Source organism: Thunnus thynnus, chromosome 18 (genome assembly GCF_963924715.1).
Source record: "Thunnus thynnus chromosome 18, fThuThy2.1, whole genome shotgun sequence".
In the NCBI taxonomy this organism is placed as follows: domain Eukaryota; kingdom Metazoa; phylum Chordata; class Actinopteri; order Scombriformes; family Scombridae; genus Thunnus; species Thunnus thynnus.
The window spans coordinates 20,993,340-21,218,502 of record NC_089534.1 but is presented as its reverse complement, the minus strand read 5'-3'; the positions used below and the strand labels follow the sequence as shown (position 1 = coordinate 21,218,502).

General features: G+C 40.9%; 7 protein-coding genes and 1 long non-coding RNA gene across 18 annotated transcripts; 4 read left to right on the top strand and 4 right to left on the bottom strand.

Annotated features, from left to right (window-relative positions):
* The first annotated feature begins 56,773 nt into the window (after positions 1-56,773).
* Positions 56,774-151,802, top strand: gphnb (gephyrin b). Of its 7 annotated transcripts, none has more exons than XM_067572949.1 (25): positions 56,774-57,077; positions 87,052-87,130; positions 97,822-97,879; positions 98,004-98,096; positions 103,512-103,606; positions 103,722-103,788; positions 109,213-109,485; positions 110,915-111,049; positions 126,069-126,110; positions 128,289-128,363; positions 132,233-132,289; positions 135,920-135,962; positions 137,545-137,682; positions 140,796-140,888; positions 143,230-143,285; positions 143,900-144,019; positions 144,826-144,884; positions 145,379-145,532; positions 147,023-147,144; positions 147,329-147,416; positions 147,814-147,887; positions 148,166-148,233; positions 148,353-148,456; positions 149,796-149,892; positions 150,600-151,802. In XM_067572949.1, the coding sequence occupies exons 1-25, from the start codon at positions 57,014-57,016 to the stop codon at positions 150,731-150,733; spliced, it is 2,388 nt and encodes a 795-aa protein (XP_067429050.1). In that variant the 5' UTR covers positions 56,774-57,013; the 3' UTR covers positions 150,734-151,802. The 7 variants fall into 7 exon arrangements, with proteins under 7 accessions (XP_067429050.1, XP_067429052.1, XP_067429053.1 ...); XM_067572950.1 differs by having other exon boundaries at positions 56,780-57,077; positions 148,166-148,230; XM_067572951.1 differs by lacking the exon at positions 126,069-126,110 and having other exon boundaries at positions 56,777-57,077.
* LOC137169659 (uncharacterized) lies at positions 147,901-149,853 on the bottom strand. The gene is made up of 2 exons (XR_010924506.1): positions 149,763-149,853; positions 147,901-148,492 (listed from the first exon to the last, which is right to left on the bottom strand). It is a non-coding gene; the product is annotated as an uncharacterized lncRNA (long non-coding RNA).
* Positions 151,803-154,526: 2,724 nt separating the features above from the next.
* Positions 154,527-173,155, top strand: pals1b (protein associated with LIN7 1, MAGUK p55 family member b). Of its 2 annotated transcripts, none has more exons than XM_067572959.1 (14): positions 154,527-154,759; positions 158,599-159,061; positions 160,823-161,031; positions 164,154-164,231; positions 166,678-166,785; positions 167,704-167,865; positions 168,311-168,388; positions 168,485-168,668; positions 169,904-169,972; positions 170,154-170,225; positions 170,903-171,064; positions 171,351-171,553; positions 171,858-171,968; positions 172,135-173,155. In XM_067572959.1, exons 2-14 carry the CDS (start codon positions 158,734-158,736, stop codon positions 172,309-172,311), a joined length of 1,941 nt encoding a protein of 646 aa, XP_067429060.1. In that variant the 5' UTR covers positions 154,527-154,759; positions 158,599-158,733; the 3' UTR covers positions 172,312-173,155. The 2 variants fall into 2 exon arrangements, with proteins under 2 accessions (XP_067429060.1, XP_067429059.1); XM_067572958.1 differs by having other exon boundaries at positions 166,666-166,785.
* A 298-nt stretch (positions 173,156-173,453) lies between these two features.
* On the bottom strand, positions 173,454-177,519 carry atp6v1d (ATPase H+ transporting V1 subunit D). Its single transcript, XM_067572961.1, has 9 exons — positions 177,276-177,519; positions 175,986-176,103; positions 175,470-175,549; positions 175,307-175,374; positions 175,170-175,214; positions 174,990-175,093; positions 174,498-174,564; positions 174,334-174,412; positions 173,454-174,176 (listed from the first exon to the last, which is right to left on the bottom strand). Exons 1-9 carry the CDS (start codon positions 177,314-177,316, stop codon positions 174,032-174,034), a joined length of 747 nt encoding a protein of 248 aa, XP_067429062.1. The 5' UTR covers positions 177,317-177,519; the 3' UTR covers positions 173,454-174,031.
* A 39-nt stretch (positions 177,520-177,558) lies between these two features.
* On the top strand, positions 177,559-185,474 carry eif2s1b (eukaryotic translation initiation factor 2, subunit 1 alpha b). Its single transcript, XM_067572960.1, has 8 exons — positions 177,559-177,726; positions 180,587-180,829; positions 181,538-181,617; positions 181,958-182,109; positions 182,221-182,327; positions 182,433-182,530; positions 183,226-183,369; positions 184,801-185,474. The coding sequence occupies exons 2-8, from the start codon at positions 180,589-180,591 to the stop codon at positions 184,924-184,926; spliced, it is 948 nt and encodes a 315-aa protein (XP_067429061.1). The 5' UTR covers positions 177,559-177,726; positions 180,587-180,588; the 3' UTR covers positions 184,927-185,474.
* A 1,126-nt stretch (positions 185,475-186,600) lies between these two features.
* On the bottom strand, positions 186,601-202,040 carry rbm25b (RNA binding motif protein 25b). Of its 2 annotated transcripts, none has more exons than XM_067572948.1 (17): positions 202,020-202,040; positions 199,613-199,713; positions 198,862-199,079; positions 198,406-198,463; positions 197,936-198,096; positions 197,558-197,743; positions 197,359-197,442; positions 194,342-194,655; positions 193,523-193,640; positions 193,029-193,118; positions 192,624-192,697; positions 192,113-192,263; positions 191,485-191,896; positions 189,891-190,186; positions 189,543-189,641; positions 189,393-189,440; positions 186,601-188,902 (listed from the first exon to the last, which is right to left on the bottom strand). In XM_067572948.1, exons 2-17 carry the CDS (start codon positions 199,689-199,691, stop codon positions 188,810-188,812), a joined length of 2,481 nt encoding a protein of 826 aa, XP_067429049.1. In that variant the 5' UTR covers positions 199,692-199,713; positions 202,020-202,040; the 3' UTR covers positions 186,601-188,809. The 2 variants fall into 2 exon arrangements, with proteins under 2 accessions (XP_067429049.1, XP_067429047.1); XM_067572946.1 differs by lacking the exon at positions 202,020-202,040 and adding an exon at positions 200,208-200,358.
* Positions 202,041-202,758: 718 nt separating this feature from the next.
* hsp90ab1 (heat shock protein 90, alpha (cytosolic), class B member 1) lies at positions 202,759-209,189 on the top strand. 2 transcript variants are annotated; one of them, XM_067572956.1, is made up of 12 exons: positions 202,759-202,911; positions 204,062-204,205; positions 204,389-204,595; positions 204,790-204,949; positions 205,112-205,245; positions 205,340-205,645; positions 205,768-205,933; positions 206,056-206,246; positions 206,995-207,142; positions 207,298-207,566; positions 208,205-208,538; positions 208,636-209,189. In XM_067572956.1, exons 2-12 carry the CDS (start codon positions 204,062-204,064, stop codon positions 208,752-208,754), a joined length of 2,178 nt encoding a protein of 725 aa, XP_067429057.1. In that variant the 5' UTR covers positions 202,759-202,911; the 3' UTR covers positions 208,755-209,189. The 2 variants fall into 2 exon arrangements, with proteins under 2 accessions (XP_067429057.1, XP_067429058.1); XM_067572957.1 differs by lacking the exon at positions 208,636-209,189 and adding an exon at positions 207,679-207,707 and having other exon boundaries at positions 208,205-208,413.
* A 6,171-nt stretch (positions 209,190-215,360) lies between these two features.
* slc35b2 (solute carrier family 35 member B2) lies at positions 215,361-221,945 on the bottom strand. 2 transcript variants are annotated; one of them, XM_067572236.1, is made up of 4 exons: positions 221,713-221,945; positions 218,013-218,203; positions 217,740-217,900; positions 215,361-217,417 (listed from the first exon to the last, which is right to left on the bottom strand). In XM_067572236.1, exons 1-4 carry the CDS (start codon positions 221,730-221,732, stop codon positions 216,488-216,490), a joined length of 1,302 nt encoding a protein of 433 aa, XP_067428337.1. In that variant the 5' UTR covers positions 221,733-221,945; the 3' UTR covers positions 215,361-216,487. The 2 variants fall into 2 exon arrangements, with proteins under 2 accessions (XP_067428337.1, XP_067428338.1); XM_067572237.1 differs by lacking the exons at positions 217,740-217,900; positions 218,013-218,203; positions 221,713-221,945 and adding an exon at positions 217,501-217,725.
* Between the last annotated feature and the right edge of the window lie 3,218 nt (positions 221,946-225,163).

Here is a 225,163-nt window from a genome sequence, read left to right as displayed (position 1 = left end):
CTGTAAACCTGATTCTATAAACCTGATTCTTGGCGCAGAGTAGGGCCAACTTAAGCTGGTGAGAAGTACATCGTCACTCAGAGGAACTAAGGCATTGGGTTTGGCACAGTGATTCCTGCTGGGAAGACAGTAAATCAGTGTCTTTAATAGAGTGCTGACACACAGGAGGACTATATTGTTATTTGAATGCAGATGCCTCTACAAACTCTGTAAAAACATTCTGCCACCAACATACCTATCATCAAAAATGAAATGAGGAATGTACAGTATATTTTCTTACATGGTTTATACTGCAGGTTTTAACCACATTTAAAGCACCTAAAAGTCACATGTAAATAATGAATTAATGTTGAGAGTAGTGGGCTGACTATTTTCAAAAACACCCACTATGCACTAATGATAAGAGTTTCATGATTTGTACCCACAGTGCACTTGTTGACAGTTTTATGAAGAACACAGCTGATCTGGGAGGTCTGTGATGTCACACTGATAATGGAGCTGCAGTCATTCAGCTCTCTGTAGCTTCCTTTGTTGTGCAACAGACAAAGCGCTTTGTATTATCAACCTGATGAAGACCAAGTACGTTATCAGTCATCAAGTTAAAGCCCCCTACCACTCAAAAATGTATTTTACCAACATAACTTGGATGTTTGAGCTCCACTGTGCAGAGTTTGACACTAGAAGGCTGTTTTCACATTCATCTGCTGAAAGGGGAGACATGGATGAAACCTCCTAGTTAGCCAAAGTTATTTCAATCAGGGAAGACACAAGTTAAATTCAAAGGCTTTATTTGATAGTCTTTGGCAGTGACCCTGTCGATTAAATGGATATATAGGGATGGAGCCCTATAAATAGCAACCAATCAGAGATCCACCCAGGGGAGCCATAGACAGGGCCTTGATACTGGTGGTGGTGGAGGGGTGAAGCGGCAATGCAGCATAGACTGCAATGACAGCAGAGAGAGACACAACAGGTAAGGTGGTTTAAATATTCTTTGGCTAAGATGAACATTGGATGATAGAAAAGCCTGTGTGCAGAGCCCAGTGAAATAATTGGATAATAGTTGAGAGGCAGAGTTCTGTGTGATGACGAATAAGCTGACAGTCTTCCTGCCTGAACTTGCACTGAAAGCTTCACTGGGAGGAGAGAATAAAGGCAAACTGTGAAATTATGACCCAAACAGTCCATTTAAACATCCATCACAGTTTACAGAGGGGCTTATGGTTCAACTTTGATGTACTGTACTTACCAGTTGTATGTGCACAGCTTTCTGGTGAAATGAGGACTTGTTAGCAACATTTGGTTTTGGTAACTTTTGGTTTTTGGTTTGAACCTGAACCAAAATTTACATGATTTGTGAACATACATGCAAACCCAGACCCCTCAAACAGACAAATGAGAAACCCCCTTTTTAAACTTTATCCTCTAGTGAACAATTATACTCCACAATTAGCTGCTGCCTAATCTCTATATACAGATATCTGCATATGAATGCAAAATCTGTAGACAACGGGACAAGATTTTGGTATTGAAAGCGTTCTGATTTCCGTTTGTAGTCCAAGTAGTACTGACCAATCACGTCTGAACGGGCTTTGGTTGCATGCAAGTAAACAGTCTGTGTGGTGAACAAAAGGGGTGGAACGCAACAGCAGAAATGCAATCTTGGAAACCATCGGCTATTTTCTGATGATGATTTAGCTTGTTATTAGCTTTTTTAAAATTCATCTGTATTCATATGCAGATATCTGTTCATAGAAATAAGCTGAAAATTCGTCTGGACCTAAAATACCAACAAAAAAGTTGCTAATCAGACTGGGCCCAGATATCCTTAAACCTTTATCCGGATATCCGCTGGCTACACCTGAACCCCTGAAATATTGGCCATTCCCCCCAAAGGCTAAATCATCTTCAGGCAGATAGCCGATGGGTTCCAAGATTTGCCGACGCCGCCCCCCGGATTAGATAATGTGGCTTAACTCTGGGAATGTTTACAACTTTATGATGGTCTTGTGTTTCTTGCCCCATTGGATTTTGCTTTTGTGATGTAGCTGTCTTCCCTGATATCAGCAGTTCCTTTAGTGACTACAATGTTATCATAACCAATTGAGATAACAGCCAAAAACAACAAAAATAAGACCCATGTTGTAATAAATCAGAATATCCCTTTTAAATATAGCCTTTTTTAAAAATTATTCTGCATGGATAGTGATGTCACACTTTACAGTAACCTAATGGTCTGTGTGTCAATGGCACATCCGCTCTGCTGTACAGCACAAAGATTAATGTTCCCATTGAAACATCTACTATCACTCAGCGTGTCCGTGTGAAGCCTGCTGCAGCAGTGGCAGAGAGTCCACAGCTTCAGCCCCCACCCTGCCTACCCCTGCTGCTGCCTGCGGGGTTCAGCCCGCTGTGATGACCATTAGCGTCTGGCTGAGGCTGCAGGAGATAACAGGTGATTTAAGGCCCTGTACCCCAACACTGCCAGAGAGAAATGGCCGGCTGCTGCTTATCTCCCCCTCCGCCATACTCCACACACTTTTACATTAGGCTCCCCTATTCAAAGCCATCTGTCTTCCCAGTCAGGGTTTGATAAAACCGCCTGCGTACCTCACGAAGGGGGAGGAGTGGGAGACTGAGGAGACACACACCGCCACTCTGCCTGCATACTTATACACAGCAATTCAGAGGATCAGGGCGGCACGGTGGAAGTCGACAACACCACGCTGGCTGAATACTTTATCCACGCTGACTTAGAGCCCGGGGCGACACAGTGGGACTGAACAACAATAGCTGAGCGCAGCACACAAAAGATACTGTACCTGGTTGTAAAAGAGAGACCTGAGTGTGTAATATCACCCGTGGACTAATTGCAAATCAATGGTCTTGGTGAGATGAATGTGGTGGGGATAATAATCGCCTAGGGCTGCAGTACATCAACCATTCATGCACAGTGCCAAACACTAATCACAGTAGGTGCACCAATAAAGGCTTTGGAGATGTTATCACTCTTCAACAGAAAAAAGCATTATATGTTGTTGAGGGCTTTCTACCTCTGAGCAGAACAACGACAATGGCAGAAATATAATTTTTGCTGATTGGCTCACGAGGCTTTGGCATGTCTATAGACTGGTGATTAAATCTTTATGCTATAACATATTGGGCAGCCTCCAGCAGGGAAAGGGATTACTTCATCCTCCGTGGATGTGCATATGAGAGAGGAAATATCAGCTATCTTCAGGGCATGAGAGAAAAATGCCTGTTATCTTAAGGAAAACATGCTGAAGATCCAGAGGAGATTGGATGTAAAGACAGAAGCAGTTAAATTCACTTGTCAAGCAGGAGTAGTATAATTGTCCCATGCTTGCTGATTTTCCTACTGTGGAAGTGGGCAGTGACTGTCTTCCTTTGGTCCCTGCTCTGTAATTATGGTGTCATTTTGTGACAGCAGAATAGCCTCGGCAGCAACTAAAGGACAGAAGGTTCTCTTGTGTCTGGACATACACTCAGAGAGGAGTTGGCTCTTGTTCTATCTTTCCATCTGCATTTCTTCTCTATGTCCAACTCTTTCCTTTCTCTTTCCCTCCTATCTTCTACCTGTCTGTCCTCCATTTGCCCTCCCCTCCCTTTAGCCTTTGTCCCCTCAAAAACTGATGATCATGCACAAGCATCTATGCAATTTACTGTATTGCACAAGTTATATATAAATTCCTTGTGATGGTAGATTATAGCCCAAGTCTTGAGTGCATGTCGCCATTGGCAGAACTGGGGCAAGGAAAATGCTGTCATCTCTGTGAGGACTAAATCAGTAGAGTTGAAAGGCCTCCTTCAAGTCCATTTGACCCTTGTACTTGGGCCATCAGGCTGGATTGGTGCCAGGGTGGCTTAGTAGTTAGAAAACCCATTGTGTAGCAACAAGACTAACAACCATGCTAACAGCTCTGAGGCTGTACTTAGACACAGCAGTGCTTTGAGCTAAATGCTAACAACTTCAGGCTAACAATGACAATGCTAACATGCTGGTGTTTGGCAGGTGTGTTTACCACATTCACCATCTTAGTTTAATGTGTTAGCATGTTAACATTTGCTAATTAGCAGTTGACACAAAGTAAAGCTGAGGCTGATGGTTTGCAGGCTATAAACCAAAGACAAATTTTGGCTGGATAATGACAGTAGATGAAAAGTTAAGCAATAGTGCAGAGATCAAGTGTCATATCTCATCAAGAATCAGTATATTCTGGTGAGAGGTGGTATATGACAGTGGAACATGACAGTGATATGCCGCAAGCCAGTAGAACGGCAGCGGCATACCACAAATCAACATTACTCAGAACAAGATTGCCATATCATTAGCCACTTTTCCATCTTGGCTTCACTTGAGTTAAGGGATCACATATAACAATTCATCCTGTGGGAGACATAAATGTCTGTACCAAATTTCATAGCACTCCATTAAATAGTTGTCTAGATGTTTCAATTCAAAACCACAAATGTCAACCATCATGGTGGAGCTGGAGGAAAAGTCAGAAAAGGAGGAAATCAGCAAAGCTAGTATTATCCTCTGACTAAATTTCATGGCACTCCATCCAATAGTGTTTGAGACATTTCACCAAAAAACAAAAATGTAAACCTCATGGTGGCGCTAGAGGAAAAGTCATGGGAACATCAAAGTCATAAGGATTCATCTTCTGGAGAGCATGGACGTCTAAACAAAATTCATGGCATACATTCAATATTTGTTGAGATATTTCAGTCTGGACCAAAATGGTGGACCAATATCCCAACAAAGCCACATTTCTGTCTCTGAGCAAGGCTGCTACTGTAGCTAAAAAGATAGCAGCTTTAGTCTCTGCAGCAGCCTAGGCTAGTGTGTCCATCCCTGCTTGTGCTTATTTTGGCTGCCTCTCATCACATCCACTGTACATTAGTCTCTGTCTCAAACGAATAATGCAGAGTAGCAAATTCCTAATTGCACAGCATGGAGCACGATAACTGAAGTGCTCTGAAGAAACGTCTTCCATTAACACCAAGGAAGTGATGGACTGTGCTTGTGGCATTTCAATAGAAAATTAGCCACTTTTGCCAGTTGGCACCCAACCAGCCGAAGACTTATTCATTAATTTCTCCAGCTATGATAAATTCACTGCCAGGGTTTTTTTAATAGACCCCAAAAATCTTAACTGGCCTGAAATCCCCCCCCCCCCCCAAAAAAAAGGTTTCAATGTCAGTTTGATTATGCATAGTTTAATCATATGTTAATTCAGGCACATGTATCTGACATCACCTCCCAATTATCCAGTTAATATTAGACGAAGCAGGTGTTTAAGGGGCCTTGGATGAAAGGTATTACCTATAAGCCTTATTATGAATAAGCCCTAATGTTCCCATCCATGTTAGTCATCAGAGTAATTCTACAGAGGATATTTTCTCCATCATTTAGTTTTGTTTCTCTTTTTTGGAGGGGATTAAAAGAGAGTGCTTTTAGCTCATTTACAGGATGTAACCCTTTGATTTTAGCAGATAAAAAAAAAAAAAACATATCTGAACCTGTTTTGTTATCTTTTTAAGCACAATCTTCTGTCTTGTCTCCAGCCTCTCCATGTCTCTAAAGTGGGTTTATAAGGAAGGTTCTCCTGAATGACATGAGCATGTAGCTCTGGCTTTTGAAGATTGGCCCGGTGAAGGTTTTATAATTCCGAGTGGAGTTATATTTTTTTCCCCTGATGCAGATGGGTGAGGTCATGGAGTCTGAAACTTCGATTAGACATGCTGTTAGATTACTGCCTCAAGCTCCAGTCTCCCTGTGATGATGGCCTTACCCTTGACCTCACACTTACCTGCTTCACTGTGATCCTAGCCACTGTCATCTTGGGAAGGCTGCTGGCTACAGTGTGTGTGTGTGTGTGTGTGTGTGTGTGTGTGTGTGTGTGTGTGTGTGTGTGTGTGTGTGTGTGTGTGTTGGTCTATACATGTGTAAGGACAGATACATCTGCTGGAAAGCATGCAGGTGCACATGTTAACACATGGCTGAGCTCTCATACACATTTGTGGGTTTTTATTCTTCTTTGATGACCTGGAAATTGCCCGCCTGATCCCTTCCAAGTTGACTATTGTTAGTCCTGTGGATTGTGGGCTCGTATTTCACACTGGCCTTGATGACAATGATTTCAAGATCGATGGGTGCCGTTGCTCCCTTTGTGGAAACAGTTGAAAGGGCATACAGCTTCTTATAACTTTCTGTTTTCTTCTCGCTGTGGTGTAATATGGGTGGAAGTGCTGCAATTTCACTATTGACACCCATTACAGTTGGGGTCAAATCACATTTCAGCTGTGTCTTTCCCCGTAAATCAAAACGTTCAAAAGAAAATGTTCTATCAATTAATTAAACATTCAACATTATTACTTTGTTAGCTGCAGTTTCAGTTTGTGTTTTGAATTGAGTACACAGACATTAAATTAACCCAACACTCACACATGGTGTTCATGGTGTTTTTATTCTCATGCCCCCATTGATAGCGATGAGGCCCTGCCAGCCGCCCCTGTCGGCCTCTCTCAGCATGAGAGCGGGTTGAAATTATGAGCAAGTATTTATTAGGCTGCCTGAGCACGCTGTTCATCAGCCGCACAGTGGGAGGGGGGGTTTCATTTCCCAAGTTTAGTGGAAAATTCAAGTTATTCATATCATCCCAGATGTTTGCCAATTTACTTAACATCCATAACATATCCGCAGTACCCCAAAGCATACAAGCTCCCGGCTAATCACAGGTTACTCACTGAGAAGCTGATTCTAACGCTGTCAGTTTCCATGCAATATGACATAACTCTAATGTCACCAAGCCAAATTGGCACACAGTGGAGTATCAGTAATGAGTGTGAGTGTAACAAACGCATGTTGCAAACACCTTTGGGTGGGGCAGTTGTCCATGTTTTGGGATTTTTCTGTACAATTTCTGCATCCATACTGATATAATGGATATTAATGCCGTTGGTGCTGTTTTGGATGTAAAAAATTCAACATCAATGTATCTCTACAGAAATAATATCCTCATCACTATGGATAATGCGTAAACTACACAGTTTTCTTTCAAGCCCATTCTGATGAAGAAATGGATACTTAAAGCTCATATTCATCATAGACCTGCTCTATGTGAAAAGTGCCCTGAGATGACTTTTGTTGTGATTTGGCTCTATAGAAATAAAAATTGATTGATTGATTGATACTGATGGACCTACTGAGAATTATCACCCAACAGTGCAGCTCCCCCTGGCTTTACTGAGCTTTATAGTGAGCTTCAGCTCATGGTTAGCTGTCCAGACCGCAACTGTTTTGGTTCACTCTTGGTGCTCTCATAGCATTGTTTTCGGCTACAGTAGTCAATGGTTTCAGAGAAAAAGCTCTAAAAGCTTGCTGTACACTACCTTCTTAGCACTAAATTGCAAACAGACCTGAACAGACACAGTTAGCGATTAGCTGGTAAACATAGTGCATTTAAAGTATGCTACAAACCATTGTACTCGGACCTTGGAAAAAAAATGACCTCTGACATGGAAAAATGCAATTAACAGTCATTAAAGTTAGAATTCCAAGTCAGAAACTTGGGCAAGATCCATCCAGCCTGAGTTCCCCAACAGAAACACAGCTGACGTCACAGCAATATGGCAGTGCCTGCAGTGAGCAGTGCAGAATTACCTTTTCATTGATTTTTACTTTATGTAGTGTTTGTGTTGTGAAATATCCGCTGTAACAACTTTGAAGTTGCCACTTCCATTTCCATTCAGTTGATTTGTGCTTGATAGATGTCTTTGCGAGCATGTGGTATTAGCCTACTCCCCCCATATCTTTAAAATTGTGCTAATCTGTTATATCAGCTGTGGTAATTGATATCGGTCCTCAGTAGATGCTTGTAAAGTTCAGAGAGCCATACAAACATCAGTTTGCTGCAGCAGCTCTGCTCAGACTCTTCTCGATCTCAAAACTCAACAGGAACTCTTCTCTCTATTGTTTTCCTCTCGCCTCCTTTTTCCTCGTGTCCCTGCATGTTTATAAGGTAGATTCATAAAGCCTCGGGATAAGCGCATATTTTTCGCTCTAAATGAGACATTTTCAACCTGCGCAGATGCGCCTTCGCCTCAATTTGTGCCGCCCCAGGTGAATTTGCGTCTACCCCCCCCTCCACTGACATCTTTAATGACTTTTTCTGCATTTTCCCTGCATACACTGTAAAATTCGACTCACGCCCTGTCTGAACTCACCTTAAGAAAACAGTTAACAGTGAAGTCCATGACTGGCTAGATACCATCAGTAGTACAGTAAGAGCAAAAATATGTTCTGTCATAATTTATGTGATCTGACACTTTAACCTCTTAACATACAGTTTTCTCTTTAGTAGCTTTAAGGTTGCAAGAACTATCTGATTCAGCTTTTCCTTGCTGCTATTTGATGTTTGCATGGAGAGAACTCTTAGACTAGAGAGAAAGAGAGAAATCCAAGGCTCCATGATTTTAATGGCTGCACCATGTCCATCAAATAGAGTATTCTTGATGTTTTTGCATCATTTACATTTCTCCAAAATTCAGCCTTACATATTTAGTATCTTCAGATCTCCACTCGAATTTAAAATAAGCTCTGCATAGGTTTAAGCAGTGTTTAGCTGCACAGCGAGAGTATTTAAAGGTTTAAGGAGTTAAAATTACCATGAGGGTGTACAATTTTCTGCTTGCTCCGTGCTTCTTCAAAAGCAGGACTAGCTTCACTTTGGCTTTTGCGGATCAACATAAATATAATGTAACCAGGCTGCAGATTATGATGGGTACATACTGTTTGACAGGTCAACTTAAATAATGAGATGCGAAGGAGTAATGTGCAGGCCTGTGTCTTCAGATTGTCATGGGATGAACTTGCTTGAGCCTTTATTCATCCAGGGAATGTTTTTGCTGAGCAGGCATGTTCTTTTGCATACTTGTTCTTTTTTAGCGCTGCTCTACTTCACAGGCTGACTCCTATATAGCTTCCCACCTGGGAACTGCCCAGCGTTTCCACAGTGCTCCGCTGTTGGCCGTTGAGGAGCTGCACTTGGGCAATTTGGTGTCAAATTTCTTGCTCAAAAGCACCTCAGTAGATAGTACAGTGAGGCAGGGCCTTATTTTTCCAGCTCTGAGGGAGCCAAGAATGGTTTGTCTAGCCTGTGGGGTAGGACAAGACAGAAAGTAAGCCTCCTTCTAGATTAATAATGCAGTGACACTATTCGGAGTCTCCAAGACTAATCCAAGCCCCTGAGAGTATGTTGGTGCCTCCATGTAAAGGCTTTTCCTGCAACGCTCAGAACATGGAACAAAAATCCCAGTTTAACCGTCCCAAAAGTGTTCCTGCTCTCGCTGCTGTGTGCCGCAGCTGCAGAGAAGGCCTGCCACACAAGGGTGTCATGATCAATATTCCTGAGAGTGCCTGCCAAGGCCCCTCTGAGATGAGGTAAAGACAGATCTTATCTACTTGTGTGTGTTTGTGCGTGTTTGTGTGTGTTTGTGTGTGTGAAAAAAGGAGTGGGGGGTGGTGAGACAGAGAGCAAGGGAAAGACAGATGGAGTAAGAGTTAGATGGAGAGAGTTCGACACCGACAGGAACAGCCAGACTCCATTGGAGATAAATGTAGGGGGATGCACGCTGAATAATTTATACACGCCAAAAATAAAATCAAAAACCTTGTTCTCGCTCTTTACAGATAGATGAGTTCCCTGGAATCCCGAGAGACATGCAGACAAAGCGGCGAGGGCGGGAGACTGAGCCGGGACATGGCAGCATGCAAGTCTTTTATCCAGCTGCCATTAGGGTTACATGATTCATAACTGGTTAATGAACATTTATATTTCATCACGGGATTAATTTTCGTTTCATTTGGCCTTACCGGTATGTATCTGGAATTAAAGGATACAAAGGCGATCATGCATGAGCCTAATTTACACTTTTGTGCTCATGTGAAAAGGTCTGAATCACTTGTGTTCATACAACGTGCTGAATGGGACTGAGGTTTGACAGAGTTAATAAAAAAAATAGCACTTTGTATACATTTCTTTTGCTTTGGGACAGCTGTGGTAACAAATATGTAGCTACTTACATTATTTACTGCAAATATAGTATGAATGAAACACAACCACATGGTGGCAAAGGGTGCTCTAATTTTTTTTTAAAAAAAGCTATTTCCTTTAATCAAACTTTTATTGCATTTTCAAAAAGTACAGAGCACAGAGAATTTGAGAATATCTACATGATATATAAACCAGTCAAATAACGCTAAATTAAAGAATAATGTGGTATTGCGTAACACTGAATAACATTTTAGAAATGACTAAAAAATTCATGTTGTGTATATATTTGCAATGTAGACTGATATTTTCTTTTTAAACTTTGAATGAACTTAACACTCGCTGGGGTTCATTCCACAGATTTCCAGCTTTTTTACTCCATGTAATATAGATATCCAGCACACTCAAGGCACAAGGAGGCCCTTAGGCAACTGCGGGTCACCTGACACATATCAGCTAGGTGTAAATGGGATGTCTTGTCCAAAAAAAGCTTGATAGTCTCATGAATTTCTAACCACAGCTCCTGAACTTTTGGGCATGCCTACAAGAAAGAGATCAGACTTCTATGATTGTCCCCACACATCCAGTGAGATATTACTTTGACCTTGTAAAGCTGTAAAAAAAAACAACAAAAAACAAAACAGAAAATCTTGTTTAGCATTTCAAACTGATCCATTTTGAATCTAAACACGTGTTTAGATTCCTCATGTCTCATTGTGTGTACAGTACATTACAAGAAAACATATGATGTTAAATTAATTATAGATTTACATCAATTATTGACGGCATTTAGAGGTAAATCTGCATGATTCCCATTTTACAGATTTTTTGGATCATTAATTTGCATCTGCAATGAGTCCAATTTCCATTATCAAGTATTTTGTGCAGGGAGAGTGGCTATAAAAGCAGATGTAATCCCACCGGGTGGAGCAAAAGAAATAACAGTTTTGTCTGGCTAAGTCAGCTGACGCTGGACTAAGAAAAAAGAAGAAACCTCGATCCTCCTGCTGGCTGGAAAAATACCAGACTGCTCCTTTTTTTGACTGCATTGGCTGAGGAACTTACAGACTGCATCGGCTGAGGAAGCACCAAATCCAGGGATTGTCCTCTGACAACATGGATGTCCTGTCATCCAACCTACGGATTTCTCAGTGTGCCCTTTAGTGGCTCTGTCCAAATTCTCAGGCCACAAAAGGCCTAGACAGAACAAGTGCAGAGTGACATGGTCAGCACTGCGGTCACTTTGTTGTGAGACTGCAAAGAATAACTCTCATACCAATACTTTAACTTTCTCAGTAGAAATTTCCTGACAATCTGATGTATCATCTTTTATTGTAAGTTTTACCTGCAGAGTTTAACATCCAGTGGCATCCATCCTCATTTTTACACATAATCAAAAGTGAATGGGTTTCCTCTTCCCTCCAGCTCTCTGTGCTTTCCTGGCATTAGTAGGTAACAAAACCATATTTCTGCTCAGGGTTTATGAGATTTATGTTGGAAAAACTTACACATTCACATCTAGAATTTTCTTTTTCCATTTCCCTCCTGTCACCTGTGTCACCACATTCACAAGAATTTATACAGAGTCAGACTTTTCCCTTACAGTCTAGCACAAAACATACCGATCAGATATACATTTCAAACATTGCAAACACAGTCTGTGATTAATCAAAGATGCATTTTTCATCAAAATGATTAGATCATTTGGCTTTTTCTTTAACTGCCAACATGTATTTGTTTCCATATGGCAGCATCAGGTTTAAAGCCATTTCCTCTGAAATGCACAGTTGGTGTCTTCATCCATTATAATGGTCTATGATACAATTTTCAAAGCTTTAGAGGCATCAAAATAAAATAAAAAAAGATATAACATGAATGTTACATTAGTTTGTGTTCCCAATTTATATCTTGTCTAGATGAGAAGTACAAATAAATATTTACTATGATAAGATGGCAAATCATATTTAAGAGAACTACTATTTTATAATAAATGATAAATTCTTAAAATCTCTCACTGCTGAGAAATATATCAAGTACAATATTTATGAGCAAAAGCAATATTTGAGTAAAACTGAATTTGGTTGCATAGTCAATATTTATGCAATATTGCCATAGGGCAACTATTTAGTTCCAAATTAAGTCTCCATTACCATATTTCAATGTTTTTCTGTGGACATGAAAAAAATTATCATTGCAACATAATGCTGATCACACAGCACAGTGTTTGAATTCTTCAGTAGCTAATCTACACTAGCAAATCTAGCTGGGATTCAAGTACGTTCAGTGGAGAACGTGTTCAGTTTGGCTTATTTGCACATCTAAAATAGACTAGAAAAAGCTTTGAAAGATATGCAGGAGAATCTATGAGGAAAAGTTAATAGGAAGTTCAATGATCAGATCCATAATTGTGCCAAAAGGTATCACACCGATATTCCTCCCACTCCCCCTCCCACCAACACACACTGACACAAAATACAGCACACACATACAGAATCAGGTGGACAAAAGTAAGCAAACAAAATGTAGCAGTCAAAGCAAAAGTAATAGAAATATAGAGCTCAATGAACAGTTTATTGCCATGTTAGTGATTCCATGAGGCTGTAATGCTCATTACACACCACTGAAGCAAAGTTGTTGGATGGATGAAGAACACCATTTTCATCTTCACCACTAGTGAGGCAGATATTAGGAGTCTAAGTTGCACTTTAGCCTCAGTTGTAAGGTACATTAACATGTCTGTACTGAATTTATATGGCAATCCATCCAATACAGTTGCCAACATATTTCACTCTGGACCAAAGTGTGGGACTGAATGACTGATATATAATAACAAAATGTCCAATGTCTGTGCTGAGCTTAACAGTGGTTGTATGTTTGGAGAAATCTGAATCTGAAACATATTTATGAGTTTAAGATTATCACAGGTAAAAAGAAAGAGAGCAGTTTTTTATTAAGTGAGCCACAGACAAATTGAGCTTCTTGCATGTGATTGACTTGGTAAACATTTAATAAACCATTTTTATGGAACAGAGGTAACGTCTGTATCTGTGGTCTGCAGATTTATTATATTTTAGTGCATGTTTCTGCTGCCTGAAGATAGGTTGCAATTTAGATAGGTGAGTTCTAGTCCCGACAGAATTACAATAACTGGTGAAATAATAAAATGGTAGAATACAGAAAAAGTGTTACCCTTGTTAATGGGATGGCAAAACTCCCCATTTAAGTAAGTTAATCTGAATTCACAAACCTGACAGCCCTGTAAAAATAGTGAAATTGTTACTGCTAATCTTTTGTTTTACAGGATCCATTTACAATTTTTTTTGCAGAGTTGTGGGGACTGGGATGAGCACAAGGTCAATGTCTTCCGTGCATTATATTTCACATATCCCTCTCTGTGAGGTCACTGGTGGCACTTAAACACACTGGGAGAATTTGAACTCTGGCCCAGTGTTTAAAGTGCTGTGTGTTGAGTGCTGAACTGATGCAGAAACGCCTTAAGCTGCTGTTCTTTTAATGGCTGCTACAGGCTGGCTTCAATAAGGTCACCAGAGAGAACTAAAGGAAGCGCAAAGCAACAGAAAGCCCTTTGGAAAATTTGCTAATGATTCAGTTATAACCAGCCAACATACAAATAACACAATTTACATGGTTCAATAGTCATTAATCTTCCAATTTAGTGTAGATTTCACACATTAAATTTGGTATATTCACCAGAGAGGTCACAAAGCAAATTAGATGCAATTTGTGTTTCTGTACACAAACAGTGACATGGCTAGAGGTGTTGCAAAATTAAAATAAATTCAGCAATGTGCAATACAGTAAACACCAATTTAGTCTCTCCATTTTCTTTCTCTTATTTTGAGGTGCAAAGTTGTTCCCCGCAGGCCACCAAACAAACCTGATAATCAAACAAATTATGAAAACATGGGTTATTAGAGATATCAGATTACTGTGAACACTGTGAAGGCTTTAATCGAGCCATTACCTTACTTTGGTTATTCGCAGTAATCAGGTGAATGCAAATATACTTGAAGAGTTTTTCCATCTGTCATATGGTGGGTTTGTCCTCTTCACATTATCTACAACACATTTGACTACATTTTCCCCTTTAGCCTTAAAGTGTCACTGAGTCATTTAAATTTCCAGATTTTTAATATTGGATTTTAGTCCCTTAGGGAGGAAGCAAAATAATGATTTATTGCACTGAGGGTTTTAACTGCTGCCTCAACGCTGTGTCCACTGAAACTAGACCAGTGTCAGTATCGAGTATCTCAGCGAGGCCCTGAATGTTTCTGACAGCACTGCAGAAATCTTTTTTTTGTTTGTTTGGTTTTTTTTTGAAAATAACCTTCAAATCTGGTGTTTCAATACAGTTTTTTGAAACTTGAGAAAAGTGAGTTTGGTATTACCATGAAAAGAAATCTTCTGACGATAATATCTCCCTGTTTAGCAAATCACACAATGGGTGAAATAATTTGTCTAAATCCTCCTCCGCATGGAAATTTTTAATAATACTCCCTCCATCCCCTCACCTCCTCCTCACTTTGGCTGGGATCTGCTGAGTGAGGAGGTACATGTGTATTCTGCTGACAAATGGGTATCCAATTATTTGATGTGACACTAAAGTGCTGACTTCACAGAGGCACAGAGAGGCCGGCCGTCTGCTGGATCCCCAGGCCTGGGGACACATGGGAGTCCGTCTGCTGGGGGCATGACTTGAGGTGTGTGTATGTGTGTCTAAGTGAGTGTGTATTCATGTATTAATCACTTTATAGGAACTCACCTTCCAAGTGAGGAACAATAAGCTGGTCTCTACTAGGTTAACTAATAAATAAAAAACTTCTCATGGTCGAGTGAATGATTACTTACGTCTCCCAGTCGCAAAGGCACAAAGAGCATGTTGTTGTTATACTGCCACAAAACCTCTGAGAAAAGGTCAGGGTGGATGTTTGGACATATAAAAGGTCTAAGTTTGACACCAGAGACTGATGTTCGAATACCAGCAGTCAACATTGGTTTTCTTTAAAACTGGGAATGGCTTGAAGTGAACTAGTTTGTATAAAGTGTTGTAAAAAAAAAAATCTAAAGGCAAAAGTGTTTATAGCTCATGTAAACAGCCACACTTGAAGTCTGCCATAATTTAAAAAAAAGGAGAGACACGATGAATAACACAAATGGCCAAAACCTGGCCAATCGCTGCATGAACGTGGACGTGCTTGGTTTGTTTGTCTTTTTTTGGAAAGGGACAAAAGTTTTGAGACACACCCAAGTTTTCAAACACAGCCTCCCCCAATCCTGCAGTTTTGGGGAAGATGCTGTTCACTATTTCTTATCTTCTTTTAAATCACTTCTTAAAGCTAATTTTTATCGACTGGCCTACCAATAATTGTTATATTTCTTATGCTTGACATCTTTTAATTTTTATACTCATTTAATGCATTTTAGATTTTTATCTTATCTCTCTTTTATGGTTTTCTGCCATGTATTTTGTTCCTGTATCTTTGGTTTTATTGTTTGTTTTGTGTTTTTAGAGGTGTGTGTTTTTAACTTTTATTAGTACTATAATTATCTGATAAGCACTTCATCTGAGGCATACTGATGGCTTTAACCATGACCACCATATTTCCCTAATTTAACCCAAAAGTTGTTGCCTATTGTAGACTGGATTTTAACTGTACAAGTAGCCAACTGATTCTCACTGCCAAGGCGCCCACAAAGGTGCTGTTTAAGGGTCACAGACGATACAGGAGCAGGTACAGTAGTGTGCAAATCCAACCTACAAAAGTCAATACTGAAGAGAAAATGGATGTAAAACATTGTTCTGAGAGGAATTATAGCATCGGTATGAATCATTGATCTTCTTGAAGGTTACTGTATAGGTTGCAGTATTACCAGTTATCTGCCTGATTGTAGCTTCCCACACAGGTGTCAGGTATTACATTTAGGCTGAACTAAAATGCTTGTAGTTATGAAAGTTTTAATGAAAAGTTATTTCCAAGAATATCTATTATTAATACTAAGCTGCAGAGTTTGATATGAAACACATCATCCTCCCATTGCAGCTTTAATCTACCTGTCTCTCCAGATCTTGTGTTTTTAACTCCACTTAAATCATCAGCATTTCCCCGCTCAAGCTCTTACATTCTTTTTTTCTATGATTTCTCTTCTTTTTCTTTTGTACAGTGAAGGTATTTGACTTTGTCTGACCATATCTCACAGAGAGATAAGCCGAGTACAAGCCAGAGAGCAACCTTAAATCCACAGATAGGACCTTCCTGGCAATTCTGACATCTATGAAAACTGAAAATGATTAAGTCTTTTTTCAGCTCAGGCTTCCTGAACTTCAGAACCGCACAAGGAAAGTAGGCTGCTGTAATGTTATGTCATATTTTAAAGGCCTTACACACCTGTGGTATTGCACACAGGTGTTTTCACTTATTAGGCTTGATTTGACCTCTTCTCTTGACTGCATGGCTGTGTTGAGACTGACTCACACTTTGTTGGTTTTGTTACACCTGTTATGCCTTTATCATTCTTATTGGTGCATGTAGATTGATGACTTCCCAGCATAGCTCCACCCGAGCAAAGGTCTAACAGCAAAAATAAAAGAAAACACCTGCATGAGCGTGCAGGGATATTAATGGTGGTATGTATGACATTTTAACATTATTCATTCATCATTCATGTGTAGAGTGACTGTGGTATAAAAACATAGACTAATAACACTATGAACAAGATTATTGGATCCATAATGTATTTGACACTGTGTTCCATCAGTATTGGTTGGATTTCACAGAAAAGGGAAGAAGAGGAGTCTGGCAGTGGCAGAGATGAAAGTCAGTTAGTGATGGAAAAAATCAATTTCAACACAGTGAAAAATACTGGGGAGAAGAGACAGTATCAACATCTTTTTTGCAGAAACAAGGATGTATAGATGTGACGACTGTAGGCTTTTATTGCAGCAGCCTGGAGGATGAAGTCAGGTTGTCTGGGAGATTCAACTCATCTGGTCTAACTGCCCGAGACTGGGTGACTGCCACTGCTAGTCACCCAGTCTCTTTGTTCCCTGTCTTAGGTGTTTCCTCTAGTTGTAAACCACTTTGCATGATTATTAACTGATGATTAAAAGTCTTTTTTTTTTTTTGGAGAAACCCTCTCTTTCTCTAGATTATCATTAAGTAGGTAATTGTGAATTCCCAGTGAAAGCTGTTAGTTTTGTAGGGTTATACTGGAGTTTTGCCAGTTTGGTTATTTTTCATTTGACTGCATTTAGTTGTTTGCTGCACAATGTTGTCTTCACTTTCGTTTTTGCTTTCTTTTCTCAATTTTTACATTACATGTTATAACTCATTATACTATACGAGGTGTGGTCTCACCTCTTTGTCCTACCTTGAGCTCAGTTGTGACAGAAAAGTAATTTAATTTTCATAAACACTAGCACTAAAAATAGCACTGATGTGACAGGCTACATATGTTTATGGTATCATAGCTGACTGATAAACTGATGTGTGAAAATGATCCATGTTGCACCTTCAAATCATATCTAAAACACACTTTAACAGATCAGATTTTTAGTCTATTGCCTAGTTTTTTCACCTTATTTATTCTTCAGCTATCACCACCATTAATCACCATTAAATATTAAAATAATCATTGTGGTTATATTTATTACAATATTTATCTTCATTGTTTTACCTCTATCTTGTCCTCTGTTTAGTCAGTTGTGTTGGCCTGTGGATAGTGTAGACTGTAGTGCAGTACATATACAGTACACATACATTGAGACAGCACAACATGTGTGATATGTTCATATGTGTGTATGGATGTTGACAGACGACAGTTGATTGGTGGGATCTGTCAGACATGGTGGAGGTGGCTGATGAAAAGTTCACTTGTCTCAGAGCAATTAAGTGCTTGGGAAGTTTGTGTCACACCAAAAGGTGAAGTAAGAAATGGACTGCGGTCAGGCTGTCAGAGAGGTTTTGTCACAGAGGACTGCAGAGGTGGCAGTATTGTTAGTGTTTAAGGTAGACGGTGAGCAAAGTAACCAGTGGAGGGTGGTTAGAGAAAGATGCACAAGACACAGCTTGGGGGAGTGGAGGTCCCTCGGGTTCATAGTGACGATGATAAATGAAGGTCTGCTGCAACAGAATCTGTACACCAGTGGGAGGGCACAAGGCAGTGGAGATTCTTGATAACTTCAGAGCTAGACAATTTACAAAAGTATCCCTAGAAAGAACATGTCAGGTGTCTCAGCTTTATCCTGCAGAGCTAGCCAGAGCAGGACCAATGGACCCATGATTTTCACTCCAAGCCAGTGGTTCCCAACATGAGGTTTGAGACCCTTAAGGGGTCACAGGATAAAATGATAGTAATATATAAGGGGTTTGCAAGATGATAAAAAAAAAAGAAAAAGGAAAAAACATGCTACACAAATGATTTTTACCTGTTAAGCTCTTCAGTTATTCAAATAATTGGAAATCATTGGGAAATCTTCAGATTTTGGTTAAAATGTTTATCGGTCACGGATATATTGCCTGTAACAACTGGTCACAAGCAAGTAGCAACTACCACATGAGTCTGAAACCAATGTGAAAGTACCTTAAATGCCACTGATGGTCGCTAGACGCTGGCTCCAGTTGATTCTCATTCAAGAAGTGTCAACTTCTCTCTAGAAGTACTAAGTCAATAATTGTTTTCAGTCATTATGGTCTCAATACCTGAATTCAGGCCCTCTAATAAGTGGTGGTCATTTTGGACATTATTGCTCGGTTAATAAGATTTGCAGACTTATAGTAGTTTTGATGTCTGCCGTGTGGGCGTTGATTGAAAGCTGTGATTGACAATTTGCTCACCCCAACTTGCATTGAGTTGGACTATTGTGGCAATATTTCAGTAATATAGGTCAGATACCTGACCTGTTAGCATAATTTAGCTAGCGCCCAAGTGGTAGCGGGGCCAGTATCCAGAGCATGAAAGGCAATAAACCTCACTCTTTAATTGAAAGGTCCTAGCTCCAAACGGAAAAGTTGACACCGACCATAAGCAGAAAATCTGGGCTTCAAACCGGCTTCAATGCAAACCAATGGGTGACATTATACCTCACTATGTCTATTGTTATATATAATCTATGGTCACAAGATTGTATATTTCAAAGGATCACAAGCGAAAAAGGTTGTGAACCCTTCCTCTATGGGGTCTCATGATAAATCAGAGGTGTCACAAGATAATAAAATAACAGGAAAAAGGAAAAAATACTACTCATGATTTTTCCTTGTGTGTACTGCTGCTTTTTTATTGTGAAATACTGGGTAGTTTTTACTGCTTCAGGCCTCTAACAAGCATTCAGATGAAGCAATCTGAAAAGGGAACATCACTCTTTTGTTGAACTGCTCAGAACTTGTAGACTCATTAAACACAACGATGATGTAAACATTCGAGGTCAGGTAATGGATATTACTGAATGATCAATGTTCAATTACATTTTCTTGCAACTGCCACTTCTGGCCTGAAAAGAACATTTTTTATACACCAACCATCTCTAGAGCCAAGTGGCACAGTAGTTGTTCTAGTCACATCTTCCGTACACCTTCCAATAATATGTGACTATGACCTAACTAAAACTAGATCAATATAAATATTTATTATAGATGTTCAGTAAAAGATTTGGCACCCATTCTCCATTCATACACCACTGCTCAGCACTGCAACCTTTCTGCCTCACACCATGCCTGCCTCCCAGCAGTATATCCCTCCACCTCCTCAGCCTCTTCCTGCATTAGTACTTAGATTCATGTGAATTCAGCGTGTTTGTCTATTCAATAGGAGCTTATATCCATTTAACTGTTGTGGATCTCTACCAGGGGGGTTTGGAAGCTCAGAGGAAAGTCTGTGTCATGCTTGTGCAGACTTGTACTGGAGTATCACAGGAGCACAGCCACATGGCCAAACAAATGTATGTTATTGTTGCAAAAATTGATGAGGGTATCCTGCCTGAAACATGAAGAAGTTTGATAACATCTATGGTCATGCTTTGAGCTGAGCATTATGGACATGTTAACCAAATTCAATACTTCTCTGCTTTCATATCAGTTACAGTATGACATTGTTTTTTATGTTTCTACCATTTGTTTGCATTTCTCTTGTGCATGCATTAGAGGTTACTCTTTTTGCTGTTGTTGGTGTTGTTTTAGGGTAATTTCCACTTACTGTTTCTTATTGTGGGTTTTGTGAAATTCTTTGAGACTGTATTTGTGATTCTTCTTCTTCTTCTTCTTCTTCTTCTTCTTCTTCTTCTTTCTGCTCCTGTTAGGGGTTGCCACAGCGGATCATATGTTTCCATCTCTTCCTGTCCTCTGCATCTTCCTCTGTCACACCAACCACCTGCATGTCTTCCCTCACCATATCCATAAACCTCTGGCCTTCCTCTTTTCCTCTTGCCTGGTAGCTTCAGCATCCTTCTGCCAATGGAATCAGCATCTCTCCTCTGCACATGTCAAAACCATCTCAATCTCACCTCTCTTGCTTTATCTCCAAACTGTCCAACTTGAGCTGTGCCTCTAATATACTCATTCCTTATCCTGTCCATCCTTGTCACTCCAAACGAAAATTTTAGCATCTTCTATTCTGCCACCCCTAGCTCCGCCTCCTGACTTTTCATCAGTGCCTAAACCATACGACATAGGTGGTCTCACTACTCTCTTGTTAACCTTCCTTTTCACTCTTGCCTGTGTCCTTCTGTCACAGATCACTCCTGAAACTCTTCTCCACCCACTCCACCCTGCCTGCACTCTCTTCTTCACCTCTCTTCCACACTCTCCGTCACTTTGAACAGTTGACAAGTATTTAAACTCATCCACCTCCACCACCTCTACTCCTTGCATCCTCCCTCCCATTCACACACATGTATTCCGTCTTGCTCCTACTCACTTTCCTCTTCTCTCCAGTGCGTACATCTACCTCTCCAGGCTCTCCTCAACCTGCTCCCTACTCTCACTATAGATCACAATGTCATCCATGAACATCATAGTCTACGGCGAGTCCTGCCTGATCTCATCCGTCAACCTGTCCATCACCATTGCAAACAAGAAAGGGCTCAGAGCCGATCCTTGATGTAATCCCACCTCCACCTTGAACCCATTCGTCACTCCAACCGCACACCTCACCGCTGTCACACTGTCCTCATACATACCCTGCACCACTCTTACATACTTTTCTGCCACTCCTAACTTCCTCACACAATACTACACCTCCTCTCTCAGCACCTTGACATATGCTTCCTCTAGATTCACAAAGACACATTGCAGCTCCTTCTGACCTTTTCTATACCTCTCCATCCACATTCTCAAAGCAAACATTGCATGTGTACTGCTCTTTCCTGGCATGAAACCATACTGCTGCTCACTAATCATCACCTCTCCTCTCAACCTAGCTCCCACTACTCTTTCCCATAACTTCATGCTGTGGCAGATCAACACTTTACCTCTGTAGTTACCACAGCTCTGCACACCCTTATTCTTGAAATCTGTACCAGTACACTTCCTCTTCACTCCTCAGGCATCCTCTCACTTTCCAAGATTGTGTTAAACAATCTAGTTCAGAACTCCACTGCCATCTCTCCTAAACCTCTCCAAGCCTCCACAGGTGGTGTCATCTGGACCAACCGCCTTTCCACTCTTCATCCTCTTCATAGCTGCCCTCACTTTATCCTTGCTAATCCACCACACTATCTGATTCACTATTCCCACATCATCCAACAGAATAGAATAGAATAGAATAGAATAGAAAAGAATAGTGCATAGTGTTATGTTGGGAGGGAGGCAGTGTTTGTGGAGTTCAGTTCAGTAATGGCTCTCAACTAAAAACTGTTTTTGTGCCTGGAAGTGCGGGCCTTTAAGGCCCTGTAGCGCCTTCCATAAAGGAGCAGAGAAAAGAGATGGTGAAACGGGTGAGTAACATCCTTCAGGATGCTGTTTGCTCTACAGAGGTAGCGTGATCTGAATATATCTTCCAGTGAGGGCAGGGGAAGTCCGATTATGTTCTGTAATGTGTTGATGACCCTCTGGAGAGCTTTCCTGTCTGCTGCTGAACAGTTGGCATACCATGTTGTTATGCAGTATGTCAAGACACTCTCTGCAGAGCAGTGGTAGAAAGACTCAAGCAGCTTCGCAGACAGGTTGGTTTTCTTGAGTGTCCTTAAAAAATAGAGCCGCTGTTGAGCCTTCTTGATCAGAACAGTTGAGTTGATTGTCCATGTGAGGTCTTCAGAAATGTTGGTTCCCAGAAACTTAAAGCATGAAAGAAATTAAAACACGGTGTCTCCTGAAGTCTATGATGAGATCTCTTGGTTTTTTTTTTATGCTCAGTGATAGATTACTATCAGATCACCATTCAGTCAGTTTGCAGACTTCATCTCTGTACGCTGCCTCATCAGCCTTCTCTCTCTCTCATTTTCTTCATTCATCAGCCCCTCAAAGTACTCCTTCTACCCTCTCAACCCAATGTTCTTGCTAGTCGGAGCATTTCCATCTCTATCCTTCATCAGCCTAACCTGCTGCACATCTTTCCCACCTCAGTCCCTCTGTCTAGCCAAACGGTACAAGTCTTTCTCTCCTTCCTTAGTGTCCAACCTCTCATACAATTCGCCATATGCCTTTTCCTTAGCATTTGTCACCTCTCTCTTCACTTTACACCGTATCTCCTTGTACTCCTGTATGCTTTCTTGATCTCTCTGGCTATCCCACTTCTTCTTCTCCACCGTCTTCCTCCATACACTTTCCTGTACTTCCTCATTCCACCACCAAGTCTCCTTGTCTTCCTTCTTCTGTCCAGATGACAAACCAAGTACCTTCCTAGCTGTCTCACTCACCACTTCTGCAGTAGTTACCCAGCTATTCAGCAACTCTTCACTACCACCCAGTGCCTGTCTTAACTCCTCCCTTAACTCCACACAACAGTCTTTCTTCTTCGACTTCCACCATTTGATCATTGGCTCTGCCTTCATTTTTGTTCTCTTCTTGGTCTCCAAAGTCATCCTACAGACCACCATCCAATGCTGCCTAGTTACTTTCTCCCTTGCCACCACCTTGCAGTCTCCAGTCTCTTTCAGATTGCACCTCCTGCATAAGACGCAGTCCACCTGTGTGCACCTTCCTCCACTCTTATACGTCACCCTGTGCTCCTCCCTCTTCTTGAAATATGTATTCACCATAGCCATTTCCATCTCTCAAAATCCACTACCATCTGTCCTTCCACATTCCTCTCCTTGACACCATACCTGCCCATCACCTCCTCATCACCTATGTTCCCTTCACCAACATTCCCATTGAAGTCCACACCAATCACCATTTTCTCCTCCTTGGGTACACTCTCCTCCACTTCATCCAACTCACTCCAGAATTCTTCTCTCTCTTCTCTACTAATAAGCTTAACTGACAGTGTCTGTTTGCACATAGTCAGGCATAGTTGACTAACAGTGTAGTTTTCCTCCAGGAGAAACAATGTGCTGCCTTACATTCTTTTAAAGTATTGAAACAAGTTTAAAAGAGTGGGTTAATTAATCAAATTAAACATGTAACCTTCATTTGGCTTTGTAAGAGTTTATGTCCACGCAGAGTGTGTTATATCAGTATATGCTTCATCTTATGCTCCTCATACTGCCAGGTACAGGAAGAGATGGAAGTCTCCACCAGGACATAATCCCTCAAAAACATTTTGAATCGCAAACTTGTTACATCGATATTTTCGTATTTAGGGCATCTTTGTAGCTGAGACAGCAGTTAACTCCAAGTTTGACTCCAAGTTTATTTTGAAAAGCACAAAAAATAGAAATGGTATGAAATGTAATGCATTGCAAAATGACTCAGGGAATGTAACCTAAATGTACACAGATTCAAATGGGCTGTAACTCTTGTAGTAACTCAAAGGAACAGGTTAATGTGAGCATCAGTCTAGACTCTGTTTTGCTCTTGTTTCTTTGTTATATTCAGATTTTAACATCTATTGCCTCGTAATAGTTGTGTTTTCAAGTGCTTTCCTGCCGTTAGAAATGTGCAATTTGCTCTTCTGCATGTGTCTGAAAGTTGGAGATTTGTCAAAGCTGATATGAAAAAGCTAGAGTCTTTCCACAACAGATCCCCAAGCAACATTTGCTGTGTGTTCTGGCTCAACAAATATATCCAACCAGGAGCTCTACACTTAGACTGAAAGCCATAATATCCTCTGTGAGATCACACTGATCACTGAACGCTGTGCTGGCTTGGACACATTCTGAGTGTAGAGCAGAACCAGATCATACAAAACTGCCCTCAAAAGGCAAAAGCACCAAGCAAATAGAAAACGAGGAACAATAACAGACAGGCTTTGTGAGATAAATTTGACACAAGCACAACAATGGAGTCAATGAAACTACCCAAGTACTTTTACTCAAGTTCAGTGCTTAAGTAACCTACAATTGAGTTGAGTACCACTTTATTCTACTACTGCTCAAAAGAGAAATAGTGCACAGCTGCAGTTGGGTAGTTAGGTAAAAATCCAAAAACCTGAGCGTAAAAGTTCCTTCTTGACCTTGGAATACTTGGAAACGTGTGCTCAGACAGAACACAAAGCAAATTTTAGACACAGCTCAAAAGTCAATGGAAAGACATGATTAGAGATGAAATCACCCGGTGTGGAGCCCACACACAAGTTGAAAATGATTCAGCTTGAGTGGAAAATTTGCACATATCCCAGAGTTTTATAAATCTACTTCTTAAATGTACAGAGACAAGAGAAAAATGAGAGAGACTAGAGGAAAATAACAGAAAGAGCTGGAGTCTCTGGTCAGTCTTTAGTTAAGTCAGAAACTGAGCTGAACACAAATTCATGTATGTCAGTTGGTCTTTTGGCTGTTGGTGAATAAACACAGACGGTCCAGTGGTCAAATACGCACAAGTGAGGTGAACCGAAAATTTGCTTTGCTTTCTTTTCCTCAAACTCTATCTGTTCAGGAAGGAAGTACTCGTGGCGCTAGTGTCAGCTTACTAGATTTTTCCATACCTTACAACAGCATTTCATGGTCAAACAGTAATATGCAGCTGAAAATTTAACACACATTACATTTAATTACATTAAAGGACCAGTGTGAAGGATTTAGTGGCATCTTGTGGTGAGGTTGCAGATTGCAACCAAGTGAATACACCCCCATCCCCCTGCCACTCCCCTTTCAAGCATGCAAGAAAAGCTACGGTGGCCACAAAACACACAAAAAATGCGAAAGTTCATCTCTAGAGCCAGTGTTTGGTTTGTTCATTCTGGGCTACCGTAGAAACATGGCGGTGCAACATGGCAGGCTCTGCAGAAGAGGACCCACTCCCTATGTAGATTTAAAGGGCTCATAAGGAAAAGGAAAACACAACTATTCTAAGTTTCAGGTGATTATACACTAATTAAAACATCCTTATGAATATTATATTCCATTTTTGCCAATAGATCCCCCTAAATCTTACACACTAGTCCTTTAAGTATAAGTGACTTAATATGGAACAATTAATGTTCAACACTCAGAGACAACAAACTCAGTAAAATAATTTGCTTATTCAGAACTGTGTGGTTTGATCAGATTTAACTGACAGTGGCATCTCCTTGGCAACATAAGCAAAAACCCATCAACTGCAATTGGTTTTGATTCTTACATTTGTAGTGTGTAATGTGTGGCATCAACTTTTTCCATCAAAGCCCTACCCACATAAAACCAGTGTGAAAAACACAGAAATGTCCCATGAGATGGCTTTTATGTTTGACTGATAATAGTGTGTTCATTCAGGACCCCATTGCTTATAGACAGATTAAGAAAATAGGTTTTCAGGGCCTTCAAGCTTGACCCCTCCTGGACCAGCTGCAAAATTAAACTGCTGCTTGCAGTACATGTTAAGGCATCAATTATTTAACACTCTGAAGGGAGCTATTCTTCAAATTGTGTTCTTTAAGTATTATACTTGAGTACATTTTGCTGCAATTACTGTACTCTTAAGCAAAAGTATGAATACAATGACTTTTACTTGTATTGGAGTATTTCTACTTTGCTACTTTAATTCAAGCTAAAGATTTCAATATTTCCTCACAACTGGATAAAGAGATGGAGGTGAACTTGCTGCATGTATCCCCCCGTGTGGAGGTGTTTGAGAAGGGAGGAGGCTCCAGCTGCAGCAGCAAAAGCTGTGAGTAAGCTGTTAACTCCCACACTTATCAGCAGCTGAAAGGCTGCAATGTTCACTTCTCAGGTATACACACAGGTATTTCCACTCGGCTGCCTTCCATCTATCGCGTGTGACAGGTGCTCAGGCGCTGGCTTATGATGACATTGTTGTGGGGCCTGAGCAGGTGACAGAGCACGACTCCCAATCTATTGCTCATCTGAACCCCCTACATACACACGAACACATGCACACCCGTCCTCTTCATTGTCTTTTTCACCCAATCATCTGAAGTACACCTCACTCTCGTATTTCTCCCCCAAATGGTGCCTCCTCCCCCTCCTTATCCTGTCACAACCAACCAGGCTCCCAGCTGGCTGCCGGATTAGGCTCATGATGCTGCTTTATGGCGCATAAATCAGGAAGAATATTACAACGAAATCTGTAGATTCTTGTAAGTAATTTCATATCAGAGTGATTTATCACATAGTGGTGGATTGAGACAGATACCTGGAGGTTTGCGTCCTGGTGTGCAGTGCATGTATACAAATATAGAATTACAAAGTGGGAGGAAGCGCATGTCCCAGGAGTATGTTTCCCAACTGTAAATTAGCATTTAAAAGAATTCTTTTGAAAAGAAACTCAGTGCTCCTTAACATAACAGTATAAGGATCATTTAATAATAGCTTTACCATTGATTGTAAGGATTTCAGCTTCATTTCTTAGAAGTCATGCTTTTTCCGACAGTTTGGTATGGAGAGTGGCTCGAAATACAATTATACCCATCAGCCTCAGCAGTTACCGTCACTATGCCGCCTCCCAAAGACATGAATCTGAGCTGTAGCAAATTTTGAATGCTTCAGTGTCACAAATGGAAACAAAACACGAAGCTGTGGTTGCTGAATTAATGTGCACACACAATGTGAAAGTGAACCAATTTTAACAGCTCAATGTATTAATGGCTTTCTACAAAGTGTAATCTTTAGTTTTGACTCTCCATTAGTGGCACACGCTATAAATTTAAAGTTCAACTGGAGGCTTCTTAAAGGGGACGTATCATGCACATTTCCAGATCTATATTTTTATTGTGCGGCTGTACTGGAATATCTTTGCATGATTTACATTTCAAAAAACTCCTTATTTATCTCATACTGGCAGTTCAGGCTATGTCTGAAAGGCCATTTTAGCTCCTGTCTCTTTAAGACCCCCCTCCTGATGAGCCCACTCTGTTCTGATTGGTTAGCTCCCAGAGACTGGCCCTGGCAGACCTCCGGAGGCTACGTAAACAAACAGTGGTAGTAGGATTTCACTTCTTTTTCCTGTCCTTTACTCAAAATGTCAACTTCTATATAGTTGTATAAATATGTGAGAGGACTACACAAACAACCCATGGAACAACCTTAGCAGCAAAGGCTATGGCTGTTTGTGGGTATGGATGAACCATCTGATGTCATCACAAGGAGGAAGTTGAGGTAAAAATTGCAAATGAAGCATTAAGAGCAGGCTGAAGCCTAGACTTTTAACTCTCAGAGAGCATTTTTTCATGCATTCACCTCAAATTTTGGACCTTTGATCATGTTTAACATAGACATTCGACATTATAACAATTCTCCTTAGTAAAACACAGGCTTGTACCTTTGACTCTTTAATTAAAGAACCAGATATTTTGGTTGTAAGTTGGTAAGTTTTTTCTTAATTTGCTGGAAAAATAATACACAAGTAGAATCAACACAATAATCACAGTAGGTAAAGTAACACACTCCACAAGGTTATCAGCCTTGTAGCCTAGAACTTCATATTATGGAAGAATAGTAAAATGTAAATTGCTTTATTTTCATTCATTACGTGCACATCCAGTTAGAATGCTCTAAACTCTTGCAGTCTATAAGCTGTGCAACACCTAATACTCCAAACCCCCCCAAAACTCTAAAGTTTCATATATTTAGAGGTTGAGACCCGAAATATACAGAACTGGGGTAATATAACACTCAAACTTCCCAGCACTATTGATCGGTTGACTCTTTCCCTGACTGTTAGAAACAGCAGTAGGCACAGGGTCAGAACTATTTGAATCACTGAGCAAATCAGATATGTAACGAGCAATTCAAAACCTAAAACCTGCCAGTTACCTAATACTGTCTATGCTGAGTTACCTAACACTGTCTATGCTGAGTTACCTAACACTGTCTATGCTGAGTTACCTAACACTGTCTATGCAGAAAATTAATGAAACTTTTACTTTCAAAAGCCTGGGCTCACTTCATAATTCTTGGTTTTACTCCTTGTCAACACACTTTTTCTCTTTTGACACATTTGATGAATATGTAATTGAAGGTAGTTTATTTGAATGTATTTCTGATACCTGGTATTTGTGTGCATCCATGCATGTATCATGTGTGTTCCTGTCAGTCAAAAAACGCAGCTCAATACTTAGGAGGAACTCTTTGTGATGATAATCCTTCATGACCTGAGAACAAATCCTGGATGAAACTGGCGCTAATCCCATCCTACATTAAACAAAAGTACAGCGAAAGACCTGTACGATGTTGACGTGTTTAACGCTTTCCTGTCAGATAGTGAACACGGGCCAGAGCAACAGATCACATTTTATATTCCAGACACAGCCATCCCGGATGCCGGCATGAAGAACATTGTTTGCTGTCAAATCTTGCAAAGTTATAGCTAAAGGGGGGGAATAAAAAGCCCTCATAAATTCCAAAATGAAAAGGTGGGGCGCCATCAGAGATGACCGATGTTTGGGCGAATGGAGGTTTCCTGCGCTTTGGTGCATTTCATCCTGAGTAATGAAAATTAGGTCCCTCAACACAGAAATGACCCCAAAGATGAGACAACCCTTTATCTCCCCCTTTCATCCGACAAGGATTATTGATTCATGAATGTAAATGATCGTTCAGGGTTTGATGTGCCCTTGAAGGTAGTCTCTCTCTCTCCTTTGAATCTTTTATCAAGTCCATGTTAGCTGCAGTTGGATAAAGGAAGTAAGTGTGATGCTGGGGGTTGGGGAGAGGGGGGGGGCTATTCTTCATATCCTGCAATATTCATACCCTGCTGTATTATTTTAGCTTTTTTCACTTCAATAGGAATTCCACACTTGCTATAAATGACAGTGTGAGCTGGTGCCTCCCTTGCAGCTCTGCAGTGTTGATATACATCAATGAATCGGATTATTTTTTGTGCAGCCATGGACTAATCTCCTAATAATGAGGTCCATCTGCGGCAGTGACAATAAGTACAGCACCTTCACTTTAATACTCAATCATGGTCCTGTTCTGAATGTAACGGCTCTGATGTATTGGCATCCTAAATCTAATTTACTATTCCATTCGGGGCCCAGATATTGCTGTTGCCAGTACACCTGTTGATTGCTAACACTGCTCTCCTCATGCACTCGCCTGACAGTACACACACACACACACACACACACATACACACATCCCTGCTGCCTGCTCTCCCTAAAATGGTTTCTCCCACATAGTTTCCATAGCAACAGTCCAGTTTTAGTGTTCTGTTGTTTTTTCCACAGACAGAGAGTGGCTAATTTTTCAGAATGAGGGTCTTTGATGATAAAGAAAGCTAGGTTGCAAGATTTACATAATGAATGGATGCCACGCTAGATCAGTCACCACCTAGTACTGATGATTGCTTTTTGATGAATTTCTTTCCTTCATGTCCTTAGGTACCTCAGCTGCGGCAGACCATTGTGTCCAAAAAGAGCAGTGCACACATTCATCTATTTAGGTCAGTCTTTGTCTCTTTGTGCCACCGTAGTCTTAAAATTGTGGTCAAATTGCATGTACCCTGAGGGCAAATGTCAATGTGTCACTTGAAGCCCTACACCACAGTCTTAACAGGAGAAATTGACCCATAAGTTTCTGTTTCGATGTGAATTTGTGCTTTTGAGGTCAGTCAAGCAGACTTTATACCTTGGGGTAAACTTAACACTTCATGCTAACCTTTTCTCAGGCCTTGAACTCCCTCTCACATTTCTTTTTTCTCATCTGCCCCCTGCCAAGTGGAAGAAGTGTGTTTGTGTGCATGTCTTTGTGTGTGTGTGTGTGTGTGTGTGTGTGTGTGTGTGTGTGTGTGCGCACGTGCATGCGCAAAACATATATGTTTTTGTGCATGGGGGGCGGTATCAAGGGAATGGGAGAATTTAATCACACCCTGACAGATGTGTGCAGTATTGATTTGTGGCTGTTTTGTGAGCACTGCTCCAGGCCCTTTGGGAGGGACATAAACCCCTCTATCAAAGCGACCTCCCCACAGGGTTTACTCTGCACGAACACTCCACATCCCATTTGTGTAGAGCATGAGCGTGTGTGTGTGTTTTTTGGGGGAAGTACAAAGGTGAACCCGAGGTACTTGTTAAACCACTCCAGCCATCACGGGGGGAAATGTATAGCTCTGTATAGACGGAATGGTCGATTCCTCCGCTGGAGAAAGCAAACCTTATAAATAAACAAAATTGGGATGAGGTTCACGTTTCAGGGCACAAAATATTGCAGCAGTAGTTAGGATGCACTGAAAGAACGCCGAATAGCCAGGGAGTGGGTTTCCTCACAGGCAAGAATCCTGAGTATTTTGGCCTGGTGCTAGAGTGCCTGCTTTGATAAAAGGTTTTTTCCATCCTCCAGACGGTTGAAATTACATGACTTCTAATGTGAACTGGTGCCAGCGTGATCTGACCCCTCCCAGTGGCGCTGTCTCTTTGGCCTTTGTCTTTTCTAGCTCGCCACCCCTTCGTACACAACCAGATTCACACAAACTCTCGACTAGTGCTCACCTCAGCATCCAATGGGGCTAGAAAAGAGAGCAAAAAGTAAGACCCATCCTCCCTTCACTTCCTTGCTGCCAAATGGATCGGAGAAAGGGAATGTATTTACAGCCATGGCTAATATCCTCGTTAACGCTAATCTGTGGGGAGTGTGAAAGAAGCAGCGAAGGAGGGAGGCCGTTTGAGAGAGGAAAAGAAGGGAGGTATGACTGGAAAGTAAAAGGTTTTTTGAGAAAAGAGTAAAAGTGAAAGCCAGACAGAGTGAATGACCAGTGGACGCATCTAGGCACTTGATAGCTTCCCTGATGGACTGTGATTGGCTCATTAACCCCTCCTCTTCAGACTGGCTATACTGCACGCTCCCCTGCTATATATTCAACACGCACACACACACACGTAGGTTCACACATAGTACATGCAAACAAATATGCTCATTAACAAGCCAATGAAGTGGCAGCCACATATAATCTATTTCTTCATTAGACACACACAGCCAGTGGATCATTACACTAAGTATGCTCTCTGTTAAGCCTGAATGTTGAACAAAAACGATCCCTGAGTGGTGCAGTGTCATGCAAAGTTCAGATTTCCATGTTACACAAAAAAACAGCCTCCAGGTTTAGTCTGTGGTCAGAAAAGAAAGCAGGAGTTGTAGTCTGTGGTACAGAGACAAAAGCTTTTTGATTTCTGGTGTGTAAAGTTGCATCTGACAGGAAGGATTTAATAGGAGATAGTAAAAGAAGCCTTTTAATTTGGCCGAAGTTTGCTTTATTTTTGGAATTAGTTCGTTTCTGTTTAAATGCCTCCATTAAATTAGATACTTTAAGTCCTCAGGTTTTATTGCCTGAGTCAAAATCAAAGACGTAAAATAGCTGTTCATGTTGACAAACAACACAAGGACCACATTATTGCGCAAGCGTTGTGTAGCAACTGTGTTATTTAGCTGCTGCTCAAGGGGCTTTATTCACTTTATGTGACACCTAATTCCACCTCAGCTGTTCTTAAGCTGCACTAAAACCAACTCTAATGGTTCATTGCTCAGTTAAAATGATAAATGGCATAAACCTAAATGCTTGATGCTTAAAAGCTACTCCAAACACAGATGGAAGCGTACAGACCCGAGCTTATAATTTCATGACGCACTGCAGTGCTTAAACTTGAGCTAGAAGTCAAACTGTGCATCAGCGTGGAAGCAAGAAGTCAGCAAGGATGAGAACACTTTGTCAACTTGACTGGTCCTCTGTTGTCAGCCATTTCTCAAACACGGCCAAACATTTTGTTTTCGTTGTCCCCCCTTCCCGATCGCATCTCTCCTGTCAAAGCAGAAAACTATTTTTCTTTCAGCTATGAATCATCCCCGCAGATCTGTGTCACTATTTCAAATAATAAATTGAAGTCTTGGACACAAAATGTCCCCATGCAGCCATGTACAATCATAATGTCAACATGACTGTTACCGTTTTAGTGCATTATCCATTGTAAAAATCCCCAAGCAGTGCCCACTCACTGGATACACCCCTAACAGCTCAAACTTGAACTTGGACTGTATGTTCACTGGTAAAATAACAGAGTACAAACATTGGTCACACATCACTGCCGGAGTCTCCTCATTGGCTTCGTCGTGTTGTTATTGTTATTATTTCTGAGTGGCAGAGGTGTAATGACCAGGAGGTTGTTAACACTGAACTCTGGTTGTGTTTTATGGTCACATCGCTGTCAGATTTATATCGTTCCGCACTACAGGTCGTATGTGATCAATTCCAAGGACAAGGGTTGAAATGTGATTGCCAGGTTGTAAAACACTCAACATTCTGCTTTTGCTTACATGTGTTTGCTTATCGGGTTGTTGATGGAGGGTCAGATAGAGGGCAAAGGGTGTGAGTGCCACACATTGCTTACTAATTAGATGGGTGCTGTGACATTTTGAATACTAGCTCATTCTTTTCTTCAGGGCAAAATACAAGACATTTAATACCTGCGATACATGGAACACATCGAGCCACTGCTAGACTGCACCTAAAACGTTTGCCTCACCCTTTTGAAAATAGTTTTATGAGGTCTGTAAAGCATCTGGTTTTGTTAATAATTGAGATATTAGTTATGGCTGAGGCTTAAGAAGACCAGCTCAGTGTTTGTTAAACCCTTCCCATGCCCAGTGATCATCCAATCATAGCTTAGAAACCATGACTAGACATAGCAGGTTTGTCAAGCGTTTCAACTAGTCGAAGCAGTGTACATGGGGTTCTAGTAAGAGCCATATTTAGTATTCAAACAGTTTGGAAGGAAGGAGTAACATCTAAAACCAACACAAGAACAAAAGTTCAAGGAATGGATTAGACTGTGTCTGTCTGCTCTACTTCCAAGGCCAAGGGGGAGCATTTCATTAACTAGTATATTATTTGTGGACCGATTAGGTAAGAAATTTCAGGACTACAGATAGTGTTTTTGTTTTGTTCTTTATTGGATTGGAGAAAAAAAAGTCCTCATCTACAATCCTTTTCTTTTGTAAAAGTGAAACATATTGTTTGAAAATACTAAAATATAAAGCATAAATTCAACATTTGTGTTGCTTGTTCAGGTCTGCTGTAAGTTATAGTAAGCATGCAAACAATGTTATTTTAGACAGAAATAAGATTCTTTTTTCTTTTTTTAACTTTTAATACTGTAATAATACTCAGGCTAACTAGCCTGCAGGAACAATGTCTTTCCTTTTCAAGTCATTAACATGGATCATCTACTTGTAAAGATGTTGACTTAAACTTTTAGCTTCAGTCTTTGTATCACGTACTGGTACCTTTATCAGAAGTTATGATGTTACTTTGTTATAGACATCAAAAGCATATCAAAGAAGGTTTTGCTAGATTCTCATTTTCAAACAAGTTAGCCAGAAACCTTAAAAAGTCAGCTGGAGGTAACAGTTTTCAACCAACTCATGGAATTAATCTTACATAGCTAGCTAGCTAGCTACAACTGATACAGTCTTCCAGCAATAGTTCAGACAGGTGAAAAAATGGATGGTCACCAGCTTAGAAACCAGCTTTTGTTTATATGGGAAATCAATGACCTATTGTTCCACAAAATAACTTTGAATTTTGAATCTTTTGTGACCACTTTTGTCATTAAACTATGCATGTGCTGCAGCTGAAAGCTTAGAGACCTGTCAACCTTTTCTTAATCTATCAGTCTCTTGTCTGTTGGAAAAAGAAATAGGCCGTTCTGTCTACTCATGTGTCATGTTGGAGAATAAAAAATAAAAAAAACATTGTCATGAGCTCACCCTTTTAAAAGATTCACCAACAGTTAATCTTCACACACCATCGTTCCTTATGCTTATCTGAACATTTACATTAGCGGGTTACTCAATAAATCTATGGCTATGGATTCAAATGTCACCCTGCCGTGGACTCCATTTACTCTTCATTTATTTCATATTCACTTGTTATTTTTATCTTGTGTTGGGGAGCATTCGATTTCATGTCTCTCACTGATTTCTATTTAATGAACGTCATTGATTTGCCCTCATCAAATCTTCATTAATCACCATGAAACTGACTGTCTCAGTGTGTGTTCATCATGGTTACTCCACTTGAAAGTGGAAGCAGACTGCACATATTTTGGTCTACTGCACAAATGGATAAAGAACATTTAAATAAACCTTGTGGCATATCCTTTATTAGTCATTCATGGTATTTTTTTTTCTCTGGCCTCAATACTGCCTCGGGGTTTAGAACAAGTATGTCCAGCTATGTGCACATGCATACATATCAGGATACGTGTCTCTCAAGGAGTATGTCTTGTTTTAAGGCATGTGTGGCTGCATGCCTGCAGTGTAGCTGAAAAGCTGGCAAACCACAATCACTTCCTCTCTTTTAACAGTGTTTCTCATGCAGCTCTTCTGGGGTAAGAGGCACTAGCAGAATGTATATTAAGCTCCATCCCTCATACTCTGCATGCTCCAGCACCTGGAGGATGGGCCGAGCATCAGCGCCAGGGCTCTGAGTCAATATTAATCTGCCAATATGAAAGACTGGATTATCACTGGGGTCGATTGCCTGGGCCTCATGTAAGAGAAGCATATAATGGGAAGGAAAGTTGGAAGGAGGGAGAACGAAATGGACGGGGGCTGGAGGAAAGCAGGGAGAGAGATAGAAAACTTCCACTGCTTCTGCAGGGCAAACCTTGTCGTGTGTCTTGCAAGTGAAGCGCCTTGAAATTGATTTGAATCAAGAGGAAAGAGTTACAGCAGAGGGCAGAATTACAGGAAAGGAGAGGGGGGGGGGGGGGCGGTGGATATGAGGAAGGAGCCAAGGACACAGGAAAGGTGGCTGTCATAATGTGAGCCCATCTGCTCTCTCTCTGTGAATGTGTAGATTAAGTACGCACTGTATTTGTGTGTGTTGCAGTGAAAGGTTGCATAGAGAAGGGTGAGGAGGACAAAAAATAAAGTTGGCCTCAAGGCTTGAGGAAAACAGGCAGCCATTAATTTTCAATCTCCAAAGAAAAATTGAGAGGGAAAACACACTCTCAGTGTGATTTTAAAAACAAACAACATTGTGTTTTTACTGCTCTTGAAACCAGTCATTGCTCTATACTGTACCCATATATGTAGTATGGAAACTCCTCTTCCCAGTTCAAACTGGCCTATCAGGAAGGGATTTTTCTACATGCACACATACATAAATCCATGTCTTAAACTGCTCATAACAGCAATGCCTTAGGTCATTATTAATATCATAAACAGTATTTTGTAATTACTTTTACATTTGTCAGTATTTAATTTAGTGACATGATTAAATGTCCTGCCATCACATAACCGCTATCCAAAAAAATCTGAGATCCCACCCACTTGTTCATAACTTACAAAATACACAAATGTCTTGTTTGTTTTTCACAACTTGATAACTATAATTCTGTCTGTAACAATTCAAAATGTGAATGCTATCTACAAATTGCATGAAAAAGAATGTCTAGCTTGTCAGTTTCTTCCTAAACAAAGAGGCTTAAGGCATCAGAATGCTCCAGCCGAAGTGCTGGGATTGTTTAACAGTGAAGATTTCCGTTGAAAATTGGGAGGGTCTGCATCTGACAATTTTTGTACCTCTCTGAAACCGACAATCTGTCAAACACGTCCACTTCACACAGCAACTGACTAGGCATGAGCAAGTGAGAAAGACACCAGGATTTGAATTTTTAAACTCTTTTTTTTTTTTTTTATTCCTCCCACAATCATTTGTGCCACTTTTTCGTTTGTGCAACCGAGTGCAACACCACCAATGCTCTTGATGAGAGACTGGACATTTGAACCTATTTCATGTCTCATCTCCGTGTATGACAGCAGGCTTCTCGCTTCACTTTCGAGTGTCACCATTCAGAACAGATATAAAAATGTCGACCTTGAAGCTCTGTATGAACTACTTCGTCTCAACTACACTTCACCCTTTAGCATGTGGAGAGAAACAGAATGAACCAAAAATGTTTAAAAAAAAAACAAATAAAACAGTATGATTAGTTAGGAAGATGGTGCTTCCTCATCTGGGTCTATTTGTGTGTCGTCCCAGCGTGCAGTGATGGAACTGAAGGGCAGAAAAACATTGAACAGCACAGCACAGATTGTGGCCTCCTCCTAGGCCTTTATGCCTTCTCATCTCCTTCCCCACTGAGATCAGTTCTGACTCTTTGTCCTCCTTGACCCACTGCTGAACTATCCCTCCATTATCCTCGCCCTACAGAATCCTCCTCACATGCACGCACTCCACCCCACAGGCTGTTGTTCCCCTGTCCCAACCCCGCCCCCCCCCCACCCCTCCACTCCTCCCTCCCCTCCTCACACCTCTTCTGGGCCACAGATCCGACTCCAGCTCCTCGACGGCCCTCTGCACTGCGACACTTAGTTCCCATCCGTCGCCTGCTGCCCGGCTGCTAATCGGGATTGGTGGGAAGGAACGGATCGCTGTGAGACACGGCTGTCCTCTGGAGCCCGCAGAACCAGGCCAAGGTCACTCACATCACTCTTGCGCTGCTGCTGCCCACAGCAAACAGGGAGGAAATGAGAGCGAGGGATGCATGACTTAAAGGAAAAAGAGATAAGAGCGCTGCTGAGCGAGCCTTTTGCAGTTGAATGAGATCTCGTGAATTGAAGAGAACTCAAGTCAATAGCAAACCCGGAGTTCATTTTATTTCTCAAATTAGCGATTAAAAGGAAAGCATTGGAATATTATCATCATATCACATGCCTATTTACCCCTTTTGATGAAATATTCAGGCATGTCACTGTTTGAGTGTGAGCTTATAGGTAACCTATTTTCTGCTCTCTCCTTGATCAACACTCATCAATAATTCACTCTTGGCCCATTAGTTTTGTGAGAAATGCCGGAGAGCAACTTAAACTCATCAGGAATTCATTTCTTATTTATTGTGAGCAGAAAACATATGGCGCAAAAGCAGGAAGTTTAGAGAGGCTTCGCTGGGCAGAGTACTTACACTCCACACTTAAAGCAAACAGCTTGCAGTTAACCTTGAGATAATATTTACATCAGTTGTAGTCAAGTGCCACATCAGACTGTTGGGAGGGAACAATAGAGTCACCCCATCCCACCCCATCTCACACCACCTCCCAGACTCTTTTTACACATTTACAAGGCACACTTACAAGATGTATCTCCTCAGATCTCGGTCAAGAATTGTTATGGTGTATTGCCATTCAGCGGCCCATTTCCCCTTAGAGCTGACGATGTGTTTTATGGAATAAGTTGAGAGATGGATACTAAAGTGAGGGCCTCTGTCACAAAAGCCCACAGTGTTGTCATCAACAAGGCTGTTCTTTTTTCCAGCCCATTGCCTTTGCTGTAATTTGCACTCTCTAGCGTTCTCGGCTCCCTCTCCCACCATTATTTCAGACAATGTTTTAGAAATCACAGCCGGTTTCCCAGCCAGTGTTCACACATTTGTCATTACGTGTCAGCAGGGCCTGGGGATTTTGCTGCTTCACTTGGCAAAAAGCAATTGTGTGCGTCAAGCTGCGGCTCTGTCGTGGAAGCTGACACACACCTGGAATGAAAAGGGCTTGTGGCTAAAGACGTTTCTGATGTTATTAGGCTGCATCCTTGGTTGCGGAGTCCAGTCTATTTTACATGTCCCACCTGCAAGCGTGTCTCTTTTGCCTGGCTTTTATCCACACGCTTGTCTCTAAGCCCTCTCAAGGCCTGAGCATCCCCTCTTCTTCTTCAGCTAACGCACAAACCTTAACACGCTCTGGCTCTCTGCTGCGTCCTCAGGGCTGTTTCAGAGCCCAGTTTCCAGGTCCTGTAATCTCCCTCTGGCTCTACACACTGGATTGGCACAATGATTTCTGATTAGGAGCTTAAAATGAGTGTATTGTACTGCTGGAAGAGTATATAGTGTTGCATAATTAAGTGCCACTGGATAAAGACTAAGGCAGTAAAATCCCATATGACAGCATACCAGAGTTTTAAAGAAAAATTCCAGTTTATTTCAACTTGTGTCTTATTTTGCTTAGTTCCATTCTTAATATCCATTATAATGACATTGTATGCAACAGAGTAATTGCTGAGGTATGGGAACAAGGCAACGAAACATGTAAAAGTAATTTAGTAAAAGTACATAGGTATGGCCAACAAAAGGTACCTACAGTATTAAAAGTAAAAGTACTCATTATGCAGAATATCCCCCTTCAGAGTGTTAAATTATGGAGCCACCAAGGTCCTAAAAGATTTTAAGAAGTTAACAACTTGTACAACAAGATAAAACATTTTTAAAAATTCAGTACCTTAGTAGTTCTGTTTTGGGACAAGTTACTGCTTTCAGCAGTCATTGGTGACCTGATGTGAATCATTGCATTGCACAACTCCAAACTGAATGGGTACAGGGCCTTTAATCTATAATAATACATCATATCTTATAAGTAGATCATGTTTTGTATGTAAAATCAATACATAAGTAAGTATAAGTGTTAAATGAATGTAATGGAGAAAACAGTACAGTGTTCCCCAAAAGTAAAAAGTGTTGAAAATACTCAAGTATAGTGCAATTACTCATAACTGTACCTATGTACAGTACTTGAGTAAATGTACAACTGGCAATAACAGAAAGACTGTATAACCTACCAACTATGGTAAGTGTGGTAGATTAAAATTGAACAAGGAAGTTAGTCTGTAAACTGTAATGGATCTTTACAACAGACAGTTTGGATAATGATTCTTTTGTTTGCTTTGGTTTTCTCTTCCAAATACATTTAGTTAACCAGGGGCTTTAAAACCTTCTGATTTTCCGACTGCTCCTTTCTGGCCCAGTTTGACTTCTTTTGGTGATGTTCCATATTCTCAGATCTCAGTTTTCTAATTTCCCTATAAGACAGCGGTTCCCAACCTGAGGGTTGGTTCCCTCCACAGGGTCACAAGATAAATCTGATGGGTCACAAGATGTTTAGCAAGATACGAAAAAAGAAGAAAGCTCCTTCTTGTTAAATACTGAATAGTTTTAATTAGTCACCTCTTCACAACTCTAAAAGCTATTCAAATGAATCTGAGAAGGGGACATCACTCTTCTGAACTACTCACTACTCAAAGACATATTAGGTCTGTGATCTGGGATCATGAGTAGGCAATGCTTGGCTATAAAGGGTCACAAACCAAAAAGGTTGGCAACTACTGTTTTAATATAAAATAATATAATATATTGTATCTACATTTATAAAATTGCAGGTGTGTGTAATATCGTGTTTGGTGCTGTATGGCACAGTTTGTGCAGAACACCCCGGTGTCTAGCATGATATCTGACAGCAGTGAGAGTGCTTACTGAAGGGGGGGACACTCGATAATAGGGTGCCAAAACAACAACGAGGCCCCAAATGTCAACAACACAAAATAGCTCATTGTTGACGTTGGGGAGAAAAGTGAGAGCCACACTCCCATCACTGAGACCGGTGCAGCCATGAATGCTTTGAACAGCTTAAAGAGCTCCTGCAGGGTGGGATTTCACAGCAGCCTCCCTTCTTGCTATTTTTCAAACAATACAGCCGTCAAACGGGCTGGATGAAGTAGATCAGACGGAAGGTCGGCAATCAGTTCTACTCTGCTATTGCGTGCAGGTCTAATCCATTACAGCCACCGGAAAAAATACCAAAGTAATCTGATCACAAATGAAGCTGATTATTTGTGGGATTACTCACCACTTGCTTAGTGGAGAAAATTGTATTTTGATTAAGAGTGTTTGGACACAAACATATAATCGCACACATCTTGAAACAATTGCAGCAGATAAGACTAATGAAGTTGCAGCTTGGAAACTGAAGTGAGTTGCTTTTCTGTTCGTATCTACAGTATAAGGCAGAGAAACCCAAACATGAATGAAAATGTTCACCAGCAAGTTTGTAGATTAGTGAGTTTAGAGCAGGTAATATTTATCATGATCCTTGGTTAGATCCCATTTTGACAGGTGCTTTCAAATGTGCAGGACCATGACGCTAATCAGAGACATGTCAGAGCTTTGGAGTTAATTAGCGGTACAGATCATACGTCCATAGTGGACATTTACGCCACCCACTCCTGGCCAAGGAAACACATTAATTGGGTCAGTAAAGGATTTTGTGGGGGCAGGTTGTCATAGCAAACACTCCATACGTCTGTCTAAGATCAAAATTCCTCAAAATAGAATTTGTTTTCACTACTGGCACCACACGTTCACCTCTACAGAGCCCAGACTGAGGCTGTTATCAACAGGTTGTAACCTACACTTCATCAGTAGTCACTAACGTACGCTTTAAGTCCACTTTACACACCAACACCTAGATAAGTGATGACTGTTTCATTGAAAAGCCTTGTTTAATGTACCGCCAGACAAGTAAACATTAAACTGGAGTGGTATTACTCACTTCACACTCGCCCCATACACATATACGCACGGGCCTACTCAATACATATTAATGTGCTCCACCCTCGGCACGATCAGTGGCCAGTGGCATTAATATTCTCTGTGATTTCCATGCACACAGGCATTAAAATACTGCCATTAACATCATTACCGCCACGGAAATATATCAACAAGTCATGTTGAATTAGTGTTAATGTGCCCACTGACAGGGCGTGAGCTCCCCTCCGCCCGGCTGAAATGCCAGCATGCTGTTTTCTGCTCAGCCTGGCAGGAGCCCTGCTCCGACTGCCCACTCATGACCCTAAAACACTTGCTGTTGTCAGGGAAATGGATCTGCCTTTCTGGTGTGCTAAGTTCTTCTTTTTTTTTTTTTTTTTTTTTTTTTTTATTGGATTAATTGGAGTAATAGGAGGTTGTCTTACCCTCCCTGCCATGCTTTTTATCTCTCACTAATTGCTCTCTCCTTCCCTGCCTCCCTCTGTCTTTCTACCTCCAGACAATATTTGCACTCAGTGTGTCTTCTCTGTTTCTCTCGATGTCAACCTTTTACACAAATGATGTCCTATCTCTTTGTGTTCCCTCTGTCAGTTTTTTTTTTTTTCACTCCGTCTGGCCATTGTTCCCATTGCTCCCGAATGACTTCTTATTTTATGGTGGAAAACTGTGCTTTTCACACACTGGTATTCAAAAGAGGTGCTTATCTCAGTTCCTGCGCAGAGGGCTTCTCTCATTCTGCTCTTCTCGCTCCATGCGCAGTAAGCTTTCATGGAGGATGTGTTAACATAGTCCAGAATGACAGAAAGCACAACCTCACATACTTCCACACACTGTACGGTACACACAGACAATACACAGACTGGTGCATGAGCCGAAACAATACACACACATCTGTTTGTTCACAGGATGGGAAGAAACTTGTTGCCATGGTGAATGCATGGATGTGTGAATCAGTGTTTGACAGCGGCATTTTGTTGTCACTGGTTTACATGCACAGCTGTTGCATATTCTGGTCATGATGTATTTATAAGATATTTCCATAAGCGTTTAATATCCTGCATTGCGCATTTCTGTTGAAATGATTAAAGTAATTGTAAAAATATTATTATTTTCCTGCAGATGTTCTGATCATGGTTAGGATAATGTGCAGCAGCCAGCTGGCATGCTTCTAAAAACATGTGCTTGATAGTGACAATAGACCCTCTAAAGCCAAAACGAATAGTTAATCAATTAGAAGATAGACAGAAATATCAATCAACAAGAATGTTGATAATTGATTAATCATCTAAATATTTTTTCAAGCAAAAATGACATAAATAGTAAATTGAATATCTTTGAGTTTTGTCAGACAAAACGAGCGATTTGAAGACGTTACCTCAAGCTCTGTGAACTTGTGTCACACAACGAATCGAGAAAACAATGAAAATAAATGACAGTTGCAGGCCTAATATTCTACTGTTTGTGGAGAAAACAAAAACAACACTAGAACAAGATAGTAGCTTTAATTGTGAAGAAAGCAAGTGATCATTTCAGGTCTCATGTTCTCATGTAAGCTGTGATATATGTGATTTTTACGAGCATCATGTCTAATCATTAACCAGATTAATTCCCTGATGATCAAGTTAAGAAAAAAACTCTGTGTGTAGCCACTGACAACAAAGGACAAAGTCCAGAGAGGAGGAGCTTACATGTGCAGTATAATATAACTTGCCAGAGGAGATGGGAACTCAAATCAGGTGGATGAACCCAAAGTGTCACCATCTTTCTCACCTTGCTGCTTGACCTTGTGTATGCTGTATATCTGGACGGGTTTCACGTGGCTTAAGAGTGGCGTGGAAGGTGTTTTATGACTTTTAAGTCCAAATAGGGCTTTCTTTGTCTCCCTCACACACACACATACACACACACACACACACAGACAGTCTTGCTCACTTGCCACAGCATGTGGGACAAATTTATGTCCTAAGTATCCGACACTTGCTGATGGTTAAAAATGAGTTATGCTGAATGAGTTATAAGATGCTCGCAGGCCAGAGGGTCCATAAATCCTGGACTAGGCCATGTCACACTGCCCAGCTGAGGCTGCTCTTGCTTATTAATAGCAATTTGCCCACCTTGTGTTTGATGCAGTGCGGCTCTGGCTGGCCAGTCCACTGCAGGCCGCTCCCCTCTGTACTCCACTCAAGGTTCAATCCCCATCACAGGCAGCTGCAGCCAGGGTTGAGGGCTACACTGACACCTGCTGGCCACTGGTGGCACTTCAATGTAGAACCGCCTCCATCCCTATTAACTCATGCAGTGATCCTCACACTGGAGTGATGATAAAAATGTTACACAGCTAAGGCGCAGACCACAGAGGCTCCATTCATATGGTGATTTGACCATTAGCCTATGACTTTGGACAAATGGCAGCCCATTATTTAGGTGTGATGGGGGAGGGCTAAGCCTTTAAGAGTGGCTTAAAAACTCCCATAAGACGTTAAATCATGTCCTACTTTCCCTCTCTCTCACACTTTAAAAAAAAAAAAAAAAACCATCATTGCCTTTAATGAATTACAAGACTGAGGCAGTCCGCAGAGTGGTGTCCTACTCTGGTTATAATACATCTTGCTCAATCTCTTTTTAAACAAGAGCAGGGTATCACTCACTGTTTAAATATGGAGAATTGTTCAAGGATAGAGTTGCTTTCTCTGTTCACATTGTGAGTGAGCAAAGTATCTTTCCTTTCTCTTTCCTCACTAGTACCAACACCAGCATCAGCAGGTTTATTAAAAGTGATAGTTTGGAAGCTGCAATGTTAATGCATATCTTGAGTGTGTGTGTGTGTGTGTGTGTGTGTGTGTGTGTGTGTGTGTGTGTGTATGTGTGTGTGTGTGTGTGTTTTGTTACCCCTTTGGGACTTTTTACAGTATGAACACCGACCTTGGGACCGGTAGTCCTCATAGTGACCAAAGTCTGGTCCTAATGAGCCAAAATGTCATTTCTGAGGTCCTGGTTAGGGGTAAGGTGTGAATTGAGGTTAGGTTAAGGTTAGAGTTCGGAATGAATTGGTTATGGTTTAGGTTAGGGTCAGGGTTTGGATTAGGCTGTCCACAATGAATGGAAATCAATGCAATGCAATGCAATGTCCTAACAAGGATAGTTGTGCAAACTGTGTGTGTTTGTGTGTGTGTGTGTGTTTGTGTGTGTGTGCCTGTGCCTGTTCGTGTGTGATATCTGTTTGATTCCCTAACTTGTACTGTAAGTACTCAGGTAGTTCAGAGCTATTTCCCCCCTGGGGCCTGTTCATCACTAAAATGTCTTTTGCATTCCCCCATCATCTCTCCGAGCACTCATTTTCCTCTCTCTTCCTCTCTCTCTCTCTCTATCTACACACACACACACACACGGATGCACACAGAGGCCCACTCCCTCCCACCAGGTAAATTAAAATAACTAGCTCTGAGGCAAAATAGTAATATCAACATGTCATCATGGGTGTTTTAATAATATCAGCAGGATTATATTGACAGAGAAGATTAAATTGTTTTACACGGAAGATTATAAATCCTCCGAGGGGATGTGGCAATTGTAAATTGCTATTAACACTTAATGCAATTCCATCTCCTACGTAATGCATATCACTGTCTCCTCTGCACACATTAACATACAGTAATGGCCAGTGGTTGGAGAAAATCCACCAGCACCATTATTTTAGTGGGATACCACTTAATAAACATGCTGTATTGATCCCTCCATTGGTCCACAGTGAACAACACTTGTGGTTTTTGTAATTTGAGCACATGTTCTGCATGTATATTCTGTGTTGTCTGGTTTATTCTTCATTAATAGTGTAGAATCACCTTACAATTATTGACCACATCCTATGGATACACTTAGAACTGCCGCATAGTCACTTTGTTCTCTGCTTCATGTCGACCTTCTGAATTACAATGCAGAATATACATTTTAGGTTATTAATGTAGAGCTGAATCTTAACATTTTGCCTCACTTAAAAAGAAAAAAAAAGACAGACATCTGCTTTTATTACTGGTGAAACTTTTGTAAAATGCTCTAACCCCAAGGGTAGATTTTCATATTTGCTGTAAAGAATACCTAAATCAATTCAACAATAAATTAAATTACTTTCCTAGGAGGACATTTTGTTCAGATGCAGCTTTTGTGATTTGAGGTTTATGGAAACATAACGAGATACTGACAGACAATTCATTTCCACGTAATTGTAACAGTAAGGAGTTGTCTAGTCGGTTGTCCTCACCATCTGTATTAGGTGGATATGTGTATGGATATGTAGTGGATATGTGTGATGTCTGTTAGTGCCTTTTATAATATATTAACACAAGGTGGTGCTCTTGTCCTCTGGAAAAGCCTGTTGTCAACCTGATGCTGCCACTGCACTGTTAGTGTAGCTTAACAGTCTCTGACTGATGATCACTTCAATCTCACTATATTATGATCTCATGTTATCTAAAACAGGAGAACATAACAGTCATAATTATTTCTATGAATTTTATTGAAAAATTTCCATTTCTGTATATTCTGGGCCACGTTAGGAAAAGTCATAACATTTCAGACTTAAATAATGTCATTTAGGGTGTTTTTACTGCTTTCAAATGTCAAAATGGGTCAAATTTGACCTGAACAGTATGTAAGGGTTAAATAGTCATGACTAAATGAACAAAAATCTATTATTTTGAGGAGTTTAACACTCAAAAACTCCTGTCATCACACTCAGAATAAACCCTAATTGGTGCATGGAAGTATGTGACATCATGTTTTCCCAACTGAGCCCCGCCCACTTAAAACCAGCGAGACATAATCACACAAAAAACACAAACACAGAAATCTTTCATGTGAAATGACCAAAACTGTTATAACTTTGTTCATTTGGGATCCTTTCTGTCATAGTGAGAAGCTAGAATAGGTTTACTGGGCTGTATGTCACTGTAGATACTGATGATAATGTCATAACTTATGATTTATATTTTCAAACCAGATAGTCAATCATGATTTTTGTTTGGTGGCTCTGAATATGTAAACTTTCCATACTGACTTGACAGTATTTTATTTGATTAAGTCATTCCAGTAAAGAAACTGAACTGAAATTCAATGATTGTGACAGATAAACAAAATATTTTCACTGCCCCCAAGAAGAAAAATTATTGAATGCTCTGATAACATTAGCTAAACAATACAGTGCCAATATTGCACGGGGAGAAATAAAGTGTTTTGCTCTTTCTTCCATTAGGCGAGCGGGGCTCAATATTAGGACACAGTGCGTGATCCGTCTCAGTCGACACAGCCCTCGTTAAATCGTTTAGAAAATTGCACAGGGCCGTTTTAATGTGATTAAGACACAAATTGAGCGCAATACCCACCTCCTCCTCATGGCTTCCCTGTCTCTGGACTATGCAAATGTCAGGCATGTGTGGTTGGAGAACAGAGGGAGGGGAGATGTGGATGCTGTGCAGAGCTCCCCTGCATCCTTGACCCAGTCAGGTGGGGACTCTTTAAACACTGCTCAGAATAGGACAACTTCAAATCTGCAGAGAATAGTTAAGTTTATATTGCTCAGCAAGGGTGAGTTGGCATGTAGAGAGGGTGTGAGGAGGAGATCTGTTGGCAAGTGTGCATCTGTGTGTGCTTTTTGTTTAGGGGAGGGCAGGCAAAGCTGGAGCATCCCGTAACTGTGAGTGAAGCAAAGACACACCCCCGCCCCTCTCCCCTTACCTCTCTCTTCCTTTCTGTGGCCCTCTGTGGTCTCCTGGCCGTCCCCAAGTCATTTCAATCTAAATGCAAATTTCATCAACCTCCCACTAAAAAGACTGATATTAGTATCAAAGCCAATGTGTTACGGCTGTGTCGTGTGGACGTGTCACTCTCAATAGCATCTCCAGTGCGGAAACCTGCCAATCTCCCACCACTACTGAGAATGAATCTCAGCTTTCTTTCACTCTTTTTCTCCTTCTGTCTGTTTATACTTCTTTTGTGCCTCCCCCTCCCTCCTTCTTCTTCTTCTCTTTCACATTCTCCCTCAACAACACCGTCTCTGGCTAACATCTTCCTCTTTCTGGCCACTTTGATCCCTCTGTTTTCCCTTAACCCCACCCACCTGCATCCCCTCATATTTGGCCTCACCTAACCTTTCTTCAAGAAGCCCTCCAAATAGAACCTCATTAGTCCTCCATATGTTGTGTTTGCCCCCCACCCCCCACCCCTTCAAGTCCTCTTGCCCCAGCTCTGCAGCAGCTCACTGGGACTCTGCACATGCTTCCAGACCAACAGAGAGAAACACAGTAGAAACACACTCGGCTCCCCTCTGCAGTCACACACATCTCCCTCTGTCTCCTTCCATTTCTCTTTCCCCTCTGCCTCATCCATCCTCCATTTTCCCCTCCTCTCTCTCTCTCTCTCTCTGTTTGCAGTCAGGTGAGGCGAGTTGGAGGTGTGGGATAGAGGGATGGGTAGAGAGAGGAGGTCTACGGAACCAGGGAGAGGATGGGTACACGGAGAGCAGGGAGGTGGGGAGGCTGAGAGAGAAGGCAGAGCGCCCCGGGGAGGCTGCGCTCCAGGGGTTGTTAACATGCAGGTTGCATATTTCTGAATTGCAGAGCAGCCTTATCTCGCCGTGCTGGGTCACTGAAGCACTTCCTTTCTCACTGTGTGCGTGCACTGTTTGTGTATTCATGTGCAAGTGTGCTATTGCATGCGTGTCTACATTTAAGAGTGTGTGTGCGTGCGTGCGTGTGTGTGTGTTTGTGTGCACATGCCTGCATGTAAATATGTGCATATGCAACCATGCTGGCAACAGCAGGAAATGTGAAGCTCTGATGGGGAGGGATTCTCTACCTCTCTCTCTCTCTCTCTCACTTTCTTTCTCTCTCTCTCTCTCTCTCTCTCTCTTTCTCGCACTGCAGCAAGAAACACTCATCAAACTGCAACACGCATCTCACAGAAGCCCTCAGATACAGCAGCAGCAGCAGCAGCAGCAGCAGCAGCAGTAGAGCCTGGGCCTCCTGTTAACACACAGACATGACACAGCGACAGCCAACAGCTTAACACTCTGCTCCCCAGCTGGCTCTGCACTCAGGTGGGCCACTAAGGTCTGCCAGATAAAAGCTTGCACCGCAGGATATTAGGCGTTCTAGCCAGGGGGTGACTCTGTGTCGCTGCTGCCCCCCCCCCCCCTTTAATATCTGGTGTCCCTGCAAGTCAGCCTGCCTGCCTGCCTGGTGTAAGTTAAGGATTCTGGCCTATGTGTGTCCTTGGGAGGTCAGGCTCTTCTTAAGGCTGCGTTGCATGCTGGGCCATACATCTCCCAACATGTACTGTGCTCTAAATGAGCCTTGCCTCCTTAACATCTTTGTCACGATCCTCTCCATTTGTCACAGCGTGGCAGCAACACTATTGTCATACACGTCGCTAGCGTCATTATCCAATAACGCAGTGTCGTGCAGAGGTCAGAGTTTAGATTGCAGGTTGGGTGTGAAAAGGAGGATGGCGTAATTTTTATGACAGAGACCGTGTGATTACTACTGGATGCAAATTCAGAATTTTCATTTTATATTCTTCAGTTTTATATATATATATAATATATATATATATATTTATATTATATATATATCAATTCTTCAATTTTATATTCAGACCTGAAGAGGTAAAACTGTATTTCACATAAAATGAAAGACAAAACTTGAATTTAATTTAAATTTGTGCAGAAGGTTTTTTTTTTTCTACTTTCCTAACTTGTTAATCATCTCATGACCCCTCAGGCTTGTCTTGTGGCCCATTTTGGGGTCCCAATCCCCATGTTGGGAATCATTTAGATACACACTATAGTATGAAGTTGCTTTGTGATTTCTGTGGATCCATGCACCAAAAATGTATATTTTCTTACTATTTTCTCTGGGTGCACTCATACATGTTTGTCAACGTGTGTGTGTGAATGTGTGTTAGTGTGTGCTGCATCGTTTGATATATTTGCGTGAGAAGACGAGACCGGATCAGGAGGGATGATGCGACCTGTCCCTGGGGTCTCTCTTCATGACTGAGTGGACTTGCACTTTGCAGATTCAGGTTCAAAAATGCTGCTTATAATAGACACACTTTAGATCTTAGCAGCCGACATTGCTCCAGCCTTCGATGCAGCTCAAGGTTGAATGGAGCATGTACTTGTTGAGAATATAACATGTCTGTGCTAAACTACAACATGTGCATCCTGGGTCCTTGAGGAGTACTCTACCAGAGGCAAAGCTCTCTGCTTCTGCCTCAGCTGGCTCTATTGTTGATCTCTGGCCCCTGCAAACATGAACGCATTACAGCAATATATTTGCCACATCCAGGCCAGTGTATTTTCTCAGAGGAGTCCTTTTCAGCTGCTGATATGGCTTAGCTTAAATCCCCTGGCCCTCTGACGACACACCAACACAAATTGGGCCAGACTGAGTAGGGTTCAGGGTTTAGAAAGCAAAGGATGAGCGAGGCTGCTAATTATTCTTGCCTCTGCTCTTTCTTGTCAAATCGAAAATAACTAAATCTTCAAATCATGGGCTTGAAATTGTTAGATTTGGACTTCAAATCAAAATCAAGTCAACATCCATGTATGCATTCATAATCTGGACATTCTTTATGCATGCATGTTTGCTGCTTGTGAAAGCTGACCCTTTTAGGATTAAATATTTTAAAAGATGGCGTTTTCCAGCCGTTATGTCAAATCTTTGATGCTCAATATCCTACATTTCACCCAGATTAAAAAAAAAACTTTTAATGTTCATGCACACAAAATATGATTAAACACAAAAATACCGTCCTTAATTTCTATAAATGTTACAGATATTATATTCAAAAGAGGATAAAGGCACAATCTGTGAGTTAGATGTTGACAAAAGCATCACTCCATCAACACAGGATTGCACTTGTTATCAAAGTTAAGTTATTGCTCCTGATTTTACATCTGCAAGTCATACTCTTTAAATCTGTATAACAAATTTATGTGGTGAAAAATCGGACATACTGAATGGATTAAATACTTTTCCTGCCTTTCTTTTCACTTCTCATACTGCCCCACATCTTCCTTCAACTCTGGTTTTCCCTCTTTATCGCCTCACTTTGAATGATGTGTTTTTATTGGTTGCGTGCCTTCCCTCCCTGCATCTTATCTCTTCTGCATGGCTGGCTCATTTTTCCGACTGGCCTGGGTGTGAGTCAGGGCTCCTGCGGTGAAATGGGAGACCATGTAGGGGGGCACCGGGGGTGACGGCTGAGGGTCTGCATGCCAACCGGACAAGAGGAGAGGAGCTGGATGAAGAGGCCCCTGTGGCGGTATAGTTGTAGGAGCAAAGGGGATGAAAGGTGGTGGTACCTGGGCCTGAGAGAGGGATAACTGCATGGATGCTTCAGTGACTGACAGACTGGCTGGCTGACTGATTGACAGGCTAACTGGCAGAACAAGGAGAGTGTGGGTTCAAAGCGCCATGCTACTGCCGCAGGCATTGATGAGGCTCTGAGGTCCACCAAAGGCCTGGATGAGTAATAAGTCATGTAGCATTGGCCATGGACATCTTCCCCTCCCTGCAGCGTCTTCACTTGGAGGATGGAGAAAGGGGGAGGAAGAGGAGGAGGAAAGGGAGAAAATAGGAAGAGAAAAGATAAGAGGCGCAGTATCTCTAATCTACAGAGATGAGAGTGTGTCTTGGTGCATGCACACTTATAGCCTCTATTTACGCACATGTATGTGTAAATGTGTGCATGTATTAGTGTGTGTTCATATATGTGTGATTCAAGAGAGGCTTCAGGAGAGAACTTACTGCAGGAAGATGTCCGATTCAGTCAGGCAATGCCACTGATCCCATGCCGCTTACTCTGCTCCCAGGCCCTGTCAGGTCCCCCCGCCCTAACCCCCCACCGCACACACACACACACACACACATCTAACTCTGCCACAGAGCTGACAGCTTGGCCCCAACAGCGCGCTAACCACATTACCTGAACTCACCACAGTCATTATCCTGCACTGGACCCACTGGAGCTTGAACGTCATTCCAACTTCTCTGCTGGTGGAGGTTAATAGGTGTGTAGATGTGAGATTACATCCTGAAGGCAACGTTGTGTCCGGCAAATCCCAGAATTCAATTCTTCCCTGGCAACAGTTTGGAAGGACAGGTGCCAGAGGGTGTTTTTTTTTTTTTTTTAGTTTTTTTTTTTTTTCGGTTCACGCTTCCTGACTTGTATGTCAGATTTGATGACAAGAGACAGCCACAAGTGTCTGGAACATTTTTGTGCATCTGAAGGCAAAAACGCTTCAACAGTGCACCTCCACTCCTGGAAGAGATAAAGTTGTTTATGTACTAAACCTTAAATGAGCTTGAAATGGCTCTATTTGAAAAATGATGATTGGCTCCATATAGAAGCAGGCCTTTCCTAATTTCAACAAAATAATGCTGCTTTTCATGATAAAAAAAAAAAATCCACACTGATATGAAACAAGTTGAGAACAAATGTTCAGCAGATTTTACAGAATTTACAGTTTTTTGCTATTTGTAAAGTAGCCAATGCTGCTATTTTGTTCAGATTTCCATATGTCTACATTGTACCATCTTCATGCCAAACAGTTACAATTTATTCAGTGTTTCTTGTCAGGGTGGAGAAAACCCCTAAATAGACCATCTATAGACACACAAAACATGAACAAATGTACTTTTTAGGTAGATTAGCAGGTCTTTAACACACTTTTAGTAAAACATGTATGTATAAAATCCAATTTCATAGCAGTGTCTATAGTCTTCATAAAATTTTGTCAAAGTTTCACAATTTTTCATTCATTTTCAACTCTACACTCTTCCTACACATTCATACATTCAAACTATAAACCGGTGACAAGAAGTGGAATTTTCACACATTAATTAAACTTTTTCATATCTTTTATAGTTTTTATGCAATCATGGTTCAAATTTTATGCTCCTTTCAGAACTTTTCTGATCTGATGATTGGTGGAATCTCCATCCACATTTTGGCAGAAAACAGCATGACTGGCTGGTGTCCAGTGTAATTTAAAAAAATCAGGACTGGTCTGATAAATCGGCAAAGCAATATGCTGGTTGAGTCCCATCAGAAAGTTCAGGAATTAGGTTTGAACTCCGAACGGACTCACACAATCTCTATATAAAGCTAAATCAGGCAATTCAGAAAAATGCTTCTGTATGGTCCTAAATGAGGGTCTGATTTCTATTTTATCGAAAAGCTGCTCAATGAAACACATTCAAAACCATTTCTCTAGGTTGCTCAAAAAACAAAATCTTTAAAATTGTTCGTATAGTGCCAAATATGGTTCTAGTGCAGCACAAACCAAACAAAACCCTGTCTGGTTGTGTATCAGCTGTGGTTCTGTCTTATAAAAAGTTTCATCCTTTATACTGCCAATTTGCTTGAGATTGCATGTAACTGTCGAGCAGGATGTGTTCAGGACATAGCATCGACATTATGTGCAAAGCCAGCTATGTAGCCACAGAGAGTACGGTCGCTTACACAAACATTACATCAGACATGTCACTACGAATAGGCGGAGAGGCAGAGATGGATGGACGTGTTACCTTCCCTCTACTACAGAGCAGCTCAGACAAAATGAGGGCCAGGCTTGCCAGAATAAAATTGCACAAAATCACAAAAACACTTTTTTTCATCCTCGTTTCAAACCAATAAGTGGTCTTGGTTAAGTTTGAAAGCAAGATGTGGCAGATATACATACACAAGAAAGAATTTCTAGTCATTTAACTGCTTTAAAGGGGTTTTTTTAGATCCATAATTTAGCAGAGGTCCTTTCCCAAACTTCCAAAAGTCCAAGCTGACTGATAATCACCGGCAGGAATCCGGGAGTGCTGAGCCCATTAACAAGAGGAGATTTTTTTTTGCTTTAAGGGCAGAAAATCTCTATGTTTAACTCCTCTGCATTAGGAGCCAATTACACGGCTGAAAAAAAATTACCCGGGGTAGTTTGGTGTCCAAGGTTGTTTGTGCTGACATTCTGCTTTTCAAATGCCAGTCTGTTAATTATGCAAATGGACTACAAGGCCCCTGTATAAACATATACATAGACCCTTTATGTGTACACAGTCCCATATATCCTATGAGTTATTAAAGACAGCCAGCCCCTGTTTCAATATAATAAAAAAAAATTGAAATATGAAATGACCCCTCCGGCTGCAGCGAGCCTCCCTCTCCAGTATCCCTCTCAGACTCTCAGGCCCTCACTCTCCTCCTCCCCTGTCCTCTTTTCCTTGTGGTGCAGCTCTTTGCGCAGCGATGCTATGCGACACTGGCCAGCTTTAGAGAAGGCGAGTCCACATTGCATTAATTCTGAGCAGAGAGAAATCCAGTATCAGATGTAATGGGTTTGATTCCAAAGCCCTGGGGCGATGTTCTGCGCTGCTGTAATGGTGGTGGGAGTCGGCAGAGATCCTGCACTCATCAGAATGCTGCCTAACACACACACACACACTCCCTTCCTTCTCATGTCTGCTCTCTCATTCTTTCCCTTCTTGTCTACTCTCTCTTCATCTCTATCCCTCCATTTTTCTCTCTCCTTGGATGACCAGAGGTATACTCCACCCCGCCTCCAACTCTTCCCAACCTCCTTGCCATGTTGTTACCTAATTACTGTCTCTAAACAAGGGGCTTTGTCCCTAACAGTCCTGAATTAAGTGTCTGCTGCTCATTCGCAGATGGATAATTGTTTTTTTTTTTCTTCCCTCACTGACTTCTCCTCTTCAGCTGAGGCCAGATTTAGTCAGGTATTCTGGAGAAAGCATCATGGGATAATGTTGAATAAGCCCCAGGGTAAGTTTCCCTTTCTTGTTTTGCGTTTTTTTTTCCCTCCCCCTTATTTTAATTAAAGAGCAGCCTGCCATCGTCAGCAGGGCACCTCTCCAAGACAACATATGATTGGTGAAAGGAGTCTAATTGTCTGCTCCAATCATTGACATCACACTGTAGATGACAGAAATAGACAAAACTGATATACTGTTGGCTAATCAAACTCACATCAAGCGCATTTTAATATTCAATTAGCTATCTGATCCATATATAATGGTGAGGTACAAAAGTTAGAGCAATAAAAAGGTGTTTAACTCTGGAACTGTGTAAAACCTGCAACTGCATGCTTTATCATGCATTTAACATCTTTAGCCTGGTGTTTTCTTTGTAGGAATCGATGTTCATTGGGGCGGAAGTAAAGCTTTATGGCTCTTTGGCAACTATGTCTTGCATGCTTTATGACATTGGATGGATATGCAGCCTCTTCACAAGTCCAAAGACTTTGAGGGAGAGTCATGACACAGAAGTAGTAAAACAGCCTCCAAAAATATCTTGTTTTATGCTCTGTGTGTTTGCAATGATATGGAGTATGACTGGCCTGGTTACCACATAGCTTTTTGGGAGATTCTTCCCCTGCAACATGTCCCAGCAGCCTAAAGATAGGGCTTAAGCACCTCTAATGTTGCATAACGCAAACAGCCAGAGCAAGCTGCTATCCTCTGGCGCCCCCCTCCCTCCCCTCTCCTGCATCTGGAGCCTTGGGGGAAAAAAAGGGGGCCTCCCCAAGCTCACCACAAAGATGTGGAAGCATACGTTTACAGCTCCCTCCGTCTGCTGGGGCTCCCCTTATTATTGTGATGGATGGTGAGGGAAAAAGGGGAGAGCGATGGCCCTTGCCTCCTCATCACCTATCCATGAACAGCGAGCAGCTCCACCGACGTTGAGGTAATTACACCGTCATTATAATACGCACTTGTGCACTACATAAACACAGTCCTCCACACACCAGATGGGGTCCCCAATGTCTTCAACCTGATGCCTCCCCTCCCTCCTTTCCTCCATACATCTCTCCTCCAATATCTCCGCCCCAGCTCTCCCACTTTACACCAACAAGGGAATTCCAGCCTTCCAGGAAAGCTTGCCAACCCTGGACCATGGTGTGTGTGTGTGTGTGTGTGTGTGTGTGTGTGTGTGTGTGTGTGTGTGTCTGTGCATGTACTTAAAGTGCATGCTGGTTCTCACCATTAACAAGGCCTGTTTAGCACTTGGCTCTCTCTATCACTGACAGGCTGACAGATGTGGACGCTGTAGTGATGCCATGCTACGGGGAGCTCCCTGCAGCATGGCGTCCTCCACTCCTCATATGTTGTAGACCAGCAAACTAGTTCCCTTCTATAGAAAAAATAACATACAATCTAAGAAGTACTCCATAGACGTTTCTACAAACATGGCAAGCCTGGGTTAACTTTTAAGAACACTAGTTAGGTAGACTATACCAATTTACTACTAATATTTTTATTTATCTAATTATTGACATTTGTGATTAAAAGAATATGCTTATTTGCTTTCTTGCAGAGAGTTAGATGAGAAGATTGATACTATTCTCATGTCTGCATTAAGTATGGCGCCGGAGTTTGGAGGCAATTAGAAGTGCTGAGTGGATGGAAAAACGGTTTTATAAATCAGGAAATAGTTACACCATATTCCTTTCCCTGAAACCACAAATTGTCATTTCAAATTTCAGTTGTGTAAGGTAAAAACAAAAGAGTTACAAGCTAGCTGTTTCCTCCTGCCATCCAGTCTTTATGCTAAGCTAGGTTAATTGTCACCTGGGCTCCAGCTCCATAGTTGACACACAAACATGAGATTGGTATTCATCTTCACATCTAACTCTCTCACAAATGAACAGGCGTAGCAAGTATTTCAACAAGCTCAGGTAGGATAGGTAGTGACTACCTAGTTTTTGTTTGCTAACCAGGCTAGAATATGCATGGCAGCTAATGAGTCAAAACTTTATGTTTCTCTGTATTCCTAAGATGCATCCATCATAAATATACAGTCTGGAATTTATAAAAAATGAACGATTGTCCAATTCCTGATGCTTCTGTGATGTGCATTAGAATAGCATGATATAGATAAGTTGCACAGAAGCTTGCCCTTGAGTCAAAATCCAACTCAGGTTAAGACATCAGATAAGCTTTGAAGGTCTATTTCATGTCCTTGGCAGACACACACCTCGTGTTACTAATTGTAACACAATAGAAGAGGGAATTGGCTACTAAATAAAGTGTGGAAATTGTGTCAGTTCCTTTGGTTGGGTCATTGGACACAGACATGGCAATGCTGTTGAAGCGAGCCAGTCAAGCTGGAAGAGTTGCCCCATTTCTTGCTACGGTTACTGTGCTCATGTATGTGTGTTAATGAATTATGTATATTGATAGATTCAGAAGCTGGAGGATGGGCTTCTTTTTTTTTTATTCCGTGAGAATAAACAAGAGAAATTATACACCATGGAAGCGTGCAGCCAGTCTATAAATAGCAGCGGTGCTTTTTTGCCCGGGGATGTAGTTGCATTTTTACAGGTCAGACTGTGATCTTCTCTTAAGCCTCTGCATTGAGACGTAGTCGACACATCTCTGGGGTGCTGTCGCTGGCTCTTAGAGAAGCCCCTTTAATCTTTAAAAGTAGGGGTGCAACTCACGGTGGAGAGATCGGCGGGTGGGGGAGGAGGGGTAGGGGGGCGTTTATGGGACCCCCAAGATGATGCTTTTCAGTGTTGATAAGCCTACTGTTTCATGTTAGGGGTCAGATGTGAGGCCTCTAAGCAGCAGGGATCTAAAAATTCTTCCATAAATGGCATCAAATGCATAACATGAGAGAACTGAGTGGCGTCTGCAGACGCACTGCTAGTCTGTCTCCCCTAAAAGCCTTCACTGGAAATCAATAGTGGTCTCCATAAGAATTAATCTGGGATCCACACTACTACCGTGGCAGGCGGCCAGCTGAGTGATGTGTGCGGTTGAAACGGCCCCCGCATCCTGCCCGCCTATCTGTAGGTGTCCGAATGATTGCTCGGCTTTCTACTCATCTCGTCTGGCAATTTTTTTTTTCGTCTTTTTTTTCTGCTGTATCCCAACCCTCCTCCATCTCTTCCTCCTCCTCTTCCTCCTCCTCCTCCTCTTCCTCCTCCTCCCCTCCCTCTCCCCACTAAGTTCGATGCGATCGGCTCTGGGCCCTGCCGTGAGTTCTCGGTGCGGGCGACAGCGCTGCTGAACATGGCGTCAGACGGGATGATTTTAACGAACCACGACCACCAAATCCGGGTCGGAGTCTTGACAGGTAAAAGCAGAAATGCCCATCGGCTCTTTCATATTTCGCTCATATTTCTATGAATTCATTTCCGCCGGCTGTCAGCCTGGATCTTCATACATGTCGGCTGGTTTTTGCGCGGCGGCGGCGGCGGCGGCTCTCGGTCTCTCGCTGGTATTTGCAGCCTCTTGAAGGCGACGTTGATTTAAAGCCTTGCATTTTCTCTCCCTCTCTCTCTTTTTTATGCATTAATGTACATGCTACATTACATCCAGTGCTTATGCGGTGGAAGGGCTAAATGTGGGTTCTGCATTGGTTTGTGTCCGCTCGTGTAGATTTCTTGTCGAGCCGTTTTCCCTGCTGAAGAAGAAGAGCTCAGTTTATGTGTATTGAATAATTCATGCCCCTATCTGCTTGTCAGAGCTGAAAATTAGGCTACAGCTGACCGTGTGTTGTGTCGCTGCTAAAGATGCTCAGGCTATAGATTGCATTATTGACACCCAGCTGACCACAGCGATTTTTTTTTTTTTTTTTTTTGAAGTGTTGCTCACGACAGTTGCTGAAGGTGGATGTGGATGTGGTGGTGGTGATGGTGATGATGATGAGCGCATCCTTGGCCCATTAAGAACAGTGGATAATCTGAGGAAAATTGGTGAAAAATGCGTGTAGACGTCGGATGATAGTCTGTGTGGTTTATTTTGTGAATGACAGTGCCGACCGAGGAGTTTACATGACACATGATAACGGCTCTGGCTCGGTTTGGTGGGGCTGAACACACGGGTAAAAAATCTTCCTGACATTCCTCTAAATGCAGCGCGATGACGGCGCGTCTCTCACTTACCAATGTTGGAAACGTTATGCGCTTGGATGCAATGTGCGGCTATGAGGCGACGGATGGTGTTAGATCTGGTCGCCGCCGGCCTGCATTTCTTTCCTTATGTGTGTGTGTGTGTGTGTGTGTGTGTGTGTGTGTGTGTGTGTGTAGTCTATTGCTTTGTCATGTTTCTGATCGCCAACCATCACGCGAGGCGATTCCAGCGGTTGTTGTCATGATCGGAAAGTAGATTAAACAGATTTTTTTTGGAGTGGAGGGAGGGTGGTGGTGGTGGTGGTGGTGGTGGTGGTGGGGTGGATGCATGATAAAGGCTGTCCAGAGGAATACCCTCCCTCCCTCCCTCCCTCTCCTCTCCCCCCTTCATTCTTTCTTTTCCTCTCTCTGTCCATCCTGTGTGAGGCTCGGTCGATCAATATATGAAAGCCGTGATCTCACACATACGGTATTCCTCCGTATGGAAATCCGGCACGGAGGAGGTGGTAGGCGATGTGTAGCGATGGAGGAATGACTGTGTAGACCCTCGCCTGAAATCTGCCAGGGAAACCCCCACCACCAACAACACCACAACCACCCGCCTCCTTCATCCTTTCCTTTCTTCCTTCCCTTCTTTCCTTCCTTCCTTCCTTCCTCCTCCTCTCTTCACGCTGGAGAGTGAGGCAGAGCGCTGTCCGTGGTGCTGAAATCCAGCGTCACTCACAAATCAGTGCGGTACTGACCTTACCACGGTAAATACTGCATCAGATAGATACACCCAGGGATGTAGAAGAGGATAAACCCATCTCATGTCGATTTAGACACCTTTTTCTATCTTGAATAGAGTTAAACTATATTTTTTAGAGCTGCCATAACTGTGTAATGTGTAATTTGTGAAAGAACTGATAAGGATTTGGTGTTTTAAGGGGAAGTCAGCATGCTTTCATGTTGTTTTTTCTTCACGTAGGTGGATGTTTGCCTTCTGTTGATCACCAACTGGAGGTCATAGCATACCTTAGCCTTTATTTTGAAACACTACATCAATGACCACGCCACATCAGAGGGGGTTAATTTCTCTATGTGTCATCAGTCACTTGAATCCCCAACTGTATCCCCAGCATAGTGACAGATTGCCAGTTTGATCTCGCTGTGCAGTGTTGACAATTCCCGCATACATATGCCGATGTTGAGACGCACAGAGACACAACCGACAGGCTTATTTGTCTTTTTGATGTATTTGTGTGTGTATATGGAGTAGGAGGGCTTGCACTGTCAGGGAAACAAAGCATCAAAGGAGTGAGGGGGAAAAAAACGGGGAGGAAACGGTGCACAGTGGCATTAAGTTGCCATGTTTTACCTGACCCTTAGCCTTTTAAGAATCTAATCATGGCAGGATTCCTTGTGGCTACAAAGACCGCTGTGTGGTTCCCTCATTGGGGGGGAATTTTTTGTGAGATGATGTATTTTGAGAGCACAGACTCCCCTGCTGTGCTGCCACGAGGAAGCGAAGCTCCAAATATTCAGGTTGACTGGATCTCTCCTATAACGCAAGAACCATCCACAGTGTTCATGCCGTTAGTCTGCTGTGGTATGGGGCCTGTGTGAGCAGAATGCTAATGGAGTCCGGAGCAGTGCTCAATCTTCCTTCCTGCGCGGGTCAAAGGTCAGCTGTCCACTCCTGCATTCAGTCACCAGGGAGGAGATGAGACCTTGGCTTACCCTCCTCCATCACTTAGCCCCCCATCCCTCTAGACAGGTGACAGAGCCCAGGGGACATCTCTGTTTAGACCCTGGACACACAGTGCAGTGCAGGGGAGGTGAGGTTGACGTGCCCAAGTGTGTGTGTGTGTGTGTGAAATAATGTATGTGTTTCGTGGAATGTTTGAATAAGAGGTTGGGTTTATTTGCGAGGAGAAGGAGGTAGGAAACTTGAAACAGGATAATTGGGGTGAACAGGCTGTCACTTGTCAAAGATGTCACACTGAAAATGTGAGCTTTGTTAGGAGTGGATGAAAGCTTCTCATGCTGTGCTCAGCCTATAGTGATGTGAGTGATTTGATTTTTTTTTTCTGTGACTACCTGTGTGTGTGTGTGTGTGTGTGTGTGTGTGTGTGTGTGTGTGTGTATTTTAATGCACGAGTGCCCAGTTTCTATCTATCATTCTTTGTTTTTTTTCCCCTTTCCTGTTTTGCATGAGTTTTAAATGTCCCGTGTCTCTCTCCCTGGGCCTGCCTCAGGGTCTGTGCACTCAGCTACACACTCACACACTTCTGCTAAATATGCGTGCCTTCCTTTCTTGATGCGTGTGTGTATTCGCGTATGCAGAGTGATACAGTCATAAATGAAGAGGTGGCCTCGAGTTTGTGACCATTACGAACACACCAAAGATAAATCATGTTTTCAGACATATTTATTTGCTTTCTTGTAGAGATGCTAGTTTTGCTAGCCTGGTTATGATGTATAGTATGAAATTATAAACATTTATATCGGCTTAAAAAGACATGTAAAGTGTTTCACGTATAAATTTGGACCTTTACTGCTTTACTGCTTTTCTAGGAAACCCTCCATCCACATGAGGACTAGATTGGGCTATACCACATGTTGGATCCACACCAGCTCTGAATGTGCACATGCATGTACTGTATATGTGAAACGTGTGTGTTGGTGTGTGTGTGCCCTTTGCATGTGCAGTATGTGCATATGCATGTGACTCTGCTCTACTCTTTGTCTTTGCACTAATACTGAGCTCTGGCTGGAAAACACAGCTTAGCAAATCCCCCCAGCCCCAAATATAGCTACTGTATGCATACCTCCCATGATCACACACACACACACGCAGAGAGAGAGAGAGAAAGAGAGAGAGAGAGAGAGAGACAGATGCTGGCCATGAGAGAGAGTGAACATTCAGTGGCTTTTAATCTGTATAAAGCCAGTGTGTATGTGTGGGACCATACGGTATTATACGACAGCGCTCCATGCATGTGCCATGAATGCTCTTGGATGTGTGGCTTGATTCACAGTCCATAGAAAGACCCATTGATGCTGGCTGCTGAGAGTGTGTGTGTGTGTGTGTGTGGGTTAACTCCAGCCCCATCCTCAAAGAGACATGGACATATACTCAGCACCGATATTCCAACGATGAGCCAGGGTAGGAAAGCTCCACTCTGCGACAGACAGCACACATTTTTTCCTTTCCTCTCTCACTCTGTGTCTCTATCTACCCCCCCACCCCCATCCACCCCCCACCCCCCCCTCACTCTCTGTGTCTCTCTCTTCTATTTTTTGTGCTCTTTTCTATCTCCCTCGGTTGTAACAACTGAGAGAGGCTCAGGGACGTGTGGGCGGCTCTCCAAACTTACATGTCTATCAGAAAGACATGAATCGACGGCAGGCAGGCTTCCCAAAACAACCACATTTAGATCGCTCTCTCAATCCCTCTGTTAAGTAGAACTAATTCTGTGACGCTCTACAGAATGGGTGGAAGCTTTCATTTTGTTGGGGTGGTGGTCGTTTCTTAGTCGAATGTGGTCTACATTTTATTGGTTTGTTAAAAAGATGAGGGGCTGTGCTTACAAAGCGGGCAGACAAAAGGTTTTGGGAAAGGGATGATTTGTCTGGTTTGAGACAACACATATGCTTTTCAACATGACACATGTTGAACGGCCCATAGTGAATACATGCTGAGCTGTAACACACAATGCAGACACAAACAAAGCGAATGTGTTGAAAATCATAGATCACTTCAGTGTACATCACATGTGTGTGTGTTTATTCCCCCTTTGCGTGTCTGCGTGTGTGAGTGCACATGAGTTTGCTTACATGTATGCGTGCCTGTTCGTGTGTACTTGTCTGGCTGCAGATGGGATAATAACTATTTAATCTGCTTTTCCACATAATTTAATATCTGGAGTTTGTCCCAAGCTCACCTTAACAGCTCAGGCGCTAAAGAGGCTCACTAGAGAAACAGGAGTCAAGTCAGCGAGAGGCGGCCTAGCATGCCAGAGCACCTTGACCAAAACTAGGTGACACTGTCATCTGTCACCGAATGGCATGGGTGGCTGCCAGGTTACGGAACAATCTGCTCTCAGCGTCTCTTTCTGAATGACTCAATCTACTTTCTGCAATGCAAGTCAAGTGTTTCACTGATACTCTACAGCGTTCCAACATCATCAGACTGATATTTAGTGTTGCAGAAGATATTTTGTCATTGTCGTGTAATCTGGTTTTTTGGTGTCCCCATTTTCCCCAATCTGCTTTGTCCAATTCTAGTCTCAGTGAAGAAATGACTACATTTCCCAGAATACCTTCACTAGCACTCAAAAAATTTTCTGAGTGTGTGTGTGACAGTTGATGGCAGAGCTAGAGCTATTTCATTCAAGAAAAAGTTGGTGTCATGTTGTCCCATGGCTGCATGTGGGGATAGTGTCAACAAGGGCTGGATGATAATTCAGTATTATTATTTACTAACTTTTAGCAAAATTATATTTTGATCATAAAGTTTTTGAAATTCTATTATCCTAAGTAATTGTTCAAAGCAAAACTTTATTAAGAACGAAGAAAACCAGTTGCTGAAGTTCTTGTTTTACATATGAGAAAAAAAGTTTGTCTTTTGTAACACACAGCAGTGGACTCACTTATTTGGACATCAAGTAGATTTTTCAATATGTTATTTTGTATATTTTTCCATGTTGTGATGTAGATTGATCTTTAAAAATATTCTTGTTAATAATATGATGTTGAACCACATACTGAACCATGCCATCCAGGCTGAGCATTCACATTATCCTCTTCTGGTTAGTTTCTCGCTGTGAAGTGAAAAGAAAAGTTGCATGTCAATCAGTCAATCAAACTTTATTTATGTAGAATCTTTCATACATGTCGAATGCGATCCAGAGTGCTTTACAAATGACTGTCAAACACATAGGGTGGTAAATATGGATTGGGAGACTAATACACACCGAGGTACAAGTAAAATACCAAAATAAAAACTAGGTGACTTGTAAAATGTGAATAAAATAAAAAAATAAAAGATAATAATAGATTAGGAAGAAAAAGCCATAGCCTGTAGACAGCTATGTGCAATTAGCAGTGATATTTGTCATTCTAAATTAAGAAAAAAACAAAGATACGTGAAAATCTGTCTGCACCCAAACTCAGTTGTTTGGGTGCAGACCGATTTTGAGTGCAGACAGACATTGGTAATTTCATTGGGCCAGTTGTCTACAGGGAATGACAAAAATACATCAGCAAACTACAAAGCTGTCCCTGAAATGAACATCAAATGGATGCTATTTTGACAAGTGTTTTACTCACTTAGTGACAAGATATAAAAAAGATGTAGAATGAAAGATCAGATAAGGACTTTCTTGTTAAAAGAAACTTCCCTCACCGTTAAAATTACCGGAGCTCAAATCAAGCTCTTGAAGACCGCTCAGCCCACCTGCGTATTTGTGAAGTCATCGCTAACTCCCTCATGACCACTGGTCTGTCTGTGTTCCCATTAGCATCACAACGTTATTATTCTTCCCCATTTTCCACTCTGTCGACGCCGAGACAGCCAAACGTAATATCCTGACATAGCTGACATTACGACTGGATAACAAAAACACAAAATAGATGTTAACATTCGGTTCACTGGTGATATGAAGATACGTGGTTTGAATGGGAATCAGTGAGCCCCAGGCGTGTGTCTACCCACTAGCATGATTTCATTCCTCCTTTTTCCTACTTTGACCCAACTCTCTGTGTCTGTCTATGGTTGAATCATCTCTAAGCTGCTACTGGGGTGTTCCCTTGCAATGATATGTGGGCATCTGTTCAACAGTATGCTAGTAGGAGAGGGATACACTTGGAACAGAAGAGCTAAACAGGGGGGAAAAAAAACAAATTGGACACTTGTTCCTGCTTCTGAATTTTCCATCCAATGCCCGTATTTTTAGATCATCTTTAAGCCAAATCTCAGTGGCTGTTTTGTGTTGTGTTTCCTGGTTATTGCCTGCATTAACCTTGACATTGGCTTCCAACAGGCTGCAAAATCAGAAATGTTAATAATATTGTAATCCTAAGGGCTATATAAACAAAATGGTAGCATTGTTGGAGAATAAGCAAGAAACTGGATTGTTTGTGTGCATTTATTTAGACGCTAGGAATATCTGTGCTCTTTGTTTGCATGTGGTCAGACAAGGATTATCCTTCGTATGGGTGGGGCTCATACTGTAGCAGTAGTTAAAACACAGACTGACCCTTCGTTCTCTTGCTCTCTCTCTCTCTCTCTCTGTGCATCACACACACACACACACACACACACAGCTGTCACAGTGGACAGCAGTAAGGCAGGCGGACCACATGACCAGAATAGACAATACGGGATCAGGGACACGAACACAGAATGAGAATTAAGTCTTCACTGCAAAGGAATTATTTTCAGTGCAGAGTAGTGGGGAGTGGTGTGTGTGTTATTGGGGGAGAAACGTATTCTCCTCCCCCTTTTGCACACACCCCTCGCTCTCCCTCTCTCTCTATTTCTCTCTCTGCTTTCATGGCCCATGGAAATAATCCTCCCTTACTGTAAATAGTCTTTAATTGGGACGTGAGTTAGAACAAGAGGCAGACGGTATTTGGCGGACAAGGAGAAGAGTCTCCTCCGCTCTCGTAGGCTCTTGTCAACTCTCCAGAGAAGAGCTCCATCGGGGCTGCCTGGAAAGCTATTCCCAGACTGGATGCGTAGGTGTAGGAGAGTTGGTCGGTTCCCACTCCCTCCTGGCCTAAAGCACTGTTACAGTCTGTCATTCAGTTGAGGTGATAATCACAGGAGGCTAGCATAGCCAAAAAAAAAAAAGAGGACAATTCCGCTCGATATTTTTGGTAGTAAGCAAAAAAGAGATGCTGGTGCTTTTTAGTGTCAGCACTTATCTTGTTTTGACAGGAAAACAGGCATGGGAAATGCAAAGCTTGAAGCTATTGTTTTCTATTTTTATATTGGTGAAAAATAGGAGAAACTATTCTGAAATGAGTAGTAACACCTTCCAGCAAGTGTTTGATGGGTGGTGAGGAAGCTATGTGCTACCACTTAGGTTTATATGATGTACAACATTCTGGGTCATAACAGGTCATCCCAAAAGCTAAGCGTATTTCCTCAAATAGTGGCCCGGGTCTTTATTTATCTCAACTGCAGAGGGTACCAGGCCATTATTAGAAACAGGCCTATATAAGAGAGGCCTTTATTTCCCTCTGTTTCATAAGAATATTTGCTCATATTTTAGTACAAAGGCTCCTTGTTTTCTGATCTGCTTCCGTTTGCTCTGTTTTTGTTACTGCATTCCTGGTAATCCACTTACTCCGAGATATGGAACAATAATTCTAGCACTTGAGTTCCATCCGGAATGTTTTGGCAGTGCACCACTTAGCTGTAGCATGCAAGTAGCATGCTACTGGATGTATGCTCACCGGCTTAGCCAAGTTACCCTGGTTACCCATGCTCATGTAGTGTTTCTGCTTTCATTATTATTAAGATATGTGCCATTATCGCCGTATTTAAACAATATCGCATCTCTTCCGTCCTGCTCCCCTCTCTGTGACGGTCGGCTAGAGGGCTACGCATGTACTCATAGAATTGGAGTTACATCCAGGTAACTACTATTTATGCTTAAAGGTGGGGTAGGCAGTTATCTGGTAAAGACACACAAAAAAAGAAAAAGATGCCAGAATGCAGCTCTCCCCCTTCCCCTCTCTGTCCTAAGCCTCTCCCACCAGATGAACATGGGAACATTCATACACAACAGTTATTGCACTCACTCACACACACTACTCCCTCTCAAGACACAACAACCTTTAGTAAACAGTAAACGGTAAACAGGGCCGCCTCTCAACTGTTTGAAGTCAGCCACAAAAATAATGAGTGTCCCATCTCCCTGCTTCAACTCGAGTGATATCGCATTTCGCTTCTGTTGTTGATAAGTAGAGCCCAATCGATATATCGATATATATTAATGTATATTTGATCGTCTCTCTTAATTCAAGTTTAATATATATGTACATATGTTTTTTGTAAAATATCATGTCTCCACTCCATATATTTGTCACAAGTGTTTGATAACCACATTTGAAGGATCATTGCAAATGATGTGTCAGATATAGCGATATCGGAATTTTTTTACTCTCTAATATTGGCATCGGTCAGGTCCTATTGATAAGATTATGCATTGTTCAGTTTCCCCCTCACTACAGGCAATAGTTCAATGATCACACGTTGCTTTTCATTCTGCTTTCTGTTGATGTCCCCGTCCTTTTTCTCTCTTCTTCTGCAATTCATGCAATCCCGTCACTTCCTATCCGTCGGTATCCCACTGCTTGTCTGGCCTCCAAATTTTCTGTTTTTCTGCCTTGTGGAAGACTCCAGTCATACACAATGAGTGCTTGGGCAGAGTGTACGCTGGTAGGCAGGTAGTTCCGTAGAGGGACAGTTAGCCAACATTTGGCCCAAATGAAATTATTGGATGGACTTATTACACACCTGCTCCAGCCACAGATACCGGATTTTTTTCTTTTTATTGTCAGAGCATTTGATTTAGTGATTGTTGTCGGGATGTATAGAGAATTTCAACAAATACAACAAAAAACGCTTCTAAAATACATAACCTGCCCTAGCTTTAACTGGCATGCACATTATATAACAGGCACCAGGAGTTTTACCACCCTTGATTTTTTCCCCGTCCTGTTTTTGGGGCCGACCTCTATTTGTTTGTGACGAACACACCCCCGGCCATTATCAGAGACCCAGCTTTTAATTGACTATCGTTTTTTATTTGAGGAAATACAGGAAGTCTGTTGTTATGGAACCATGGATTTAGTCTCTCTAAAACTGTTGCCAGTGAGGCTTGAGCAAGAGGAATCCTGCTGTATTTCCCCTATGCAAGTAAAGCTAATTGCAAAATCTTATATGAAGCTTTTAATGCATGTTTAGTTTAGGGAAATGTAGCATTGTCTAAGGGGTTTCCCACACGTGTTAATTTTTGTGATTATGTGCTGCTACTGTCCTTTTATTCTGTTAGAGTTCATGATTAGTATAGATATACTGTGTACTTACCACCTACGTTGGTTAGCATTAGTTGTTTGCTGTTTGAAATGATAATGTCATTTCTTGCTCACTCTTTGCAGAAACTGGTGATGTCATACCTTATTTATTCATGAGTTTTTGCATTTATCGATTATTTATCATGTCATATCATATACCCTTCAACTCAACAAATGTAATATTAGGTTTCTTAAGTTTAAGGGAAAGGGTTTGGGATAGTTACTAATAGTCTAAACCACCATCCAGTAACTACATTGATAAGAGAGGCAGTTAGTGCTTGTATATGTAGAATTTTTATGTAAATTAATTTTAGCATCTTATAAATTGATGTCTGCCACAGTGTCTGTTTTGTTTTTTTTCTACCACTGGGGAGGCACCAAAATCATACATTCTCTAATTCTACATATAGCAGCTTTAAATGCACTAACTCAAAAATGAAACCACATGTTGCTGCCAGGTGAGCTGCTTAGAACCAGCAAGAACTGTGAGTGGTCTGCTTTGGCTGTGTTGTGACTTTCTACATGTTTTCGTTGCTAGCTTCATAAAAATTGTGAATTCATCTTTTGCTTTTCAGTAATGTTGGACACATTGGCATTTTGTGATCTCCCAAGTACAAACCTTCACCATTTTTACTGTTATTTAATACAAAATAAATGTACAATGTATACAATGTAAATTATTTGGATGTATAATGAATGCACAATGCACAACACTTCCATTTAGTGTTATGGCTGTGCTTCAACAGTTAAAGTTAAACCCTGCACTGAACAAGAAATCACTTTCTTCCATAGCAACACCTGGACGGAGAGGTATAATTTGGCCATTAAGGAGAGATGAGAGAAGTGGGGTGGATTTTTTTGTCATGCATTAAAAAAAAATCTCTACAGCAGCTTTAACACAGATTTTCAGTGTATAACTTCTCTCTGATGTCAAAATGTTTGCTGGGTGCTTTTACTAAATGATTGCAGCCACCGTTATTTTCATTTCCACTAAATGGATACATATAAGTACAGTGGATATTGTGTACCTGGTGCAATTGAGTGGGTTCAAAACATCCAGCAACCTTTAGTTTTTTTTCCTGTTGTTTTTTTTTTTTTACACTACTCTGGAGCGACAATGATTGGGTCCCCCCTCCTTCTCTTGGGTCGGTCCCTCGCGATAACCTGTGCGAGGAGAGAAGCCGCTGAGTGATGGCGATAGAGATCGAGATAAAAGATACAGCGGTGGGTTTTAACTGATGAGTCACTCTCCTGGTCTGCTGCCGCTGGATCCTGTGTCCTGGCTTGAGGTGTTAATTAGGGCTGGAGGGACGGAGGGAGCAAAGGGTGAAGGAAGGACGAGGGAGGGGGAAGAAAAAGAGAGAAAAGGGGGAGAGAAAAAAGTCATTGATTCATCAGTGTGCTGCCATGCCGCCTCACGTCTTTATCAGTCCTCATCTAATAGGTGTCTGAAATATATACCTCTCTCATGTTTCACTCAGGAGAGGAGGTCAGCTCGCCTGTATCTGGCATCTATCACAGGATGACTGGGTGCTGATGTCACAGGGAGCTCCTCGTTGAGAGTAGGGGCTACGCTAACAATGCTAACAGTCTCAGCAGTGCAGTGTTACCTTTTTTTAAGCATATCAAACCATTATGAAGGTGAATACAGACTAATTTGTAAGCTGAAACATAACAGAAATTGGAATAATTAAAAATGTACACATTTGAATTGCTTTGGTTGGTTGGTTGGTTATGCTGTAATCTCAGTGTATTACCATTTTCTTGACTTGCTTGTCTCCTTTTACTGAAATGTCACACCTGGTGACTGTTACCGTGGAGATAAAACATTTCAGTTGAATTGACTTTGAAGCATAAATCTGTTTTTCTTAGATAGAAACAGACAATTTTTTCCCCTAATGTGATAAAACAATTTCTTTAGCCTCAGGTCTCCTTTACCACCTGGCACTACTGTAACTATATATGTAGCCTAGATTTACTTTCAGTTTACACTGACATCTGAGATTCAAATTTATTTGACATAATGATGAGAAAAATTTGTCTTATAAATGTACTCTGCTGGACACATCATTTCTGTAAAATACTGACATCCTGACAGAAAAACATCTTGCTTATTCCCGGTCCATGTGTTCATTACTGTCGTCCACCTGTTAGATTAATGCGTGCTTCCTGGTTAGATCCACACATACACACAAAATGTTTTATCTTTCATCATACTTACTTCATTAGAGATTTCGTCAAATTTATTCTGTTGTTAAAGTACTTCCAGGCAATGGTTTGATCATCAGATCTTCAGTGGCTCTTGGGATTGGATTTTTTTTCCTCTTTTTTGTCTGATCACTCACATGTAAACGTCAGTTGAAAAAAAAAAAAAAAGGCCAATAAATTCCCAGAGGAGTCTGAAGTCAATGTGTTGTTTGGTTCACAGGAAACTTCAAAACACACACAGCAAAATTTAATGCCAAGTGATTGTCAAGACAAATCCACTTAAATTAAAGGGGCAGTCCACTAATGTGTGAATGTAGTAGTCATGCTGAGTACTACTCATCTGTGGCTCTGACAGTGAAGTCTGAGAAAATTATTTATACAGCATCACTTGAGAAATCTGGATTTGGAGATAAAACTTGTGAAGATTTACTCGAGCTTGAAGGAAGATTTTTTTTTTGAAATTTTAGCTAAATGCATCAACAAGTCAACCTATTGTTGCAAACATGTAATGTAACTGACCATAAAATTTTGAACAGAATGACGTTTTAATGGATGCAGCATGCTTTTAAAACAATTTGAAACATACAAATAACTTACTGGTTAAAGAAAATGTGGATAAACAAGATGCTGAAGGCCCAAGAGCCACATAGCAACAGTTTCCTCCCTTCCTGGACCATCAGCAGTGACATGAATCAGGAGCTGATGAGAGGGGGACTGTGAGGAGTCCTACCTCTTAGATCTTCCATGTAGTGCAGCAGCTATTAAATCTTCTCTTCAAGAAGAGACAGGGAACTTCATTTATGTCAACATCACTCAGGTTTTCAGTATTTTGACATTTTGTTACATTTTGACAGAAGAAACAGAGCGAGTAAAGGTTGAAGTTATGACAAATAAATGAGTTATGCAATTTTTTTTTTCCAAAAAGGTGTGCATGATTGCAAAATACAGCCCCTTTAATTTTCATTCACACATGCGAATAACAGCGAATAGAAAAGCTTAAGGTGAGGAAGCATCAGTCTGATCAGCCATTCATAAGAACAAAGACGTGTCTGTAGCATGAAGATGGAAAAGCACCGCTGAGAAGAGGTGTAGCGCCGTGTGACTTCTGGCTGTCACCCTTGGCAACGGCCCTTCTGCTCCTTCTTGACACACTGCCAGGGTGTCCATTGGCTTGTCACTTGTTCAAACCCCCCCTCCCCTCCTCCCTCTCTTCCTCCATCCCTCCTTCCCGAGGCCACGAGCCCAGCCATGTCGAGGTGCGACGAGTTGATTGATGTGTGTGACACATGCTTCCGGGAACCACCGTCGTCTGAATTGGGGAGAAGTGTTTCTATTTTTGGACCAGTGAATGCAAAGGTTGCACACTGAGCAGAGAGGGAGGAAGAAAAAAGTGTCCAAAATCAACTGTGTTTGATGGTGCTCATTTAAAATGGCTTTTCCCTGCAGTGTTTACAGTTGCTATGGAACGAGCGCAGCCATTGCATTCATAATTGACAGTAATTATATCAGTCATTGGCTTGCTCACACATTTATATTTACATCAATTTCACTAATCAATTCCATATCAATGATAATTGAAATCGAGTTTGATGAGTGTTACAAGACTTGCGACTTCAGAGATAAATATAACGCGCTCGCTCTCCCTTTCCCACTCTTATATCACATTTTATCTTATACCATCTCCCTTTTTCTCGCCCGCTATTTCTGTCCATGTCTCCTCAACTCTCTGTCTCTCTTTCTCTGTCCACCTTTCTCGCTTCTTTACCTTTACTGTCTGTCTGCGCTCAACTCACTCCATTTCCCCAGCAAAGCGAGGGAGCGAGCAGTATGAAGGGAGCATGTACAGTACGTGTGAATAATGGAGGAGGCCACCTTCTCCCTAACGAGGTGTGTTTGATGGCCAACCTCGACCCAGAGCGTATGTGTGTGTGTGCGTGTGTGTGTGTGTATGGTCAAGGTGTTCTCCCATTCTCCTCTTCCATTATTCAGCATCATGCCTTTCCCGTTTTTACCACGAAACCCTTTCAGATCATGGCACCTGGGAATCAAATGTTAATAGACACCCGCCCACACGCTCACACACACACACACACACATCAGAGCCACAAATGTTCAAGACATACATGCAAGAACCAGTTTGATTGACATGACAAGACATTGTTTGACAGCTTTGTTGCCCTTTTGCATCATTTATGGTCTTACAACAGGCATGACTGGTGGTTTTCCAATCTCAGCACATGACTGTATACATTTGAAAGAGTGAGTCAGGGAGTTTCTCACTCAATTTCCTCTGTTCTGCTTCATTGCCCCACCTGTTCTTTTTTTTTATTCCTTCCTCTCTCATTGTGGCAGGAGATTTATGGAGAGAAATAAGTCTCAATACTAGTGACCCACTTGGAAATTCCACACAAATGCGCTGAAAAGCCATGTGTCCGAGTTAGCCACCAGTACTTAAACGCAACATAGATTTGTGGATGAAAAGACTCCAAACAAGAGCTGAAAGGATTAATCCATTCACAGAGAATGAATCAGAAACTATTTTGATAATCAATTAATAGTCATTTTGGACTAGTGGTCAGACAAAACAAGAATTTGAAGATGTTATTGACAAAATCATTAACTGATTATTTGAGAAAATAATTGACAGGCTAAACAATAATGAAAATAATTATTTGCAGCGCGAGTTAAACCTCCACATCCCAATGTCACAAAGTAAATGCAAAAAAACCTGCATAAAACAACACATTTTTTTAGCATTTAAAAAGAAAATGTTAGATTAATGAATTCCACACTGGAAAGATACATACTGTACGTAACATTTATTCAAGCCAGTTGGTATTTGTTTGTGGATTAGAAAACTGACACAATTAGCTGATTAATTGATTTGTCGACTGACAGAAAATGAACTGGCAGCTATTTGATAGTTGATTAAAAGTTTCAGTAATTTTTTACAGAATGTTCTTGTTCCAGCTGCTCTTTTGTGAGGGTTTGCTATTTTTCTTTGTTATATATGATAGTTAACTGAATGTTTTCGAGTCTTGGACGGTTGGTCAGACAATAACAGCTATCCAAAGATGTCACCTTGGGCTCTAGCAAATCATAACATGCATATTTTTTGACATTTTATAGATAAAACATTAGAAAATAATCAGCGGTAAGCCATGATGAAAGTAATCACTACTTGCCGCCCTAGTAGATGGGAAGACAGTTTTTTTTTTTTGGTTGAGTTTTATATATTACATACATTAGTAAATCTTGAGTCTCTAGTAAAACTTATTTATCTCCATATATATCTACCTAATGATTAAAGGCCACAGGTTTGATTTGAACATAGCATCACAGTCAAAACAATTCCAGAAAAAGTCCCTGAATGCTTTGACTCCTCCAGGGGCTTCCCTCTCGGTTGCCCCTGCACTGACATGTACATGTATGGATGTCTCAGCGGGATAAGTGATGAGATGTGTGAAATATGGCAATCGGAGCACTCTATTAGGCAGTTTCCCCGGGCAGCTTCACACAGTGAGGCTGGTGGAGAGAGAGAGAGAGAGACGTCATAGAGGCTGTGCTGGTGTGGTGGTGGGCTTGAGTCTGATGTGTTGAGGGGTTTGGGGTTTTACATAGCTGAGCCTGAGCTAAACACCCACCACCGCAGAAGAAGAAGAAGAAGAGCAGGAACTCCTCCTTGTATCAGCCTCAGCTAGCATTAGCCTTGAGAAGAAGGACAAGTTTCCAAATGTCTGTCTCTTTGTGTGTGTGTATGTCTGTACGTGTGTGAGCTCTGACAGTGGGAAGCTGCAATGTAATTGCTGACTCTGTCCAGAGGATTGAATGTAATGAAGGTAGCTGCTTACAGGCTGCTTCATTAGTACAGCCGGGCCCGGGGCACTCCCTATGTGTGTGTGCTGTGTGTGTGTGCTGTGTGTGTGTGTGTGTGTGTGTGTGTGCGTGTGTGTGTGGGCATGTAAAACTCTGCATCCTGGGAAATAAGGGGAGTCGAATGGTTCATGCACACACATAAGCACACGAATACACACATGTATTACACCCACCCACTCACACATTAACAAACACATCAACAAGCATTGGCAATGTGTGGAACGCGCTGATTGTAACTTTAATCCATAGGAGTTCATTTCCTCTGTGTGTTTGGGACTTTCAACTTCACTTCAGAAAATATTACTGTGGTACAACATAGTAATATGCTTCCTGCAAAAGGCTACAATGCATGTTTGCGTCATTTTAGTAGATCCCGCTGGATGTATTGAGGTGTATGAAATGTAGAGCTTTCACTAAAAATGATTTTTGTTGTTCTGTTGATTATTTTTCAAACGAATCAATGAAATGTTTGGTCTATTAAATGTCAGAATACAATGGAAATACCCTTCACAGTTTTCCAGAGCCTACGATAACCTAAGAATAATCCTCAGATAGCAACAGCTCAAAACTAAAATATGTTGAATTTACAGGGATATAAAATAAATAAAAGCAGCCAATTGCACACTTGTAAGAAGCTGTAACTAACAGATGATTTGCATTTTTGCAGCAAAAATAGCCTAAATGGGGAAAAAAAAGTTGTTGATTCATTTTGTGTGGATCAACCAATCAACAATTTGCTAAATCGATTTATCTGTTCCAGCAGTAGAGGGATGTACACACTTTTCTTTCGCTAGACTTCTCAAGACCCTGATATATTCCAAAACAGACAGCCGTTCTGTTTATACTGCATCAGGTGTCTGTATAGGCGGATGCATTCATATGTGCAATCAGACCCTCATGGACGTGGACAGATGACAGAATTTGTCATGCGTAACCTTGCGGACACTCGGGGCTATGTGGATTTGTCGAGTATAATTTTAGCTTTAATGTAATGGAGCGCGGTGTCAGTTCGGGCAGAACTCTGAAGTCGAGCTTGCATTAGCTGATTGGCCTCAGCTGCTTGATTCATGCTTAACAATCATTGACTCATTCATCAGCTGTTTGGCGACCAGCTGATTGGTAACGTCCAATCATATTCATAAGAAACCTCTGCCAACTCGTTTTGTTGCCATCACCGTCCTAACCTCTAAGTTTTTGTCATTTTAACAAAGTTTTAATTTTCACGTACATTTTCATAAAGTGAGGTTAAGTTCTCCCAGCACAATCTTTGTTGCTTTTTTGAGTCCTTGAAAGCTCAAAGAGTAGACCCTTTTCTGTCAAATCATTTGTCATAAATGGTCAGTTCCTTGATGGAAGTGTCTCTGGTGTAACTGTATATGACAGGATCATACTTGGGACAAAGGACACTGAGGCAATCAACTCTTTTGACATAGGAAATATATTCATTTTTGACAGAAAACTGCTCTTTCTGCTTGATGGAGGTGTTGTTGGTGATGTAATTGTTGATCTTCAAGAAACAGAAGCTGCAGTCAGACGTACCCTTAGCTTAATACTGCTCAGTGCACCGCTGCATAGTTTTGGGTGCTGCAGAGTTCCGCTTTTCTTTGTTTCACTGATTTCACGATGATTGTCGGCACAATGTGCTAAAGCCGCAGCTGTGCTGATCGGGCTTTTGTTTTGCCTTTTCAGAAGCATGGCTGGCATGAAATGGGATTTGTGGACAGTGAGCGGGGGCTGGTCATGGGGAGGGCAGCCGGTGGACCAGACGATGATGAGGCTGCCATCTTCGCCACATGGGGACCCTGTGGAGATGCAGTTTAGATTAACTTTCCACTTAGTGAACAATGTGTCACTTACAATATGGTCATGTCTCCCGGCCCAGAAATCGACTTGACAGCTGCACCTCTTGATACTTGTTTGTCCCAATCAGGGTTAGGGTTGTGGATGTGCATTTACCTCACCCATCAAACGATTCCCCCGGTCAGCATGAGTGTGACCCTCGGCTTTGATCAAAAACCTGCCATTGATTCTGGATGGCCATCTGCCAATCTAACCTTGACCCCTTAGACTGACTGCAGCCACACTATAACCATTGACCTCTGCCTATCCCTCCCTCTGCCTCTGATCTTCCCTCCCCTTTTGCCTTTGAGTGAGAGATCACGGAGGAGCAGGGAGAACATTAAGCTTCCTCTATGAAGATCAATCAATACCTGATCTGATTAGGCCTCAGCACATACGTTTCACTACAAACCCTAAAAGCCAACAGATAAAGAGCCCCATCGCTAATGTTAGCCAATAGCTATCCATTTCAGCCCCAACCTGTCTATCTTTAGTCATATTGAGTGAAGTGAAATAAATGAGCTGAGTTTCCCTTGTGGATTCACACAGCTCATCCAAGGATGCAAACTGGAATGTGCAACTAAGCCGTGGTTGCACTGGTGCAGCCCTGGGTTTTCCTGCATCAGCAGCTTTGAAGGATGAAGGAGTAGGAGGAGGAGGAGGAGGTAGAAGGAAGAGGAGGGGGAGAGACGACGGGATGTGGAGGCAGAAGGGGGAGTGGAGGGAAGCTTCTAACGGGAGGTATCAGAAATGTGCTGCTATATTGATGCCACTGTAAGCACATTTCTATTGAAATCAATAGAGCTGCTCTCGAGCTCATTTTGGCTTCTAACAAGAGAATGGTACCTGGCTCACTAATGGAGCAGCCATAGATAACACACACACAGACAGAGCTAAGTTGGAAATTAAAGGAAAGACTATGCCAGTTAGGTGTGAATTCATTTATTTTTATCTGCCTATCATGATATTAGCCATGTTGTCTTTTACGTTATCTTTCTTGGCTGCAGAATTCTATAAACTGGTGAGGATTAAAGGATCAGTGTACCCATATTACAAAAAACATACAGTATCGTTAAAAAGTTTGAACACACCTTCCCATCCCAATGAAAGAGAAAGTATGTCCAAACTTTTGACTGTATTTCAAAAGTTTGGACTGTATTTCACTCACCTCTGGTGGTATCTACAAGCCATGCAGCCAGTTCAGATGCAGATGCATGCAGATAGTTTAATTTGCCCAGGTTTGGAGATATTTGTCTTTGATATTTCTCCCCCTAGACGAATACCAATGGAGGTAAATGGAATTTCGTTTGGGGTGCTCACAGTATGGAAAATAACATTCAATAGTAACATCTTTCATTTTACATTGGAACTACTCTCTACCAAAGAAATACAGCCTATTGAAAGCATGTTCTGTGGATTGTAACTAGGACACTTTTTCTTAGGGTTGGGCTCCAATAGCCAGTTTCATTTTGGGGCCTGTTCCCAGTTGGGAAAGTACCCAATTTTGGATTCCCCTCCCTCTTTTTTATGAGCAAAGAAATAGCTGGTGTTGACCACCGCTTTCGTTGGTTAAAATGATCAACATCACCACTGGTACATTAAAGCAGCTGTACCTACTTTACATTAGTTCTGCAATGGCTAGAAAGTTTTGGCTATTCTTTGATATTGTGCTCTCTACAAGCCAGTAGTACTGTCTGTACTCAAAAAATGTTGTAGCTGATTGTGTCACATTAAATACAGAAAAAAACTTTATGCATTATTATATCATTATTTAAAAAAACAAAATTCCATTAACCTCCACTCTATTAGTGTTGAACTGGAAAAATGAAACCCAAACTTTTTCACTTTTGCAATGTGCGTGAACTGATCCTCCTTCTTACATCGTATATCTGTACCCAGGTGGCTCACATGCATCCATAGTAAAATCACTGTAGCATCATCATAACCTATTTGCTGCCCTTGTAAACAGTTTCACAGTTTCTCAGTATCACCACCTCGTACCTAATGTGTACTATTAGTCAAATGCTACTTCTGCTGTATGTTTTTCCATCTTGCACTCACAGATACTCCAAATGGCATCTACCGTGGCTTTTTTAGTAAACTGCACCAGATGAATGGCTGCACTCATCCATTGCATATACCAGTGCATGCACTTATGTGATCAGTGATCATGTGATCAACACACAGTGCATATTTGTGCTTGTGCGTATGTGTATGTGTGTAAACAGCTGTTGGAAATGCCACGGAGAGCTGCCTTGCCGTGGGCCCTCTGCCATCAAAATGTCATGCTACATGGGGAAAAAGCTGTGATACCTCATCCACCCACAGCCACACACCCGCCCAACGTTTACATACAACATGCACACACATACATACAGTACTCCTGCCTGGCTGTATGATAATGCCACGCGGAGCCACAGACACATTCATCACGTCTGTTGTCATTAGAAACAAGCCTCATTATACTCAGAGCCAGTGATTTATGATTAATATTCGCAAGGGGTGTGGCAGATCATCAAGCCCCTCCAATCCATTGATTTCATTGAACAAGAACAACACAGAAGGGGAAGAAGATGGGGGCTGTTGAAGGGAAAGTGTGGGTGGGTGGGGGTGATGTTAAAGCTGCAGGGGCATTCCGGTCATGGCGTGGGAAATGAGATGAAGGAGAAGGAAAGTAGAAAGAGGGGTGCAGGGTGCCATATTCAAGGTCCCTGTATTCCCTCACGCTGTAAATTGTCTCTGGAACTTTTCTCCGTGGCTTCATTAGTAAGTGTCTTTTCAATATTTATGGCCGTGTTAATAAAACATCAATACGAGAAGCCTTTGTGGAGAGCTGCAGGCAGTAGGGTGCTGCAGTCTCGGGCTTTTCACTGATATTTGGATGATAAAGAGAGGTTCAGGTGAGTGCTATGCAGAGTGTGAGAAAGTGACTGAGAGTGGGCTGACTGGGGTAGATCACTTAAAAGCAGTCGGTGTTGTTTTTGGACGTGAAAACAATAGTTATACTACTAAAAATTTCTGCCTCATGCTTTGATTATTAGTGATTGCTTGTTGATTGGGAAAGGTGTGTTTTGTGATGGTTGCGTGTGTATGTATTATTAGTTTCTGTACCAGGGTGCTGACTAAGTATGTCGGTATTGGGGTTCAGCCTCTCTCATGTTTTATTTATTCCAGCCAGTGGAGATTGACAGTGGGAGCAGGACTCTGGAGCTGGGGTGAAAACTCAGGGTCAGCACAATCTTTCTCCCTCTTTCAATGACTTACGACACATAGGACTGCAAGTACTGATTATTGTCATCATCAATTAATCTATCAATAACTTTTTTATTAATTGATATGTAATTTGGTGAATAATGTGTCACAACATAGTGAAAAATTCCTGTCACCAGTTCCCAGAGCCTAAGGCGACATTTTTAAATGTCTTGCTTTGCATCAGGCCAAAACCCAAAGATAGTTAATTTATAATGATGTAAAACAGAGAAACGTGAAACAGACCCTTTGTCATTACAACCACTCAGATGACCTTGAACAAGGCCCTTAAGCCCAAACTTCTCTAGCGGAGCTTCTCAGTGGCCAAAAGAATAGACTGTTGTTGTACTGGACAGTTTTCGGGCAATTGTGCTTATTAAATGACTAACATGATTCACCAGCTGTCAAGATCATTGTCAATCAGTTTTCTGTTGATTGACTAATTGACTAATCAATTAATTCACATTTTAGCATTAGTCACTCACACACACACACACACACACACATTTTGATGTATGCACATTTCCCAAATATGCATACAAAGACATATTAAAGCTTGTGAGTCTCAGAGCCCATATCCACCTGGTGTTAACATGTGATCTGTATCTGGATATCTTATCTGGGTAAGGGAAAACAGATGTTAATACAGTAAGTGCAGACAGAGTGCATTGCAATTATAATGTAATGTAATGTAACTGGATCAGCAAAGCCACATCTGGAGGTGGTCAGCCAGGCATAAACACAATCTGTACAGTGTGGTTGCATTCTTGATAAAACAACTCTGCCCAGCAAGTTAAAAGGTCACCTAACTCCACCGCTTCCTGCTGTCTCACTCTGCCCAGAAAACAGCCACAGCACAGATTATTTTTTCAGCTCATACAACATCATTGCTTGACATTGCCTTTACATGATAAGTCTGCCTCTGCCCACCTATTAGCATATTTAGATCCAATCGCAATGTGAGCAGAATGGAGATAATGAGAACACTTATTAATAGCAGGTGTAAATGAAGGCTCATGATCAGATATCATTATAGATAACATATCCAAATAAAGATCGCATGTTAAAACCAGGTGTAAAAGGTTCTGTCATACATTTTGCACAACTATCTGTGACCCTTCACACATTGCTTTCAAATTATGAATTTCCCTCCAACTCTTACCCATGTGGGTGTCTGCACTGTTAACAGACAGATCATTTTGTGATTGTTGAGAAGCTGAAACCATTGCTAGCAAAGCACTTACATGGTTCAATATATCTGTGGCAAAAGAGAGGGAGGGATGCAGTGCTCGGCTGAACTCTCTCTGGCCTGCATGTTTGCTCGCACCCTTCCCTATTTCCGTCATTTTCCCTCCCCTTTCTTTCACTTATTCTTCCTTTCTTTTACTCTCGTTTGCCTGCTCCCCTCCTATGTGTTTTTATTCATTACCCTGCACCCCTCTCTTCTCCCCATCTTCCTATTTTCCCTCTATTTTACTACTCTCCTTCCTACCCTCCTCTCTTCCTCTGCCCTCCCTCTTTGCTTTCAGATTCTCGCTGATGCTCCCCTCTCTCCCCCCTTCTCTCATCCAGTGTGAATTGGTCTCTTAATCCTGACAGGGTTAGGCTCCAGCTCACCCTCCCTCAACTCCACATGTCCACCCTAGCACCTCAACTCCTCCCTCTTTACTCAGGCTGGGATGGAGCTGCCTCTCCTCTCCAGAGAAACAGGGGATGGGGGAGAGTTAGGGGGAGCTGGGGCCAGGGATGGGCCCTGCCTGGGACACAGCTGTGAAGAACAGAGCTGTCTCTCCCTCTCTGTCTTGCTACCCTGCACATCTGGTGCGTGGGGGGGGGGGGGGGCATGTTGTGGTGTGTTGTTTTGTCCTTGGCTCAGCATGGATGCCGGATTTTGGCCTGGCTACGCTGGAGTAGGTTTGGATTTGAGATGCGGATCGGCCCACTGCTGTACCCACACGGATGAGCCAGGCTCCTTTGGTGTAGTAAGCGATGGTTATTAAGCCGATAGAGTAATTATTAGCTGCAGTAATAGTGTGGGCCCAGTGCAATTTTTTTGGGCTGTTTCCCTCCGTAGTGTTCTTCAATGGCTGACTTGGCAGTAGCAGGTGGAGTGTCGCACTCCTTGCATTATGTAACTCCACCCCAATTTAGATCTGACTTCAAATAAATGAAAATCAAGCCGCTGGTTGGCTCCTTTCCCCGCGGATATAAATAGCATTTTGAAATCTTATCTAGAAACAGTGTTGTAGAGGGGAGAGGCTTTGAAATGCAGCCCAACGATTAGGATCCCATTGTTCCGCTCCACACCCCCTCCATTCTCCCGGCTGCTTACAGTAAGCCTGAGGATCTGTGTGTATGTGCCTGAGCGTGTAGCCCTGCACATGTGTATGCATTCATCTGCATCACAGTGTGATTGAGATAGTGGCTAATGGTAAGATAGCATGTGCATGAGAGTTTGTGAGTAATTGGTGTGTGTGTGTGTGTTGCTGCTGGGTGTGTCTTTGATGATGGATGCGGTGCTTCTGCTGCTTACCCCACTGCTCCTCTCAGAATTAACAAGGTTGCTAAGATACAGTGGTCTTATATTAGATTAGGTTATCTGCTGTTATTGCTGTTACTATATTTTACCCAGCACCGTGAAGCCTTTATTAATTTGGAAATTTACCCTGCCATGGAATGAAGATGCTGGTATTTGTGCACCACTGCTCCTCTCTTCTCCTGGCTAGGAGGGGGTTGTAGTACCGAAAGCCCCCTAGTCAGATGTCTACCCCACCCCATTACAATCTGGAGGCGGATCCATACCTCTATTCATCATTAAGCCCATTTAATCCGAGGCCTGGGGCCCAGTGTTTCCATTTGACACAGAACAAGCCAGTAAAATAGGAGACAGGAGGCAGTGATATCACTTTGGTTGAGGCTTATTGGTGTGCAGAGGTGTTGTCCCTCCTACCAGCAGATGTCAGCCCAATCCAGTGTTTGACCTCCATAGTAGCTTCTCCAGGGCTGGAGGGCCATTGGCACTGCTGTTAGCAGATAAAGAACAGGAAACAATAGAGATGCCAAGTGGGCTGTTCAGATGAAGAAGGCGATGCTCTAGCTGCCATCCCTCCACTGCTGGATTTGCCAATTTCTCTGCATATTTAACAAAGCATTGATCCATTTTTGACTAAACATATTGTGCATGTTGAAATATTTAAGTACATAGGTGATGTTTTTAGTGAACTGGACTGTAATTTATTGAACAGAACTTCTCATAATATCCAAAAAACACTCAAGACAACCAGATTTCTGTATTTGTAGTTTAAGAGCAGCAGGATATAGTACCATAATGATAGATAAGCACAGTCATAATTGGACTGGAAGCAGACTTTGGCACAAGCAACTCTAGGCGCTCTGTCTTGTACTGTGATTTGTAGCGCAAGTTGTGAATTGCTGATCCATAGCAAGGTGTCCAAGGCTGTGTGTGCATGGGTGTGTGTGTGTGCATAGGTGTGCTCATGTACTTGGAAAGAGTGCATATGAGTTGTGTGTTCAGTGTGTGTCTGTGGACCTGCTATAAGGGAAATCCCCATTAGCGTGGGATCCCGGGGAGATAATGAGTGCTGACTGCTTTATGTCCTGGAAATGGTTGAGTGGAACATATAGTAGTTTATGAATCGCCTTTGTTAGTTACTGACAGCCCATAACCTGCTAGCTAGCAAAGCTACTGTATTACAGATGGATGGCACCTAGCCTGCTGGCTAACCTAGAGTACCTGAATCAGGAATGGGTAGCTAACCTGCTTGCTAACCTTGCCTCTTGTACCATAGACAGACAGTACCTACCCTGCTTGATAGACAGACTGTTTGTACCTGCTACTAACCTGACCATCCCAGTTTCAATACCATACCACACGTTAGGTGACTGTAAAAGTTCATTGTTGACCTTGGAAAACTTAATTTTAGAGTTGAGTTAAGATTGGGTTTTTTTGTCAAACAAGTTAGGTTAACTGTTTTACCCTTTGAGCAGTTGTATAATTTTGCTAACTGACTCATATTCAAACCACTTGTCGCTACTGACTATCACTTTTACCTGTTCAAACTTGATGACTGTTGATAATTAAAATTCATTTTTGACTTTGGAAACCACAATTGACAAAACAATAGCATGGTCCATTTTGTAGCTGTTCTAGAGATATATTATTCATTTGTCTGGTTATGATAGTAGTGTGATGCCTGAAGGCATGGCTTAGAGGAAATGTGCTAGCAAATTGCTAGCTTGTTTTTAATGACAAAAATGTGCAGAGAAAAAAAAAGTTGTCCTTTTTTTTTAATCAACGTATTTCCTACAAACAATCAGGCATTAACGGCTTCCTAACTAACCACCTGTATCACAGAAAGAGATACTCTGCTAACTAACCTAGCTAACACTATCTATAGATTTATTACTTTGTTCGTTGAAACCTAACTAAAGCAAGAGGAAGAATAAGTCTTTTGGTGAAGAAGTCTCATCTCATTGTTCATTTCTGTTTGAGATGAGATAATGCCACTTGCCACAACATGTTGCTGCATCTATTTTATAGGTCTATTTTATTTTTCAGCAGCTCTTACCGTCATTTTTTAGTCATGCTAGTGGCAGGGCTCTAGGGATGGCTACATCTTTCACTTTTTCAGTTTACCACTGTGATCGAGAGTGAAGAGAGTATTGGATTGAAGTATTAGACAGATTTCCATGAAATTTGGTGCAGACGTTAATGTTCCACACAAGATGAATTGAATGACTTGATGAGCCTCTCACTGCTTATCTACTGCCATCATCATGTCAAAATTTCAAAGTGTCCAGTACTTTTGTTTATGACCACAAACCTGCAAAACTAATGACATCTCAATCTTTACTTTGTGTCGTGTGCACATATTCACATTATTGCGGAAAAACTGTTTTTGAGCGTGCCTCCTCTATTATTGTGTATGTGGTGTGTTGCGTCAGCTCGGCGCTTTCAGGGGTGGCCCAACAGTACAAATTTGTTGAATTTTGAACCAAGCTGCACTGACCTTTGTGGTCACAGTCAATCACTGTTGACCACTACTTGAACGCAAAGATGGACAAATAACTTCCTGTGTTTTTGAATTTCCTGTCGGCCAAACAACAAATTGGTCTCATATCGACACAAGGCAAAAAAAATATTCGCTTGGCAAAATATTGGCATGCAGATGCACCAACCAGGTTTGCTACATTGGAAAGAGAAGCGGTGGTGTTATTTAGTTTAGCAGTCATTAAGCAGACTTGGCCACTTGTTCCACACTGATGTCTATATATTACATCCATGTCGCTCTGGTTTTCTTTATAAGACAATGTCTCCTTTTGTGTTTTTTCCATTTGTTTTTGTTTTATATTGACATTTTTTCCCTCCCTGATCAGTTCATCTCTCTTTGGTCTCTTGATGTCCTCCCCTGTGTCCTGATCTCCCCTGCTCTGATATGCCTCATTGATTAACCCCTTAAGAGGGTGTGTGAGCCCGTGTTTGTGTTAGGGTGTGCACATCTAGATCCCGTGTGTGAGTGGTGCTGCCCTGCGTAATGCTTCTGAAGCACAGGCCTCCTGCTCTCCTCCCACTGCTGTAGCCTGGGGATATCTAGGCTTCTGCACTCCAACACACTCACAGGTGGAGGCAAATATGAGATGATAGGAGTCAATACAGGCATAGGCATCACAAAATAGATGTTAAATTGAAAAAATTGTTAGAATTACAGAATGCATACAATATGTATGGGATATATTATCAGATACAGGTACATCATGTACAGTCAGTCCTCAAAATCCTCCAAATTTCTCTTAATTTACTGTTATAATTTACATAGAAAGATTTTTCAGTTCGTTTTTCTTATGTTATTTAGCACTGACCAATTAAGGTTAATCGAGACATGCAAAGAAAGACAAACTCAAAAAACTAAAAGTGTTAGCAATAAACAACATAAAGCAGATTGAAGCAAAAGAATGCAGCCATAAGTGCAGTTCTTAGGTGCGCTCAATATCAGAAATGTCAGACATGAAAATTGAATGAACTGGCTTAAATATGAAGTTGCACTAACAAGACATGAGCTTCTGTTTGTCATAAAATGAATGACCATAGAATAGCAGCATGATACGTACGTGCAGTCTAGCGTCTGAACCAGCACTGACATCAGTCTGTCTGGCCTTAGCTGTCTGTCTCAAAGTGGTCGTTCAGCCATGCAGTAGCATTGACCTTTAGCTCGCTGTGTCCCGTGGGGAATAGCACCCTCTGGAGTGGGATAGGGGTCATTATATTGCGTCTTCATACGCTACATTCACCATGACCTGGGAGTGGAGCGGCACTTGTCTGCTGCTTGGTGATCTCATTGGTCCACCCAGGGTTAGGAAGCTGAGTCAACATCTGCTCTGATGATTAAATCCCAGGTTGCTCCTACATTGCGGGTTTTAGGACAGACGACGGAGATGATGCAAGGCACAGCGGTGTTTGGGTGCAGGCGACGATAGCTAAGCTGCAGATTTACCTGGACAAAGGTGCATGGGCGGAGCTTGAGAGGCGGAAAGGGAGCAACGTCATGAATTCTTGCGCACCTTTCTCCCCTCCCCTCTCACTCTTCCTTCACCCTCCCTCCCTCTTCCCCCTTCTCTTCCCCTGTCTTCAGCTCTTGCACAGGATCACATTAATATTCCTTTGAAGCTTGTTTCAACTGCAGCCAGATCTCCCTCTCTTCCACTCTCACTCTTTCTCTCCCTCTTTTTGTTCCCCCGCTTTCTCCCCTCTCGCGCTTTCTGTTTCTGTTCCGTGCTATTGTCTTCAAGAAGGGATCGCCTTTACACCATTTCTACGAACCAGTGCAGCGGGGAGGGGCAGTTTTATTACCTTCAGTCAGGAGTTCCCCTTGTTGCACACATGCACACACACACACACACACATGCGTGCACACACACACACACATCGAGGGGTGGTGGGTACCGATGCCTTTGACAGAGCGTGTTGATTGGTTCAGAATGGTTGCTGCCTCTTGTAGGAGAGTGGAACGGCTATTTTTAGATCAAGGGGTAGCTGGGAGAGAAAGACTGAGGAGGGCTCTGTGTGTGTGTGTGTGTGTGTGTGAGTGTGTGTGTGTGTGTCTGTAAGGAATACTGCAGTCTTGAAGGAAGTTCCCTCTTCACGCACACATACACACAAACACACACGCACATGCACTTATGCAGCAGTGCCCCTCTAAAGCCAGGGATAGTGTGTATTCCATGTGCTTGCTCCCCTTTTTCTCTCCTCCCTCAACCTTTTTTCTCGCTATATCCCCCCCCACCCCCACCCCCCCCTCTCCTCGTCGTGCAGTCTTTCTGTCTCTCTTGTTTCTCCCTCTCTTTCTCTCTTTCTGAGCTGGCTCGGTGTGCAAATGTCAGCACTCTCCCATTTATTTGCCAGAGCCCAGAGCAACGTCCTGCACCCTCTGTTTACCTCTGTCTCCACATTGCTGCCCCCTCGGCACTCCTTTTCTCCCCATCACCCTTCCCCCTCCTTCGCTCTTTAAAAAAAACCCTTCCATCTCTCTATTTTTCATACTTTTCTCCCTTTTTATCCACCTCTTTCTGCCATTTTCCCTCAGCTCCATCTCCAGCTCTCTTGAATTCATTTTTCTATACTTTTTCCCCCCATTGCCACCACTATTCCATTTTTTACACCATTCTTGCTTCACCCGTCCGCTCATGCCCCTCCTCTCGTTCATGGATCATGGCACTTTATTGGAGTACCATCATGACATTTCCAGTCTTGTCTACAACTAGTGCATCAAGTTTTTTGAAACAAATCCACTGCACCACCACCACCATCACCCGGCGGTGCATCGTTTTGCATCTATTTTCGGACACAAGTGTGCCGTTTGGCCCCGTCAGATTACAAAACACCTTGTCCCTCTCTTCATCCCCCTCATCTGTCTCTTTCTGTCTTCTCTCGCTTTGTTTTTTTTTTTTTTTTCAATTTTCCTCTCCCCATGTCTTCGTCTTTCTCCCTGTCCTACTCTATCCGTCACTCTATCTGTCTGTGATCACTATGATGACTCATGTGGCTCGCACCTGCTCTGCAGTCAAGGGGCCACTGTGATTTTTATAAGGAGAGGTTTGAGACGATGAAGGTATGGCTTCATGTCGACTCAATATGATCAGAAAGTGTGCATAGTGAAGGGGGTGGAGGGGCAGCTTGGGATGTCAGTGTTTCCTTTATGCACATTGTGATCATATTTGACTGGCAACATACAGTACCAGTCAAAAGTCTGGACACACCTTACCATTCACTTGAATGAGAAAGTGTGTCCAAACTTTTGACTGGTACTGTAATGAGTTACGGCAGACACAGTGGACTAGCCCTGTTTGCCCAAATTCTCCTTATTATGACCTTTTTTGGAAATTCATGGGTGTGAAATAATGGATCAAAATGTAAAAAAAACAAAAGTGTGTCCAAAACATAGCATAGCTCCATTTAAATATGTTCTTGAATTGGAGCCTGTTGGATGTTCTTCTTGTCGTTTTGGTCATATCTCAAAAGAACAATAACAAGTTTGTCGTATTTATTCAGTTTCTTCATTTGTCGACAGCTGCAGTTTCCCACCCTGAATAATCAGACATGGCTACCATGACACTGTTTTTAGAAAGAGGACAAAAGGTTTGTGCTGAAAGGAAATTAAACGTTGAGAACAAAAGTCATTCCTACTCACTGACCTTGCAAAGCATTTTTTCGGAAGTAACAGCATTTCAGTTTTTGGATAGCAGGATACCTTTTCTCTTGTAAGCGCTCGAATCTATTACACAGAATTTTTGAACAATACCTATGATGAAACAAAAGCTATTTGTGATGATATTCCTTATGTATTTCATTTTAGATAGCTTATGCTTGTACTATAACTTCTCATATAGTATGCTAATTGAATTTTCTTCTGCCTCTCTCTGTCTCTGTGTATCCAGTGAGTGACAGCTGTTTTCGAAACCTTGCAGAGGACCGTAGTGGCGTCAACCTCAAAGATCTCGTCCATGATCCCTCCCTGTGAGTACTTGCCTTTTCAAGACTATTCAGCCCACAGACAGAAATGACAAAGGACATCTTAGGCAACACTGTGTTCATGTACATGCGTGTTTTGTTTCTTTTTTACCCATAGCACAGTCCTTTTGACGTCCCTTGCACAGTCTCTCTGCATGCGTATGTGTCTGTGAGTTTGCGCGAGGAAGCCTTTTTGTGCAAGAGTGTAACTAAGAAACTAAAAATATCTCTTCAACACAACATGTCGGGGCTCGGTGTCGCCCTATGGAGAGAAATTCCCAGCATGCATGGCAACAACAAAAGAGCTGCAGCACACTTCGGTTTAAGGATGACTCTTGGTAGCTGCAATAAGTCATTATTTGCTCAAAGAAGCTAAAGGAGGTGAGATCAGCAGTTGTTTCGAGTAACAAGGATCTGATCAGTGACAAAAGAGCATGAAAAACATGCAGGAAAACAACAATCTCCATCAGTCTTGTGTAAAATCCAAACAGACTAAAATCTTGAAAAAGTATCTTGTTTAGTTGCACTAAATGCTTTAAAAATTATACTTTAAAGCCATTTCAGCAGCTCTGAAAGGATTCCTCAAGGCTCATTTGGCCTATTTCTAGTGTAGACAACTCAGGTGGTGGTCAAGTGGTTTTCTGTTAGCTGCAATCTTAAAAATATAGATGTGACAATAAATGACACTTTTCTAAATTCTTTGTAACTTAAAAACAAAACAAGAAGTCACAATTTTATGAGGAATGTGAAGGTAATGGAAAAAGCACAAGCTATTCACCAAAAAAGTCATTCCTTTGTAAAAGCAGGCATCCACCAATGTAATAAGAGACAATACATGCCCAAAACTATGTGGAGAGCCAAACATTACACCCATATGTAATTGCCAAACACCTCATTTTAAAACTATGGGCATTTATCTACTGCTGTAACAGTCTACTCTCTTGTTGGAAGGTTTTCAACAAAATTTTGGGACCTGGCTGTCAGGGATTTGCTCCCATTCAGCCACAAAGTCTTCAGCTCCAAAGCTGTTGAATGTGACTCTCAAGTTCTTTCACACCAGACTCTGAAAACAGTTTGTGTATGGCTTTGTGCACAGGAGCATTGTCACGTTTAAACAATAAAGGGCCTTCCTTAGACTGTTGCCACAAAGTTGTGAAGACTCTATTGCCTAAAATATCATTGTTTGTCATAGCATTAAAAATCTCCTCAATGGGAACTAAACACTCTGCCGAAACTACGAAAACAGCCCTAGAGCAAGAGTACATGTGTCCATATACCTTTGGCCATATGGTGTATAGAGTTCAACTATAGTAGTCCGCAGCAGAAAACAGATTTTATGTCAGATTTTATGACACCAAGATTTATAAGTATAGCTCCAAGTAACATTTGCTCTGATCAATTACAATCTTTCTGTATCACTGATCACACATTGCCTTTTGAAATGCCACCTCATCCTGTGACTCAAACACTACAAACCGTGACCCCCAACACGAAGCCTCAGACACGCTCCTCTCGGTAGTCCGAGTCATTCTTAATACATCCATTGATTTGCTGGAGCTGCCCCGCCACCCTGTCATAGTGTCACACCAGTCGATATCACTGGAGTGTCACCAGTCCCCCGCTATGGGACCCTGGACTGATCCATGCTTGTCATCATGTCCTTTACGGTATGTTTATTTTAAGGCTGGTGTGTAATGTATGTGTCACATGTGTATGTGTGTGTGACACAGAGAGGGAGTGTGAGGAGAGTTTTGCTATGTTGTGTGCTTCATGCGAGACAGAGCGAGAGTGATTAGGGATCCGCTGCATCCATGTACAGTATTTACCAAAGGGAACAAACATTTGAAATGATTTTTCTCTCTTTTCGTGCACACATGAATGTGCTTTAATCAATTTATGTGTGTGTTTGTGTGTGTTTTTGATTGATTTTACATGGAGCTACGTATTTTATAAGATGCTGTTTAAATTACAAGGTCAAACAACTCATTGGCAGGGTTAGGGGTCTCATTCAGTTTTTGTCCTGAGCTAACATTGCTGAGATTACCTTGTGTTTACACTGTGAGCAGCTTTGTTGATGTTGGGATGCCCTTATTTGACTGATCACACAATGCACAACCATCCAGTTGCAACTATGTAGTGCTGTCTGTGTGATCCAAAGATTTTAACAACCTATTAATGAGTTTTGAATACTGTTTTATATGAATGAAGGGATGCTATTGCCAGTGAGAGTTGGACAAAAAAAATAATAAAATAATAATAATGTAATAATGTTTGTCAATAAATTATTATCTTCTCCACCCCTCACTTGCATTTATGAGTTACAAACTGACTGAAGAAGTGTATTTACTGTACATAAGTCAATATATGGATCCAAGTCAAGACAAGGTCTGCATTCATGGCACTCTAAGGAGTTTTGGATTAAACTTAAATACTAATTTAACACCCCATGAAAATCTTGACCTCCAGTGGTTTAACCTCTCCCCTTCCCGCAGTGATGTACAGGTGTACTCCAGGACCCCATGACATCACTGTGGGGTGTAGTTACAGGTACAACAACAGGCTTAAAACTTTCAACCAGAGAGGGCAGTGAAACACTGCTTTTCAACTAGGTGTTAAGTTGCTACTAAAAAGTTGCTGTTTTCAATTACTAGAATCAACTAATTATACGTTTTGCACTTAAAACATATGTGATTGGCTATTGACAGTTCAGTTGTGTCCAACTTAGTCTGGCACAAGCTTGTTGATGTTCTGTGCATTGGCTAGGTTTGCTTGTTGCTGAGCTCTACAGGAAATGAATGGACTTGAAGTTATTGTTAATGGTATTGCTCAGTGTGAATGCAGAGTTAGAGGCTCTGTAGTCAGGGTATATGTGATGTCCACTCCACTGAAAGACAAAGTCGTTATGTACCGCTAAACTGATAGGGTTGAGCTTGAATTAAACAGGGTGCTGTTAAACATTAAAATTGGACACTGGGACACACAGTTGAGTGTTGGCGTCCCTGTCTGTTCTGCTGTGTTGCGGTGATGGTAGCTGATGCAGACGTGCTCTGGCTGACCTCCTCTGGCCCGAGATCCTCCGTGCCATGTTAATCCTTGCCACACCACGAGTCAGCGGCTCCATCAGGTTGACCAGCCGGAACGCTGTGCCCTCAATGTGCCACTGCTGCTGTGACAGAGACACATAGACAGACACACAGAGAGGAGAAGAGCAGGGGAGGGAAGGAGGGAGGGAGTATGGGGGCCACAGCAGGACACATAACATAAACTATAATCACAGCGTCTCTCAAGCACACAAACACACATACACACTGGCACACGCAATCAATCAGTCTGCCCAGTTTGGCATTCAGGAGCATCCAGAGGTGTGTCAGAGGGAGAGAAAAATGATATGTGGCCAAAAAAAGAGAAAGAGTAACAGAGGGGGGTCAAACAAATGATACCAAGGCTCAAGGACACACGGATGAAGCAGATGTGCGTGTGTGTGTGTGTGTATAAGTGTGTGTCCTTGTGTCTGCATGTGTCTCAGCTTTTTTGGTATGCACCCTTGCTGTTCCTGTGTAAGCAAGTACTTTTGTTTGGATTCATGTGTTTGCATGTCAGGCGTGCATGTGTGTGTGTGTGTGTGTTTACGTGTTGAAGGTTGAGGGAGCCTCCCTCCCGGGCAGTTGAGCTGGCTGTGTGTCCCTGCCCTCCAGCGACTTGTGTAGTAACAACCTTTGTCAATTTTACAAATTGTCATGGCTAAGAATAGCTAGGAGTCAATCAGATGGGTGACAGTAGGCCCAATTTCACAGTCAGGAGACAGTCAGGGGACAAAGACACACACACACACAAACCTGTATTGCTAGAGATACAGCACTGATAAGCTCTACAGGGGCATCCTGGTGGCCTATAGAGGTTTAAGATGTTGACTATTTAGGCACAACATCTCCATTTTGTGTCCATCTCGGGACCTTACAGAAAAATATATTTGAATACATTTTTAAAAGGACTATAATAACTATAAATCATTTTATCTGGATGAACTTTCTTGAAAATAATCATACAATGGTCAATGTTAGTGCTCTTATCCTTCCCCTTCCTTGCACTATAACTGATATTCATATCTCTACTATTATTACTACTTTACCATAACTGCTTCTGCAACTACTGCTAAAGTATTGTGTAATAGTCATACATGTAATACTAGTGTGGTATTTTATCGCAATATTTTGCTAAATAACATGATTTTTTAAAACTAATTTATTTAAACGTTTTATAATAAAGAATGAAGTAGAGTTGTAAATTATATTATTTTTCTGTGCTATGTTAAGCAATCACATCACCTTTAAAATCACATCATTACACACATTTATATCACTATTCTCAACAGCACTCATTTTGGTGTTGCCTCTGTCTGTCTGTCTTTCTGTCTGTCTGTTGCTGCTTTGTTTGATAACGGCTTATACATTATCATGATTGTTAATGGTTTCTGTTGTCTTTCGCCTCTAACCAGGAAGTAACACAGGCCGCTGTCCCAAGTAATCACGTCTGTATTGGACGCCTCTGCACCAGGCTGTTAAAGTCTTATGCCAACATTCAGTAATTCAAGAAGTGATGTGGCTTTTATCTGTTGAGGCAGAAACTAGGCGTGAGGAGGTCTGGGTGGTTGATGGGTTTAACTTTCATATAGGAGACTGGAGTTCGCCTCCTGTCACAGACCTGCAATTAACCTTCCCTTTCCTCACCTTAACCCAGTGTTAACCATGATAACCATGATTTATCTGCCTAACCTTCCTGTAGTTGCCATGTAAGGTATATTATAGAAGGCACAAATTTAAAAACTGGACATTTTCAAAAATATGCCATCACAGAATCAATCACAGACATGCTTGTCTTACAATAGGGTCGAGTAACTTGACAATGTCACTTCCTTCACGTAAGATATGTTCAAATGTCAATATTTGTTATCTAGTTGACCTGAACCACCTACCACAAACAACACATTCCCAGAAAACAAAGTTGCGTGACTAGTTACCACATGTAAGAGATCAAATCTGTGTTTAGACTAGATTACACAGCACAACCGGGAACAGAAACAGACAAGCCCCCACTGGCTCATAGGCCATGACAAAAACAGGAATGGTCACAATTATTCCATGAAATTATTCTTTATTTATTGTAATAAAGAAAATAAATTTAAGAAGTAAACATGGATATGAGGTGTGTTAGTCAGTGGCATGAGTTGAGCCCGTTGATTCACTTCAACTTATAGATTCCGTGTTAAACATTTGTTTGTAAATCTCAACTGAATACCTAGAATTATCATCTTTGAATAAACAGACAACCAATATACCAGCTTTAAAATGTAAAATTTCTATAAATAATTATAGGTTTGAGATGATTGTTATTGGTTTTCTTGGAGAAAAAAAAACAACGTGTCAAACAAAATGAGTCATTTTAAGCAAAGACTGCATTTTTTGTGATAAACCCTCCTCTCTGGGGCTCCCTGCAAGTTAAAACACATATACTTGTGACTCAGTTGTGTGTCAGTAAAGTCTCAATTATTCTGAGGTTGTACAGAGCTGTACAGAGGTGTAGTTTACATTGAAAGTATTTGAAATACACATGAGCAGTGCTTGTTTGGCCACTGATGCTAACTTTGTTGTTTAAATATACGAAGGCTGTTTGATATGTGGTGTGTGTGGTGTAGAGAAAATAAAGGAAAATGAAATGGGAGAAGGAGAGACTGTCAGCAATGCCAGATCTGAACCATGGTGACATTTATTCTGTAAATAAATAGAATGCTTGTGGGGTGGAGTGGTCTGCAGAATATTTTATAGTGTGTGTGTGTGTTTCTGAGGCTGCGTGTGTGTGTGTGTGTGTTGTTTAGTGCCTGTGAGTGGAATCATGGGAGTGGAACCCCTCGCTGAGCACTCAGAGCTCTCATCACGGTAGGGGTTTGAAGAGGTGGGCTTGTCCACTCCTCCTCCATCCCTCCATCCTTCCCTCTATCAGCTAACATGTTGAGAGGTGACCCCTTGAGAGCTTTCCTACATATGGACGGACCAACAACTCAGCTGTAATGGGCTCGACTCCATGCTACTACTGGGAGAAGGGGAGATGGCCAAGGCTCTCCTCTTCCTCCCTGGATGGTGTGTGTGTGTGTGTGTGTGTGTGTGTGTGTGTGTGTGTGTGTTAGAAAGCAAGAGAAAGAAAGAAAGAGGGAGTGAGATTGAGTGCCCTGTACAAAGAGCTTGTATTATTAATGAAATCACCCCGGCAGATGGGTCTCATCTTGGAAGTGTCCCACAACCACCAAGATTTGCAGCTGGCCCACATGCACACATGCACACTTCCCGTCTCTCTCGTTAAGTGTGCCCCTGACAGTCCATCCCTCCTTTTTTCTCGCTCTTTTCACTCTACGCCTCTCTCTCCTTCTCTGTCGTTCTGTCTTCCTCTCTTTATCCTCTTCTTCTCTGCTCGTCTTTTATTCATAGAGAGATTTGGCTGAGGCGTCCAGGCTTTCAGGCCAAAACTACTGCCGTGTTCTCCCCCCCCCCTTGCCTCACTTCTTCTTCCCCTTCCATTCCTACCTACCTCCGCCCACATCAGGATTTGTCCACACCTCGAGCAAAAAGCCTTTATACCAGTCTGACTATACCTCTGGCCTGCAGTTTGAAGAAGAGCTTTATATGTCATAACCCCCTGCAGTAGAAAGAGACATAGATGGGTGTTAGAGATTAAAATGTTGCAGGCCCTTTCCCCTTTAATAGGCTTCTCCCAGTTCAAAGCACACCCAAATACAACCTGGCACACTATCTCCAAAGACACCAAACATGCTGAAAAACACATTTACAGTATGCACATATATCACCTATACATTAAGCTGCGTTTAAAAGTTTACTTGTAAGGGATATGTAGGATTGGGATTATAATTATTTCTACAGCTGTTTTTTTGGAACAAACACAAAAAGTGCGTGCATAATTTTTTTTTTTACAAAAAATATTCACAAAATGTATTGTGCGTCTTCTGTAAAACTAACAAAATCTAAGGGGTCAAAAATATACATACAGCACAGCTAGTATTTAGTAACATGCCCCTTTGCCCTTTTCACCTCAATTAGTTTAGTTTGGTTTAGATTTTAGTTGCCATCAACAAGCTTCTTTGTGGCTGAATTGGTAGAATTCAAGTTGTTTTCTTACATGGACTTGTCTTTTAAGGGCAATCCACATATTTTCAACAAAATGGAGGTCATTACTTTGGGAAGGCCTTGTTTTAAGATATATATAAAAAACTCTGATTTGAATAATCATATCTGATATGTTTTTTTCTCATAAGAAAATTTTAAAATGACATACGTTCCTTCTCTCTGATTGAAAATCCAGAGTCTATGAATATGCAAATATATTTCATTTCAAGTTTAACTTCACTGAGAAGTTCATTCTTAGTGTATTTGCTCTGCAGGTTTTTAAAGTTTTTCCATATCGCACTTGTGTAAGTTGCATACTGGACCATGATTGGCTTCTTCACTAGTTTTGATGTCATAAATCATGTTGGTAGGTGCAGTACATGTGTTCAACTGAGCACAGAGAAACTTGTGAAAACATCTTCCTTCTGCACAGTGAAGGTTAAACATCCAAGTCAAGTAAAATAAGCAAAACACATTTTTTTAGTGGAGAGGGAACTTTAAATTGAACTTGATTTAGCCATCCCAAAACCACTTCTGATGTGTGTTTAGGGTAATTGTCCTGTTGGAACACCCAATTGCATCCAAGATTTAACTTTCTAACTGACGGTTTGATGTTGTCCTGAAGAATCCTGAGACAATCTTCTTTGTTCATTACTTAGTCCACTTTCTGCAGTGCACCAGTTCCACTGGCAGCAAATCAGCCCCAGAGCATCATACTACCAGCACCATGCCCGACAGTAGGTTCAGTCTTCTTAGGGTCCAGTGCCTCACCTTTAACTCCATAACATACTTCTCATACTTTCCCCATTATGATGTTTGCAGCTCAATCTAATGAGTGCAATAAAACAAGCCCTATTTATATGGACACAAAACATCGACTTTAGTCAATCACAATCACTGACAGGCAGTTAAGAGCAAACTCAACCAACTTCATAAAGTTAAATGACATTTTAGAATTTTCAATGCCTATAGGACAATATTTATGATCTACAGTACTGTAAGTTGTTGTATGTGTATTTTTGACCCAGCCAGTTTTTGTCATATTTTGAAAATATGATAAAAACAAACACAACAAATTTATAAAGGATATGAAACGTATTTGGGGGTTTTTTGTGACAAAGAAGTACATTTCCCAATCATGTCACAGATTTTCTGTCACAGAAAAACAACATTTGCTGAAATAATTAAAATCACCACACTGCCCAGACATTAATGTCGGTAACTGTACATACATTCACATATCTGCATCCATGTACACACGTATACATGCACAAATATACACATATGTGTGCACATACACGTATGTGTATGTATACTGTACAGTGTATGTACATATACAGATACTGCATGTGCTTTAACATGTAAATGTACATGTAGTATCATCAAACTGTGTTCATCTCATTCATGTCATCTTTCTGTGGCTGTTTTCATGGATCATGGATGTAGCTATGTTGTAATATGACACTCTTAATGTATCTATGCATTCATGTATATAAATACTACAGATGTTATCTATATATGCATGCACACACATATGTCTCCATTCATGTAGACACAGTGTATATAGGCCTATATATAGACATCAATATCCATTGACATGCACATACATGTAGTCACACATACACACAAATCACATTAAATCTTTAAGATTCTCCAAAAAACCCTCAGCAAAATGTACCTACACACACTCAAAAAAAAAAAGTCCAGTCAACAACATATTGCTCCCTTCGCACAGAAATGGCATCCCCAATAGTTACAAAAAAAACAGAAACACAAACATTCACTGGCACACACAAACTCTCACACACTCTCTCACGATGAACAACACAGCAACTAGAGGCTTCAGACAGGAGGGGTTGCCTAGGAAACGGTGGGAAGGAACCCTAGTTATTTGTGTTGAGCATATTTTCATTTGGGCTGAAACAGAGAGGCATAAAAACCCCAGGAGAGGGAGAGAGGTGATTTGTCCTGACAGCTCCTTTACTCTCCCGAGGTGTAACACAGACACACACACACACACACACACAAACACGTAATCGGACGAATGCACATGCATGAACACATAAACACACACACACACACACACACACACACACACACACAGATGCCAAAACCCTCCTCCCTCCCAAGCACATCAAGAGAAGTAAATCACTCGTGCTATCACAGGAATGTCAGCAGGGGAGTGTGTGTGTGTGTGTGTGTGTGCACAAGTCAGTGGATGCTCCGAGTAGCCCTACATGTGCAGTGTTTTATGAAAAAGTACTCCTTAAATGATTCTCTCTGACTTCCCTGCCTCTTTTGTCAGAACCAGACAGCTTCCCTCTGAGTTTCATGCCTCGTTTCCGTGCACGCTTGCTGCAGTATTTTGCTGTTGTCTTGCTTGGCGTGTCTCTTGGCTTCTCGGTTGCACAGTTTGAAAAACTGAGCAGAGCTGATGGATTTGGTGAATGATATTTCCAGGGGCGCGGAATTCACTCTTTGTAACCCAGCGTGTGAAGAGTTAGAGCGTCCGTGTGGGTAAAAGCATCTGAATGATGTGAATAATGTTCTCGGGAGTTTATGGGTATTTGTCTGAGGGAGGGTATCATGGCGTTTAAGTGGCTGACGCGGAGAGGAAACATGATGCAGTAGTCTCCCAAAAATAGCGCTCCTTAAAAAAAAAGAAAAGGGTTACATAAGGGGTGTCTGTGCAGAGCCTTCACCTTGAGCCTGGGGTTGTTGTTTTTGGGGTGTGATACTCAGTATGGCCACAGGAGGTCGCTATGGCTCTCTGCTCAGCTGCAGCAGCTGCAGCAGCTGCTCTGTCCTTGTCAGAGCTCCCTCTCCAGTGGGCTGTCCTGTGGAAAATCCTTTCAGGAGGGGATGTTCAAGGGCATTCTCTCTTTCCTCCTTTTCTCTGCTATATTCCTATGTCTCTCTTTCACTTTTTTGTTTGATTTCTCTCACATTTTTACTATATCCTCTCAGTCCTTTGTGTGTTTTCTATATTTTCTCCATCTGTGTACTCACAGGCTTACCATTTCTTAGATGACAAGTTTCTTCAGAAGTTTTGCCAGTTGTGAGGCCAGATGCTGAAGGTCAAAGGATGTTTCAGTCAGACAAACAGCACACTGATGAGCTTTTTGGATGCATGTCTGGGATCTGTCTCTTTTTTGGGTGGGGTGTTTATTACTCCGACAGGAAATACTAGCAGAGAAAGACAGAGATGAGCGGATAATGTCATAAAATGCACCTTGCATCTGCTGATACACTTAGACATTCCACTAGTGGCAGCAGGATGGTTTATATGGAGAAGAGAGAGAGTGTCCTTCAACTGGTCAACCTGGGTGTAACTTCTCCATTGCTGCTGAAGCATCGTTAAGCAAGACGCTAACTTCTGACAACATCCACAGAGCCTTAGTTGACCTCTGAATGGGTGCAAGACAAATGCAGATTTCCTTGCAGGACTCAATAAAGTATCTTATCTATGAAATCTAATACATGAATGACTGTATCTGTGATCTAATGACTGTCTTCCTGTCTCAGGTTGGGAGGTATGATCGCGGCCTACAAGATAGTGCCGGATGAGATTGACGAAATCAAGGTATGTCGGTATTTATGTACCTATAACGGATCATCTCTATCTAACCATCGAACTATTTAGTCCTACCTGTAGCAGTCATTTCCATATTTATGCTAACTGTGTGTGTGTGTTTATGGACCAACAGGAGACTCTGGTGGATTGGTGCGATGAAAAGGAACTTAACCTCATTCTAACCACCGGAGGCACCGGCTTTGCCCCGAGAGACGTCACACCAGAGGTGGGCTTCGATGTTTTTCATTAGAATATGTCAATCATGAATCTATCTGACAATTTAAAAGGCACATTTTGTGTTGCTTTTTTTCCGGGGGTTTTTCCATTTTTTTCATTTGCTAAATTACAAAATCTGACTAGATAGAGCTAAATTTGGTTAAATTTCTCCCAGTGCTGCACATTATTTTTACACTCACCAGGGGCAGACCTTTTTTTCTGATAAAGGAAGATGAGGTGTACATGGTTTGTTGAATACATCATGAACAACAATGTGTTAATGGACATTTTGAGGTGTTCTGTGTAATACATATTGCTCCCATTTGTGAGGAAAATTACCCAGTGCTTTTCTTAGCTTCGGTTTTGAATGAAAAAAAATGAAATACTGACCAACATTAACACCTTATCCAGTGCTTATCAGTTTTTTAAGATGTGTTTTTCTGATGTTCAGGACATCTCTCTGATTATTTAAGCCCCGGTCATGAAAATGCTCCTAAGTCACATTTAAGGTCGTTTGCGGTATTTCAAAAGTCTGCAAACTGTAAAATTAAGCTTGAGAGTATTAAAATAGAGCTAAAAAAATGTTACATAAGAATAGAGGAGGACAGCTTGAGGTGAAATATGGACACTGTTATGGCTAAGTGGTCATATTAGGGGAAATGATATTATGCTGCTACAATAGAAGTATGATGACTTCACTTGTATAAGCTACAGTAGGTCTTAAAAGGAAAGGCTGTTGAAAGACAGATCTCTCCTGTTGCTGCTTGTGCTTTTATTCAGAGAACCCCTTTTTTTTTTGCTGACACACATTTGCTTACACATGTGTGTTGCAGCACTGATTAACAGAGAGTGTAATTAGCCCCACGGTCACATGGGAAATAAAGAGGCAGAAGTTAAATCCTTATTGACTCACTAAAAAAAAATATGGGATCTTGTTGCAAGCAATTGAGAGATAATGGGTGGCAGGTGTCAGTATGGGTGAGTTGAGCGTCTCTATCACTGATTATTGATAGAAAAGGTGGTACAAAGGTATACATACGATATCAGATTTCCTACTTTTCCTACTTGCTTCATTGTTTTGACATATCTCCATAGTTTGCACTGATTAACTGTGCTAATTTATGCACATCTATTTGAATTATATTAGTTGGATGTTTCCACAGTGACAACCTCTGGTTATAAGGGTTGCACACACTGTTCTATGTGACGTTTTTAGTGTCCCTTCAGTATTTGTACTATAACTTAACCTATTTATGATGACTCCTTGTTTCTGCAGCAAGTCAGTACTAAGAGAAACGTTAGGGTGCTGTACATTAACATGAACAAAGCTAAATGCTAATCGTCACTGCGGGATTCATATAAAACCATACACAAGTGTACAGGTACTTCCATGCATACACACAGTATACTGTACTGTGATGGCAAAACACTGCGGTGTATCCATGCAAGAATACACACTTAGGCTCTTTCTTTTTTCATCTCTTCCATGCATATGTCTTCACTTGCCATCATTAACCAAATAACTTTGCTAACCTTTTTTTTGGATTTACACTACTGTACTCCTCCTGTTACATGTACTCAATCAACCTCACACACAGATACACAAACACTCACACGATTTGGCAGAGGCTGAGTGGTGGTTCTCAGCAGTATCAATGGTCCTCATCAATCATGGTAGACAGCAGCAACCTTCCTGGAAGAAGGAAGACACGTACACACTGTAGTCGCTGATAATACCTGCTATCTGATTCAACCCTGTGTGCTGGAGACAAAGATATCTCTCTGTGTCTCTGTGTGTTTGAAGGGTGTACGAGACACATACGACTGTGTTCAGGTTTAGATTTAAACATGACAATTTAATGCCAATACTCCAATCAAATAGCTTTTTGTGTCATTAACTTTTGTCATTGCATTAATCAGAAATATTAATGTTACTTTAACTTAAATTGTCTTAATTTGTTAAACTTACATTAAGTAGTACAGTACATGTCGCTACACTTTAAATTAGCATCCATTAACTAGTTTTGCAGGATCTCTGTTATTGTTGCATGGAGACTGGCTGATAGACACTTAAATCTGCTCCGAACCTTATGAGCGCTTCAGGGAGATTTCAAATGAACTGTAACTAAGTCTAATGTAACTCATTTACCACATATTACTGGTTTTCCATAGCTGTGTTGTCATGTTATACTGGTGCCCTTGCTAGCTGTTGTTATTGTACACCTTGTAACATATTTCACTCCTTTCCCACAAACATTTCCTTTATCTCTTGTCTCTTCCTCTTACCTTTTGCTTTAAGAAACATTTTATGGCAATAATATTATCTGATCGTTTGCAGCACATACTGTATGTTGAGGTATAGATGGGTGTGATGGACAACAGTATACCAGTAGTTGAAAACCCACGTGAATGCAGTGCCACAAAGTTCAAACACTGTCCATAGTTGTCATTTGCTGCTGCTTGCATTGATTTGTAAATTTGGGATCTTAAAGGAGATAACATGCATTTTGTGATTTTCCGTTATTTTTATACTGTTATGATGTCAGATGTCTATGTTAAACATAGTCAGAGGTCCAGAACCTGAGGTGAACGTGTGTTAAATGCTCCCTGCAAGTCAAAATCCAGGGCTTTAGCCCACTCTGAGCACCTCGTTTGCAATGTTACCTCTACTTCTCCCTCATGATGACTTCAGATGGTTCGCGTGTGCCCACAAATGGCCTCTGTTCCGTAGCCTTTGTTGTTCCATATGTTGTTCACATTGTCCACTTGTTCGGATTCAGGCTTGAACATTTATGGATGTATTTGAGAAGTTTTTGTTTCAAGTAAAGAACAAGAAAAAGAAGTGAAATCGTACTACTACCATTTGTTGAAATAGCCTCCCGCTGGCCAATCAGAACAGAGTGGGCTCATCAGGGAGGGGGGCCGTAAAGCGACAGGAGCTACAAAAGACCTGTCTTAGACAGAGGCTGAACTGCATGAAGGGCAGCCACAACTTCTATATATCTATCTCTATCTGCACCTCATGTAAACCTACAGTAAGGGGTTGGAGGTTAATCTATTGCTAGTTTCCATCCAATAGTTGCATGCTCCATTAATTGCCTTCCCCAGGCAAGTAGATTGATTTCTGGTGAGTAGCCTACAGAGCGGGAAGCGTGGAGGAAGTATAGGACATGTCTGCTCCAGGACAAAATTTTCAACTTCAAACAATTTCTGACCTGAGACATGAAAGCACTCCCTACTTTCTTTGTACATGGATGCAGCATTTTTGCAGACAAAAAGAGCCAGAGGAGGCTTTTAATACATATCATTTTGTGTGATTTCATCACACACATCCTCATAGTCTTAGAGTCCTTCTCCTGCCCTTGTGATAAATCCCCTCACTCTCATCATACACATGTAATTAAGACAAAATCTCACCCATTTGTTCCTGTAATTAGAAGATGTATGCTCAAATCATACATCTTGTACACTCCATCTGAGTGCATACCACAAAGAACTGCTGAATCAAACAAACCCATATCCTTTTCTCCCAATCAGTGACTTTACATGATGTATGATGAAGTATGAATCCAGCCTCACCCCTCCCTCTCTCTCTCTCTCTCTCTCTCTCTTCCTCCTTCCCTCTTGTTTCTATCTCACCCCTCCTCAGTCCCTCCCACACTCTTTTCCTTCTCCTCATCTCTCTTCGCTCCCTCCATCTCTCTCTCTCTCTCTTTCTCTCTCTCCTGAGTCCAAGCCCACAGTGCTCATCAGTGGCTCTTCTCCTTTGAAGTCTTTTCTCTCCCCTCTCCCTCGCTAATGGTGCGTTTGAAGTGTCACTCAACTCAAGGGCACCCAACACACACAGCTGGAGGAGAAGGCACTATCTTCTCCACCATCTATCTGTCAGGAACGTGCCGCATCAACAGAGGACCCACAAACTCATGCACAAACATATGTATTTGTTGCACATGTCCCTGCAAAGATAGTGATACTTACAAAGCCACAACCTCTAGAGACCAAATGTCTCCCTGCTGATTTGTATGTAATAAAATCCCACTTGACTATCCAAATCATGCAAGCACATGTTGCGCACAAACTATGATGAACAACTGGTTTTTCTGTAAAATCCTAAGCCGTAGGACCAACTTATCCATCATTAAACTGCTTAATTAGACAAGCTGGCCAAAAAAAAGACATATTCACATATTGATTCCAAAGATTTAATCAATCTTGATTGCTAATGGGGGATGTAGATTGGAAGGAGACAGGTCAGATAAGGATTTTCCAGCCTTCAGACAGTTGAGACATGGATTGTGTAAGAGAGATTGTAAATCAATATTTGAAGGGCAGTCCTGATGTTTTGATTCAAGACGTGCATTCAGGAGGTTGTTGGAGAAGTGTAGGCTATCATCAGCATTTCCCGGTCATCTACATGACATCTGGGATTTTGCTTACATAGCACTTGACCAAATGTTGTTGTCGGAATAGAGCTTTGGCTAAAAGCATGAATGTTGTCCTTTTGACAAGATGGCAACTGGTCAAATGCAAGTTAAGGTGAAAGTGAAGGTGGAGAAATGTATCAGTATCCAGCTACTTTAAAAGTCCATGTTGAAATGAATTATTTTAACTAAATGCCTTGTGTGTTTGTGTTTTTTTCTCCATGCAACTTTAAATTTATTTGCTCTGCATGTACAGGCAAGGATATAATATTCAGAACATTTTTACTTTTGTTCCTTAATGTAACTCACTTTGCTATGCTGATTTTTACAATGTATGTGTCACATTTAGTACCTTTATTTCATTTTAGTTCCTACTGTAAATTGCTGTCATTTCATTGCACATGGTATCACATATGGCGATCTGAAATCTCATGTAACTGTCTCATTTGCTCCCATCTGCTTGAGAAATATCTTCTGGGAAAACAGCCCTCCTGTTGGTTTTCTTTTATATAAATAATATTTGAAAAGTGGATTTTATTGCCTTTTTGCAAGTGAACCAGAGTTTGTCAACAAAAAGCTAAATTATTAGACAGTCAGGTTGGAGTTTTAGGTAACATAGGGCAGATTCCAGTCCTTGTAACTTTACTCATGATGGATTTTACCGTGTGCAGTTGTCAGGCTAGCTTTTAAACTGCTGTGCATCAAATGCCAACATTCATCTCTTTGTTTGAATCCCTGTTGTTTCAATTTGATTACATTCTCATCTGTAATGAGCAGCACGATAGTTTTCTTGGAGGAGGAAGCAAAACCAACATTTTTAGTTGAAATGACATGGCTCTCACCTTCCCATATAAAATGAACTCAAGGAGTAAATGCTCCAACAGTTGATTAAACCACTCCTAAGATACTTTAGGTGAACACACGGTTAGTTAAACTATGATCACACTAATGACCCCCCCAACCCACTCCCTACTCCCTACTCCCTCCCCCTCTCTCCTCTCCAGGCCACTAAGGAGGTGATAGAGCGCGAGGCTCCAGGGATGTCTCTGGCAATGCTGATGGGATCCCTCAACGTCACACCACTAGGCATGCTATCCAGGTCAGACACACACGCTCACACGACACAACCAAAACACACACTGACTTGTCGCACTCGTTCTGCACCTTCTGCCTCTGTATTAATTCAAACTTGCCTCTCTGTTTGCGTGTTACAGACCTGTGTGTGGTATCCGAGGGAAGACACTCATCATTAACTTACCAGGAAGCAAGAAAGGCTCCCAGGTACAGTAGGATGTTTCAAGAGTTGCAAACAAATGTATTGTACCAGATCAGCTTCCATCTGTGGATGTTAGGGTTACAGTAGGTTTAGTTTAGTTGCTGCAGTGCAAACATAAAGGACAGGATCACAATTTTTCAAAGCAGCAGTCAGGTGCCCATATGAACATTGAAAAAGATTTAGCTCACTGCAATCATTCCTCCTGTTCATACTGACCATTAGAAGATCTCCTCCAAATGTGTTTACAATGTAAGTGATGGAATACAAAAATCCACAGTCCTCGTTTTGAGCAAAAATGTATCTAAAAGTTTATTTGAAGATAATATTTGGCTTCAGCCGTCTGACTTAATCAAATAAAGTGGATATCTTCCACATTTACAGTCATTTTAGAAAAAAAAACTGACGTAATTTGGCACTAAAAGACTAACCTTGAAAGATATTGACTTGATTTGACTCATTTGGACAGCTGAAGCCTAATATTATCTTCAAATAAAATTTTAAATACATTTTTGCACGGAGGGAGGGCTGTGGATTTTGGCCCCCATCACTGACATTGTAAGTGCGTTATGAAGGCATCTCTTAATAGCCAGTATGAACAGGAGGAATGATTACAGCAAGAAAAACGTGTCAGTGTTCATTTGGACACCTGACTGTTGTTCTAGGACAAGCCTGAAACATTGTGAACTTATCTTTTAAGTGGAAACTGATTCACCTGACCAGTGTGATTATGTGATGATTAGGACATTTTTTGTGATTGTAAACAAAACAAATATTTGTTTGGTACAGTGACAATTTCACATCCCAATAAATTCATTTTCAATATCAATTTCAGGTTTAGCTTTCAATATAAATATCATTTTCAAGACAAAATATAGCAAAAAGGCAGCACCTACAATGAGTGTCTCTATCTAAGCAAAAAAATGTAGGATACATACAGCAGCAACCAGTGACCCCTTCTTGGATGCTGCATCTAGGTATTAGCTAGCTATTAGCTTAGCATTGTGCTAGTAGCATGACTTCTAAAGGTCATCTTTACTTAGATCTATGTGTCTACATAAAGTCTTTACCTGTTGTGTGCAGTATGTGTGTGGATTTGAAGGTGTAGACTTTGTGTGTATCTGTGTGAATTCATTTAATTGATTAATTGATGTTCCTATATGTACAAAGGCATAGCTGCACAGTACACGTGTGGGCTTGTGTTTTCATGTATGTGTTTGTTCACGTGTGTGTGAGCATGTGTTCGTATGTTAATGTAAACCTGTATATATATATGTGTGTGTGTGTGTGTGTGTGTGTGTGTGTGTGTGTATTTGTGTCCACCCACTGCTGTCTCTTTCTCTCCCTCCATCTGTCTCCCTCTCTGCTGTGCTGACCTGCACATCTGTCTCTGTCTCGTTGCACGCCCGCTTCTCCTGATCGATTTTAGTATTTCTTTTAATCAATTACACCACCTCTCCCCCATCTGCTGCCTTATTAGTGTCTCCCTCATCAACCCCCAGTTAAAGTTAACGGCACAAGCAGCCCATTGCAAGCTTTTATTATAATGATCTCCTGTCATAAAGATAGCGGGGAAGTCCAGCTGAGCCAGCCAGACGCAGCCCCTTATGTCAGAGTGTCGGCCGTGCATCTTTTAGCTGCTCATTTAGTCTCTTTGGCCTCATTCACACTGCACATAAATACAGTCTATCTGTACATTCTGTTCGCATATTAATGAATTCAATCATGCCCTTGTACTAATTGTACCATGGATATATAATAAGTGTTCCTGTTGTTTGCCTTTTTGACCACGTTGTAATGAGATTTCAGTTTTTTATTTTAAAAATGGTGAAGCAGAGGATATGATTTCAGCCTCAAGAGTTAGCGGTCCAGAAAATCTCCGATGAAACCTGCCAAACTGATCTAACAATGTCATGACTTTGTTTTAGTGTTCCATGACTGTGTAAATGATTTTATGAATACATATTAGGAGGGAACACTGAAACCTTGTACATTTAGAAAATGCTCAAATTCAAAACTAAATGTGTTTAAAATAGTTTGATAGCAAGAATTTTAGTAGCCAAATGTTACTGTATATCAGTCAAGCCCTAATTTTCAAAATAAGCAATAGTGTAGACCAGTGGTTCCCAAAGTGGATGCCAAGGCCCCCTGGGGTGGATGTCATTCTATATTTATTGTGCTTTTTAATATTATTTCAGCGTGTTAAATTGAGGTGACATTTTACATTAATTATGTTTTATATTTTGTTTTTAAATATTAAAAAAACATTTAATATGCAGTGAAACCTTAGCAAATGACGACTCACAGTTGCCGGTTAACATAGTAACATGATTTTTGGCTGGCAAATTCTTCATGTGCTCAGCATTAAGAAGGGTTTCCATGACCAAAAAATGACATCATAATTTATAAAAACATGCTCATTGTTTCCACCTTTAACAAAAGATACAGGGTAATAGGAGATGAAGTGTGTGAATATGTGTTTGAATGATATTTCAGTTCAGATATTTCATTAAGCCTGTTGGTCAGCTGACGGCATTTGGTGACATCATCACTACACATTATGATGTTTGGTGATGAAGCTTCCTCCTGTAGTGATGATATTTACCTGTGAGGAAGACATTGATACCCACTGTGATGACATTTCTACACACTGCAATGACATTTCTGTCTAGCGGGACAGATATTTTTTCAGCAAAAGCCACGACACTGGTTGCAATTTCACCCTGTTGATTCTTGTTGAGATCTGATCATTTATCACTTATTTAGACCTTGCATTGCATTCATGTCCTTGTTGCAGTGTCATAAAACTTAACCCCTTTGTCTGTTCTATCTATTTATGTGTGTATGTGCTTGTATGTACAGAGATGTTTGTATTAATGTTACTGTGACGTGGACAATGTACTGTACACACTGTGGAAACAAATCCTCCATTTAGGGACAAAAAGTAAATGCATAGTACGGTGGAGTATATCACTGCCCACCATATCTCATCTCTATTCACTCTAAATCACAGTCCTTTATTTTAAAGACATGTTTCTATCGTCACAATGATAATGTTTGACAGTGGTTCCCAACCACTGGGCCACAGACTGATACCTGACCACAAAACCTTTGCTACCAGGGAAAAAATATGATTCGACAAAAAATTACTTATTATATATATACTTATATTACTTTATTGTATAATGTAGTTAAGTAGAAGTATAGAATGTGACCTCATATATTTGTGCAGTAAATACTTTGGATTTATCTTGTGACGACCCCCAGGTTGGGGAGTTATCGCTCATTAGCTTGTCAATCTATGTGTGCTGTGTTCCTATTGCTGCTGCAGCTAGCTAACAAGAGTAATAAACAAAAACAAACATTGTTTGAGATTTTCTTCAGGGGGCAGGGGAGGTAAAAATCCTAATGTGGGTGTTATAATATCCTAACTTTTTTTCAGTTGTGTTCAGTCGTGATAAACCCTCAAACATACACACACACAATCTGGAGGAGGACATTGTCAATATAGAAACATTCCACTTTGCTAAAAACTTTGGGATCTAAGACTAATGTCTGTTATTGTCCATCTTACTGTCTCTTTTTCAGTTTCTCTCTCTTTTCTCTTCCTTTCTTCTTCACTTTTTCTCTCTGTCTCACTTTCTTGTAGTTTCTTCGAGCTTTCTCACTCACTAAACCTCTGTCTCTCTGAGTCTCTTGAGATCTCATCCTCCCTGTCTCTCTCTCTCTCTTTCTCTATCTGTCTCTCACCGTCCTCCCATGCAGCCGTCCCCCTCACGACCACCACCACCACCCCTTCAGAACAGCGGTGCCTTCCCCTCCTCTTCATCCCTCTCTCTCGCTTGTGTTTCTCATCCGCTGGCAGTATATCCAGGGATTCTGCTTTTTAGTGTTCTTGACAGTTACTCTCCTCCAGGACAAAACAGAGGATAAGAACAAGGGGGTGAAAAAAAACGCTCCTGACGTACCTAAAAATTTCCCCAGCACACAATGAAAGAACAAAACGGGAAAGGAGGAATGTCACCAGGCTCTTGACACTATCCTCACTCCTTTTTTTTTTTTTGCCCAATCCCTCTCCAATTCAGCCCAACCCACCTGGACCTCCTTTCCATGTCTTCCAAAAATGCTCAGATGTGGGCTTCAAACACACTAGCAAGAGGCGTAAACAGTCTACTATGAGCTGAGGGGTTTGAGTGGAGTGTGTGTGTGTGTGTGTGTGTGTGTGAGGGAAGGTGGGGGTACCGGGTGGAAAGGTTACCTTGCGGCTACGCAGCAGGGTTGGCGGGCTTGTGGTCGAATACTCAGATTAACCTATTCAGTTGCTTTCATCTCTGCAATCCGATCAGAGTCCTTCTAGTCTCCTTTTTGTATTTTTCATGCACAGTGGTGGAGGATGCTATTTCAGGCATGTATGCATCCTAGTGTGTGTGTGTGTGTGTGGATCCACTGGATTTAATTTAAATCAAGGTTAACGTCATCATAATTTAATCCAGATTGTAAAACGAGACGTAGAGTGGGAGAGGTTGCTCCGAAAGCCCTGTTCGCCAGCCAGCGTAGATACTGTAAAGCGTGTGGCCGATTAATAATGTATCTTTTCAATGCTTAAAATACACAGGAAGATAAATAATTTCACAGATTAGCTCTTGTCTCAGGAGTAAGGAGAATGGAGCATTTAGCATAGCAGAGGAGCCCACAGGCACACTGACACACAGAGAGGAAAACGGAGATGGAAGGAGGAAGGAAGGAACACAAGCTAGTACAAATGTGGCCAGAGGGAGGCGCTGTGATCTGCTGAGGTAGAGGAGGAAATCTCTGCCTTTCTCTTCCCCCACTTAGAGTGTTTTTTTTGATTTCACTGCTCCAACCAGGGTCACGTACAGCAGTTGTTGCACAGAATCGAGCAGATGACAGTATTCCTGGTGGCATCAGAGACACATGTACTTTCAGATACCTGACCTGTACTGTAGAGAGCCAGGCTTTTATCCAAAACCAGCTTATACTAGAGGACAACATTTAATCCTAATATTTCCTTGTTTTATGATCTGCTTCCGTTTTATTTTGCTGTGAATTCTGTGTCCTGTTAATGTAATCTCATCTCTTCCTCCATGTTTACTTGTCGTTGAGATAAATTCAGGATAATATACATTTCCACAGCAGTAGTGATGTCATACTCACCATTCTGTCACTCTGAGGTTTTCTTTTTAACAGAAATACAGTGTTTACTCACAGTTCTACTCTACTTTTCTACTTTTTTTGTTAAATGGTAAACTACTGTGAATGAAACAAGTCCCCAATTTAAAGGACAAAATGTAACATTTGTAACCGCCCTCCAGAACAACTCATATAACCCTTTTCTTCTTCTGGTTTGCAGACTGTAAGACATCAGTCAGTGACGCTCTCTCCTCCCTTGTACTCCCCTTTCTGTCTTCCAGGAATGCTTCCAGTTCATCCTGCCAGCGCTGCCGCACGCCATCGACCTCCTGCGGGACGCAGTGGTGAAGGTAAAGGAGGCGGCAGACGAACTGGAGGACCTGCCGTCACCACCGCCGCCCCTCTCGCCGCCGCCCAACAGTTCGCCACGCCGCCAGACGGAAGACAAGGGCGTGCAGTGCGAGGAGGAGGACGAGGAGAAGAAGGACAGCGGCGTGGCGTCCACCGAGGACAGCTCCTCCTCCCACATCACCGCCGCATCCATCGCCGCCAAGGTACCAGGACAGAGAAGAGGAGAGGGGAGGGTCTTCTTAGATCAGTTTCCATCCATTTCAAGCTGTTTGTCATCTTTACATGTCCACACATTACATTCATGCAAATATGTTTAAGGTGCTATATGTAGCAATTTAACATTAATGAGCCATCACCAAAATTATTTACAAAGATTAAGATTTGCAGCATGTATAATATATGCCTCTATACTGGGATTTACTGTATCAGTAAGTTGTGAGAAAGCGGGACTACTTTACTACATCAAACTGGAAGTAGGTGCTGTTTTTTCATAATGTATAAAGGCGATGCAGTGAGGACAAAAAGACAACAAAAGGAAGACAGGAAGAAGTTACATAGCAACAGGAAGTACTGTAGATGCATGATAATAACAGTGAAATTAGCTAATGTATGAATATGTGAAGCATAGTTCTGTTAGATACAGTATGTCATCAGTCTTTGAAGAAATTACGATTCAAAGCACTTTAGCAGAATTGCTACTGATCCAGGCTTCCAGGAGACTGTCATGACACCAGTGTTTCATGATAAGTTTGATCATAACATATCAGTGTTTAAAGAATGCTACAGGTAACACCTGTAAATTATAGATTTACTTTTTTTCAACCCATAACTGACTAAAAATGTCTCGGCTTATTTATAAATGTGAATGAAAATTACTCTGTTGCTGCTTCCCGCTGGGCTTAGATACAGTCCAACTGGGCAATCATTTACACCTTCAAAATCTATGATTGATCTCCTTGCTAAAAACAGGAAGTGCACAGTCAAACATTTCTATTGCTTCTATTGTCTCAGTACAGAGACATCATCATCATCATCCTCATCACCTCGATTTGAGAGTGAATCCATCCTTTAACATAACCTTGTCATGTATCTCTGTGTATCATTCGTTTGTGACTCTGCATACATTTGTGTGTCTGTGTGTCATGTGTGTGTGTGTGCAGTCACATGTAACATCAAGTATCTCTCCATACCCATCATCCTATCCTGCCCTGTCCGCAGCCTGGACCCTGCTTTATGGCTCCCTGTTGTCAGGGTAACATCCCACCTCATTGTCCAGTCACAGATGGATGTTGGTAAGACTCCGCCACCCCGATATCTCAACATTATTTGTCGCCGTCATGTCCTCATGTCATATTTTAGAAGTCATCTGCTGTTCATCTGCATCAACCCTGTGAGTGTATTAGTTTGACATACAACGACGTATCTGAGATGTTGGAATATTTGTCCTCCGGGCCAGTGTGTGTGTGTGTGTGTGTATGTCTGTACAGTAAATAGGTTTGTAGTGATACTGTATATATGTGTCCTCCTGGATCATCACTATCAGTATGTGTGTGCGTGCCTGCATATGTTGCGTATGGCGTTTATATGCGTGTCTGCATACGCTTGTGTGTGTGTGTGTGCGTGTGATCTCAGATCCCAGACTCCATTATTTCGCGGGGTGTGCAGGTGTTGCCCAGGGATACGGCCTCTCTCAGCACCACGCCCTCGGAGTCGCCCCGCGCCCAGGCCACATCCCGCCTCTCTACCGCTTCCTGTCCCACACCCAAAGTAAGTACACGCACACATACACGCATTGACACAAACACAGATTCTTCACTGTTGTACTTATATCCTTGTGAGGACTTTTTATTGACGTTAATTTTTTAGCTAACCGCTGAACCTCAGCAATAGCTGTAACTGTTATCATAAATCAGTGGTTTCCAATCAAGGTGAAAGATAAATCTAGAGAGAAGATTTTTTTCACTCAAACTGTGGAGTTTTTCTCTTTTGAATGAGGTACAAACTGCTAAACAACAGATCCAGAGAAAACCAGACTTAGAAATATTAGATTAGTTTACAGATGTCACTTCATGTGATATCCAGGTATTAAAATTGAAGTTCCATTGTTTGATAAAATGATCTAATCTCTTAAAAAAACTAGGTCTTTTTCCTGATCTTTCAACAGTATCACATGGTCTTCATCGGTGGCTAGAGTTTGATCAGTTGTCATGGACATGGAACTGTTGACGTGCTGACTTAGAACTTCTCACCTATGTTGACTTCAAAGTTATGCATCAAAATCTACTCTGAACCTTGGAAAAAGTAGTGTGATGTAAAAGTCCCAACTCAAGGTCTTCCTACTAGCCTGCTCCAGAGCTTTCAACTGTATTACACAGTCTTCATCAAATGGGAAGATCTTAACTTTTAAGCCAACAGAGACTAGAAGTCCTTGAAGTGCAAAAGGAAAGATAAAATCCTAATAGATACTGAGTCAACTTGTATGTCAATTAAACCGTTGCCCTGACAACTGAGTAAACTCCATCTAAGATACATTTTCTGACCACTACATCTCTACATGCTCACACACACCGACACACACACACACACACACACACACACACACACACACACACACACACACACACACACACACACACACATTGTCCTGACTGGTGCTTTCTTTCAGTGTCTCAATATCGCAAAGTGTGTGTTTTGTGTTTGTTTGTATGTAAAATGTGTTTTAATGTGTAAAACCCCTGTTGTTGCTGTGTGTGTGTGTGTGTGTGTGTTTACGGAGACAGCAGGTTGTGTTTCTTATGCTTGGATGCGTATGCCTACAGTGTTATTCCCCAGGTTTAATCCAGCACATTGCAAAATTTCAGACATACACCCACAGTGAGCTCTGTGTGTCCTCACTTCAATGGGATACTTAAACATTTTGTGGATCCTTGTCCCTCTTTTTCCCCAAAATTGCTTTGTCGTCACTCTTAGCGCTGTCTGCAGTGCTAACTTGTTTTCTGTTAAACTGACTCACATAATTAATCTCGATGCAAAAAAAAACCCAACTAATTGTAATATGAAATGTCCAAGTATCCTCCTATGTTTTAACTGATCTCTCCTGCAGGTTTTTAAAATGCCAAATGGCATCAACTCTCTCTCTCTCTCTCTCTCTGTCTCGCTTTCTCTCTCTCTCTCTCTTTCACCTCATCTGTCAGTGTCGCGTCTCCATGTGTCTCCTGGACAGCAGGCAGGTGCCATGGGAATAGATGATGGGGTTGCCATGGGAACAGAGGGATGGGATGTTAGTGGAGGGCTGGGTGCATAGGCGGGTCATGCGACAGACGAGGCAGCCAAAGGAGATCTCGCTCTCTCTCTCTCTCTCTCTCTCTCTCTCTCTCTCTCTCTGTGCTCAGGAGTGTTTAGGGTTTTTTTAGAGCGGTGAGAGGTCAGCAGTAGAGAGATGGTGAACCCCGGCAACAAATGTTAAAAGTCTGGTGGTAATGTTGATATTTAAATATACAGTTCGACTAGATGTGAACAAAGAACAAGCTGGCATAGCGAGTACGGAATACTATTAATAAAAGACATAATAACATTATCTCTTCTGTACCAGTCTGGTCCTGAGTCCCTTTTTTCTGTGATACTGGACACCTCAGTCCGCAAGATTTTGTGACTTTGTCTCTGTCTTTACTGATGCTGGTTTTTCTTGAGTATTGTAGAAAATTAACTCACCACAGTGTTTTATAATAGAAATATTATTTCTCCTCGAGATCTTGTTAGAACCGGTGCTGATATTTCACATGGTTTTAACCCAAATTGGTCCCCAAAATAAAACTAGACATGTTTTTGATTTGTCCCAAAAAATAAAAAAATCACAGAATCACTTTGTGCAGACATGAGACATTGTTTTCCCAGAAAGAGAGCGATGACTGGAAACCTCCCTGCAGCACTTTGGGTTTAGCATGCTGCTCAGATTTTGCACCTCAGCACTGTGTCCCGAGTTCATTCAGTTCCATTTTTGACCTTGTTTGTCGTTGACCTTTTAATGTACAGCCAATTAGATGACAGCTGTATGTGACATGAATTGAGAGTGACCCATGATAGACAGACAGGAGGAAAAAACTTCCCTCAGGTCAGGTTCCTCCCCATCCCAACAATGTCCTACAACTTCTTTTGTGCTCATTCATGATTCATAAATGATGTTTACTAGTGTCCCTTGTTATTATTGTTTGTTATTAGCTTCGCTGCTACAGTACCTAGCCCAAATAGTCTATATAAACCTTTGCCACACTTTACCTATTCACCAAGCTCTGTGCCCCACCTTGCAGTGAGCACAGCTCATGCAGCTCATCATGGTTAGAAAGTCTTAGACTTAACCAAGGTGTTTTTGACCTCAGCTGAGCTACAGAGTGTGGAACTGTAAATAATTGGACAGTAGGGAGCTTTAATGCTGCTGCTGTTGTCCCAGTGCTGCCACTGGCTCTACTGATGCAATGAGGTAGTCCTCTCCAATCACCCCCCCACTTCATTAGTCCAACATACAAATACACACACACACCTGTCTCTCCAATGAAGCCTCCCCTTGTCAGTGACCCAGTTTGAGCATCGCTAGCCTGTCACAATCACATGCCAACCACATTAGTCAGCGTTTGTGTATGACGTGCGTGTCTGGACATGTGTGTCTTTGTGCGTGGCAGATAACAGACAGTTAATGGCTTTTCTAGGTATAGCTCTTAGCTTGTGTAGATGGTGACACAGGCTGTTTCCCAGCGACAAGCTGCCATATGTTCTTTGAAATTCCCACGTTGCAAGCGGCTGCCGACAGTATGTACACAATGTCCCCGGAGCCAGAGCCAGAATGGCTCTGTTCACTGATGCATTTCATGTGCCACTGTCGACTGTGTTAGTTTGTTAGCTGGGTCTTGTTGGCAGCGCTGCGTGGTGGCTTTCAGAGGAGAAGGTATGGAGTAGGTCTTAATCTTGTCACCGCCAGAGCTGTTGCTGCGGTTCCCATACAAGCAGGCCCGACACCACGGCTCACAGAGCAAAGCACAAGCAGGGAAATGTTCATCTGCCAAATAGAAACATGCATAAATACACACACGGGTTGTGTATCAGCACTTTCAGCTCAAGAAGCATTTAGCAAGTTATGAGACTGTGTGTGTGTGTGTGTGTGTGTTTTCAGGTGGATGGTATGTGTTTAAACAAAAGTAGCAGAGCAATTTAATGTGAAATAAGTCTGTTGATTTTATATTTTGCACAAAAGCAGATGCATAAATGTTGCGTTTGTACATGTATGTGTCAAAGGAGTTCAGTAGTATGTTGCTATTACTGTAAGCATAAAGCCTGTGTGTGTGCCTCCAGATGCATAACGGATGTCCAAACCAGTCTGTCTGCAAAGCAACAACTGGGAATACACACACACACACACACACACACACACACACACACACACATATACAGTAAATGTGGACAAACAAAACCATCCTTAAGGGAGAAAGTGCCCGTCTCACTCTGATATGCACCACACACACAGCTCACAGCCGACAAAATGCAAGCAGATACAAAAGGATTACAAACTGAGCATCTCTACAACCATTCATGTAACCCAATTTTCTTTCTCTGTCACATTGTCTCTTACTTGTGCACACACACAATAAAGCACACACACCGACAAACACATACACACACACATGCACAAGATACAGGGAGGGTAGTTGTACCCTTCCACTCTTGTGAGCATTTAGTACAGTTATGTAATGGTGAGTTTGGATTAATGAAGCATATGGGAGATGGGGCTTTGACTCAGAGGATGGTTGAGTGTGTGTGTGTGTGTGTGTGTGTGTGTGTGTGTGTGTCTGTGTGTGTGTGTGTGTGTGTCTGTGTGTGTGTGTGTGTGTGTGTTGGGGTTGTGTCTCTTGTTCTTATTCTCTCTTGAGAAATTTTGGTTTGAATTTTTTTATGTTCCCTGGTATGCTAGGACATAACAACCAAAAAACACTCTCTGTTTTCCCAGTAGAGATGGTATTTAGATATAAAGTTAATGGCATTTTCATTAATTCTCTAGCATGTGTTGTCGGTTTATACTATAGATGAATATTACAGGATCAGCAAATGAGTTTTAAAAGTCATTTCTGGTGGCACTTTATATGAATAGTCCAAAATTTATACTCCATGATTGTGTGAAAAGTTGTGGATATTCAGTGTCTGAGCCAGGTTTATTGTCTGGTTAGCGCTATAAATGTCCATTAACTATTGAATAATCTTACTATGCCAGTGGTTTCTAACCTGGGGGTTGAGAGGGGTCCCAAGAAAAAATTGAGGGAATCATCTCAAACCATCAGAAGATGATTAATACAAAGAAAAAAATCACAAAATTCTGTTTACTTTTTTCCATTTGTTTTTTTTACTTCTTCAGGCATGTAAATCTGTCATTCCTCCATGGACAACAGTGTAAGAATGACACCCATGTTGACAAATACTGGAATGCAACTTTCAAATTAGATTATTCAAATCATTTATCAGACAGGCCCAAGTCAAATTGCCCAAGTCAGAATGCCAACGATGGAAGCTCAAAGTTACTTGGGGGAGACTGTAACTCATTTGCTGCTCGTACAGACTCTAATTTACTGATTAGTTGTGTCAGTTTTGCGTTGAATGTCAGTTTGTGTTGAATGAACAGATCATACAAGTGGAACTTACATTTCTGCGAGAGTTTTTACAGATGTTATGATATTATTTTCCTGATGTTAAAGACTCCCATAAGCCCTGCTATTTATGATAACAGCAATTTATCTGGGTTGAGAAAGTACAACAAAATTAAAATAATTTTTTGGTTATTAGTATTTCTTTCAGACAATCTGGTTTCACTAATTGAATATCTTCCTTTTGCATTTGAAAATTAGTCAATAGTCAAATGAAGTTTTGCCTTATTTTTAATGTGAATTTAAAATAAAATAGAAATAATAAATTATAATGCTTTTTAAGCCTGTCTGCTGCCCTTTCAGTCTTCTACCTTTATGCATCTGGAAGTGCAAACATTATATATGCTCTGTTTATTGTATACTGTTCCAACATCCCATCAACTTGACTGATACTGGCATTTATTTTGATTAAATTATACAATGCTCTCACTCTCTCATGGTACCTTTGCACAAACTCTTTCGGGTGCTGACTGCCTAGAGGACACTGCCTCACTGGTCCTGTAGCAGGTTCTTGATTAATGGTTTGATGTATGGCTTTGGAGCCGAGGCCAAGGCTTATGGAAATTAGCTCGTCCTTCTCCGCTGGAATGTAGGAAAGGAGTCACTGTACAGTAGTGCAATTCAGCCCACGCCACGTCCATGACCTTCACCGTGGATGTATTGCCATTCTGGTCACAGCCACAAGCCAAAACAAGAGCATGTTAATATGCGCACATGTGCACAAACAGGCAAGCTCACGCATAAATATTTACTCATGTGTACCAAACCTGTAATATGTACTGTTGGCAAATAAGTGAGAGATTTTTTAACCTGCTTTCAGTATGAGCAGGGCTGTTTTCTACATAAAACAGTGTTGTTTACTTGTAAATTTAGACTGTTATTGTAGTAAATTTAGCATGCTGACTTATCTGACATCATCAGAATTAGGGCTGCAACAGGTGATTATTTTCATTGTCAATTATTCTAAGTGACAAATGACTATTTGAGTCCATAAAATACAAAAAAAAAATGAAATACACAAGTTGCCAGAGCCCAAAGGGATGTTTTCAAATTGCTTATTTTATCAAACCAACAGTCCAAAACTCGAAGGTGTTCAATTTTTAATAAAACAAAGAAAACCAGAACATATTCATGTTTTAGATGCTGGAATAAGCTAATTTTTGCCATTTTGCTTGACTTACACAATTGATTATCAAAATAGTTGCTGTCTAATCAAATCGACTAATAATATTAATGCTGTGAACCTTACCCACCCGTTGTTTAAAGTATAGCATGGGTACACTCACATGATTTCAATTATGTTTACATTGATTCTATTCTGTATTTGTTTCATCTACATTCACAATGCTTAATTACAAGAAGCAGTGCTTGTTCTTTCAACATTCATACAGACTCACAAGAACAATCCTGGCTGTTGAACAGTCTTGATAAGCGGTGCTTTGCAGAATTCTGACAGCAGTCAAAACAAATGTGATAGTCATGGTGTGTGAAACAAGCATAAAAATTTTGCACATGCTGTTTGGCCTAGGCCTGGTCCGTACACGTATCATAGAATCATCACTTGCAAATGAGTAGTGACAGAGGATCATTGACACAGTGAACTGATCAGACAGAGGGAGATGAATGATTTATGTCTTGGCTGTATGTGTAAGCACCGTTCCAATATCAAATCAGCCAGCTGTAGTGTGACAGATCATTGATCTGCAGCCTGTATAGCAGCTTCTCCTCCAGTAACCCAGAACAGTACAAGAGACATGACTCCATACTGTCCATACTGTATCTGTTTAGATGCAGAAGAAAGTGTGTGTGTGTGTGTTTGTGTCGTGTCCCCCCCAGTCCCCTTGGCCCTGTTTTGAGCTGTGAGGATGAGGCGGGGTATGTTCTGCTGGAGTGGCAGCGTTAATATCCGCTGGGTGCACGGGTCTGTTATCTTGCCGTGTCAAGGACCTCTGCTGGGGATTTGTGTGTGTGTGTGTGTTTATGTATGTTTGTTTGTTTGGGACAGCATATACAGGAACTCTTGTCCCACTACTCTTCCCTTTGGCACATTTTTGAATGTCACTACAGTGTGTGTGTGTAGACACATACCATCAATACTTGTTTTTTTGTTGGATTTTTAGTTGTTTTGCCCTTCACATTCAGTTCCAGTTAAAAGTTTGGGCATACTTTCTCATTCAAGTGAATTGGGAAGGTGTGTCCAAACTTTTAATTGTTACTGTATAAACAAAGTATAGCTTAGTTATATTTAGATGGGTGACATATTTAAGGAAAACCTGCATAAACAGATGCCTCTGCACAGAGCAGGAGGGGTCTCTGAATGACTTGATGATTATGAATCATATGCTATGGCCTTTGCAGTCATCAGATCTCAAACCATTTGATCACCTATGGGAGATTTTGGATTTAGACAGCCCGCTAACTGCACTAAGGCCATCACATCATCATATAACATTAGGTAAATCCGTTTATCAGTCGAAACAACCACCCCATCACAACATGCTGTAAAAAACAAAAACAAATAACCAAACTACCACCAATCAAGTAAAATCAAAACCAAAGTAAGCCATTGAATTTATAGGAGTTATACAACAGGCCGACATTATATATTCTAGTATAGTCATTGGAAAAATTATTATATTATGCATAAAAAAACATTTTAAATTATATCTACTTCTCCTTTGAGAAATCCAAAATCTAGGAATATGCTAATATTTTTCCTTTAAAAGTCACTAGACACAAGATGTCTTCACTGAAAAGTCCATTGTCAGTGTATGTGCACTTGAGTGGTATGGCTTCCACATCATCTTCCACAACTTCTGTAAGGTCGATCTTAACATGACTTGCTTCAAAACTGCTGTAGTTGTAACGTCACCATATACTGCTCATACGTACAGACATATGTCTTAAATTCTACTTAAACTTTAAGATGAGCGTTATCCCCTTCAAAGACTGTTATGAGTGTTTTGTGTTTTGTGGTGGACCAAAGTACTTTTTAAAAGTACCATGGACGCTGTAGAGACTGAGAGAGACAAAGATTATTTTACATTTTTTACACTCCATCTTTTCTCTTTTATTCTATGACATTGAACTGTGTTTACTTTACGTGCCCTGCAGTGAGTGAGTGTGTGACCGGATGGTTTTGTTGGTCCATTCAAGTGAGGACATGGAGGCCTGGCACAGTGCGAGGATCCACCACTGTTTTACAACTTGTTGTCATTCCTTAAAGGTTTATTTCCCTGTTGAAACGATATATAAGACCTGTTCTGTGCCTTTGTGTTGGTGCTGAAATTATTCACGTTTGGTTTTACCTGACAGTATTGACCACTTGTGTGTCTGTTGGCGTGCGTGTGTGGAAGCACTAGTACTAGATATGTGTTATTGTCCTCCTCCAGTGCAGCAAGGCTCATAAAAGTGATTCCTCGTCTTATGGCCTGCTGGAGGTGTGGAGGATTTATGAGATGGAGTGAGTGAGAAAGGAAGAGAGAAGGAGAGAAAGAACAGGGAGTGGGAGGGCGAGAAAGAGAGAGAAAGGGACAGAGAGCTAATGAATGTTAGAGTGGACAAGGGACGGAAAGAGTGTGGGAGGTGAGGAAGGGGAGATGGATATAAATGAAAACGAAGATAAAACACACACAGAGGAAACGGAGGATAGTTTGGCTAGCTATAGGCCCATGCTGCACATTCTGTCTCTCTGTCTGTTTGTTTGTCTATCTGTATCCATCTGTCCATTCCCGAGGGCAAGTCCAATAGCTCACCTCATATCAGCCCCAGCGCGGGCTTTCTCCCACCACGACTCAATCATCTCAAATCAGTATGAAAACGACAGAAAGAGAGGCAGAGTGAGGAGAAAAGCAGCGAGAAAAAGTGAGGGTTGGGATGCGGAAAGAGTCACATCCGCATTTCCCTCATGTGCTAACGGATGCGCTCATGGGAAATGCATGCACACATACTCACACGGACACGCGCGCACACAGACCTCAGTCATGCGTGTATGATTTAGCGCAGCACAGCACAGTATGTGCAGATATACCCTCCTCCTCCTCCTCTTCGTTCTCCTCCTCCTTATTGTATCTTTGGCTGTTGCATTTCCTCGCCGCTCTTTCGCTCTCTTGTGCGTCCTTCTAACTCCAGCCTTTCCTTCTTATCTCACTCTCTTACTCTCTCACTCACCCCTCCTAGCTCACCCTCTCCCAGTTAGTGAGTGTGTAAAGTGAGTGTGCGTGTGTGTGTGTGTGTGTGTGTGTGTGTATGTGTGTGTTCTTGTGTGCATGTGCCGGGGAGCTCATTCTGTTCCGACTCCAGGCAGAAGATGGTAAGTAATGTCTTTCCTCCTGCATATCTGAGAGAATGTTTACAGGTTTTGAGTGTGGAGGGATGGGTGTTGGTGTGTGTGTATGTGTGTCTGTGTGTATCTGTGTGTGTGTGCAGAAGTCATTTGTGTGCCTTTTTTTTTTTTAATAAGTGAAGGATTTTTGCATTATTAGCTGAGTGGGCATGGGGGTGGATGCATTGCATGCACAATGTGTGTATGTGTGTGTTTTGTAAATATAATTTGTGCTCTTTTATACATATTTATGCATATGTGTGTGCGAGTGCTGCTGCTGATGATGAGGATGATGATGCCTGAAGGAGATGGTGCTGTCAGGCCATGGATGACTTTAGGGGGGTAGGAGGGTGAGTTGAAGGGGGCGGTGAGTAATGTAGCGATGGGACTGTTGACTAGCTTAAACTAGCAGGAGGGCTGCAGGAGGAGGATGGGGAGGAAGATGAAGGGGGCTCATGTGCCTGATGTGATGGCTGTGGTGTTTCTGCAGTGTTAAGAAGACAATGCATATGGTTACATAAAGAAATAGAGAAAGAAGGATGCAAGCCAATGTGGCAGTCTCAGAGGTATGTCAGTATTTACAGTATGTCAGCCATGCAGTCACTCTTTCACCTTCTCAGAAACAGAAGCCACTCCATCCACATTTCTTTTTTTCTCGTGATCTTCCTCATTTAGCAGCTGCTTTTATCCAGAGCACCTTACAGTTCATGCAAGAGAGAAATAAGAAATCCCTTGATCCCAACACCTTTGCTGTTATTCCTTGTCCCTGGAGTTATCATGCGCTCCCCTCCAGTCACCAGCATAGCAGATTAGCCGGAGCGCTACTGTAAATGGAAATAAGGGCAATATAGATGAAGAAGTGTGGAACCAGCACCTTCAAAATCCACGACGGCTTTAAACAGCTGACATGAAGAAGTAGCAGGATATTGATGTAACTGTGGAGAATAAGTCCACTTCATCAATGCTACGGTACACACAGGCTCCCATGTTGTGTTTAGAAGAGATCTGTGCAACGCCTTTTAGTGCCATTTTATGTCTGTTTTATGCCTGTTTGTGCTAGTTGGTAGTTTCTGGTATTTTTTATATATATATATATATATACTATATATACTGATACTCTCATGGCTATACAGTAAATATGTAGCTATATCCAGCAGTCGGTTAGCTTAGCTTAGCACAAAGACTGAAACAGGGGTAAACAGCTAGCCTGGCTATGTACAAAGGTAACAAAATCCACCACCACTGGCACATTTACAAAAATGCTTATTAGTGTGCATTGTCCTAATGAATAAAGAATTTAAATAAAAAGAAACCTCACTAATGAATATGTTAAATCCCTCTTCTTAAATCCATACAAAAGCCATAGTGCTGTGGGGTTATGCGAAGGACAATTTCTTGGCAGGGTGGAGTGACTTCCTGGAGTCTTTGCTAGTTGTCTGGTAACTTCAAGGGCACAACAAGACTCAAGAAATAGTCAGGTACATAACTCTCCATAAAACCAGGGTGCCATTTTTACACTTCAGTTTGTTAATTAGTGAGCATTAGAGGTCCTGGCAGACAGATTTTGTAACTTTTGGACAGAGCTAGGCTAGCTGTTTCCCCCTTTTACCAGTCTTTGTGCTAAGCTAAGCTAATCAGCTCCTGGTGGTATAGCTTCATATTAACTGTAAAGACATGAGAGTGGTATTAATCTTCTTATGTAATACTTGGCAATAAAGCAAAATTAGCATATTTCCCAGAATGTTGAACAACTCTTTTAAAACAAAGTAAAGTAATCTTCCAGTGCAGTAAGAACACTTCAACCTGTTTCCAGTAGAAATCAACTTGTTTTGCATCTGTATGTTGAAACTAGACAGATAAACGCAGGAGGGCTGCACTACAATTGAGGAAAGAATTTAACTTGATTTTAGAAAATACATAAAACAAGTTGACTGGCACTGAAAAAAGGTTAAAATACAGGTTTTTCACTTGTTTTAAGGAAATAAGACTCAATTGCAGACAAAAATGATTTGAGAAGAGTTTTTTTGCAGTGTATTACCCTTTTTAAAAAAAAAAAAAAAAAAAATCTGCTTTGTCCAATCTTTACGTGGGCTAAGGGGAAAGATGCATGTCAGGGGTATATATCCTCCTCGCTGTTAACAAGAGAGACAACAGCTCTAAATAAATAGATGAAAAAGCCAGTTTGATATTATTTTAGGTGTGAAGAGTGATTCCACTCAGTTAAATGTCAGGTGCAGAGGGATGACTGAGAAAGCTGGGTCGTATAGAAAACAGGATCTATTATGATATGTTTGATATATTGTTGCAGAGACCAGATAGAAGTAGCTACGGCCAGAAGGAAAGATCTCTTTTGTCTGATTAATGTACACACATTCATCTCCCCCTTTGCTTTATTTGGCTTGTACTACCCATAGAACATTTGGGTCAAATTGCTTTAGGCCTTAAGTCCAAATCACTTCAACTGAGTCCAGTGTGACTGTTCATGTGTGCAGAGTGTGTGTGTCTGCATGTGTATTTGTTGGAATTTATATTTGTGAAGGTTAATAAATAGCTACAAGTTAATACATAATATCATAGAGTATTAATATATGTGTGTTAACTCATCACACATGCATGGTGAACATGCATCTGTATGTGTGAAGTTTGCGTGCATTGTATGCAATATATTTGTCTTGAGTTACTCACGCCCACTGACTCTGAGGAGTTTGCCTTGAGGGGGACGGAAAGAAAATGGAAAGAGTACAAGAGAGCTTTGAATAGCGAGACAGAAAAAGAGAGTCGAACAGTCAGACAGAAAGAGAGGAGGGGGGGGTGAAGACAGACAGGAAATGAAAGGCAGCAAGAGAAATGGATGAGACTGTCTGACCAGCTGTACTGAGCGTGCTCATGCACCATGTGGGCCGCTGATGAGAAGCGGGGGAGACTGGTGAGCAGCATAACACAGGCCTGTCAAATCAGCTGTGTTAGCGCTCACTCTCTGCCACACTGGCAACTCACTCAGTAGCTCATTAATTTCTAATACATGTGGACATGTCGACGGCCAAGGGAGGGCAGTGATGAATAACCGGGGCTGGGCGATGAAGCACGCAGCACATGCTTCTGGTCAGCGGCTGTTTGGCTTCTCCAGTGTGGATTCTTCCACACTTTTATTTATTCAGGGGAGGGCCATTTGAGAGCAAGTTTTCTATTTCAATAATTCGCTGTTTTGAAAGCGTAAGCACAAAACTTAAAATCAATTTAATGCACTGACAGCGTACAAGTTTAATTTGACAAGTAAAGACAGCAACTCATCAAAATCCTGCACAGTCAGAGTGTATGATATCATTCAAAGATGTTTGGACAGATCAAACTGAATCTCTTATTCAGTTTTTACATAAATAATGTGTAATCTAATAACAGATATTCATGAGTGTTATATAGATGTTTTGTAATGCAAAAGACATACATGTAAGATAAACAGTTGCTGTAGTAAAAAGAAAATATTGCACTATAGTTCCCTTCTCAGTGCCAGTTAAAGGAAAATTCAGATATTTTTGCTCGTAATTATTGATCTTATTCTCGTAATTGTGGATATTCTCACCATGGATCGTGCTGACTTTGCACTCAGAGATTTGAGCAAAACAGAATACCTCAATCCAGAATTAGGAAATCAGTGCCCAGAAATCATTTTATGTGTAACTAACTAAACTAAATGTCTTCATAGTGTTTGGTGGGAATGGAAAGTCCAAAAATGCTCAGTTGATGTTGGTGACTTGAGCTTGCTCTTAACAGAGTGCTACCTTGCTGCTACACTATTTAAGAGATCCTTGCGTAGTTCACTCCCGAGTTGCAATTTGTAACCTCCTGTGGTTTCCTGCCAGGGTCTATTATCTGAGCAGTGAGCTTGATGAGGGCAGCTACTGTGAATCTACAGCATTTCAATTAGGAGGGACGGGATGCTCATCTCCTTGACAGCCCCACTTTAAAAAGGCAATTTAGTATATAATCTAAAATGTTACTGTGTCATAAGGAAAGGGCGGGAAACATGTAATGACTTTAGTAATAATTCATAGGGAGCTTGGCTTTCATGCCAGCCATTATTTTGTAAGGAATGGATGTAATGTTTTTTAATGGATTTCCCGAGGATACGTCATTTTTTAAAGCAAGAGGGTTCTTGGGCCAGCAAAAACCTCACAGATGGCTGAGTTTGTGTGGTGTGTTGGTTTTTTTGATTTTTTTTTTTTTTTTTTTTTTTAAAACACATGAAAGAAATGTTGTTTTGCAGCTGAGTGTCAGACTCTCATCAGATGTAATAAACCAAAAAGAATATGATCCAAGGGCTATCTGTCCAAAAAAATCTACACAAATCCATCTGTATTTTCCATCAATAGTTTCCTGAAATACCTCCTTAACAAAAAGAAAACAAAACAGTAACCTCCTTCCAACTTAATTAGTGAAGGGAATAAAAATCTTCATGTTCCTTGGTGGATGGATTGTTATTAAAAGTGCCTTACCACAGCATGAATGAAAATGCTCCAGTCATGAGTGACCCCAGTAGAGCAGTAATAGGTGATGCTTTGAGCTGCTAAACTGCATTGCTTTCTCCTGCCTCCTTTAGTTGTTGTTTTTTATTATTTCCCGAGTGATTCCAGGTTTATTTCATGTAACATGTCTTCTAAAGAATCAATGATTGATGCCTGCATTGATTACAAACGTCACTGCAGTGTATTTAGTGAGGTTTGTATCTTTTATCAGTTACAATTGATCTGGACTTGTTGGGCCTTTTAAAAGCATTTTAATGATGTTTCTATTGTGCTGTTAAATTGAGGTTTCATGTACGATGTTACACTTGGAGTGGTGCAGATTTTCTATTATATTGCAGCTCTTCAGTGATGGTATGTGAAGGAATTTTCATGTGTTGTGACTTCAGATGAAAACAGAAATTAATAGATATAAGAAATGCATATATTAATACATCATATCTGTACTTGAAGTACAAATTCTCTGTCCTGTTTTATACAAACAACATGAGCCGGAAGGAAGAAGAATCTGTTTACAGCTTCATTTTTTGCTCTGTACAACCAAGAGCACAGCACATGGTGCACATGTCCTCCAGACTCTGATGTTTGAGCTTACAAGGAGTACTTACATCCTGGATTAGGATAAGTACATACACAAGACCGGAGCTGTATAGTGGCGTTGCAACCAGTCATTCAGATCTCAGTGAAAGCGCTCAGCGGGAGGATACTCCTCCCATTATAAGCTATGCTGATTTTCTATAACTGTCTTCCCAGAGCAGGAAAGGCTTTGATGTTCGGATACAAACATAAGACATGTGGGTTCTTTTTAGCTGTCAAGTCTGTTGAATATAAACACACACACTCAGCAAACAAGTTGACACACTTAAATCTAAGCTGCGTTTGACATGATGAAAATTTGACACAATGTTCGAAAGGTGTGATGTTTCCTATAAAACCTGTTCTCCTGTCGTTCCGGTGGGGAGTGAAAGCCCATGCAACTCCTACCTGCTGTCCTGACCTATCCTGTCCAGTCCTGTCCTGTCCTGTCCTGTACTGTCCTATCCTGTCCTGTCCTGTCCTGTCCTGTCCGTCATGCCCTTGGCTGCCTTGGCCCATCCGAGACAGTCACACAGAGACCTGTCACGCAGATGTCCTCCTGAAAGACAGAGGGCGCTGTCTGCTCCACCCGTCAGTCTCTGTGTGCCTCTGTCCCCCGCTCAACCCGGCTTTGGCTCTGTTAACCCTCTTCTCTTCTCCCCTCCTCTCTCTCGCGGCACCAGGCGCGGCTCCCCTCCTGTTCATCCACCCTAAGCATTGCTGAGGTATTCTTGCATGTGTTCTAATGCATCATTACGGCCGTCATCATGGCATCGTTATGGCATCGGTTTCTACCCCCCTTCCTCTCCAAACGCACCTCTTACTTCCTGCCTGGCATGATTGCTCCCCACCTAAACTTCCCATCCTTGCCCCCCCCCCCCCCCACCTCCCGCCCCCTGTGTGTGTGCTGTCCAGCCTGCTGCACTCCTGCTGTCTCTTTGTGGTTTTCTACACACTACCCACAATCCTTTCTGTTCCTCCTCTCTGTTTATGTGTGGATGTGGTCTTGTTATGTTTTTACTCCTGTTTTGTCTTTTAGTAGAATGTCCTGTTGCCCTCTTCCTGGTACACGTACTGTATCTAACCCTTGCCTTGTTTCCACACTCACACAACCCCCCAAAAATAAACAAACCTCCATCACTTGGCATATTTCTCAACTGCGTTTCAACCTCAGAATTGAAGTTGAAAGATGCTTGAATTATGTATTTGAATGAAAGTGATATTGCTTGCACAAACAAAACGTGTTTCTCTCCCTCTGTGCACACACCTCAGTTCTTTTAAAAGGGCCTCTCTCACACACACACACACACACACACACGGCAACTTGTGAGAGAGAAAAGGCCCGCTAAACGTGCTGTAAGCCTCTCCTGTGCTTGTTACTCTGGTCAGGGCCCAATGACTCTGATCTGTAAGTGATGAAGACATGGCCTCACTGCAAGGGTGCGGAATAGTGCTGACACTTGTCCAATGCGATATCGGACTCCATTGATTATCTGTAATTGCGCAGTAATGAAATCTGGAAAAGAGTTCGGAGGCAGACTTAAAAAATAAAATCTCAAAGGTGGTGGTAGACAACAGTCAGTTTAATTTCATTTCTATCACACGTGTGTTGTTATCTCGCTTTTTTTAAATAGAAAATCTGGCAAAAAAAAAATCAGAGCAATCACCTCTTTTCTCAAAAGTAATTGTAATCCTTTACTGAGCTCTTAGCAGAGTTGCAGTGCAAGTTCAAAATACATCACATCATTGTAAACCTATTACTGGTTAGCTATTCTTAAGCCTCACTAATACTGGATATTATCAGTTTATCACAGATTTATCAGTATCAATATACTGTGTATGCCGGCCAACAAGTAACAATAAATGTCAATACTGAAATGCCAGAAATGATGTAAGGTAATATGTGTAAGGTACCATAATTTAGTATATATATTATATATTAATATATAATAATAGACTTTGCTGTTTAAATGTATTTTTCAATTATAAAATGTGCCACTCAGTAGTTTGGTCAATTCTTTAATAACCAAATTTAAGGGATCCTTAACAAAAATGTTATATGTTTACATTAAAAAACAAATATTGGCTCATATATCTTTTTTTTTTAATTCTCAAATATCGATATCAGTATCAGACTCAAAAATTGGTCCAGTGTCAGCTATAATTTTCATCCCATCACAAATGTTTTGAGAGAAAAATCATAAAGTAATAATAATTCTAAATAATATTAAATATAACAAAAACATTCAAAGCATCACCTCTTCCCAAAAGTCAACATGGATGCTCCAACTGTAGCTGTATGATTTATAATTCAATGTCATTTCATAAACAGGTCAAGTTACTATAGTGCTTTTATCTGTTCCTTCCACTCCAGCTGGTCTAATGTAACCAGAAAGAGGCCTTGGGTAGGACCAGGGGTCAAGCACTCACACGGGTTCACCACTTAACGTCCACTTGCACGCACACACAATGTGAGAGATCTGATCACGGTAGCAGCGTTGTGCTGAACCGGTTTTGTTCTTCATCCATCTTTGGTTCTGTTGTGTTGTCGGTGGCTGTATTCTAGTGACTTTCCTCCGCCACATCTTTGTTTTATTTTTAAATTTTCTTGATCTGATAGCAGAATGTGTGTCAGGTTAGTACTGGCTTAGTCATGGGTTGTGCGCGAGTGTGTGTGTGTGTGTGTGATTTTGTTTTGGTTTGTGTTCAAAAAATGAGCAGATTGTGTGTGCTACTGTTATTCAAAAGCACCACTAACTGATATATTGTGTTCATAAAACCATCAGTGGGGTGCATGCCTGTTGCCTGCCTGTGTGTGTGTGTGTGTATATGTATGCGTGCGTGTGCGTGTGTGAGTGTGTGTGTGGCATGAAGGTGAGTGACTATCCTGTGGCTTCCCCCAGGCCTCACGGAGAGAATTCAGGGCTCACCTGGATGAGGTCATCACGCTCAAGTCAAGGTACTCTACCTTGGACCAGGTAAACCCGCTAACCTTCTACCAACCTCTTATCTACCGGCATGCAGGCCACTGGCATCCCACATAGCACCTGACCACACTAGTGACACATACTAACACACACGCACACAGGCAGGAAGGCAGCTAAGGGAGAGAGGCTCACCATTTAAGGGCAACATTGCACTGGACAGCCCCCTGCTATAACATATAGTATACCATGTACAATTTATGGTGGCTAAGCTGTAGCGAGAGATGTGAGAGAAACAAAAATTCAAATCCAGAACAGTTCAGAAGGATCAAAGCAGGGTAATATTGCAAGTGTAGCATTAGCAGGCTCATTTAAACACTTTACACCTGGTTTTAACATGTAATCTGGATATTTTATTCAAGGAAAAAGGCTGGTGACCAGATATCCAACACAAACACACATCATACTCTACCCCATATAGCAGATTTCCACAGGGGGAGGTGTGTATTGCGTAGCCCATTCAGAGCTAGGTTTAGAGGTAGTCTGGTGATACACATGGCAATTTAACATGTTTCCTGGCAACAAAATGAAATCAATTAAAACAGCAATTTCTTTTTGCTTATGTAAAGCCCCTTCAGAGTTGAAGATGCCCTGTGTATCAGCACCTTTAGTGGTCAGCAACATTCCTCCCATTGCCTCTCTTTCTCGAGATCTCCACCAGCACTCATTCTCTTTCATTCATCACCCATTTGGTTGTTGGATGTGATTTGTGGCTGGTGTTGTTGTAGTGTTTTGTTTCTGCAGAGGATGTGAGCGTATCTGTACTGTATGTATGTACCTGGTCTGCATTTGAGCGTGCGTATGTGTGTGTGTGTGTGTGTGTGTGCGTGACGATTAACAGATGAGCCCGAGAAAACCCCAGCAGTCAGTGGAGAGCAGAGGCCTTCGCCGAAACACACACACTCCCTCCTCGTCGCAGTGTCACTCTTTTTCTTTGCCGCTGTCCTCCCCCCCCCCCCCCCCCCCCCCTCAGGCTCGTGTCTCCGCTCCCCAGGGAGGAGGACTTGGCTGTGGATTGCCACAGTAGCACTTTATCCTGCCCTCTACCACTCTGTCACTATCACTCCAGCGTTTTGTCCTCCGCTCCCATCCCTCTCCATCTCTCGCTCCGTCCCGCGGGGCAAGGTGGTTGAAACCGACTGAAACGAGCCTCCCTAGCCCCTGTCACAGCCCTCTCCTCCTCACGGCGGACGGATAAATCTTACCCTTTTTGCATAATTCGTCTGACAGCTCCTTTGTTTTGTGCTGAGCGCAGCACCGCGGTGGTTGCATCCCATCATTTCCTGGAGCGCCTCCTCAGCCGGCTGGTTATTGGCCTCATCGATTTACCCGGCCGGCTCGCTGCCCCCGGGCCACGTGTCTCGCTGACCTGGCCACGCTCACTATTCTGTGTGCGTACCCACCACCGTCACCGCCACCCCGCTCCCCCCCCCCCCAGCCATTGATCTTCCTGGCAGATCTCCATGACAACCCGTCGTCAGGCTGTTTCCGCGGCGACGACAGGGTTTGGCGTGCAGAGTGATTAGTGTTTCTGGTAATGGAAGCCGGTGCTTTCTTTATTTTTCTGTGTGTCTGCATTTCCAGGATACTACAACATGCCATTAAGACCAGCGAAGGGCTCGAATGGCTTTCAGTGATTTTATATCATATTTTTGCTTACTAAGGGAGTTTCTAAAGTGTTAAAACCTGCTCTCTTTGTGTTTGTGCGTATGATGTGTGCGTGTTGACATTCGCATCCCTCATTTGAGCCCATTCTCTTCTGTCACTTGGTCGGTCTCTCACCAGTAACGGGGGGACTGCAGGGTAGATTAGAGATGAGTGTGAGAGTGTTTGACAGTCTGCTTTTTTGCCTCCTCCCCCCTTCCTCCCCTCTTTTACGTCCAGCATCCCATTCTGCTTCTGCACTCATTCTCCACATATTCTCCTCACTTTCTAATACCCCCCCAGCCCTCCCCACCCCCCTCACCCATAGCTTTTACGCTGTGTTCATCTCCATATGCAAACTGTCTCCCCCCATGGCTCTCTGATGGTATGATCTTTTCTACTGAGCTATTTTTTGCCATACTGAGGTCTTGTTTTCCACCCGTGTCAGTCCTAGTGTCATCACTCCACACTGCATCAAGGTTTTCAGCTGTGTTTTACTTAATGGTGATTGTATATTACTGCATTAACCCTACTGCAGGACAGACTAATGATACATTACTATAAAGGAGCATGTGAAACTGGATTAGGAAGTAGAAAACGTGTGATTCTTGGGATTTGTCTTTGTGTTTAAAGAGACCAGCTAGTTAGATTTTTCCAGTCAGTGAGATTCTGATGTAATTGTTTTGCGTTAATCGTGTCATTTTTTTTTAAATTTTAGATGTCTTCTGTAGTTCTTTTTTTTACCAAGGCACACTTTGTACGAAAATGTCCTAGCTGTCGATCGTTAGTTTTCATATGTGCTTTTCAATGTTTGCAAGTTTGATCTGTGTCTTGCTGTAGCTGTATTTAGCTCCCTTAATCCCCACCTTTGTCTTTTTTCTGTCTTTTTTTTTTCTCTTTATCATACCTCTCACTCTCTCTATATGAGGGCTGTGCAGTTGTGGCACAAATCTCCTAGCAACCGCAGCTGGCACCATCATGGAGGTCCACAGGAAAGTAGGCTGTGCAAAGAACAACTGAGCTAGACAAAGAGATGACACTGTAAAATTGACACTACACTGATAAATAGATGCAGGTCTAGGTCAGTTCAAAAATAGGTCAATTCAGTAACGTTATAAATGGAAGTGAGTCGATATAGTAGGTTTGTCTTCAAATTTTAGCTACTGTAACACAATAAAGTATCTTGTCTTTAGCTCTCATGTCAAGAATTGTAGCATTAGCTTGAGAAGAGTAAACTCAGTTTAACAAACAGCTACTTTTACCATTATTATATGATGGCTAGATGCTACATAGCTTATCATAATAAATGAGTTAGCTAGTGCTCAAACCAAGAAGCCAAAGGTTTTGATTTCATGGACTGCAGTGTTCTGGGAAAGAGACACTAATGCATATGTGCAGTGGACTGGTTGTCATGAAAGGAAACTGCTCTGGAGTCTTATATCCAGTTGTCATAATATATCCACGGTTGTAACATCTGGTGGAGGAGTGGCTTTAATCATTATAAAGCTATGCCTAGCTAAATGGAAATATGAATTGAACAGTTCAATGACCAACCCATGTAAAAAAAACATTAACATCACTGATAATTTGCTGACCAGTTAGCTAACAAGATAACATCATCTCAACCCAAACTTCACTTAGTTGTCTGTTCAGGGGAAATTTGTTTGTAGCAGCCAATAAAAATAATAGGAACAGAAGACATGTTGTATATGTATACATAAAAAATCTGCAGATAAACCCACAAAACACATAAAAAAACAATCAAACCAAGGAGCCAGAGGCAGGAGATTAAAATGTAAACAACGCTGCAAAATTATGAATATAGTGCAAGGTATAAATTAATTAACACTGAGCATAAAAATGAGCCTTTGCAAATGAATTACACTATTTTAAGAAAGTTTAGTTGTTTATATCAAAGTGCCTTGCTGTTTATCATCACTGTTGAAGCTAAGGACCTCCAGTATGACTGCCACAGGGTGCAATTATGCCACCTGAAAGCCCACTACTCTTTCTGTTTATCTCTCTTTTTCCTTCTATCGTTCTCAGTTCCCTCCTTGCTGCTCCTCTCCCTTGTCCTGCTAGGGTTGCTTGATGTAGTGGATGCCTGTCTGTCTGTTTGTCCGTCCGTCTGTCTTGTCTGTCTGTCTGTCTGTCTGTAGTGTTGTGGTTGCCGGGACAGATGCACTGATGCCTGTGATTCGATGCTTTATCTCCACTAGCTCCAGTGTAGGTTGGAGGGGCTTAAAGATGATCGCAGGAGGACCTTCAGCTCTCGAGTAACTATCCCGCCCCCACCCACCCCTCTGCCCTTCCCTCACCCTCCTCCGAGGAGCGCGCAAAACAAACGCCCCGCTCTGTGTCCCCCCCCCCTCCCCTCCCTCCCCTCCCCTCCTCCTTCCTCCTCGCTTGCCTAGCTATCTCTCTAGCGCTCGCTCACTCTCTTTCTCTGTATGTCTCTCTATCTGTCTGTTGCCCTGTTACTGCCACTGGTCTCTTTTCCTGTTCTCAATCTGTCTGTCGTCCACTCTCGTCACTCTTTGTCTCACTATTTCTCTGTCCGGTCTTTTAGGATTCTTCCTTTTCTCCGTCTCCCACGCACTCTTTTTCTGTCTCTTGTTGTTCCCCTTTCTCTGTCTGTCTCTCTTTCTCTTTCTCCATCTGTCTGTCTATCTCTGTCTCTGTCTCTCCGGTTAACATGCTCTGCTTTCAGTAGCTCTGTCTGGTGTGCTGGATGTCTGTTAAGTAGATGCCATCAGGCCGCTCTAGTGGTCTTTATTGTTTTTGTTCTTTTCTTCCTGTTTTCCCTCCTTTCTGCTATGTCTCGGCTCTGTAGTTTAGTGAAGTCTGTCTAGTCCGTGCTTCCTGTTTTTGTTTCTTTCTCTTTTTTTCCGGGCTGTGGGACCACGTCATGCTGATCCTCATCCTTCCACCCATCCTTCTGTCTCTCTGTCTGTCGACCTACCTGTCTTTTTCTATCTCTCTGTCTATCCACCCCTCCTCCTCCTCTTCCTCTTCCTCTTCCTCCTCCTTCTCCTCCACCATCCCACCCACCTTGCCCCACCTCCCATCTCCCACCCTTTCACCTTGGCTGTTTGGTGCCCAGTGGTGTCGCAGTAGCCCAGTTACGATGGCGGTGAGGGAGGGGAGGAGAGAGAGAGGGGTGGGTGGGCGGGTGGGTGGGTAGAGAGACCTTCACCTTCACCATGGGTGTTTTGGTTCTCCATACACCACACACTGCCCACACCCAACTTATGTGATAAAGAATCAAGTCAAGTGAAGATGACTCCAGGATATAGAGGTTATTCAGATGTAGCAACAGAGGAAGGGCCCAGAGAGAGTGAAAGAAGTGAACATGACTGACAGACAACCAGGCAATTAGTTATGTCAGTCAACTAATCTGAATAAAGGTAGATAGACAGTCAGGCCAGCAAGCAGGTGAGAAGGCAAAAGGAGAGCTAAACACACCCCAAAAATAAAGACTGACAGATAGACAGACATATCAAAATCATACCCAACTGACAATTGGCCAATAGATGCACTTACCTTTTTTAACAAATAGACAATAAGTTCAAATTGCCCTGAATTTCTACAAAGATTTTTGGCATCAGATGTGATATTTTAGACTAAATTAATATACATTCACTGCACCCAGTTTATCTAGGCTGGCCTCTTTTGGTGTGTTTGTATAAGGAATACTTATAATCTAATTCCATGTCAAACTTGTAGACTAGTAAACTGCAGTTTGTGATTCTCCTTCACTGATTTAGTTATTTCCTAAGACTGAGCTTCCCAAAGCATGATCATACTGTAACACAGCATCTTCCTTATAAGGATTTTTAAAAAAGTGCTGTGTAGCATCATAACATCTGATCATCTGTAAAATCAAGATCACAGCATGATCACCAGGAGGTTGGCAGCTTCTAACAGCTGTGGTGAGATGAAGAAGAGACCACTGATATGTTCATGTAACACCAGTTGCTACCCCTCTGTATAGCCCCGTTTTGTTCTCACTTTTACTAGCCATTAATCGTCATCATTGCACTTTAAGTTATGTGTAAACTGATTGGATTTCAGTGGGGGGAAAAAAGAGGGTGCTGTGCTCCCAGTTCCATACTACTGACTGATTCTTAGCAGATTTTCAAGATGTAGTCTGTTCATATTGAAAGAGTGACACAGTAAGTATACTCACCAAGTCAGTATGTACACTAAATCGGCTTGAATTTTGAGTGTTCATGAATACTATTGGCCTGCAATGAGTTGCACAAAAGAAATGGATGAGCTGCTCACAAGTGGAAAGCATTAAAACAAATAGATGGTAATAAAACAACTCAACTCAACAAAGAAAAGTTGAGCTCATTCTTAAATTTGGAAATAGCAGTTTGACAACACAATCCTAAATCAAAGTCCAAATACTTGCTTTTTCCAGAGCTCATCACATGGTCTTCATCACACGATGGAAAATCAGCTGGATTTGTTGACATGTGAGCTCAGTTATGACTTCATTCATAGCAGTTTCACTGTCTGTTTTGGCTTCAAGTTAAACATTTGTGAGCAATTTCTTGACCTTGGAAATATTTATTTGACCAAACAATCTCAACTCAAAGTCCATTTACTAGCTTTTTCCTAAGCTTTCTGCAAGAAAGTGCTACAGATAAAATCATAACAGCTGAGCTTACATGTCAAAAGATCCATCGCCATGACAACTGAGCAGACTCCATCAGCTGATACAGACTGAGTGATATGGTTGAAAGCTCAGGAAAAAGCTAGTTGCTGGACCTTTTGTCAAAAAAAATAGAGATAAATATTTTTTGACATAAAAACATTTGCTTTCTTTTGGTTAAGGTTAATTGGAGTGGTGTTCTCAACTTTGGTCGGGATCAGTTGGCTTGTGTATCGGATCATTTCGTGGTAGTTAAAAACGGTGAACTACATTAATTTCCTATAACTGCAAAGACAGTATACTGTATAGTTATTTGTATGTAGTTTGGAACTGGGACATCAAATTTGACATCATAAGGGCAGATGTTGGACAATGGCTAAACATGGTTATCAATTCCAGGCATGTGGAGTACCAATGTCCTCTTTTTGACTGGTAGAAACAGAGTTTATGGGAAATGTGGTCTTAATTTTGAGATGCACCGATGTTAGATTAAGCCGCCATGGTTTTCTTTTGTTCTCATAATTACACTTCGATTCATGTGGTAAATATATAGAAGTAATAACATCACAGATACAACCTTTGAATTTAAATTGTTTTCCACTCACTCACCATGGCCAACAGGAAGCTGTAGTCTCAAGATGGTTTTGGGAAGCTCAGCCGAGTTTTAACCTACTCTGCTCTCCTCCCCACCTTGCTTTAGATTACAAGTAGTTGAGCGCTAGTGCAGCTACCACGCAGCATCAGCGATTTCCAGAGAAATCTTACCGTCCTGCACCACATCTGAACAGCCACTATCTATAACTCGACACTACATTTCCACTACATTTGATGTTACACCGTAGCACAGTAAATACATCTGTTATGACCTTGTGATACGATATTGTCACTCTGTATGTTGTTGCCTTTGTCCGTATATTCCTTTTAGTGCTTTAGTCTAATAGTAGTGTGACATGTCAGTGCATTTTTATCAGTGTGAATATCACCTGTGATATGATGATGTAGTGCACAGTAAGTGATGATAATGGCAATGCAGGAGATGCAGCCATCTCCCCAACAGCAGGACAAAGTGCACAGCGTAGTGTGACACTGCTCTTGCCAATGCTTCTGACTGTTGTATAAACAGCTTCTCATCTCAAGCATGTCAAAAGAGCAGCCCGGTTTATCTCAAATTACCACTACCTCTGCTCTCTCTCTTTCTTTTCTGCCCTTCGTCTTTTTCCCCCACAATCGCTCTCTCCATCTCTAGGTGCAGTCACGATGCAGCAGCAAAGAAAATATCCTAAGATCAAGTGAGTACTAAGTTTCCAATTCAGACACACTCTCTCTTTCCTGTGCGTCATATCTGTATGTCACCAAGTATACCCTCCAACACACATAAACAGGTTTTTATATGCGCATGTGATGTGACAATGCGTGCATGATTTGTGTGTTTGTCAGTGTGTGGCTACTGCGTTATGTTTGCATGTCTGTGTGTGTGTGTGTGTGTGTGTGTGTGTGTATGCGGTGTTTTGCCAGAGGTTGTTAAGCCTCATGTTAAGCATCAGAATATGCTGTGGAAGCGTAAGTGTATGTTTAAAGGAGAGAAATTGGGTCAAGGGAAATCAAAGCACAGCGCCTATTCTTCGCTGTGAGGCAGAGAGGCAGAGGGAGAGCGAGGCAGAAGGAGAGAGGGAGGGAGAGAGAGACAGAGAGAGAGAGAGAGAGAGAGAGCAGATTACACATTAGTTACACCTTGCTTTGTTCCTTTTACCTTTGGAATTATTAAAGAAGTATTATTAGACCAACATGGCTGCTATCGTGCACCTCTATCACCCAGCTGGTTTCACAGCTTCTGCAAACAAACAGGCCTATTTCTTGCCAATCCTTCCTCATGGTGTTTGAATTGCACATATATACGTACATGCACCAAAAAAAAAAAAAAAATCATGTTAATCCAGTTGTCTTGGTGATATTGGTGTAGAAACACATTAGATTACATACATTTATTTATATGGAATTGCATGTTTTCCATTTATGCCTTGTGTTTTAGAGTCTGCAGCACCCAACCTAAACCCAAGGCACTCAAATCAGTTAGAATTTCTTCTTGGATTTTTTTAGGTTTTTGGTGACTCTTGGGCCCAAAAGAAAATTCTTGAAATACTGTTTTGTCTCTAGAGATAGTTGAGTGGTTCACTTCCCTGCCTCTCGAACCACATTCGTGCCTCCACTGTCTCGGGATTGAATCCCAGCAGAGATATCTCTCTCTCTTTTCTCCATCTCCTCCCTGCTGTCTTACGCTCTCCACACTCCACACTTACACTTTTAAAATCTCTAAATAAAGAACTAAAATGCTAACAGAAAAAGAGTGAGTGGCCTGAGCAACCTTCTTCGAAAAAACTGTTTTCGAAATGTGAAATTACAAGCTTTAATTGTGACTTTGTGTCCAAAATCACTCCCTATTTGCTATCAAGTGCACTACATTTACCTTCTGTCATTTTATCTGAGTGTCCAAATACTAAGTGTAAAACATATGTACTATACAGTTACAACAGCATAGCATGTTCACTACTTTTGTTTAAAAATTCCATACACAAACGCCTTTGATGAAAGTAAACTATTGAATATATGTTGTCCAATAGTAAGTCATAGTCAGTTGGCAAATGGTTATCCGACTTTTTTTTTTTAGCTCTCAAATATTGATATCAGTATCTGCCAGTAATTATCAGTCAGGCTCTGCCAAGTGTTTATTATGTAGAAAATAGTGAATGAGCGACTGAGGGGGTGATTTTTGGACACAGCATTATTACCCAAGAATATTACACACACTGTTCCTGTTTTGTGATATAGTTTGATTTTTGTGACAGCCATATGTGATGTTACACTTCTCCCCAGGTCACAGTGCAGTGGACATTACCAAGGTGGCCCGGAGGCACCGCATGTCCCCCTTCCCCCTCACCTCCATGGACAAGGCCTTCATCACTGTGCTGGAGATGACCGCTGTCCTGGGCACTGAGATCATCAACTACAGAGGTGAGCAGGATGGAGGTTTGGTCTCCTTTTAAACTTTCACAAGCTGAAGATCATGCATACCGTCCTCACACCCGCCTAAATGTACCAAATTTGTGTCTCTTGCCTCTTGACATCTCCAATTTAACTTCCCTTTACCCCTGCTGACATCAGCTCCCGAGCATGCTGGGCTGTTGAGGTGTGACACCTTTCGGATTGATGTAGCAACATGTGCTCACTAAGTTCACATGACAGCATTTAAACACTCTCTGTCCACAATTGGACACCTCACTGAATCAGCAGTCTATGTCTGCAGGGCACAGTGTCAGTCACACGGACAGTCAAATGCACACATGCCCATAAACTCACTAGGTTCTAAGGGCCTTTTTATCTTGAAACGGAGCACAAACAGCCCCTGAACACACAAGTTTTGTGTGTGCACACACCATACACATTTGTGTGTGTTGAAACACGTTTTGCCACTACGTTTAAGCCTTTCTCAAGGACTCCGGAACTAATTTGCAGAAAGTCCACACAAATAAAAACTGCTACCTTAAAACACATCACACGTTTACACACTTTATTATTATTTATTACAGCTCAGGAGTTGCAAACCGGAGCTAAAAGTGTGATTCTTACACTTACATTCACCAGGTGAACAGGAACACGGATCCAAATTAATTCTAACGATGCTCTGTATCTGCTGGATGTGTAAGCCAGTAAGTTCACCATAGTAACACAAAAGGTGATAATATGTGAGTGTTGTGTTTGCAGCTTGTTTCTGCTGCCCCCAAGTGGCCAAAGAAATCAGTTAATGCAGGTTTAAAGGATGAAACAGAAAATAATTATGATTCACATTCAATTTTCACTCTTTGCAGTCGGATGTTTAAGTTGCTGGTTAGTTTTTTGTCAACTTTTGATTTTCTAATAATCCAGCTTGATGTAGTAAAATATGTGTTTTAATTTGTTGTTTTGTTGTAGGTGTATTTTGGTATTTGCATGTCTGAACAGACATAAACACACCCACAGCAGTTAGCCCAGCACCCGAGGGTCTAGTCAGCCTTCTGGCAGAGTGGTCTCAGTGCCAGAGGAGGGTGACACAAAGCCCGGCTGAGGGCCAGAGGGGAAAACACACACTCTTTAATTCATCGCTGAAGACGGGGAGTAGCGAGGATTGGGGGCAATAATGGCCTGCGGCGCACATGACTTCTAGATCAATGACGGTAGAAGGAACACTCTTTTTTTTTTTCCAGGTGTAAAGTGGTGTTTCATGTTCTTGGAGAGGGGAAGTGAGTCGCAGGATTTGCAGGGGCACAGCTGGGAGGATGACAGTGGGGTCAAGAAGAGAGAGAGAGGGGATTTTAGAGATTAAATATTTAGACAGACAACAGCTGGAGCAGCTCCCCTGCTGGATTAAGAGGGGTTTGCATGTGTGTGTGTATGCACCGTGTCATAGTGTGTTGATGGGTGCCTGCGTCTGTGTATATGCTGTACTTTCACATAGCATGAGTGTGGAATCATATATATTTAATTTCCTATCATAATGGTGTAATACACATACAGCATATTCATGCACTTTGAATGTTACATCACTCTTGTATTTCTTGATTTTCTAGGTTAAGTATTTTAAAAATAGTACATTTTTGACAGTTACAGTAAATGTTAAATATTTCAGAACTGCACTCCACTCCACATGGTCAAAATTCCCAGTTATCTGTCTGTGAGTATACAGATGTGCAAAGGTGTTGTATGTTTGTGATGAGTGTGCAGATTCACATGCTTGCAGATGTTTATGTGGCTGCACTCACCCTCAGACTGGAATTATGGCTCTCTAAAGATACACATAAACGTACTGTTTCTCTATGGGTCTATGCAGAGAAAAGTGACCGCTGATGTGCACATCTCCCAAATGTCAACAATGCATTTTGCATTTTTTGAAAACGTTATACTCGAGATCTGTAAAGTTATAAAAGAAAAAAACATGCAAAAGACTTAACTAGCTGATAACTAGCTGTCACACTTTTTTACTGTCTATTAAATGTTGTTTTTAGAGCAGATTATTTGTATGGGTGTCATCCTGTCCCATGCTTTAATGACCATTACGTAACCCTTTTAAAACCAGGACCTACTGTACAAGTGATACATCTGATCAAATGCACACTTCCTTTCTGCAACAAGACATCACCTCTGTTCTATTTTTGTTCTCAAGTCGACATGTGTTTTTTTTTTTTTTTTAACAAGCAGTTTAAATGGCAGCTTGGAAGGAGTAGCAGTTGTGAAAGTACACAAGACTATCTCAGATGAAATGTTGTTAACTTAAAAAAGATATAAGGGTTGGACATAAGCCTTCTCCCGCGATTGAGATGCATTATTTACACAAGCTCATTATGACTGTCATCTTGTAAGCTGATGTGTCTATGCATGTGTGTGGGTGTCTGTGTGTGTACATGCATATTTTTTTTTCCTTCAACTCATTGATATCAAAGCTTAGATCTTCATATTAACACCCACATGATCATAGCATAAAGGCTCAGAGAAATGCTATATATACCCACACAGCAGCTTAAGGTATTTTAGTGCCCGGATTTTTCTCTTCCACCCACTCTCACTCTGTCTTTTTCTGTCTTTCTTTCCTTCCCTCACTCTCTCTGAGCTATTGTCTCTGTGCAGCTTCTTGTGCGGAGTCTCTGTTCTTCCTCCACAAATGTTTCCTGAGTGTTTTTGAGTTGTCTGGCCAGTGGAAGCGGTTAAGAAATTTGGATAGGGGCACTTGTGGTATTGTTGTATATGAATCAGTAAAGCTGAAATAGAAATATAGGAGTGTGTGCGTGTGTGCGTGTATGTGTGTGTGTGTGTGTGTCCATGTGTGCTGGTCAGGTGGTGAGTCATGTAGAGAGATCCTGATGCGTGGTGTCACACTCTGTCTCTCTCTAAAACATACACGCATACTGTATATACACACCTCCGGCGCACATGTCTCTCTGTATCTTCATCTGAATCAGATGCACTGACTCTCTCACCCTCTCTGCCTCTGTCTCTCTTTCTCTCTCCAGCTGTCGCTCTCTCCTTTGCCCAGCTTGTTCTCCTCTCCTCATACCCATGTTCTTCTTCTTCTTCTTCTTCTTCTTCTCCAACAGATGGGATGGGTCGAGTCCTGGCTCAGGACGTTTATGCCAAAGACAACCTGCCACCCTTCCCTGCTTCTGTCAAGGATGGTTATGCTGTGAGAGGTAAGTACCGTAGCTTATGGCAGATGATGTAAAATATGTTTCTCTCTCTCTCTCTCTCCCTCTCTCTTCTTCTTCTTCTCTCTCTAGCTCTTACTGCCTGTCCTTCAGGCAGTATTGCTGAAACAAGATGTAAAGTGTAGAAGGTAAAAGCCACAAAACAACAGTTTATATATTCAAATTAAAATTTAGGGCTTAAAGACAAAGAATTGTAAAGGGAAATACTTTCAACAGGCCTCCAGGTTAGGCAGAGAATCTATCAGTGATGTCCAATTTTAGAAATTTTGTACACTGTTGAATAGTTTACACCATGAAAATCATAAGCTAATCCCACATCTTGCATTTCCTACAAAAGACGATGCTTATTCCTTTTTTTTTAAGATCTTTTAATTGTGTTTTATCTGGAGGAAAAGTTATGGAGCAGAGTGGGAGCTCATTGTACTTGAACCTGTGATCTTCAGTACAGTGTAGTGATGTATAGAGTCAGTGCTGTGTTTTCTTAAAAGGAAGTTGCAGAGCATTGATGTAACTGAAGGACTAACCAGGCCAGTATGTCTTTCTTACATAAATGACCTGACTGTCCTAGTTTGAGATGAACAGGACACTGGGTCAGTGGAGAACTGCCTCAGGAGCAGTGTAAAGGCTTCTTCTGCCAGTGCAAACTGAAGGAAGATTAAGGCTCTGCAGTGTGGGACATGAAGTAGAGGGGGCTCTCCTCCATAGATGCCAGGACTGGGTCACACCACCATTCGTAAATCCATCACTAAGTTTGTGCGTAAAGTCCTTCCTAAGTTCTTGGTAACTACCAGCTAGTTTCAATCTAGTGATTTACTAAATCAGGTTGCACCATCAAAACTTAAGAAATGTCTTAGCTAGTAAATGCGTTAGCAATTTGTAAATCAGTTACAAGGAAACATCTGTAGTGCTGGTGTGAATCCTTACTTAGTTTGAACTTACGAACAGCTGGTGCAAATAGCTCCTGTGGACATCACGGGCAAGAGATTGCTCTCAAACTGCTGAGGGTTTACCTTTGTTTAAAGGCATGAGTCTCAAAGATTTTCATCCCTATGGCTTTGAAAAGTTCTTAAAGTAGTGTCAGTGGCTGGGGGTCCTGGGGAGAAGTAAGGGACCTGTTAACCTGGAGAGCAAGGTGGCAGTTTGTTGGCTCAAGGCAGCTCAAAAACTCTTTTATGTAACATCTGCTTTTGGCTCTTGCTGATGGAGTAGGAGGAGCAGAACACCACAGGTCTCTGTGGATTTTATGCATCTGTCCTGAGGGCCTGGTGCCTGCTGAGGCATACAGTACATGTGCCTAGACTGTGGGTGTGGAAGGAGCTGATAACCTACTGCTTTATCCAGAGTCAGTGCGGGTTTTTGCTCTTTTACCAACCTGCACCATCCGTCTTCTCCTGTCACAGGAGGTTGGAAAAAAAAACAACCAAAAGCTGAACGTATTAACCTTGTTTAGGATGCTAAATGATATCAGGGAAGAAGTGTATTTATAGCTGCAGGCCTGGTGGTGCCAAAGAGTGCATAGGTCACTGAGCCCCCTCTACAGACAGTGTTACCTGAAACTATGAAATATCTCAAGAAAAGGAGCTCTGAGCTCTGAGCATGGTGCAGTTTGGACAGGAGTTAGAACCATGTATGCATTTTTAATGCCAAAAACACAAACTGCTTCAGTGCTGGCTGGATCAGAGGGTTGGAGATGAAACTCTCCATAATGTCAATTTTTCAAAAACTAGGAAAAACATCTCTGTTTTCAACTCAGGAACATATTTTTTTAAGGTTTTGCAGGGAAAAGAGCAGGATTGTTACAGGCTGGTATTTGATATTTAAGTTAAGATGTTAAACCATGAAATTTAAGTCACTTAACAAGTACATTTTGTAATTTCAAAGGGTATTTTGAATGTAAAATTTGATGGGGTTTTATAGCATCTTGTGTTGAGTTTCATTCTTCATCCTGTAAAAAAGTAATATGATAAAGGTGTTTCTGAAGTTTCTGTTTGCTCATTAGCCCTCATCGGCTGTAGCAATACTGAAAGGGGTGGTCTGTACACCACAGGGTGGAGGGTGGCCTGCATGCTTTATCATTACAGAATGATGAAATCTGTGAGGGCTGCTAGCATTAAAAATACTCTGTGTTTCTGTTTTTGAGATGTTTAATTAAAGAGCATCCAACGTCAAAGTTTCCCCCTCTCTCCCCATCTCTTCCTGTTTGTTCATTCTGTAGCTCGCTAAAATAAAATGACTCAACTAAATGACACACTAGTACACACACAAACACACACACCGTCTCAGCTGCACACATGTGTAATGCTATTAAATCTTTCTTTTATTTTAGCGGCTGACGGCCCAGGAGACCGCTTCATCATTGGAGAGTCCCAAGCTGGAGAGCAGGTCCGCGCCCACGTTGACACCACACACACATCCTTTCTCTTGCACACAATATAGACCCTCACACACACACACACACACACACACACATAGTCATTCTCAGACCCGCAGTACCTGTATATGAAAATTAAGCACTTCACTTTTGTCCTTCACCTCATGCCTTGACCAGCTGTAATTGCACACCAGTGTGTTCTCTTAGAAAGTGATGAAAAGCCCTTCACCCCTAAGCAGGGCTAGAAAGTAAAAGTCCTGCCAAACTATAAAACAGATTAGACCTCTGAGACAAGAGTAGGCTACAGAGATTTATTGACTACCTCAACCTTTCATCTTGAACAAAATCAGCACACATGCAAACACACACTTGCTGTCATGCTCAATACTACCTCTACAGTGCTTTTACATGCAGTTTCAGTGTTTTTCTACTTCAGTTTTGTGAGACGCCTTTTGGGGAACTTATTTCAGTAGCGTGCAATCATTTACATTTAGTTTACTTTAAAATGCCCTAAACTAATAAAGACAACGCAAATTTTTTGAAAGATTAAAAGTGTATAGTGGTTTATCTTTCTTTGTAATTTAATTTTAGACATATATCTTGTCCTTTCCGTGTCTCTGTGCAGCCCACCCACACAGTGATGCCTGGCCAGGTGATGAGGGTGACGACGGGCGCCCCTATCCCTTGCGGGGCTGACGCTGTAGTTCAGGTGGAGGACACCGAGCTCCTCCGCGAATCTGAAGACGTGAGTCTGACCAAAGACCTTTTACTCAATGAACAGGCAAGAGAGTGGTCGCAATCAGGGTTGTGGTCAACGCCACACAAACAAACAGAATTTACTCTATGAAGGGGATAAAAAAGTTTGACTCTAATTTGCCTACTGTACATATAGGTATTACTCAAGTTATACCAATACCATAGCGACTCAGACTGGATTCTCTACAAAAGATACAATGATGGTTGCTTTAAAGTTCATTGAGAGTGAGTTCAGCCCAGAGATGGACAAAGTACATCATGCATTTTATTTATTTTATTTACCTTTATTTAACTATAAAAGCCTCATTGAGATAAAAAAGAAAAAATGTCAAGAGTGCTCTGGTCCAGATAGGTATCATTATCTGTGAGTTACTCAGAAACAGATAACACAAAATATACCTCAAAATTAAACAGAAATATGATTCTAAAATCATGAATAACATTTCTAATACAATCAAGCAAAAGATTTAAACCTTAAACCTTAAACCATAAGAATAAGAGCAATCCAAAACGACAACTTAATAAGACTAATACCCCACAACATCAGCAGCCAGAAGAATGAGCACCCAGTTTCTGCAGCAATGATTTGAACTCACTAAGAGAGACTATATATATTGTTATTTCAGGTCTAAATGCAGAGGGTTCCGGGCAGAGGAGCAGCATACGTTACTGTGAAGCTTTTTTTTATCCGCTTCTTTACTTGATCAGGTCTAGCACCATCAGTCGAGGCTGATGGAAAACGATATCTGTCTGTTCACTGTGATGAATCTGAAAGCTTGTTTGTTTTATTTTCAGGGCACAGAGGAGCTGGAGGTACGGATCCTAGTACAGGCTCGCCCAGGGCAGGACATCAGGTTAGTGTGATATTGTGTTTGTGGCTGTTAACAGGTCAAATCTGAACCACTACTACACAGTACTACCAAATACTGTAAATGTAATAGACAGGGCCTTGGTTTTAAGTGAGGATGCCAACAAAATTCTATTAATTATATTATTTACATTATATGTTTGCACACCTCTCTAGGATTAAGGCTTTTCTCATTGTAATCAGTAAAAAACTGATGAAAGTTAGTGTTTTCACTGGAAATACAGTTGATTTTTGGTTATACCAGCAGCTTTTTGCTCTTTAATGATGACTAACAATTGATACGTTGGTCATACTAGCATGATCATGTGTGGTATTATATTTGCCACTACAGTACTAGTTGACTAAAGGAAAACAAATACTAGAAATATAAAAAATGTCTCTACTAGACTATTTATTTGTGCTGCAGTTTGAGGTCTTTGTTAAGTTCTCATTAAACTGCACCTAAGACTCATTTCACTCATCTCTCCTATCTCCTCACAGGCCTATCGGTCACGACATCAAGCGTGGGGAGTGTGTGCTGGCCAAAGGCACCCACATGGGCCCCTCTGAGATTGGCCTCCTTGCCACCGTTGGAGTCACCGAGGTGGAGGTCCAGAAATTCCCTGTGGTGGCTGTCATGTCTACAGGAAATGAGGTAAAGGATAAATAGAAATGTGCATGTTTTTATTATAAAGTGTTATTTTCATTTGGAGAATGAGACCTCCTATGCACTCAAACCACTTTGTCAGGTAAATGCACACCATTGTATCCGCATTTACCAAAAAAAGGTTCATCCTCATCTGCAACTGTGCGCCAACTCTTCTGATAACATACCTCGTTCATATTTATGCACAATCAACATTGTTTGCTTCGACTGCAGACACCAGAACAATATTCAGAACTAAATGTGCTTTCAGCTGTTTCATGTGTGCTCTCAGGTGTGCAGAATGAGTTTATCTGTGACCGGGTGGTTCCTTTTTAAACAATGGAATCATATTTGTGTGTTTTCTGTGTGACTGATGTACAGTTTGAATTTCATGGTGTGTGTAACCTTCATGGAGATCCTCAGCAGACTTTAGATACTGATAACACTGTGTTCTCAGCGCTGTGCAGATATGAATAAAGTGTATAAATAAGCCATGAGTCAGCTACTCCATGGCCACATTCCAAATCTATGAGGTAGCATATTGCCCTCACCTCGACTCCTTCGAGCAACTCTGGTTACATAGAGGATTAGTTATGGTTCCTTTGTCTTCTCATTTTTAAGCATTTTGCACGTGCAGCAATGTTAATTTTACTATCTAGGTTTCCGGTATATTCCCAAGTATTAATGCTGCATTTTTTCTAAGACACAGATGTAGAAAAACATCACGAAATATCTGAGCAGAGCTGGTGTTTACAACTGAAAGAATACAGTACAGAATGTACTAGATGCCCACAAACCCACTATAAACCTACTAGTAGATGTATGTTAATTTGTGGTGTCGCTTTCCTTAAATAATTGTAATAATTGGCGTTTTTTTCTCATTGTAAGGTCTCATCATCAAAGACACAAAGTTCTGATTCATGGTTTTATTATGAGAAGTAGAGGGATCAAAATGTATGAATGTAATATTAGAAGATGTGGGATGCTTTCCATTGATTCTAAAATGTAGCTTTATACTGCAGTTACTGTATTCTTATATCAACACGTCCAAATAATTAATTGAGCAAGTTGTCCTGAAAGCAAATGAAACACCAAATGGGTGATCTTAATCTGAAATTTCAGATTGTGTTGTCTTTACTGGCAGTTACAGTGAAGTATTTTACAATACTGATTTTTCAATCAGGATATAATTTCTGGCAATCACCATAGTATCCAGTGTTTTTAGAAGAAACCCATTTGGTACAAAGAGCAGGTTAAATACAATAATAATGTGATAGTTAAGTAAAGATTTTTGCCAACAAGAGTCTTAAACCATCATCATCTAGTTGAATTATTATCTCTTAAACATCCAGATGTTAAGGATGTTATAGTTAAACGGTTGAGGTGAAAATAGTTTAAACCAGATTTGCTTTTTTCTTCCACAGACCTAAGAAAAAGGACAGCTATTGAATGTATAAAGAGCGGTCTTAATAATTTATTTCTCCTCATGTGTCGTGTAGCTGCTGAACCCAGAAGATGACCTCCATCCTGGGAAGATCAGGGACAGCAATCGCTCCACCTTGCTGGCTACTATCCAGGAGCACGGCTACCCCACTATCAATCTGGGCATAGTGGGAGACAAGTACACCTTCACATCTATTCTCTAATATTTCTTTAGCCATAAACATCTCCATTCTTGATGCACCTCCAATATAATGTTGATCATTTTACTACACTCCCTCTGCTTCATTTTGCTTTCCTTCCATTATTTCCTCTCTTGTGAGTTAGTAGTCAACATAGTGTGTTTGTGTGTTTGTGCCCCACAGCCCCGATGACCTTCTCAACGCTCTGAATGAAGGCATCAGCCGTGCTGATGTCATCATCACCTCAGGAGGAGTGTCCATGGGAGAGAAGGTATGGTGGCAACAAAAAGTGCACACATCCTGTCATGGCTTTGTGCTTCACTGACACCTGGTGGTAGAGAGGAGGGATGACAGCTTTATTATACAGGAAATTATGAAAAAAAAGTCACAGAAACTTTTTATAGATGTTCTTGGTGATGTATGAGATTGACATTTCTTTCACTAAGTGAAATAACAAAATATTTCATGTCAAAGCGCATTATTTTATTTTATTTAATGTAGATGATGGATTTCAAGTATGCACACAAATGAAAACATATTTTAAGACATTATTATTTGGCAAAGGTCAGATTATCCATATTTATTTTCTCTTTATATTCCTGTTGTTTATATTTGGTTTGTCTGGATTCTATTAGAGTTAGTAACTTTCTCTGTATTGTCTCTTTCAGGACTACCTTAAACAGGTGCTGGATATTGACCTTCATGCTCAGATCCATTTTGGCCGTGTTTTCATGAAACCAGGGTAAGAAAATTAGTCTTTTTCTTTATTTATTCTTTATTTCTTTAGACTTTATTACTATGCAACTTTTCACCACACAGTTATCAAGTGCTTTACAGACAATTAAAAAGAAGAAACAGTCATAACAGTGTAAATGTACAGTATTTAAAGCAGTGTTACATAAAATAGGCAAATAACAGGAAAGAGGAATACTAAAACAAGATGTTAGACACTAAAGAATTAATAAATGTATTAATATAATGGTTGAATTCAAAATAAATGTGTGTTTTTTTCTTTTTCAGTCTCCCAACAACATTTGCCACCTTGGACATTGACGGTGCTCGCAAACTTATCTTTGCCCTCCCAGGTAGTGTGTGAAGTTGAGAGAAAGAGTGATTCACTCCGCTTGTTCTGAAGAGACGTTACTCATTACTCTCTTCTTCTCTCTCTTCCCGCTTTCCTCTCTCTCTGTCCGTCCATCCGTCCTAGGAAACCCCGTGTCCGCTGTTGTCACCTGTAATCTTTTTGTCATCCCTGCCTTGAGGAAGATGCAGGGCATTTTGGACCCTAGGCCCACCATCATCAAAGCGAGGGTAGGCCCCACAGGGCAACCAGGGCATCCTCACCTTCTGGCCAAGACACACAAAGTTCATCACGTCTTGAAGTATTTGTGGTCACAAAGAGTGTTTATGATCAGACATTTGTTTTTTGACAACTTTTCAGGTTGAACATGTGTGATGTTGATGTCACTGTGATCCAAGCAGTTTTATCTCTGTCTCATTTGATAAAAAGGGTAGAAATATCAGTCCCTATCTGCAAAAAGGGTCCTTTATCTTCCTATAAGTTCAGAAAATTAAATTCAGATCACTTCCTTTATGAATCCTGGGAATATTACGTTTGTACTTAAGTTTCAGGGTGCATCATTGCAGTCCATTGCATCTTAACTCATGATTTAATACTATTTTCATCATCCCCATGATACATATTTATGACCACCATTTTTTGCTCTGACTTGGCAGACAAACCAATCACAGCCCACACTGACCTGAAGGCCTGCTTCCCGGTCATGAATATTCATAATTGTTGAGAAAGAAAAAAACTTTACAATATCATACAAATCCAGCAGATGCAGCTTGTGTCCCCAACTAGCATCATCAAGTAAGAGGTCTGGTCGCTTGCCATCATGGGTGCTATCCAGAGGGCCATACTACATCATTTGCAGTAATAAAGCAGTTAGAAATCAACTCCAATGCATTACTGCCACTTAGTGGTGGGACTGATGGCCTGAAAGCACAGATGTAGCCAGATAATTTCCCCTCAGCAGATGGCATCAGACCCAGGTCAAATCCTATTTTGGAAAAAACCTCCACGTTTGCCAACAAAGCTGGACGGAGCTTTCCGCTGCTTTCCATTTAGCTTTTTGTCAATTGGTAAAAAAAAATAAAGTTTTAAAGATGTACAAATATGTTTGGCTGATAACCTTTTAACCAAGTTCATTATATTTTGATGATGGTCCAGATTTGGGATTTTAGCCATAAGGAACTTTTAATTTTTTAGCTGTAACTACTGTGCTGCATTCATGTGCTGCAAAGAAATTTTAATATAGAGGACTTCCCCAGTTAATGGACATTAAACGTTATATTAAATGTTAAATGTTACTGAGTGCAAAGCTTCACCAGTCTGCAGTCAAATTTTGCAATGGTCTGCACTCTACCAAGAATCTTCCTGTTATTTAAGCCTTCATTGGTGCCAGGATGGTGGGGTTTGCCACACGGGACAATAAGTTCGAGTTCCAGAAAGTTTTAGAGAGAATTATCTGAAAGTCAGTTCAGTATATTTTTCTACTCTATATGAATTTTCTCAGTTTAATGACACGACATCCATCTTACATTGCCATACCATTAGAATGTGCTTTCTGTGGTTTTCCTCCAGTTGTCTTGCGATGTGAAGTTGGACCCTCGCCCTGAATACCACCGCTGCATCCTGACATGGCATCACCAGGAGCCTCTGCCGTGGGCACAGAGCACAGGTAACAAACTCAATGCCAGGACCAAACAATACTCTGAAAGATGCTGAATGATATGATGGTTCACACATAGACTTAACTCTAACTGATTAGACTCTTTACTGTTGACTGATTTGTGAAATGTATCATTCTCTGTCCTGTCAGGCAAAACATCCAAGGTAAAGACAGTTAATTAGTTCGATAGGATGCTTTTTGAGATACAATTTCACCTCCAGTCCATAAAATACTCCAAAGAAACACACTCACTGAAATGCAGTTACTTCATATAAACAATATCTCACATTTTCCTTTTTAGACGAATATGTGATGCATTTTCTGGCCATGTTAGAGTTCATTTTAGCCAGGAAAGCTTATTTAGTTGGGTATATTGTTGTTTAGGCAGGCATAATTGGTTTAAAACACTGACCAGTTTTGAGGGTAGAGTAGAAATAATGACATTGATTACACTTGACCTTGATTATATATGAAACTGATTAGAGGCTGATTAGATTAGAGAGAGAATTGGCTTCTGCAGTCTTGTAATATTAGCCAGTATGACTATGAAAATTAAAATAACTAATATGTCCATCTGCAAAACTATATATATTTTAAGCTTAGGTTTCATTGTGATGGGATGAAACACACACACAAATTGCTGATTTCCCTTCCCCATGGTTTAGAGCTTTGATTTAAAGTATTTTCTCCCCTCTGTCGTCCCCTCCTCACTGCAGGGAACCAGGTGAGCAGCAGGCTGATGAGTATGCGCAGTGCTAACGGGCTCCTGATGCTACCTCCCAAAACAGAGCAATACGTGGAGCTGCACAAGGGCGAGGTGGTTGACGTCATGGTCATCGGCCGGCTATGATGTCATCACAGAGGGACGGAGAGTCGGCGTCATATAGCGAGGGTCGGAATGGGTGGTTCACGGTGCATGTCCACATATCATTGACTATTCTGTAATATGCAACGGCACAGCTAGTTTTTATTGATTTGGATAACGTTGAGGTATAGTCAACATCTTGATCACAACCTAGATACATATGAAAAAATTAATTTAAAAAGATTATAGTATTTCAAACAAAGAAAATATAACTTTTAATGAAAAAATCTAATTATAAAAAGAGATTTATTCTGTAATATATTATTATGATTATTCTTATTATTATTATCATTATTCTTCTTATTATCATTATTATATTAAGGCAACTTTGTTCCTTTCATTGCAATTGCTTTGTGTGTTCAATGCTAGACCTTATCTATAGCAGTAGCATTTTAATAGACAGCTGTAGGTGCCTGCCAGGACAAAAAAAGAAAATTATTATTTTCTCATCTTTAGTGGAAAAAAAATAATCTGTTTTTTGAAAATGAAGAAAACATTGAGGAAGACTCCAGATTTCCCACGGTGCTCAGCTAAGAGGAAGAGGGAGGCACATTAAGGCCACTTCCTCTTTTGAGCGCCCATCTAGGTGACACTTCTGTTTTTCTCTCATTAGTATGCATCATAATGGCTTCACAAAGAGCTTTGCTTGTTGTTTATCTTGTGAGTCTTGTTTATGTGCGCAGTGCCAAATGCCTGGGCAGGGGAAGAGGTGATGTCGGGAGAGGGAGGGGGAGGGGGGGTGGGGGGGGTACACCCCAATCTGCCCAGACCCTGAAGCTTCCTTATATTCACGGTGACCAGGTGTAAACTCTGCTCCGAAACCCCCACCCCACAAGGGGCGAGCTGAACCTGGGAAAAATAATCTTTTATTTGATCAACTATTTAAGAAAAAAAAAGAAAAGAAAAGAAACAGCTTCTTTAAGTGCTGACAGCCTTTTTAACCAACTTCACAAAAAATGTACAGAAAAAATAAGAACCATATTGTACAGATATATGTGACCAGCACTCCTAAGGAAATTATTAAGCAATGAGGAGACATTGAACAACGCTGTACTATAACATTTTCTGTAATGATATGAAACTGATGAAAGAGACTAAGATAATAAAAATCCTTGATCATTATGTAAAAAAAAGTTCTTGTTGGGTTTCCTTTTTTAATAAAATATATCTAAAGAAATAAAAGTGAATTTCTTCTTTGGCACTAAAAGTCGAGAACTTAGAGAAGTGCATGGATTCTGAATGAATGAATAACGGCCTCTCCTCGCGACACATGAGGTGCATCTGCATTAATGTGAAGGTTTTCAGAAACAAAATATTTATACTCAGTGAAAACATTTCCATAGATTAGACAAATAAGAAACAGCTTTATTGCAATGAATCGCTTCAAGGTAAAAGATCCTTTCCTGCCTCTCTTTCCAGGAACGTAAGTATTTAAGAACTGGCAGGAGAGAGCCTAATGAGGAAAAGAGGTTAAGCACAGAGGTGTCAGAAAGGATTAACCTAATAGAAAATACAGCAGGAAAAAGGCAGCTTCAGGCTTTGGTGAAGATATTTCGGAGGCAGCATGAGATTAGACAGTTTCTGTTCTGCTCTGCAAGGTGAAATGACAGTAGATCCCATTAGCTAGTGATGATTAATAGTGCTGTGACAAGAACTTAGTTAAATTCATCTATGTGAACGTGCATATGGCGCGGTGAATATAAAGGGATCAGTGTGAGGATGAATGTAGAATTTAACATCAGTATTTTTTGTATCCTCAAGTGTAATTTGTGTGTGTTTATTTATTGAGAGACAAACTGACAGAGTATCAAGAGATTTATTGAGCATTTTATCTCTGAGTAGCTCACGAGTTTCTTATTTTCCCACAGATACTAATTTATTGAGGTCATTCATACAAAATAAGAATTAAATGGACCCATCACTTGTTTTGCCCTCTGATGAGATAATAGCTCAAATATTTGAGGGCCAGTTAATTTTGAAGATACAATATAAATTACGGCTGCTGTATATTCACCAATTGAATAGACTGTAGGTTTGTGAGTGGGTTAAGTACTTTAAATGAAGTACTGTAAGAAGAATTTTGAGGTAATTGTGTTTTTGAGTGTTTTCATTTTATGCTCTTTTTATTCTAGCTAATTACACTTCCACTCAGGTTGATTTTGAGTTTGCTAGGAGTTACATGAGGTAAACAAACTTCATGAACTAATATAATATAATAAGAATCATGGAGATGCAATACAATTGACAAAGAGTTTGAGGGAGATGTCAGTCAATCACAGTCTCTTCACACCCATGCAGTCCTCACAAGCGGTCTAATCATGCATTGTAAGTGAAAACACTTGTATAGTGTACCATGCACTGCACTATACTTAAGTACAATTTTGAGGTACTTGTGCTAATTGAATAATTCCATTTTGTGCTACTTTATACTTCAGTGGCAATTATTGTACTTTTTTTTTCTGTACTACATTAATCTGACCACTTGCAGCTTTCATATTATTAATACAAAACATATTAAGTATTATTATAAGCTACCCAGCAGTATAGAAAGTAGTTGAAATTAGCTCTACCTTTACTGCAACATTAAAGTGATGCTTACATATTAATGCACCAATAATTATAATCCAATATAGGCCTAACACACAGTATAATATCCTGAAATGAGCCATTACCATAATGAGTACTTTCAGTGGTGGAAAGTAACTGAGCACATTTACTCAAGTACTGTACTTAAGTACAATTTCAAGGTACTTGTACTTTACTTGAGTATTTACACTTAATGCTACTTTATACTTCCACTCCACTGCATTTCAGAGGGAAATGTTATACGTTCTACTCCACTACATTTATTTGTCAGCCTAAGTTACTTTTCAGATAAAGATTTGACACAATGGATGATATAACAAACTTTTAAAACACAACACATTGTTAAAGATCAAACCAATGGTTTCCAACCTTTTTGGATTTTGACGTCTTACAAAAAGCAGTGTTCAGATGTATATGAGTTGTTAACAGCTCCACCAAATAGTGATTTTTCCCTCTGAACTTCTCACATGCTTTCATTTCAACAAATGATCCAATATTTCACCAAAAATCAAAGATTACAGAAAAATTACAAACGCTGAAAACAGATTTGTGTATCAGAACTTTGTTTTTCTTCTTTCCTCTCCCATTAATCATCTCACAACCCCTCAGATTTATGTTATGACCCTTTAGAGGGGCCTGACCCCTAGGTTGGGAACCACTGGACTAAACTAGTTAACTGTATATAAAGTAGTTGAAACTAGCTCCCCCTCCAGCAGCTACAACAGTAACTCGCTGCTCTAACACTGATGCTTCAGTATTAATAATCTAATGATGTCATATATAATAATAATATATCAGTCAGAGGGACAAAACCACTACTTTTACTGCAATACTTTAACTACATCAAGCTGATAATACTTTTCCTTAAGAAGGATTTTTCATGCAGAACTTTTACTTGTAATGGAGTAGTCTACTTTTACACTGCTGTATTGGTACTTTTACTCAAGTAAAGGATCTCTGAGTACTTTTACCCATGGTACTTTAAGTATATATTGAAGCTAATAGCCTATTTATCTACCTTTACCTACTTAAAAATTAGAATGCATGGCTGTTGTTTTGCTTATTTTACTTAAGAAAAGATCTGTGTAATTCTTTGACCTCTGATAATCACCCTTGAAGTCCCAGCTGCAGCTTGTGAAATACTGTTATTACATGTCCGACAGAGGGGTGGCGCTGTAGAGTCGCACTGTTGCCAGGGAGACGACTCAAAACACCAGGCGCAGTTTCACAGCAATGGCCACAAGTGTCCCGTTGGTGCCTGGACAAAACTCACTGCAGGGGCTGGACGAGGTCCCGTGAAGACGGAGACAGAGCCTGTGCTGTGTTATGACCACTTTCTGTTACTGAAACTCACATTTCAAGAGCGCTGGATTTTAAAGGAATACATGATTCTTGCCCATAACCACACAAGCCATCTTTGAAGTGGTGAGTACTCGCAGTCAGTTACGGGACAGCTAACGGTTATTACCGTTAAGCTACGCAGTTGACTGTTAGCGGTACCAGGCTAGTGAGCTAATTTGCTTGCTATTGTTACGTTAATGTCCAATTATACACATAAATGTGTATTTTTCTAAATAAGTGCACCAAACCTACTGTTGCAGCCGTGAATAAATATGCTACAGCGTTGTTCTTTTGTTAAAGTTTGACACAACGAACAATAAGATCCTCATAACAGCAGCTAAACAGTTGAAGTCGTCGCATCATGAAATAGGTCTAAGCTACCTTAACTAACCTCAAGCCACGCCAGCAGCTGCCAGTTGTTAAACCACAGAAGTATGACGAATGAATGAGACTATTTCTATTTTCACCCTCTGAATATGTGCATGGAAGTTAGCTAATAATAGTCAAGGATGTGGTGGTGGAGTTAAAACCCACAGAAATTCAGTGTACACATCATTTAAGTGACCAAAGCTACTTTTATGAAAACAAATTCTGGCAGAGGTGGAGAGTAACTGATTACAACTACTACAGGAGCTGTAACTGATTTACATTACACAAGTACTTTTATGGGAATATTGTAAAATCTGTAATTCACTGAGTAGATTTTTGATCTATTTGGTGAACAAAATGCAGAGTATGACACAGCCAGCAGGAAATTCCATGTTAAATTGTGATTAGAGTTGTAAGGAATTCACTTGTAAAGACATTACTGAAAGAAAAGACTTCATAAACTTCCCTGAAGAAAAGATCAACACTTTGAAGGGCATCACTCAGTTGTACAGTGAGCATGCCTGTTTACAGTGAGCTGTTCAACAAGTATATGTGACATAAACATGACTTCTGCATAAGTGACTTAACAGAATTGCTGGTGAAGGATAATCTGGTCCCCTTTCCACCTGCGAATCCTCGGGTCACACTACCTCAGAATGAGTAGCACTGGTATACAGTAAGTTAATTCAGGACAAGTGGTGGTGGCACAGTATATGCCGCATCATTTTACCCTCCAGTATCATCATGCACAGCAGCGGCCAAATCCGACCCTCCGGCAAAAAATATTCAGTGAAAGCTGAAGTTGTGACTTTCATAGTTCACATCAAAAGTTTAACATCATTTTTCACAAATCTATTGTAGATAATAAATTAAACACAAGGCTAGTGTAAATCCCGATGAATATAATCTTGTTACATCTAATACTGGCCACACACCAGGAGAGGCCTTAAAAACATGGCTCTGTGATGCTAATAGAGCAGTGCATCATACTGAAATTATGTCTAATAAAGAAATTAAATTTTAATGTGTGATAACACTGAACACTGTTTTAATTCCATAAGTTTAGTGTATTTGGCCATAACAGATTTGTTGTCAACCATAAAGGAAGCAGGCCGCTGTTAATCATGTGTAGATAGCCAATAAAGTACGTCTCTGGTCTCTCAAGTGCAACTCACAACTTCTTTTTTTTTAGCCAAATGAGTATTAAAATAAGCTATTAGCCCTGAAAAATGACATCTGCTCTCTGATATAACTCTAAATAGTGTTATAAATCAATTTTATTCTTAAAATAATACAAAGAAATATACAAAACATATAGGCATGTGTTTCCACTGCATCAGTTCCCCGTTCCCCCATGAAAAATCCTGGTTGAATCTAATTGCTGACAAATGCTATACAGTTAGCAGGCTGGCTGATATAAGCTTCACTGTCACTGTATAATCACATCACACAATATGATTAGCTCATAATTAAGTTAGCATAAATATTTCACTCTCTATGATCTTGCAATGGCCCTAAACTTATTCCACATATCTATCCAACACCAAACTTTACATATTTCCTTGTTTGTTATGTCTAGGTGTGCACATGTATTCATCCTAATTCCTCTACACAGGTGTCCCTGTCCCAGTATCCCTCCCAGTGCTGTTGTGGCCACTGAGCTCGAGTAGAGCATGAGATCCTAGGCTTAATTAAGCCCACAGGAACAGATGGCCTTCTGGCAGTCTCTGCTGTTTGTCAGCCGCCGCTCTAAACGGAGCTAAATGCTTCCATAGGGGAGGGGTTTGGGAGCTTGGACCAAGAGCCGTGGAGGGGGGGAGGTGGGATAGACCTGCCAGACGTAATTAGCTGTGGGAAGTGCGTAGAAGAGGGGGGAGGGCTGCCAAGTGGTGGTAGGTGAGTGTATGAGTGTATGACTGACTATATGACATAAGCCTCAAAATACCTTGAAAGCTGTGTTTATCCTTATGGTACTAGATGTTTTTTTGTCTATACGCACAGAAGGTTGTCTTTAACTGGGAAGTACTTTAGTAATGAGGGCAGTTCAACATCTAAATTATTATATTTTTCACATATCTGATCCCTGGAAAAATGCATTTTTGCAGTTATGTGTCAAAGCTGTAATGTATTTAAGACATAGCAGATTTGAGAGAGAAGCCTGTCTAAGCCACTGCATGGTATTTAAACAGAAGCTAATGTCATTATGTAAAAGATAAAGACATGCTTATAGCTTACGAGATATGTACCCTTGTTTTTGGCCTGTGCACTTTCACTCCTTACACAGTAACTGTTCTTGCTTAATGATTTCTGTAAACATCTCTGTCATACAACCAAATTTGCTAATCCAGATTAAGGCACGTAGCATCCTTAGAATAGATAGTAATCCACAGCAATCACAGCAATAGCAGATCAGGTAGTAGTAATTGTAGTAGTTGCGTGTCAAGCATCACATTCAAATGCAACATCTTTATTTAGAAATACGTAGATAGGCTACTGATGGATATTTCAATTAAGCTTGTTCATGAGGAGGAAACAGTTGGGGACAGGTGTATCCAAGCACAGGGCTGGATGACGCTGAACTGGAGGGATTTCAGGTGACTGAGGGCAGAGAGCTTTCCATGTTAGGAGTTAGATTAGTGGTGTGATTGATGAGAGGAGGAAGGAGCAAATGTTACCCTGATCAACAAGCAACCAACCGGAAAAGAAAATAAAGATTACAAACATATATTAATGTTAATATTTTTATACATAAAACATAGCATGACTGTGAGTTTGTAAAATATATCAATATGTATTGAGAAATTAAAAAAAAAAAAAAAATTTGTGGAGAAAAAGAAAGCAATTTAAATATGAAGTCAACATCTATGCCTAAAGAGCTGAGTCACACTGTTACCACAATTACACTGATCTTGACAAAGTTAGTGAAGGTCAGAAGAAGTTAATTACTAATATCTATTTAATTATTAAATAGATAAGGAAACTATATAAGGAACTACAACTAGATAAAGAACTATTTAAATTTTGTAAAATGAAAGAAATTAAATTAAAAGCAAAGCTGTATATGTTATATTACCTTAGACTATACATATGGATTTTACAAATGTTTGTGTGAATACAAAAATAATGACTTGTGCCAGCATTTCATATTGTGGTGAAATTGTGTCAAACTTTAAATTAACATTGACATTTGAGAGTCTTCAGCCGTAATCAGTATGAAGATATTTTTCATGGAAAATAAAATAACTCCAACTCATTCACCAGTTCATCATTGTAACCGGACCAAGACCACCTCTTCAATCTTCAAGGTCTCAGCCTGGTTGTTTTGGTCCACACCCGAGTCTGATTGCTGTACTTTAATCAGCCCAAATAAGTACGCCAAGGGCATTAACACTCCAGGGTTCGATTCAACCGAACAAAACAAGGCGAAGACGCCCTAAGTTGTCAGTATGTATTAGGTGGTGTGTATCGCATCTGAGAGTTAAACTTTTGTCTGCGGTTTCCTGAATAAAAGTGAACAAGAAAAATTAAATATTAACACTCTATTTGTATTTCAGGATGACTGCTCACAGAAAGAACATCCTCTGCTGGCATGATATGGCCCCTGATTTGAGCAGTCCCAGCACCGGTTCCTCATAACACTCAAGCAGATCTCCGTAAACTCTGGGTTGGTTTGAACTGGTGCAGCAAGGATGATCACGTCCCATATGAACGGTTTTGTGCAAGAGCCCTCTGGTCAAGCCAAGAGCCACAGGGAGAGGGCGGTGGACTGTCCAGGGGAGGAGGGTGGCCTTGTCAAATCTCAACACTGCAGTGCACAAATGGAGAGGATCCAGCACTACCAGGAGGAGCTGAGGAAGAAGAGAGAGGAGGACAGCAGGGCCAAACATGAAATCGACCCCAACGCTTCACTGAGACTCAAGAAGCTGTCGCAGAACCCTAAAGTGGGCATCGACAATCCCACCTTCGAGGGGAAGGAAAAAGCCAACAAAGACGTATGCTCTCAGGATCCTGTAGCCGGTGAGTTGAGATGAGGAGAGCGGTGAGAGTTTAGGGGTCTTTACGGGGGTCAAAGTGGGTGGAAGGAGGAAAGAAGGTTACAAAGGAAAGGAGCAATGCAGACCTCAGAAAAGAAAAGGGAGTTGTGAGGTTTTACAAAAACTAAGTGAAAACAAAAGGAGTCAGAACAATGACTATAGAGGGGGCAGAGGGCCATAGTGGAGGAGGGTGATGCGTTTAGCGGCTGTCCACCATTTCCCAACTGTTGACTGAAGAGCACAAAACCCATAATTGGTCACAGGAAAATAAAAAAAACCTTTGATTCATTTGTTGACTGTACTGACAACAAAAGATTTCATAGTGTGTCCACAAACAAATGAAATATTTTAAATTGATTTCAGTCATTTGGCAAAATTCACTGAATTTGGTTGATTACCAGGATTTATTGCAGTCAGTTATTTGACTCACACTGGGTCTTATTGCGTCAGTGTCTCGTGAGAACAGGAGTCACGGTTGCTTATTAGTGTAAGATGCCCTTGTAATTTTCTGGCTCAAAACCCAGGAAGATTGCTTAAAAACATTTGTCACGGCTCAAGGCGGAACAACAGCAGTGATTTTCCCGAGTAGAACATGCAAATAATACATTTTTATGTATATGATAATATTATGTACATCAAAAATATTAGACTCTCCTTTCTTACCAACACATTAATGTATGATAAATACACATTGGTAGTCAGTTTGAATGGGTCATTGCACTTTGTCCAACCTGACTCTGTGATCCTGCTCCCAGCCTGGTTTGAATGGACTGCTTTGATATGAAAATATCGAGCATGCATTTCTGTCGGATTGCTGTGCAGTTAATATTATTATTACATTGTAGGATTTCTAGGCCCCTCAACAATTAAATCTGTGCTTCTCAATCTAGTTGACAATACATATTACTGTAGAGTGTCAGTGTCATTGCATTAACGTTCTCAACAAGACCAAATAAAGAAAATAAACCTATAAAATGACAAAAACATATCCATACTGTCTGCCAGGATGAATCTCCTATTTAAACGCTGCAGAAGTGAAAGTCTGACTAGAATTAAAACAAAGATTCTTGCAGGCAGGGACATTTTAGTCCTCTATTGCAGAGACCCACACTTTGGTTTCTTCGCATCGCTGACTCGAGGAGAAAAGTCTGGAAAAAATGTCCCACTAAATAGAGTCCTGCACACCGGAAACTGGAACTGGAATACTGGGTCTAGTATTTCTAGACTTAAAATGTTTGAAACTCTAAAAGTCAACTAAATCTCTATATGAAACCAAGAAATAATAATAACAAAAAAGTACTAATAGTAACAAAAAATGTTAAACCTATTTTCCAAGAGCGTACCAGTAAAATTTAGTGTTTTGATTACGCCTGCATTATGATACGGGAAGACTTGAATTTTCGACCTCTGGAGAGGAAAATCTGCAATATATGGATTTGGATTATTTTCACAGTGCCAGCTCACCCTTGTTGTGGCTCCACCTCTGTTCAGCAATGTGTTTGGAACTACAGTTGTAGACTCAAGGCTTGTATGAAATAAGATTATCGATAAACCACAATCTGGTATTAAGAGGTCAAATGCAGGTAGAGTGTGCTGGTGAGAACGTTTGACATTACAGGCATAAGGAGATTTGGCTGCTAAACAACACTGCATTCACAAGAAGTAAAAACTTCCTGACTTCTGTCATTCTGCCCCTGTTTTTCTCTTTGCTGTTCCCCTCGCTGTCGCTGCCTCTCTTTCCCAGAACTGGAGGAGTTTCTGCAGGCTCTGAAGTGTGTGCAGCAAAGCCTGACTGACACCCAAAGCCAGCAGGATGTGGAGCTGGTACTGCAGCTCCTTGCCAAGGAGGACTTCAGGAATGCCTACTCCGTCTACAGCGCTGTGTCCCTGCAGATGAACAGAGTCAGCCCCTCCTCACCTCTCACAGTACAAGCACAGGACCTCTGCCAGGAGGTACGCATAGTGGTCATTTCGCAGCTGCCGTTTTCTTCTTTCAGCTTGTTAAAGCTGAAAACAAACATTTTGCGGGGAGCACTGTTCTGCAGTAAGAAATTACGGGAAAGTAACATGGGGTTCAGTGTAACCCTGCTGTTAGTATTGCATCAGTGGTTAGTTTATTCTGTTGCATCTTGTAAATGTAAGTAGTTTTAGTGTCCACAGCTCCAGGAAAAACTGAATCAGGGAGAATCACCACAATTCAGACCTGTACCTCATGAGACTACAGTGTCCACAGCGGAGGCAGCTTGTGCATAAAGGTGCACAGATTGTACTCGCCAATTTGTGGTTTGGACCTTGTTTCGCTTATATATTTACAGGCAAGCAGCTATGTGAGTAGAGAAACTGAGTGAACTCGGTGGAGCATGAGAAATCTTTGCTTAAGGTGATGATTAATTCACCAAAGCTGCCCAAAAGACAGCCACGCCAGTCTGATTAATTATGAAATGTAAATTGTCTTGTGGTTAACAAGGTGAGTGAAAACAAAAATGAGGGGATTTGTGGGATCTGGGCCATGCATGAAAATTGAGTGAGCTGTAAAAAAAATAGTTGAAAGAGGCACAGGTTGGTTTGTTTGGAAAAGAGACAGGGAGAAGGGCAGGAGAGGATAAGATGACAAAAGGGACAAGGAAGGATAAGATGGAAGGCATGAAGTGTAAGTAAGGTTTAGTATTCCAGTGGCTGTCAAATATATAAAACATCACAATCTTTTTTTTATTTGATTTCTGCGTTCACCAGCTGTCTCCCGAGAGTGACAGAGAGCAGGAAACCATCTGAGTATTCAGGTTGGACGAGGTGGGAATCTTACACACCTCACTTCCTCCTTGACACAACATGAGCCGGTTGATCCCTACTGAAGCAAAGCGACAGTAATTGACTTGTGTCCCAGCAGAGTCAAGCCTCTGCAAGTTGAGTGCTCAAATGCAGCCTGTCACACACACACAGAGCCCAGTCCTTGTAGAAAGACAGAAATTGTGATATGGTTTGCCACAAATTAGGTAAAAGCTCTATACATCTATGACAGGCTACACCCACAATAGCCACTTCATTAGGATTAGTGTCAACTCCTGATAGGTGTAACATGAAATAATGTAATACAGGCTTTTCAGCGCAGTCACACTGGTGCAGTGTGATTTTTAGCTGATGGCTAGATGTGCAAGAGTCAACCTTGTTTTGAAGAAACAGGCTTCTATGAGCTGTGTAGAGTTCATTCAGAGGGCATCCAGCAGCAGTGCTACTGCTAGAATTGTTATTCCAGTCTTGACAGAAGTGGTTTGAAGATAGAGGGGCTGGTTGAGATGATCTGTTTCGCCTCACACACACACACACAACACAGCACAGCACACAGCACGTTGTCTTCCTGCAGACAGTGAATCGGTGCGTGCACTCGCCCACCAGGCACAGCTCCCGAAGCGCTTAACAACGCTCAATGGTTTGAGCTGCAGTATGTCTAAACTAAGTGGCTGTGCTGTGTGACACTCAGATTGGCCCGTGGGTAAACTAATCTCCCAACAGCCCGTGGGACTGGCTGAGCGGCGCAGCACACCGCAGGAAGGAGGCCAGGATCTGGACGGCCAGAAAAAGAAACTCCAGCAGCTTACAGCAGTGTAGGCTGAGGCGCAAGCGCTGCTGGAGGGGGGGAGGGGAAAGTGTGTCACCTTGTTAGTGAGAGCTTCGATTAACGTAATGGATGAAGTAAGCTCCAAACAGGAGACGAAGAAGAGAGGAGAGGAAGAAAAGACAGAGAAATACCGAACTGACTGCCGTCACACATGAATAAAACAAGCCAAACCACAAACAATAGCATCTTCCCACCAGATGACAACACAAAAACCAAATGATTAAAATAGAACCGTATAACAAAGAGAAGGAAAGAGAGGGATAACAATAGAGCAGAGTGAAGCGTAACGTGCTGTAGTTCACATACTTTAGGTGCTTTCCAAGTGTATGCTTGTTAAATTTGGTTAAACTCACCCACGTCCACCCGAAAACACACACACGAAGAAGAAAGAAAATGAATCTGGTGTTTCGGATTGTATAACAACCAGTTGCTTTTCGGCAGGGAGATTATGGAGCACCTTTCCGTCTGGATTGGAATGTGAAACCCCACTGTGACTTAGTAGAGGATAGCAAAATACTTTGTGTCCACGTGTGTGTGTGTGTGTGTACATGCACGTGTTCTTATTTGTGTGTATGCATTTGAGCTTTTATTTTTCCTGCAATCCTGTCTAGACCCCTAAATCTTTTCTTTGATGCAGCTGGCTTGTTAATGAAGAGAGCCAGTAACATGATCATTAGAATATATGCCAGTTGTGTATCTAAACAGTTTCTTGGCTTTCTGCAATTAGATATTGGTGAAACTTGGTGAAAATTGGAGGTTAAACCTGTTGTCATGAAGAAAGTTAGCCAGTCCAAGCAAATAAAACAAGTAAAGTAAGATTGAAGTGGGGTATTATGGGATTTATGGAAAGTAGATAGTAGTAGTAAGCTAGACCTTGCACTACATGACAGGTAATGAACTATATGCATCTAGATAATAATATGTTTTGCTCAAGGACTTTCATTTATGTTTCTAAATTTAGTAAACTATGATAGCTGGAGAGCAATTCATATTGTTGGAAAACAAGGCATAAAATACGAAACTTCAATGTGACAGAAATGTCCTTGTCAGTTCAGTTTTAATATTCTACTCGTGGCCTTGTGAGGTTGCACTGCTCATTACATGCTAGAAAACTTGGATAGATGAAAAATGGAGAGTCAACATTGTTACTCTTGTATCCTTACTGCTAGTGGAGCAAATTTAAAAAGTTTTGCCTCATCAAAAAGGTTTAAGTCACAGTTTTAGTTAGCTGACTTACTTCAGTCTTAACTTGACTCAGGATCTACTGACTTGACTCTCAAAAATGTGAAAGGGAAGTGAAAATATTCAAGATTTTTAATCTGATAGGATTTTTTATTTGGAAAATTTCCAGATAAGATTGAAAATTTTTTATTAAAGTCTTCATTTGTTCTGAGTTGACTTTGTTCATAGTTCTTATCGGCAGTCATACAGCTCTGTTTGTGTCTGTATGTCTGTTCAGGTGCAGAAGATTCTTCAGTCCAGCCAACAGAAGGAGGGTTTGGAGCTCAAGGCTCTGCTCACCAATCCTCATCTCCAGGTCAGATTTCATCTTGCCAGCTGTGGCTCGTCATATCTCCCTTCAACCCACAATATGATTAACACTAGTGTGGCTCAGCCAGCGTGCAGAGCCTTACAGGCCAACTCATTTATTTAGTTAATATGTGGATAATTGGAATACTGGAAATGCAATTAATGTTATACTGTATTAATTCCAATAGGGTAATTGTTTCTCTTGCACCTTCCACTGGGAGGTCAGAGGTCAGGGTTAAGTATAGAGTAGTTCTTAACTATGAAAGTGAAAAAATGGTACTTACCAGCTCAAAGACAGCAGAAGGACTCACTTTGTCACCCTGTTGCCCTGTACTTAGTTAAAATTCAGACTAAATGACCCATTGCTCTATCATGATACTGTGCACTATACATCAGGAAAGAATTAAAGATATAAAGCCGGCACTTCATTAAGGAAGTCATAAGGTCAAACTGGCATCCCTTGAGCTGGCTGGAATTTATTATTTGGTTCAAGGACACTTGAGGGCCAGATGCCTGCTTTACAAATTAAATCTTAAATGACACATTCATTCTGTCTGTTGTTATTAGTTGTTACATAGAATGTGCAAAACTCAGTTTTTTCAAGGTCAACTAGTCCATGTTTGGTTCAAAAGATTAATGTAGTTTGTGTATTTGTAAATTTGGTTGTAGCGTGGGTCAGCCCTGGTGATTGGTGCCTTCTTTAAGTGCTTGTCAATTTCTTAAAAATTAATGTAAGAAAAAAAAGATGATGTGTGATGGGTTGAAGGTGGGTTTTAGGTTTACTTATATGTTTACTGTCAAATACAGTAACAATGTCAGAAAAATACCAACATGAAGAATTGTTTTATCTGTGTTCCATGTAGAATATCAAATGTCAAAAGTTTGGACACAGTTTCTCATTCAAGATAAAGTGTATAAGAAGAAATATATAGTCTGTTCTAGGCCCTTCTTAAAGGACTTGTAGCTAAAGTGAGCAGATACTTTAAAGGAGTGTTTTACACTATTACATTATCAAAACAGTTGTTCTAAACCATTAGCAAAAAGGCAAAATATCTGTCCTGAAACAAGTTTAATTTTGGCTGTGACCTGTTTAGTAATGATCTTACGGTAAATGGCCGAGGCTGCTGTTGCCACAGCTGACTGGACAATTTAGATGCTCCTCTTAGGTATGCCACGTGCTCCATCTTTAAGGAAAGGATTAGACATCACAGGTACAGGCAGGTCACCTCTACAGCTGTGTAAGGAGTTGCATTACAAAAAGTCTCGATATGCAACAGTGACAAGACTTGGTTTTGGTTAAATTGCGCACCTGTGTGGCTTCAGCTGCTGATTCTCTACATTTGTCAGCTCAAGCTTCAGTAATTCTTCTGTAGAAAAAATTGTAGCCACATTATCAGACTGTCATCGTCCATTAGCGAGGCAGAAAGGTGAGAAAAGACCTCAGGTGGATGACTCTGGTGTGATTTTACGGTTGAGGGTCCTGACAAGGGGGCGCCAGGGGTCTGATGTTTGACCCATGTGACTGTGTGAACTACCAGTCATCCATTGGGCCGTTAACCCCTCTAATGAGTCGGATCCATATAGCCAGCGGAGGCGGTGTGATGTGATGTGAGCTTGCCTTGTGGCACAGAAAGTGGAACAGATTATGCTGTCTCCTCTGCAGGGAGCAGAGGATCACATGAGTCATCCTGTAGTCTGTGCTGGTAAACAACCTTACACCCAAAACTAATGGAGACAGGTACATGTGTGAGAAGGGTACGACCCCCTCAGGTCCACTTCCTGCCTTTTCCTGTTTTCTAGGACAACGTTTCCTCACGAGCAGGGAAGCCAAAGGTGTTTGATGATTGATGGCGGTGGATCCTGACTCCTAAATGCAGGGGGAGATTAAGAAGGATTGTGTGTGTGCCAAAGCTTAGCCTGGCCTCCACTCTCTCAGGTCCCCTCCGCTGCAGGATAGAGAAACTAATTTGGACTGACGGTTATTAATTGTGGGGTACAAAGCACCTGTCACACTAAATGAAGTGAAGGACCAATCTGTGTATTATTTCTGGCTTAGAGGTGGGTTTGCTGACTGGGGTCATTAAAAAGATGAGGGGTCGGTTGGTTTCAGGTAGCAGGTGCACGTTAAAGGGAAAAGGTCTGGAAACTCTTTCGGTATCTTATTTTCCATCAGTTTACATCGACGAGTGCAAACCACTTAACAAAGTTGTGTCACGTTGTAAACCAAACTATGATCATTTTCTTTCCATGCTAACAATAGTAGTTCTAAAGAGCAGCATGTATGAAACCCATTTATTTTCTCATCCTCACACTGCCTCCTCTGTTATTCCTGTATGTCTGTTTCCATCTATTCTGTGTTTGTAAAAATTCTGTACGTACACACTGTTTGTCTGCACGCGTGTCTATGTTCTGTATGGTGCGTGTGTGTGTTTATGTGGCAGGCACTCATGCAGGTCCATGACAGTGTGGCAGTGCAGGAAATGGAAGAGGAAAACGTGACCCAGTACCTCGGAGAGACGGTTAAACTGGTGCGGCTGGAGAAGACCCGAGACACTCCACTGGTGAGACTAATCTTATTGAAGCACTCACACCTGCCGCCATCACTGTGTACTTACATTTATAATTTTTCACAGTCTCAGTCATTTAAAGTCATGTGAAGTTACGGTGGCAGCAAAACTCCAGTGTTTGGTTTGTCCATTCTGGGCTACTGTATAAAAATGGCAGTGCAACATGGCGGGCTCCGTGGAAGAGGATGGCCCCCTATTTAGATATAAAAGGCTCATTCTAAGCTAACAAAAACACAACGATTCTTATTTTCAGGTGATTATGCATTAATTAAAACATACTTATGAATATTATAATCCATTTCTGCCAAGTCCATTCCACTAGATGCCACTAAATTCTACACACTGCACCTTTAAATTGCTTTATGTTTCACAATCAACTTACAAAAGGTGCACTTACAGTTCTTATGTAAGCTGAGAGGAGGATAGTTGTGTACACATCCATAATCGTATGTTGGATATAATTAACAGTACAATGAATTAGAAAAATGTCCACACAGTGTTCAAATTGAGTTATTGAAAAGGAACAACAACAAAGCAGGAAGACAAATGAACCTGGGAAACATTAATGGATCATTAGTGTCCATGAATATTGTGTTATTGTGTGTAAGTTGTTGAAATAGGCTTCACCATGCTCCCTCCACCTCTCACATTTATCACCTGGGCGTGTCAGTGTCAGTGTATCTACACACCAGTCAGTATGACACCCAATTAGAAGCTTTGGTAATGGCACAATGATGTTCACATCTCTTTGTATTCTAGCTGTTGCCTCCTCCCTACATCTCTTTATTCTGTGTCATTTTAGAGAATATTCTGGCTTCTGCTTTGAGGTTTTATTTCATTTACATGTTGATTACCTCATCTGTTATTTCCAGTCATTTATATAAATTCTGCATGTGCGTGTGTGGCCCTCAGGGTGCGACGGTACGTAACGACATGGACAGCGTGGTGGTGAGCCGCGTGGTGAAAGGTGGGGCGGCAGAGAGGAGCGGCCTCCTCAGTGAGGGAGATGAGATCCTGGAGATCAACGGCGTTCCTGTTCGTGGGAAACACGTCAATGAAGTCCACGACTTACTGGTGAGGACCAGGAGGAGTGGTGTTCAGTAACATCCAGTTTAGAGGAATGGTTTGATTGTTTACTGTAAATCATGGGAAATTTCCTCAGTTACAACATTATCTTGATTTGTAGGAAACTTTTAGAACTTTTAGAATTCTTGAATTATGCACATTTAATGCTCTAAAAGGCATCAAAATTTATAAATGGAGGTTTTACTTTTTTGAGTTTAATTTGAATGTATAAAGTATTGAAAGATTCTTTAAAATTTAAAATAAAGCCTTCCGGTAAAGACAAGGGCATCATAGTCACTGTACATCATTATATGTATTCATTTTAAGAGATTGTTCTTATCAAACTGCATAGCAATGAAATATTGTTAACCGTTTGAGCTCCTAAAAGAATTTTGTTTAATGGAAATGCAGTCCCTGTCATGTTTAATTCATTGCATCTCATCTTTTCCATCAGCAACAAATGCACGGCACCCTGACCTTCCTCCTCATCCCCAGCTCTCAGATTAAACCTGCCCCTCACAGACAGACGGTGGTAAGTCTCTAATGATGTGGGTGCGTGCGTGTGTGTGAAGACGCCTGTCTGCAGTGCATGCCACGCCAACCTTGACGTTGTAAACCCTGCCCTCAGATGCACGTACGAGCTTACTTTGACTATGACCCATCTGATGACCCCTTCGTGCCGTGTCGGGAGCTGGGCCTCTCCTTCCAGAAGGGAGACATCCTCCACGTTATCAGCCAGGACGACCCCAGCTGGTGGCAGGCCTACAGGGACGGAGACGAGGACAACCAGCCATTGGCTGGACTCATTCCAGGTAGGCATCAGACCGAGCATGAATATCAATATGTAATTTATTGCTTCATAAGGGCAGGATACAAGTGGAAGGATATATTTCTACTAATACAAGAAATCTAGAAGAATCATACAGTAAAATGTATAATTATGTGCTTTGTATGTTTTGTAGTGTCACAATTTTTATATTTGTATACAAATGACACGTATAAACATGTAAAATATGGAGTATAAAACTAAATTACACAGTATAAACTGTATAAACAAATACACATTGCATACAAATCATACAGTTGTTTATTGTACAACATATATCTTATTATTCTTATGCATGTTCTTTGCACTTTGCCTCTTCATCTGGTATATGTGTCATGCAATATGGAGCAACAAGATGCATACAAATGCAAATGAGGTAGTGCAAGGCAACATGTTTGTATTTTTGGTGAAAACTGGGTCTTATACTCAAAAGATAAAGCAGTTATTCCATCAGTAAAAACAAATGAAATGTGACACTAAAATAAATACCGGTAATAACGCTGAACAATTAGAATAAATATGTTCAACATTAAGAACATTAAAGAATATCTAATCACAATAATGACCAAAATTGAATATTAGTAAATAAAATCCATGATACACATGTAAATTAATAATACTTAATACCAGTGTATCATAATGCATAATCTACATAAGACAACCTCTCATAATATCTATATATTGATATATCAATAATTTGCTCCTAATAGTAGGTGGCAGTACTATCAGGAAAGTACTTAAAAGTGTGACTAGTAAGTACCCTGCCACTATCTGAGCCATCCTGGCGGGAAACACCACCCATCTGGCATGTTGAGCTGATTAAAACAAACACTTAAGAATTATTGGCATTTACTCTTTGACCTGTTGTGGCCGATAGAAATTGAGGTTAGACACTGGAAATGGAAAGCGATATTTTTTGCCTGTTCCTTGACTTGTCTGGGATGTCTTGGAAATCTATGAATAAATAATTCTATGTTTAGAAAAGATTAAAGTTTGGAAATGTATCGGTTTGTAGTTTTCATCTTGTACATAGTGATCCAGTCCAGGCAGCAGTGCATGTTTATTAAACACCATCCAAAATGTTTACATCCATTAAAATTTAAAGTGGAAATGAATATGGGCTTTTGGAATAGAAAACAAACTGTATTTGTGCTTTTATAGTTACAATATTGGATATATGAGAATACAACTGATTAGTTTGTTTGCGGTTTTCTCTCTCAGGGAAAAGCTTTCAGCAACAGAGAGAGACCTTGAAGAAAAGTATAACAGACAGGAGTCGAGAGCAGCAAGGTAAGAGCGTTATGTTGAAACACGCAAAGTTGGGTCAGAAATAGATATGACTCAAACTCAAACATTTTGCATCAACTCTGATTCACATAAAAATGGAATTTGTGGCGTCTAGATGGTAACCAAATGAAATGATAATCCCCCTTCTAAAACGCTTTTTTTTTTTAACCTGTCATTTCTCCAGGGAAGCTTTGGTATGTAAAGAAAAGCAAGAAACAGAGGAAGAAAAGTGCATCTACCTTGAGCAAAACTACCGGTAAGACTCTACTTTTCCTTTTTTTTTCTCCGTCTCTCAACAGCAGCTGAACAGTTTGAGAAGCGGGTTGCAGATCTGTTAAGAAGCTATGCACTTATCCCACAAAACGTCTCCTACTGTCGCCGTTCATTTTTCACCAGTGAGAGACTGCTTCTGTACTGGGCAGCTTCCAAGTGTCAAAACACTGTCAGTATTTAACCCCACACATTAGCAGGAGACATGTCGACATTGACATCTCCCAGCAGCTTGTCCAAACTCAGTGTGTCACAGGTCAGATTAGCCCCGTCTTCGCAGAGGGGATCAGAGGACACACCAGCAGGTGCCTAAATGGCTTGAAGGAACCTGCGGCGTTATTTGTTCACACATAGAAACACACAGACAGATAAACAAACAGCTCCAGTAGAACTGCTGATAGTAGAATGCTGTGGTTGTGTGTTTTTGTTTGTTCAGCGACATATATGACGCAGGAAAAAGTCTTGATCCATTGCAAAACTTGCAGTGAATAACACTTATAGTTGTTTTTATCGATCTCCATATCCCCTCACTTCTTCCCAGCCTCTGCAGAGAGGTCAAAGGTTAGACTTTGTCACAGAACAGCCTGAGAGTTAGAGGGGATTTGATATGTTGATCAGGGATTTTTCAGCAGGACATTAACCCCTCCCAAACTCTCTCTTCAGACTACGATGACATCCTGACCTATGAGGAGATGTCCCTTTATCACCAGCCTGCCAACCGTAAACGTCCCATAGCTCTGATTGGTCCCACAAACAGCGGGCACGACGAGTTGCGTCGGAGGCTTCTGTCGATTGAACCGGAAAGGTTTGCCGTCGCCGTTCCACGTAAGTCCACAAGTTGTCAAGGCCCGGGGACGCGGTTATTGTCAAATATTGTATTCACCAACAACTGAATTCAAGATTTCAAATGTGAGACCAAACTAGTATTGTGATTCTGCAAAGAATTCAAATCATTTGACATTGAACAACACTGCACAAAAAGCTCCAATTACCATTTCTGTCCTAGAATAAAATGTAGGAACTTAAAAGAGACTTTACGTGCAAGTTTAGCTTTGGAATTTTTTGCAAAAGTCAAATCCAACCTTTTTTTTTTATCCCTTTCATGGCTCAGACACAACCAGAAACGCAAGGATACATGAGCGGAATGGACGCGAGTATCATTTTGTGAGTCGGCCTGGCTTCGAAAGCGACATGGCAGCAGGGAAGTTCATTGAGTCTGGGGAGTATGAGAAGAACCTGTACGGCACCAGCACCGACTCAGTCCGACACGTCGTCAACGCTGGACGCATCTGTTTGCTCTGTCTGCACACCAGGGTAGGACGCCTTGTTAACCTTGTTCCTGTCGGGACGATTCTCAGCATCACATCTGTCTAAAATGTTGATTATAAAGCTCATTTTATCCCTTTGTCTTGATTTTAACCCTTGTGGCCAGAACATAATGACCCCTTGTCATGTCCTGAACATAAATCTCAAATAGCTGTTTTTGTGTTTTAGAGTGAGTGAACTTAAAACCATAGTGGTGTTTGTTTTGGTCTTATTTTAGTCCTTCTTCTTCTTTCTCTTGGTCTCTCTTCTCCTATATTATATACTTTAATGTCTCTGTTCTTCCTCCTCTCAGTCGCTGCGGGTGCTAAGATCGTCCAACCTCAAGCCCTATGTCATCTTCATTGCTCCTCCTTCTCAGGAACGACTACGCACCCTGCTGGCCTCAGAGGGAAAATCACCAAAGGTATCCACTGCAGTTCACTCTTAGAAGTTAAGAAAATGATTCATGCAGTTATTTGCATGAAAAAAAATTACATCCTTTAGCAAATTGAAGCGTCCGACAACATAAAAAAGAGTCACCTCCTCTTCTTCTTAACTTCTTAAACTGATATCTTGTTTTCTTCGCACAGCCAGAGGAGCTGAAGGAGGTCATTGAAAAGGCCCGGGAGATGGAGCAGAATTTCGGCCACTTCTTCGACGCGACCATTGTGAACACGGAGCCGAACCAGGCTTTCCACGAGCTGCGCAGGCTGATAGAAAAGCTGGACACTGAGCCACAGTGGGTGCCCACCTCCTGGCTGTGCTAGAGGTCACAAGGTCTCACTTCAGGGAGCCTCAGGGCAGAGGGGGGAAACAGAAGAACAAAAGTGAATGTTCCTGGGGGCATGATTGGAAAAAAAAAAAAAAAGGAAGGACAGTGGTAAATTGTCACTGGATTTTCACTTGCACATTCTCCTCGTTTGTAGAGGAGGTGAACATTAACCACATGTTGCAGGGATGGACTCAAGTTTCTTACATTTCTTCTCGTCGGTGTGTCTTGTCTTTGTGGGTGATTTTTTTTTTTCCTTCTTCTTTGTTTTCTGAAAGTTCTTGTTGATCTGACAGGTTTATGCAAAGTCATTTATCAAACAAATAGAAATACTTCTATCCTATTCTTAAGTTATTTAAAATTGTAAATACATATTTTCTAGACCAAAGGATCAAATATTTTATCGTTACATTTTGTGTGTGTGTGTGAATATACAAAACGGTACGCTCAGCTTGGAGAGTGTAAACGTCACAAGAAGCGCTCGCTAAAAGTGTCTGCAGTGTGTGACGTCTTCCTGTCAGAGATACAGAAGAAAAACTGCGCAGTTTTGGGTCGCTTCCTCTGCACCAACGTCAGTATTATTTTGTTTTTTGTCTTGTTTACGCTGTGATGACAGTCCTCAAATGAAAGGTTTTGTCTCTGACTGGTTATCATTACTATCAGTATATCATGCTGCAAAGTACTGCTGAGATTGATTCGGAGGTTTTTTACCAGTACTATATGAACAAGACACTATATTATCAGTTAGTGTAACTCGAAACTGCATTGAGTCTTTGCCGGGTACTTACATCATAAGCACAATTCTGGAAAAGAGTGTTAATAAAATCAGATACATATGTGAATGACTGGTGTATGTATATGCTCTGATGTATCTTGGCAAACTGTGTATTCTTACATCAGAAGAAATTGTATTTTAAATTAGCTTTTATTATCACAGAAACGCACTAATTCAACCCTTACCAACGCCAAACTAAAAATAATGTGTTAAATATCACATTCTGGTGCAAAATGGCTGCCACTCCTCACCCAGCTGAGTCTCCTAAACACTTTCTTCCTTGTGGACAGAACTGAAGAGCTTCTGCATTATTGCAAAGACCACTTGTAGCAAACTCTAATCTTAGCAAGAAAATCCAGGCAATGTTTGAATGTTGAGAATACCTTTATTAGGATGAAGTGTTGGACTTTGTTGATTCGCATATCACGTTTTACAGCGGGGGGTCACGGGAGGTTCTGGTGCAACAGTAAACATCCTCAAATGAGGTAACGACAACCTCAAGATATGAGGTCAGCAGTGGGGACGGGGCCTCCACGACACAGACTCACACACTCTTTGAGATCTACAACCACCTTTAGCTTTACAGCATGCAAATGGCTCTAAATGTTGTGAGGAAATTGAAATATATACAACTTGATCACACGGAATGCTTCTTAGATTTAACTCGCAAAAACCCCATGTGTTAACATACATAATATTCACTTTTAGATTATTTTGATTATTTTGACTTCCCTTGTGAGGAACAGCCAAGTGCGGTGAGACACTCTGGTTCTGTACAGTGACAAATCTGGAAACGCACCAGTACCTTCCAGCACCGAAGAACAATAAAACAAATCATCACAGACAAGTACACAAAAAACAACTTTCATCACTTGCATGAGAGGACACAGACTTGGCCTGAGAGGCACAAAATAAATAGGTTGAAGGGTGCCTGACGAGCACATCACTCGAACAGCAGGTCTTCATCCGTCTCCTCTGTCAGCATGTTGGCGGGCTCTGCGATGGGACCCAGTTTAGCCAGGCGGGCGGCGATCTCACGTTCTGTCTTTTCCCTGAGCTGCTTCTTCTTCTCTTGGATCTTCTTCAGCCTGGAAATATATGGAAAAGAAGATTAGGTGGCCACAAGAAGATGGGAGTTGTGAGGCTATTACATGTCTAATCAGATAAACATTTCATTTGAAAATTGATTTTTTTAAATGTTATAATAAGGATGAAAAAATATTGGGATTTATTAGACAGTTTTACCTGTAGAACTCCTCTCGTTCTCTCTCATCCAGCTCTGTGATGATGTAGGTGAGGGTGCGATCGATCCGGGGGATAATCACTGAAAGGTGCGCATAATACCAGATGAGCTCTCATAAATTATTAAAAGAAAAAAGGCAACAATTTGATATGAAGAGTGGTTTTACCATGCTCAATAGCATTCACACGGCGGTTGGTAATCTTGATGGCTTCATCCAGAGTGACGAAAGATGTCTGCAGACAGAAAAAGAGAAGGATTTTTCAATAAGTAAATGCCAGGTTGGATCAGCCGAAGGGATGAACTCTCGCACAAGTGCATTAGGGTTAGCGCTATGGTTTGGGTTAGGGCTAAGGTTGGTGCTAGACTGGATAGGCCGAAGGATGATTTGTGAAACTCTCGCAAGATTTGTATCCTAACCTAAACCTAACCACATTTGCGAGAGTTCGTCCCTATGTCCCATCCAATCTAGCATTTAGGCCAAAGTTAGGGTTAGGGTTAAGGTTAGGGTTAAGGTTACACACACAATGAAGAAATGCAATACATAGAAGTCTTTTCAACCTTTTCCAATCCATCATGTTTTTCCACCCAAGAAATGACCCAGAAATGACTGTGAGAATGGATTCATTAACCTTGACTTATCTGTAACAGCACCCCCTACCTGTAAGGAGGCCAACTCCACCAGCAGCTCCACAGCTCTGCCATAGTTCCTCTTCAACCTGGAGAGCTGCTCTCCTCCTCTGGCCAGACCAGTCAGCTCATAACCTGACGAACATAAAGAAGGTGAGAACTCTCTGCCATTAACTAATCAAAAAACTCATTTTTATTATTTATTACTTACTGTCCCCGCCTTCTTGGTAGTGCTCAAAAACTGGAAGGGTGACACCTGGAGGAACAAAACACAGCACGAATAAGAACTTGTCTCGGCCCTTTGACGGTGATGATAAAAGTGGGAAGATGGACATTTTAGAAGCTGACCTGCAACGTTATCTTTCTTGGCTCGGACCTTCACCTGAGCTTTGTTGACATTCTGGATTACAGTGGTGCTGCGGACAGAATTACAGATTACAGAGGAATCGCAGAGGCGTCTTCTCTGTGCCTGAAATAACAAACCGTAACATCATCTTACACTGATTCTTACCTGAAGTCTCCAGCTGCGAATTTGGCTTCAGCCAAAGAGAAGGCCGCCTCTCGCATCACTTCTCCCATATTGGTCTTAGTCTAAAGAGACAGAGAACACAATTCGGACTGATGTGAGAAACTATTGCAGTCTAATACAATAAATGCAATAAATACTACCTTCATGAATACCTATCTTCATGTTATAATGTTTAGTCGTTACAGTCTTTACTCAGTTTTACACTGTATTTTGTGGTGCTGTTGAATTGCATTGTATTGTACTGGGAGGTGTTTCTAATAGTTCTTCCACTCGATTAATGAGGGTAGACTAAATATTAGAAACACCTCTAATTATAAGGCAATGCAATTCAGCAGCAACTCAAACTACATTGTCTAAAATTGCCATAAAGTTGAATGAACATTTTTCTCAAACAGTGTCAACAAAACGTGAACATTACAGGTCTGTCACATTAAGATTTCATTAATTTTAGTGAGTTGCGTCGCATTTAAAGTGTAAGTGCATTGAAAACAAACTGACTTCAATAATTTTACGAAGAATTTGACGAAATCGCATTGAGAGGGCATCGGATTTCTTCTTCAGCAGGTTGCGGCCGGTCTCCGCTCCTTTCAGCCGAGCCTTCATGATGGTCTGAGCCCTGCAAACACAAAACAAAACACACACATGAATGTTTTATTTTAAAACTGCCAATTACATTACAAACACACAGGATTCACATAGAGATTATATATGTGTGTCTGAAAAAAGGTTCCAGTTGTTTAGCTTTTTTTTTTTTTTGGTAATCCTGCCAATCATAAGCCATTAACAGACAGTTTGTCTGTAGTTCCTCTTCATCATGACCTTGACCTTCAAGGAATTGTTTGGCTGTATTTGACTGCAAAGGAGAAGAGAAGAAGATTATCCTGGTATTGCCTTCATAGTAACATCATCTGGAGTAGCAGAAACTGGACGTCTTTGGTTTGTGTTGTTGTTTTTATAACTAGTTTTCATCATGTCACTTAGTGTTAAGGTGTTATAAATGACTCAGGTGAGGCATATCCTGTGCAGGCAGACTATCACAGATAATGTGATAATGACTGTACTAAAGTTCGGCATCACACAAATTTTGTAATCTTTCTTGTGTGCTTATTTTCATACAAAATACATGTGTGGATGTATATAATCAAATCAGATTTTCCATATTTCTGATAAGCTCAAATACTCCACAATCTTTCCATGTACCACATGACAACTGCAGAAGTACCTCCTGGGATACTTGTACTCCTGTTGGGGAATGATATTTGCAATCAGCGGCTTCATAATTGATCAGATCATCAGGTGGAAAAAAACTATATCCATGTACAGGTCAAAAACACAGCCAATTTCTGGGTTTAAAACGTCTCTGTCACATACAAAGGCTTCAAAGAAGCTGGTGTGATTGAATCAATGTGGTAAAAATGATTGCAACTTGCAGACAACACAGGGAAATTCACTTATTAGTAAACACTCAAGTTACACAATGTTAAAGTCAAGATTTATACTATCAGTAAGTTTCAGACACCATCTCAGACTGACAGCTCACCCTTGGATCATGTTAGAAAGCATCACATGATAACAGAAGGACTCTTCCTCTTTTAAACAGCAACCTGGCACTGATATAAACTAAAATAAGGTTTAGATCACAATGCAGAACTGACTCATGGATACATGCAGATTGGAGCAAGAAATTGTCAATCTGAGAGACTGGAAGACAACAAGTCAGCAAAATAGCATAATAATAGTTGGCTAGCTACAGGGTTTTAGCAACTCGCTACCAAACAAGCTGCTTACATTCTGGAGGGGAATACGTCGATCCTGTCTTTTCCAGACATCTTCTTGCCGTTTGGTCGATGATTGAGGTCTTCTGTTCACTTCCGTTAACTCAGATAAATACTTAAAACGTTATATTTTAGTCTAATCTATTAACATGCGCGTGTAATACTAATAACCGTTGTTCTTCATGCAGGATTAGCTGTGTAGATTGAGGCGATGTTTCGTGATCTTGTCCGTCTCTCTCCCTCTGCGTGATGATCAGCTGGCCTCTGGAGGTCATGTGACAGGGACTGACCGCGCTCTGCACATGCGCGTATAGTGACGTTCTTTTTCCGGGTCGAAAAATTAGCAGCTAGCGGGGCCCGAGTTCTTCACTTCACAAAAACACCCCAAAGAAAACATAAACGGACATTTAAGCACATCCAGCGCAGAACATCTAAGTGTACTGTTGTGTAACCATATGACACAGGTGAGTTTTTTTTATACATAAAGGGGATGTTTTACCCGGGAGCTGTTAGCTAGCTAGCATGATTAGCAGTGCATGTGCCGCATGTGAGCTGGGAGCCGGGTTATTAGCTGGGGAAGCTAACGGTATCAAAGTCACCGTTTTATCCCTAAATTAAACCCCTTTCTTATTGTATTCATTGTGGTATTTGTTATTATGCTCTAATTATTTTAAAGGGTTCATCTTTCATCTGTGTTTACGTCAGTTTTTGCTCGTAGTTTAAATACCTTTTCATTTGTCTACATTGCATCATCCCATTCACTGCTAAAAAAATGCGAAATAAAGCTGCAAGTTCGCTTAATACAACATAATTTCCCTGCTGTTATTGTTGCATCAATTTCCTGGCTGAGTTAAATTAGTTGACTCCTTTTTTTATAGTATTAAACAGACCAGAAACTCCATTGACAATCTGCTATTTAAATATTTTAAGTTAATAGTTGAAGCAGTTTTTTTTTTAACATTTTGTCCACCCCATTTATATCAGTGAGGTTAGGCTACATATTGGTGACATCTCTCAATAACTAAATATAATAAAGGACAGGTTCACAGTTTTTCAAGTCTGTCTTAAAACAACAGTCAACCCAAATGAACACTGAAAGAGGTTTTTCTTGTCAAAATTATTCCTCCTGTTCATACTGACCATTAAGAGATAAGGTGCTTTCAATGTAAGTGATGAGGGACAAAATCTACAGTCCTCCTCCTGTGCAAAAATGAGGAAACACAAAGAGGGAATCTGATGCTAAAAAAGACTGTAAATGTGGCAGATATCCACTTGATATGACTAACTCAGACTGCTGAAGCCTCATATAAGCTTCAGATAAACTTTTAAATGCAGTCTGAGTTAGTGAGATAAAGGGGATATCTTCCACAGTTAGTCTTTTTGGTAAAACATTCCCTCTTTGTGTCTTGATGGACACTTGTTTTCCTGTTAAGCTTCAGTGGAAGGATCGTAACAAAGAGGGAAATCGACACTAAAAAGACATTAATTTTTAAAATATTGACTTTATTGATTAAGTTGGAGGGCTGCAGCCTCATATAAGCATCAAATAAACTTTTTAATACATTCTTGCACAGAAGGAGGGCGGTGGATTTTGTCCCCCATCACTCGCATTGAAAGCACCTTATCTCTTAGTGGCCAATATGAACAGGAGGAGTAATTACAGAAAAAAAACGTCAACATGTGTTTGTGCACCTGACTGTTGTTTATGGACATACTTTAAAAAAAATTGTGAACCCTCTGTTTCACCAGGTAATCAGTTCAGATAAACTTGTAAATGCATTTTTGTACAAAATGACTGAGTGGACACACTGTGGATTTTGTTCCCCGTCACTTACGTTGAACGCACATTTGAAGGGGATCTTTTAATAGCCAGTGTTGTTGTATTAGACTGTATTAGTTTTAGATAAGTGAGCCTAATAGACTGATAGCTGAGTGTATGCAGGAAGGCATTTAATGATGATGTGATTAAGTGACATTTAACATATACTTGGTGACAAAGTCTGGAGAGTTTTTGTTTAATGTCTAGAACTGCAGCAGTTAATCAATTAGTTGATTGAAAAAATGAAACGGCAACTATTTTAATAATTGATTCATTGTTTTCATGCAAAAATGCCAGAAATTTGATGTTTCTGTTTTTATAATACAATCATTTGCTGCTTTTCATGGTCTTACATTAAAGTAAATGAATATGAGTAATGAAATGTTTTTGATGTTTTGGACTGAAAAGACATTTGACGATATCATCTCATGTTCTAGCATATTGTGATGGGAATTCTTCACTGATTTCTGATGATTTATAGATGAAGCCATTAATCGAGAAAAATAATCACCAGATTAATCAACAACAACAATAAACATTATTTGCAGCCCTAAACATGTCCCATCCAAACAAGGTTTATTTTAGTTCAGGGCTCAATGGCCATGAAAAGGTGCCTGTATCTCAGTAAAATCACCATGGCTGCTGTCATTGTGTCCCAGCAGTTCGTTCATTGTTCTGTCTATGGAGCAGGTCCAGGATTTTCCTCTGGATTCAGCGGTTTACAATCTTTTTGGCTGTTAAATAATTTAAATGAATGTCTACTTGTGACCCCTCATCACAGGTTTTACTGTGGATATGAATTGTTAGCAGTTAAACCGATTTTTTTTTTCCCTCTCAGATTGTTTTTAATTGGAAGGATTTTATACACCATTAAGTTATTAAAGTGTAAAATATTGAATTGTTTTTATGATTGAGCTTTTTTCTGTCTTTAATCGTCGTGTAACCCCTCAGGTATATATTGGAATACTGTGTGAGTGGAGATGTTATAATCAAATTCACAAATTAAAGATGATAAGATGATCTGTACAGTATTGAAGCTGCAGAAAAAAAAGTGATGAAATCTATTTAAGTATCGCAAGTGTTGATTTGCACGAGACAGATTAAAAATAAAGAGTGGTCAAAACTGATGCAGCAGAGATATTCTGACTTTTTGTCCTTGAAGTTGAGGTCGAGCTCCAAAAATGCTGGATCCTACACTTCCCATAATGCATCTAGATAGTGTCTTTTTGTCAGACCCTCCCTGTGTTGTAAACATCTTTCAAACTTCATGCCCTCAGTTTGTAACGCAGGCTTTCCTTTATGATTATTGTAATTTTCAAGTCCTTTACAAGGTGTAACTCTTGATGACATCACCAGTGTGTTATCTCGGACTTTATAAAGCCCCAGAGCCACAGAAGAAATTATACTTAACTGTTTTCATAGACTAAGAACTCCATATGTTGAGTAAACTGATCATTGTGCATGAAATCTACTTCAGGTATCTTACTCTGTCTCTAACCTCACAGCGATGCCGGGTCTCAGCTGTCGATTTTACCAGCACCGGTTCCCAGAGGTGGAGGATGTTGTGATGGTGAACGTGAGGTCCATCGCCGAGATGGGCGCCTACGTCAGCCTCCTGGAGTACAACAACATCGAGGGCATGATCCTCCTGAGCGAGCTGTCGCGTCGACGTATCCGCTCCATCAACAAGCTCATCCGCATAGGCCGCAACGAGTGCGTGGTGGTCATCCGAGTAGACAAAGAGAAAGGTGGGCGCAGGCAGACGTGAACTAACCGCTAGCGATGAAGACCAGTGGGTTAAAGGAAGTTGGCCCGTATGTGTAGTTGTACACTGGACAGGAAACTCACTTTTTTGGCTGCCAGTGCCAAAGTGCTGGTGGTGTAGACATTATGTACCAGCCAACGCAAAAAGTTGAACTTCCATGAATGTAATGACAAAATGAACTGGAATAGAGGAGGCATCTTTCATGATAGCAGGCAAAATTCTTCTTTTTACCATTTGAGGTTATCAACCACAAGATAGACACTTGTTCTGATTAGTATGAGAACATAATATTGTTTAGGGCCGCATCATCATGATCAGTTTATCAATAATTTACTCTACAATGTCTTAAAGCTGCTTAGTCTGACCAATTGCAAAACAATGTGTAAATATTTTTTTTTGTAATAATGGATAAATTGAGAGAAGCAATTGTTGAAGCCTAATTTAACAACTGTTGAGAGTTTTTATCTGATGAATGACTAAACCGATCGACCATCAAAGCAGGAATTGATTATCTGTGTATTGAATAGTCGGTTTATCATCTCAGCCCTAATCTCGTCAGAAACTACTCGCACATCATTTTGAACCCGTCTGCAATGTCTCCTCGACTAGATTTCAGTCAGATTCTGTCCTGTGAGAACGACTCTTTCCATAAAACGCTGTAATTGTATCGTGTTTCCCGCTTTCTCTCCAGGATACATTGATTTATCAAAAAGAAGAGTTTCACCGGAGGAGGCCATCAAGTGTGAAGATAAATTCACCAAATCTAAAACTGTAAGTCAAAGTGGGCCTACATGTTTTTATAGTTTTCTCATAATGTAAATACAGTTGATGTTAAACAGCTCACCACCTGTCATTGATTAAACTACATGTCTGGCTTATTAGACACTACAGTCCTCCTTTTGCTGCAGCAGCCTTTTACCATGTTTGTGACACCGAGCTGCGTCTCTCTCAGCTTTTCTATTTGACTGACTCAACAAGCACAAAAACAAAGCGCCCGTTCCACACTAATGATGCTATATCTCTTTCATGTGTAGACTTCTGTAGTTTCTTTGTGAATCTGAGCTTTACATCATCGTTTGCACCGTGCTGATTGGTGTTGTCGTGCCCGCAGGTGTACAGCATCCTGCGACACGTGGCAGAGGTGCTGGAATACAGTAAAGACGAGCAGCTAGAGAGCTTGTACCAGCGCACCGCCTGGGTCTTTGATGAGAAATACAAGCGGCCAGGATACGGAGCTTATGATGTCTTCAAACAGGCTGTATCGTAAGTGCCTCTTTCAAGTAGCATGTGTCAGAGTGAGACCCCAAAGAACTTAGGCAACAAACGTTTTTGTTTGAAGAGATGAGACGGTGACGAACACCTCCTCTCCCGCAGAGATCCCTCCATTCTGGATGGTCTGGACTTAACAGAGGAAGAGAGGAGCGTGCTGATTGATAACATCAACAGGCGACTCACTCCACAGGCTGTCAAGATCAGAGCAGGTGAGCATTTGCTGTGATTGTTAGCAGTATTTATTCTAATTATTCATGGTAATACATCAGTTGGACTACATACATACAATCATCCTCTTCCCATCCCACCCGCAGACATTGAAGTGGCGTGCTACGGGTATGAGGGGATCGATGCAGTGAAGGAGGCTCTGAGGGCCGGACTCAGCTGCTCCACAGAGGCCATGCCCATCAAGGTAACATTATCACTCCAGTCACACGCAGTCACATGATGGTACACTGACGCCGAGTGTTCAAATGACTCCGATCATGACCTGAAAGAACCTCTTGCACTCATTTTTTAACATGCCGTTTAGATGATAGGTGATTTTATTTTAAATTTAAGTCCAACTTCCTGCTTTTGTTGTGTCTGTCTTGGGTTAAGAGCTGCTAATGTAAATCTTGAAGGTATCTGCAGGTCTTGACCTTTTTAAAATGCATTGATTCCTCAAAAAAGGCCTTAAAAGGTATTTTAAAAGTTATAAATTTTATATTAATATATCTTGAATTTTTTTTTCTTACCTACTATAAACAGTAGCAGTAATTCAAAAGTTTTTTTGAATGTGTTTATGGGCTGTCAGGAGATGCTCTACATCTATAAGCTACAAATGAGACTGGTGCCACGGTGGATGGTGCTGTAGGAAGTTGTTTAATCCTGTTTTGTGGAGTTTGAGTCGGTACCATCAGTCTGTAACAAACAATCACTACTGCTAAATACAGAACAGTAGTTAAGAGGCTCATCAGCTCACAATCGATGTGTATGAAAGTGTCAATCGTAGCAAAAACTTTAATTAATTCTGTTATTATTGGTTAGTCCACACATCAATAGAGTTAAACACAGCTGGGAAGTATTGACAATAATGTGATATAAATGTCAATAAATTCTTGGCAGATCAACCTGATCGCTCCTCCACGCTACGTGATGACAACGACCACTCTGGAGCGCACAGAGGGTCTGTCTGTCCTCAACCAGGCCATGGCTGCTATCAAGGAGAAGATCGAGGAGAAGAGAGGCGTCTTCAACATCCAGATGGAGGTGAGCGACTTTGCAGCCATGTAAAAGTGAAAACCTCATTTATACTCGTTTGTGAGTTCCTCCATTAATCGATTAGATTGGTCTGAAAAATGCCAGAAAACAGTGAAACATGTCGATCACTTTCCCAAGGCCCAAGGTGACGTCCTCAAATGTCTTGTTTTGTCTCGACCAACAGTCCACAACCCGAATATATTCAGTTTACTGTCATAGAGGACAAAAGAAACCAGAAAATATTCATATTTGAGAAGTTGGAATCAGAGAATTTGGACTTAATTTATTTTATAAATGACTCCAAACAATTAATCAGATATTAAAATAGTTGGCAATTTATTTAATAGTTGGCAATGAATTGATTAATGGTGCAAATATACAACCAAAACGAGTCATATAACAAAAGTGTAAAACCAACAACCTTCTACCAAACATAAATAAAACAAAAACACAAGACAAATGACAGATGAAAAACAGGAGCATTCATTATATAAAACACCGTCCAACAGAATCTTAGTGTTCTAGTGTCAAAAACATTTCTAACTTCAGGGAGTCCTGAAGTTTATTCTACCTATGAAGAGCAGAGTAGGTGAATTAGGGCTAAGCGATTTGGACAAAATCAAATATCACAATATTTTTGACCAAATATCCCAATATCACTATTGTGACAATATTGTAGTATGACTAATGGTGCTTTCACAAAATATTTATACAATGAGATTTTTTAGTCTGGTAAGTTCAGAAAATGATATGATTTTACTGTAATGCAGCCTTTAAAACCAGGAAAAGACAACACTTATGTCATATCACGATATCCAAAATCTAAGACAATATCTGGCCTCATATCATGATATCGATATAATATTGATATATTTCCCAGCCTTGAGGTGAATGCAGTTTTTTCCCATCATTGCATTCATATACATCTAAGGTAATGCATTCTTGGCAATGGGTACAGTGTCCCATATTTCTAAGTCTTAAAAGTGATGATAAATAAGATGGTAGTTTATTTAGCATGGCTTTATAAATTAAATAAAGACAGTGTTGTTCCGTTCAAGTGGTAAGTGATGTCCACCCCACTTTCTCATAGAGGATACAATGATGGGTCCTAAAACTGTCACCTGTAATAAATCAAAGAGAACTGTGATACAGCATCAAGGAGATTGAGCGTATGATATGTAACATCCTTTTCTCAAAGGATTAAAACTTATTTTCTCATAATGTTTGCACCTTTCCTGTAAAATTAACCTTTTCTCATTAAAATGTGACTTTTCTGGTAATAATTTAAATAAAACTTTCCCCAGAAGTGGTCCTAATAGTTTACAGTGGTCATTGTTTACAGCAGTGACTGATGAATTTCACCCTTTCATCGTGCTAGATTTTATAACTGATGTAAATAATAACAAAACAAATAATTAACCCATAAACTGTCCCCTTCAGCCTAAGGTGGTGACAGACACGGATGAGACAGAGCTCGCCCGGCAGCTGGAGAGGTTAGAGCGGGAGAACGCCGAGGTGGACGGAGACGACGACGCCGAGGAGATGGAGGCCAAAGCAGAGGACTAAGTCAGTCCTCGGCAGGGGGAAGAAGGCTGGTGGGGGAAAAAACGTCACAGGAGAAAACGTGGACAGACCCGGCCACAGTCACTCAGTCCAACAGATGTTAACTTTCACATTGCAAACATTAACTGACGTTAATAGTTCATTGGCAAACGTCCCGGTTTGTCTCAGAAGACAGTCAAACAAAAAGCTGTCTTCTTGTCCACACATGGGCACAAGGAGGATTAAATTACAAATTACACATCAATATAGTTTCTATTTTTAAGTACACCAATTTGAATACATAACGCTAAAACAACAAAAGCTGTTTACAAGCAGTGGCCTTCACTTACCTCTTGCTTAAGAGCCCAGTGTCTTCAGTATCCATGGCACTTCATCTCTGGCTGGTCACTGGATGTGATTGATTAGAGGGGAAACGTGCGTAGGCTCGTCTGTTTTAAACACCAGTCAGTGGTGACTTTATGTGCTGTTTCTCTTCCAGTTTAAGGGTTTTTACTGGCAAGATCTGCGCTTGTTCAGCTCACATAGCATCAATAAAGTTCTGGAAGTTTTGATCTCAATGTGTCTTTGTCAGCTGCTATTAAACTAACCTTTTAACTTTAACACTGGTTTTCCTGTCAGTCAGCCCATTACAAAACCTACAGCAAAAAATAGACTTTTTAAACAGTTTAAAAGCTTTTTAATCGTGGTCTTTATGAAACAACTTGTGGAATTAGTGAGAGCTGATTACCTGGTGAAAGAGAGTCGTCACACTTAAAGGATAGGTGTACAATTTTTCCTATTTAAGTATGTCCTTAAACAATAGTCAGGTGCACAAACAAACATTGTTTTTTTTTTTTGTAATCATACTGGCCATTAAGAGATAAGGTGCTTTCATTGTGAGTGATGGGGAGCAAAGTCCACATCCCTCCTTCTGTGCAGAAATGCATTTAAAAGTTTATTTGACACTAATATGAAGCTGCAGTTGTCCAAATTAATCAAATCAATATTTTTAAAGGTTAGTCTTTTTAGTGCCAAATTCCCTCTTTTCCTTCCACTGTAGCTGAACAAGAAAACAAGTGTCCATCAAGACATAGAGGGAATGTTTTTTACTAAAGAGAATAACTGGAAGATATTAACTCTATTTGACTAACTCACACTGAATTTAAAAGTTTATCTGAAGCTCATATGAGGCTTCAGCAGTCTGAGTTAGTCATATCAAGTGGATATCTGCCACATTTACAGTCTTTTTAGCATCAAATTCCCTCTTAAAGCTGTGGTGGAAGTATAGTTACAAAAAGAGGGCCGTTGGCACTAAAAAGACTAACGTTGAAAGATATCTACATGATTTGACTCATTTGGACAACTGAAGCTTCATATTAGCTTCAGATAAACTTGTGAGTACATTTTTGCACAGAAAGAGGACTGTGGATTTTGTCTTCCCATCACTTACATTGTATGTGCATTATGAAAGGATCTTCTAATGGTCAGTATGAACAGGAGCAATGATTACAGCAAGAAAAACATCTTTCAATGTTGATTTGGGCTCCTGACTGTTGTTTTAAGGCACATTTTAAAAACTGTGAACCCATCCTTTAAGTTTTTTGTAAGCCGACATGAACTGAAGTCAAACCAGATTATGACTGCAATTAAATGAATAACAATGAATTGTGAGGAAATCAAATACTGGTTCACAAAGACTTATAAAAATCAATTTTATTCAAATGTTTCACCATTACAAAACAAATGGAGAGCATCTTCACAACTGCAAATCATTTTTTTCCTGTTCTTAGCTCATTTTCCTCTATAGTGGTTATGACGTGTGTGCTTTTTATAGCTGCAGGGATGTCGCCACCCGAGATATTCTGTGGGTCTTGTCAGTAGACACATTTCAAATGACCACAAGGTGCTTTTTGAGATGGTCTGAGGACGAGAACATGCCAACATGTTTATCAGGAATGTGATAAGAAAAAAATCAAGAGAATCTGTTCACTTGACAGAAATAAATCGGAGTATATAAATAAACCCTGAATAAGTAACTGTAAAAATATCACATCCTTGTTGTAGTTATGCATACTCTAAAATCTGTGTCCAATTAACCCACATTCAACTGCAAGCCAGAGTTCACACCTTAAAGGGTAATTCCAGTATTTTTCACCTTGGACTCTATTTTCCCATCATTTAGGGTCTAAGTGACTAATGGGGGCCAAAATTTTTGGAATCGGTCCAGTATTGAGTGAGATCACTTCAGCCGGCAGCTGTGAAACAGGCTACAATGTAATTCTTGGGGGCAAATGTGCCCGTCAAAGTGCGTCCACTAAAAGTGCTAGTGTTTGCCACTGACAGCTCAGATTGTTATTTTAAGTGTCCGACAATGGAAGTAAACACAGAAACTAGCCGCCTGTAGCTACGTTATGGCTGACTGTATAGGGAATTACATCGGGTTGCTGGTTAACCGAACCACCCACATATTCATCAGCACGTGCCGGTTTGTTTACATGTCTGAGGCTGACGTTCACTGCAGTTGGACTGTAAGAAAACTTAAAAAACTAAGTGCAATGACAGATTATCCTGTTGATTATTATAAGGACGATCGTGAGTCATTTCACTTTGACTGGCCAACTGTATTTATTTGAGCCGGAGTTCACAGATAAAACAAATAAAAGGGGAAAAACAAAGAATGGAGGCAGAAGGCAATGGGAGCGTCGGGAAAGACAACGTACAGTCACTGCCCTCCTGATGAGTGAAGAGAAAAACTTTGTCTGCAGTCAGACCTGTTGCTGCCAGACTCAGATAACCTACAAGTGTCTGCGGATGAGAGGAATCCCAGCTGTGTAAATACTACAAATGGATTTACAGCATTTATCAACATTGTCATCCTAGAGACTGTTTTATCTCCGCAAAAGCAAGAAAAGAGCGAGGCCGGCTGGATCAAACGCTCAGCTCCACACGGTAAGAAAAATGTGATTTCAACACATAACTGTGTGAAGAATTACAGTATGTAAATCTCTATCATCCAGCGGTAATCCATGGAAACTGCACAGTGTGAATCTGGTTATTTTATCTTTGCATTTTGGAAACTTGCAGACATGAACCATTTTATTTCATCTAATAAGTTACTACTTCTCCAGCATGAACAGACGCTGAGCTATCACAGCCTCAGACGTAAACAAGCCGACGTGCAAACTGCCCTTGATGTAGTTCCCTATACAATCAGCCGTAATGCTGCTACAGGCGGCTAATTCCTGTTAACTTTGGTTGTCAGACACTTATAACAATCTGAGCCTGTCAGTGGCAAACACTAGCACTTTTAGTGGACATACTTTGACGGCCGCAATTGCCCCCAAGGATCACATTGCAGCCCATTTTCACAGCTGCCGGCTGAAGTGATCTCGCTCAATACTGGTCCAACACCAAAAATGTTTGTCCTCGTTAGTCATTTGGACACAAAATGATTGGAAAATAAGAGTCCAGGTTCAAAAATATCAGAATTACTCTTTAAAGACTTCAAAGAAATATTCATGAAACTAGTAAACCGACTTCACACAAAAAAATGTGTTTGCATGTACACAAGTAAAAGTAGAGGACAAAAAGACCGTATCTTGTAACACAACAATGGTCCTGGGTGTCTGTCAGCAGTGTCCCCTCAGAATTATTTCATCATAGTCAAATAACGACGTGCTGTATATACACAAAAGCACACAGACACAGTCAGCACCTGCAACAGAGAGGGGGAGGTGAATGTGGCCTGAGTATGTTGAGAAAACTGAAATGACCTGAACGACTGGTGAAAATGGAAAAATGAGCAGTTACAAGTTGTTTTGTTTTGGGTGACATAATTGCGCTACACTATTGTACACGATATGAAAAAAAAAAAAACTGTTGATCTTCATTTTAGTGGTTGTTTTGCTTATTTCACCAGTCCAATCTTCTTGGCCTCAGTTTCATAAATGAGCAACCTCCACATCTTCACTATAAAGACTTCAGCTTCTTCATCGAGAACCTGAGCAGGAGACAAAAAGGAAAGTTTCATGAGTTAAACACCAGGAAGATATTTGAGGAGAGAAACAAAATGTTCAAATGTCTGGACTCCCTGCAACTGCAGACTTCCTGGGTGCATTCCTAGAAGTCTTAAGTGCTTAAGGCTGTCCAAATCCACAATTCATCAAGTTCACCAGGGACTTAACCAGGCGTCGTTTGGAAGATAACTCAGTAATACAGATGTGACCATGTAAAATAAAGGAATATATAATAGAAGAGGACAGGGAAAAGTGTAGGCTAGGGTTTATATTTGAAGATTTTTGTCATTTTGATGTTTAAATTTATTGATGGAGGTTGGACATTGTAATCTCTCACATCCTACTAACGCAGTAAAATAGAGAACATCAATCTCAGAATAACATGTCTTCTGTCAACATAAATTAGCATAACGTTGAATTGTCAGCATGAAAAGAAAATATCAAGATGGCTTATTCATCCATTATATTACTCACCATAGCAACATCATCCAATATACCCTGTGGTGTACCGTGAGCCATCACCTGGGAACACAAACACAAAAGCATGAGTATAAATTCATGTTTTCAAATTCATAAATTCATGTTTTACTGTGAGCGAATGTATGGACATGACGTGATCAATACCTTGGAGCAGACAAAGTCCACTAACGTTGGCTCTTCTTCTCCAATGTACTCAATGATCTTTTTATTGATCCAGGGCCGAACACGTCGTTCCATTAACGTCTGCAGGACAAGAGATGCAAGTTTTGTTTTTAGCAGTGAATCACACTACCGTTTCTCAAGAACATCAAGACAGAAGTGAATTAATCACTACTGTCTTCTTCTGTAAGGAATAGTGTAAAGCTTGTGAATAAACTTTTCTATCAAACCATGTCGCCCTGCAACTACTCCCAAAGGCCAATTTTGGAAAAGACAATGTCAGCTTAAAAAAGGACAGACATTCAATTAAACATTTTTTCCTCCTCTCCTCACCGTGTCCACCATAGACCAGTCCAGTGGGTAGGAGAACAGATCAGGCTTCGCTGTGGGAATCTTCTCTATCAGGCTCTTGATGTGTTTGCGTTTCTCCTCGCTGTTGGCTCCCTTCATGCCGGCGAGCCCGGCCCCGTCTACCCCCGGGCTCTTGTCGTCGTCGTAATCCAGGGGCACCAGCTTCCTCTTGCGCGGCTGTTCGTCAGCCTCCTCGTCATCAAACTTATCGAAGACGCTGTCCACAGGAAGCTTCTTCCTCTTGCCTGCGTTGGGTTGACTGGGGCTACCTGTGGCACCTGGAGAGGACAGGGAAGTTAACTCTGATTTATGGGGCTTGAATCACTCTGCCTGTACTTCATCTAACGTGATTGAATCCAACCACAACTGTCCTGATTCCTCTTTTCCATATGTGAATGTCAATTTTAATGAAAGAAAACTATCATGGGAGTAAACTGCCCTTGAATCCTTAAATTAATGATTCACCCTCAGATACAGTTAAAATCTCATGAGTCTTTAATACGTAACATGTTCCAGGAGCTTTGTGATTATCATTATTTAATTTTCATGTGCTCTTTCACTTTCACTCCTCTTCAATTAGTGATTTCCTATATTATCCAGACTAAACTTCAATATCCTTTGAGAATGAGGCTCTTTGTGCTCCAAACATACAGGTGGAGGCAGCAACTGTAACAAAAGATGCCTTGTGGCTTCTTCCCAGTACATTTCCAGTATGTGTGGAAGGAGAAGAGAACTATGGTGTGTGTGTGGTGGGTGGTTGTTAAATGGCAAAAACCTATTTAAGAGGATGTTGTATTACACAAGCTGACAACAGATATGCAAAACAGCAAGCTGTGCATTCTGGTCCATGTAGGCTTCTGTCAGTGGAGGAATCTGTGTGTTTGCATCTTGTGGATTTCTCCCTCGTAGGACTGTCACATTTTTGAAATATACATTATTGATCTGTAATGATCTGACCACATTCAAGATTTACAATATAGAAGTGCAACAAGCTGTGGTTTGTATTCCAGTTGGGGGAGTTAGTATAATACACTCTGATCTATTGTCGGACCAGTAAACTAGACTATTGCTGCTCTTTGTTAGTGAAAAATGAAGGAAACTAGTGAGATGTGCTGAATGAAAATCATGACAAACCATCTGAGAAGTAATGTAAGGAAGCATTTTGAATTCTACATGATGGAAAAAATCATAGGAGACAGTTTGTTGCCTTTAAAAACACAATTGTCCGCAGTAACATCACTGAAACATCTTTAGACTGCTTGTTGTCAAGTGAGGCAGCGGACGCAGTGAAACATAGTTTAGAATTAGGCTACATGGGTTGAATTAATTCTAGTTATCACTTGTTCAAACTTGATTTGAAGTGTGACAGCCCAAGTGTATCATTGCTGAAGATTAGAAAAAAAAACGGCAGCTCACAGATGACTGACAGTTATCATCATCATATCACTGCTGGAAGACTCGACCTTAAACTCTCCTCATCAGCAAACTCCTCACATGAATAATACATTTAAAAGAATGATTACAGGAGTTTTATGGTTCTTGGCTACTTGAGGACACGCTTCTCTCTCTGACCCACCCAGTTTGAGGCTGAGGCCGATCTTGGGCCGATGCTCCTCCTGTGGCAGCGCTTCAGGCGGCGAGTTCTCGTGGGGGATGATGATGCCGCATGGCGACTCGTCTCCGGGAGTGTCGGGGGACACGTTGCCGCTGGCCGACGACACCGACGGCGCTGCTGTGATGGGCCGCATTGTGGGCTTGAGGCATGGTTTTGCGTCTGGGTTATCGTCGTCGTTGTCGTAATCTTCTTCCTCGCCCTCTTCCACCTCGTCGTCAGAGGGGGCGTGGCGGGGGCGGGATTCCGCTCTGTCCTGGTCCCCTCGCCGGTCCCGGTGGTCTCGTGAACTCCGGTGGTGCGCCCGTTCCTCCTCGGGTTCTGGCTCTTGGATGATGGGAGGCTGTCTCAGACGCTCCGCCTCTTCCTCCTCCATCTGGACCAATAAGAGGCAGATATGCAGAAGATTAGCACGCAGTCACAATGATACACAGACAATAAGGTCAATAGACAATGAAATCTGGACACCACTGATGCAGAGAGAATGAGATGCTAAAGTGACCTTCACAAAGACAACACACAGTGTGCTCACACATTACAAACAGATACTGGCAAACACACACACACCACATATTCTTCTAGGCAAACGTACCCTGCGTAGCTCTGCGTCTGGGTCTGGATGTCCCTCGTCTAACAGCCTCTGTCTGATCTCCTCCAGCTCCTCCTTCTCTCTCTTCCTGTCACGCTCGTCCGCCTCCATCTCCTTCTCTCGGTCTCTGAGACGCTTCTGCAGCGCACTGCCCCTAGAGGTCACATCAGAAATAACAGCCTTCAGAACAATGGCCTTAGCTGCAGTATTGCATCTGCTGTTACAAGTCAGATCTGGGTCACACAGCATCTGCTGCTGCGTTTTGCTTCGTTTTTTTACACAATCAGGTGCCGCATGGTCGAGATGTATCACACAGAACAATGAAATGAGTGGCTAAAAAGGAGAAGATTTCATATGTTCACTGAAAATGTACAACTTCTCTGATGCTGAATTTATTAGATATAAACATCTGTAAATTCAAGCTGTTAAAATGTTCAAGCTGTTTATTTCTCACTGACAATCTACTTGGCTTTATTAATGTCAGCGCTGTAGCATATTTATTTGTGCTGCTTACCTGTAGTATTTGGGGTCATCTCTGTCATCATCATAGTCTTCAAGAAACTCTTTCAGCCGTTTGCCCTCTTTTACCTGAAGACACAGTAATTCAATTCTTCAGGATGAAACATCTGTTTCTGCTCACAAATTACTGTCTAAATCTGTTCATATGAATACATAAATGCCACATGAAAGTCTCCTTCATGACATCACCATAACAGGAACATTTATTGGTGAAGTATCCCTCGAGGACAATTTAATTCAAGTTGAAACTTGCAGCATAAATACACTCTGTAGTGGAATCACTGAGTTCGGTGGTTTTAAAAAAGGTAAACCTAAGTATACTCAATAATATGAACTTCAACTGTTCAAAGTCAAGTAGATCATCTCTATAAACACGAGTGGTCCATCAATATCCTCTCACCATTTCTCGTCGGCGCTCATCTTCCCTCTCAGCCTCTTTGGCATAATCCCGTGCTTTCTTCCTCTCCCTGAGCTCCCAGTTTTTTAGGCGCTGTAATCGAAATAGTTTAAGGTCAGAGACTGTATCTCATGACACCAAGAGAAGACAGTTAAATACACATGATGATATTTCTATAGAAATGAATAAAAAAAAAAAGACCCAGGAAAGTGATACTTGAAGATTTCAAGGTTGTCTATTCTGAACAAACTCCAACCACTGCTGAAGGCCACAAGATGTCAGTCTTGTGTAAAAATTAATCCCTGATTCAATGTATTTCTCTCTGCTACCCTCCTCTTTTTGAGGTTTACATTTACATTTTTAACCCAATAAATGTTATTCTCAACATTTAGAAATTTAGAATCTGGAAAACTGATCCTTCAAACACTGAACCTGAGACAGTGCAATTACACAGCAGTCTCTAACCCTGCAGGTAACCTTCCTGGTGTCTTTCCTACCTCCTGATAGGCTGCTTCTTTGTCTCTGAGTTTCCTCTCTAGCTTCCTGCGTTCATACGCCTCCTCTTCGTCCTCTTGGTCTCGTTTCTTTTCTCTGTCACGATCTCGACTCATCTCCCTGCAAAAAAGGGGTGGGAATACATTACATATGTTAATCTGATTTGTAACAAATATACAATACATGCTAAGTTTTAAGTCATGCTCACAAAACATAGTGAGAGATTGTTAAGATTGTCAATCAAGTCTGGTGTTTGTTAACCTGACAAGCCAGATGGTTTGTTACACAGAACCATCTGATAAGTCGTCCTTGGAAACTGTTTGGAAAAGGGCAGGGACTTTCAAAAAATTCTTGGCAGGTGATTGGATGAATCACCGTCTTATCTTGCAAGGCAGCTGGATTCACAAGATCACGAGAATCTTCATTGGACGCTGATTGGTCTGAACCACTGGTGGTTCAGACACAAGCACATAACTTGAAGCCTGATAAGATGGATAGGTCTGTATTTCTCTGTACCTCTGCAAGGTAAGGTCTGTACATGCTCACATATTCCTGAGAGAAAGTTCAATCAGGCAAAATAAATGAAAACCTCTTTGTGGGTGTGTTGAGGCTTTAATCACCAGAGAGAGTTAAGTTGGTTCTTGATTCTGCATCAGGTTTTGATTTATTTACAACCTTAAAGAAAGCCACTGATTGAAGTTCTTTCCTTTTAAAATCAATGTGTGGTAACATGAAACTGTTTATCTCACAGCTCTACTGTGTTGTTTTTTGTTGTTTTCTTTTAAACCTGTGACATCATATTCCCCCCCAACTCCCCTCACCTGGATCGGCTGCGCTCAGCGCTCCTGTCGCGGCTTCTGTCCCTATCCCAGTCTCTGTCTCGATCTCTCTCTCTGGTCCTGCGGTCACGGTCGCGGTCGCGGTCACGGTCACGATCGCGGTCGCGATCGCGGTCTTTGTCTCGGTCTCTCTCCCGCTCTCGCTCCCTTTCCCTCTCCCGTTCCCTCTCACGCTCCTTCTCTCTCTCGCGGTCCCGCCGCTCTCTTTCCCGCTCTCGCTCTTTTTCCCGCTCCCTCCTTTCCCGCTCAAACTCCAGCCGCTCTTTCTCCCGCTTGTCCTTCTCCTCTTCCAGTTTCTGCAGAGCAAAACACAGACAGGTTCAGCCGATGCCACACGTGGTCGAGGAGCAAAGTGAGTCTTTGCAGTCAATTTGCTACTGTGCACAGATCAAGTGGTTTCCAGATTTTTGAGGATAGACTGCGAGTTTTCATAAAGTAACATGCCTTTTGCTAGTCAATGCAAAGCTTGTAAGAGACGCTAAAATCCTAAAACTCAAACTGGGAAGACCTGGAACGATCAAAAGGCTCTCCCTCACAGAGAGACAGCTTCATCATTGATCTGTTTTTTGAAGTCACACTTGCAGTATAAGCTACAGTTTAGCGAGAAAGTAACTGGAAACCACTTTAATGGTCAAAAAGATCTGTGGAGCATGTTCAACTTGAGGCATTCATAACGAGAAAAAGGCGCTGCAAAAGACAATGCTTTTTCTCTCCTTAAGAGTCCTCCTCTCAGTACAAGGAAAACAAAAACAGAAAACAGGCGTCAGTCTTTTGTTGAACTAGTTGTTTGTGACTTACAGGTGTTGAACTATGGACTCAGCCCTTCGCTGCCCCTACAAGCCTTTTAAGTTAGGCCTGGGAGGAAAGCAGGTCACACGGTATACAAGGGAAAAACGTTATGGGATTCTGTCTTGCTTAAGCATCATCATAATCATTATCATCATCATCAAAAAACAACCTTTACTTCAATGAGTATAATGGCATTCGGTAAAGTGCTAAAACAAGAAATGAACATAATGAACATCAGTTACATTTCTGCACAGATAAATGAAATTGTAGAAGCGGTCTTACCCCTGCAGAAGTCTTCAGCAGTTCTTCACGACTCATTACTCAGACACACGCACCACAACTCTGCCTTTATGGGCATTACACACAAGGCTTTGAGTGCAATTTGGCAACATTTATAGTTAAACAGCATCTGACTAAGAATGAGAGCACTGAATACAGTGAAATAAAACACAGCTCAATCCTATTTAGAAGCCCTTGTGCTCTTACACAGAGCAATGAAAGCTAATTTAAAACTGTCAAATTTACTCTAATGAATGTAAATCACGTTAAACTTGTGTACAATTTCTACACAATCATATGCTGCTACGAGCCGTCAGCTGATCTTCAGCCTGAAACAAAGGCTACGACCTACAAGCCTTGGGTGTAATGCGACTCAAGAAGGAAACTTGTGACATGAGAAAGAAGAGGTGTTAGAAATTCTGCCTATGGTTAATTATTATTACTTGTTACTTCGGTGCCTTGAATGAAGAACCATTTTGTTTTATTGATTTCATGTCAGATGTAAAATTTAGCTTTTTTTTTTTAAATTTATGTTTATTTCACTTACCTCTGTACAATATCTGCCAGGGCTTGTTAAACAAATACCGACTGCACTGATCTGAGCAGAACATTATCTGTTCCTATTTCTCTCAAATAGACCAAATTTTTATTCATTTTCTGTTGTAGTTTTGTGTTTGGTTGGATTTTTTTACAGCATTTATTCTAGTAGAATTGTTGTTATAATAGTAATTCTTCAAAAAAACCCAAAACAGACTTGGAAAAGGAAAAAAACACTGGCGTTGCACTTCTAAATTTTTTTTGTTGTAAAAAAATAAATAACGTACACTTCTTTTCTTTCTAGTTTTTGGATAAGTCTTTGAACTGGTTGCAGGGCTTGATTTTGACAATTTCCCCGCTGTGTGCTGGAGAAGATAAGTTTCATTGTGTGTGGTCTTTAAATATATGTATAGACTCACTAAACTATCTTATTAAAAGGGGGAAAAATGAGGCAGAGAGAGTTTGAGAGCAAGAGATGAGAAAAGAGAACTCACAACAAGACATACAGAGAGCACGTACCTTGTCAGTCTTCAGATCAGTGTGCTGCTGTGGAGTGGGCGCCCCCCCGCATTAGCATAATAAAGGCTACAGCCAAAATTACTGCAGTGGTTATTGACAATAGTCTCTGTGCTTCAACATGAACACCATTAAGACAGACCATCATTTACGGAGGACTCGCACAGGTTCACTGACTCTCCAGCTTTTCCGGCCACCATCAGTAACGTCACAAATTCGGGATGGTAATGATGGGAAGGACGTTTGTAGTGTCGAATGGTTGGCTAGATAAAGATCATCGTAAGCCCGGCCCAACGTGCACCGAAGTGCAGTGCAGTTGCCCCTATGCAAGTCCTCAAGAGGGGGGCGCCCAGTATATGTATAAAGTAAATGAAGGCTGATACTTACATCCTATCCTCGCAACTTTTTCCAAAGCTCTGAGATTCATCTTGCTTTAGTCACCATATGATCACTATCATAATGGTGGGGTTTAATGAATAGATTAGCTTTTAAGTAACTTTACATTGTCTCCATGCATTTTTGTGTGATGAATGAAGAATGGATCTATAATGGTCACACCTAGATAGTTTCACTACAGTGGTCACAGGTGTCAAATCAGGCCTGAGAAAGGTGACAAAAATATTAGCTGTCTGCCTGTTTGTGGTGTTTGAACATTGAACATGAAACATTTCATATAATATGGGACGAATTAAGATGTTTGGTGGTGTGAATTTTAAGGACTGCCAATTTGTAGCTCAGTATGCATGTTATTGAGATCAAGAAAAGCTTGGTAAATGTGTCAACTACCGCTAAATGTGCAAGCTATAGGAGTGAACTATGTGAGCAGCTGCTGTCCAAAACCTGTAATGTCAATAAGGAGATCAAAGAAGCCACTTTACCTTGTGAGTGTCACGAAATTTACTAATCTCTCTGGAAATCAGGTCTCTCTTGTCTTCTTCTATATCAATAGTGTTTATGTCATCCTATGAAAAAAAGGAAGGAAAAGTCAATCCTCAGGTTGTAAATACCACTTTCATATTGAAGTTCCAAGAAGAAGACGGTGCAAGGTGGAGAAGAATTGATAAAAGGTTGGTATACCTCTTCTTTTTTATCCTTTTTTCTCTTTCGCCGCTGGGAATCCTCATCTTGTGAAGGCGCGTTGAGCTCTGCAGCATATTCCCGCATTAAACCATCAATAGCACCTTTGATGATCTGATCCTTCTTCTTAGTATCCTCGTCGAGAACGTCTTCCTCGTCATCTCCTCCATCTTCAGCCTTCCCTTTCTGTAAACACAGAAAAGAAAATCTAAACTTAGCCATCAGTTTATCTAATCACTGCAATAAAAAAAAAAAAAATTATTTGAATTTCTTAACAAATCTGAGAGCTGGACCTGGTGTTTGATCTATTCCCCAAGCAACAAATACAGGCACACTTATCAAACTCATAAATAGTAATTCCTGAAAACAGATTCATACCCCATTTGCTGTCCTCTTCTTAGCTTTCCACTCGTCGAGTTGTGCTTTTGTCTTGGCATCCACCTTCACCAGCAGATTCTTGTCTCCAATCTGCAGTTCATGAAGCAGCCGCAGGGCTCGCAATGTGGACTCTGGCTCTTTGTACTCACAAAACCCAAAAGCTGTCAACAGACAAACATGGTAATAAATATAAAATGCAAGTTTATAAATAGCCCTGTATAAATAAATACTTCTTTATTTCCTCTATTCACTTACTAGAAAACCTATTTGCCCCTGTAAAGCTTAGCAGAGGCAAGGCATGCAGCTTGAGGGGCAGTAAAGGTGACAGTTGACAGTCACTAAATTAACGATTAGTTAATTGTAAACTATGTCTGGCTTTTCTTCTGTGGTAAAAATACAGTAATTTCTGTCAACAGCTGTTCTGTCAAACAGCTGATCAGCCCTGGTAATCATAGATGGATTTGATTTACCTTGAAGCTTGCCAGAGGCTCCCTGGACTCTCTTCCAGCTCAGGACAATTCCACATTTCTGCATCAAGAGCAAAATGGAAAAGAGTTCAGGTCAAGTGGTAATGGATTTAATAAAATGCCACAGTGCAGAATTCACACAGTTTCAACAGGTTAGCTTCATTTTAGTCATCAAATTCCATGACTTACAAACAATTTATGGCATCACTGTATACAATTAGGATAACTGTTATTTGCGTTATATTGCTAACAAGATCCATAAACATCTATTAGAAATCAAATGTGAGGGTGGTGGATTTGACTGCTTGAAAAAGGATTGTAGAATCAACTCTAATTTCAGAGACATCCAACACCATTTCCATATCCAGAAAGCATAATCTTGAAAAAACATTCTCCAAAACTAAGTGATTTGTAGATCATATTTATATTATCATTGTAGAATCTTCCTCTGTCTCTTACCGCCAACAGCTGTCTAATCAGCATGTCTGAAGCTTTCTCTGATATGTTCCCCACAAACACTGTGGTGGTGGGGCCACTGTTGTCATCGTTGTCTTTGGCTCGCACAGCAACAATGTCCTTCCTGGGGACTGCAGGCTTACTGAGCACTGGCAGAGAAGACACCATTACGGTAGGGGTGGGTGTCATGATGCCCATGTGAACTGGGATCATTGGAGTTCCTGCAACAGCCAAAGGAAATGTACATCAGCTAGAGCAAAGCAGTCTGCCATTAAACTTTGCTTGAAAATAGATGGTTAACATGTATAGATTATTTGTTTGTTGTTGTTGTTTGTTTTTTCTCTTATCTTTGTTTTTTGGTGAAATATTGGATCATTTGAACATTTATTGAAATGAAACCATGTGAGAAGTTTAGAGGGAAAAATCACTATTTGGTGGAGCTGTTAACAACTCATAGACATCTGAAATGTGACCCCAACTACACAATACAAATAAGACGTCAAAAGCCAAAAAGGTTGGAAACAACTGGTTTCATCTTTAACAATGTGTTGTATTTTAAAAGCTTGTTATATTATCCATTGTGTCAAATCTTCATCTGAAGATACAATAATTCTCTCTGAAATGTAGTGAAGTGGAAGTATAAAGTAGCATCAGATGGCAATACTCAAGTACTTAGTTACTTTCCACCACTGCTGTTAGTGAAGCAATATGTTCAACACTAAAATAATTAAAGCATATGTGTGTGTGTGCTTACCTGTGGGGAAGCCAGCAAACTGAGGGGGCATCCCAGGAGGGGGCAACAGCGGCCGGTTTAAGTGAGGGGGGAATGACATCCTGGGTCTAAGTCTGACCGACCTGGTGGAGGAACAGAAACACACATTAGCTGTCTTTTTTTTCATGATGTGATAAACTCACACTTTACTGAAGTGGTTCGTATAGTATAACTTTGATATGAGACTGGAACAAACGCAAGTATTGGCCACCTTTCTTTAAAGGACACTTGAAAACATCGCCATGATATCGATTTGTGACTTTTGCTAACCAGCTGTAATGCTAATTTAAGTTAGCTTAGCTTATTGTGGTAACGTTCACTGACTTATTGTCATAAAGTTGGTGTACTATTACTTTGTTGTACCGTATTACATGAGGTTGTCGCTAAATAACTTCACACCGATTACCGTTACCAAAGAAAACTACTATCTGGCTGGTTAGCTAAAGCTAGCATTAACCGCGCTACCGTACCCGGCACAGCTAAATTAAGCTAAGCTAATACTAGCTACAGCTGGAACTCGCTTTAGCGTACTAAATACGAGTTCAGAATAAATGGTTATGTATTCGTGTATACATACCCTGAATCAAATTAATAAAAACAGCTACCAGAAGATTATTAATAAGGAAAATCGGTCTAACGCTCCGAATGTTGGATTAGCACGCTGGCTAGTCACGTCACGGGCCTTCAAAAACAGTGACGCAAGCGCTTTACGTACCACATTATAGGAGCGCTTGTTTTATGTGTCGGGTACACAAAACAAGTGCGGAGCTAGAAAATATGTTAGAGCAACTACTACTGCTTCAGTATTATTGATAGTAATATGTCACTACTTCTAACAATAAAAAACATAAATTATGATAATAATAATAATAATAATAGAAATAATAAATTCGTATTGTAGTATGCTTTTAATACATGATTCAAAAGAGTTCCTCCAAAAACGGTTTCAAGATTAAGTTTCGGTTTTACTTTAGAACCTTTAGAAGCAGACGCCAGGAACAATCAGTTATTAAAGGACAGGTTCACAATTTTTCAAGTCTGTCTTAAAACAGTCAGGTGCCCATATGAACACTGAAAGAGATTTTCCTTGCTGTAATCATTCCTCTTGTTCATACTGGTTATTAAAAGATCCCCTTCAAATGTGTTTTCAGTGTAAGTGATGGAGGATAAATTCTCAAAATAGTTGATTTTCTTCCGATCAGCTAATAGATTAGTCGACTAACCACCGCAGTCCTAGACATGTTAAACAAAAACTCTCTGGACTTTTTCAATAAGTCACTGTCAGTAGGATTAAATGTCACTTAATCACATCATCATTAAATGCCTTCCAGCATACACTCAGCTTTCAGTTTATTAGGCTCACTTATCTAAAACTAATACAGTCTAATACAACACAAATCCCATCTTAATGAAGGTAACAATGTTCAGTTTCTGATGATTCATATTTATGATAATTTTAGGAAGTTTTAACTTGTGGTGTTGTTAAAGAACAGGTTCACAATATTTCAAACATGTCTTAGAACAACAGGCAGGTGTTCATATGAACAATGAAACAGGTTTTCCTCACTGTAATCATACCTCCTGTTCATACTGGCAATTAAAAGATCTCCTTCAAATGTGCCAAAATCCACAGTGTGTCCACACAGTCATTTTGTGCAAAAATGCATTTAAAAGTTTATCTGAAGCTTATATGAGGCTTCAGCAGTCTGAGTTAGTCATATCAAGTGGATATCTGCCACATTTACAGTCTTTTTAGCATCAAATTCCCTCTTTGTGTTTCCCTGTTGAGCTGTGGTGGAAGTATAGTTACAAAAAGAGGGACGTTGGAACTAAATTGACTGTAATGTTGAGAGATATCTACTTGATTTGACTCATTTAAACTTTGTAATCAATTTTGCACAGAAGGAGACTTGTGGATTTTGTCCCCCATCGCTTACATTGTGCGTGCATTCGGAAGAGATCTTCTAATGGTCAGTATGAACAGGAAGAATGATTACAGCAAGAAAAAACTATTTCAATGTTCATTTGGGCTCCTGACTGTTGTTGAAAAATGTGAACCTGTCCTTTAACACCATTTTGGTAAATAGAGTCAGCCCCCACACATTTACTCTGTGTGGAGGCCCCAGGGCCACCAGTAACCTCCTGTACTTTCAAATGCAAATGTTCTGTAACTGTTTTATTACCCCTGATAATGGAGATCCTTATATATATGTGAGGCATTTTATGTAGGTATAATCAGCCCACATTGCGCTATTAAGTATTTATTATAATATAATATAATATAATATAATATAATATAATATAATATAATATAATATAATATAATATAATATAATATAATATAATATAATATAATATAATATAAGTATGAATTTAAGAGGTTGGTTACCATGGTGATTTTGTTGTAGTAGCTCGCTGTGACAGCAGCTGTGCCGCGAGGTCTGCATCTGACACGGGTGTGACGTCACTTTAGGCGGGTTTTTTTTCACAGAAAGTGCTAGAAGAAACGAAGCGCACCCTCCTAGTTTAAAATATCCATCCATCAGACTAAAAAGATCCACACTTTTTTGCTAATTTACCATGCGATAAACGCTGTATTTGTGCTTTTGATTCAAGTATATTTTTTAAGTTGTGCAGAAATTTCTGTCCCGAAAGTATACGGCGACAGTTATGCAGCCTAGTCCCGTCAACAAAAAAAGGTCTCTGAATAAAACTATCCTTGTGCTGTAAACTGCCACAAGGTGGTAGCAATGATGCGCTGGCCACAGGGATTGACTTCACTAATATTGCAGTATTTTCCAAGGTACAAAGTGTACCACCTGCTGCATTGGTGCATTGATGTTTTGAAGAGCCTTGGCGAATCACTTTTGTCGTGTAAACTATGCATAAAACACATTTAGAGTTGATTTCTTATCATCTTCAAATCACCTTGCACTGATATTAACATTATTGCTATCCACAAGTCCCTCAAGCTTATCCAATTGCCTGTTTATATCAATAATCATAGTTATTTACTACCTCTTTATGCACTAATATGACTTTGATTTAAGCCAGTATATTGAATGTGTTGTTTTCTTAAATAAAATAAGCTGTTTTACCCACAGACTAGTTTTAGTGGTGGATGGTGCAACGCGGATGGATACACCTGCACACTGAAACGCATGTGTATAAAGATTCCGGTCTATTAAGAGGAAGTCCCTTTCCATTTCCCTGCGTCAGAGAGCAGAGGGGACACATATCTGGTTGCATTTTATTCAAGATAAGTCAACGGAATAAACAAGGTATGTACACAAATATTTTGTTTACTCATATAACACCTTATGGTCTGTTAATATCTTTTGAGTTTTTGCTAAGCCATCACAGAACTAGTCCATGGATGTGTCCACGATGAGAGCTCATCATGAGTCACGACGATAACCTTAGCATCAGTGCAGTATGCTGAGTGAAAACTGGTACAATAATGGCTTCGTTGGTCTGTTCGGTCTATGTGTTACATAATAATTAATCCTTTTAGACGGTAAGATTTCGGTGTTTTGGCAGCCTGTGTGTGTGGTGCTGAGCGGGGTAACAGAATGCGGCATTGCAGAGCTGTTAGGCCGGGCTCGGGTTGCACAAAGGCAGGTGTGGTGAAGATGACAACGCTGTTTATTAAACGTAACGTTACCGTTTGAAGACCACGAATGACACAACTTTACTCACGTTATAAACTCAAAATGTGCCCTTTCCCCCTTTTTATTATATAAATAATCTTAACCAAAAGCTATCGAGCCAACGTTTGATAAACGCTAACCGTGATTTCTGTTGCCAGTAACGTTAGCCCTTTAACGGTCATTCAGCCGTTACGTAACTAACGTTAGTGTTAATATCAAACAAGACAAGCCGTGATTCGATTTATTGGAAAATGACAGGTCATTGTTTTGGCTTTATCTTTTGCCTATTTATTTATATTAACGCTATGTTTGTCGCCGCCTTCATTAATCAACCTTTTAACGATTAGACTTGATGCGTTTTAATCACGAGTTTTCGTATAATAGCGCGTGTTCTAGCTGTTATTTTTGTCAGTTGCCGTCCCTCAGCACGTGTTTGCGGAGGCCATTGTCTGTCTGTATTGTCGGTCCGACGCCATGTTGGTGAACGGCTACTTCCGCCGATCTGTAGTAACACGATGGCAGCTGTCCAATATTGAAACCAGCTTGAGGACGTGATCAAATTATATTATTGTTTATTGACTAACGAAACCGATAGGATTAGAGGTTTAGAGTAGAGTGCAACACGTTCTAACAAGTAGCCATTTTAGCCTCTCAAATGATATGGTAACCTTTCTAATAAGAGTCAGCTTGTTTATTATTACTTAGACATATGTAGTTTACATTTTAGTATAATTTAAATCAGTACTGTTCACTGAAACATTAATGATTTCCTTCTGTGCAGATGCCTGAAGAAATGCACCAAGAGGAGGAGGCTGAGACCTTTGCCTTCCAGGCAGAGATCGCTCAGCTGATGTCCCTGATTATCAACACCTTCTATTCCAACAAGGAGATCTTCCTCAGGGAGTTGATCTCCAATGCCTCTGATGTAAGTCTGCAAGATCCCCTTGTTGTAGTTCTCATTCTACACCATACTTAAGCAGGTTTTCAAGTGCTTATGGTATGGCAAAGCATTTAATGATATGTAAAGGACTTATTGATTCTAAATTTTCTCAGAATCCATCACTTGTTTTTGAATATGGTGTTAATGAATGATACTTAATGTTTACAGGCGCTGGACAAAATCCGCTATGAAAGCCTGACTGAGCCCACCAAGCTGGACAGTGGCAAAGACCTGAAAATTGAAATCATTCCTAACAAAGATGACCGCACCCTGACCCTCATCGACACTGGAATTGGCATGACCAAAGCCGACCTGATCAACAACCTGGGTACCATCGCCAAGTCTGGCACCAAGGCCTTCATGGAGGCCCTACAGGTACTACAGTTGTGCATGATCTAGTGTGGAAAATGAGGGCATGCATTATATTACAAGACAAGGAAAGGTTGCATGTATCAGACTGTTTCAGTCTTGGGTAGATAAAATAGATATGCTATCAGAATTATAAAATCAAAACTTTTTTATTTTGAATACTTGTATTGAAGTTATAATTGTGTGTGTGTTCCCTCTAGGCTGGAGCTGACATCTCCATGATCGGTCAGTTTGGTGTGGGTTTCTACTCTGCCTACCTGGTTGCTGAGAAGGTGGTTGTCATCACCAAACACAATGATGATGAGCAGTACGCCTGGGAGTCCTCTGCTGGTGGCTCCTTCACAGTCAAGGTCGACAGCGGTAAGTGTCTTTTGTATCATAATAAAGCAGCTGAGATAGAGACATTTGATAACAGTGGTGCCGGTGAATACTGATGTTCCAGTCGATGTTGCCTGCTTCATCCTCTAACGTGGCAGCTTGTTTGAACAAAATGTGCTCACTGTTGTGCAACTGTGTTCACAGGAGAGCCCATCGGCCGTGGAACAAAGATCATCCTGCACCTGAAGGAGGACCAGACCGAGTACATCGAGGAGAAGAGGGTCAAGGAGATCGTCAAGAAGCACTCTCAGTTCATTGGCTATCCCATCACCCTGTTTGTAAGTTTTGAATTCGACTCATTGGAATTCTTCACTCCATTTTTAGCTAATTAAAACTCAGTGAAGTTAAAATCAGGTCACTCTTGATGCGTAGGTGGAGAAGGAGCGTGACAAGGAGATCAGTGATGATGAGGCAGAGGAGGAAAAGGCAGAGAAGGATGAGAAAGAGGAGGCTGAGGACAAGCCAAAGATCGAAGATGTAGGCTCTGACGATGAGGAAGACTCCAAAGACAAGGACAAGAAGAAGAAAAAGAAGATCAAGGAGAAGTACATCGACCAGGAGGAGCTGAACAAGACCAAGCCCATCTGGACCAGGAACCCCGATGACATCACAAATGAGGAGTATGGAGAGTTCTACAAGAGTCTGACCAACGACTGGGAGGATCATCTGGCTGTCAAGGTATGCTGTGCAATGCAAAATACTTGTTTTTTTTTTTTTGTTTTTGTTTTTTTTAATGTATGTTTTAGCCTGCAACCTGGATAAAACGGGCACAAGTAACATGTGAATTCTCCCCCTTACAGCACTTCTCAGTGGAGGGTCAGCTCGAGTTCCGGGCCTTGCTCTTTATTCCCCGTCGTGCACCTTTCGACCTCTTTGAGAACAAGAAGAAGAAGAACAACATCAAGCTGTACGTCAGGAGAGTCTTCATCATGGACAACTGTGAAGAGCTCATCCCAGAGTACCTGAGTGAGTACAGTTAATACAAAACAATGTAGTAGTTCCACACCACAGCTCTTCACTTTTAAAGTTACCGGTATAATTTCTCATAACAAAGCCTTAAATTAAATATTCATAATTTCCACCTCCAGACTTTGTTCGTGGTGTGGTGGACTCTGAGGACCTGCCCCTCAACATCTCCAGAGAAATGCTGCAGCAGAGCAAGATCCTGAAGGTCATTCGCAAGAACATCGTCAAGAAGTGTCTGGAGCTCTTTGCCGAACTGGCTGAGGACAAGGAAAACTACAAGAAGTTCTATGAAGGGTTCTCCAAGAACATCAAGGTAATTGAAAGAAATGTGCAATTTTGTTTTTTTTTGTTTTGTTTTTTTTAAAAACATCCCTTTTTTAATGAAAGCTCCTCTTCCTTATTGCACTCCTTACGTCTTCAGTGCCTCTCCATGGATTCATAAGGTTTATTCTTTAATTTAGTAGTTGCTGTTCCCTCTAGCTTTCTAAGGCAGTTTAGTCATAGTTTTTAGTTATTAGCCAGACATTTTAAAATGCACTACATGGCTGAACAGTTCTATATTTTCAATCAGAATTAAGCTCATGTATTTACTACATGTACATCTAGTGTATACGACACGAGTTACAGTGCTTATATGCTGTAGACTAGTCACTTAGTGCTATAGTCACTTTAGTATTGCTGTATGATTTATTTATTTTTTTTTTTTTTTTTATTTTTTTTTTCCCCCGTATTGGAACAAAATGCTGGATAGTAGTTAAATATTGTTTATGGCCCCAGAGCTCACACAGTATCGCAATCAGAAACGCTGTGTGTTGCCTCTGATTTTAAGTCAGGCAACATTGTTGAATTTTTATGGTATCAGGAGGAGGGTTATCTTGGGTTTAGCCTTGGAACTATGAATTATTCACTTGGAAGAGTTTGATTACATGCAATAGTAGAAGTTAAACTATTTAAAGAGTCAAGCCCAAAGTTAGCTGGGTAATTGATCTTGCACTGTGATGCAGGCTACTGGTGTAGAGGGTGGTTTTGCTGAGTATGTAACCGTTCGTTATCGTCTGTAGCTGGGCATCCATGAGGACTCTCAAAACCGCAAGAAGCTGTCTGAGTTGCTGCGTTACCACAGCTCCCAGTCTGGAGATGAGACCACCTCCCTCACAGAGTACCTCACCCGCATGAAGGACAACCAGAAATCCATCTACTACATTACTGGTGAGTCAATCTCTTAGATTTGTTGAGTTTGCTGCCACCCTAATTCCTTGAAACATTTAATTTTTTTGAAAAATTTTCAATGCATGCATCAAAATGATTTAGTAACAAGCAAACTTGATCTGCCAGAATAACGCTAATCATTAACTTCTCTTTAGGTGAGAGCAAAGACCAGGTGGCCAACTCCGCCTTCGTCGAGCGTGTCCGCAAGCGTGGCTTCGAGGTCCTGTACATGACAGAGCCCATTGACGAGTACTGCGTCCAGCAGTTGAAGGAGTTTGATGGCAAGAGCCTGGTCTCTGTCACCAAGGAGGGCCTGGAGCTCCCAGAGGACGAGGAGGAGAAGAAAAAGATGGAGGAGGACAAGGCAAAGTTCGAGAACCTCTGCAAGCTCATGAAGGAGATCCTGGACAAGAAAGTGGAGAAGGTAAGTGATCCTAATGGTTATGATTCTCTGTTGACCTCAAACTTCCCTTCATACTCTAGGATTTACTCTTAAAAATCACAACTGCAGTTGACAGTGTTTTGTTTGGTAACAGGTGCCTAGTTGGTCCTAACTTGTATTCTGGTGAGTTCATGCAGCCTTGAGGTGCCCCCTTAGGTCTCCTGTTTATCAAGTGTGCCCTGAATGAGTTCCTGTTTGCAAAATGTTTTTGACTAGTTCAGATTGTGTGGAGATTTTGCAAGTTAAGAATGTTTTTGTTTTTTGAAAACCTAACTCATGATGAATGTCATTGTAATACTGTTCTAACAGATGCCTGGATTTCAATTTATACATTTGGTTTTACAGAATATGAAAAACCTGCAAACATAGCTAATGGCCCTGCCTGTGTGTGCTACTATAAAAAAGGGTCTTCATAGGCTAGACATTAAAGGTGTGGTGAAATTGATAAACCTATGAGCCAATACATGGATTGGATGTGTGTGTGTGTGAGCATTATTCCTAACATGACTGTTTTGCATGCTTTATTAACTTGGAGTTACCCCCTCTTGAGTTTTAAAATGATCAACCTACTGTTCAAACACCATGCATGCTCAAAGTCCTCCGTTTGACTTTTCTTCCAGGTGACAGTGTCCAACAGACTGGTGTCGTCGCCCTGCTGCATTGTGACAAGCACTTACGGCTGGACGGCCAACATGGAGAGGATCATGAAGGCCCAGGCACTCAGGGACAACTCCACCATGGGCTACATGATGGCCAAGAAGCACCTGGAGATCAACCCTGACCACCCTATCGTGGAAACCCTTAGGCAGAAGGCCGAAGCTGACAAAAACGACAAGGCTGTGAAGGACCTTGTCATCCTGCTGTTCGAGACCGCTCTGTTGTCCTCAGGCTTCTCCCTGGACGACCCACAGACCCACTCCAACCGCATCTACAGAATGATCAAACTCGGACTGGGTAAGGACATTAAAGTCAACATTGTAGATCAATATTGGTAGCTTTGGCATCCCTGTTACTTGTATCAATCCCTAACAAACTCCCCTTTGTTACATAGGTATCGATGACGATGACGTCCCCACAGATGAGGCCACCTCTACATCCGTCCCAGATGAGATTCCTCCACTAGAAGGCGACGGTGAAGATGATGCTTCACGCATGGAGGAAGTCGATTAAACCAACCCCCAGATTTCTAACACTTTAGCCTCACTTTTCAATTGTTCATCCTTTAAAACTGCAGTAACTGCAAAACAAATAGTCATTCATGTTGTGTGGTGGACCAGTGTTGCTCTTGTGTCTAGAGCATTACTCTGCAAGACCCTTTTAAGAAAAGCAGTTTTGGTTTTTGCTGTATAAGTTCATGGTGGCAGCACATTTGTTTTAACGAGTACCCTGTTGCACTGAGTTTTAAATGTTGGAGTGGTAAATGTGTGAACATGGGAATGGTACATTCCATTATCAGATCAGGTCTGGTGAGGGTTTGGGTGGGTTCTGCTCATGTGCAACACTGCACGCTGCATGGAGAGAGGACTGTATGATTCCTTTGCCTGAGTCCAGGCTTGTCTGTATTCCAAGTCTTGTTTTGCAAAAAATTAAAGATGTAATACCTTACTTTTGTCTTTCTGTTGTATCTATGGCTTAATCACAGGAAGAACCTTTACTTAAAATAGATGTTTGCACATATTTCTATCAATTTTGCAAGATTAGAGGGAAACATTTACTTTATATTGACAATAATCAACACTCGGGGTGGCATGTTGACATTTTGTCTTGAAATATGTTACACTGGTTTAGACTGTTCTCTCAGAAGACCACTAGGTGGAGACATTCTGTAAAATTTCAAGTAGGATCAGACTATTTTAAGGGGGGGGGGGGCTTCCTTGAAATTTCTGCTGCTCCAGTTCCATACTAATCAACTCTAAGCCTGTTTTCGTGTTTTGACACTGGAAGTGACAACTGTACACCCTGACTTGTACATAATCTACATTGGAATGTAACAGGGATGCAGCAATTATTTTCATTATCAATCTGTTCATTTTTTTGATTAATATACTAGGTGTTTTTATCTATAAAATGGTGAAAAATGTTAATCGCTTTCCCCAAAGCCCAAGGTGACACCCTCAAATGTCTTGTTTTGTCCCTTAGAAGATATTTGGTTTACCATCATAGAAGACTTATAAACCAGATAATATTCTCACTTTGAGAAGCTGGAAAGAGAATTTGGATATTTTTGTTCTTGAAATTGACTCAAAATGATAAATTGATTATCAAAAGTTGTCCATTATTTGTTGTTCTATTAATTGACTAATTGTCACCCTCTAGATCTAATAAAAATTGTAATTTAGCCTAAAAAACTGTAAATGTGCCCATAGGTTAGGAAGATACAAATGTCATCAAAATACCTCCCTGCTCAAGTGTTTATTTTAAGTTTAATTAACAAGATGATGCAATCCTATAACACCAAGGCTGCCTATCAAAGATGATATTAAACATGTTCTTGGATAAAATTATGAATCTACAGGCACTTCACTCAGATTCAATTGTGTTATGGATGACATTAGAAATTTGAGGTTGTGCATGGAAAGTTTGAAATTAAAGTTCATTCACAAATTATCTGTTATCAGTGATTTGAACTTCCACAAAACGTAAAACCAATACAAGTGTTTACTAGCAATATGTGACTAAAGCAAAAGGTCACACAGTGAAGTAGATAAGCAAAACATTTAGGAACGGAAAAAGAGTCCTTCCGGCAATTTGTCAATCAACATGGTATTAAAACACACGTGGAACTACATTGTAAAATACCGGCACATGCTGAACACATTTTCTTGAAAGTATGAGGCATCATCAGCAGAACTATTTGGGGGAAATGTAAAGTATGTAGTTTTCCTGGAAGTCATGGGTTTTGCTCAGCTTTGAGGAGGTGGTGGCAGATCTTCTGCTCTCATCAGTAAAATAGTGAAGCGTGGGTGTCTGTCCCTCCTCAGCACAACCGTGTGCACACACACTCGCTGCAGTCAAAGTGAAAGTGGGGAACTTAAACTGTGTCATTCAGAAACATGGTGGAGATGACACTTTTGTTTTGACACACCTTCTTCACTTGACCACCTTCTTAATTTGCAGCATCTATAAATCATTTGCATCATAGAACAGAAATGAACAAGAATATCTTTGTATAAGTGTACATTATGGGAATGACTGTAAAATAATGCATTTAGTAGTATAGTATAGTATAGTATATTATAGTATAGTATACTATATATGTCCCTTATAGTACATATGCAGACATCCATATGTGATTGTTGAACATCTCATTCCAAAACGATAGGTATTAATCTGCTGCTGTAACTGATTTCACTCTTTTCTGAAGGCTTACCACAAGATTTTGGGAACTGGCTGCAGGGTTTTACTTCCTCATCTCAAAGTAGGAAAGTAAATAAGAAAATGAATAATGGCTGGATTCCATTTAGCTGCCTCGATTTATCAATACCAGTATCACAAATCACACATGTGCCTCAAGGGGCTTTACAATTTGTGCAATATGTGATACCCCCTATCCTTAGACCACGTGGAGGGCCTTCTTGAGACTGCTGCCGCTAAAGTTGGAAGCACACTATTGTATAAAATATCATGTAAGTATGTTGAGTTTCAGAGTTCATCATTGTTTACCTCAGAAACAGCAGTTGACCAGAATGAACTTTGAAAGGTTTAAGTCTTTAAAGTGCTCATAAAAAAAATGGAAATTTGAACATCTACATTTCCATAACAGTTGCGCAAACAGTAGAAGATCACGTGTTACGCTCAAAAGCTCCAGAACAGCTTCTGAGTGGACCTTGTTGAGAGTTTGTTTTGTTATTTTATGTATTGCAGACATACTTTTGGCTTCATAATGTAAGTGTAATTGGTTCCAGAGCTGCTGAAATTCATTTTAAAATAACATTTTTGTAGAGATAGATAGAGGGATAGAGGTTGGTTTGACACAGGACACTGATGTCTGGAACCAAGAGATTACACAGTATAAGTGTGATTATTAATGGTATATCTCCACCTGAAAAAACAGGCTGTTATCCTGTGATTATGTAACTGATTGTTGTGAGATAAATGTCATATCGACAATTGAGATTATTTTCAGTTTCTTTCCAATGATGATGAGTTTGGTCAAAGGTTGTAGATAAGATGGATGTCTTTTATTATGGAATACTGTGTGTAGACTGAAAAAGAAAGCAAATTAGACTAACAGGAAATATTCTGATGGGTGGCTTTAAAAGGCCGTCTGGCTCTGTAGTAACATCTTTGTGTGTCAGCTGGTGGAAATTTCCTACTTAAGTTCATCGAGAGTTGGTGGAGGTTTCCCTCATAAACTTGAAAGGTGCAACTGGTCTGACTTGCCCTTTTTTAACAAAAGACTTCCTGTGGAAACATTTGACTCTCATGTGTAAATCTGTTGTCAACCCACAAATGCGTTATGCATTAATTATGTGTGTGTGGGTTTGGGGGGTTCCTGGTGTTTCAGTGGGCTGCGGTGTATTACATTTGCTTGCAGTGTCACACTTCTCATGACCTTTGCAGCCTGTCGTGTCTTGTTTCTGCACTGTATCTCGCTCCATTACATGCTGTCAATGCAGAAAAGCCACGAAATCGGCTTAAAGGACCAGTGTGTAGGATTTAGTAGCACCTAGTGGTGAGGTTGTAGATTGCAACCAACTGAATACCCCTCTGCTTCCAAGCATGTAGGAGAACCTACGGTGGCCGCGAAACTTGCAAAAAGCATGAAAGGCCTTCTCTAGAGCCAGCGTTTGGTTTGTCTGTTCTGGGCTACTGTAGAAACATGGCGGTGCAACATGGTGGGCTTCGTGGAAGAGGACCCGCTCCCTATTTAGATATAAATTCTACATAGGGAAAAAGGCTCATTCTAAGGTAACAAAAACACAACGATTCTTAACCACTGCGGATAATTTGGCTCCTCGTAAAAACCTCCTGAGCAATGAACACAATGAGCAATGAAAAAATCCTAACCAGGAGAAGCTGACTGCAATGACGGCAATGGTGGTTGTTTAACAATGAAGACAACAGCACCCATGATCCCACGCTACTTCACGTCATCATCAAACTCCGTCTTTTGTTATTGCTTGGATTGAGAATCCCCATAGCGGCAGAAAATTACATACTGTGCCTCTAAGGGTGTATTAATGTCTCAGTAGTGATAACAGGCCACCACAGTCAAGTGTGGTTTTTATATCACTGAGGGAGATAAGTATTACGCCTGCAACCACATTCATCCAGCAGGCCTGTGTGTCAAGTATAAGCGGCATAATTTAGTTTCCATGACATTTACGATGCAAAATACCAGAAAAAAACACAACTGCCACTTATGATCCGAAACAATTTTGCTACACACATCAAGCACAGTGTTACTTCTCATATTTGACAGCACTTGGTAAATACTAGAGACAGGAACAGGATCACCCACCCACACTGAGTAGGAAGGAAGCAAGATGTGCAGATAAAAGGCTTACACAAGAGAAATAAAAAACGTATGGTGAAACATAAAATACAGGAACCCACGAAAATGATAACCTTTATGACTAGATGAAAGGGAGTGGAGAGATTCACACATGGTCTGTCAAACTGTGTTTATGTTCCACTTGTACAGTAATTGAGTGCGTGGTGGTGACATAAAGGTTAGAAATTCTGGCTGCTTGTTCATCTCCCAAAAAACAATTTTAAAAAAGGAGTTGATACTTTTAACCTTCTCAGCAGCTTCTTCGTTTCCGTGACAAAGCCATGAATCTTCTTCCTGTTCGGCTTCTCTGCGAGGTATCAGCAGAAGACCACGGTTGTTTCGGGAAAGGCTCCAAGTGATGTCGGGCATTGTTAAAACAGTCAAATGTTCCCCTTGGCTAATAAAAGTTAGAATAAAACACTCAACCGGGGTCATCCCGGCAGTCAGAGTGAGAGTCCGGAGTGACTGGTTCGACTGTGGACTGAAACTGGAGGTCCACAACCTCTTTTACCCCCCCCACACCTGTTTTGTTTGTCATTTGCATTATTGAAAAGAGGAGCAGAGACACAGATGCTGTGACACACTGCTCCAAGCCAGATGTGGTGTAGGATGTTGTAAAATGAAAGGTGCAGGGAAATTCCCCCAATGAGCAGCTGTGAGATTGATAAACCAAGGGGGGAAATGCTTCTCAAACAACACAGTCAAACCCAGTCTTCAGTTTGAATTAAGGTGAATCATAATAGTGGTCTAGTTTATGAATTAGTTTAGAGCAGCTCAGATAAAAAAAATCCTGTCTTTTCTTGATGAGACTGAAAAGAGGGGAAAGAGTGTGAAGAGATGGTGGAGGGAAAATAAAAATCACATTTGCCATTAGAGCCAAAAATCTGCATCTTGAGCCACAGGGCAACTGCTGACTATCTTCTACCACAGTAACAAGGGCATTGCGCTGTTTGTTGTAAGATCAGTAGCAATAAAGAAATAGTTAGGACAAAACCCTGTTTGCCTGTTTCATGAGAAGAGATTGTCAACTTATTTGCAGATGATAAAAATTCTATATAGTTGTTGATGCTGTTGACCTGATCCCCCTTTACTCCCAATGCAATGCATTGTTCATAGGTCTTCCCAAGCAAGTTTGAAGTTAATTACAGCTATTACAGAATGTTGCCACCAGAGTTTAAGGAACAATGAAAGAGCTCACGTCACTCAAGTCTCTGCACTTGCCTCCATTTAGTTCACTAAATTTAATATTTGGTTGACATACAGCAAAGATCCACACCTGGTATAGCACTTTGATCCAGACCTAATGGTGCTCACCACACCAAAAGCTAATACAAAGACCTACAGTGATGCTGATTTCTGTAGTTTTGTACCCAAACTGTGGAATTGTCTGCTGTTGAATCCAAGGCCATTGACTGAGACTTTTGTGCACCATGTTTCAGACTTCCTTTTACCTAAATTCTGTTATTACTACTGTACTTCCATTTTTAGCCACATTAGCGGAAATGTGGTCAGTCACTTGATCGGCCGACCACTTTGGTTCAGACTGAAAGATCAACCGACGGATGGATTGCTATAAAATTTGGTAGACATACATGGCACCCAGAGGATGAACACACCAACTTTGTTGTTCCCCTGACTTTTTATCTAGCATCACCTGTAGGTCAGAATCTCCACATCTACAGATTGGATTTGTACAGACATTCATGGTTCCCAGAGAGTGAATTGTAATGACTTTTGCAACCCCCTGACTTTTCTCAAGAGCCTACATTATGTTGACGTTTGTGGTTTAGAAGGAAATGGATTAATGTGCAAATTGGTGCAGTGACGTTTGTGGTTGATCTCAATTCCCTGACTTCCCTACTCTTATCACCAAGGTAAAAATTTAAATATGACAGTACTGAAGTTTCAGGTGTTTTTTTTTTTTTTTTTAAATAGACATGCCAGCCTCAAAGAGCTGCTATCTTGGCTTTAAACTCAATCTTGTTTTTAAATCATGTACACTACTGAAACTTTTCCAAGCATTGTTTAACTTATATTTTATGATTTGTTTTGCACCCTTTTAAATGCAATTCCAAGTTTCTTTTGTTGTTTAAATTATCAACTTTTGCTTTTGTTTTCATTTGTTCCGCATTTTGTGTGTGAAGGGTGCTACATGAATAAGGTTTATTGTTATTACTATTATTATTGTATTACCTCCAAAGCAAAGTGCACTGACCATGAAGAAAATCCTTTTGCACAAGCAATGTGAAACAGTCAAATCAAACCTCTTCACATCATAGTTTTAAGTTAATTTAATGTGTTTTATTATTAATCCAGTAACCAGAGGAAATAGAATGATAAAAACAAGGTACCAGTAACATTGCATTTCCCTTGTATTCTGTTCAGCAAACTCCCCCTTGGGTCCATCTCCACATCCTTTGTGACAGCTATGAGCATCATCAACATCATCCATTCAGTATTTTGCCAAACATTCACATGGAACAGTGAAACACACGAAGCAGTCCTTTTACAAAAGTACACAACAGACAAGTTGGTTGGAAATAAACAATGACTTAAGAGATATATTTACATGATTTTAGCCTGATTTTAAAACATTAAGTAAAATTGTGTTTTGACAACAACAAAAAAATGTATCTTAAAATAATGCGGTGCCATTAAAAAAAAAAGAAAACCCACAGCAGCATCTGGTTTGGTGATGTTGGGGCAAAATGACACAATTTATACAGTAGTGTGTTCTTTATTACACAAACTGCTTACCACCCACTAATGTAAATGGTATCTTCTGTAACATATTAATAGAAATATATGCACCATGTGTTCAAGCTATGTTTACAGCTTTACATGATAAAATCCAACATTAAGACATGTAAAGGCCCCTTCTCTCCAACATGGAGGAGTGTGCAATAAGCATCTGAGACAACTCACTGGATAGAACAGTTGTTGTTATGGAAGATGACTGTCTTTTGGGGTAAAGTATCGGGCAATGTCATAAAAGCTTGAAGATTAATGCTTAACCATACAGCTCACATATACAGTAATTTTCAGGGTCACAGTAACCTTGTGCACAAGCCACATACGGTGGTTTATGAAAAAGAAAACCAACTGTCAGACTGTGAAGAGGCAGTTTGTAGATGGGGACTTGTGTATTAGACAATCTTACAGGCACTCGAAAACTTCTGTGACTGCTGACCTGACAAATCACATTGACCCCTTGGGGGCATCTTGGTGTAAGAGTCGAAACTGCAGAATCCCTTTCTGTACCATTGCTAACAAAAAAAAAAAAATGGAGAAGAATGGTAAAAATGAACAAAAACAAACAAACAAAAAAATAGATACACACAAATAGACAGAAAAAGCACCACAGAAAATGTGGCCTCAGTTCCCAGTTTGGTGCGACTTCGGAGTGCTACACCTGTGCGAGCGGCTGCGCTGACCGCCGGCCTGACTTCATGCGGCTACGGGCATACACCCGCAGGAAGAGCGCCAGGAATACTGTGGCAATGCCAAAGCCACCCACCACGGTGATGGCGTGACCGTAAAGGAAACAAGAGAGGAGAATGGCGATGGCTTGCCGCAGGGTCATTATGATGGTAAAGATGGCAGCACCAAACTGGCTGATCGTGTAGAAGATGAAGAGCTGGCCACATGCCGAGCACACGGAGAGCAACACGGCATGGAAGGCGAACTCGGAGTGACGTGTCATGAAGGCCAGCGAGTCAAAGAAGGCACCCTGCTCCAGCAGCGAGCCGACAGTGAAGAGGCAGGAGAACAAGTTGACGCCAAACATCATCTGCACTGACGACATCTTGTACTTGAACAGGTTGTCCTGCCAGTTGGAGGTGAAGCTGTCGAAGACGATGTAGCCAACGAGGATGATGATCCCGCTGAAGGTGGTGACGGTGGACGGGTGCTTGCTGGTCGTGCTGGACAGTAAGAACATGCTGACGCCCACTGAGATTAGCACGGCCGTCAAGTACTCCCAGTATTCGTAGCTCTTACGGGAGACGATCTTGCCCATGAGCATGACAGGAATGACCTTGGAAGCCTTGGCCAGGACTTGAGTAGGGAAGCTGATGTACTTGAGGGCCTCATACTGGCACCAGCTGCTCAGGATGTTGGAGAGTGAGGCGAAGGAGTACTTGTACATTGGAGCTCCATGGCGAGGTTGTTTGAACAGGATGCACCACAGGCCCGACACGGTCAGAGCCAGGATACGGTTCATGAAGACCAAGAACTGTGAGTCCTTGAATTTCTCGCCTGTCTCTTCTGGAGTTGTGGCTCCGTAGGAACGTGTCATCACCCTCTCCTGCAGGACGCCCCATGTCAGGTACGATGCCTAAGAATAAGAAATTGCAGTAAGCAGAAATACACTGTTGTTGTTGTTTGGTCCATTATTAAAATAAAAATATTCACTACTACAGCTTTAATGTAGAGCTTGATTTTTGTAGATGGTGAAGTTACTGGCCAGCAGCAGTGTCTCTTAATCATCACCTGTGAGCTGAGAGCAGACCAAACTGAGTCGGACTATACTTAGATAAAACAAACAAAGCAACCCTCACTACTGCTGCACAAATAGAAAAACTTAATATGCAGGTATTATGGGATTAAGCAGCACATAGCTTTATGTATTTAAATGACTTTTCTGGGAGGATCCCTACCTGAAGTCCAGCCGCACAAAAGATCAACTTGACAACCTGTCTGATTGATGAGCCTGAATCACCCTCGTTCCTGGGTGCAACCGACACATCGTCCAATAGACCTGTCTTGGCCTCACTGCCAAACACACAGGTCTTGATAAAAGGGTAGCAAATCCCACTACCTGAGAGAAAGAGAAACATAAATAAAACAATATATGAACTTGGGATAAAGGTGGTCAGGAACCAGTTTGTTTACTTAAACTGCCAAACATTTTCAAATTTGTAAGCCCAAACCTGTTTCTAGGTAATTACTACGCTTGAAGTAGCTAATGAGGAAGTAGCCGGGAATAATGATGGAGGAGTATCCCAGCATGTTGATGAGGAAGCGAAAGAGCCAGACATCGCGCCAGCCTTCGAGAAGTGACGACTCTTCTTCTGCGGCAACAGAGGAAGGGAAGAGAAGCAACACCAGTGCAAGCCAAATCCTAGAAGGGCAATAGAAAATTGTATATCAGGCCACATTGTGAAGTACAAAACAGAAAAAATATCACTCTAAATACTTCAGTAATAAAAATCTGACAAGGTATTTGTGTGTCTGCCGGAGTGGAGCTTAAGTTGTGGGTCCACGACTCAATATCTGGCAATATTAACTGACAAATACAGACTGTGAATTCTCTCTGTAATGCTTGGTTTAATAAGATCAATATATCAAGAACACAAAATTACAAAATACTATTTCATTGTTATTGGGCGGATGGTAAACATTACGTGGGTGGCTACATGGAAATGCTAATGCTATTTCTACTTTCTTACATCTGTCTGAATTCATTTAACATGAACTAGGTAACCAATAAATTAAGATTATTTGTTTCTTTTAGCATGTCAGCTCCATTAAACTTCATTCCCTTCCTCGTCACACTGGGTGGATACACTATGTAGCCTTTAATTCTGTCAAATCCATTTATTAGTGCTCTAAGGCACCCTGACAGGACACCCAAAGGCAGTGTGTTTCCCCTTACTGGGCTGGGACCAATCACTCAAACAGAAAAATGCTTTGTCACCTTACACGTTTTGAAGCAGAAGCAACTTTCATCAGAGGTGCCCTGTGCAGACATTTTACTATTCATAATGTCACTAAGTTCTAAAGAGGTAGGTACTCCTGCGATTTAGTATTGCTCTCATAAAGTTTGGGGGACATAACCCATAAATCACTAGAGTTATTTGTTCCGAGTTTAGAAAACTCCCTACAGAGCCACACTATACAACTGTTTTCACACTGCTGAATAGTACTACCCATGACAAGTGTGCGAAATCAGTAGAATTCACCTTTTAACTAATTAACTAAAAAAAAAAAAAAAAAGCCAAAGCTATATTATCCTTTCAAGATCTTGAAAAAATAATTCATGCTTTTTTGTCCTCCTGTCTTGATTATTGCAATTCACTGTTCACAACCCTGAATCACTCTTCTGTGTCTCGGCTCCAGTCTGTCCAAAATGTGGTCACCAGACTGCTAACTAATACACAACATAGGGCACACATCACACCAGCGTTGGCCAACCTACATTGGTTACCAACAGAATGCAGAATTGATTTTAAAATTCTTTTAATTACCTATAAAGCACTACACAGGCTGGCCCCATTTTATATCTCTGAATTATTGTCCCCTGGCCACGGTGAGATCACTGAGGTCTACCGACCAATGCCTTCTGGTTGTCCTGAAATCTAGGTTTAAGACCGAGGGTGACTGTGCTTTTGTGGTTGTGGCCCCCACCCTCTGAAACCATCTTCCCTCAGTAATAAAAAACGCAGAGTCTGTCCATAGTTTTAGGAAGCTCTTAAAAACTCACCTGTTTCGTAAGCACTTCATCTCATAACGTGTGATTGCTCTGTGTTGCTATCACTGTTTTTATTGTTGTATATGACTTCGGTGCCTGCCTTCTGTGTAGTTTTTATGGTTTCATTGTTTTTATATTGATATTTCATGTTGTTAAACTTTTTATTTTATTCTATTTTATGCTTCTCACAATTGTTTGCATTGTACAGCACCTTGTAACTCTGGTTTTGAAAGGCACTTTATAAATAAAGTCTACTTACTTACTTACTTACTTACTTACTTACTTACTAATTAAGGAGCAGTTCTGCCTTCTTATGCAAAACATCATCTGGTAATTGATATGATAGCTGTGGCAGATATGGGAGGTAATCCCATAGAAAAACCATAACCTGTTAAACAAGACATGCAGAGATGGGATGGGTTTTATCACCCACCTTCACAGACAGCTTAGGTAACACTTTTGAGTCAAGCACACCTGTGGTGAAACCCTAGACTCCCAGGAAAAAGGTGTGTTCCTTGCTGCCGTGGCACAGAGTCTGTGTGTCCCATTCGGAGTGAGGCCAGAGGCTCTGTGTGCCTGACTCACACAGAGCCTCTTTGTGTGGGACTCGGCTGTGGCCTGGCCAGCCAATAGCCCACTGAAGCAAGACCTGGGCTCTGAACAAGCAGCTTTTATTACATGCAGGAATGCTCTGCACTGGCTGGCCAGCCAACCCACAGGCTGCTATAGAGAGCACTGCCAAAATTCACCTGAGGCGAGAAGGGATTGCTTGTAAAAGGCTGATAGAGTCCTGTGTTAAAATTTGACAGCAGATAATATGGACTGAGACGGAAACATTCCTTTCGCTAAAAAAATAATCAAATGGCTCAATTCTTCATTATAGCTATGTAACTTTTACTCCCTAGGTGCTGGTGGGAGGGTGGAAAATTAACACCAGTCAAATGCTGATAAAATATCAAAGTGGCTGGTAGATTAATGATTTACTATTGAGTGGCTGGTGAATTTGGACATTTATCTGTCAGTAGCTGGTAGATGTTCACATTTTAAGTGAATTTCTCACCGTTCATTGGTCTGAATGAGCTAGCTGATTCACAGTGAACACATCAATGCAGAAGGGAAAAACCCAGACTGGTGTTGCTGCAAATTGTGTGACCCATCAGACTCTGTGACCTCAGCTGTATTGCCCTGGCATACGTCTTATCAAATTACAAATTCTTATGGCATTTATTACCAAAAATGGTGCCACCAAAGTATTCAATTTAAATTACAAAACTGGATGAGCTGACATGAAAAAGGCTAAACATTTATGTCAGCCTTTTTCATTTTGGTAAAACCTAATGAAATGAAGTACACAAGGAAGAACAATTAAAAAAAAACATGAAGAGTGGCAGTATAACTCTTGCTATAACTCTTACTCTAACCATTAGGCAAGGTAGGCCACTGCCTTGGGCCCCCAACAGCTGTAGATTTATTATGATGTTTAGATATGAAAAATATTGAATTATATTACTATTCTAACTCATTGTACACCAAAATAACTTGCAAAAGGCCCCAAATCACTTTAAAAATGCAACTGTATACTACTTATTTACTATGTACTTCTACTTCAGAGGAAAACATTATACCACTACATTTACCTGACAGATATATTGATTAAACTATGCAGCATTAGATAAGAATTAAAAGCTTGAACACAAACTAAGTAAATTAAATTACATTGTGCTGTTAATACCTCTCCGTCACTCTTCACTTTTAAGTAAAAATGTGAATGCAGTACTTTCACAGTATTTTCACTGTGTAGTATTAATATTTTTACCTAAGAACAACGAGTAAAGAGTACATCTACCACTGCTAACATTTAGTTAAAGAAAGGGTGAAAATAAAGCAGGACAGAGTTTGCCTGGGGGCCCCCAAATCACTAAATCCGGTCTTGTACACAAACTGTTACACCAACAAACAACAGCTTTACTGTAACCAGCCGTTTGAAGACAGTCAGTATAACGACGCGTAACGGAAATTGACGGTCAAATGGCGTAATAGCACGCGGACAATCATATCAGTCTGTAGCCAGCTAAGCTCGTGTCCACTTAAAACTCTTTTTTCTTTTTTTTAGCATGACACATTTTTCCAGTTAGCTCCTCTTTGGTCTCTAACGTTACCTCCATGAAAAAGAAGGCATTTTCCCCTCACTCCGTGGCCGACACCTGGCGCAGCACACACGCCGACAGACTCAAACGTCTCCGCTGACGCAGAGCATGAAGCCGCCCGGGTCCGGCAGGTAGAGATTTTATTAATTAGGGGATAGCCTTCTTTCGGACTAGCCGCCTTTAGCTCTGATGTCTGCAACTTATGCTCAATAGCCGATGTGTTCACTTGAGCAGGAAAGGCCCCCTCCTCTTTTCTCCAGGATTCCCGGAGACGGTGAACAGACGCCCGCCCGGCGGTCCTGCTCCCTGTCGGTGTGGAGGAGCAACTGCGCAGTGCTGCTGCCTCCCTGTGCCGGAGGTTGGATCCCATGTATACATACTAAGTACATTCAGTGGTGGGAAGTAACTTCGTACATTTACAGAAGTACAAGTTGCTTAAGAACAGTTTTGAGGTACTTGTACTTTCCATGAATATTTCCACTCTACATTTATTTGACAGCTTTAGTTACTTTCCAGTTGAAGATTTGATACAATGCATAATATAACTAGCTTGTAAAATACAACACAGTTGTACACAGATTAAATCAGTGGTTTACAACCTTTTTGGCTTTTGATGTCTTACAAACAGCAGTGTGTAGTCGGGGTCACAGTTCAGATGTCTATGGGTTGTTAGCAGCTCCACCAAATTGTGATTTTTCCCTCTAAACTCCTCACATGGTTTCATTTCAATAAACAATAAATCACTACATTTACTTTAATACTTTAAATACATTACTACAAAATACTTAAGTATTTTTACTTAAGTGGGATTTTTCATGAAGGACTGTTACTTGTAATGGAATATGTTTACATTGCTGTGTTGGTACTTTTACTGAAGTAAAGGATCTGCTTGATATTTCTTCCACCTCTGAGGACATTTACTTAAAAATTCCCTCCAGAAATTAATTAAGATATACAAAATTCTCTACTTGAAACAATAATGTGTGTTTGATGTGGTTTTTTCCACATAAAAAGAGTAAAATACTTAAAATCCTTAAAATGGCGTCTACTCCTCCCTGATTAAAAAATCAAGAATATATAAATATGTGAATAATTTCAGAAGTTTAACTGCTGGACACAAGATGTCTCCTACTTCACTGTAAAGTTCATTCTCAGTGTTTGTGCACTGGGGGCTTTACGTTTCCACGTCACACTTGTGTAAGTTGAATACTGGACCAGGATTGGCTTCAAAAATAGTTGTGATGTCACACTCAAAGGCCACTTCAAATCTGATTTTCACTGAGCTAAGAAACTTTCCTCTTTCAGCAGATGAAAGTGAAAACAGCCTTCTAGTATCAAACTCTGAACATACATCATTCTGCACAATGAAGTGAACAACATCCAACTGTAAGAACAAGAAGAAAACAACATTTTGAGCAGAGAAGGACTTTAAAAACCACTGTTTATAAGCAGTATTATAAGCAGTAATTTTTAAGCCTAGTTTCAACTTTGAGTATTTCAATTCTATGCTGTTGCTGTTTATTTGTGATTTTTTATCTGACAGCTGCAGTGACCCTACAGATGCAAGTTTGTACAGATAAAACATGTGATACATTGTCAGTGGTGGAAGAAATATTCAGGATCTTTAGTTGAGTGAAAGTACAAATGCAAACTAACTGTCACATACATGTAATGGAGAAAAAAGTATCATATTTGCCTCTAAAATTTATCTGAATTAAAGTATAAAGTGCCATAAAATTGAGATACGCAATTAGCTTATAACACTTTTGTACCTTTACTTTAATAAAACTCTGAATGTAGGACTTTTTTTTTACCTGTAATAGTGTATATTTTATATTGTAGACTTTTACTTAAGTAAAGGATCTGACTGCTGAGTTTCTTCCACTGCTTTTATGTAATAAATAGTCAATGACTTGTCTTGCTCTTAAGTGCTTTTGGTCAGAAATAATAAAAAGGAGAAAGTACACACAAGTACATTGCATTATAAAATAATCAATTACTTTCCTGAGGTTGTTGGAAATATGCCTGCTTGCTGCAGCAATACTATATGACAGGATGCAAAAGAATAACATCACAGTTCGCATATAAAACACAGATTTACTAAATGAATACATTTTGCCATAAACTGTTGACAGCGTTCACTGTTTCCGTCCCCTCCACGGTGCATGGACATTCTGACACTGTAGTCAAATTTACTGTCAGTATTTGATAGATCTTTTTCACAGCAAACATTTTGACTCTTCATAGTAAGAAAAGCACCGATGTTACTAATAACGTTAACGATGGCTTCTTTCGATTCAAGTGTCCCAGTAAGTCAAGCAGCAAAATGGAATTCAGTCACCATTAGTTTCATTATTTACACCTGTGCTTCTCCTACTTTAACATGTAAAACGACTTCTGTGAAAAAAGCTGTTTGAAGGTTTTCTATTTTGAATATGGAAATATATGCTATATAACTAACTCTTAAATGCAACAAAATTCATATTAAACACATATGTAATGCAAATACTGGACTCTAACTTTAAGACTCGTATCACAGTCTTAATGGTGTATTTATTAAAACAATAACTGGTTGATTTAGAGGAAAGTCTGGAGTTAGAGTGATTAATGATTAGTGAAACTGGCTTATCTAAGGTTAACTTGTTTGTTTATGGCAACACCAGCATGATCTGTACTGTATATGACAGAAATAACTGCAGAATTTCCCAGGTCATAGGCTCAATGGAGAAGTAGGTATAGTTTCATAACTCTGTGTTCCAACTGCTGACCACAGAAGTTCGTCCGTTTAGTAGCTGTCACCAAAACATGCTCTGAATGTGCATGCTGTCAAACCCTCATTTACCTGACCAGAAGACTGACACGTTTATTGCCTCAAATTACATAAAGAGTAATTACTAGTAAGAAGTATTCTTGCTAATATCCCTCACATGAGCAGGAATTGAGGATCTGTCGCCAGCTTGTTATTCAGCCTGTCTTGCTGTGAGTATGTGCTTACGAGAGAGATACAGCGCAGTGGAATTTCCAGACGCTCCACAGTCATTGTACTATAGGAGCCATCAGGGAGAAGTCAGTTACAGGAAACAAAAGGTACACCTTACAAAAGCAGCTGACGGGAAACAAAGAAAAGAACTAGGTTGTTTTCCTGAAAGAGCCTGGTCATGAGGTCTGCTCGTTATGGTTCACTATATAAATTCATTCTTGTAAGTTCTGGCTATTCACACAAATCAAACTAGTGATTTATATACATACTTAAAATGGAAAAAAAGAACAAAAACAAATATAGATTTTTAAGTGTGAACTAAAAAGGACTCATCAAATTACCTCCTTTCACTCAAATGGCATATGAAATGTATCTAGTGTGCATGTCTGAAGTGAAAGTGTTTTATGAAGCTCTTCACCAGTACAGAACAGACATGAGATCATTTTCATTATCTGTTTGTACATGTATCACACAGGACTTAAA

Excerpts from the sequence above, each read along its gene's own strand:
- gphnb (XM_067572949.1), top strand. The coding sequence starts at position 57,014 with ATGGCGTCAGACGGGATGATTTTAACGAACCACGACCACCAAATCCGG. Across the intron at positions 111,050-126,068 it reads CTTCCTGTCCCACACCCAAA|GCGCGGCTCCCCTCCTGTTC; the intron begins GTAAGTACACGC and ends TCGCGGCACCAG. Across the intron at positions 144,885-145,378 it reads CGCCCAGGGCAGGACATCAG|GCCTATCGGTCACGACATCA; the intron begins GTTAGTGTGATA and ends ATCTCCTCACAG.
- pals1b (XM_067572958.1), top strand. The coding sequence starts at position 158,734 with ATGATCACGTCCCATATGAACGGTTTTGTGCAAGAGCCCTCTGGTCAA. Across the intron at positions 168,669-169,903 it reads ATTGGCTGGACTCATTCCAG|GGAAAAGCTTTCAGCAACAG; the intron begins GTAGGCATCAGA and ends TTTCTCTCTCAG. Across the intron at positions 169,973-170,153 it reads CAGGAGTCGAGAGCAGCAAG|GGAAGCTTTGGTATGTAAAG; the intron begins GTAAGAGCGTTA and ends TCATTTCTCCAG.
- atp6v1d (XM_067572961.1), bottom strand. The coding sequence starts at position 177,316 with ATGTCTGGAAAAGACAGGATCGACGTATTCCCCTCCAGAAT. Across the intron at positions 176,104-177,275 it reads GACGTATTCCCCTCCAGAAT|GGCTCAGACCATCATGAAGG; the intron begins GTAAGCAGCTTG and ends TTGTGTTTGCAG. Across the intron at positions 174,177-174,333 it reads GAACGAGAGGAGTTCTACAG|GCTGAAGAAGATCCAAGAGA; the intron begins GTAAAACTGTCT and ends ATATATTTCCAG.
- eif2s1b (XM_067572960.1), top strand. The coding sequence starts at position 180,589 with ATGCCGGGTCTCAGCTGTCGATTTTACCAGCACCGGTTCCCAGAGGTG. Across the intron at positions 182,110-182,220 it reads GTCTTCAAACAGGCTGTATC|AGATCCCTCCATTCTGGATG; the intron begins GTAAGTGCCTCT and ends CCTCTCCCGCAG. Across the intron at positions 182,328-182,432 it reads GGCTGTCAAGATCAGAGCAG|ACATTGAAGTGGCGTGCTAC; the intron begins GTGAGCATTTGC and ends TCCCACCCGCAG.
- rbm25b (XM_067572948.1), bottom strand. The coding sequence starts at position 199,691 with ATGTCATTCCCCCCTCACTTAAACCGGCCGCTGTTGCCCCCTCCTGGG. Across the intron at positions 199,080-199,612 it reads GTTTGCTGGCTTCCCCACAG|GAACTCCAATGATCCCAGTT; the intron begins GTAAGCACACAC and ends TGGCTGTTGCAG. Across the intron at positions 189,441-189,542 it reads TGGACTTTGTCTGCTCCAAG|GTGATGGCTCACGGTACACC; the intron begins GTATTGATCACG and ends TTGTGTTCCCAG.
- hsp90ab1 (XM_067572956.1), top strand. The coding sequence starts at position 204,062 with ATGCCTGAAGAAATGCACCAAGAGGAGGAGGCTGAGACCTTTGCCTTC. Across the intron at positions 205,246-205,339 it reads GCTATCCCATCACCCTGTTT|GTGGAGAAGGAGCGTGACAA; the intron begins GTAAGTTTTGAA and ends CTTGATGCGTAG. Across the intron at positions 205,934-206,055 it reads GCTCATCCCAGAGTACCTGA|ACTTTGTTCGTGGTGTGGTG; the intron begins GTGAGTACAGTT and ends TTCCACCTCCAG.
- slc35b2 (XM_067572236.1), bottom strand. The coding sequence starts at position 221,732 with ATGCCTTCTTTTTCATGGAG. Across the intron at positions 218,204-221,712 it reads ATGCCTTCTTTTTCATGGAG|GATTTGGCTTGCACTGGTGT; the intron begins GTAACGTTAGAG and ends TTGCCCTTCTAG. Across the intron at positions 217,901-218,012 it reads TAGTAATTACCTAGAAACAG|GTAGTGGGATTTGCTACCCT; the intron begins GTTTGGGCTTAC and ends TCTTTCTCTCAG.